The sequence below is a fragment of the Lissotriton vulgaris genome, chromosome 8, assembly GCF_964263255.1.
Source record: "Lissotriton vulgaris chromosome 8, aLisVul1.2, whole genome shotgun sequence".
NCBI lineage: Eukaryota > Metazoa > Chordata > Amphibia > Caudata > Salamandridae > Lissotriton > Lissotriton vulgaris.
In genome coordinates, this window is record NC_141696.1 from 819513416 (window position 1) to 819801773 (window position 288358).

General features: G+C 47.0%; 1 protein-coding gene across 2 annotated transcripts; it reads left to right on the top strand.

The window, feature by feature from the left end:
• Nucleotides 1-68749: 68749 nt before the first annotated feature.
• On the top strand, nt 68750-188953 carry RNF149 (ring finger protein 149). 2 transcript variants are annotated; one of them, XM_086934713.1, is made up of 8 exons: nt 68851-69469; nt 83578-83712; nt 151208-151458; nt 155390-155458; nt 160518-160600; nt 174758-174854; nt 178523-178715; nt 188192-188950. In XM_086934713.1, exons 1-8 carry the CDS (start codon nt 68989-68991, stop codon nt 188257-188259), a joined length of 1377 nt encoding a protein of 458 aa, XP_086790839.1. In that variant the 5' UTR covers nt 68851-68988; the 3' UTR covers nt 188260-188950. The 2 variants fall into 2 exon arrangements, with proteins under 2 accessions (XP_086790838.1, XP_086790839.1); XM_086934712.1 differs by lacking the exon at nt 83578-83712 and having other exon boundaries at nt 68750-69469; nt 188192-188953.
• The last annotated feature ends 99405 nt before the right edge of the window (nt 188954-288358 follow it).

A 288358-nucleotide genomic window follows, 5' to 3' on the forward strand; every position in this document is an offset into this window, starting at 1 on the left:
CGAACGTGTCAAACGCTGCCGACAGATCAAGTAAGACCAGGGCCTGGGGGATTCCCAAGTCTGTGTTATGACGCATGGAGTCCAGGACAACCGTGATGACTAACTCAGTGGAGTGGGCCGGTCGAAACCCGGCTTGAAAGGGGTCCAAAAAATCGGATTGCTCAATAAAGCTGGAAAGATGTGACGTCACATGGGACTCCAATTCCTTGGCTAAGTAAGGAAGGAGGGAGATTGGCCTGCAGTTGGATAGGGTGGCGGCCGGCTCCGCTCCCGTTTTTAGGGCTCGTCCTATTCCATTCCGCAAGGAATGAGTATGACGAGTCTATTGGGGTGAAACTAAGAGCTAAACTAAGCCCTCAAAAAGCGGATTTCCACGAGTGCATGAGACCGTCTTGTGAACGCGCTTCTATCTGCCCAAGCCGCCTGCCTCCACATCAAAGCCATCTGTTGCTTTGTACTTGGCCTCAGGCCGGCATTTCTCCTCCCCTAATTATTCACTGCATGGCCGGCCAGCACATCAAAGGCTGCTTCTCCCCATGCGTCTTGTCAGCCCCCCATTAAACAGCACAAGCATCGACCCTGGTTTCCTCTATGCAGGTCTTCTTCCCCTCAACATGCCATGTCGCCCAGACTACTCCAAAACCTTTCACCACTGCCTCCTCTCCTTATTTATTTGGGAGTGATGCCACAAACTATATTTTTTCCTCTAGAATTTTCGTGTTTAGTCCACTTAAACGTTGTTGTCCAAATCAAAGCCATAGTGGAAATGCAAAGTTATCCTATTTTCTGCCATAGACAATCCGGACTTGTCTATAATCTATACCATAAACTTTGGTGATATTGAATTGAATTGTTAATTTGTCGCTGTACAGGCCAGCTGTCAACCCCTGCTAGTAGAGGGCTGCTAGCATTTCCCGGCCGCTTGCATTTCCCGTACTTGTTTAGCATTATACTGGTCATTGTTCTAGTTAGTTATTCTTAACCTCAACACGTCCCCACACGCGATCTTTAATCAGCCATTGCCGTCCGCTAGAAGCTTTCATCGGCTTTATAAAGCGCATATTCGCCCGCTCTAAACGTTTCTTCCAGGCTGTGCATTTCGGAGGATTATAAAAATAGCGAACATGAATAAGGACTGGTCCGGTCACGACCCCTAGCCCCCCAACCACCGATCCCCCACCACCACCACCCATCACCTCTCCTCCCAGGTACGGCTCACAGTGAAGGCATTATCGATTGGTTTTATAATGATAATAACTTGTTTTTATGTAGCGCTAAGCATCATACTTGTGTCGCCTCTAAGCACACTATATGGTGTTACATTTGCCTAATTAATTGTGCTTAAGTACCCACTTCGGAAGCATGAATAGTCAGCTGCGATGGTTCAGGCCAGTACATAATAAAAATAGAAAGCAGACGCCGAAAGTGATACGCTGCTCTGACCAAAGATGGACCGACACAGGGCCACTCTGAAATTCTGCGCGATCTGCAGTGTCTGCCTGCAAGGAATTTACCATATGCAAGTCGAAATCCAACAAGGGATGCGACTGAAGCCATCTTGCCATTTGCTGTTGATTAAACTGTGCAGATACCGTCACTTTAAATAATGTCCAATACTGACGTTATTTTCTTATGAAGTGTCCCCTGTAAACACTACGTTTATCTCTTTATAAGAAAAAATAAGTTATCAAGTTTAATCCTTGCTGTTACTTAACCATTTAGGTACCAAGAACTGTATACAAATGTCACTTTCATGCCGAGGAGGTGGGGGAGAGGTTTTTTTGCTCATGAGGTTGTTTCAACATTTTTTCCTCGCAAGGTGAGAAAGTGTCTGTTTAAGCGCCTCACGCTGTGAGCCATTGTTGCCTATCCCGTTTTTTTTTTTTGCCGTTCCCCCTGGGGGAGCGCGCGTCCTCCTGTCTCTGCTGCCAGTCGTCTCGGCTCTCGCTGGACTGCTCCACTTCTGTCTATCGCCTGTCGCTTGGACGCCTTCAGATCCCGGCACAGATTAGAAGAGGAATGCGAACCTCCGGCTTCAGCCGATCTGCTCCACCCCTGCTCGGTTCTGACTCAAATTATATTTTATTTTCAGATGTCACGTTAAATAGAAATTCGTTACACCGGACAGACAAGCCAGACAGCCGCATGTCATGTGTAATGCATTGAGACAGCCAGTTTCAGTCCGATAGGCGCAAAGCGATTTTATTTGGGAAACTGTTGAAAGCCCACACGCCTTAAGTCTAAACACAAGCTCTGTCCAAAAATAGTAAACGGTGTTGGCTAAAAGCCCCAAACTGGCTAAAGGCGTGGCACGTGACACTGCGCCCTTTGGCATCTCAGTGGCGCTAGGTTCAACTTTTAATATCAGCTACAGCTTTCTACCAATTTTCTTAGTCCGATTATAGAAACAATACTGCTAAGTGACACCTTCAGGCAGTCCTTACTTTTTAACCAAAAGCTATTTGTATCGTTGGGGCAGGGACACAACCTCACAACACATCTTTGTGACAGCATTTTCACTGTCCTGGACTTTTCATTTACAAATCATTGTTTTCAGGCGTGTTGGTTTAATTGGACCGAAACAAAGCTGAAATCCCCAAGGCTTCGCACCTTCCATGTTCACGTGCATGTAATCGAGGTAGTTGTACTATTGTTTTCTGTTGTTTTTCTATTTAATTATTATTTTGACTTTGTTCACATTTATGAATGTATAACTGTTTTCTGTCTGTTTATATGAAAATGTTTGATTTTCGATCCCCTCACTCTACCACTCTACCGTCCTCACTCTACCGCATTTGCTCTACCGCCCTCACTCTACCTCTCTACCGCCCTCACTCTACCTCTCTACCACCCTCACTCTACCACTCTACCGCCCTCACTCTACCGCCCTCTCTACCACTCTACAGCCCTCACTCTACTACCCTCACTCTACCACTCTACTGCCCTCACTCTACCACTCTACGGCCCTCACTCTACGGCCCTCACACCCTCACTCTACCACCCTCAATATACCACTCTACTGCCCACATGCCCTCACTCTACCACCCTCACACTACCACTCTATGACCCTCACTCTACCGCCCTCACTCTAACACTCTACCGCCCTCACTCTACTGCCCTCATGCCCTCACTCTACCACCCTCACTCTACCACTCTACCGCCCTCACTCTACCACTCTACAGCCCTCACTCTACCACTCTACCGCCCTCACTCTACCACTCTACCGCCCTCACTCTACCGCCCTCACTCTACCACTCTACCTCCCTCATGCCCTCACTCTACCGTCCTCCCTCTACCACTCTACCGCCCTCACACCCACACTCTACCGCCCTCAATATACCACTCTACTGCCATCACTCTACCGCCCTCACACTACCACTCTACCACCCTCACTCTACCGCCCTCACTCTACCGCCCTCACTCTACCGCCCTCACTCTACCGCCCTCTCTACCACTCTACAGCCCTCACTCTACCACCCTCACTCTACCACTCTACCGCCTTCACTCTACTGCCCTCACTCTACCGCTCTACCGCCCTCACCCTACCACTCTACCACTCTACCGCCCTCAGTCTACCACTCTACTGCCCTCAGGCCCTCACTCTACCGCCCTCACACTACCACTCTACCGCCCTCACTCTACCGCCCTCACTCTACCACTCTACTGCCCTCAGTCTACCGCCCTCACTCTACCACTCTACAGCCCTCACTCTACCACCCTCACTCTACCACTCTCACTCTACCGCTCTACCGCCCTCACCCTACCACTCTACCGACTCACTTTACCACTCTACCGCCCTCACTCTACCGCCCTAACTCTACCACTCTTCCGCCCTCACTCTACGACTCTACCGCCCCCACACCCTCACTCTACCATCCTCAATATACCACTCTACTGCCCCATGCCCTCACTCTACCACCCTCACACTACCACTCTACCACCCTCACTCTACCGCTCACATCACAATGGCATCTGAATTCCAAACCCCGCATCCTCCGTGTGGAATTGGGAAATTCTTTCTGCTCACCATTTCATGACTGAACACCCAGTTAAAACAAGCTGGGGTTGTTGGTGTTGCATGGGTACTCTCTGATCGAGTTAATGAGCAACTGGGGGTATCTGCATTCTGCTGGTGAGATTTAAGCTGGCTTGTTTTTTGTGCCTTCTTCTCCTCTGATTGTACTAGTTTTTCGGGCCTTCTGCTCCCCTTTTTTTTCATGCCTTCTTCTCCTCTGATTGTACTCATTTTTCGTGCCTTCTGCTCCCCTGATTTTTCTTTCCTTCTGCTCCCCTGATTGCCCTCGTTTTCTTGCCTTCTGCTTCCCTGATTGTACTCGTTTTTTCTTGCCTTTGGCTCCCCCACACCATCCATCCATCCATCCCCCCACTCCATCCATCCATCCCCCCCACTCCATCCATCCATCCCCGCACTCCATCCATTTATCCATCCATCAATTCACCCGACTCCATCCATCTCTCCCCCGCCCCACACTCCATCCCTCCCCCACCCCACACTCCATCCCTCCCCCCGCCCACACTCCATCCCTCCCCGGCCCACACACCATCCCTCCCCCGGCCCACACTCCATCCCTCGCCCACACTCCATCCCTCGCCCATACTCCATCCCTCGCCCTCTTGCCCTGCCTCTATCTCTCACCCTGCCTCTATCTCTCGCACTCCCTCTAACTATCTTTCGCCCTCCCTCTAAATATCTATCGCCCTCACTATCCATCGCATCACCACAGCATCACTCAGGGGCACCACAACATCCCTATGCGCTACCTGAGCATCACTGAACGCCACAGCATCACTTGTCGCCGCTACAACATCATTCAGAGCCACCACAGCATCAATCTGTGCAACCATTTAACAACAACTGATTCAAATATGTTCTCTCAATGTTTCAAACTTTATTACAAATGTCACAAAAAATGTTAATATTTCACTCATGTTCTTGTATTTTCATCACAATAAAATACACTAAACATAATCTTCCAAAATGTTATTTGCAAACGTTTAAGCTATTGCCATTATAAATTACAATAACTTTTATTTAAGTATTAAATATTGAAAAAAATACAACCCATTGTTATTTTTAATATTAATACATTTAAGTCATGTAAATACAACACATATTGCATTACAAATGCTATAGGTGTCACGTTTGCAAAAGTTAACACTATTGGCATTGTAAATGACAAAGTTATTAATTTCGCTATTTTCAAAACAAAAACATAAATAAAAAAATTGTCATTTACAATACTAATACCTCTAACTGTACTAATGCGAGCCCTATTGCATTGCAAATGCTTGTTTTAGGAGGGGCACCACAACTGCCTCCTTAAAAGAATTAGGAACGAGGGGGCGTGGCCAAGATGGTGTCGGAGTAAGACGCACTTTCGAGTCCCTCCGGCGCCTGACCAGCTTAGCTTCGTATAGCATCGCCCACGGGGTGCTGACCGGCCTCCAGGTACCAGCAGAGGCCACTGACATCGAGTGGTGCGGTCCGTCGCTGACGGCGGGGCTGCGGGAGGCCAGAGAACGCCGTTGGAGGAGAGGCGACTTCCGGCCTTGTAAGCACCGGACTCGCGTGGGGAGGAGGCCGGCCCTTGAGTGTGGAGGCGCCCGACCCCGGCTGGGCGCGGTGTCGCAGAGCCGCGGGTCTTTCCGGCCCCCCCTAAAGCCTGCCAGTTCTGCGGCAAACCATCGGAGAAGAAATGGCGGTTTAGGGCGCTCTGTTGCAGCCAGTTGAGGTGAGTTGGTAGCCCGGTCGACCACGTGGAGAATGCAACTCGGGCTACCGGCGGAGCTGAGAGAGGCTGGGAGTGGCCATTAGAGGAGTGCGCCGAAGGAGCTGATAGCAGCCGCTGGAGGAGGGGGACGGCCCTACTGCGATGGAGAGCGACTTGGTGCTTTCTGATGTCCTGACCGCAGCTTGATACGGCTGGTGACGAGGAAGCAGGCCCTGACCTGAGGGCACCTGTCTGGCGTGGGAGCGGACCCAGGCCTTGAGTTCGGGACGCCGCGGAGCTCCCCGGTAAGAGGGCTGCAACGGCCTCGGGACCTTCTGGTCAGATTGCCTGCCATCTGGAGCCGAGGCACGGCGTTTGGTTCCCTGAGGGAGCCGGGAGAAAGGTGCTAGTGGGTCCGGAGGCCAGAGACACGCCGAGACCAACAGTAGCGGTACGGCCTACATCGCTTTGCGGACCGAAAGGCTGGCCTGGTCTATCCCTCCGACTGACGCCGTGCCATAGCCTTGAAAGGAGTGCAGAGGAGCACTGCCGGAGCTGGGGGGTCCGGACTGGTGGCCCCGATCTACAGTAGCGGAGGACTCGGGATCGGACGCAGCGCGTTCTGCGGCCTTGGGCTGCCGGACACAAGTATCACGGTATTGACTTTGGAAGGCGCCTCCTGGCGGGAAGCTTCTACGACGCCATCTTGGCTGGGCAGCCACTGACTGTGGCGCAGATAAGCGGGGGCCGGGACTGGATACTTAGTGAGGCCTTGCGTTACACCTGAGCACCTCTAGTTCCTGGAGAGTGAGAGACAGCCCTGGTCTCGCACCACAGCCGGAACTCCACGATGTCCACCACGCTTCGTAAGGGAAGGCCGGGAAAGGACGGCACCTCTAAGTCCTCGCAGCAGCCGGCCTCCCCCGGGGCCAGTGGATCGTCCAAGTAGTGTGGCTCACTGGTTAGAGGCGGCAGACCCGAGAGCAGAGGACGGCCCGGGACCAGGGTTCGATTCCCGGCGCGGCAGGTTTCTGGACCAGGGTCAGCGGACTCGATAATTCTCTCGCCTCGGTGCCCACTCTGATCAGCGATCACACTCGGCAACTCTGGGCATTAGCTTGCCTCATCTTCACTAACGGCCCCACCAGACCGCCGGGGATGCCTGGTCTCACCCTGGAGATACCCATTAAGGGACCATCTCTCAGGGAAGCCAGGAAGGGTTTCGCAGCGGTCGAAGCGCCTTGGGACCCTACGGGTAAGTAGTGCGCTATATAAATGCCTATACATTTACATTTACGTCCAAGCAGAGTCGGATGATGAAGCGCCCGCCACCAAGGCCTTTATGACTGAGCTATTCGCCTCTATTAAAGAGGACATCTCTGAACTCCGCGCCCAATTGGCATCGGATCTCCGTGAGGTGCGGAGAGATGTAGATGGAATTGGTGAACGTGTAGCGACGCTGGAGGATCATGATCTGAGTGTGGCAAACGACGTGCACCAACTACAGCAGGACATCATCCGCCTTACTGAACAGAATTTGGACCTGCAGACCCACACAGAGGACTTAGAGAATCGTTCCCGGAGGAACAACATTCGCATTAGGGCGGTCCCATGGGACGGAGAAGCTGGGGACTTGCGTGGCTATTTCCAAGCCCTGTTCTTACAGATTTAAGACAAGGAAGATGTGCAAGAAATTAAAATTGATAGGGTACATAGAGTCGGTCTGCCTAGAAGAGGAGGAGGTCCCCCTCCGGACATCCTCGTTTGTGTGCACGACTTTCAGGTGAAGGAGCGCATCCTGTGGAAGGCTAGAGCCATCACTTCCTTGCAATTTAGGGACCCCCGTCCGCAGCTCTACCAGAATTTGGCGGCATCGACGCTTCAGAAGAGGAGCGAATTCCGCCCCGTAACTTCCTTCCTGCGGGAACGCAACATCTCCTACTCCTGGGGGCACCCCTTCCGTATCATATTTCGATGGCAGAATAGGCTGGTGCAAATTCGCTCCCTGCAGGTGGCAAAGGATCTTCTGGGCCTGGAGGACGTTCCTCCCTCCCAAGCGGCACGTCCCTCGCCATCGAGGAGACGACACCGGTCTTCCTCCTGGCATAGAATTGGTTCGTCCCGGACCGGCGGCGGCCGGATCGCGCTGCTAGCTTGCAGGAAAGAGGTGATGCGGTGGCATCGGTGGCCTCGGCCACAGTAGCAGATTCTCAACAAAGCTCTGGAGCAGCGTGATCCCCGATTTTGTGGAGGTCTGGCGCCGGAGGGACTCTGGCCCTAAGGTCCCAGGGGTACGATTGTACTTTTGGAGAAGACACCCCGGACCGTGGCCCTGGGGGTCCCTGAGTTGGTACCCCCACCCCAATTCCAGTCTAATGAGGGCCTTGCAAACTATGGTCTATTGGAACTGCTGAGTACTTTGTTCAGGTTCAGTGCCTTGAGTTATATCTTATTGGTTTTCTGTTTGCAGGGGGGGTGGGGGGTGGGGGGCTTCGGGGGCAGGGGGCACAGGGGAGGTGTTGGGGTTTGGGGCGGGGGGAGGGGAGAGGAGAGTGGTGGCGACCAAAAATAGTGTGTATGAGGTATTGTTTGCTCTGGAGGTGTTCTCCATTGCGGTCGCTATCTTGAGCCTTACTGAGGATTATACATTTTCTGGTGATTGCATGGATGGGGGATGTTTGGAGCTATGGGGAGGGGTGTGTCCTGTTCCCCATGGAAGGATGGTGCTTGGGACATTGATATTGGTGTCTCTATTCGGTTGTTCTCACTGTGCGGTGCTCTGCAGGTCATCTTGTCTAACTGGCTCTGGGAGGTCCGAAGATGTGGAATTGCTAGAGGGGAGGGGAGACCTGAGGGTTAACGGGTGTTGTTGGGAGGTGGGTCTGGCCCAGGGGTGTGTGAAGTGGTGGTTAGCGATGACCGGGGAATGGGCTCTGATCATCCTACTAAGCACACAGAGCGGAGTCTCCCGCAATCATTATGCCTGTTAGTATAGGTACCTGGAATGTGAAGGGTCTCAATTCCCCACAGAAGCGCCAGAAACTCTGGAAGTACCTGTCAGATCATCATCTTGATGTAGTTGCCCTCCAGGAAACCCACTTAGCTAGAAAAGATGAACTTAGACTCCGACACAGACACTTCCCCCTCATTTATAGGGCGTCAGCATCCACCAAGCATAGGGGGGTGGCCCTCCTGTTCCGGGCGTCTCTCCACTTTCAGCTTCTGGGGGTGAGCAGTGATAAGGAGGGTCGTTGGCTAATGATAAAGGGGTCATTATATGGCCGACAATGTACGTTTGTGGTGGTTTATGCTCCTAATGCTGGACAGAATGGTTTTTTACAGGGCCTGATGGACAAGGTGGGGGACTTTGTAGAAGGGCACTTGTTCCTATTGGGGGACCTCAACATGGTGTGGGACAGGGACATGGATAGTTTGGGGGCGGGCAGGGCAGACTCTGGGATCTTTTCGGAAGAAACGCAGCGACAAATAGGCGAATTGGGGTTGGTGGACAGCTGGCGCTTCTTACACCCTCAGACCAAGAATTATACATTTTTTTCTCATGTCCATCGCTCGTACTCTCGTATAGATCATATTTTTATTAGTCAGGCCCTCAGGGGGGATGTCCGAATAGCTGGTGTTTTTCCACTTTCAGTATCTGACCATAGCCTGGTGGTGCTTGGGTTGCATTGGTCCGTGGGGGGGGGCGGTTGGCGGAAGTGGTACTTCCCGGCAGCGTTGGTACGGGATGAGGTGTCCTGTAAGGAGCTGCGAAGGGCTATAGGAGAGTTTTTTGCTCTTAACCCACCTTCTGATACATCAGTATATACTACATGGGATGCGTGCAAGGCCTCACTGCGGGGTACATGCCTCGCCCTCAATGCGAACCTCAACAAACTTCAGAGGAAGGAGAGGGAGGACCTGGAAACGGAACTCGCTGCTTTGGAGCAGGCACACAAGTCAAACCCTTCTAGGGTGACCCTCCGACCACTGACGGCGGTGAGAGGAAAATTGAGAGCCCACTACAACAACCGGGCTGAGTTTACCCTCCTGCGCCTCTGACGCGTCTCCTACTCCCAGGGGAACAAGGTGGGGCGTCACCTGGCCCGGCAGCTTCGAGATAAGCGCGAGAAGGATTACATTGGGGGCATACAGGACCACACGGGTTCTGTTCGGCACAGGGATGCGGACAAAGCAGCCCTTTTTGGCCGCTTTTATGAAGATCTCTATTCGGGCGACACCCTTGACCCAGAGGCCCAGTCTGCATTCTTGAGTGGTCTCCCTATACCACAGGTTTCCAGGGAATGGAATGACTTGCTGTCTTCCCCCATCACTAGGGAGGAGGTATTGGATGCCATTAAGGCTCTGAAACTCCACAAGGCCCCGGGCCCTGACGGTTACACGGCCCTGTTCTACAAGACGTTTGCATCGGACCTCTGCGATTACCTGGTTTCCCTCTTTAATGCAATGGCGTCTGAGGGGAGAACCTCTGAAACTATGGCCGAGGCTCTGATTACCGTCCTCCCCAAACCGGGGAAGGATCTTACCAAATGCGCGTCCTATTGCCCATTGGCGCTCCTCAATCTAGACGCTAAGTTTTATTCTTCTATACTTGCTGGTAGGTTACAGGATTTGATGCCGGCCCTTGTTCACCCGGACCAGTCCGGGTTTATAAAGGGTCGGCAAACTCATGACAACTTGAGGCGCGTGATCCATCTGATCGAGAAGGCTAATAGATTTCGCATACCGGCGGTATTAGTAGGGCCCGACGCGGAGAAAGCCTTTGATCGCGTCGATTGGGGCTTTTTACATCGCACACTGGAAGCCTTCGGGTTTTCACCCCACTTCATAAGAATGCTTGAGGCTAACTATAACAGCCCCACCTCTCGGGTGCTGATTAATGGCCATAGATCCGGGAGTTTCCACCATTCCCGCGGAACGCGTCAGGGGTGCCCGCTCTCCCCACTTCTCTTTGCTTTAAGCATTGAACCTTTGGCCCTAGCGATTCGGGAGAATGAACAAATCTTGGGCCTCCCCTTCTCAGGTAAACAACATGACATTTCGCTCTTCGCAGACGACGTGTTACTTTCGGTTAGGGACCCGGCACTATCGTTACTCTATGTCCATACGGTGCTCTCTGAATTTGAGACGGTGGCAGGATTCAGAGTCAATTTCGACAAATCGTATATTCTGAACCTGACTCTACCTCCCGAAGAGGTGCACCGGATTCGAGCGCTTACACCACTATCATGGTCGACTTCGTCCCTGTTATATCTGGGTGTGAGACTGACCTCTACCCTAGGCGCACTGTTCCCGGCCAACTTTCCCCCCGATGTTGGCGGCGATACGCGCGGAGCTGGAGAGATGGAAGGCGAAGAATATCTCGTGGTTGGGTAGGATTCACGCGCTTAAAATGGTCCTCCTACCAAAACTTTTGTATCTCTTCCAGGCATTGCCCATTCCGGTGGAGCTGGACTATTTCCGTCGGCTTACAACCTTGATGTTGAAATTTGTATGGCAAGGCGGCCGGGCGCGACTTTCTTATGCAGTTCTTCGACGTCCACGAATGGAAGGGGGGGTGGGGTTCCCAGACATGCACTTGTATTATAAAGCTGCCCAATTGAGAGTACTGGTGGAATGGTCCCAGCAGCTCTCAGAGAAGCACTGGCTCCATATGGATCGGACTGTGTCCCCCCGACCTCGATACATGGACCACTGGGAGACTGCATTGGGTAGCGACATTTCTGACAGTGAGTGGAGGAGCCTTTGGCGAGATGTAGCGGCACATAATCATTCAACAGACCTTAGAGAGGCTCATCTAAAGCTTATATTTGACTGGTATCTATATCCATCCAAGTTACATCGGATATTTCCGACGACCTCAGATAAGTGCTGGCGAGGCTGCGGTATGCTGGGTGACTTCCGCCACATCTGGTGGGACTGTCCCACTATCCAACCATTCTGGTCCGAGATCCTATCCCACATTAAGGATGTGATGGGCTATCCAATTCCGAATTCGATGGAGTATGTCCTGTTGGGGCTTAGAGACCCGCTGTTGGAACATCAGACTAGGGCTGATAAACGCATTATATGGCTATGCCTGGGAGCGGCCAAATTGACCTTGGCAGCTGCTTGGAAAAGCCCAACAGCTCCAACTATCTCTTTATGGCACGCACGGTTATGGCGACTACTGAGTATGGAGAGACTGTCAGATATTTTTGGGGGGAATTTTAAAAACTTCATGTTCAACTGGGGACCCTTGGTTAGGTTTCTGTCTCGAGGTTTGCCATCTGCGGTTTGCCCCTCAGCGCTTCGTGCATTGCATCTCTTCCAAATTTAACCGCCTGCTTTTATGATGTTGTTTTGAGTGCATGATGGTCGCCACCACCAGGGACAGGGTGGGGGTGGGGGGGAAGTGGGGTGGGTGGGGTGTTGGGTTGGGGTTGTTGATTTAATTTTGGTTGCGACAATATTTGCATGTGGAGACGGATTGCACGGCCTTCCTATATGATTGTGATCCTGGTTGGGATACCTCCTACTTTTGTGAACTTTGGATCATCTGCTGAGACGTTGGTGCTCCCTCCAATCGATGGTGATTGGCGAACAATGACATTGTCACTGCGTCTGACAACGCTAGTTGCCGTCTCCCTTTATGTAATTTTGATTTTTTCTGCAGCAATATTCTCCAGCGCCCCCTGTGTGGGGATTTATGGCGGAATGTCGCCTGTTCCTTTATTCTTATCCTCTTTCTTTTTCTCACCTTCTTTTCTCCTTCTTTTCTTTCTGCTTAAAACCTTGAATAAATAAAAATGTTATTAAAAAAAGAATTAGGAACCACGCCTTCAATCAATCAATCAATGAATTTGTAGAGCGCGCTGCTCACCCTCTAGGGTCTCAAGGCGCTGGGAGGGGGGTGCTGCTACTGCTCGAAGAGCCAGGTCTTGAGTTGCTTCCTGAAGAAGAGATGGTCCTGGGTCAGCCGTAGGTGGGTGGGGAGGGAGTTCCATGTCTTGGCCGCTAGGTAGGAGAAGGATCTTCCCCCTTGGTGGTTCTGCGAATCCGTGGGACAGTGGCGAGGGCAAGGCTGGTGGATTGGAGCTGGCGGGTGGGTGTGTAGATCGTGAGGCGGTTGTTGAGGTAATTGGGGCCCATGTCGTGGAGGGCTTTGTGTGCGTGGGTGAGGAGCCTGAACGTGATCCTCTTGCTGACGGGGAGCCAATGCAGGTCTCTTAGATGGGCAGAGATGTGGCTGTGGCGGGGGACATCGAGGATGAGTCGTGCAGAGACGTTCTGTATGCGCTGGAGTCTTTTCTGTAGTTTGGCTGTGGTTCCTGCGTAGAGGGTGTTCCAATAGTCCAGTCGGCTGGTGACAAGGGCCTGGATGACTGTTTTTCTGGTTTCAGTGGGGATCCACTGGAAGATTTTTTGGAGCATGCGCAGGGTGTTGAAGCAGGATGATGCGACGGCGTTGACTTGCTTGGTCATCGTGAGGGAGAAGTCCAGGATGAAGCCCAGGTTGCGTGCGTGGTCCGTGGGCTTGGGGGCGGTGCCCAGAGCAGGCCACCAGGAGTCGTCCCAGGCGGAGGGGGATGGTCCGAAGATGAGGACTTCCATCTTGTCCGAGTTCAGCTTCAGACGGCTGAGCTTCATCCATTCCGCGACGTCTTTCATTCCTTCCTGGAGGCCGGCTCTGGCGGTGGCGGGGTCGTTGGTGAGGGAGAGAATCAGCTGGGTGTCGTCAGCGTAGGAGATGATGTTGAGGTTGTGTTGGCGTGCGATGGCTGCAAGGGGACTCATGTAGACGTTGAAGAGGGTGGGGCTGAGCGAGGAGCCTTGAGGAACGCCGCAGATGATCTTGGTGGCTGCTGAGTAGAAGGGAGGAAGGCGGACTCGCTGGGATCTGTGGGCGAGGAAGGAGGTGATCCATTCCGGGGCTTTTCCCTGGATGCCGGCGTGGTGGAGGCGTGTAGTTAGGTTGCGGTGGCAGACAGTGTCGAGAGGTCGAGGAGGATGAGGGCAGCCGTTTCCCCGTTGTCGAGCATGGACCTGATGTCGTCGGTAGCTGCGATGAGGGCGGTTTGCTCGGAAACCTGACTGTGATGGGTCGAGGGAGTCGTTTGTCTCAAGGAAGGCGGTTAGTTGTTTGTTGACGATCTTCTCGATGACTTTGGCGGGGAACGGGAGGAGCGAGATGGGGCGGAAGTTCTTGAGGTCCGTGGGGTCTGCGGTGGGCTTCTTCAGGAGGGCGCTGATCTCCGCGTGTTCCAGCTTTCTGGGAAGGTGGAGGATGCGAAGGAAGAGTTAATGACGTTCCGGGGTTGGGGTACGATGATGGAGTCGGCTTTGATGTAGATGTGGTGTGGACATGGGTCGGCTGGGGAGCCAGAGTGGATGGTGTTCATCACGTGGGTGGTGTCTTCAGTGCTGACGGGGGTCCAGGTGTGGAGGGTGGTGGTAGGGGGTGTTGGTTCGGTGGATGGGAGCATGGTGTGGGCGCCGAAGCTGTTGTGTATGTCGGCGATCTTGCGGTGGAAGAATGAGGCGAGTGAGTCGCAGAGGTCTTGCGAGGGCGTGATGTTGTTGTTGCTGGCTCTTGGGTTGGAGAGTTCTTTAACGATGCTGAAGAGTTCCTTGCTGTTGTGGGTACAGCAGGATTTCTTGGAGATTTTGAGGTCGTTGGTGAACCACAAGACTTTGTTGCTGCCTGGTCTGCTGGGGGCATTCTTCATTGGTGCAAGGGCATCGACGTAGTTGGTGAGCCACTGTGTGAGGTTGCGGGCTGTTTCGTTGGAGTCCGTTGTGATCCGGGGGGGTTCTGGCTCAGGGAGGTGGTGAGCTGGTCGGTGGTGATCTTGCCCCAGCATCTTCGGGGGGCCTGATGCGGGTGGTGGTTGGTTATGGTTTTCCTGAAGCTGAAGTGGACGCAGTTGTGGTCTGTCCAGTGTAGTCTGGTTGTGTGGCTGAAGGAGATGTGGTTGCTGGAGGAGAAGACTGGGTCAAGTGTGTGGCTGGCGTAGTGGGTGGGGGTGTTCACCAGTTGCTTGAGTCCGAGGTTGGCAAGGTTGTCCAGTAGGGTGGTGGTGTTGTTGTCATTGTTGTTTTCCAGGTGGAAGTTGAGGTCCCCTAGGAGGATGTAGTCTGAGGAGGTGAGGGCAAGCGGGCTGATGAAGTCTGCAATGCTTCGCTTAGTTGTGTGCGTAGTCCCGGGGGTCTGTAGATGAGGGTGCCTCTGAGGGTGGTCTTGTGGTCAGTGTGTATCTGGAAGTGAAGGTGCTCAGCGGCGGTGAGGGTGTCGTCGGAGTTCTTCGTGCTGCGGATGGTGTTTTTGTGGACGATGGCGATGCCTCCTCCGGTTTGGTTGGTGTGATCCCTCCGAGTGATCTTGTAGCCCTCAGGAATGGCTATGGCGATGTCGGGGGCTGAGGAGGCGTTCATCCAGGTTTCTGTGAGGAAGGCGACGTGCGGTGCTGTTGTGTCGATGAGGTTCCAGAGTTCGACGGCATGTTTGTGGACGGAGCGGGTGTTGAGGAGGATGCACTTGAGGTGGTTGCTGTTGATGCTTGGTCCGGCGGGTGGGGGGGAGGTGCGGAGGCAGGTGAATTTGCAGGCTTGGCAGGTGAAGGGTCTGTGGGTGCGTTTTGGGGTTGCTCGGTGGCAGGCGGGGGTCCGGTCGGTGTTGAGTGCGTGGAGGGTGGTGGCATCATAGATCCGTCTGGTGGGCTGTCCTCGACGGCTTTCAGGGGTTCTGGCGCTGGGCGCGGTCCAGGCGCAGACGGGCGCAGACGGGCTTGCCTTAGGCGCGCCTCTGGCATGCCAGCGGCGCGGCGATGCTCGGCCGCTGCGCGGCCTCCATAAGAGAGAGAGAGGTAGGGAGGAGCAGCTGGGAGGTGAATCACAAACAAAATAACAGTGCAGGCAGGCAGAGAAGGAGCACACAGGGGCACGCAAGGAGCGAAACCGAAGGGAAAAAAATTAGTCACAAACGAAATAGCAGTTAGCAACCAAGGGCACACACGGATCAACGAGGCAGTCAGGAGAAGTAGCGGCGCACAGGGGGTCTGTACGGTGGCAGAGGGAGCGACCTGCCTGAACACAGGGTCAAGGGTCGCTCCTCTCACCACCGCGCGGCCTCCATAAGAGGGAGAGAGGGAAGGAGGAGAAGCTGGGAGGCGGGAGCGGGGCGGCCAATGGGAAGCGGGGGGCGGGGGGGCGGGGCCGCGGGGAGCGTGAGCGGCGGGAAGCAGGTGATACAGAAGGCAAGAGGTGGCTGGGGGAGAGGGCACAGTGGAGAAGGCAAAAAAACACACTGAGGAGTCACAAAAATTAATTAGCAGTGCAGGCAGGCAGAGAAGGGGCACACAGGGGCACACAGGAGCGAAAAACGAAGGGAAATGGAATGAATCACAAACGAAATAACAGTGCAGGCAGGCAGAGAAGGGGCACACAGGGGCACACAAGGAGCGAAAAACGAAGGGAAAAGGACTGAGTCACAAACGAAATAACAGCAGGCCCGGACTGGCCGTTGAGGGCACCGGGCAATTCCCCGGTGGGCCGCATGGTTGGGGGCCGGTTTTGGGCCCCTGGGGCCGTTTTTGTTACAGGGCCGTTATGCTGCAAAAACGGCCCTGTAACAAAAACGGCCGAAAACCGGCCCTGTCACAGAGCGCGGTCGCACCTCTCCTCCCTCCCCTCTCCTCCCGGAGGGGGGAGGGGGGCCGGCCGAGCACTTTGCCAGGGCCGGTTCTGGTTCCCAGTCCGGCCCTGAATAACAGTGCAGGCAGGCAGAGAAGGGGCACACAAGGAACGAAACTGAAGGGAAAAAAATGAGTCACAAACGAAATAGCAGTTAGCAAACAAGGGCACACAGGGAGCAACGAGGCAGTCAGGAGAAGTAGCGGCGCACAGGGGGTCTTTGCGATGGCAGAGGGAGCGACCTGCCTGAACACAGGGTCAAGGGTCGCCTTGAGTTAAGGATGTATTAAGGAGTCTTAAGAGAGGAGGGGGAAATGCGGTAAATACGTTTTTTAAGATATAGGGGGCAACAGTCTCGAGGAGATCTTGACTTTACCGTATTCAGAAGGGCAAGTAGGGAAGGGGCATCCAGGATCGGAAAGTGATCTAAGGAATGAGTGCTGGTTACGTGTACCGGGCCAGGGGAAGGGGGAGTGGTGACAAGAATACTAGGCAGGATTCTTCCAGGGTTAGAGAGTTTATTGACGATGGCAAAGATGTCCTTAGAATTGTTATTGGATTGTTCAATTATACTGGAAAATAAGGCAGCTTTGGCTAGGATAATAGCCTTCATATAGTCTGCACGGGCGGCCGAATAGAGGGTCTTTTCGAGAGGGCCATAGGCTCTCCTCCATACCCGTTCCTTTGGATGGGTGATTAATTTTTTTGCCCTAAGGTCGGGGGAGAACCATTTGTGAGCATCAGATTGGCGAATGGTTTTTAGTTTTGTTTAACGGGGCATATATGTCACTTGCAGCTGAGAGCCAGTTAGAGATGTAGGCCTCGGCCTGATCGAGGTCAATATTGTAGGCTGGGATAGAATTCTCTAAATTTCCCAAGAAGGCTGGGGTATCCAGGGAGCCCCATTTTCTAAAGAGGTCCTCCTTGGTGTTTGCGGTTTTTTTAGGCTCAGGGATAGAGATGCTGAATTTGATCAGGGAGTGGTCAGACCATATACAGGGGGAGACGACAGGGGAGCAAATGTTATGGTTAGTGTTCCAACTCTGGTCGAGTATGTGTCCTTTAGTATGGGTAGCGGTAGTGATGTGATGGCTAAAGTTAAGACCTGTAAGGAGCTCCGTACCTCTCTTGATCTTGTCTCCAAGCCCATTTACATTCCAGCTCAGTGCGGAGATCCCAGCCACCCTTTTAACGGAGGACATTATAATGACGTGACATTACAAAATCGACTGACAGCACCCAGTGTAAAATAAAACAATATACAATAAAACAAAAACAAACCCCAAACAGCCCCCCAATCCCCCTCCCTGCACCCCTGCCTACAGCTTACGCTCATCCCCAACTAGCAGTGTGCCTGTTACCCCCAGCTAATCTACAAAAATCTAAAAGTAGAAAACGGAGGAGGGCCAATAAGGACCCCCACCCAAATCTATGTTGATAATCCCGCCTCATGAAGCTTCTCAACAACAATGCAGACTCAGACCTGCGGGAAACCCCATCTCTGGCCCCCACCAAACTGTCCCTGGAGCAACTACCTACAGCCCCCTGCCAGCTTCACATTAAACCAAGTCATTATTCGTCTGTTTCCCCCTGGTCATGGGGCTCCTGGTCCGGCCGTTGAACACTGTCCAATCAGTCCCCAGCCACTTCAGGATTATCAAAGAACCAGGCTTTTCCGCCAAGTTCCACTCGAAGGCGGGCGGGGAACATCATAGCGTACCTTTGTCTCTCAGTTTCTTTTTGATAGACAAGAACCTCTGCCTCTGCTTCTGCACTGTCTGAGTAAAGTCCGGAAAAAACAAGCGTGTTGCATTCTCAAATTTCAGAGGGTCCGCAGCTCGAGCCTCCTGCAGGATAGCGTCCCAGTCACGAAAGTTAAGGACTCGAGCGATGATCGGTCTAGGATTTGCACCGACACGGGGCCTGCCACCTGGGACCCTATGGGCGCGCTCCACGGTGAACAACTTACTGAGGCCCTTAGGCTTGAGATGATCCAGGATGAGATTCTCGACAAACAAATCCGTTGCCTGCCCCTCCGCCTCCTCCGGGACTCCCAGGATGCGGACATTATTGCGCCAAGCCCGCCCTTCATATTCATCCAACAGGCGATCAGTGGACTCCCTATAGGACCTAAGATCACGCACCTCCTGCGGCAGCTGGTTGACATCATCAATCAGGCTCGTTGTCTTCACTTCCAGCGATTTGACCTTCTCATTGGCTTTCAAAAGGTCTGCCCTGATCAGCCCCATTTCTATTGAGACAGTGTCCAGCTTAGTGTCTAGAGTTTCCATTTTCTGGCCCAGAGACGTCCGAAGCCCTGTGATGGCCGCCATAAGGTCCTTTAACGTCGGTTCCTCCCCAGCGGGGTTGTCGTCCGAGCAACCTCCCGGGGCCCTTCTTCGATTCAAGTGGAGACCCCTTAGGGAGGGTATATCGGTCTAACTTGTTGGACTGCACCTGCCTCCCTCTCCTGGTGGTCTTAGGCTGCTGTTTCTCCGACTCCGTCTTCGACGCCATTCTGCCTCCTCCCGGTATGCCCGCTCTGAGGTGAGGAATGGGCAATACTCCGTGGCACGTGGAACCCAGCCAAGAAACCAGTACCCCTTTCGTCCTCCCACAGGCAGATATTATCCAGGGACCCAGTCCCGGTCACTCATGAGCTGCGACGCTTGGGCCCAATATTGACTTGGTTTAGTACATAGTGTCCTGCGCCTCCCGTCCAGCAATTGGACGCCACTCAGGGGCCAAGACCGATCCCCCAGCCGGCCGGCGGTCAGGAATAAACAGGCCCCCAATGGGGACAGGCTGCCCAGGAGAAGAAGCTGCGCGCCTTCGGGGTCTCTCCTCGTGTTCCAGGGCCCAGCTTGATACTCCAGGGCCCCCAGGGGACAAGGCTCACCACCTCAGTAGATACCACACTCAGTGTGTCTCGCTGCACACCCGCAGCGACTGGTCGTCCCCAGCCCCACCAAATCGATAAAAAAGGCGTGTCTCCGCGTTATGGGCTTCGGTGGGAGCCTCACCGTGGGCCCCTCAAGCCGGGTCACTACCAGGCGCCGTGCCCCAATGAAGCAGATGCGGGCCAGCAACCACTGCAAGCCGGTCCCGGGGGCTGAAATCCAGGGAAATTCAGGCACCCCCCGAGGTCCAGGGGGTGGCCAGGACAGCCAGCAGTATACCGGGGCCAAAGCGGCCCGTGACCCCGGCAGCCTCCAGCCAGGTCGACCGGATCCAAACAAGCAGCCGATGTTGTTGAATTGGAGGCCAGGGACCCTCAGCACTCGAGGCCCTGGCTTCCAGCTGCCGCAGGCCGCAGACTTCCGAGCGATGCAGCGCGGTCACTGGGGGTCCAAAAATGCCCCAAAACGTCTCCTCTGGCTCCGCTTCGGTTCCCCCACCCAAGGAACGGGTCGGGGGATGGCGAGTCGGGTGAGTGAGGTCGGCCAGAGCCGATCTTCAAGCGGCCATCTTGGTCGCTGGCTCGGCTTCTCCTCTTGAATATATTTTTACAGCAAGCGTCACTTTGTTTTAACATTGATGCATGACTTTGTTCACTTTTATATAAAACCACTTTTATATAAACCCCCCAAGCCACACTAATTAGGGAGACGGTAAACCTTAAAACTTTACATGCGCATACATCCACACTCTTTTTTTTTTTTAAAGCATGCACATTTTCACTATGACTCTTGTCAATAATGAACAATGGACCCTTTTAAACTGAATGGGAGTGAAGAGGCACTAATGCAGCAGGCACTGCCCCATTAGTTGGGTATACTATAGCGTGCTCGCTATAGATATAGTTAAACCAAACAATCATAAAGATAATTTTATCCATTTCTTTGCTTTGCTTTTTTGTTTAGATTAAATGTAGAGCCCTGATGATGACCTCGTAATAAGTACATGTATACCCCACAAAGATAGAGGTCGAAACGCGTTGGCATTTATTCTGGGGATGAAGACTGGGAACCTTCTCTACATATAAACAAAGTTTATTATGTGGTGATACATGAGAGCTGTTCATGTGAACTAAACATAATACTTAGGTCAAATAGTGAAGGAACCACAGGAATGCATTGTAAGGGTTTCCAGGCAGGTTCTGCAGGAGCGTCAGGAATCCGAAGATTAGTCCACAGCCTTCCCCTACGTCCTTCCGACTCTATCATAAACTAGAGTATCGAGAGGCTCGCCAGGGGAAAACAGGGAGACAAAACAAGGAAAGGCGGGGAAGACAAAAGGCTTGACTGTATTCTTCTGCGTGGAGGTGTCACAACACTATAAGGACTTCGGGTAGACGTGAGGCTGAAAGAGAAATACAGGCTATCTAACAACAGTTCCTACACACATGTAAAGGTATCATATATTCCGCAAATGACCATTACATACCACAAATGTTTTGTCTGAACCGCCAAATCAGATGTGTAGGAGTTGTAGGAGTTCAACTTAAGCTCTTATCAGTGCGTTGTAGAAGTCTTCTAGATGCATGTGTAAATCAATTGAACTTGATACCAATCCAACGTCAACATCACAGCCTTGCCTGGAAGTCGTGTTCTTTGATGTGAAGGTAGATGTCTGCACACCACTCGGGTCCACGCAAGTATCCCCAAACACGTAGTGAGGCTGCCCAGGAATGAATGATGATGGGGCTCGCCAAGATACAATCAAGCAACAGAATAAGGGGAAAGAAAATGGGACACCACCGGATGGCGGAGACCAAGCCCGGCCGCCGGGTGGAAAAAGGAAAAAAGAAACCTAAATACCTAAAAGGGAGAACACACTGCCCGGCCGGACGGCGGAGACCAAGCCCGGCCGTCGGGCGGAGCAAGAACGTGAAGGTGAAGGTTGCAGGGAAATGTAGCCCGGCCGGACTGCGGAGACCAAGCCCGGCAGTCGGGCGGAGCAAGGACTTAACAGAGAAGTATACCGGGAAACGTTGCCCGGCCGGACTGCGGAGACCAAGCCCGGCAGTCGGGCGGAGCAAGGAGGAGACAGCAAAAGTCTGCAGGGAGGCGTTGCCCGGCCGGACCGCAGAGACCAAGCCCGGCAGTCGGGCGAGGCACCAATGACAATCCGAACAAGGAGCAAAGCACCAAATAGCGGGACAGAAGGGGAACCGTGCAACGCGCTGAAGGCACGAAGGAACGGTGGACTTCCAACTTTCGTACAAAACCGGAAGTATCAACAGGAAATCAGGCACACAGGAACAGGACGGAACTGTTAACCAACGGAGCTAGACTCAAGAACGTAAAGCGTCGCTCCAAGGGTCTAGTTAGCATTTATAGTGGTTTGCCTTAAAGGGACAGTACGTCGGGAATCTCGGGGCATGACATGCATCTCTATCCCCAGAGAGATATCACAATGATTGTACCGTTTTAAAAATATTGCTTGGACGCTGTATAACCCCCGGACCTTAAGCATCCTTGGATTTTGTATAAAAAGCTACTTGAATTGTTGTGAAATTTCCTTTTCAATAATACTTTATGTGTATGTAGTGTTGTCATTTGTGTTGAATCTCCTGTCTAATGTACTATATGTTGTCTATATTCGTTATGTATTTTGGACTGCAGACAAAGAGACTGATTTAAAATGAATACACCTTTGAAAAAAGGTATATAAAATAAAACTTGAGATAAATATTTGAACACAATTGATTCAAGTGGATGTTGTGTTTTGAAAATTGTTGAATATTAATGGACATATTGGGTTTATAAACATTATATTACAACACAGACAATGGGTAGGAGGGGGCAAGCAACAACACAAACAGCAGGAGGGGGAGAAGTACATGAGAGAGCCAAATGAAAAATACGCACTCCGGTAGAGTGCTTTAACTTAGAGAAAAAAGTAGCACCAAATAAAATGAGCAGTGGAAGGACACAAGTAATGCATCGATACTCCAGGGGAGGGACATACACACGAAGTGGAAGGAAACTTACGCCAGTTGATCAATGTGATGCAAGCAAATGAGAGTGACAAAGAAGCCAACCATTGGTAAGTAATAGGTGGCCTTTAAGCCCACTTTATATGAAAACAAAAGATCTTCCATGCGCTGTCTTAGGCAAGACCTAAAAAAAGGTAACATTTTCTGGTGCTTATATGAAGTGCTCCAAGGCCCTTGGACCAGGTTGGTACTACATAAAATTGATGAATGAAAATTGTTTCCAAGCGTGTTAGCTCAAATGATCAAACCATGTAAATCAAGACCACAACTCCTAGACTGCACAGGGTTGTAAATACAAATCCAACTTATTGCATATTAATGGGATCTGCAGGAATTCATTTCTCCTGGCATGTTAGATAATGTTATTTTTTATAATGCTATACAAACCACATTTAGTGATCACAACCCAGTGGTGTTGGAACTGGACAATAATAATTTGTTTTTATTTAATAAAGCTGCAAACACAGAAACCATGTTAGATCTAGTTGTCCAGGACCAGGGGAGATGGGTAAAATGGAATAAAATCATCCCAGAGGACTTTTTTCACTCACTTAATTTAAAGGTGGGGAAGGAACTCAACACTTGTAGGGAACCACTGAAGTTTGGTGGCAACATTATTTCCTCATTCAAATTAATCTGTCGACAAGTGGCTGAGGATTTAAAGAGTAAGCCGAAACATAAGGTGCAAAAGGCGCAGGGGTGGTTTGATAACGAATGCTCTAAAACCCATAGAGATCTACTTATAGCACTAAAAAAGACACCCCGAGATAGACAGGAAGTCGCCAGGTTAAGGAAAAAGTATAATACAACTGTTCTGAGGCGAAAGAATGAAATTAAAAACAAGCATGGGACCAACTTTACGAGAAGGTCACTTTGAGGGATAGCGCCTGGTCAATAGTTAATACCCCCTTATTTAATGGCAAAGAAAATGCTCCATTAGAGGTAAATATCCCTGAACGGGATTGGTTAGACCACTTTGAAAAAATGTATGGCAGTAACCTTGAATTAGGCTCTTTTGATCCAGTGCTGGGTGAGTTTCGGGAGACTCCGCTCAGGTTCTCTATCAAGGAGGTACAGAAGGCCATTGAGGACACGGCATGCTATAAGGCCCCAGGTCCAGATGGGGTACCGGCTGACATCTTTAAATCAAATTCTAGCGTGTGGTCAGTAGTCCTCACTAATGTTTTTAATATAGCCTGTACAGATAAAGCCAGAGTTCCACCATCTTGGCCACAGTCTATCATAATCCCCATATTTAAGAAGGGCCAAAGGGGTGATCCAAGATGTTATAGGCCCATATCATTGCTAGATTCTTCATTTAAAATTCTAGGTAAGGTTATCCTAGCAAAGATCTCATCTTGGGCCATAAATAATGATATTCTGTGTAATGCGCAGTATGGTTTTAGATCCGGGAGAGGCACCGAGGATCAATGCCTAAATTTACATCTTATACTGAGCAAATATACAGTTGCGTCCAAGGGGTCAATTTACTTGCCATTTATGGACTTGTCCACAGCTTTTGACCTAGTTAATAGGTCAAAGCTGTGGACAATGCTCCTGGAGCTGGGTCTGGATCGGGCATTGGTGAACTTTCTGGCAGAACTCCACAGAGACTTGAGAGCATCCATACGTATGACCCAAGAGGGGAAGTGCACTGCATTCTTTAAATCTGGCAGGGGGGTGCGCCAAGGGTGCATCTTGGCCCCAATGCTTTTTCTCTATAAATTAATTCACTGGGAAACACTTTGGCAGCGGCATCTGTCGACGTGCCGCGTATGGGTGGTTCTTTGATGCCTGTTTTATTATACGCTGACAACATGGTGGTGTTGTCAAGAACCCCGATAGGTTTACAACATCTGCTCAATTCCTTCGGGGCTTTCATGCAAGATCTGGATCTAGTGATAAATATAGAGAAATCGCATGTAATGTCTGTGGAGAAATGTAAGAATAGTATAAAAACCCTCTCCTGTAATGGTTCAGCAATCTCGAGGGTTAAAGTTTTTACCTACCTAGGAGTGGCGTTCTATGATAAAGGTTCCTGGGTACCACAAATCACCAACAAGGTAGCGGCCGTGAGAAGATCGTCGGCTGCTATTTTGGGTTTTGCAAAGCGACTAGGTGGGAAACCAGCTGAGGCTATATTGACCATCTATAGAGCCAAAACCTTAGCCATTGCAAGGTATGGGGCCTCTATATGGGGCTATAAAGACTCTGCCCTGATACAGAGAGAGGAAAATAGATTCTTGCGATCCCTTATGGGTCTCCCCCAATCTACACCAGCGTTTGCAGTGCACATGGAACTGGGGATGGGGTACATTGGAGATACCCTGTCTATGGCCCCACTTCTGTCATGGATCAGAACCTGGCTAAACCCCAATCTATCTCTAAATCATAAAATCATTAGGGACTGTATGGGGCGGGACAAAGTGGCGGACATACGGTGGTTGGCATTTATTAAATCTACAGCAGGCTATCTGGGCCGACCTGAACTGTACACTAACCCAAAAAGCCTGACAAAAGAAGATATTAAACGGGTAAAAACACATTTTATAAAAAAGCGAGAATCGGAAAGGGAAGCGTGTGAAATCATGAAGCCAACTGTAAGGTCACGTTATATGTTGATCACGTCAATGTCTATACAATCATATTTGACGACTGTTACCAAACCATTCCATCGGTGGCTTCTTACAAAATTCCGTTTTAATCAGGTGCATTTTCTGTTGGGTACTTATGATAAGTGGTGTAAGCCTCATGCGAATGCACCATGTAAATGTGACGATTTCTCTGACCAGGATTTATTGCATTTTGTGTTTTTTTACCCCTTCTTTAAGACTTGCAGGGAAAAATTCAATAAGCCAATATTAAGGGACAAAGGGTTTAAGCAGATAAATGCTGCCTTGCTGTATCTGCAACTTATGGAGTCTCCTCTAGTCATGTTTGAGGTAGCCAACTTTTTGACTGCCTCTATTCGTTCTAGACAGTATAGACTTCGGTTGATTTCAGCTCTAGATTATGTAAATGTTGATCAGTGCTAGATGTCATAAATGCTTAGTTTGTATCAATAGAATTCCTGAGATTATCATTTTATGGGATCTTGTAAAGTTTGCAACAAAAAAAACAAATTTTTTTTTTTTTAAACTATGTACATTTTGTCAATTTAGCAATTAGTCTCTTCCAACCGCCACTGAACATTGTGTACATACTGAATTTTTATTCTTTTAACTCCTAAATTGCTTTTTAACTAATTACTGTTTTTGATATTCTAATGTATTTCTATAGCACACTTTTATGATTTTAAAATAATCGAATAAAGTGATTTTGACTCTGACTCTGCAGGAATTGGAGACTGTGGTCATGGATGCCAGGAAGGGCTAACAAAACAAGAGCCTTATATACAAAGGCATTTTGTTTTCACAAAAGGTCTGACTCGTAGTATCGGGCTGTTTGCTACCTTAAAAATGCATTTTAGAATGTAACAAACCTAAATTGCAATATAGTAAACATGTTACTTAATCACAATTTTGGTTTGCAACTAAATACCAAATGTGCATTTGTAATAACCTTCCAAATACCTTTAGACAGGAATGCTATAATGTTTTGCGACCGAAAGCAGGTTGCAAAACATTCATATTTTACAGACTACACAAATTTTGCTATAAGTTCTTCCCCTTTGTGAATGTTGACTAAACATAGTGATCCCATCCCTACTCTTGAAATGTTTTTACATAAACTATTCATTTCTTTTTTTTATAATAAACACATCCCTTTATCCTTTTTGGAAAAAGGGCTGCATTTAAAAAAAAAAGTACTTTATTTAAAAGCAATCACAGGCATAGTGGACTGCTGACCCCTGCAGACCACTATCCCTGTGATGGCTGCTAATCATAGTGGGTTGCATTTTGTTACCTACCTCATTAGTATTCATGAGGTGGGTCGAATTGTGACCCACTAACATTTCTCATTTTGTGGACCGAACTATTAGTACATAGGTGGGTTCTCAAAATACCACACTGGTTGCAAAAATAATGGTTGCAAAGTGCAACCAGTATTTCACAGTGCTTCTAGTATTTTGTGACCAGTGCTTTGTACATCTGGACCAAGATGTTTAGTGAAACTACTTTTCGATGTAATTTTACTGCCAACAGTCGTGCGTGGCGCAATGCTTCCCAAACCTTTTAGAACCATGACCCTTTTTTAATATGACAAACTTTCGCAGCTCTCCTAGCTTTAATGGGCATGAGGCGGCGATCTTTTTTAATGTAACAAAAGCATGGTGTGTTAGTGCATTGTCATTTACAGAGAGCACATCTCCATTGACACGGTCACTACATTTTCATAGACATACAATTTTAAACTCTATTGCACACAAATGATAATGTGTGGAAATCAGGTGGGGAGAGGATGTAACTTAACGCCTAGGGTGGTCAACCTCAAATCAGGGAAACCGGGTTTGAGTCTCCGCAATGACGCTCAACATCCTGTGATTCTGGGAAAATCACTTACTCTCCCTGTGCTTAACAAAAATGAATGTGTCCTCATGTAACGCAACTGATGCTCATGTAAAGTGCTTTGATACCCGATCTCGTGTCAAGTTCGCTCTATATAAAGCTTCGGAGAAAAAAAAAGGTTTCAATTAATATTTATTATTTGTGCATCACCGAGTAAATGGTCTTGAATTGTTCTGATCCTATTAAAATCTTTGTTTCAATCACACTTCATAAACATATAGAAATGTGCTTCATTTTTGCTTTCCTAATTGCTGAATTTATACAGTTTATTTACACGTATTTACATTTTGTTGGATGTTACAAGAAAATGGCATCCTACAGCCTTTCCCTTTTCCACACTTGATATACCCAAAGCAAGATTGGCATATAATTCACTTTAATTTCCTGTCTTGGACTGCAAAGTGAGAGGAATTTGTGGACACAAGATAAATAGAGAATTTAAAGGCATCGACCATATCATCTTTTGGGAAACACTGGTATAGAGCTCAAATTAAAGGGATGTCTGTAAACTGTAAAATGTAGAAACGGAATAAAATGTATGCTGAAAAAGATGTCACTCTTTTAATGTGTTTATACTTTAGATTTACAGTGCTCTGCTTATTGGATTCTAGTCTTAACTGTAGCACAAAAGACAAATGCCACAACAGCAGCAGCAGACCACGGTAATTTGCCTCCAAAGGGGTCAACTTTGTCTATTATGCTTTGCTTTAACTAAAGAGAGCCAGTTAACCCTGCCCTGTGTTGTTCTTTTTATTGCTGGTGACCGTGTTTTTGTTGGTTTTCAGATGCGTGTAAAGAGCTCTCCTGTGTGCTGATCAGCAGAAGGACCCTTTGTTATGCACGCTCTGGAGAGCCCCCTGCGTGGCCATAAATGACAATGTGTCCATCCGCCCAGCCTCCCACTCTAGAGGGAACAGAGGCTGCTGTTCCAGCTGAGCCTTTTCAGACCTGCACAGACTGGGGGTCTCTAAGTCATCTGTTATAGGGTTACTTGTTACCTCCATGTCATCTGGATCCTTTTCTCCCTTCTTTGTCATCCATGCAGGGCACAAGTCCTGAAAAAAGAAGTGGGGTTGGGGGGACGCTGTCCCCAGAAGTGACGTCACAACAGGAAGTGACATCCCGAAAGGTGCCGAGCTCCTCGTCTCAGAGAGGCCAAAGAGTGAAGTCCAGCTGTTTGGCAGGGGGGATGGCGTCCCCCTGGTAAAATAAGTGGGGGGGCGCCATTCACCCGCGTGGTAACCCGACTCGAGCCCTGCATCCATGTAACAAGTCACTGCATTCTGGAAATTGTGAGCTTGGCCAATTCAATTGAATTGACATGACCAATACACATGAAAACAGTTTAAAAATTAGCCTTGGGGTGGAAAAGATGTGTCTCAGTAAAGCTTTGGTGCGGCAAGGTGATTCTGAGAAATGTCTTTGACCACCTGTTTGCTTACAGTGTCCATGGGGTAGAACAGCTTCAGACTGGTGAGTGAAAGTGCAATAAGTGCAATAAGTGATTGCTAATGGCTTTGCAGGAGTCTCCAATCCTTTTCTCAAGTAACTATATTGGAGACATATGTGTTACTTAGACATATAATCAGCTTGTGCAAGGCATACCATTCAGTTCAGGGTGGGATCCAAGGTTTCAGTTGAATTGTTAACCTAACACGGAAGAATGGTCCTTGTCAGAACACATCCAGTGAGCAAACGGGTGATATTGGGCCCAACCGTGGTGGTTGAGGTCATTTGCTATTGGTGTGTTGGGGCCTGTCCTACTATGGCTCTGCAGACTGGGCCAAGTACAGACCTTTCGGCCCTTGACTCTTAGGGTGAACATTCACAGGCTTCTCAGAGAGGAACTCAACAATCAACAAACAGGGGGGGGCGTGGCCAACAGCATGCCGTGCTAGACGTGTGGCCCGGGAGCTCCCGGCCGACGAGATCATAATCCGACACAAAATACTGCCACGACTCACCAAATCGCCGAGAAACGTGTGGCGGATAGCCCGGAGGCAAGTGTGCGGGACTGCGGGAGGTTCCGGTGACTCCAGAGCCTTACAATCGGAGTTTAGCCAGCGGCCGGCGGGAGACCCAGTGAGGCAATATGGCGGCCCCGCAGTGAGAGCCGCATCCGGGAGTCGAAGGAGAGCGCCACAGGTCCGGTGCACTTGACCCAGGGAAGGCGCAGACCGGCGGTGCATAGACGACGAGACACCACACCTAGAAACGGTGATCCCCGGTTGTGCGAGGTGCCGGAGCCCGGACGTCCCTACACAAGATGGCGGATTGCTCTGGACATCGGGACGGGCGACACTGAGGACTCTAGGGGCGCCGACCGGGAGCGCGAATCGAGACATCAACGAGCGATCCTACTGCAGCAGCCGCCGATAGGACTACGAGTGCACAGAGCAGATCCCCCGATCCACCAAGAGCCTACGCGGTGAGCCGGTACACGCACACCCTTCACCAAGATGGCAGATTGACTCGGCGGCCGTGACCGGCAGATTACAGAGGTGGCACCCGGTGAGACAGCACCCTAGGACAGTGCGAGGGACACCCAGCGGGGCCGCCAGGAGAACTGCAGGAGAAGGTGAGGAGCCCCTTGCAGCCAGATAATTACTACACCAAGATGGCGGCCATATTACTCTGCCGGTCATCAATAGAGCGGGGGTCCGCACCGGAAGGGATCTAGCCTGACCCAGAGGGAGCCCACAAGGAAGAGAGGGACCGCGAAGTGCCGGACGCTGAGGCGGTAGGTCGCCGACCCCCCACATGCCCGCCTACTATTGGGGCAGCGAGGGGTGGCGGAGTGGGGAGGCAGAAACCAGCGACGCGTAGCGCCGCTAGGAAAATCCGCAGATGAGGTCTCGCTAGACCTGGGAATAGCGACGCCAGGGCCAGAAAGACATTGAGCAGCCTGTGATTGAGAGAGTAGGCGGAAGCCCAGCCCTCAGTATCGACCGACATAGAGGCCACGGAGGAGGGGATAGCCCATGAGCCGCCACCTGTGACTGAGCACCTGGGTGTAGTTCAGGCCCCCCAAGGTGAAGGGAGCCTTGCCCTGTTAGTCGGGTTAGAGGCCCGGGGCGCAAGCCAGTCCACGGAAGGAACATACCCGTGGCCACACGACAGCGGAGCTGTTGCACATCGCTGCACCCACACACGTCCTCCTGAGACAGAGGCCGGAGCAAAGACGTTTGGTTGTGGGGATCCACACTCATGGGACAGTGAAAGCCGCGGAAACTTCTACTGAAGGGCGACACACTACAACATCACCTCTCGGCGACCACCAGTAAGACAGTAAGACCGGTGGCGGCCGAACCGAACTGCGCCAACGGATACAATAGCAAGGGCACGCTTGGAGGACATCTGCGATCACCTGGCAGCGAAAGTAACGCTCAGAAGGAGGAGACTGGAAGAAACACCAGGCCCCCCCGGGCGCAGGTGGGACCAGGGATAGGATCTCCACTATACCACTAGCATTGTGGGTCGTACACCCCTATAACCTTGTAATACCGATCCACCACAACCATAATGGGGAAAAAAGATCCGCCACCCAGACCACCGAAACAGGGCCCTATGGACAATTTTGCGGCGCCACGGCAGGCCAGGGGGAACCCGGACGCAACATCTGAAGGGTCCGTTGACACTGGGATACTACTCGCAGCGATTCAGGCGTCAAGAACAGACATTCAAGAATCACGGGCGGCACTAGAAGTCAAGATTGGCGAGGTGGGATCTGAGGTCACTCTCCTGCGCCAGGATTTCAGGAACCTCTCGGCCAGAGTGACGGAGACAGAATCACGCATCGGAGAAGCTGAGGACTCGATCACCACGATCCGGAAAGACATGGCAGAACTCCAAGCATCACACAGACAGCTGATGTGGAAGGTGGATGATGCCGAAAACAGGGCACGCCGCAACAACCTACGATTTGTAGGATTTAGAGAAGGAATTGAGGGGAACAACATGTCGGCGTTCCTACACACATGGCTCAAGGAAACCTTCCCGGGGGCACAATTCTCGACATGCTTCGTGATTGAAAGAGCCCACAGAGCATTACTGGCGAAACCTCTGGAGGGTGCGAGACCCAGGCCGGTGATCGCACGCTTCCTCAACTTTGCAGATAGGGACTTGATCTTGAGGGAAGCGAGGAAGCTAGGAGACATCAGGTTGGAGAACACTAACATCATGATCTTCCCGGATTACAGTCAGGAGGTACAGAAGCAGAGGCGCTCCTTTGATTCGGTAAAGGCTAAACTCAGATCCATGAACATTACCTACATGCTGCTCTTCCCGGCAAAACTCAAAGTCATCTATAAGGAAAAAGCAATCTTCTTTAACAACCCGGAGGACGCTTGGCAGTGGCTCGAGGAGAGACCGATCTTCAATGGCAGGGAAACGGCAGGTCGCGAGGAACTGGAAAAAGCCGTGAGAGAAAAGTCACAATGAGGCCTGCCTAAACAGCAAAGAAGGAAATCCAGAAGGACATACTCTCGCACCAAAGGAACCCCCTACCTTGCACGCGCATCTGCGGGAGGCAGGAGGGGGAGATCGGAGTCTCCGGGGGCCTCCGGCACAGCTGACCGGCGAATCCGGGGGTATCGAAAACAGGTATGCTCGGAAGGTGACGACGAAGAAGATATAGAACTCAGAGACTCGGAAGCCGAGGCAGACGACCTGGACAATCATCAGAGCTCTGTTCATCCCCTAGTGACTGTGATACGCAACCTGGAGCAGGAGAACTCCGACAAGATTAGCGGGGCAGAAACGTCTACACAAGACTCGCACTCCTGAACACTGTTGAAGTGGACTAATGGAGACGTCGGCCGGGGCGAACGGCGGCACACGAGTTGTCACTCCCCCTTTGTTTCTTTTCTTCTTATTTTCTTTGGGTATCTATTGACAGTTTTAAGTTATTTCTTTTAGGTTTCAGATCTGGACCAAAGCTGCGTCTGGGCGCACAACCTGGAGACAGTGCTATACTACATCCTGCCGGGGCGGGAACAGTGAGGCATAACTGAATAGCGGGAGGGAGAGGGTGGGCGACAGACCGACTCCTACTGAAAGCTCGGTCCTCTGGGGGGATGAGCCTGGATGGGGAGGGAGGTGGGGAGGGGGGGGGAGGGGTTGCAGGGGGGGAAGAATTCAACAAGTTGGGGAAAGGGGGAGGCAGGGGGGGGGGCAGCCACGATCATACGAGCTGGAGCACCACTATTGGCACATACCTTGGACATCTACGGAACATAAGAGTCACTCCACACCATGGCAGGTACACTAACTGAACCACAACAGGAACGCAGGGGGGTATCATTCCTCACATGGAATGTAAACGGCCTGGGTTCCAGAATAAAGAGGGGACTGGTGAACGCATATATCAAGAGGGTGGCACCGGACTTTGTCCTCCTGCAAGAGACGCACCTAAGAGGTGAGAAATGTGCATTTATAGCAAGAGGGAGATACGCGGTTCTGACACACGCGGGATACACGACAGATTCAAGGGGAGTAGCTGTGCTGATTAATAAATCATTTCCGTTCAACACGACACGTACATGGAGCGACCCACAGGGCACATATGCAGGGGTGCAGGGAGTATGGAGGAGGCAAACATACACAGTGATCTCGGTATATGCTCCACCGAAACTTCAGGCGCGAACACTCACGGTGATCGCTTCTATCCTCCTAGAGACGGCAGACACGATTCAAATAGTGGGAGGAGACTTTAACGACGTAATGTCGGAAGAGCTAGATCGCACAGGGCCAACCCGTAGGGGAGGGGCACGAACAGCGCTGTCGCAACACATGACTAATCTGGGTCTCACGGACATTTGGCGGTGGTGACACCCTACCCAAGAGGCATACTCCTTCTACTCTGGGGCGCATAGAGTATTCTCAAGATTAGACTACATATTTATAGCTAGGCAATACCTCACTGCGGGTGATGAGGTGGCGTATAAAGCGAGGGGAATCTCGGATCACTCGCCATTATATGCAAAGGTAGGGGCAGACAGGGGGAAGGGAGGCTCAGAATGGCGTCTGGCAGCCTGGGACCTTCAGAAGCCGGAGATTGTAAAAGGACTTAGGGCCGACATTAAAGTCTACGTGGCAGAGAATGAAGGCTCAGTCGATTCCGGATCAACCTTTTGGGAGGCACTGAAACCGGTTCTCCGGGACAGAGCACAGAGTAGATTGAGGGTAGAGCGGAGGAAGCAACACGCAGAGACAGCGGAACTAGAAACCACAATACTGCACTTAGAGGAGGAATATCAGACACACAAAGAGGAGAATACTCTAAGACGATTGCTAGATAAACAGCGGGAGTATAGGGAGATAGTCTCTAACGAGGCACGGACACAATCTCTGGCGACCCTCCATCGGTTATACGACGTGGGTGACAAATCAGGCAAGCTCCTAGCTTGGTTAAGCAGGAAGGAGAGGGCAGCAAGATGGGTAGAACAGATTAGAAGGTTGGACGGCGACCTGGTGAATACTGAACAGGAGATATCCGACGCTTTTGCGTCTCATTACGAACGCTTCTATAGGGCAAGGCAACTCGGGACCGACGAAGAGGCACTTCAGTACATGGGAGAGGTCGATTTACCTACGCTGACTGCCGAAACCAGCCCGGCGCTAGAGGTGGAAATCCCACTCGACGAGATCTCGGATGCCATAGACAAACTTAAAACAGGGAAGACACTGGGGCCAAACGGGTTCCCAGCGGAATTTTTTAAACGCGCATCAGATCTGTTGACGTGCCACCTCAAAGCCTTATACACTGCTTCCTACCAGGAAGGCCGCCTCCCAATAGACCTCACATTGGCCACCATTGTCCCGATATACAAACAGGGAAAGCCCAAAGACGAGTGTGCCTCGTACCGCCCCATCTCCCTCCTCAACATGGAGGTGAAGATTCTGGCAATGGTCTTGGCAGTTCACCTGAGATCGGTGCTTCCAGATCTCATACACTCGGACCAATCTGGATTCCTACCGGACAGAGGGACTAAGCTAAACCTTAGACGCACACACAATTGGCTTCAAGAAGTTAAAGACAGAGAAGAACCCCACTGGTTTCTATCCCTGGACGCAGAAAAAGCGTTCGATGCAGTACGCTGGCCCTTTCTTATGGCAGCGTTGCAACGGTTCGGCCTAGGCACAAATTTCCAGGGTTGGATAAGGCTATTGTATACGGCACCAAAAGCACGTGTCCGGGTAAATGGCCGCCTATCCCGAGAGTTCCAGGTCTCCAGAGAAACGAGACAGGGGTGCCCACTGTCCCCCCTCCTATTCACGCTAACGATCGAAGTCCTGGCGGCCAGGATTCGGCAAAACCCCAACATTAGTGGCTTCTCGTGGGACAAGCTAGGGGGAACACAAGAAAAAATATCACTATACGCCGATGATGTGCTACTGTACATTACCAAACCCGAGAGCTCGGTCCCGGAGCTGTTCAGGGAACTGGAAGGCTTTGGAGCGAGGGCGGGTCACACCATTAATTGGAATAAGTCAGTCCTCTACGACCCACAGGGGGCCGACAAGTGGGGGGCCTTGCCCGAACAACTGCTCACCACCACAGAGGGGTTTCAGTACCTGGGTGTGTATATCACTCTGGACAGGGCGCTTTCATTCTGCAGTAATGTAGAGCGAGTTATGACTGGCACACTGGAAGACATGAACAGATGGAGGCAACTGCCGCTCACCCTACTAGGCAGGGCAGCCATGTATAAAATGATTACTCTCCCCAAGTTCCTCTATGCTCTTCAAAATGAGTACTACCCACTCCCGGCCACCGCACTACCCAAAATACATGCTGACCTATATTCGTTCCTGTGGTTGGGGAAACAACCACGAATTGCCCTCCAGACACTCCAACGACACCAGTATAGTGGGGGGATCTCATTACCCAATCTAGAGGCGTATTACTGGGCGGAACACCTGACACCCATAAATGACTGGATACACGCCCCAGCCGACCACCCGACATACGCACTGGAGTGGCATAAGCTGTCACCTCATAATATACTCTACTACCTATACGGGGGAAAGGTGCGGAGGTCGCTCCTACCGGCAACAACGATCACGCTGCGGGCCTGGACACGAGCCACAAAACGCATGGGATGGGGGGGGAGACCGACACGTCAGACGCCGCTATGGCATTGCCAATGGCTGACAGAAATAAATAAACTGAAGGGGTTCCAAAGGTGGGACGACATAGGTATCTCACATATTGGGGATGTGATATGCAGGGGAGAATTGAAATCGTTTCACATGCTACAGGTGGAATTTGGATTGCATCGCTCACCACTGTTTAAACATACCCAGTTTGCACACGCATGGAGGGCCCAAAATATCACACTCACAGACATACCGGAATACGCGCCACTAGAAGGTAGACTTCTCCAGGAACAGATGGTACATCAGGCGGTCTCCCTCACATACAAGACACTAACGAACAACATGCTAGGTGACTTAATGAAACTGAGAGGGATCTGGGAGGCGGAAGTGGGGGAGATGGAAGACTTGGATTGGGAGATGGTCCTGATGCACCCCCGGGAGGTAGCGATCAAGTCACGGCTGCGGCTCATTCAGCTGAATGTGCTTCACAGGACCTACTTCGATAGAGTACGTCTCCTTAAAACCGGGAAAATAACTGACCCCACGTGTCTCAGATGCCAGCAACAGCAAGGGGATTTCTATCACACTATATGGTCTTGTGACAAAATACAAATATACTGGGCACACATCTTCACGGAATTGGGGGAGGTCCTGGGTGTAGAATTGGCACGGAACCCAAAGCTGGCGTTGCTGGGCATGACAAACGAGGTGGACCTGCCACGCCCGCAACTCATATTCCTGGTACTAGCACTAGTGGTGGCCAAGAGGGACATAGCGAAACACTGGGGAGCCACAGAGACACCAGAGATAGATGAATGGAGAAGGGCTTTAGATCTCTACATGGTGGCAGAAAGGGTGATTATAAAACAAGAGGTTGCCCCAAGAAGTTCAGAAAAGTGTGGGCCAAATGGAGACAATATCATGGTCTTGAAGGGGGACAGTAAGGTGGAATAGGTTGGTTATCGAGGGTGAAAGAAAGGATTGAGACCGAAAAGGACCCCGCAATGACATGGCTAGGGGAGGTAAGCAGCACTAATGGGCTACCAAAGAGACGAGCAAAGTAATGTGCTATAAGGTGCTGTCGGGAGGGGGGAGGTGGAGCAGTGAGAGACTCTGGTTATGGGGATGAGGAATTACACATTAAGGTGCTAAGAAAGGTATGATGTGGCGAGTTATAAGTTGGGGAGTATTTTCTCGGTTTTACAGAACACGGTTGGGGGGGAGGGAGAGGATAAAAGTATAAAATGCAGGGATATGACATGATATGGAAAGCCCGAAAAGATGAGTATGCAAAATGTTTTGGTGACTGATCAAGGTTACGCCGCCCGACCTCTGGGATGTGGGCTGAAGGGCCGTGTTACAGGATATAACCTATGTATGGACACGGGGGTTGAATGGTAATAATGTTTCAGGGCTGGTGATATCCGTGTACTTCCTGCAACAAAAATAAAAAAAATTTTTAAAAAAACAATCAACAAACAGCCACAATAATTTCACTGTCAAGCATAGTGCTTGTCTTTTTAAGAGAAGAGAGTACTTTTTAATCTCACAGCAGTCCTAATGCACATTTCAATCCAGGATATAGGGCAGTGATCCGGACTATGATTCTCCCTACACCCACTGATTTCCCTCATGCTAATCCTGAATTTGCTCTCAGGTACTCTAGTTGTCTGGGTGGCTCTTAGTCCATGGAACCATCTTGACTTTTCCCTCTGGACAGTCACTCCTCCTGCAGGGCCCAGCAGATTCATTTCCTCTCTCAGCAGATAGGCAGGCTTCTAAACACCACACAGCTACTGTTCTCTTCCAGCATAAAATTCAGACTTCAGGTGATCCCCTCAGATGTGGGAGACTGGCTGTCAGGTAAGCACAAGCCCTGGTCACACAGCAGTCCTTTGGGTACTCTCCAGAACACTCCCATCCATGGTCATGAAGGACTTTTAAATGGAACAAAGTGGGGCAGTTTGGATCTGCAAACGGAGGATGTTTTTCCTGGTTCAGATTTTGGGGGACTCCTGTTGAAGCCTCCAATACGCCAGACTCAAGTGGTGATACATGTAGGAGGTTTTGGAACTTTCCAATTCCTGTTCTACAATCAGCCAGTTCCACTGGTATTGATTTATTTCACTCACGGAAAAGAAGGCACACTTCTTCCTTGATTTACTATTCCCCATCCTATCTTCCATCTGTTTATTTTTTTCTGAAAGCCAACGTGGCAAAGTTGGGTTTGAGTGTACTGTAGTTGTCAGAAGACTTGGATCTGTAGTTCACGTTGGTGGCAGTGCCTCCTGTGTGGAGTCTACAATTCATTTCCAGTCATTGGGGTTCCCGCAGAATTGATTCTCTGATTTATCTGTCACATTTTAGCTATTTGACATCCACACCTGCTCCTCTCCCCATAGCCACTTATCTCCTTTCTTTCCCATCTATCTCCCCATGCCCTTATGTCCTTCTTCTATCCTCCATATTTCATTATCTGCCCACGTCCCCTCATAATCCTTTCTCACCCATATAAATAACATAACCGGTATCTGTAGAACACATGTTCACCCCAAAAGAGGTATCTTGGTGCTGATGATATAAGGGATATTTGAAGTTACTCAGTTCAATGCTACTCATTATATCAACCTCAAATGGATAAAAGGGCAAAATGCTGAGCAACCTGCCCGGGAGTCAAACCTCTGCACATGGGGTCAAACATGAATCCCTGAAGTGGATGCATTAGTGCACACAGACACCAGACCCATCTCTCTCCTCGATACACTGTGCATCAAACACACTTCTTCCCTCATCATCTGCACGTATGTATTTCCTCCCTCTCTAACCAGCAGCGGCTCCTCCGTTATAGCAGAGGAGCGTCGCCCCACTGCCAGCGGATGAAAACATGTCAAATAAAATTATAATAAAGTAATTAATAAAACGTCTTTATTATCATTTTATTTTATAATATGAGCCGGAGCCGAGTCTTGATGGCGGGACCATCAAGACAGCAGCAGGAGGAGTGGTGGGCACAGGGCACTGCAAGTTCTGGCTGACTGTCTTAGGATGGCCAACTGTCATGCATACTTAGCTATCTGCATGCTGTTGCATGGGAAACAGGAGGCTCCTTGTTGGAGCGTAAAACCAGACTGCTCTGCCCAATCCTGTCACATCTCTAACGCTGGGTAATACCAGCATGAGAGGAGTGTCCGGATTGGTGCATGGGAGTCTGGGAGCCTGTGCATTGGGAGCTGCAGAACAGCGAGGCAGTGAGGTGGCATGTAAGTTTTCTTTTGTGTTTTCCTTATTCTTGTCGCCCCGTGCTGCCCAACTACTTTTCCGTGCTAGCAGCCGCCACTGCTTCTCTTCCTTACATATATGATCACTTGCCAGCAGGCATACATACTCTATCAGCTGACTGAGAGACGGGCATCTTTGATTACAGACTCACTCCTTGCCGGTCTCAGTAGCCCAGTTGAAAGGGTTTATATTTTACATGTGGTTAGTCTGCCAGTCCACCCCCTTTGTACAGCTCCATGCCAAAATACACTTTTATTCTATCAAAAACTTTAAAAACTTAAATGAATTGCTATTTTTCAGGTTGGATATGGTCTGTTCTCTTCCAGGGTTCGGAAACTGACTATGTATCGAAAAGAGATTTCTAACCAAAATTACCACGTATGCCAGCTTACTCGATAATAAAAAGTTTTTCCAAAATGCATGGTAGTACGATAGTGATGTCTCCTTTCATTTTTGCATATAGTACTCTTTAATCCCCTAATGCCGACCAAATAACCCTTTTTTGCAGCTGAGTCTGTCTAGTTAAGCTTAGTTCATAAAATATAATTAAACGCAAGAAAGAATGATAATGTGCATAAAAATCACATTAGAATGTTGAATGCCACTGCCCATAATAATGATACATTATTGTGATCACTTGCTTAGAGCACGAACCTAAACAATGCTAGAAAACATTCTTTTCGACAAAATTGGTTATGAAACTTAGGCATCATAATTTTTTTTTTACTTTTTTGGGGCCATATGGCCTGACAGTTCCTGTTACTCTAACTTTTGACACAGCCTCCTCTAATACAACTATTTGAGCTAGAGATAATTTTCTTAAGAACAGCAAGCCCTTGCCAGCCATAAGGCCTGATGGCTGGTCCATGTTTTTATTGGGAAAAGCTAGAGATCTGGTTTAGAATGAACTGTGTGACAGGTACAATTACTCGGATATGGATTTGCGCAGTAATTGCTTTATTAAAGAAGGAAACTCCCAAGGACCCAACATTCTATCTGCTTCACCCCATGCTCAGTCTGCCTGCTAACTTCTTTGCAAAAATATAATTGGCCAATAAGTTTGACAGGTTTAACAATAATATTATTCCCATAACCAAACTGGCTTTCAAAATTGATTTTTCTATATCCCACAATTCTGTGGCCCCAACAATTATGGCAAATGGAGTGTTGCACAAAGTCTCCTCCCCAATCCATTTAATCTTTGTGGCCTTAAGTAAAGCCTTCGACTGTGTCAACAGATCTCTGATGTGGCCTAAATTGTTATAACTAAGAACCCTCACATTACCTCTACGTCCCTCGTCCTCGACCCAGTCATAACACATGAGGTATTCCACCCGACAGGAAACAAAACAGGAAACGCTTTTTAGACTCCACCCACCCTCCTGTCAGGTGCTATATTACACCTCACCACCAGAAGCAAATCCTGTTTTGTTTCCTGTCGGTCGGAATGCTGATGGGTTACGCTGGGGTGAGTGCCGAGCACTTACCTGCATCTGGAGTCCTGTGGTGTCCTCCTTGGCGGGGCCTTGGGGGTGCTCATGGACCGACGTGGGACCTTTGCAAAGCCGGGCTGCTGGGCTTCCTGTGCTTTCCTCCATACGGGGACCCTGGGTTGCGGGGCTTCTCGGGTCCCCGGGGATTTCCATTTCTTCATCTGCTGTCCCGGAGGGGCGGACCGCTGCTGGGAGGGGCAGGCGGCTGCCCGTGCGTCCCGCACTTGCCGGTGTTTGTGGGCGGGACGCGCTCTCCTCTGTTTCCCTCCTGTCGGCCCCTGATTGGCGGGCGCCGGGTAGGCGGTGTTTCCTGCGGCCTGTGGGTCGGGAGTCCTCGGACGGGAGAAGAGTCCGTGTGGGGGAGCGGGACGCTTCCGGATGGCGCATCGTTTGCGTTTGTCTTCATCTGGCATGGTCGGGCGCCCGGGTGGGCTCCGAGTTCCCTGACGCTCTCCTGAGTGCCGGGATGGCACTTCCTGATGACGTCATCGCCTCGTTTCGGCGGGTGTGTCGTGACTGGATTTCCTCATTGGTCACTGCTGGGAGGCTGCTTTCTGCCCCTCCTTTTTGGATTCGAGTTGGCTACAGCTGCGTGGGTGAGTGTTTTTCATGCCTATATCTTTGCCTGGAGTTCAGTTTGTACTGTGACGCTTTGGTGTTGCTGTGTTTTCACGTGTAGCTGTGTTCCTGTGTTTGAAGACGTTGCTTGTAATGGGGAAACACCATAGGAAGAGAAAGCATGTCTCTCCTGTTCGGTCCTCTTCCTCCTCCTCTTCCTCCTCCGACAGTCGGGATTCTACGCCTGCTGGTCGGTGTGCTGGTCCGAGGGGCTCTAGGCGCCTGAAGCGCCTGCTGTTGGAGACTCTGTCCAGTCTCAAGGCTTCCAAGAAGGGTGCAGGAGGTCGCTCTGGGGAGGCTGCTCCCCTGTATTCAGACATTTCTTCCGCCGCATCCTCTGATGAGTCTACTTTGGGGGCGTTGGATCTGCAGGGCAAGTACATTTCGAGAGAGTTGATGCCTGATCTGCTTTGCGATGTGCGGGAGAATATGGGGTTCCCTGTGGAGCCTGTGCCCAGTACCTCCCAGGATACTGTTTTGCCGCAGTTTCGGAAGCCTGCGTCCTCTTCTATGCCCGTACACCCGTTTGTCATGGATGTCCTCCTTAAGGAATGGAAGGACCCGGACCATATTTCTGTGCCCAGATTCATGTCTAAACTGTATCCTTTGCAGGATTTGGAGGTTGCCCTGCCTGATTCGGTGCAGGTGGATTCTGTGGTTGCTTCCCTGGTTGGTCGGCCCTCCATGGCTGATGATAATATCCTGCAGGATGGTGTGGACAAGAAGATCGACTCTGCGCTTAAGAAATCCTATGCTGGCTCTCACCTGGCCCTGCGGTCGGGGGTCTATGGGGCTTATGTGGCGCAGTCTTTGCTGGCTGACTTTAAGACTTTGTTCTCTGCTATGCAGGAGGGGATCAGTTGTCCTGAGTTGCTGGAGTCGATGGAACGTCAATCTGAGTTCCTTTCGGACATCGCTTTTGACTCTGTCAGGGCTTCGGCATTGTCTTGTGGTTCCTCGGTGGCTGCCTGTCGGAACTTGCTTCTGAGAGGCTGGAAGACGGACGCTGCGCAGCGTTCTATGGCTTTGAGGTTGCCGTTCTCGGGTACCCATCTTTTTGGGGACGCCCTGGAGACCAAGCTACATAAAGTCTTCAAGGAGAGGAAGCATTCATTGTCATTCCGTCATACTACTTCTCAGAAGGGGTCGTCCTTCTCGAATGCCAGGTCCTTTCGCCAGCCTTCCAGGTTCCAGCAGTCCTTGTTTAGGGGCCAGCGTGGGGCTCGCAGGTCCTTTCCTCGGAGGTTCCAGAAGAAGCCCCAGCCGGATGGTGGGTCTGGGGCTCCTCGCTCCTGACTATTCCATTCCAGTGCCCGTTCTCGCTGGTGGTCAGCCCGCGGTTGGTGGGAGACTGCGGCTGTTCCTCCAGGCTTGGCTGGTGACGACATCGGACCAGTGGGTGCTGGATGTTCTTTCTCGGGGCTACCGGATGGAGTTCCTGTCCCCTCCTCCGCCCTCGGGGGTGGTGGTGACCCCTTTGCCTGCAGACCCTGCTCGCCGTCGGGCGTTGCTGGAGGGGGTTGGGTCACTGTTCGACAAGCGGGCGATTGTCCCGGTTCCCTCCCTGGAACGGGGACGGGGGAATTATTCGATTGTCTTTGTGGTTCCAAAGATCACGGGAGGGTTCCGTGTTGTCATCAATCTTCGGGCCTTGAACTTGTTTGTTCAGAAGATACCTTTCAAAATGGAGACGCTGCAGAAGGTGATTCCCTTGATCCAGGAGGGCTGGGTGTTCACGTCGCTGGATCTTCAGGATGCCTACCTGCATGTCCCGATGGCATTGGAGGATCAGAAGTTCCTGCGCTTCTACCTGGGTGGTCGTCATTGGCAGTTCTGCGTCCTTCCTTTCGGCCTCCGGTCGCCCCCAGAGTGTTCACCAAAGTGGCTGCTCCTTTGGTGGCCCATCTCCATCTCCTGGGGGTGTCCGTGTTTCCTTACTTGGACGATTGGCTGCTCCAGGCTCCGTCTTCGGAGGTCATGTCCGTCCACCTTTCGTTGACCATGCGTACGCTCGAGGACCATGGCTTCCTTGTCAATCTGCCGAAAAGTCACCTGGACCCGTCTACTCGGAGGACCTTCATTGGGGCTGTGTTCGACTCTGTGCTGGGCAAGGTTTTTCTCCCGGAGTCCCGGCTTCTGCGTCTACAGTCTTTGCTGAGGACATTGCTTTCCAGGAGGTCGGCTCCTCTCCTGCAGTGGTTGGTAGTCCAGGGACACATGTCTGCCACTGTGTTCACGGTGCCCTGGGCCAGGGTTCATCTTCGGCCTCTGCTGTGGCATGTTCAGCGTTGGGTGCCCTTTCCTGTCCTGGACTTCTCGATTCATGTTCCGGTGTCCCCGGGGTTGGTGTCTGCTCTCCAGTGGTGGCTGGATTCTTCCAATCTGTCGAAAGGCATGTGGTTCCATCCTCCGCCCCCAGTGGTGTTGACGACGGATGCCAGCGCTTCCGGTTGGGGGGCGACTCTGGGTCCTTGGGCTCTCCAGGCCCGATGGCTTCCTTCGGAGTCGCACAGGTCTTCGAATTGGAGGGAACTGTCGGCGGTGGAGAGAGCTCTTCGCCTTTTCAACAATCGTCTTCTGGGGTGCAACGTGTTGGTGAGGTCGGACAACACTGTGACTGTGGCCTACATCAACCACCAGGGCAGTACCCGCTGCCTGTCCCTGAACTTGGTGGCCTGTGCCATTGCGAGTTGGGCCGAGTGTCATCTGGTGGCCCTGTCTGCTCAACACATCAAGGGTGTGGACAACGTGGTTGCGGATTCCTTGAGTCGGAGGTTCCCGTCCTCTATCACCCTGTGTCTGTCACCTCGGATTTTCCGGTCACTATGCCTGAGGTTCGGGACTCCGGTGCTGGATCTTTTTGCCTCGCTGAAGGACGCCCTGCTTCCCCTGTTCTGCTCCAGGACTCCGGAGGCGGGGGCTTGGGGTGTGGATGCTTTGACTGTCCTGTGGCCTCCTTGGTTACTCTATGCATTCCTCTGATCCCTGCCTTCTTGCTGAAGGTTCAGCGGGTGGGGGCTCAGGTGGTGGCGGTTCTGCCTTATTGGCCTCGCCGCTCTTGGTTCCCCCTTCTGCTGCGGCTGGCGGTGGGCCCTCCCTGGATCCTGCCCCGTTACCCGTCTCCTCTGAGTTGCCAGTCATCCTCGCTGTTGGTGCCCCTCACCTTGGCGGTCTGGAGGTTGAACGGCTGTCTCTTGGGGTCCGGGGTTTGCCCGATCACCTCATCACTGTGATGCAGGCTTCCCGTCGGAAGTCCACGCTTTCCTCCTATTCTAAGCACTGGGTTTCCTTTTCTTCTTGGTGTGCTTCCGTGGGCCTGTACCCTGCCTCTTGTGATGTTTCTTCTATTCTTCAGTTTTTTCTGGATGGGTTTCACAAACACTTTGCTTTGTCCACTTTGAAAGGTCAGTGGGCTGCTATCCGGGCCTTTCGGGATCCTGCTTCTCTTCTGCCTTCGGATGGGTTGTTGGTTTCCCGCTTGTTTCGTAGTTTTTCTCTTTCTGCTCCTACGGTCCGATCCCCGGTTCCCCCCTGGGATCTTTCTTTAGTTTTGGGTGCCTTACAGTCGCCTCCATTTGAGCCTCTGGAGTCCGTGGACTTGAAGTTCCTGTCCTTCAAGGTGGCCTTTTTGGTCGCTGTTACTTCTGCTCGGAGGTTGGGCGAGCTTACAGCATTGCGCTGTTCTCCCCCCTTCTTGAGGTTTCTGGACGACGCGGTGGTCCTTGCTTTGGACCCCGGGTTTATACCTAAGATTCGTTCCAAGTTTCATTCCTCCCAGGAATTGATTCTTCCTTCTCTCTGTCCTTCTCCTTCCTCGCCCTCTGACGTCTTACTCCATTCTTTGGATGTGAGACGGGCTTTGTCTATTTATGTTGATCGTTCTGCTGAGTTTCGGTCCTCTGACTCACTCTTTGTTACCTTTGGTCTGGCGGGTAGGGGTAAGGCTGCCTCTAGACTTACTTTGGGTCGTTGGATCAAGGCAGTGATTTCCTTGGCTTACCAGGGCTCTGGTTTGCCTTGCCCTTCTGGTGTTCAGGCGAGATCTACCAGGGGTGTGTCTGCTTCATGGGCGGCTTTCCATGGGGTTCCCCTTGATGAAATTTGTAGGGCGGGGACCTGGGCGTCCAAGTCCACTTTTGTGCGACATTATCGCCTGAATTGTGCTCTTTCCGGGCGCCTTAATTTTGGCTCTGGGGTGCTGCGTGCGGTGGGGGTTCCCCCACTTGTTTGATTTGGTTTCTTAATAAACTCTGTCTTGCTGCACGCATTTGTGTCTGTTCTGTTTTCTGGTTGTGGTGTGCCAAAGGCCTTTTGGGGTTGCTTTGGTATGCCTCATGTGTTATGACTGGGTCGAGGACGAGGGACATAGAGGTAATGCCTTGATTACTTGAGGTAATCTCCATTACTCTTAGTCCTACTCGTCCTCGACCCAGTCATACAACCCGCCCGCCCTCCCTTGCTGGGCCTTTGGTGCTTGGTACATCAGGATTTGCTTCTGGTGGTGAGGTGTAATATAGCACCTGACAGGAGGGTGGGTGGAGTCTAAAAAGCGTTTCCTGTTTTGTTTCCTGTCGGGTGGAATACCTCATGTGTTATGACTGGGTCGAGGACGAGTAGGACTAAGAGTAATGGGGATTACCTCAAGTAATCAAGGCAATCTAGTCTACTTAATTGCCGAATCATATTCTGAGACCTGGCAAGTCATATTGTCAAGAGATCTGTTCCATCTGAGGTGTTGTCGATCATGTGCCTGCCATTGGCTGGTCCTTGCATGTAACTTGTTTAATATAATTCTGGGTGGATTTGAGACATCCCTTGCATTGGCGTAAATGGACCCACCTGTGTTGAGGTATCATCACATATGAGCCCTTTAGTAAACAAACCATCTCCTGATCCTCAATAAAACTGTTGTCGGCATGAAAGAGGCCCTCAACGCTCTAGTCACCTATTTACCAGCTTATCCAGATCTCCAGGTTTATATTAGTAAAACTCAGATTAAAGTTTACAAACCAGAAGCAGCTCTGATACAAAATGTCAGTAGCTGTAATTGGTCACATGCCATTACATTTACCATTTGCCCGATTTGAAGGATATATACAGCATAGATTCTTAGGCATCAAAAATGTGACGACTCTTGAAGTAATACAACCAGATACTGGCCAAAGGTCCTCATGGGCTTCACCCTAGATGTGACCTGCATTTGGTATTTTCCTCTACTGCATGCTTAACATTTATATTTTCTGCTTGGTTACTTGCAGGTTTAAAAAAAATCACTTGTGGCTACATTTTACGAATGTATGCCATTATGTAATACCGTACTGAAGTTTCCAGTACTTTTTTAGATCTTAATTGATCGTGCAACCACTGTTAATTGAGTAACGATCAAATTGTGTCATGCAACTAACACAAAGCACATCTCTTCCGACCTGATCAATTTGCAAAGAATGTCTTCCTAGACTTTGTATTGTGCATGGTACATTACATCATATGAAATCCTTTTGTTTGAAGGTTTATTTCATAGCAGCAGAATTATCGCATTCATGTGCAGTCTACTCCGGCATGTCCGCACACTAGAAAGACTTTTAACAAGCATTGGAAATGCAATAGGGCTCACATTAGGAAAGTTTGAGCTATTGGTCTTATAAATGAAATGTTTTTTCTTTATGTGTTATTTTTTAAACTAGCTAAATGAATAGCTTTGTCATTTACAATGCCAATAGTTATAACTTTCGCAAACACCTATAGCATTTGTAATGCAACATGTTTTGTATTTACGTGACTTAGATGTATTGATATTACAAATAACAATGGCTTTTAATTTTTTTTAAATAATTAATACTTAAATAATTTATTTAATTTGTAATGGCAATAGCTTAAACTTGTGTAAATAACTTTTGTGAAGATTATGTTCAGTGTTTTTTATTGTGACGAAAATCCAAGAACAGAAGTGAAATATTAACATCTTTTTGTGATTTGTAATAAAGCATGAAAGCTTGAAAACAGCTTAAAACATTGAAAGAACATATTTGAACCAGTGATGCTGTGGTTACGCTGAGTGATGCTGTGGTTGCTCTGAGTGATGCTGTTGCGCTGAGTGATGCTGTGGTGGTGCTGAGTGATGCTGTGGTTGCGCTGAGTGATGCTGTGGTTTCGCTGAGTGGTGTGTGCATCAGTGGAGCTTAGTGGGTGCATTGGTGGAGCTGTGTGGTGGGTGCATTGGTGGAACTTAGTTGGAGCATCGGTGGAGCTGTGTGGTGGGTGCATCGGTGGAGCTGTGTGGTGGGTGCCTCGGCGGAGCTGTGTGGTGGGTGCATCGGTGGAGCTAGGTGCATCTGTGGAGCTGTGTGGTGGGTGCTTCGGTGGAGCTGTGTGGTGGGTGCATCTGTGGAGCTGTGTGGTGGGTGCATCTGTGGAGCTGTGTGGTGGGTGCCTCGGTGGAGCTGTGTGGTGGGTGCATCAGTGGAGCTGTGTGGTGGGTGCATCGGTGGAGCTGTGGGGTGAGTGCATCGGTGGAGCTGTGTGGTGGGTGCATTGATGGAGCTGTGTCGGTGGAGCTGTGTGGTGGGTGCATCGGTGGAGCTGGGTGGTGGGTGCATCGGTGGAGCTGTGTCGGTGGAGCTGTGTGGTGGCTGCATCGGTAGAGCTGTGTGGTGGGTGCATCGGTGGAGCTGTGTCGGTGGAGCTGTGCGGTGGGTGCATCGGTGGAGCTGTGTGGTGGGTGCATCGGTGGAGCTGTGTCGGTGGAGCTGTGTGGTGGCTGCATCGGTGGAGCTGTGTGGTGGGTGCATCTGTGGAGCTGTGTGGTGGGTCATTCGGTGGAGCTGTGTGGTGGGTGCCTCGGTGGAGCTGTGTGGTGGGTGCATCGATGGAGCTGTGTGGTGGGTGCATCGTGGAGCTGTGTAGGTGGAGCTGTGTGGTGGGTGCATCGGGGGAGCTGTGTGGTGGATGCATTGGTGGATCTGGGTGGTGGGTGCATCGGTGGAGCTGTGTCGGTTGAGCTGTGTGGTGGCTGCATCGGTGAAGCTGTGTGGTGGGTGCATCGGTGGAGCTGTGTGGTGAGTCGTTCGGTGAAGCTGTGTGGTGGGTGCCTCGGTGGAGCTGTGTGGTGGGTCGTTCGGTGGAGTTGTGGGTGGGTGTCTCGGTGGAGCTGTGGGGTGGGTGCATCGGTGGATGTGTGTGGTGGGTGCATCGGTGGGGCTGTGTAGGTGGAGCTGTGTGGTGGGTGCATCGGTGGAGCTGTGTCAGTGGAGCTGTGTGGTGGCTACATCGGTGGAGCTGTGTGGTGGGCGCCTCGGCGGAGCTGTGTGGTGGGTGCATCGGTGGAGCTAGGTGCATCTGTGGAGCTGTGTGGTGGGTGCTTCGGTGGAGCTGTGTGGTGGGTGCATCTGTGGAGCTGTGTGGTGGGTGCATCTGTGGAGCTGTGTGGTGGGTGCCTCGGTGGAGCTGTGTGGTGGGTGCATCAGTGGAGCTGTGTGGTGGGTGCATCGGTGGAGCTGTGTGGTGGGTGCATCGGTGGAGCTGTGTGGTGGGTGCATTGATGGAGCTGTGTCGGTGGAGCTGTGTGGTGGGTGCATCGGTGGAGCTAGGTGGTGGGTGCATCGGTGGAGCTGTGTCGGTGGAGCTGTGTGGTGGCTGCATCGGTGGAGCTGTGTGGTGGGTGCATCGGTGGAGCTGTGTCGGTGGAGCTGTGCGGTGGGTGCATCGGTGGAGCTGTGTGGTGGGTGCATCGGTGGAGCTGTGTCGGTGGAGCTGTGTGGTGGCTGCATCGGTGGAGCTGTGTGGTGGGTGCATCTGTGGAGCTGTGTGGTGGGTCATTCGGTGGAGCTGTGTGGTGGGTGCCTCGGTGGAGCTGTGTGGTGGGTGCATCGATGGAGCTGTGTGGTGGGTGCATCGTGGAGCTGTGTAGGTGGAGCTGTGTGGTGGGTGCATCGGGGGAGCTGTGTGGTGGATGCATTGGTGGATCTGGGTGGTGGGTGCATCGGTGGAGCTGTGTCGGTTGAGCTGTGTGGTGGCTGCATCGGTGAAGCTGTGTGGTGGGTGCATCGGTGGAGCTGTGTGGTGAGTCATTCGGTGAAGCTGTGTGGTGGGTGCCTCGGTGGAGCTGTGTGGTGGGTGCATCAGTGGAGCTGTGTGGTGGGTGCATCGGTGGAGCTGTGTGGTGGGTCGTTCGGTGAAGCTGTGTGGTGGGTGCCTCGGTGGAGCTGTGTGGTGGGTGCATCAGTGGAGCTGTGTGGTGGGTGCATCGGTGGAGCTGTGTAGGTGGAGCTGTGTGGTGGTTGCATCGGTGGAGCTGTGTGGTGGGTGCATCTGTGGAGCTGTGTGGTGGGTCGTTCGGTGGAGCTGTGTGGTGGGTGCCTCGGTGGAGCTGTGTGGTGAGTGCCTTGGTGGAGCTGTATGGTGGGTGCCTCAGTGGAGCTGTGTGGTGGGTGCATCGGTGGAGCTGGGTGGTGGGTGCATCGGTGGAGATGTGTCGGTGGAGCTGTGTGGTGGCTGCATCGGTGGAGCTGTGTGGTGGGTGCATCGGTGGAGCTGTGTGGTGGGTCATTCGGTGGAGCTGTGTGGTGGGTGCCTCGGTGGAGCTGTGTGGTGGGTGCATCGGTGGAGCTGTGTAGGTGGAGCTGTGTGGTGGGTGCATCGGTGGAGCTGAGTGGTGGGTGCATTGGTGGAGCAGGGCGGTGGGTGCATCGGTGGAGCTGTGTCGGTGGAGCTGTGTGGTGGCTGCATCGGTGGAGCTGTGTGGTGGGTGCATCGGTGGAGCTGTGTGGTGGGTCGTTCCGTGGAGCTGTGTGGTGGGTGCCTCGGTGGAGCTGTGTGGTGGGTGCATCGGTGGAGCTGTGTGGTGGGTGCATCGGTGTAGTGGTGTGGTGGGTGCATCGGTGTAGCGGTGTGGTGGGTCGTTCGGTGGAGCTGTGTGGTGGGTGCCTCGGTGGAGCTGTGTGGTGGGTGCATCGGTGGAGCTGTGTGGTGGGTGCATCGGTGGAGCTGTGTAGGTGGAGCTGTGTGGTGGGTGCATCGGTGGAGCTGTGTGGTGGGTGCATCAGTGGAGCTGTGTCGGTGGAGCTGTGTGGTGGCTGCATCGGTGGAGCTGTGTGGTGGGTGCATCGGTGGAGCTGTGTGGTGGGTCGTTCAGTGGAGCTGTGTGGTGGGTGCCTTGGTGGAGCTGTATGGTTGGTGCCTCGGTGGAGCTGTGTGGTGGGTGCTTCGGTGGAGCTGTGTGGTGGGTGCATCGGTGGAGCTGTGTGGTGGGTGCATCGGTGGAGCTGTGTCGGTGGAGCTGTGTGGTGGGTGCATCGGTGGAGCTGTGTGTTGGGTGCATCGGTGGAGCTGTGTCGGTGGAGCTGTGTGGTGGCTGCATCAGTGGAGCTGTGTGGTGGGTGCATCGGTGGAGCTGTGTGGTGGGTCATTCGGTGGAGCTGTGTGGTGGGTGCCTCGGTGGAGCTGTGTGGTGGGTGTATCGGTGGAGCTGTGTGGTGGGTGCATCCGTGGAGCTGTGTAGGTGGAGCTGTGTGGTGGGTACATCGGTGAAGCTGTGTGGTGGGTGCATTGGTGGAGCTGGGTGGTGGGTGCATCGGTGGAGCTGTGTGGTGGGTGCATCGGTGGAGCTGTGTGGTGGGTCGTTCGGTGGAGTTGTGGGTGGGTGTCTCGGTGGAGCTGTGGGGTGGGTGCATCGGTGGATGTGTGTGGTGGGTGCATCGGTGGGGCTGTGTAGGTGGAGCTGTGTGGTGGGTGCATCGGTGGAGCTGTGTCAGTGGAGCTGTGTGGTGGCTACATCGGTGGAGCTGTGTGGTGGGTGCATCGGTGGAGCTGTGTGGTGGGTCGTTCGGTGGAGCTGTGTGGTGGGTGCCTCGGTGGAGCTTTGTGGTGGGTGCTTCGACACTTGTATGTTCAATTCTAGCGAATACTGCCCTCCTGCGACAAGGAAGCAGTAACTATTTCAAAGGCTCTTAATGAACATAATAAAGGGAGTCATGCCAGTGACGTGGCGAAACGTGAGGAATGAGGTCTGCAATGTTAATTAATGGGCCACTCAAACCCGGACAGACAGAGGGTAAAATGGCTCAGAACTCACGACTTCGAGACGGAAGGCCTCCTGCACAACAGGGGATCTGGGGCCCTGTGCTATGCCCACGGGTAATGCTACCTACTACCTACGCCATTTGCAGTCAATGTGAATGTAAATTACAAACATTTAAAATACATTTTCTTTTTCTAAAGCTAGACAACACTTTTCAGACGTGTTCCTCTATTCATTGACGTTCATAAGCAATCTCAATGACACAGAGTAAAAAGAAAACGTGGGGAGAATCCACTGTAATTTACGGTGAGGCCCAAAAGACTGGAACGCAAACGTCCAGAAGCCACTCGGCTCCATGGGCATTTTATCAAAAACGTTTCACATCAGAAGCTAGGCACATATGCCATTGGTTGGCATGCCATTTTTCACTGGGAAACTCCACGTTTCCACAAAACATGCCCTCCCTAACTGCATAAGGATGCACTGATTTACAGGCAGTCCCATTTTAAACATTGCTAACATCAGGAATGTCACCTCTCAAAGACACTCAACAATCAGATGTACCTATGCCATGAGTTCAATGTAATGTAGTTGGCAAGTTTTTTATTTGTGAGTGTCTTAAAGCGTTAATTGGATTTCTGACATAGAGGGTCGTACGTCTCTATGATGTTTTAATGGAAGGTGTCGAATCGGGGATTATTTGCCGCAGCCGTGCACAAAGAGCAAATACTGTGATTCTGAAATCATAAATGTCAATATAATTTTGGCTTCTACTATTAAACAGGTCAAAGCCAGTATTTGTTCACGCGGATTTAGTTTCCACTTGTGGTGTCCTGAGTTTGCTCGTATGTAAACAGATTTATCAGTATGTTTCAGTTAATGCCGTTTTCCGTATGCCTAACAGAGTGTGGAAGTACTTAATAAAAAAAAGTGTGCTGTTTTCACGGCTGTCAGGAGAAAATATATGAATAGCAGGTGACCCGAGCTCATTCCCTGCAAAAGTATTTGCTGAAGGGCGCGTTCTCCTTTCTTGTTTTTTGGCACGAACGGTACAGCAAAGCAAGGCTGTAGAAACCTGCAAAGATTTCAAATCTTTATTCGATTAAAGAATGTCCTTGTCAGCACCCGCGCCTACATGCTGGCTGGTTTGCAGGAAATGCATGCCCGAACAACCACGAAATCCGAGCAAATGACAATTTTCTGCCGATCCCCACATGCCAGATATGAATTTAGCTTGTTTTCCTCATTTTTAAGAGAGGCGTTCAGGGAAGGGAGCTTCAAATGTGTGCAGTTTGCCAGAACACAGGTTAATGATCGGGTCCCCTGCTGTTCATGAGACACGGCCTAGCGGCCGTGAAACTGAAAGTACGGCGGGCCGCCCGTGAATAATTAGAGAAGCTGTGGGAGGGAGGCTGGGCTGCCTTTGATGTGCTAATGCGAGGCAGGCAGGCGGCTGGTGGCATTGTGCACGCACTTTTTAGGGCTTGCGCTTGCGCAATGACCTAAAAAGCACTTGCACTGCATGGAATCGCCAGTGGTTAAACTCTGGATACGCCACTATAGAGCTTCGCCAGCTATGCGCAAAGCGCATCAGCAGGCGAGCCCTAAAAATGGGGCCTTGGATATATACACATGTATTGAGCCATTTCTGCAAGGTTCATTCACGAATAATGTTTTCAGTGCAAGTCTCTTGCCACTATGCTCAGCAAGCATTTGGCTAACATTTATTTATTTTTAATGATTTTTCTTGTAAAATGATGAGACTCACACTATTTTTAACTTCTAATCTTGCTGCGCACAATTCTTTAACTAGTTTTTTTTGCAGGAAAGTCAAACTTCTGTATTTTTTTAATTAGATGAATTAATGTATTGTTCTATATGGATTAATATAATTATGTTTATTGTATGAGTGGACTAAAACGTATTGATTGTTTTACTTTTCGTTGTGCCCTTTTGTTTTTTAGGTCTTGCCTGGCGAAAGCAGCACATACACTGCTCTCGTCAAGAAGAGCACCTTTTGGAATCAATTCTCCCTCGCTTGCATGCGCACGTCTGCATGGACAAAGATGGCTGCTCTCGCCATCTGTCCAATGCAAACAGCATCCGCGTGTCCATACGGTCTGTGGACAATCTGACGCCATCTTGCCTAAAAAGCGTATTCACCACGCTGCCACGCTCACCCCCCCTTGTGCGTTCACCACACTGCCGGCCCACTCCCCCACTCCCCTCTCTATTAGAGCCAGCTGCTCAGAATGTTTTTCTTGCATTGAATAGAAACTTGCTATCGATTTTTACTGGGACCCAGGAAAGAGATAAAAAGGAAGTGGAGATGTGAACTTCCCTTCTCCGTCACAACATCACTCTGAAAACAATGCACAACTCTAACCCCTTTATGCAGAGGGGGGTATTACCCACTGCTATTGCTGATGGTTACAACAATGGATGGGCTGGGGGATACTGCTTGTCACTCACCACCGAATTCTTCATGAGGGCTCTGACAGTGAAGGCCTGGGGTGCTTGCTACTGCTGCCCGCAGCCTCCCTCCTGAAGGCGGCCTTCTCGGGGGCTTCTTTCACTTGTGGTTGCTTCTGCTGTTGTTGCTCTGCAACCATCTCTGTCTGAACACCGGCCTCGATCCTGAGGGCTGGCAGGGTGCTGGGTTTCAGGCTCCTGGGCGGCGGGTGGCGGGTGGCAGGGTCGGATGGACTTGGGGACTGGGGCTCGGTGCGAGGCTCCCGGCGTAGATCGCTCTGCCGTGGGCAGTGGTAACTGTCTGCTGCTCTTACCTGTGATAGCAACGCACGCTGCGCAATGACCGTTGCTAGGCGACCAGTCAACATTCTTTTGGAGCCTCCCAGTTCTGCAATACCCCATGGACTTTTCTTTCCATCAGACACTGGGCCTTCGCGCATGCCTGTACGCTCTTCTGGCCTCTTGCACTCCCAACGTACTTCTTCTGTGCTTTGGTTGCTCGTTTTAAGTTACGCCGGGTCCCTTGTTCCTATTTCTCATCCTAGTGTCGCCCTGTCCTAATGCATAACACCGTAAGCACAGAAGGGCTACACTACAGTTTTCAAACATTCATTGCTACGTCTTAATATTGGAATCACGAGAACATTAATAAACATTACCAGATATTTGTGTGGATGCCAATTGTCAGCAATAAAATAAATAATACATTAATACTATTTGCCATTTGCTTTGCTATACAATACCATTAGCAAAGCAAGTGGCTTTAACTTAACCAAGGCGAGACCTGTTGCATTTTCAATGCTTGTTTTGATGGTTTTGTACATGAACCAAATTTAAAAAGCTATCTCATCACATAGCCAGCCAATCAGCATCCTGTGACTAGTGCGTGCCTCCAACCCACACTGTCCGATGAACAGAGCTTCTCCTCATTCAAGCTGCATAGATAAGACTCTGCCAAGCAAGTTTGGAGAGAACAGCAAAGACTGGTTAAACTCTCATCTTAGGTCTTTCTTACTGGTCTCTCTACTGGCAGCACAGCGCCTTTGTTTGAGTTCATGATGTAGAGATCTGTGTAAGAACGTGAGCGCACAGTTCGAGCTTGGGTTGAGATGACTCTACCTTTCATCCTTGCTTGGTGGCTAGAATTAAGTTCAATGGAGCCATGAATTTATGTCTTGTCCTCTTTCTTATCTCTATGCCCCTCCCTCGAGCTCTCTTAAGAGTAGTGCTTTGAAGAAGCCTAACATTGGTGTTAAGTGTAAAGGTACAAAGGTAGTTTATTGTGATGATTATTTAAAATCTTACAACATTCCACACAAAAAAATTTTTAAGTTATATTTCAGTTTAAAATCATATAAAATATCATAAAATGAACTTTACAATCCATTACGTATTTGCATTAGTTACGTTTCCGAGTTTCCTTTTAACTAATAGTAGGAACTTTACAAAGGAGGAGTTTAAAATGATATCATTTGGGATCATACAATTAATCACGGCCTGCCTGCATGACCGTATGCTTCGTGACTTGAGATTAACTTTCAGCAATGTTTTTCTCTCTTGAAGGAATTCAGGGCAAATACACAGAAGGTGTTGGATGTCTTCCTCACCCCTGTTGCATAGCGTTTGGGTTTCTTGAAATTCCCATGGGGGAAGATGACATAGCGCTGGCATGGATCCGAATCTTGCTTTAAGGAGCACCTGCTTGTTTTTTTCCATCCACTGGGTTATCAGATATTGTTGTATCTCCTTCTTTTTGTAACCGTTTAGCACGATCCAGGCGTGTTTCCTCTTGATAAGGGTAGCCTTATCCGTTATGATGGATAGGTGGGCTGCGGTTTTATTAATGATTTTCTTGAATGATGACTTGGTTATATTCGTTTCCCATATAGACGTGACCCCAAACTCATTGATTACATCTCTAAGATATAGAGCTGCAGAAGAATTAGTATCCTTATTTATTTCTCTCCATAAGAGCATCGATATCTCATTTTTCTGGTCACTTTTTATTTGATTCCGGACTTTTATAAAATGGCCTTGCCTAGCGAACTGTTGATTGGTTAAACCAAACTCCAACCTTACTTGCGCCGGGGAAGCGTTCACTGGGAGATGAAATAACACTCTGTATATTCTGGTTATGATTTTGTTCAAAATATCACTGTCTTTGCCCATTAAAGCTTCGCTGCCATAAGCAATAGTGGGCAGGAGTTTTGCACCGACAATGCTCAGGAGAGGACCATACATCAGGGTGGGAAGAGACTTCTGCACAATTCTAAATGCAGCAGCTAGTGCGTTCGCTTTTCTTTGAGCATCACTCTCATGTAGCTGGTAATTGCCCTTTGAGTCAAATAGTACGCCCAGGTATTTATAAACCTCTACTTGTTCAAGCTCTATATTGTCCATGAACCATTGGCTTTTGTGTTTCAACATAGCTTTTTTGGCACCTACCATAATCTTGGTTTTGGTCTTGTTTATAACCATCCCATTCTCTTTAGAATACATATAGGTCCTTCTCATTAAGCCCTGTATGCCCACTTTTGTGTGGCTCATAAGTATGACGTCGTCCGCGTACATCAAGCTTGTGAGCCTCTTGTCAGCTAGTTTCGGGGGATGCACATTTTCCTTGTCCAATATTCCTGGTAGGTCTGCAAGAAACAAATTAAAAAGAAGGGGGGCTAAAACACAGCCTTGCTTCAGACCTTCATTAGCTGGGATCTCCCTGGATAGTGTATGGCCATCACCCATCCTCACACTCACCCATGTCTCTGAGTATAAGAGGCAAATTAGCTTAAGTAGGGGTACTGGAATTTTCATTTTTTCTAATTTTTTCCAGAGTAATTTACGGTTGACACAGTCAAATTCGGATTTAAAGTCTATAAAACAAAGATACAAGGGTTGCTTTAATCTAAACGACTTGTTCATAAGTAGGGCGAGAACCAGTATGTTAGTGGTAGTTCCTAATCCTTGTATAAAACCTGTTTGGTTTAAAGGCATTATTTTTGCTTCCGTCACCCAGGCAGTTAATTTCATCAAAATTATTCTGGCAAATAGGTTGGCATCAGTGTCTTGCAATGTGATCAGTCTATAGTTTTCTGGGAGTGCCCAACATCCTTTTTTTTTAAATTGGAGTTATTAGGGATCCGTGCCATGACTTGGGTACTGTTCCTGTCCGAGCGACTTCTAAATACAGTTGTTCAAGGTACATTGCCCATAGTTCTGGGTTTTCTTTGAAGAGCGCAAACGGTATCCCATTCGGTCCAGGAGCACCGTTCTTCTGTTGTTTTATGAGTTTAATTATCTCTTCTTTTCCTATATCTACTTGTGTATCCATGTCACAATCATGATAAGTAATGTCATTCACTTTGTGAGATTAACGCCCTTGTTGGATTTCCAGAGAGGTTGTATGTAGAGAGTCTTGATTCAAGTGTTTCCTCAAGAACTTGTACCATTCCTGCTCCGTTATAGGTGATGAGACAGCTTGCTTGTTGGGACGTGCAAGACCGTTGATAATATACCAGAAGTCTCTTGAGTTCTTCTTGTTACTTGTGTGGAATATTTTTGCCCAGTTTTCTTGTTTTGCTTTGTTTTTCACACCCCATATCAGTTTTTTCAAATTCAAATTTATTAACTTTAACTTTCCAATCATTTCTGTGTTGACCCCTGGTTTCTTAGTTAATCTGATAGTCCTATTACGTTCTTTTTTCAGTGACCTAATTGTATGCAGTAGGTTTAGAAAAGCTTCATTTTCCTTCTTGGGCTCTTTCCCGTTTTTAAACCTATTTGTTTTAGTTTGACCTTCTGTATTAGTCAACATCCTAATCAAATTTTCCCATTGCTCAATTACTGTTTTTGATGCAGTGTCATTCAGGCATTTTACCAAGATCTTTTCCACTTGGTCGTTCATTTCCTCTTTATTACCAGTGTTCCAGATCAATTTTTTGTAGTTAATAGTACCAATATGTCCTTGGACAGTCTGATAGGTTTTTTTCATAGGTATTCCAATGTCCATTAGTATTAACTGCTGGGCATGGTCACTTTCAATTACTTTATTTAGTTGGTACGAGATGATGTTATGGAACATATATAGTGATGTCATAGTGTAATCAATCCTCGAGGTTGCATTGTGCCCGAAATAACTGTATCTTGGTTGGACATCCGTTTTTATTCTCCCATTAAGTATTCGAAGACCCATAGCTTCCATGTCCTTTACAAATTTCTGTCCCGTTTTATTAGTATTGCTGTTATTATCAATCCCTATATCCTGCTCAGGTATTAGCCATTGTTGGTTTTGGAGTAGCGTGGTCTCAACTCTTAGGTGAGGTGACAATAAATTAAGATTGAAATCCCCAGTTATAAGAAAATCTGCTTTCGGATCCTCCAACATTTTATCGATTAGAACGTTGTTCAGGGTTCCACATGTTGTCTCCCTACTCTTATTGGTGGGCAGTATATAGACCGTAATCAAATATAGTGTTCTAGGATTTTGAGTGTTTATTTTATAACTCAATTTAACCATCAAAATGTTTGAGTCCACTATCTCCACTTGCTCATGGTCGATGTTCAACGCATTAGAAATGAATATTGCCTGCCCCCCACTGGCTCGCCCGAACCTCTGCTCTTTCTTTGCGTTTTTGTAATAGCCGGCATAGCCATGTAGCATAAATGGATTAAGTTCCCATGTTTCCTGCAAAGCTACTATGTCTGGATTTCCCACTATAGAGTCGATTTGTGCATTATGGATTTTCCCCCTCAAACCATTAATGTTCCCCAAACATAATCTTAATCTTTCTTTGACTTCATTGTTGTCTCCTATTTGTGTTGGAATACCATATCATTGTGACTGGTATTTATGGAGTGCCATGGTGATCCATTTATCGTTTATTTCTAGTTTTCTTTCTGCCTCGTTTTGGGAAGTGGAACATACATTTTTTACCGGTGATCTGCCTAGTGCATTTTTCAAGACTGAAACAATCTTTGTCCCTACCAATTTATGTTTTGGTGATGTATCAGCTTCTATAAAAAGGGGTAGGGTAAACCTCTGGGGTTTGTTTAGTTAGTATTATGCCCCAGGATTTGAATGTCATTTGTTCCTTCATTATCTGTTGAGCTATGGGTAACGATGTAAGTGAGATTAAGGTTGAAGTCTGGATGTTCTTTTCATCCTCCATAAACTGTACAGAGATGATATCTTCACTTGTAATTTTGTTCAGTGAGGGTATGAATTTGAAAAGTCGAAGTAGAATCCCTCGATTAAGTATGTCGTGTCTACCTCTAGAGTGGAATTCTGGTGTAAATATAAGTTTCTCGCTAGTTTTTGGACTATGTCGAATAGCTGCCTCCTTTTTCCCGATTTGCTTCGTTGTGTAGCTGATTGTTTTATTCCCGTCCCTACTTTTTATCTGCAGATTGTCCCTTTCAGGTGTTGTTTCAGGACTGGTTTCTACCCTCCGGGCCATGTGGACCCTATCTTTTTTTTAATCTTCCTCCGTGCCAACCTTGTTGTAGGAAGCAATGCTTGTTTCAGTCTGATTAATAGGCATGGTTCCATTCTTTTTGTTAGAGTTGTAAATGCTAGGCTCTATTTCATCTTTATTTTGGATTTCATCTCGAATAGATACTATTTGCAAATTGTCTGGTATACTGTTTGTTAGTTGTACTTCCCATGCTCTGTTGTCTTCCCGTACCGGCATTTGAGGGTCCTTTATTCTGTCAGATGATGTTGGTTTTGGGCCATTTGTTGGTTGTTTTTCAAAAATAGGGAAGAAGATCTTTTTATCTATCTTTTTATTTCCTGAAGTAGATAGTGTCAGATCCTCAGCTATGTGGCTTATAATATTCAACTTTGGTTTCTCATTTTTTCTTGCTTTGCGGAGTTTTTTCTTTTGACGTTTTGACATCTTAGAGTAACCTTCTGACTCAGTGTCACTGCGTTTTTGGCGGTGTTACACAGTGTTTCACACATAGTTTCCTTTTCCGGTAGAGCATTTACCTGGGGGAATGGAAGAGTGACTATGTCACCAGATTGTTTTGTTAACTGTTGTGGATCTTCGGATTGTAGGTTATCCACGTCAACCCCAGTTGCAGATTTTTCCATTACCCTCATACTATCCATGTTCGATTTAGGTTTATCCTTACTGAGTTCAATATTTATTTTTGTGTCTTCTATTATACTTGTTAGTACTGCTGGTAGGGCTGATAGCTTTTCCATGATAGGAACATAGATGCAATCAGAGGTTGTTTGTGCTCTGATTATCAAATCATTTAATTGGGCAAGTTTGTTGTCGATTCCCGCCACATTGTTTGCCATCATTTTTAACAGGTCAATTTGAATGTCCATTTTATTTGATTGGCACTGTAGGGCCTCTAATGTAAGGGTCGATGTTTGATAGAAAATATCCCAGGGTTTCACTACGCCGTGTTGTTTGCCTCCTAGTTCTGTAGTTTGGGCAGTTTCACGCTTAGTTTGATCATATCCCCGGTCGTGTGTGGGTTCTTCCTTAGTGTTGTCGTTATTGATGGTATTGTCAATCGTATTAGAGGATAGGTTGTTATTTTCCTGAGATCCTTCTGAGTTTTCCCCTAACGTCCTAGTTTCATTTGTTAATTCCTTGAGGGTATTATTATTCTTAGCACTCCACTGGAACTCCCGATAGTAGTTGGGGTTTGTTTCAGATTCCTTAGTGGTTGTACTCAAACAATTCTTTATCTCAACTTTCACTTCAAAGGGGATCCTTTGTTCTGGTTGCTCAGTCCTATCTTGGCTCTCATGGTGGATGGTTTTCATGGATTTCGACATCAACATGTTTGAGGTTGTAATATCCGAGTTAAACGTTTCAAGGGCGTTAGTATCATTCGTCATTAGTAAGTTGGAGTTTTGCGTCTCCTTTGGGGGTTCCTGCTGAGTTAGCCATTGCTGTTGGTCTCCATTTTGTATGACTAGGTCAGCAGATTCATATTTTTTCCAGTTTTGTTCTGTTTGCTCCATTTTTTACCTTTGTTTGTTGTTTTGTGACAGATTTAGGGTTTCCATGATGTTATTAATAGGTTTCATAGGGGTTTGTAGTTTGTCATTATTTGTTTCTGTTCTCATTGTCATCATACCTCCTGCAGGATCCTTCAAAAATTGAAATTTGTCTGCAATTTTTCCTGCTTTCTCGAACACCCGCGCAATCGGGGATATAAGTGACTGGGTCTGACCAGGTCCGTTAGTTTTTACTTTTTTTGATGTAATAGATTGTTGCAATCTCTTAGCGCGTTTAGTTGCTGTTCCCACAGTCCTTACTTTTCCTGATCTCATGTCGTTGAGTGAGCTATAATTGTAATTTTAGTTTAGTTTGTTGTATCTGCTAATTTGTTTGTTGGAAACACTCCTGCATCACCCCTCTTGCACAATCGTGTCCCAAGCCTATCTATCCGCACAACACCACGTGCACTCCCCAAGCCTGTCTACTCACTCTGATTGCTCTGGTGCCCTGCCGCGTGAGGTTTCCACACAATCAGGTTAAACAGAGCAAAGGAGCAGCTGCCGTCAGGGGCAGCACTGCAGTGATAGGCGAATTGAATTATAGACAGACCCCCTGAAACTGAGGGATATGTTGACTAAAGTCCCAGTCTAATCGTGAGCTCTCATAACAGATGTGGGTGTGGTAATGTTCCGCCTTGTCCCACCAACCCAGTAACCTAGAAACAAGAAACTGTATATGAACACACTGACCCCAAACGCTGCAACCCCTACCTATTCAGGAAGTATGGTCGTGAAGCGTGGTCCGTGTGGTCCGAAGTCTGATCCTGGAGCCAGCCCCTTGAAGCAGCCTCTTAGCGCGGCCAAACACCCCCTGCCCTCAGCAGCTCGGTTTTAATTGTCTTGATGGCGGTAATGGCAGTAATGGTGGTGTTGTTATAACAGCGCTCGGGGCATAGCGCTCACACCTGCCTACAGCATAAACAGCATATGAGGGGCGGTGAGTTGCTTGGCGGTGTTAATTCCACAACGCTTCCACAGCTTGGGGAAGCCCTCTCACCTGACAGCAGCAAGTCGTACTTTGCAACCCTTTGACCCATGTGTCTTGAACGTTGGGTCCTTGCTCCTAGCTCCTTTGCCCCTTCTCCTTCTCCTAAATCGTAACTTGCGGCAGCGCAGGCAAAAAGCGTAGGCAGAGGCAGAGGTAGTGGGGTGCTGTTATCTCAGCGCTCGGCAGCGCTCGCACCTAGCTCACTCCTACTCACGCCTACACGCCACGCCGCCCCACTGCTTCGCTGCACCCGCTGTCGGGTCAGGCACACTCTGCCTCAGTCCTCCTCAGTCGGGAGATCAGCAGACCAGAAGACCAGCAGTTTCAGCGAACAAACAGAGACGGCGAAGAAACGGCTCACAGGCCCTTACCTGTCTCACCTGTGTCTCTCCGGTAGTTTCTTGGTAGGTCCTTTGGTCCTCTGGCCCCCCCTGCAAAACCCCCTTGGCGGGTAGGTAAATGCGAGCGGTAACCTCCGCGACCTTCTCGCTCGACCAAGACGGCGTTCTGACACGACGCTCTGACACAGCTCACGGGCTCCCTCCATTGGTCGTCAGCAATCCACTTCCAAAACGTGAAAGAGAATCCTACATTGGTGTTAAGTGGTATTAGAAAGACACACGCTGCTACAGCAATATAAAGAAACCTTAAATGCTATAATCAACTATATATATTGATGTACCCAGAGTACCCAACTAAGCAATATAGGATGAGTGCTTGAGCACTGAAATCCCAGGCAACACAAAAATTGGTGAATGCCTTGGCCAGCCTTTTGCACCCTGTGCTGGGTCCGTATGACCTTTGGCTTCTTGGATTTGAGTACCTCCCTCCCAGCTCTCCATCTACCTCTTCGGCTATGGGGTTGAACGTAAAGTATTTATCCTGGAGAGGCTTCCATGAGATGCCTGACCATTGACATGCTGAATTGGGCAGAGGAAGCAGTGTGTCACAATACACTTTTCTGCTGACTTTTGATATACCAATGTTATGGAAAGGTCACGTACTCAAGGCACTGCCCTCCTCTCTGTCTTGCCCCATCCGTTTCACTCACTTGGGCTTTCCTTTATATCTCTCCTGTCAGGCCTATGGGGAAACCTCAGGATGGCTTAAAGTGCTATTCAGTCAATTAAAACAACATAACAGCAGGGCCTTTGCAAACTGTTTCTTGATGGGCCGATCCCCACTTTGTGTGCGTGCTCCACCTGTCTTCTGCTCATCCACTAAATATCAACATGTATTCTTGCTGCTTCTCTTGAGTTTCAGTGCCTCACCATGAAGCAGTAAGGGAAGTGTTGTTTTGCCAGAACTGCGCTGGAAGCTAAAGAGAGCACACAAAATGCCTACATTTCAAAGTCATTCTTTTCTAGAATCCTGCTTTTCATGTGTACCTCAAGTAAAACAATATACTTTAATGTTGTACTTACACAGTGCAAGTCACTATCTTACAGATAATCTTACACTGATGATGAGACTGACAACACCCAAGCCAGGAAGCAGATCTGTCAACATTACTTAAGCAAATGTGAAGATTTAAAGATGCGATATTACTGCATATGCAGTGTTGGCACAGGAGGACTTAATTTGAGGATAGCGCACTCTGATGCATTCGAAACAGGAAGAGCAGCGCAGGTAGTACCACATCCACTGGGGTCTTGGTGATCAGCGATGCGCAGAGCTTTGATCTGTCAGAATCCAGGAACCTTGGTCCCAGGTGGGATAGATCGGTCAAAAAATTTGATCTCTTCCTATAACGGTAACGGGAATCTCAGCCAGAGTAATTTCTAATATTATTAGGTGGGCGTACAATTTATTACATGCAGCGCCAGACACCTTAAGACATCTGTTAAAATTGGAGACTTTTAGAGAGGAAGCATCAGGGTATACTTTTAATAGGAATATGGTGAAAGCCTTTGAGGGTCCTCAATGCACGGTTGCACTTTTACAGGAGTGGTCCCCAGTACACTTGACATTGTTTTTAAAACATCTGGCCCCTAGAATCAGTTATGAATCTGATAAAGAACATTGCAGTCAATTGAAGCATTATAAAGTGTTTGCAGATCTCTTCCTCGTGGCCATGAGCATAAAGGACAAGGAGCTAAAAGAAGACTTATAATGCACTGAGTGGGTCCAATTAAGAGCGCATTATCTATGAATTCGCCAAAGATGAGGCTGATACATATGACAAGATCAATGTCAGTTTACATTGCCACTTAGTGCCTCAGAGTAATGTGGACTATGAATGTTATTTACTCCACTCTACGCACCAGCAGTAAGGTGGAACTATTCTTGTTGTTGTCAATACTCGCAAGGCAAATTAACAATTGTGAATTTCACATAAACAAAAACAAAGATTCCCTCAAGTCCCAAGCCATTGAAGGTTGTGAGTGTCCTCTTTCCACCAGATGTGCCAAACCGCTGGGCTAAGATTCAGCAAATTGAGACCTACCAAATTGGTGCCATGCTGTTGTCATGGCCAAAATAACAGATGTGGGGTAAACTTCCTTTCACAACTTCGTCTCTTTTTTACCCTGAAATAGCATTCACTACTAATAATGAAAGTGGAAGTTGTTCTTGTGGGAAAGTCTAGGTCAGGGAGACGCCTCATTATGAACATTACAAAGAACACAGCTCTCTAGGATCCACAGAAAGTAATAGGCATGCAGGGGGTGTGTGAGGACAGCAAGGTAACACAAGGTGAGCTGATTCTCTCCTGCACTGCCAGGGCAGGACCTACCCTATCCCTTCATCTCTCATCCACACATGTGCAAGGTGCCCCTCTAGCTGGGGTCTGACATACAACCCTACTATGGCTCCTCCGACTGGGGCTTGTCCACATTTGGGATCCATCAAGAGCATGAGAAGGGCTTGTGGGGGGGTGAAACCCTGCTCAGCTTTTGGCATCCTTAGTCCTTGCAGGGGTATTGGAACCTGGGCCTTTTAAAGTCTGTGTTGTTGCTATTCAGTTTTCCAGAGTGGCAGCTCTTCCACATCCTTCCTCCTTCAAAGGGTGTACTTTGTACAGCAGTAGATAGTTTAAAATAAACAAAATGGAATGGTGCACAGCTACAACTTTTGCCAACATTTCACATTCTTGCCCTTTTGGTATCATTTTACTCATTTGACTATCTCTCCGCCTGGCACATGCCACTGAATGAATTACTAGGCGTTCTCTGATTACCCACATTTTTGGTGTAGGGGCATACAGCACCCCACTGCCCCTGTGGCTAAGCTGGTTGGTCCTTTTTATAACTACAGTTTTCATGTCTGTCTCTCACATATCGACACCCTTCAAACAGCCAGGCACTACTACATTCCATAACATGATAACCACACCTCAGTTGTCATCATGTTCTACTTGACAAGACTTCCCATATCGGCTCAAAAGAAAAACATCCTCCCAAGCACACTCCTGACATGCGTAACTTACTATCCAGGTGGGTAGGTTCTTCAAGCACCCCATTTTGGGAAGTAGGTACTATACAGTATACTAATAATACAAAAAAAATATCAGAGCAATGTGTGGTGGCGTTCTAGTTGTTCCGTCACCGGAACAGGAAGGGGAGCAGGAGGAAGCGGAAGGCGGCCATCTTGTTAGAGGCGCCGACCGCTGAGTGAGAGGTCGCAATTCCCGGCGCTCCAGCAATAAAGAAGTTATCTAGCAAATTATGAAGTGTTGGTGCATAATTCTAATTACCATAATGGCGACGAGGGTGGGATGCTCCTACTGCAATGTGTTTGGACACTACGAGAAAGTTTGCCGCCGGAAGCCCAAGGGGGCAATGGTCAGATACGTCGACCAAGAGCAACAAGAGACAGTGGACAACCAAGAGGAAGATGATGACTTAGAAGAGATCCTATACATTGATGTGCAGGTGTTAGAGATTGAGGGGTCTGAGTCGGACAAGCCGAGGCTGGACATGCACATAGGAGGGGTGCCCATAGAAATGATAGCGGACAGTGGCGCTCCCATCTCCATCATACAGAGACGAGTGTGGGAGGAGAAATTTGTCTCCAACATCGAGGAGGAACTACGTCCTATGGACCTGAGGCCGGTCACATACACTGGACAGAAGATTCCCATGTTGGGATACTGCCCCCTCCTGTTCGAATTTCGGGGCCGCCACGCAATGTGTAAGCTATACGTCGCAGAGAAGGGCCCATCAGTGCTAAGCTGGAAGGACCAGGGTGCATTGGGAATACAACTCAACCCAGGAGGCATTGAGAAAATTCTACTAATGGACATGGAAGAGAAAGATGATGCGGAGTCATGGCACAGAGCATACCCCAAAGTCTTCAACGGACAAATTGGAGAACTATCCAAGTAGAAACACCTCATAAAACTGAAGGAAGGAGCGAAACCTGTAGTACATAAGGTGAGGAACATCCCGTTCCGTTGCAGAGAAGCAGTACAGAAGGAGCTGGACAGACTGGAAAGGGAAGGAGTGATCAGAGCCATAGAGAGTGCAGAATGGCTTTCACCACTGGTGGTAGCCCAGAAACCCAACGGCAAAGTGCGGCTGTGTGTCGATGTCAGAGAACTGAACAAGAACATCGTGATCGACAAATTCCCTTTGCCCCGCATTAATGAGATGCTGGCGAAGACAAAAAACATCAAATGGTTTTCCACGGTGGATTTATCGTCAGCCTACCACCAGGTGAAACTGCACCCATCATGTTGCCACCTCACATCCTTCATCACGCCCTTCGGCTGCTACGAGTTCGTGAGAATGCCGTTTGGCCTAGCCTCAGCGGCAGCAGTCTTCCAAAAGATGATGCACAGGATTCTGAGGAACGTCGAAGACGTACAGTTCTTCCAAGACGACATCTTAGTCATGGGTAGAACCAAACAGGACCACAACGAGAAACTACACAAAGTGCTGCGCATGTTACAGGACAATGGATTAACAGCAGAATAGACAAAATGTAAGTTTGGAGTGCAATCTGTCACCTACCTGGGTCACGAGGTGAGTGAGAAAGGGATAGAACCAAAGAAGGCCAACATGGACGCCATCCTGGATGCCCCCACTCCGAGCAAGAAAGAGGATGTTCGGTCTTTCCTAGGGATGGCCGAGTATTACAGCAAGTTCATTCCTCACTTCGCAACAAAAACCCATCTCCTGCGCCAGCTGTTGAAGGAAAAGAACAAGTTCGTATGGAGCCAGGAGGAGCAGACAGAATTCGACTCCCTCAAACAGGAAATGGGAGCCACCATTCCCCTGACAGGGTTTGACCCGATGGCAGCATCAATCTTAACAACAGACGCCAGTGACCGTGGCTTGGGAGCTGTACTGATGCAGCAGTCCGAGAATGGAGACATGTCGACAGTCAGCTTTGCCTCAAGGTCTCTCGCACCCAATGAAGAAAAGTTCAGCGTGATTGAAAAAGAAATGCTGGCTGTAGTTTGGGCCGTAGAAAGGTTTCGGCAGTACTTGTGGGGAGCGAAATTTCTTGTGAGGACAGACCACAAGCCCTTACTCAAAGTGCTGACCTCCAGTGGCCATGCCCATGCGACCCCAAGGATCCCGAAAATGACACTCAGACTACTAGACTACGTGTATGAAGTGGAGCACATCCCGGGGCCGCAAAACAAAGTGGCAGATTTCCTTAGTAGAGCGGCAGCCATGGAAGAGGCAAATAACCTGGAGCAACATAGGTGGGAAGGATTTGTGGTGGCCACCATCCAGGAGACAGAGAACGTAATCAGTGCTCAGGAATGGGAAGAAGCCTACAAAGAGGACGACGACTTGGAAGCCATCAAGGGATATGTAATCCACGGGTGGCCGGAAAAGAGGCACCTCAGGGAGGACCTCAGGAGATTCTGGGAAGTAAGGGAGGAACTGTCGTTGGCAGAGAACCCGATATTCTTATTGCGAGGTGACAAAGTGGTTCCACCACGAGGCATTCTGAATCATCTGATGGCCTTACTGCATGAAGGACACCAAGGCATCACAAAGACTAAGGCCCTTGCTAGACAAGCGTACTGGTGGCCGGCCATCGATGCTCAATTAGAATGATATGTGCGGCAGTGCGAATCGTGTGCCAAGGCGGACAAATCACAGAGCATGCTGCGGCCACCCTTGGGAAGGTTCCCAGTCCCGGATGGTCCTTGGGAAATGTTATCGGTGGACATTATGGGCCCCATCCTCAACAGTGCAGGTACACAGAAGTACGTCATAGTTCTCATTGATAGATTTTCCAAGTGGCCGGAGGGGGAGGTGACAGAGAACGTTGACACGGAAGCAGTAGTGAATTTCTTGCGCTCCACGTTTGTCAGGGAAGGAATTCCGAAGGTAATCACGTGCGATAATGGACCGCAATTCACCTCAGCCAAATGGGAGGCCTTCACCGCCAGGAATGGGATAGAGGTCAAACACACACCCATCTACCACCCGGCAGGTAACGGCCAGGTAGAGCGTTTCAATCGAGTGATCATGGGCACCATCCAAGCGGCGATCAATGATGGATTGGACTGGGAGAAAGAACTGGAGAAAATGATCTGGGCCTATCGAATCACCCCAGGGAGCACGGGCTACAGCCCGTTTAAAGTTCTAAGAGGAAGAGAAGCCTTCACTAGAGACAACTTAGCATGAAGAAAACTAGTGGTGCAGAGCAAATGGTCACCTGCAGTGGTCAGAGGAAATCTGGAAAAGGCTCAAGAAACGTACACGACACACTTCAACAAGAAACGCAACGTGCAAAGTGCAGTACTGGAGAAGGGCGATTGGGTAAGGGTAAAACTAGCCGTTCTCAAGAAAAAGGGAGAGAGCAAATTCTCACCGCCCTTGCAGGTACTGGAACCCTACGCACGTTCGGCCTTGCTCAGTGATGGGAAAGTGTGGTCACAGGACAGAATGGCAAGGTGTAGCAAGATCATCAAATGGAGTAACGAGGAAGAAGAAGGCGCAGAGTATGTAGAAGAGGGTGAAGAAGTATGTGACAGAAGGCGAAATGAGGAGGTCGAAGAAGGAATGCAGCAAGTGAAAGATAGTGAAGGTGAAGGAGGAACGAACGAGGGAACGAGGAGCTGGTGCAAGGAAGAAAGCAGTGAGGAAGTGATTGAAAGAGAGGGAGAAAGCGCAGGAGGAAGTCTGAACCGGAAGGAACTGGGAGAAGGTGGTATTGAAGCGGTGAGAACCAGAGCGGGAAGGACTGTAAAGGTACCGGAGAAGTTCAAGGACTTTGATATGAACTGGAAGTAAGGACATCATTGTTACATTGTTTGTATTGATTAAAAGGGGGGAGATATGTGGTGGCGTTCTAGTTGTTCCGTCACCGGAACAGGAAGGGGAGCAGGAGGAAGCGGAAGGCGGCCATCTTGTTAGAGGCGCCGACCGCTGAGTGAGAGGTCGCAATTCCCGGCGCTCCGGCAATAAAGAAGTTATCTAGCAAATTACGAAGTGTTGGTGCATAATTCTAATTACCATACAATGGCACATATGACACAACTAGTAGAGGAGATGCAATATCACCGTTAAAAGAAACACGTCAAGGCCTGCTCTCTCAGTAGGAGAAAGACAACTTTGTGTAGCCTTTGCCAGTGGAACCTAGTTGTTGTGAGTCAAAAATGTTACATTCGAACCCATGTGACACACGTTTAAAATAATAGGACTATGATTATTGCAAGATGATTCATTTATATCTAGGTATTATTTTACATATAAAGCTAGCTGTGCATGTGATGAACTCGGTTAGGGCATTGTTTCTTCAATTTTCGATCATTGTCAGACCCTGTTTAGGTCTATTTTCTGTGCGCCTTAAATGTTCCCTTCTGCCAGATATTCCACAGCTTGTTCTGGTTATCAGTGAAAAGGTTCAGGCCCTCTTGCATGTCTCCTCCCCCCTTCCCCAGTGCTCCCCCTCCCTGCCTGCTCCCAGGCCTCCCCTCTTCACGTCTCCTCCCCCTGCCGCTGTGTGTTTGTTCTGACAGCAGGAAGCTTCCTGTCCAGGCTTTCAGTTTGGGCTGCCGGTGCCCGGCTCCTGCGGTGCTTGCTTGTGTCTCCTGCCCCCTTCCTCCCGGTGTGACCTGTTCTCCTCTCACACTTCCGGGTCGGTGCCTTCCTCTCACCGTCGTCTGCCTTGGACCCGGCTCGCTGCTCCTCTTCACCACGAGCCCCGGCGCTTCACCGAGGGCCATGGCGGGGGTGCGGGCCCCCCTGGCCGCCGTGCTGCTGGTGCTGTGCTGCTCGGCGCCCTGCCTGGGCCGCTCCCTGGAGTGGTACACGGCGCTGGTGAACACGGCCTACACGGATCCGGCCAGCAACCTGACGGTGCTGGGGAGCACGGAGAGCGGCCGCTACGGGGACAGCTCGCCCAAGGAGAGCGTGCAGGGCCTGGTGGGGGTCCCGAGGGCCGCGCTGGCCCCCGAGGCGCCCCCCGAAGCCCTGGAGGGCTGTGCGGCAGACACGGAGTACTATGTGCCGGGGGCCGCCGCCTGGCCTCACCCCCCAGGCGAAGGCGAGGAGGGCGTCGCCGGTTCGTGGATCGCGCTGGTGGCCCGGGGGGGCTGCACTTTTAAGGAAAAGGTCTTCAACGCCGCCCGCAGGAACGCCGCCGCCGTGGTCATTTACAACGAGCCCAAGGCGGGCAACGCCACCGTGTCCATGTCTCACATAGGTAAGAGTCTTCCGTCGCCCCTTCCCACACACTACCCTACCCCTTGCCGTACCCATGACCCACAACGCTAATCGCCCCTCACTACCCCCTTCTACGTGTGCAAGATGCTCACTACAGACACAGGTAAGACATCTCTCCAACTAGGAGTGCCACCTCTCTCCCTCCCCCTCACCACCACCCTATTCTTCGTCTAGAAGAGGCTCCCAGCCAACGTAAGAATAGGTTCTTCGAGAACTAGGGTAACACCATAGTCTGCCCCAATACCACCTCCACACACAGCCCCCCACCACCTCTCTGTAAGAGGCTTCCTCATAAACATAGATACCACAACAAGTGCCCATCCCTGAAATCCTGTTTTCAGACCTCCTCCTCACACAGCTCCGGGTATCACCGCGTTCTACCTCTGTAAGAGACCCCCTCCCCCCCCCCCCCCGAACATAGACATGGCGCCAACAGGAGTGCCCCAAGCTTCTAGATCACCCCACACGCAGCCCCCCCCCCAGAGTTCCTTCCCCCCCACAGCTGACTACTGACCCCCTTCCTTCAACACACCAGCTCCTTAGAGAAGCCACCCCACATTACTGATGCCTGTCTGAGCACTAGAGTAGGCGCACACACAACACAGCCTTTCACACCAAGCTACCCACAAAGATCAACACAATATGAAACCATCTCCACCGCCCCTGTCAAAACTGCTTATTGCTTTTGACTAAAAGGCTCTAACACCAGCTCGGGGCCCCTGTGTGTTTTAATTTCCGGCTGCAGACACACTCATGTTGTTACCACTCTAACACTAGAAGGCATTTAGTACTCCAAGATCCATGTGTCGGTGGGAAAAAAACAAGGTCTTAAGTGTTTTTTTATTTAATATATACTTCATCTTGGGGGGAAAATAGGGTTTATAAAGCGCTAGTAACATTTGAAGCATCTTGAAAGCACGATCATGTCATGCCAAGACTGTTCGATAGGGTTCGCATGGTACAGGAGAGATTTCTGATGTGGTTGCAGCAACTGTCATTTCGTTTTTTTGTTATGATATTTTAGTTGGTTATAACGCGCTGGCCTAATTACAGTTGGGCGTTAAGCCTACGGTAACATCATCTGTTTCTTCCACCTTGGAATTCAGGTGGTTGATCGGATAAAATCCTCGCTTCTGGACAGAGTTAGGAGAGTTTTTTTTTAACTTGGTTGTTGGAATGGTATTAGGTTGTGTTTGGTAGGCCTTAGGTCCCTAGTCATGCACTTTGTGTGCCCTTATATGTAAGAGGACTGTTTCACACCTAAATCTTCCTGAAGCAGACTTGTACCCCCTACACTCAATACCGCACAACCCCATACAGCCTGCACCTTTATACACACAGACGGGCAATACAATCATGGTCACTGTAGTAAACTCTGGCAAAGGCCACATTCACACACTGCAACAGACTCCCCCCCCCCCCCCCCCCCATTATCCCTACGTCGGCACCAGCTTGTTCTTTAGCTACATTTGCATACCCATACAAGATGTCATTGACCTCAGTGACCTTATTTTCACCCCACCCAGCACCCACTTACCACAGAGAGCACCTGCCCTGATGTTAAAGGTGCCGACCATGTACTATGAAGTTTACACCTGTACCAGTCCACCATAATGGCCTCTATCGTATTCTTAATGACCTCTGTTGGACTAATTTGACGTGTCTTCCTCTCCCCTGAAATCGTTTCTCCCCCCACTAAACTCTGACACCGACAAGCAGCAAGCGCGAGCTAAGCATTGTTTGGGCCCAGGAAGGAGCACACGAAGAGGGCGTTTCTTTGTCTTTCAGAGGCATTGGTTGCCTAAGGAGGGGCACTTTAGGGGGTCCACCCCATAACTGCCAATTGTCCTTCGCCGAAGGTGGGGGAGGACGACGCCATAATTATTGCTTTGACCCATAGCTACCAGTTGTGGCCAGTGACTTTGAATGTGGGTCACCAATCACGCGTCCCCTCTCGATAATTGGCACTGTAATTATGCATCAGCCCGAGGCGAGACCACCGAGGTGCTCGCCCTCACCCCGGGCTAGATTTAAGTTGCATCCACTAAACAAACCGACTGTGGTTGAGGTGACGTGATTAAGAGGTTGGTCATTATGTCGTCTTCAGGTACCCCTTAATAAACGTGTTTGCTTGTTCCAACGAACGAGTAGAGCTCTGATCTAACGAATTCTCCAGTGTCCCCTGTTCCCATGTACTTTACTTTTAAGCAATTCCAGCGAAAACCCACAGTTTGAGTGATCCTTTTATTTTTGTGAAACGTTCTGCAGAACAAAGGTCTGGCCGTTGGTCTTACGTGTATATCGTTGGCTTTTATCCCGGTGCACACCCACAACAGCTCAGAAGGGTCGATCTTGTGCAGTGGCCAAGTACACCCCAGAACTTTTTCTTTGACATGTGACTTTGACCTTGAGGCTGCAGCTGAAGTATCGTGTGCTCTGTTTGCCCATTTCCCCCTGATAGAAAACCATGCAATTGAAGGGGAATAATCCCGTCGGTATGCAGTGCCCACCTCGCGGTCTCATGGCAGTGTTCATTTGTCGGTCTCATTGCTTGATGCTGGTACAAGAATTTCGTGTGAACGGGCATACCAGGGTTGTATGCAGAGAGCGTTTCCCTGTCTTGTTCGACTTTTACCTTAAATCTCCCCTTTTGGTGGTGGTGGTGGTGTGGGGGGGGGGTGACACTCTCTAAAGCGTCGATTTTTTTGGTAGCATGGCATTGAGGAAGAATGCGTTTTTAGGGATGCTTCGTCTTTTTTTTGGGGGGCAGGGTGGAGGTTGTCTATGCGATGCTGAACTGGGGCAGTTTTGTCGCCCATCTTCCCCACACGTTTTCCTCTGCAGACGGAACGTGTCTGAGCACTTTTTAAAGGCAAGCATACATGCAGCCCCCCACATCCAAAGCTTTAGCATCTGCGCCGCCTTTTAGATTCAGCAAGCACAGATGGGTATGCTGCCTGTCGTGCAGATGCTACTTTAATTTCTACAGCTCTACATGCAATAGTGCAAACGTGCTGAAGGGAAAACGAAGAGAGGTCAAAATACAAATAATACGTTCCAATATTTGTTCACTTATCCGCCTCGCACATGTTTGGTGAAAGGCACAGAAAATTTTGAATTGAAATTTTGATTTTGTGTTTCAGAGCAGGTTGTTGGGCGACATTATGTTAATGCTAAAAGAACAAAGAAACCTTTTGGCTCGTAAGAACAATTTCCACCTGATCACGATGGAATCACTGCTGACTGACGCCTTAGCCCTCCAGGAAGTAGAGGTGGACGAGCAAACATATTCACACGGCGAGCCGAGCCCAGGGTCTGGCTTGGCTCTTAAAGTCGTGCACGAGCCGAGCCCTTAGAAAGTTTGCCCTGTAAAGCATGCAGAAACTTTGACATTAATTAGCACGTCACGTTACAGCGCTGCACTGAGAAGTGCTTTTTAAAAGAGGCAGTTTTAAAACCTGAACTTAAACTGTTCCTGCCCACCCTCCCCCTGACGACAGTACTATTAGTGAACTAAGAGGCAAGCAGTTGTCATGTGAACCCTGTGTGTCGCTAGATTCTTATAGACCGAGCAAAATTATAGTCTATTAAATCAAACACAATAGGTTTTGTACACCTGGTGTTCTGAACTTACACATTTGAAGGTGCTTTAATATGCAGTATAGAAAAAAAACAGGATTGGTTAAAAAAAAAAAGTTTGCCTAGGATCACGTAATTTGGTTATGCGGGCCACTCTAGATTAATCCAGGGTTTCTACTTTCACTGTGTACAAATCAGCCACTAAATGTCTATTTGCCCCCCATTTTTACCTCAAATGTTAATATGTTTTTACCTTCGTGCATGAGGGTGACAGACAGAAGCCACATGCTAGCTCTGCTCCAGGTTTTAACAGGATCTCGAGCTGATCCAGAGCCAAGCTTTAGCCTCGACCCTGGCTCGAGTTTTCATTGACTGGCCCACCTCTACCAGGAAGTTCTCAGTATTGAATGCTTTCTGGTTAGTGTGGTATGGCTGTCAGGCCTCTTCAGCGGTTTGTAATGATTATTTTCTGTTCTACATGCTCTCTGGAAGCATTGTGGAGATACTTGCTAAGGTTTATAGAAAGTGGAAACTAAAAATCAGGGCGAAAGTGGTGCAGTCCTAGGCTAGGCACTATTATTAGAAACAAAAGTGGGACTAGGTGAAAACCACCATTCTCCATTCAGTCGGACACTTCTGCTTCTCCTCAGATGCTACATGGTCCCTTTCCTAACCACGTTGTAATGTAAAGCAAGGGAGAGTAACCTTTCTTGTGGCAAGGGAACAGGGTAAATAGTAACCAACAAACGCAAAGAGTTCCCTTGAGTTTCTATATCTTAGATCTTATAGAATTTAAGATCTCCAAAAAGATCCCATGGGGGTCTCACTGTAGTTTCAATGACACAATTGTTCATGCACTCTACTCTCTTGTGGTTCCGTTAAAGCTTGAGAGAGTAGAGTGCATGAACAATTGTGTCATTGAAACTACAGTGAGACCCCCACTGGATCTTTTTGGAGATCTTAAATTCTATAAGATCTAAGATATAGAAACTCAAGGGAACTCTTTGCGTTTGTTGGTTACCCTTTCCTAACCACTGCCACACAATTGTGTCCCATGTATTTTGAGAGCATTTATTAGGCGAGCTCATTACAAATAAATCTCCAGGTATCTACAAAAAACGGTCAACTAGACTAGAATATGGCAATTGCTGGGATAGCAATGTTTTTCAGTTTTATGGCATGGTAGCAGATCTTGGGTTTCTTACAGGAGATAAGGGCTCCAAAGGATTGCATTTGTGACTGTAAACCTTTTTATAGAGTGTAGTAAAGGTTGTTAGGATAGGTTTCAGAGTTAACATTTAGTACTTGAGTGTTTTAATTTTTTATTTCGGTGCAGTGCTCCTGTCCAATGTTGCAATAGTTCAGTGCTAGTGTAAGCAGTGTTTAAGTGAGTTCTGGCGCTGAAAAAAAAACATTTAATTGACATTTCCTGTCAAATTCTGTATGCTGATATGGGGTTGGAAGAAGAATTGAGTCAAGAGTAACTGTAAGACTTTTTATGAAAGACAATGTGACTCATAATTGAGGAGCGGTACAGAAGGATTGAAAAGCGGATATCTATCTGGGTGATCCTATAGTTACTAACTGTTTTTATGACGTTGAAGCACAGCGATGTTTGAGATCATCCAAGCGTTGGTGCATTCCACTGTCTGTCAATTGGATGGTTTGATGTGATCTATGTCCTGGTAGGCAGGCCTACATGGACTTGAGTGCCGGCAACATAGATGTGGAACACAATAATTTACGGTTTTAACAAATCTCCTGGGGCTGCATGCAGATTTTGAAGCTACAGTCCTTCTTCTGGCAGCATGCAGTACTCCACATAAGCCTCAGCAATGGTAAGTATTTCACAAGCTCTGTTTTCTGCTGAAAATATTAATCTATGAGCACTCTAACTTTTTATTGTTTTTGTTTTGCTTTCTCCTCATGCCCTCGTCAAATTGTTTGCCCATCTAATTTTTTTATCTTTGCTCACCAATACACCTTCTCTATTAATTTGAGTTAAGATCCTTAAATCGTTTGACTAAGTAGATTTGCTAATATGTTACTTGTAAATACTCTTCAAGTTCACAAAGGACCATAGCTTGTATAGGGTCATTGAGCCTGTTCTACACTTACAATTGCGCTGCAATACTTTTGAACTTTATAAATGGATCTTATTTTTTTAGTGTTTGTTTGATCTGGCCCAGGATCAGCCTCATTTCATAAAAAAAATACACATATTATTAGTGTGTTCAACTGCCATCCACATTTTGCTCCCACCAGCCGTGGCGTACAAGATTGGATAACTGTCAGTGCTTCAGCCTTTGGCTCTCTAGCACAGAATGTGACAACATTGTGTCTGATCCGATGTGCAAATCTGTCTAAAAAGAAGTGCCCTTCGTTACCAGGAGTGGTGAAGTAATAATTTTTTATGTGATTCTTTCCTTTATTCCTTTTTGTGTTTCAACTACAGACAGCCTTAGCTGTCTGTTGCCGAAACCTATTATTTCTAGTACATTACTTTTTAATAGAGTAGGTTTAATTTCAGCCATTAGCTTATGATTGGATGGCTTTGTTGTCTCTTACTCCCCTGCTCCTGATTCAATGGTTTTCCTCCGTACCCATGTTTATTTTCAGCACCTATCCGAGTGCATCTTTTCTTGCTCTCTACCGGTCTTTCACATGCCTGTCTTCCACTCGCTCCCCCTGCTCCCAAAGCTACCCACCATTTGGTCATCCTGCTCTATATGTTCAATGTAACTTTCTTTTATCTCTATTTTTTTTATTTCTTTTTACCACTCCAACAGAGTGCATGTGTTTCTTTGCTCTGTCACCCTGGTTTTCCTACCACATGCCCTCTTTCCCTTCTCCTCTCACTAATGGTCCCTGTTCCCCTCCCAGTCCCCCATCCTAGTCCTAGTGAACATTTTTTTACAGGAGCCCAGTGGCTTCAAAGAGCTGCTGTGCCACTTGCATCCATTGTCACGCTTTGCGGGTACTTTAAATTTTAAAAATTTATTTGTCATTCTAACGTGGCCACCTACCATATTAGGCATGTCCAGATGCATCACAACATATGGTTCATGAAGCATTGCTTCGATGTGACACATGCACGCGCATCAGTGGCCATCTTGGAATGGATGGTGGTAAATGCAAAACCCACTTCAAGAATGCTAGCCAGGCAAAGTGATGCACCTTGATACATCGACACTTGTGCAAGCTGCAAAAATCATTTGCAAACTCAATAGCTCAGACCAGACCCATTTGCTTTGCCAGTGCTTGTGACTGTTTAGACATCCTTTTGTGTTTAAACTGTGAATTTAGGCGTGTTACGCATCAGCCAAACTACTTAGTTTGAAAATATGTAATGAGAAATGCTGCGATCTCATGAATAAGAGGATGAAATAATTCTGCGCTCAAGCTTGGAAGGACAGAAACCATATCTGAGGAAAGCATTTTGGACCCACAAACATTTGGAAATGTCTTGACAGTTGATGAATTTGAGGAGCATTGGAAATTGTTTTTTTCACCGTATGACTGGCTTATGAAGTGACACTTATAAATGCACCGGCCACATGTGGGCGTTTCACCAATTCTTTTTAGGTCTCACCTGCTAATGCGCTTGCGCATTGCTGGCGAGAGATATTGGGGCTTAACCAGAGCTTAACCATCGGGCGATTCCATGCAGTGTCCGTGAAAAGCCCGTGCACATCAAATCCATCTGCCTCCCTCCCACAGGCATCCCCCAGCGTGCGCTCTGCCTCAGGCATTTCTCCTCCCCTAATTATTCACTGACCACGGCCGGCCGGCCGGCCGTACTTTCACTTTCACGGCCGCCAGGCCGTGCGACAGGCGCTCTTATCATAATGTAACACCACTACAGGCTTGTTTTCTTTGTTTACTTTGCTGTGACTTTTGACATTATTTGACAGAAAGGCAAACACATTTACTAAACAGTGACTGTTACTTAGTCTTTCTTCGCGCCATTCTCTCCTTTTGTCCTTTACTTATTGTTTATCCTTGTGTCCGCAACGTTTTTCTCCCATTTCCTTAATATTTTTTCTTCAGCATTATACTGTTGGGATTTTTTTTCTCCTGTTTTCAATATGTATAACATTTTTGCTTTTTTTTAAATCACTGCCTGCTTGTTTTTAGCCTGATGAGCGTGACTCTGGTTTTCCTCTCCACGGCACGTGAAGTGTATGCAGACGTATACATTGTCCATGAGAGGGCGCCCAATACCCCCAACCCAACCACGGCAGCCACGATGTCTCTGGCTGGACAGCCAGGATTACCAAGTGCACTCCAGACGGCCGCGCCCGGCTCCTGCTGTTGTTGATCTAGTCTGCGAGTCGCTTTTCATCTTTTTATCCCAGGCAGGATGCCAAACCGTTTGTTTAAGTCTTCAGGTATCGTTAAGTAGCACAATAGGAAGATATCATCTCAGAGTCTCCTTACATGCCAACATTTCGAAAGAGTAAAAGAGGGGTTAATGAATGAAATCGGGGAAAATTATTTCCCCTGTTGATTAGCATTCGATCAGAGACCATTTTAGGCGAGACAGCTAAAATAATGCAATTTTTGTCTTTAAAAAGCCTGAATCAGGTCTGTTGACATGTTTGGATGCGGTCTTCTTGTTAGACCAACAAGGCTGAGGTGCGAGGCTGAGGTTACAGCGCTACTAGGAGCTGTAACCTCAGGCAGAGGGAAGCTTGTCGATTCAGCTCATGGCTGACAAGCCACGAATCTCTCATGCCCAGTTTAATGTATATTGCATGGTACATAAAAAGGGTTGTTATGTCTGGGGTGATGGATCATGGTTTAGGGGTTCTTAAGGAGGGAAGAATCATTTTATACTCCGAACGCAATTGGCTGCTATTTCTGGTTTTCAGTAGCTGTGGGCAACATTTTTGTTACACCACGAAATCTGTGGCATTCGGTTTTAAAATTAAGAAAAACGATACACCTGTAATTTCAAGTCTGTTCTGGTAAACAAATCGTATTGTAGGAGCAGAGTAACAATACAAGCAAGCTGAACATGAGCAGTTCGTTCTTCATGGTACTTGAGGTTTATGCCCTTATCATTTTGCTTTAGCTGAAATGCGTCCAAAATGGACACGAGGATGCACTTTGTTCTAAAATACAGATTTTCAGACCCTACTTGCATTTAGTGTTTTTTACATACATTTTCTGAAATTTCATGTAATTACACACAAGGGAAGTGCTTTAGGGTCCTTAGTTTTCACACAGACGAAAAAAATGCCATCCAACAGAGGAAAGTGTCAGAGTCCATCCAGCGGCAAGCGCATCTGTCTGAGCCTTGGCATCAGACTTCAAAGGAATGCGCTCCCGCCCCCCAGCCACAGCAATGCAGAGAGCTTGGTTTTTTTTTTTGCATCCGTTTCGCGGGGAAGCCTTGTTTTGTTCAGCGTTCTCTGCACCTTTCAAAGCCTACCATGCTTGTTTACAGTAGCCTTGCTGTTGCTGTGTTGCCATCTCTCTAGGGATACTCAGCTTGAAAACACTCGACTTGCTAGCTGCAATGCTACATCCGCTATGCTTTGCCTCTAGAAGCGTTGATCCCTCGCAGACTGTGCTGACTCTGCCCCTCCTGATTCTGAAACTGACCCAACGCAGTTACCACGCAGTCTCTTCTCTCTGTCTTATGATGTCTGCCCTGCCACCATTTACTTTGGACTCTCACCCTCTCACCCTCACACACCCTCACACCCTCTCACCCTCACTCACCCTCACAACCCTCTCACCCTCACTCCCCCTCACACACCTCACCCTTACACCCCCTTACACCCCCTCACTCTCACACCCCATCACCCTCACACACCCTCATCCTCACCCTCACACCCTCTCAACCTCACCCACCCTCACGTCCCCTCACACCCCTTCACCCTCACATCCCCTCACCCTCACATCCCCTCACCCTCACATCCCCTCACCCTCACATCCCCTCACCCTCACATCCCCTCACCCTCACATCCCCTCACCCTCACATCCCCTCACCCTCCCTCACACCCCCTCATCCTCACTCACTCTCACCCTCACACCCCTTCAGCCTCACACCCCCTCACCCTCACACCCCCTCACATCCCCACCCCTCACACCCCCACCCCTCACACCCCCACCCTCACACACCGTCACCCCCACACCCCCTCACCCTTACACCCCCTCACCCTCACTCACCCACCCTCACCCCCACACACCCATTCTCCCCCACCCCTCACACCCCCACCCTCACACACCGTCACCCCCACACCCCCTCACCCTTACACCCCCTCACCCTCACTCACCCACCCTCACCCCCACACACCCATTCTCCCTCACCCTCACACCCCCTCACCCTCACACACACCCTCACCCACTCACCCCACTCACACCCCTCACCCCCTCACAGCCCCTCACACCCTCTCTCAACCTCACACACCCTCACTCACCCTCACACCCCTCACCCCCCTCACCATCACACCCTCACCATCACACCCTCACCATCACACGCCCCCTCACCACCTCACCCACCCTCTCACCCACCCTCTCACCCACCCTCTCACCCACCCTCTCACCCACCCTCTCACCCACCCTCTCACCCACCCTCTCACCCACCCTCTCACCCACCCTCTCACCCACCCTCTCACCCACCCTCTCACCCACCCTCTCACCCACCCTCATACCCCCCTCACCCACCCTCATACCCCCCTCACCCACCCTCATACCCCCCTCACCCACCCTCATACCCACCCTCACCCACCCTCATACCCCCCTCACCCCCTCCTCACCAGCATAGCATAACACAACGTAGCATAGCATAACAAAACACAACAGCATAGCAAAACACAACACAGCATAACAAAACACAACATAGTATAACAAAACAAAGCATAGCATAACAAAACAAAGCATAGCATAAAAAAACAAAGCATAGCATAACAAAGCATAGCAAAACAAAACATAGCATAACTAAACACAACAAAACATAGCAGAACAAAACACAACAAAACATAGCATAACAAAACATAGCATAACATAGCATAACAAAACATAGCATAACATAGCATAACATAACGAAACATAACGAAACGAAACGTGACGTGACATAACATAGCAAACACAACAAAACGTAGCATAGCAAACACAACAAAACGTAGCATAGCAAACACAACAAAACGTATTATAGCAAACACAACAAAACGTAGCATAGCATACAGCATCACTCGGCATCACTATGTGCTACCACAGCATCACTATGTGCTACCACAGCATCACTATGTGCTACCACATCATCACTATGTGCTACCACAGCATCACTATGTGCTACCACAGCATCACTATGTGCTACCACAGCATCACTATGTGCTACCACAGCATCACTATGTGCTACCACAGCATCACTCGTTCGCCATCACAAAATCACTATGTGCTACCACAGCATCACTCGTTCGCCATCACAAAATCACTATGTGCTACCACAGCATCACTCATTCGCCATCACAAAATCACTCCGTGCCACCACAGCATCAATCTGTGCAACCATTCAACAACACCTGGTTCAAATATGTTCTCTCAATGTTTCAAGCTTTATTACAAATGTAACAAAAAGATGTCAATATTTCACTTCTGTTCTTCGATTTCGTCACAATAAAATACACGGAACATAATCTTCACAAAAGTTTTGGACAAAACTTTAAGCTATTGCCATTATAAATTACTATTATTTTACTTAAGTATTAATTATTGAAAAAAATGTAAAAGCCATTGCTATTTGTAATATCAATACATGTAAGTGACGTAAATACAACACATTGCATTACAAATGCTATAGGTGTCACATTTGCAAAAGTTATAACTATTGGCATTGTAAATGACAAAGCTATTAATTTTGCTATTTTCAAAAACAAAACCTAAATAAAAAATTTGTCATTTACAATACCAATAGCTCAAACGTTCCTAATGCGAGACCTATTGCATTGCAAATGCTTGTTTATTTTGAAATCATTCTTGTCATCCTAATGCCACACAGGTGTGTTCAATGGATTCCATCAATACTTCTCTGGAATATTGGTCAAGGTGGAGACAATGCTTTTCAGCAGAAGGGCAGTAAATATATTGTGCTCCTAGTCAGCAAAACTGATGGGGTCAAAGTAAGGAACACTATCTCAAGCCTTGACCAAAGGAAGGTGATGGGTGAACTGACAACAAGAACCAGTGAGACTGAATGAGTAGGTACCAGTGGTATTGCAGATGGAGAAGAAATCGGTAGACTGAATGGCCCTGCCAGCATTCGCTCTTACAACAGTGTCAATACATAAACCACGTCCAAGTATCTCAAACTTTTCTGAGGACTTTTAACAGAAGAATAAGTCATGCAGGTTTTCATTTGAGACTGATTGTACAGCGAATGAAATGTCCCCTTTCCTCAAGGAACCTGCATATTTTCCTTTGCATTGCTCAGTCTTACCTCTGTGTGGGATTTTTAAAACATTGTTTTTGTTAATTTACCAGTTCTACTTGGAATTTGTTTGTTGCAGCTAGTAAGTTTTGCTTTAAACTGAAGCCCGAGCACCAAAGCTAGCGACCCACAATGAACCACTCCTCTGTCTGGCTAACGTTTTGAGAAAGAGGACTCCATCCATATTCCCTTTCACCCATTTACCCTGTCTCGGGTCCTCATTTACATCTCAGCAGTGACCTGTTCAATTCAACTTTATGGTTGTCTAAAGCTTTATACCAATAACAAAACATCCCATTCTTCTCTTTAATCTCATATCATGTCTTCTAAGTATCGCAGATCAGCCGAAAATAACTTACCCACCGTGATTGTTTATTCTACCCATTGCAATTAATTGTATTGCCCTTTCCTCCCTCGCTGCGTTTTCTCCAGAGAAGCCATGCTTTAATTCTTAAGCTGGTGCTAATATTCATGTGTTATAAACTACTCGACTTTTTGTGGACTCCTTGTCAACCCTGTTTAAGATCATTACACGCTCATATCCTAAGGTAACATGATGTAATTTAATATTCTGAAGCTCCCCTGGTAGAACCTTTTGGGATCAAAAGGTGTTCGAGTCAAGGGACTAGCTAAATCTTAGTTTTGTTAGTTCAAATAAAACATTATAACACTGCAGGGTACTTCATAATTATTGGAAAGGGGTATATATTTAATTTGTCTTGAAGTAATTATCACATAAAGAATTTCACCCTTCTGTCAGTTTTAGAAGACATAGGGCTTCAGTGTCAGTTAAATATGTTTTTTAAAATAATTTATATAACCAGATGCATTCCCTCATGATCGGGGTTAAAACCTACATTGCACTGGCATTCAAATTGTACTAGAGTACTTTTTCCAGATATAAAATGCTTAGATATAGAGAGACTTGTTAGATATGTGGAAGATCTTACTATTAAGACTGTCTGGGAAAATGGGTTTGCAGAAGCCTGTGCTTGAAAGTGGTTTAGTATAAGGCAGTGTGTGAACGACTACTAATTTGGGGACACTGATAACTTTACTAATAGTTTGCAAACTGATGTGGAGAAGGAGGGACCTTTGTTCGGGCTATAATTTTTTCAGTGTTGTATGAGGAGGGCCTGATGGAAGTGGTATATTGATGCCTTTTTTTTGTAGAACTTTGAAAAAAGGACTGTTAAAATGGAAACGTGCTCAGTGCTGGAGCCTCGTAATCTTTACTATAAAATTTCTTGGATAATGTCGGTGTTGAGCAAGATCCAATCTGTAAAAAATGTCACCAAGCACATTCACATCCATTTTAATATTTGTGATTTCAAAAATAGCTGAGGGAGTTCAGATTCAGTTGTTTCCTTCAAAGTATTTCTTTTGTTGAGTACTATCATTTTATCTTGTAGTCACTGTGGAGCAAAATAACTGCCTGTTTTTAGTAACTGTATAAGTATTTTCAGGCTGAATGTGTGGCTATCTGAAGGATTATATATTTATGAAAAAAATATATAAAGCACAACATGTTTGGATTATTTTAGAGCGCATTAGAATGTAGTAAATTTACAGATTGATGAAAAGAGTAGGGCATAAGGAAGAGGGAGTCAAATGTGATGGGTGAGTATGCACGTCTGATATTCTTCCATCATAGCCTCAGAAAATTAGTTTAATTTGAAAGCAAGCCTAAATTGTTTAGCTTTCAGGAGTTTGCTGAATATCTTGTGATATGATCAATATTTCAATGATTGGCTGTTCTGTAACACCTGGTGGGGTGGTTGAGTGTAGGGTGTGGTGGAAAGGAGGTGGAGCAGTGAATGGGGTGGGGTCAAGTATACGTGCCAGTTACCTATCCTTTGTATTCATCCCATTGACTAGTCACATGTGAAGACTATTTTTTTTTTAGGTTAGAATGTCATGGTGGGAGTAGTCGTGCTAAGATCATCTAGAATTCAAAGGCTTTAATACATGACAGTTAATACTTCTGTTATCACAATGCTGGGTTGAGCATTCAAGTCAATGGCCATATACCCCTAATTTCCTTATATCCTTTTTTTGTTTAAATCAAGGACAAATGCAGCAACTTAAACAAATGATGAGTTGGCATATCTCCTTGGTCTGTAGTGCCCCCCTGACTGGATACTCCGGTACACGCCTGTGGCTAAAAGTCAGAAAATGCAGAGAGAAAAAATACCCTTCCCGAGGTAGGAAAATATAGCCATCACTTTTGAATTTAAATAGGAGCAGTTGAGTAAATTGGTCTTCTTCATTTCTGAAGTTTATGCCTCTTTCTATTTCCTTGTTTTTTTTCTCCCAATGGTCGACTGAATTTCAAGTACTCGGAGATTTGAAAGAGTTGCATGAGTGTAAGGTTTAAAACAAAGTATACATATATAGTTGGCAAACTGGGACTAGCTGAGGTCTAGGATGCACGATCTTTTGACTGGCCATATCTTGGAGATTGTTGCACTGCAGCATGAAGTTCCAACACAGAGAAAGCTCTGAAATATATGCATCAACTGTGATAAAATAGTATTTGCTGCAAGTGAAATACAAATTAAAATTGCCCTGACGGCAGTAATATTCATATTGAAGTGGGTCAGGAAAGGAAAGAAGCAGGTCTACCACCATACACGTAAGTGAGAAAACACCTTTGATGGAGCCAGGAATTTGCTTAGAATTTTCATTTTATTGCAGTACTAACTTACCCATCTTGTACTGTCACTGTATGGATAGTGAGTCTGAATATGCTACTGAATTTAATTCTGAATCTCTCTGGACACCACAGGGTGTTGTTCTGTAACGAATTTAAAACCCAGTTCACTAAGTTACACTCTAATAAGATCTAGATTAATAAGAACTCTGCTTAAGTCATTAAAATGTGCATTAGTATGAGCCTAAGGATTAACATTTCACACATAAGAGTGAAAGATAAGACTATAAAATAACAAATTACACCAAAATAGATTATGAACTTTCCTAACCAGTAAAGAATAAGACATTATGAAAAGAAAGCAGGGTTAACACCTTCAGCTAGATTCAAATAATTAAAGTAGAAACAAAATTGGCCAAAACCCAAAAGCTATTCTCTCATTGGCTTTCCTTGTCCAGAACCGTATACAAATGCCCTCTGATGGGTTTCCTCTCATAGAAACTAAAATTGCTCCTGGGTATTCATCCCTCGACTGGTCTTTTCTATGGGGGGGTTGATTGGTGATCTCTCAACCGCATGCTGACCACTTTTCACACCAACGTTGCTCTCTTTCTTGCAACCAGAGGTAGGCTGAAGGGACCTATTTCACACTGCTAGTTTCAAGGTGCCACGTTTATTAGATGCCTACCATCACTGCTGGAGGTGATCATCATGTAATTTTTTGTATTTTCTTCTAGTTCTTTTGTTCCTTACCATTGCCCATTACTTTGACCGTTTCCCTGCTCTTTTCCTACAGAGGTGCTGTGGTGCTGCGACAACAAATTATGGACGGATTGCTAAATTATTCAAACATTTACTTAACCCCAGGCAAGATCTGAGTTAAATACATCATTCTTTGGCTCACTAAAAAACGGATTAAACCCAGATGTGTTGACTGGGGGTGAATGTTTACATTGTTCAGCATTTCGTCCATCATCTGTTCTTTTTGCTTTTGTCACCCTAAGTTGGAAGGATATGCCCAGACATGTGTCCTGTGCTCACTGCGCCACTGGTTTCAAGCTAACCTGGCTGATGAGGGAGTGATACCCGAAATCGGTCCCAGGATGCTTGTTTCATATCTAGGGAGGACCTTGCGTGGCAGTTCAGGCTGGACTGTTACCACGAGGAGCAGGGTCAAGACTGATTTGCATATGGTTGGGTCCAAACTAGAGTGGCGTGGTGAGCAAAAAACAATGGATTAAACTCAGACCTGTTGACTTTTGGTGAACGTTTGCATGGTTCAGAATTCCTTCCATCATCTGTGATAGAAAGCGATGAGCCGGCTGTTAGCCCACAGAATTAGATACAGCATGTGCAGCTTAGGTGAGACCTAAAAAGGTAGTTGTAGACCATGGTAAAGTTGCGAACTCAAAACCCTGCTCCCTGTGGAGTATGTTGAGCTTCTGTAAGTTATTGAGGCCCATCTTCCCTTTAAATACATTTAGAAAGGGTTTCATCAGTAACTGAAATACTATTGGCAATAGGTCGAAGGAAGCGTTCACTTGAAATGGTGACTTTGTGGATCAGATACCATTTTGATGGTCTTAATGTACGGTGCTGGGATAGCTGCAATGGGTCTGTGATTTGCAGAAGTATGGGCGCGAAAAGGAAGGCACTCTTAGACAGGCACGTCTATTGCCTTAATGGGCAACTATTTTAGAGCCAGCATTGATGTTAATGTAGGTTCCAGAACTGCCAAGTACCACCAGGAGGACTCATTAAGTAGGCCAACGTGTAAAGGTAATCCTGTAGGCAGGCTTACAGAAATGACCCCATATCTTGGAATACGACTATTGGGCTTGCCACATTAAAATCCTCTTTATCTTTGTACAGCTTATAAAACCAATATCCTGGCAAAATTCAATAAACAAATAAAAAATATATATCCTGTTGATAAAATGAAAACAGTTTTGAATTCTTATTTTAAAAACATAAAAAGCACTGGTGTTCACAAACCAAGTTAAGCAGCGTAACCAATTTGATGCATTCCTAGGTGTCCTGTTATAACTTTTTATCCTGGAACATAAACCTGTTAAATTGTTGTAAGAGAAACCATTCCTATGAAACCAACCTTGGTTAAATTGTACTTTTAAGTTTAAGGAACCCGAGTTGTTGCTTATATGTTTTGTAGGAAAGATATTGGGTGTTTATATTTTGTTAACACAACCCATCTTCTTCAGGGCAGTATGGTATTGTATTTTAACATTTAAATAGTGTTTCAGACCCCTGTCAAGGCCTGGTGGAAAGCGAACTCGTTTTGTTGTGCATGGTTGGTGGTGTGTACACTTGTAGCATGGCCTGTATGGAAAGTGCTGTTATCTGTGAGGTTCAGGGGTGGTGTATTGCATGAGTTTTGAAGGTACCTTCTATTTTTATCGAGTTAAATCTGTAGCTGTGTTTAGATCTGTTGCGTAGCAGAGAAGAGTCAGACTTGTGGCCACACAACCTCTTTCTATATTTTGTCCTGTTCTAAAGCCGTTGATATATTTAGAAACAGCTTGATTTTTACAGTTGTCTGGAATCCAAGGTGGTTAAAGAGGATCTTTATTCTGGTATTGAATGTTCTAGAGACTCGCCATCTGAACAGAATTAAAAAAAAAAAAAGAAAGAAAAAAAAAAAGTACTGCATATGCTGGACTTTCTGAAGGATGTGGTTATCAGGATTAATGCCATTTTGCATCAGAGATCCCTATTTTGCCAGCAAGTGCAGTGTTTGAGCTGAAGGAAGATCTGTCCTGTGCCATGGACAGCCTGGTGGGTGGCTTAGTGAGCTTTGAACGCAGTGCTGTAACATTGGCCCCCCACAGTGCGGGTAATGCCCCGAGCTCCAGCCCCCCTGCACTGTCCACAGGCGGTGGGTCCCTGGTCCGATAGCTCCTGACTGGGTCGGGAGCAGTCTCTGTGAACTTTGCAGGGGGAGAGGCCTATAAGTTTCGTTATGCCACTGCTTGAATTAGCTATGTTTTACCCATTCAATCCAGTATAACTTACTTCTTTACATGCACATGTCGATTTGCACAAGTGAAAGGTGTAATTAAGCATCTTGGCCTTTTGGATAGCATTTTTGTAGATTGTTTTGAGGATTCTGTGTCAGCCTCTTGTTAAGGAAATTTGTATTTTCCATGGACTTCCTAGTTTTCTGTTACCTACTATCAAGATCTTCACATCTAAGTAGGATCAGCCGTCTTCTATCGATTCTGTGGGTATAAGAAGGTCTTCAGAGGGAATCGGTTTGGTGAAGGAGAGCCAGGGGTACAACTGGTGAACTAACATCACGGTGTTGCTAGTCATCAAACCCACTAACTCTAGTTTCTTCCATGGTCTGCTTAAGATCTTGGTTTTTAAGAATGGCGATGTGAAGGAAGCAGAAGGTAGGTTATGGTCACATTGAATGGCTGAAGGAGGGACACCATGAAATGGACTGATTTCCTGTCCTGTTGAAATGTCCAGGTAGGGTGAATATTATGTTGATGTAGTGCCTGGCTGAAGGTGGGTGACCATAGACAGTGGGTGGACGGCCTAGACTTGAAATAGATCATGATTTGTGGCCCACCTGGTTGGCCGAACCAGGTTTTCAAGTTTGCCAGTTGTATACAATGGTTGGTATACTTGATGGCAATGTTAACTATGTCCTCTGAGAAGGCTGAGTTATTCTGAGGTGGTTGTAGATCAGCAGCTACTAGACTGATGACAGCAGGTTAGTAGTGATTGAAATTTTACAGATGAGAAATCTTAGAAGCTGTCAGGGGTAAGAAGTTTCAAAATGCCGGCTTCTAGCTTGTATTACCGAAAGGACTGGCAGTCTCTAATCTGGGTGTAATAGTCTGGTGTTATTGCCTCATGTAGTGTCAGGGCTGTGTCATTGCCTAACCAGGTTTCTGTCATGAAGGAAATGTCCAGGAGTCTTTTTTGTTTTTTGTCCATTGATCTTGCATTATTGAGGGTACAGGACAGTGATTAGGAAGTGAAGGTGGATTTTGGTTAATGGGAAGGAGGCAGTCCGAAGATAAGGGTGGATAGACGTGATAGGCTTGCCCTGGACCACAGAAAGATGAGTTATTTGGTTGTGGTAGGACAAACGGGAGGAGTAAGTATTCTTAGAATTTAAGATGGGAAGAGCATACGGGCACCTGGGGCAAGAGGGTAACAAGTGAAGCGTGCGAAAAGGGATTGCATCGTGGCAGAGAAGAACAAGAACTGGTGGAGGGACAAAGCTGGAATGTCCGAGATAGATGAAAAAAGTATTCCTACTTTTTTCCCTGAGCTGCACTTTCTGCAACTTAGAATTACTATTTTTCAACCCTTCCTAAAAACACTTGGGAAATGTGTAACTTTCCCAAAAATATACCAGGATTGGCAATATAATATTAAATAAGCCTCCTGGAATATTTGAGGAAACGTTGCTCCTTCCCCAAAATTTCTAGGACTTTAGTTAGAATAGTCAATTTGACCTTCTAGTGTCTTCCATGCCACTGCTGCCCTGAGGGCACAGTTCAGGGCAAGAAACGCAAATGAGCGAATAAAACTGGGGAGGAGAGGGAAATGATTTTTTGACTCTTGTGGCGTAGTTCATGAGATTGTGCAGTGGCAAGCAGAGATGAGCTAGCTTCAACTTTCGTATGAAATGGGTGTGGGAAATGTAGCGTGAGAAGAGCCAGCCAGAAGGGGGCTTGTGGTTCTGAGCGCAATAGGATGTATAAAGAGTAGAAGAATTGATCTGGTGAGAAGAAAATGGTTTGGGTAATGTAGGATCGAAGGGTGAATATGAGGTAAGAAGAGATTGATTAGGAATTGAGTTGAGAGGTGAAGCAGAAAGGTTGAAGCCATTGGTTTGCCTAGAAAGCATAACGCAATTTTAACTTCTAGATTTGTTATGACTTGTGGTGTCACGGAGAGGTGGGAGTACACCTTTGGATATGTGCAGGATCAGCTTTACTAGTGTGAGGGGTGGAAACAGCACACACCTCAAACGTAGCTTTCAAGGTCTTCGGGTCCTATAATTCAGAAAACATCAGGTGGAAAGGAGGGTCTTGTTCTCACAGCATGAATACTGCTCTCGCAGCAGTAAGTACTGTGGCTGGCTCCAAATTGGAGCATCCACAACATGGGCAAACTGAAGTGTGGAATCTCAGCACCTGGCTGGGTCATCCTTTCTAATGCAGCAATGAATGGGGCACAGACACAGGATAGGCCTGACCTAGGAACTTCCTCACCTTGAAAAATAAAAAGTACAGTCCAGCCTCTTACCCCTGTCATCTACTACATGGCAGTGCTTAGTAAGACTAAACTGCATCTCCTTGTTAAACAAAAGGCCTAATGTAATTTCTAACATTGTTACAATCTCTCCCTCTTCACATCAATGCCTTGGACTCCTCCTTCCAGCTACAGGCATGCCGGTGTTCCATAATCCGCTGCCCCCCGTGAGGCAGTGCCCCCCCTGTTTTGCGCATGGGCACGCATGCGCATATTACCGCTGATGATGTGGTACCACGCCCACCGTCATTCCGTGACATCACCATTGCGCATGCTCTATTTGAACATGGCTCGCGTCTCGGGCAGAAAGCGCCCGCGGGGTCCTTGTGCCGGCCTCTATACACAGCCCGTCTCCGTACACCCCACCTGCAGGCCGGTATTGCCCCGCATTAAAACTGGTACATATGTATTAAAAATGTACATGTTTAACACAATACATTTCTGACAGCTCTCAGCGTATCCCCAGTAAGTGTCCTCAATTCTTTAGCCGTTCCTTGCTATGTCCATCTAATCGGCGTCACTCGGACTTCTTCTCACACCCCTCTCCCTTTCCTTCAGTAATCAAATCTCCATCAGATAGATGGAGATTTAATTGGTATTAAATAAAATTGATTTTGAAGTGTTCCAGCCTCGTACACCGCCTCGGGCTGCTGGCGGCTCGAGGCTCTGAACGATGTTGGCACAAGGACCCCGCGGCCGCTCTCTGCCCTTCTCCGCCCGTGACGTAGGGGGGGCAACCACTCACGGGGATACAATGATTCTCAGAACACCGGCATGACACTTTCAGTGTCTGGAAGATTTTTCCACCTCACCCACCCCCATGTAAACCGGAGGAATTCAAACGGGTCTACTTTGCTTTGGTAATTAATACTGTGAGACTTTGAGGGAAAACATCCGAACACATCTCCCCAGCATTTACAAGATCTCCTTTTCAATGTTTGCATTAGATATTTGCTCTGCTTACCCTGCATATTCTCTAATGTTGCTTTGATCACGAGGTTACTACTTCAGACAAACACAGCCTAAATGTCTGAAAATGTTCCCATATGTAAGGCCAGATATACGGTTGTTAAACATATTGGCTTTGCTAATGCCTAAATGTATTCCCTGTTGTCGATCTCTATTACATTTGCAACCTTCTTGAGCCACAGGTTTCTGTTGTAAATTAGTTATCCCACTGCCATTTTCTCTTGTTTGTCTGATAGGATTTTACCTTAAATAAATGAAAATACAAGTGTCATTTGGCAAAACAGGAACATGTTTGTTTAATTAAATGAGCGGTTGGGTGAGTCCCGACAGGGTGCATCTGAGGAAAGTCTCCCTTTGTACAAGTTTCGGCTGACAATATATATATCTCATGAGGTAGAATGAAATTATTTCTTTATTCTTGAAAAAGCATCTGTCATAAATTAGCAAGTTTGGGCATCCGATAAGGACACAGATGGCGTTCAACCTCAGGGAGAGCTAGTGTGGATAAGTGTGTGTGTCCAGATGTCCGGTGTGGGGAACGAGTAATCACTACGTGTGACGTGCATGTTGTCTCCTAATTGGCTGAGTCTTCTTCCCTATCTAGCTTTGTGGTATTTTTGGAGAACGCGTGCGTGCCTTTGGCCAAACGTGTTTTATTGGGGCCAATTTCCTCTGACCTGTTTGTGGTGCAACTATCTGTGGGATCAATCGGGGTTATCTCTGGGTGCACGTTTGTCTCTGGGCTGAGTCCCCACCTGTGACCTGTCATTCTATAGGTGTGTTTTGGGGGTGGTAGTACCTGTCTGACCACGTATCTCAGGCTCTGGGTTAATGTGGGAGTTTACCTTAGGTGAATCTGTCAGCATTGATACAAGTTCATTAGAACTTCTAAATATAATATGTCAGTCATTGACCTCATTTTTACTGACATTCTCAACCTTGTGCATACAGTTGTCATAGTATACATCGACATTATGCTGATACTGACATAGTTATGGAGGCCTAGATCGTGGCATACATCGGCATTGTTTCACTTAAGCGTAACCGTGTTATACATGACTGCATTATCACATACATTGACATTGTTACTATCGATGTCCACACTGTTGTGTGGGCATAGATTATGGCATACATTGATATTGCATTTATGAGCATTGATTTTGTTATGGGAACACAGGTTATGGCATATGTTGATGTTGTCGTGTCTGCACAAACCATGGTATTCATTGATATCGTATTCACCCGTTCCAACACTTTTCTGCAAATGTCTGGTCAACTTCCCATCAACTTATTATATACACCAGATCAGCCACTATTTGCTCAGCAATGCATTTCTGCACATTTTTCCGCCCTCGTTCAGCTTTGCACAACTTCCCCTTTTAGAGGACCCTAATGCTGCCATTCCTAATATATCTTATATCTTTTAACCTAGCTATCACTTTTATTTTGTTTGTCTCTCGACCCCTTCACAGATTCGACTCTGGTTTTCCAAATCGATTTTGTTGCACCTATATCGTTCAAAATCATAATATTTTGTTCCCTTGACGTTTGTACCACCTCTGGTATTCATGATCATTTTTTTTCTCTCTGTGCTATTGACTCCTGCTGCAGAAAATACCCTTATCTGTAAACAGATAATCTGTTTTTTCGCTCTGATGGCGGTGCCGGCTCAGACGTCGAATCGCTGGCTCATAATTGAATAAAAGAACGCTTTCTTTCAGAGTGTTTGTTTCGAGCCGGAAAGGTCACTTCTAAGTATTCAGGAATTGTTGGGGATTAGCAATCCATTGTTTCAGAGAGTGGATTTTCCATTCTTTTTGATTTTAGGAGTCTGAACTCCTGTTTACTGGAGGCGAGCCGTGCCTGGCTGTGCCTTCTTAGGGTAAAAGGTCAGTCCTACCACAGTGCCAACCCACATCCAATTCAGCCTTTTCACCAGCGTTTAGTGGTGTTGCAACAGCGTGAGTACATTATTTGTGTTTCTTTGGTGACCCTAACTTTGTCATTTCCTCAGTACCCCCTTTTCAGTTGTTACGGATAGGGAAGCTGTGGTGGCTGTGGGGGAGGGGCTACTCATTTATACAGGATCTGGTACAAACGAAATAAAAGTATTTCCAAACATCTGGAAAGCATTGTACGCTGAAGACAAAATCACTAAAGTGAAAATGTTTGCTGATTTCGCCTCACCCCTCAAGTATATTAGAGGCATAGTTTGGGGGAAGGGAGGAACTGCTGGAATATATGGGAATGACTAAATTCAAATATTACTACACATTGCTCATTCACGTTTTCTGCACTGTATATATTTTTATTTTTTCCTTTGCCCTGTTAAAGTATTTTTTGGCGGGTTGTTTTCTCAAGGGTGTACTTTCTTTTTTCCCTTTTGATTTGATTGAACAAAATATAAAATTGATTTTAGTTACCACAGCATCAAACACAAAAGCACTGATAGCTTTCTAGATCCTGGGATTAGGAACATATTTTCTGTACTTTCTATATATTAATGCTTCATGATTAGCAGCTTGGTCCCGATCAGTAAATTGGAAAGCGTACCCAGGCGGGCACCCAAAACCCATGGATCCTTTAGCACAAGTATTGCAGATTAACAATATTGCAGTCAGTAAATGCAGATGCATCCTAGGTTTTAAATATAGCTTATTTTACTGCGTGTCTCATTTAGTTTTGAACAGTGTTAGCAAAAGGTAGGGTGGGATTCTTCCTTTCTTAAGGAGGTCTCAGCCTTTCAGGGATCAAGCAAGGTGCGTCCCTACAAAATGAGTGTTGAACTCCCCTGCAGAGCCATATTGCAAGTTTATGGGTACATTTGGATTCCTGTGTTCAGTGATGTTAATTATCACACCCTTGCAGTTTTCCCTGATGGCTTCCGTCACATTTAACCTGCCAGAATCAGTCAGGAGTATGGGCATAAGAAAATAAGGCAAGATCTACAGAATTGGGTGTGTTAAAAACAGAATTTGTACGTTCTGCCTCATTTCCAAGGGGAAACATGGAATAGGAGCTGTTTAACAAACCTGGTAAATGCCTTCACTTGTGAACGTTGTTTACAGGGTGTGGTAAGTACCTCACCCATTCCTCCCACCTTGTAATCAGGGCCCTTTTGAGTTCTTGAAATAACCTTGAACAAAATGCACCTCTCTGCAATTACAAAGGATGGGTGACAAGGTACTGAACTGGTTGAAAGGAATAAACCCCAGAATGAAACTCCATACCAATGTAATTTATTTAACTACAGACCCTACACTCCAGGGGGGAAAACAATAGATGCTGTTTTTTCCCCTTGCTAGCGTGTTTCCCCTACCTTTTCAGGGAAGCATTGGTAACCTGAGTCCCTGACCTAGAGGTAACAGAAATGGCTGAGCCCCACCATGAGGTCACTAGCTTAACTGTTTTTGCCTTCTCAAACCACAGTCAGTAAAGGTAACTGACATTTGTTAAAACAAAAAAACAAATGCCTCTATTCTCTGGAAAGTAGAAACCATGAAGCTCTAACCTTTACGTCAAATTGCCAGTAGCCCCTTTACACCAGTGACTCGAGGAAGGGAAGGCCCGCTTTCACCACCTCCAGTTTTTGGATGAGTAGCATCGGGCATGTTGAGAAGATGAGGAGTAGTTACACTCGGACAGGTTGAACTTGAAAAAAGAACAGGAGCTGAACTAGATCCTGCCTCAACAGACTGAAATACAACTCTTCCGTAGAACTGCCTCCTCTCCGGCAGTGGGTCAAAAACAGAATCCCAGTTTCCTCTTCTCAAATACTCCTTTGATTATCATTTGCTACAAAACCTTGCTTTTCACGGTTCTTTGAGGATACAGAATGCACAAATGAGGCTTTAGAAGGCCTCTCTCATAGCCTTTTGGACTCCTAGATACAACGGGTGGCAGGGAGCATCTAATCTGCATGCATTTATAAACCTTTTATTATGCTCCGTCTTTTTGCTAGACCGAGTTCAGATACATGAAGGACATACGGTGTGAGACTCCAATGCTTTATAGAGCAATCCTGGTCCATGGCCATTGGCAATCTGGCCAAGCCCCCTGTTGCCATGCGTAATCCATTACCATGCACTACCAGTGCCTTTCATACCCTCCGAATGTCAAAATCTGCAATTTTATTCACACCCCTTTATTCACCCACGACTGATTAGTTTTGTAAGCCTAGAAATAAAAATATCAGTATACAGCTTTAAAATACTCTACAGTTTTTAACATTAGTAATGCATGACTACAAAGCGATACTGTAACTAGTTAGCTGTGGTGTTTTAAAGGGTTAACCTCTGACTGCATATAAAATTGATTGTAATGCCATTATGAACGCTTAAAGTACATTTTTTGGTTGGTGATTTTGTTCAAGTTTCCTGTAGCCCATCCGATTTAGTTCATTTTCTGACACCGGAACGAAGTTTGTGATTGCTTTCATACCATTCTAGTAAAACGAGATGGTATTTTCCTGTTAATATATACCAGGGTTGGATTAGTACCTTCTCTTTTACACTTTTTTTAGGTCTCGCTAGCGAATGCAGTGCAGCTGCTTCGCTAACAAGACTCTATTGCTGCCACTTCCCGAAGGGAGACAGGAGGTGGGACGCGCAGACAGGAGATGTGCACTCCGTACACGTGCACATCTCCTGTCCGAGCGTGCCACCTTCTGTCTCCCTTTAGCAGAGAAACCAGCGGCACAGTGCACGCATCCCTCCTTGTCTCAGACTCACTCTAATAGAACACTGTCTTTTCCTAGTATAGAAACGGACAGTAAATGCCAGAAGCCGATCCCTCCATGTCTGCAGAGAGGCACGTGACCATGTGGTAATATGTGCATGGAATACTCACGCGCAGCTTCGTGCTGTCGCGCTCCGGTGCTAACATTTGTATTGTCATTGAGGCTGACCTGATGACACCTCGCTGTATCAATCGCAAACTCTTCAACTGATGCCAACTGCGGAAATGACGACAAACCCTGGTACTGATGTCGAACTGATGACAGACTACTGAATTAATGGCAAACTCCTGAACTGTTGACCACTTGCTGCACTGATGACAAACCACGGAAGGAAGGACTGACCAGAAAGGTGCAAAGGGTATCGATGATAAACTGCTTAATTAATAAATTAATGACAAAGCAACATACTAATAACAGTGAAGAGACTTTAAGCTGCTGTTGAGGACCTTATTCACTACTAACTAGTACAAGTAGGCCTAACTTTACAGTGACTGGATATTTCTAGTTTCATTTTTTTATATAAGGAAAACTTTGTACACCAAACGTTTTTAAAGTCTGACCAGTAGATCAAAAATATTACTGACTTAGCGCGCACTTGCAAGGTTACTTTGCTTAAAAGGGAATTCTTGGAATGATTTACACATTATATGAATAACATTTTTTTTAGTTGGGGAATAATAGGACATTCACAACAAGATAAAGGATTGAAACTCACAAACCTGAGATATTGTTTCAGAGGGTACGTAAAACATAAATCTATTAAGGAAAGCCCTGGACTGAAGACTGCCAGTGTGATATCTTATTTTCAGGGCCACTGAAATTATGGGGTGGTGGAGGACCAAATTATGTGGCAGAGTTGAAACAATTATGCAACTAAAACTGGCGAGATATTTGACATAATGCAACGGTAATATATATTATTTTGGTATTTTAACCACTATTTATACTCTGTAACCCAAGGCTGCAACTCTTTAGTATCAATTTAACACCTGAGTACAACAGTCAGCAACTAAAAGGCGACCCGTTAACTAACCTGCACAAAGTGTCTGCCACGGCGCATAACCAAGTGCTTTTCAAAATAACTTTAAAATCACTTGAGCTAGAAACTGTTTAGTGAAATCTGCAAATTATGCATCAGATGGAGAATTAAGTGGCAAATGCAACAAATCCATTATTATGCGAGAACGCCAAAACTGTAGAATCACAACATTTCAGGGGATCTCTTTATTTTCCAACTGACTTCTGTTCTACCGAAGGGCAACAGCATAGATTCTCTTGGCCACAGAACACCTGCATTGGGCCTACATGAAATGTTGTCCATGTCCTGAGGGGGGTCACTGCACACACACCAACAGGCATCAAGCAGTGCTTTGCATGCAGCCGTAGAGATGGCATCTATCAGGTACCATGGGTGAATCTCTACCACCGCCTGCAGCGAGAAGGTAGGCTGGCAGCGGGCAATATAACAGCTGTCACATGAGATTCCTTTGCATTACACATAACAGATATGAAGGCTTTGAAATTATATTAAAAGTTACACTTGTTTTAATACTTGAGATGGTTTTAGATCAGTGCTTAATTTCATCCGGTGGTTTCCGGAGCTCGACACAGACACTTAGTTGTCAACACCGGCACGTATTACAGTCTACCACATGGTGGTGCTGTTTGTGTAATTCAGAGTTGAGCACACAACAGCTGCTTATTATTTCACGATATACTAAAATTGGCTAATACCTGCTACCCAAGCAATTCCTGTAAATTTGGGGGGCCTTGAATATTGCTCATGGTCACACTTGTAGGAGGGTGATGCTGAGTAGTTGTGTTAGTACTCTCTTTGGCAGCGCTGACAGGGGTAATGGTTGGTGCAAGGCCACAACCTCATGGCCAATGTTGGACAGGCCACATGAAGGGCCGCTCTCCCCCGGCCCAACCAGGCCTGAGCCCAGTCCCGCAAGTACCACACACCACCATTGCACGTCCTCCGTCCCCTCAGGGACCCCTGCCCTCGAGCCTGCCGACCTCGTGGGTCCGATCCACTGCCGGCCCACGCGCCCAGCCTGGGGCGCCATCTTGGACACTCCACCACGAGGCCGCCTGGCCCCCGATCGACCTCAACCCTGGGCCTGGCCCGGCCTCAGACATTCCGGCACCACCCTCCACCCAGGAGGTGAGCGGGCTACTTGACACGTCAATGGGAGAAAGAGGTGCCGATGGCTCTCCCCCACCAAGTGCCGCTCGCCCATCGCCTCCCCGGGCGCTGGCTCCACCCCCCTGCTGGTTGTCTGGACTCCCCCATCCCGGACCTCCCGACCTCCAAGTGCGAGGGTCCGGACATCAAAGCACGCCAGCCCTATAACTGGGGCAGCTCCAGAGCAGGAAGGCAGTTGTATCTTGGAGTCGAGAGACGTAAAGAGGAACTCATCCTGGACGGACTACTGGCGCTGCCATAGCTCTGTCCTGTGCACCATCGTCCTGCCTGTTGGCGCTGCCACAGCCGTCGTAACCTTCATCCTTCATCGTCGTCGGGATCTGCTGGCGTGGCCGCGGACCGTTGTAACCGTCATCTTCCACCGGGACCTGCAGGCTCCGCCGCGGACCGTCGTCCTTCCTTCATCCACCTCGGGACCTGCTTGGCTCCTCCACGGCCCGATCATCTAGAACGCCGAGCTCGAGGATTGAGAGCTATTTTGTACTCATTGGTAACTAAGACTGTCCCGCTACCCCTTTCCTAAACCAGAGACTAGAACCGAGGGGACCCCTGAGTCCAGACCTCCTTGTATCCATCATCGTAACCTAAGAATTGCATATAAAGTCTCGTTAACCTTCAACCTTGTGTGGTGTCCGTCTGTGGGGGGGAAGTTACTTATCTGTACAGTCGTTGGAGACGGCTCTCCCTGGAGACCTCTCCCCGTAACCTCGGCCGACCCTCCCGGTCCGTCTAACATTGGTGGCCAGCGGCGCGATCCGAATCACCGCATAAACGTACAGAGAGTAGCTCACCCCACGACGAAGTCACAATGACCACGAAAGAGAGCGGATCAACCGAGAAATTCCAAATGGAGAAATTGGAGGAGTACAACCATCGTGAACTTAAACAATTCTGCATCGAACTGGGTATCGCTACCACCGGACTGAGTACCAAGGACGATTTTAAGCATGCCCTAGAATCTTGGGCAGAAACCGGGGCTGCCGGAACCCCTGATCAAAGCACCGTAGAGAAAACGACCACGGCCCCAGAAGGGCAAAGAACGGGTCTCTCGCAAGGCGAGATCCAGGAAAGAGAAAGGACCCGACTACACGAACTAGAGATGGCCCGACTTAAAATGGACGTTGAACTTAAGTTGGCCGAACAAAAAATCAACTTAGAGCACCTGCGTCTCCGAGAAGAAAGAGAGGAGAAACAGAGACAAAGGGAGCTCGAGGAAAAAAAACTAGCGTACGAACACGAACGAAACCTAGCCGAGATCAACCTACGCAAGCAGAATAAAGAAGCAGGGGTGCCCGAGCGACCCCCCACCCCAGGGGCCACAGACAAAAAGGTACACATCCCCAAGGATGTTGTCCGAGAATACTTCAGAGAGGACGACATCCAGCAATGGTTTAAAGCCTATGAAATCGCTATGACTGCACACCGGATCGATAGAAGTGACTGGGGAGCCGGTCTCTGGGGAAGATTCCTCAATGAGGGCCGCGACACCCTACTACAGCTCCCGGACCACCAGATGACCTCCTACGACCATATGAAAGCGGCCCTCCTCACCCGCTATGGTCTCACACCCGAGATGTACCGTCAGAGGTTCCGAGACTGCACCCGCATCCCGGGTACAACTTGGGTGGACTATGTAACATACTTTAGCCGAGCCTTCGAGGGCTGGATCCGAGGAAGCAACGTCACGACATACGAGCAACTATTTAACCTGATGGTATGGGAGCATCTGTCGAACAATTGCTTCATTGAACTCCGCCAACACCTCCTCGACAGCAAGTTAACGGATCCCCGGCAGCTCGCAGCCGAAGCTGACCGGTGGGAGATCACCAGAGTGGGCCGGAATGGGTCCTACGAACAGAACCGGAACAACAATGGTCAGCACCGACCCAGAGGAGGAGGAGGGGGCCAAGGGCGAGGAAGAGACAACGCCCCGGTCGCCCCCGCTACCAACACCACCCCCCCGGCCAACCGGGGCAGCACCCCAGCACGACCGGGGTACAGAGCCAATGTCACGTGTCACCGATGTCAACGAGTCGGCCACTATGCGAACGACCCAAACTGCCCGCAGTACCAGAGCCCAAGACCCCGCCAAGTGGCCGCTGCAGCCCTAGGGGAAGAACAGATCTCCGAGGAACAGGAAGAGTACGAACAAGAGCATCAAGAGTGGGAGCCAGCCGCCATGACTCTAGCCTGCTTAGGGGGGAAAGACATGGTCCCGCGGGTCCCCCTACCCGCTAACACCCAGAAGTACAGCCAATGGGTGAGCATCAATGGACACCAGGCCGAAGCCCTTCGTGACACCGGGGCCAGTGTAACAGCCGTCCGCTGTCACCTGGTGGCCCCGGAACAGTATCTACCGAACATTCTCTGCCCTGTACGATCAGCCGATAACTCGGAGAGCCTGTGTCGGATGGCCTGCGTCCCCTTCGAATGGGGGGGGGTCTCCGGCATGTTGAAAGTGACGGTCCGAGACGATGCCCCCGTAGATTGCCTCCTGGGCAATGACCTGGAAAGCTCTCCGTGGGCCGCCGTGGAGCGAAAAGAACACCTGGGGATGTTGGGCGTCCCAGACTGGGCGTGCGTCACCACCCGTTCCATGGCCGCCCGTGCCAACCACCAGCCAGAAGAACCCGAATGGCCGGCGCCACCGCCTCCGGTCGCCCCGGCCGAAAACACCGACCGTAACATTCCCGCCGAACCAGCTCAACCTACCGACCTCGCTAGCCTCGACCAGTGGCCTCAAGAAGGGGGGCCCACGCAAGAACAATTTCGCAAAGAACAGAAGACCTGTCCCTCCCTCGAGGGACTCCGCCAGCAAGCGCTCGCCCAAAGCGCAGGGGATACCCCCGGAACTCATTGGGTCTACTGGGACAATGATCTGCTGTACAGCGAGCAAAGAATCGCCGAGCTGGGGAGCAACCGAGTACTAGTGGTACCCCTCCGTTTCAGAGACTTCCTGTTAAACCTGGCCCACGATGTCCCCCTGGCAGGACATCTGGGACAAGATAAAACCTACAGTCGCCTAGTGACCCACTTCTTCTGGCCCAAAATGAGAAACGATGTGCACCAGCATTGCCGATCTTGCCCCACGTGCCAAGCCAGTGGGAAGAGCGGCCGCAAACTAAAGGCTCCCCTGCAACCTTTTCCCGTGGTCACTACCCCGTTTGAGAGAGTCGGAATAGACATTGTGGGGCCCTTGGACCCACGCACAAAACAAGGCCATCGATTCATCCTGGTGCTAGTGGACCACGCCACCCGCTACCCTGAGGCTGTTCCTCTGCGAACTGTGACAGCCCCGGTGGTCGGCCGGGCCCTGATGGGGATCTTCTCCCGTGTGGGCTTCCCCCGAGAAGTCGTCAGCGACAGAGGCACGAACTTTATTTCCAAATACATGAAGTCCCTCTGGCAACAGTGCGGGGTCACCTACAGATTCACAACCCCCTATCACCCTCAAGGGAACGGACTCGTTGAGCGGTTCAACCGCACGCTAAAGGGAATGATCGGGGGGTTGGAAGAGCCCCTCCGTCGCCAGTGGGATGTGCTGCTGCCGTGCCTCCTCTTCGCATATCGAGAAGTCCCCCAGAAATCCCTGGGCTTCAGCCCATTTGAACTGCTATATGGACACCCAGTGCGAGGGCCGCTCAGTCTCGTCAAAGAAGGCTGGGAGATGCCTCCGCTAAAGAACCCTCCAGATGTCTTCCGGTACCTCCTCACCCTCCGCAACCAGACCCGGCGGTTCAGAGAACTAGCGAAGGCCAACCTAGAGGCCAGTCAAGAGGACATGAAAAAATGGTATGACCAGAATGCCTCATCCATCGAATTCGAACCTGGCCAACAGGTATGGGTGATGTCCCCCACTGAACCATGCGCCCTGCAAGACAAATGGACGGGGCCCTTCAAAGTAATAGAGCGCAAGGGTCCTGCCACTTATCTCATCGACATGGAATCCTCCCGGAACCCTCTCCGGGTCCTCCACGCTAACAGACTAAAGCCCCACTTTGTGCGAACAGAGCTCAGCCTCCTGATGGCCACAGACACTGGGGTTGAAGAAGACTCCGAGCCTCTCCCTGACCTCCTACGGACTCAAGAGCAAGACGGCTCCGTGGATGGGGTCCGGCTCTCAGAGGCCCTCACCAGAGAACAACGCCAGGAGTGTCAAGCCCTCCTATCACAGTTCGCCAGCCTGTTCTCCCTCACCCCGGGTGTCACTTCCTGGTGTGTGCACGATGTGGATACCGGGGACAGCCCCCCTATCCGCCACCGGGCCTACCGCGTGCCAGACCGGGTACGGGCCTGCATCCAGGAAGAAATAGCCAAGATGCTCACGATCGGGGTCATCGAGCCCTCAGACAGTCCCTGGGCCAGCCCTGTCGTACTGGTCCCCAAAGCAGCTGCCCCCGGCACCACACCAGAACTCCGGTTCTGCGTCGACTACCGGGGCTTGAATGCGGTCACCAGAACAGACGCGCACCCCATCCCCCGGGCAGATGAACTAGTCGACCGAATGGGAGCTGCCCGCTACCTCAGCATCTTCGACCTGACAGCAGGCTATTGGCAGATCGGCCTCACACCCCGGGCGCAAGAACGTTCTGCCTTCTCCACCCCCGATGGCCATTACCATTTCACGGTCATGCCCTTCGGCATGAAGAATGCCCCAGCAACATTCCAACGGCTCGTCAATCAGGTCCTAGCGGGGCTCGAAGGATTCAGCGCCGCCTACCTAGACGACATCGCTGTATACAGCCACCATTGGACCGAGCACCTCCACCACCTCCGAGCAGTGCTGCAAGCCCTTCAGCGAGCTGGCCTCACGATCAAGGCCAGCAAGTGTCAAATTGGGCAAGGGTCTGTAACCTACCTCGGACACCAGGTGGGAAGCGGCCTAGTGGCCCCGCTACAGCTGAAAATTGCCGCCATCCAGGCCTGGCAGCCCCCCATCACCCAGACCGAGGTACGAGCCTTCCTGGGCCTCACGGGCTACTACCGAAGGTTCGTAAAAGACTATGGTACCATAGTGGGGCCCCTCACAGAACTCACGTCAAAGAACCAACCCAAGAAAGTCACCTGGACCCCAGAGTGTCAAACTGCATTTGAACAATTAAAGGCCGCCATGTGTTCCGCCCCTGTGCTCCAGGCCCCAGACTACAGCCGAGAGTTCGTCGTCCAGACGGACGCCTCCGACCAGGGCATTGGGGCAGTCCTGTCTCAAGTGAACACCGAAGGCCTTGATCAACCGGTGGCCTTCATCAGCCGGAGACTCCTACCCCGGGAGCAACGCTGGAGCACCATAGAGAGGGAAGCCTTCGCTGTGGTATGGGCCCTCAAGAAGCTCCGGCCCTACCTTTTCGGCACCCACTTTCGGGTGCAGACCGACCACCGACCCCTGCAATGGCTGATGCATATGCGGGGGGAGAACCCAAAGTTGCTACGCTGGTCCATCTCCTTGCAAGGTATGGACTTCACAGTCGAACACCGGCCTGGGCCAGATCACGCCAACGCGGATGGCCTGTCCCGGTTTTTCCGCCTCGACGAGGAGAGTCCCCAAGAGGATGGGTAACTCTCCCCGCCTTCAGCTGGGGGGGACGCATGTTGGACAGGCCACATGAAGGGCCGCTCTCCCCCGGCCCAACCAGGCCTGAGCCCAGTCCCGCAAGTACCACACACCACCATTGCACGTCCTCCGTCCCCTCAGGGACCCCTGCCCTCGAGCCTGCCGACCTCGTGGGTCCGATCCACTGCCGGCCCACGCGCCCAGCCTGGGGCGCCATCTTGGACACTCCACCACGAGGCCGCCTGGCCCCCGATCGACCTCAACCCTGGGCCTGGCCCGGCCTCAGACATTCCGGCACCACCCTCCACCCAGGAGGTGAGCGGGCTACTTGACACGTCAATGGGAGAAAGAGGTGCCGATGGCTCTCCCCCACCAAGTGCCGCTCGCCCATCGCCTCCCCGGGCGCTGGCTCCACCCCCCTGCTGGTTGTCTGGACTCCCCCATCCCGGACCTCCCGACCTCCAAGTGCGAGGGTCCGGACATCAAAGCACGCCAGCCCTATAACTGGGGCAGCTCCAGAGCAGGAAGGCAGTTGTATCTTGGAGTCGAGAGACGTAAAGAGGAACTCATCCTGGACGGACTACTGGCGCTGCCATAGCTCTGTCCTGTGCACCATCGTCCTGCCTGTTGGCGCTGCCACAGCCGTCGTAACCTTCATCCTTCATCGTCGTCGGGATCTGCTGGCGTGGCCGCGGACCGTTGTAACCGTCATCTTCCACCGGGACCTGCAGGCTCCGCCGCGGACCGTCGTCCTTCCTTCATCCACCTCGGGACCTGCTTGGCTCCTCCACGGCCCGATCATCTAGAACGCCGAGCTCGAGGATTGAGAGCTATTTTGTACTCATTGGTAACTAAGACTGTCCCGCTACCCCTTTCCTAAACCAGAGACTAGAACCGAGGGGACCCCTGAGTCCAGACCTCCTTGTATCCATCATCGTAACCTAAGAATTGCATATAAAGTCTCGTTAACCTTCAACCTTGTGTGGTGTCCGTCTGTGGGGGGGAAGTTACTTATCTGTACAGTCGTTGGAGACGGCTCTCCCTGGAGACCTCTCCCCGTAACCTCGGCCGACCCTCCCGGTCCGTCTAACAGCCAATATTCTCACAAGGTCCTTCGTGCACCTCTTTTGGCATCATAAATGCCTTGCTGCAATTTAAATATTTGTCTTCTTGCAAACCATATATCTCTTAATTTTGAACTCCATGGTTCATCCATGTACCACCATCATCATATAGCCTTTTTTTAATTCGTATTCATGTCTAAATGGGTAATGTGAACCAACTCAACTCATTTCGCTGTTCAGCACATTGGTAGGAACACACACTTTCCACCACTCATAAGAAGACTCTTGTCTATAGGCAGCCCTGGAGGTAACTCCTGCTCAATACTTGTCTAAGTCACCAATCTCTCACAAATTCCATAATCATCTTCAGCATCTTGTTCTACCGATACACCTCTCGCCGTTCATTCTCTATTACACAGTGTTCCCGCTTCAAATCCAATGTTACCACGGGTCACTTTACCTCTCGTTCCTACCTCTCGTTCTCATCCATTACCTCTTCATCGATCTGCACGAGTAATCATGATACAAAACCTGCTCTTTTATGTAACACTACAGCAATGTGCTTCACATTAAAATTGTGTGGTGGCTAATCATGTGCTTCATATTAAAATTGTGTGGTGGCTAATCTCAACAAAATGCAAATGAATGACTTGTTGTAGGAGAGTAGCGTCTGCTTCCTATGGTCACCCCCACTTTTTGCTCCGATTCTCTGTTTTTTCCACTGTAGTGTGGCTGTGGACCTGCTAATGCGACCCACAGCCCAGCTGTTCTCTCTCTAAATTGATACCATGTACTTTAGGTACATACCAGATTGGGTTTTGGGTCACATTTGTGAGCCCCTGTATAGTGTACCATAGGTACCCAGGGCATAGGTGCATCCAAGGCCTACCAGGGGCTGCAGCATGTATTATGCCACCCATGGCTGGCCCTCCAAACTGACACCACAGGCTGATCACTCAGTTTGGGTAAGGTGGTGTAATCACCCCTTACTTAGATATAGTATTTCTATATCTACCTATACATATAGACACATATGCACCTATAAGTCACTCCTATGGTAGGCCTCGACAAACCTGGAGGCAGAGTGCTTGGTTTTATGTTAGAGGGTGCCCTAGCATGAGCTGAGCCCCTCTGCAGCTTTCGGAACCATCTCCTTATAGCTGTTCTATACCATATACTCTTAAGTGCATTATAATCCTCGCGGTTAAAGCTAACTTTGGTTTGGCTTTATCAAAACATGTAGTGTAAGGTGTCATACAATTTGGAATACTACCCCCCCCCCCCCCCAACCGCCAATTCTGGCGGCTGGGGTAGCATTCCACCCTTCTAGAGGGAAAACACATGTATGTTACTGCTTTACCCGGTTAAAGTTAAACAGAGCCCCAGCATCACAAAATGGATGCTGCTGCCACAGACACAAGTCTGACCTCCTGCTGCTGGACGAAACTTCGGCAGGGGAGGCCTGGACAATAGGTTTCCTTTCCAGGGAGGTGCCAGCACCTCCCCAGACAGGCAGATGTGTATTGGGACAGGGACTTTAGATTATCCTGGAAAGAAACTTTGATACAGAACTCTTGGACCTTCGACATTCTATTCTGACTAGAAGACGGAAGACATCTCCCTTGTGGTCAAGGAGTGACTACCCTGTGCAAACAGGCACCACCAGTAACTTGCCGGTCTGCTTTGTCGACGCTCCCGCCGGAACCCGAAGACTCAGCGACACAGGAACTGGACTCTCAGACTCCTCTAACTCCGACCCACATCCACAGCAAAGCTGAGACCCATGGCGGACACGAGAGACGTGGGACCAGACACCCTGGACATCCTGCATTTTGCTAACAGCTCGACTACCGAGGTACCCTCTCAGTTGTGCATTGGGGTACGGGAAGCCCCGGACCCGAGCGCCATTTGCACCGAAGCTCAGCCCTCCACACTCCACGAGTGCCGCGTGGGGCCCGCTCTTGCATTTCAGCTTGACGCGTCTTCCCGGTTCCTTGCCCGTTGGCTAGTGAGCCCCCTGAAGACTTTTCTATTGAACTAAACTGTTTTCCTGGTTGCTCCAGGCTTGCTCCAGCTTCCCTTCAAAGGAGAAGCGCTACAGACCTTGCTGGTCTTCAACAGAGCCAATCTCGACCTCTTGCGTGGGTTGCATTTGCCATGGCTTGTTGGGTCCAATCCGGATACCGACATCGCAGTCAACTAGATCCTTCATGGGACAGCTCGAATCCAGCGCTTGGTCATAGTCGATGCCTCCTGGACCTCATGGCTGAAGAGACAAGTTCACCTTCAAGCACTCGACATCGCCTGCTTCCTTCCTGGTCACTGGCTAGTGACCCAGACTCTGTCCCCTCTGCTTTCAGGTTCTTCATTTCACCGATCCACCCTTGGATCCACCCGGACACTTTTCCTCTGGTCGCCTGCAGCACTTCTTTGCAGATCTCCATAGAAAACGACGATGAAACCCGACACCAAAAGGCACCTATGCACCCGGCTTCCCTGGGTGAGGTAACACGAGTACTCCGGTGCTTCCGTGGGTCTTGACTCTCGAAGTGTCCTAGTCTAAAGGGGTTTTATCGTAGTCTATCCGGAAGTGTCCTAAAACAGTAACTTTGTAACTTCTTCGTTTCCCATTATAAGTCAATGGGAACTCGCAACTGTGTTTAGACGCTGCACGCGTCTCCCGTGGACCTCCTACTTCCTAACCTTTGGTTGTTTAGTGTAGTCCCAGCGACAGGCCCTAGGCCTGCTGTCTAACTCTCAAGTGGTTCTTATACCACTTCTTTAGTATATGGTTTGTGAGGCCCCTAGGGCATAACTGTATTTGTGCAACTTATCGTATGCTAATTGAGTAACTTGTGATGTACTTTGACCTCTGACCTCAAAGAGTGCAGAGGGGTTGTGTTTAGAATAAATACATATATATTTGATATATACCTTGTGTGGTGTCCTTTCATTTGGTATTCAAGGGATTATAATTGGTAAAACAGCTTGCTTCAAATGCTCTCTGAAGTCTTAGCCTAAGACTGCTGGTCCATGGTACCACTAGGGTAGCTTGTCTATAAGGTTGACTTTACAACCACCATCAATAAGGATCGATTAGACTGGTGCAAGGTGCCGAATAGAATAGTGGACATCATATGCCAGGCTCACTTCTCACACTTGTGATGCAATCTTTGGGTGAACTCTGATACTCCAATCTAAGCTTTAAAATGCTGTGCAGCCCACGTGTAGTCAAGTCTCTCTTTTTAGGTCTTGCCTCACAGTCCAAGCACCACATTTTGTTCACATACAAGCATTTTATAGCCCACCCATTTTAAACATTGGTTGGCTTCAAAGTCACTCTCATTTTCTTGTTTCTTATAGGTCCATGCATACTGGTTTCACTATCTCTCTGTGTGTTTGTCTCTTCTGTGGAGAATGGACTAAGTACTTCTTCCTGTCAACATCCAGTGTCTTTCCAATGGTCGCATGCTACCGGGAGTACTTTTTTAACCAGCGTTTACAATGCATTAGGTCTCGCATTTACGCAAGTTTGAGCTATTGACATTGCAAATAACAATGCCTTTTATTTTTGTTTTCATTTTAAAAACATAAATAAAAGGCATTGTCATTTACAATGCCAATAGCTTAAACTCGTGTAACTGCGAGACCTATTGCATTGTAAATGCTTGTTTTTGTTACTTCGAGTTTACTTATCCTTTCTCATTCAGGTTATGGTTATTTCACATTGATATCTCAAGGAAACCTCTCCAGGCGAATGTTTTAAAGATATGAAGTTGAACAAAGTACAGTTTGCCTTTTTGCTACCGTTGAGTGTGGGGAGCTGCCATGGCTCAGGCGACGAAGACTTGAGTGGGGCATAACTGCCCCCCCCCACCCCCCAAGAATGGTATTAAATGCCATATTACAGTCTGCATATCTGCAGTGATTTGTGCCCTGCCGTGTTGTGTAGCAGTCCTAAACACATTTACTCAGCTGGTCTAGGATAAAATAGGTAAATCTGTACATTGGCCTAATATCGCACTGAATAGTCTCTTGACCATTAGCAGAGTTGTTTTCCTCAGTCAGGTCCATGTGACATTTTTTCAGTAAGTAGTTTTGTAATGTCCATATTATTGCTGATCTGGCTTGGCAGTTCAGGGTAGACTGTTCCTATGAGGAACAGGGTCAAGACTGATTTGAATATGGCTGGGTCTGAATTTGGGTGGCGAAGTGAGCTAAAGAACTATCATGGTTTCAAAACAGATCTGTGTCTAGGGGTGAGTGTCTGAAAAGTTTCAGTGCTCCGTCTTTCATCTCCTTGTGTTTACTTTATATTATTGCTATTCTTATCTTGCTTTGGTATTTGCACCCTCAAGGCTTCCATAAAAGTTTCTGTCTGAACTTATTTCAAGTGATGGGCGTTAGGCATCATCTGATCTGAATGAGGTACAGTGGTGTAAAAAAAAACAACAGAATGGACATCTGTCCCTATTTTATTAGTCCTTAAAGGCATAAATGTTCTTTCCAACTCTGTGTTGGATTTGCGTTTTTTTATTAGTTTGGACTTGAATCCGAAGTTAGTGAGCATGCACTGTTACCAGATTTCGTCATCCTCAGCAGTTAAGATTGAGTCCGGCTCTTTCTCAATCTTCGGACAAGCCTACTAAATGCAGTCCCTTTTCATGACTCCCTGTGGAGTGAGGATTATTTTCTTTAATGAGGGGAATTCTACATTTCCTGTGTGGGGCACCTCTGTCTTTACAGCTCCTACAATGAGTCTATCACAACCAGGAGATACGGAGTTCAAAGTGCTGATTGTGATAAATAAGGCTTTGTGGCTTCCCGTGGATGCCAAACTTTAAGTCCACTGGCCTGATTGAACTACTCTACAGCGTAGCAACCTGACAATACCAACATCACTGTACCTTGTGGTGGGGAAACCTCTGGTGTAGTTTAAGGATGCTTTTGAGTACAGTGCTACTGCTGCAAATCAAGTGACAAATCCTGATGCATTGGACTGTCCGACTAAAATATCAAATGCTTGCTTCAAGAAGGTTCCGTCCGAGTTTTTGTTTGTTCCTTCCTTTGAGGTGGAACTGCATTATATGGCAGAGTCTAAGTTGAGTGCCTACTAGTAGTGACCCTTGCAGAAGTTAAGAGTTTTGGATCTGAATTTATAAAATATGATGGTTAATTTGTTACTTCTACTAGACATCAGTTCTGCTTGTAGGTTTGAAGAATTCTGGATATAATGAATATCGTCAGTTTTTATAAATTAGACTTTTCTCATGTGTCTGGCTAGGCCCTCACAAACTGTCTTGCGTGATAAAATGGATGACTGTGCTCATCCTCGCAGTGGGTGGCTTTTAATCATGACTGTTTTTCCTCAACTTATATTGATCACCACTGTCAAACTACCTTAACCACTTGTGGCGTCTAGTTTTTACATAAACCATCTCAGTAAAACTCCACGAGCCAAAATCCCAGGAGGTTCCAGTACTCAGATAGGACATTCACTGGCTCAATAAAACCCGGCAATGCCACCTCCTACCACTTCCTCAGTTTCCTCAAATTCGAGGGGCTTCCTTCTCCGCAAATGACAACTGGTAATATAGGCGATCTATCTATCGCCCTCACTCTATCAATGCATTTTTAATACAACAACCATTTCGATTTTGAGAGGAGTAAACATCTCAATGCCCATTAGATTCTGCCAGTTAGACTAATGTTCCGATTTGTTACCTTTGCCTAAAATTGTAAAGCGCTCTGATATCCTTCGGGATCAAGTTGGCTCTATATAAAACTTTATTAATAAAATAAAATAGTGGCTCCACACCTGATGTGAGACATCCTGTCTCCATCCATCTTTTTAAAGTAACTATATATATTTTTGTAAAATGTTATGCGTGTTGTAATGTTGTGAATTGCTTTTTTATATGTAGTATACTTTATATGTCTACTTTGTGTTGGCGAAATAAAGTTTCTGACTGACTGTCTCCATCCTATGTAGAATGTTGCAGCTAGACTCGTTCCCAGAATGAAAATCCCATGACACCATTCGACTGAGGACGCTAAATTGGCACTCAGTGAATGTCCAGTTCATCTGAGACTTCTGCTTCCTCATATAAGGATCCATGAACAAGCACCCACATCTCTCATGAAATTAGACTCTTGCTCACCCACAATATCCAAATCTGCTCTATGTCCTTCAGCATGTTGTAGCTTAAAAGACTGACGCCTCTTTCAGTTTAGAGGTGCAAACTTTGAAAGCCCTCCCTGCCAGCACCTGTTTTTAGCAGAACCAACTGGTCGTCAGAAAGAGTCTGAGAATACATTGCTTGTAACTCCTTTGTCCCACATCTTTCAGGAAGTATCATTAGGAAGTCAGTTGAGTTTTCTACATCATTAATGTCATTCACTCATAAGGTGACCAGATTAACAAGGTCCATTGGGTAGGTACCATAGATCATAATTGTGTTTTTTAAGACTGGATGCTGATAGTGCAGGTAAGCACAAAAAAGAGAAATGTGCAGAGTACTGGTGGTTAGGACTTCCTCTAGGAATGACACAATCCAGTTTGGGCTGAATGGGCGATCCAGGTGAATTTCTTAAATAAGTTGTATGATAAAGTGGTCTTGTATCGGACAACGTTTGCCACTAGCAACTCATTCAATACAAACCTTTTTCTCCAGTGGAGTGCTTGATCGAGTACAGTGTTTCAGACATCACCTTTTTAGGTCTCGCATATGCGTTGCAGCTCAACGCGCTGCCATTGCTCTGCGAGGCATGCTTGTATACACTATACCGGGGGAGCTTCATTTAAGCTCCGCCCATTTTTTTGATTGGCTTCCATTTTTAAATGCTGCCTTCTGATTGCGTTTAGGCTTGTTTGTCCCTCCTCCTCACATCCATGTCGTTATTTGTAAACTTCTGAGGCTATTGGCCCCTTTACTCCAACTGTGTTTTCTTCCTTGTTTTCCCCCACCCCCCATTCCTGCAGTCTGTAACTATTCGCCCCCCCACTCCCGTTTGTGCCTTCTTCGACGCCCTCCCTCCAGTTTCCAATGCAATAGGTGTTGCGTAAATACAACTCCTATTGCATTAGAAATGCTTGTTTGTTGTTGGATTGGCTGGGAGAATTCGCACTATTTTTTCGCGTCACAGGCTGCTCTCTCCCCCCTCAGCCAGGCCGGCAATTCGGCAAGCATGTATGTAGTTCGAGTGGTGTGAATTGAACACAGCCCTCCTGGGAAAAAACAGCTCTCAGATAATTAAAGCATTTCGTTATTTATATACAACTGTTAAAGTAATAAAATCAAAATTAAGCCTCCAATGTGTTTTAAGCTAAGTTATTAAGCGTAGATGTTTATATTTTTATTATTTCTACATATTTTTAAAAAAAACAAAGCTTCAAAGGTAATTGCTTTTTATGAACAGAAAACTTTTTTAAACTCCTTTTTTAGTAATTATTTTTTATTTACAAACGTCTGCACACAGTAAAAAATGAAACTTTGACATGGCGGACAAAGGTAACACTCTCACTCATCAGGATCCTGAAATTCTCCGGTGCATCTCCGTCCGTCCTTTCTCTGTTTCCACTGTGTCAATAGGTGTTCGCCACATGATCCGGATGTATTCCAGGCAGGTGAACAACTTTCTTTGCGGTTTGAAGGGTGGTGGCAGCAGTTGGAGGAGCGTGTGACCAGCGGAGAGGTGAGCAGGCTGCGGACGGACAGTCGACGCTTTCAGTGCTGGTAGCGAAGTGTGGGTGTTCCTGGCCCCATTTTTCCAAAGCGGAGGTGTCCTGCAGATTTATTTAATAATTAACACAACACTTATGTTAGGTGCACAAATCGTTCCTGCGGCCTACATTTGCCCAGTAAAACGCTTTGTAGTGTGTGCCTTTCAAATGGTTTCTTTTTTTGGGCTTCTTGCAGGCGTCAATCACACTTCCACACACCAAGAAGAAAGCAGCACCTGGTGTGCTTTCACCCGCTGTGCACCTCTCTGCCTTTACGTGAGGCTATGCACAGTTCACATAAATGCTCTGAACGTCTGCACCCATTACATCATTGCCTGGCTGCCACAGGGCCCAAGTAACACCACTGCATAAACAGTTTATTTTTAATAATTTGTTAGGGCAGCGTGCACAATGTTGTGCTCTACGCTGGGGGTGCCTGGGACCTCGCGTTGGCCTGCTGGGTAGCGCGTGGGCAGGGCGCGCAGCAGCGAATAACCCACACCGACACTGGATAACAGTCGGAAGTGACGCCCCCGAGCGGACGTCATCCTTTTATTCAACCCCGCAGGCCACGCCTGGCATGCGGATGTAGGGATGCGTGTGTGCGTGCAGCGACTAGACCGCTGCCGGCATTACATCTGTATCGAACTATATATTGTTTTCTTTCTTTATTGTTCGTGAAGCAAACAAAACAGTCTCGGTTAGCAAAACAGGTGAAAACAAATGCCTTGGTACTTGCGTGTCCCTTGGTGACATCTTCAGGGTCTCAGCAGGCAGGCATAGTCTCTTAGTCTCTGACTTGGTGGTGGATTGGGCCGCAGGTTGTAACGCTGTAAACTGCCCTTCCGCCTTCGGCGTCGTGGCAAGACTCTGTGGCCGTGACAGGCGTGGTCTGAGGCTCCAACGCGGATTCTGGCCCATCCACGTGGCTCCCCATCGCTGTTATCTACTTCCTCAGGAGTTATCACGTTTGAGTCGTTTTCCCCTTCGTCCCCTCCTAAGCATTGTCCATCTCTTGGCGATATAGCCGTGAACCAGGAGGCATTCCTGGATACTTCCTCCCCTCCTTTCTGGGCTGTGACCATAGTGCCTCTCGTGGATGTGACCGTCCAGGTGCCTGGCTCGTAGCGAGTTTGGAATTTTCCCCCTGGGCGTCTGTTCCGTATGATCACCCGGGTCCCCAGACATTTTCTTTTAGGAGTCGCCTTTCTACGACGACTGGCCCTTTGGTTTCCTTAGCGTCTTCGTTCCTGCGCTTTCCCGGTGGCGACTGGGGATGGTGCCCACCCCGGGGCACTGGGGAGATCTCTTCGTGGTCCTTGGAGCATGAGGGTCCATGGGCTGTTTTTGGTGGTGCAATGAGGAGTGCTTCTGTATTCCCGCAGAAATTCATGTAGCCTCTGTTCCGGGTCAGCCTGTTCTACCATTGCTACCGGAATACTTTGTTTAGAGTCCACATAAATCTTTCAACATCCCAATTTGCCTGGGGCCACTGAGGTGTGATGCGGCGGTGTTGAATTCCTCTTTGTCGTAAGAATGTGGCGAACTCAGCCCCTCGGAAAGGTGGGCCGTTGTCACTCCGGATCTCGGACGGATACCCAAACATGGAGAACATTTTCTCTAGTGCCGGCCCTACGTGAGTGAACGTAGTAGAAGTCACCTTCTCCACTAAGGGATACTTGGAGTAGAAGTCAATGGCCACTAATGTATGTCCTTCCCCGGGAAAGCTCCCGAAGTCAATGCTGATCTTCGTCCAGGGTTATGTGCATGCTTCTTCGGTGATGATGGGTAGGGGTCTTTCAGGGTCACTTGTCAGTTGACAGGCCATACATTGCCTTACGTACTCCTCCACCATGCTCTCCAGCTCCGGGAACCATACTTTTTCTCTCATGCGCGCTTTAATTTTATTCGTGCCTTGGTGGCCCCCATGGGCGAGTTGTACTGCCCTATCTCTCAGGCTTCGCGGGATGACTAGACGTGACCCTCTCATCAGCACCCCTTCTTCAGTGGCACTGAGTTCGTGCCGGACTCGCCACATCTTCGTGAGAGATTCTCTGTCGTCAGGAGCCAGGAACTGGGTGGTCGGAGATATTCAGCCCACGAGCCTTCTTGCACGGCCTTCAGCGACCTCAAGTAGATATTGTCGGTAGCGGCTGCTTGTTTCACTTATTCTATTGACATGCTTTGGGGGCATGACGTGAGTGCCACCCACTGTACATACTCCTCACAGTTGTCGTACACTGACTCCGGTTCGGGCAGGGATGGATGTCGCGATAAGAAGTCTGCAGGGTTTTTGGCCCCCGGCCGATATACAACTTCCATCTCATACGGTTGGAGTTGGATCACCCAACGTTCTATGCGAGGCGGCAGGTGTGGAGCGGTCCCCTTGAAGAGTGACTCCAGAGGTTGGTGGTCGGTGACCATGACAAAAGGGTGTCCTCGCAGGTACAGGTGGAAGTGGCCACAGGCCCATTTGATCGCCAGGGCCTCCCTCTCGATCTGGGCATATCTTGTTTCAGTTGGAGTAAGAGCTTTGCTGGCAAATGCCAGCGCCGTCCACTGGCCGGGTTCGTGTTCCTGGGTCAGCACTGCACCGAGGCCCACCGGACTAGCGCCCACCAATACCTCTGTGCGTTTCGTGGGGTCAAAGTATGACAGGGTGGCTTTCTCCAGGAGGGCGTCCTTGATTCCCTGGAACGCCTCGTCTTCCTTCGGCCCCCACTGCCAGATGGCATCCACTTTAGTGAGTGCTCGTAGGGGTTCACTCCAGGTGGCTAAACCCGGTATGAACCGGCCACAATAAGTAGCCATCCCCAGGAAGCTTCTTATTTCCGTCGGGGATTTTGGCGCAATGGTGTCCTTGATGGCCTTGGACTTCCTCTGATCTACCTGGATACCTTCCTGGTTAAAGATGTACCCGAAGAATTCTAGGGAGGGCTGGAAAAATTGACACTTCTCCTTGTGTAATGTAGATCCATGGGCACTCAGCCTCTTCAGGACATCCCTGAGGTGTTTTTGAAGTTCTGACGCGGTAGCGGAGTGGATCAGGATGTCATCGCTGACGTTTATTACCCCAGGCAGCCCAGACAGGAGCTCCCTGATGGTATTCTGGAACACCTCAGCCGCTGGGGAGATTCCGAAGTTCAATCGCTTGTCGTAGGCCAAGGTGGGTGCTAAAAGTGGTTATGAAATGACTCCTCCGCTAGTGGCAACTGGTGATATCCAGCGTTTAGATCAATTTTCGAAAACCATTTCGATCCGGTTATGTCAGCAATAATGTCGTCCATGGTGGTGATCAGATGTCTCTCCCTCCGAATCGCGGCATTCGGTAGTCGCATGTCGATGCACTGTCTGATTTCTCCCGGTTGCTTAGGTTTCTCCACAATGACCATTGGTGATACCCACGGTGTGGGCCCGGTGACCTTTTCTATGACCCCCAAGCTTTCCAGCTTCTCAAGTTCTTTCTCCACCAGCGGCCTCAAATGAAATGGTATCCGACGGTGTCGTAGGGCTGTGGGGGTGATCGACCCATCGATGTGTAGTTTGATTGGTTCACATTTTATGCAGCCTAGGCCCCGGAAGAGTTCGGGGAATCGTCCCAGTAGTTCGTCTACCTGGTGTGCTCTGATGCGGTTGGCAAACGCTATTAATTTGAGATCTTCGGCTGTGTGGTTGCTTAGTAGAGTGTCAGCCTCTTGGTTGATTATGTGGATTGTCGCCACCACCTCCGCTTCGTCGGCTTGGATAGGTATGGTGATCTTCCCTTTTGAGGGGCAGCGGTGTGTCCGCTCCATATGCGAATATCCTCATTTTGGACGGCAGTATCTGAGGGCGCGGGCATAGTTTCCTGAACTGCTGCAGGCCCATCACATTTACAGTGGCGCCAGTGTCGATTATTGCCTTGACTTCATTGCCCGCCATCTGCACAATGCACGTCGGCTGCGGCCGCCGTTCGAGTTCTCGCGCGAACGAGACAATGTAGGCCTCTTCATCCTCCGACTCCGTCATCGTCTACCGTGGGTAGGTACCTGTCCGTCTTCGGCGGTTGTTGTTCGGCTAGTGACAGTTGTCTAATGGCTTTGGTAGGCATCCATGACTTCTTGAAGGTCTTTGACGTGTTCTTCCGTCGGCACACTGTCGCAAAATGGTTTGGGATCCCGCAGTTCGAGCAGGTCTTGCCCTGGGCTGGGCAGTCTTTGGCCGCGTGGGGCTCATGTCCGCAATAGCCGCACCATGTTTGGGCTTGGTCTTTCCGGTACTCTTGCTGGGGTGGTCCTCGCTGCGGGGTCCTTACTGCATCTGCCTGTTCACTCTTGACGGTCTCCAGTTTAATTTGGGGCTTGTGGAGTGCTTGTTCCATAGCGGTGGCCCTGACATTGGATAGGTCATGGGACCTGGCCAAAATGAGTGTCTTCTAGCGATATCCCTGGTTTGCGTAGTATCGAACCTCTCAGCGCCTTGTCACGGCACCCTTGTATAATCTGTCTTCGTATTGCTTTCGGTTGATCCTCGTCGGTGCAGGAGCTAGCTAGTTCTCTCACGTGGGCATAGAATTGGTCCATGGTCTCGCCTTCCCGCTGACGTGCCTGTCCCAACTTGAATACTTCAAAGTCTAAGTTCAGCTGTGGATCGAAATGACAGTTGAGGGCGGCTACTGCAGCATCATAGTCATCTGCCGCCCCCGTATTGGGCAGGTGTTTGAACAGTCTAAATATTTCATCCCCTGCGTAATGTAGTAAGAGTGATCTTTTCACCGCTTTGTCTGTCTCTCTCGTGACTACGAAGTAGTTCTCTAGTCTCTCGAGCCATATTTTCCATCTTGGTGAGGCTGTGGATGGGTCTCCCATTGCTCTAAACAACGGTAACACCCTCGACGCGGCATGCTGGAATGGGATGTTGATAGTGGCCGCTGGCGCGTCTTCATCCCCCATGGTGGCAGCCTGTCAGGGTGGATTTACCTTGTCTTCCCCTTTTACCACGACTTGACGAGATGGCGCGTGCCCTTGTTGACTGTACCCCCTTCCGCGCCGGTTCTGCGGTGCCACGTGGCAGCTGGGGCGGCCTACCTCGGCCTTGTCGAGTGCGTCTCCGACGTCAGGTGATGTAGGGGTTTCAGGGTCCTGGATAGTGTCCTTCCTCAGGTCAGCTTGTACCTTGCACTCTCACCAGGGCGTAGTATGGACCACCAGAGGGCCATTTTCGTGCTTACGCGCAATGCGTGAGCTTCAGCAGGGCCTCCTGCGTACCCGCGACATGCGTGAGGAACAGCAATGCGTCGCACCTCCGGTCCTGTGTCGCCTCCCGCTGCGCCGTGTTGTACGGGCAGCCAAGCGGAGCCTTCAGCGCTCAGGTGGGGAGGGGTAGAAGTGCACCGGCGGAGCCAAGGCCAGGCTGTTGCAGCAGGAAGACACGCGGTGGTGCCGCGTAGAAGAGCCGGTCACTCTGCTCTTGTCCCCGGTGCACGGGCGAGGGTTGGGACCCCTCCGCTTGTCGCCAATGTTGTGCTCTACGCTGGGGGTGCCTGGGACCTCGCGTAGGCCTGCTGGGTAGCGCGTGGGCAGGGCGCGCAGCAACGAGTAACCCACACCGACACTGGATAACAGTCGGAAGTGACGCCCCCGAGCGGACGTCATCCTTTTATTCAACCCCGCAGGCCACGCCTGGCCTGCAGATGTAGGGATGCGTGTGTGCGTGCAGCGACTAGACCACTGCCGGCATTACACACAACAGGCTTCTACCGAGCATATCTTTTTGTTCAGTACTCCAACTGTCTCGTTTGTGCTGCTCGTAAAATCGTAGCTCATCATGGAGACGGAAGCACCTCCACATGTGCGTCACTCACCCTGTGCCTCGGCTGGTAAAGGGCTTCTCGCGTGTTTCTTCCACTGGCCTTTTTCATCCCGTACTCTTGTGGGCTTGAATTGACAAACTACACATTTATTTTTTCTCTTGGCTCTATTAATGCTTACTGTCCTCTCTAAGTGGTTTGGCAGCTCACGAAGCAAGTTTTAGTCTTTGTGTGAAGTTTGAGATCCTATTGTTTATGGCAACTGATTCACGGTGTGTTCCACATATGCCACTGCAGTAAAAACATATGAATGCATTACAATTAGCTTACAGTGTAAAGCGCATGTATCTGAGCTTGTTAAAGTGCCAATAAGTATTGTAGGCGCTACTCCGCCATATTACACTTCGCAATGCAGTACTTGCATCTGAGGACATGGTAAGTGATCACTCCTCACTACTTTTTATGTGGATTGAACATGAATCACAGAATATCATTTACAGTGCCAATAGTTCAAACTAATAAATTCAAGACCATTGCATTGCAAATGCTTGTTATCTTTGGATTGAAGGTTCTCCATAGCTTCCTCTGATGAAACAAAATCATAAATAAACACTGCATAGAGGTGCTTTGGGTTACCCCTTTTGATCTCCATTGGTCTGTTCAACTGTCATTCACATTATGCTTCTGCCCACCACATCATACAGCGTAGGGCAGTGGTGCAGCCTACTAGAGCCACTGGCTCTCTTGCACTGTGAGTAAGAGCATTTTCCCTCCTCATATGTGCACATCTGCCTGTCAAGAAGGGCACTTCAGTGTCGGGGAGGGGAGGAGTCAGGGTTCCAGTACTTTTACGATGACGTGTTTTTTTTTTCTTTCCTATTTTATCCTGTTTTCATTGTGCTTATGATGCGTCTTCACGTTACAAGAATACAAAGCTATCAGTACCTTTTTTTGTGGTAATATGAATCGTACTCTCCTGCTATGTGCATTAAAATAAAAGTTTATATACCTGTTCTTTGTACACCTTCCTGCTAATAAGCAATCCTACCGTTAAGTTAATATTCTATGTGATGGTTAATTTTTTTTTAATGTATCTAATTGCAAGGATATGCAGCTAGGTCTTTCTTTATTCTTGTCGCATAGTCTTGCACTGAAAAAAATTATCTACTGCACCGGCCTGCAAGACTAGACCTCTTTGCTTCACCAGTGCTTGTTAACTGATAGTGTTTTTTAGTATGTTGGCTTGTGCTAGGTTATCTTTAGCTCGGAGTTTGATTGCATTTCTTGAAAACTGATTATGTAATATTTTCCTCTGTCTTGGGAAATGCCTTTGTGTGTGCATTTGATAATTGGGTGTTTGGTCTGACTTGCACCCATTCATTTTGGTAATTCGGAGCAAGCCTTCAGGAGAAGCTTCAGGTCCTATGCGTTTGATAATCGGTAATTTATAACTTATCTGTTTGACAGGTTGAGCATGGGCAGATTGGTATTAGTGGTAGAAAAATGAAATGTGCTTTTGAATGCTCATATATGGTATTTTTCGTGCCATTAAGAATTATTTTGAAATATGTCCTCCACAATTGACTATGGTTAAGTGTTTTACAACAGGCGTGCTTTGAAATGGGTAAGCGCGTCACACGACTTTCTGTTGCAAACAAATTGAAGCAACTTCGCTTTTTTGCAATTAGCTAAATGTGTGCAATATATTGGGTTGCGTTGTGAACGACGAGCTATCCTTAAGCCCACGCCTTACACTGTTCTTCTGGCTTCTTGGGTTAATTAGAGATGAAAAGTCTGCTGTTCTGAAGTCTGTCGCTGTCTGGGCCTATCAAGAAAGGCGCCAGGAAGAGAAACTGGTTTTCAGACCTAGCCTTTTATCTCTGCATACCTTGGAGCTTTGAGAGTTCTGCAGGTGCCAAAGGTAACACGGAGCTGAATATCAATCCCATAAGCACTTGAAGCTCTGTGATAGAGCCTGTGATTTGTGTTTGCAGGGTAGCTGTTACGACACCCTATTTAGCTACACCCTGCTGCTGTTTTCAATGCAGAAAAAGGAATTTCCCACGTTTTTTATGTCGCTCTGGTCTTTTTAGGTCTCGCCTGTCAATGCGCTTGCGCGTTGAGCTTGCCAGAACATAGGGGCTTAACCATCGGGCAATTTCATGCTGTGCCCGTGAAAAGCAAGCTCAATGCGCAAGCGCATTGACCTAAAAAGCGCGTGCACATTAAAGCCAGCTATCTGTTCCCCAGCTTGGTGCCTACAGCAGCTCTTCAAAGGTATCCGCTCCGCCCCCTGCTGCATCAAAGGCTTTCATTTCGCGGCCGCGTTTTTTTTTTCTGCCCCTGTTGTGCCGCCTGACTTGTCTAGCATAAGTAAGTCATACCTTGACCTTACCTTTTCACCCCCGATTATAAGTGTATAAAGCCTTTCCTACTGAGCGTTTACATTTTATTTTTTTCTGCGCCCGCCCGCCACTCTCCTTGTGCCTTTGCGAGAATTAGCTCACCAGCTCTAGCCCTAGCCCTTTGGCTTACAAGCTTACGGCCATGCTCATATACGCTCATACCCTTAGACTTCGGCCGGTTTCTGTTGTTGTATGTCGCTTCTAAGGTCGCTACCTGACTCCAGTCCCCGTTTCTCTTTGTGCCTCTTCTCCTCCCGTCTTTCTTCTGACAATCGCCTACCTTTCTCTTTATTTTTCTAGTTGCATTTACCTCATCTAATGGACCTTGGTAAGCCACGCATGTTTACTTTATCTTATGTTTGGCTGACCCACAATATCACCCAATAATGGCACTTTCCGTTTGTTCGCGGCCGTGTTTTTTAGGTCTCGCGCCTGCGATGCATATGGCGAAGCCATATGCAATCGCACAGGCGCGATACTATAGTTGCTGAGTCTGCTTCCCAGGAGACAGCAGCTGGCACACGCACGCTCAGGAATCGGCTGCTTCCCAGGAGACAGGAGACTGGCACGCGCACGCTCAGAAATCGGATCGGATCGGAGCCGGCCGCGCGCGCTCACCTTTTCTTTTAACTGTCTCCCCCATGTAAGGTTGCCTGGATGGTGACAGTAAACCCCCAAGTATGCGGCGCTTGGTGTCTGCACCCGGCGCGGACGCATTTCCAGGGGTGACTGGTCACTGCGGGAGAAGGGGACATCCCTTCACCCGTCAGATTTGGGGAGATGGCGGCCCTTTGTTTGGAAGCCTTGAACTTCGTGGACGAGTGAGTGAGGGGACAGGGCAGAGACATCGTTAACACACGCTGGCGTGGTTTGTCCCCGGATTCTATAACTATGACAACCACGGATGCCGTCTGGACAGATGGCGGTGCGGGGAATGAGCGCTCCCTGATGACTGGTCCCACGTCACTTCAACCCACCAAGCAGTTCGCAGGTCTAGAAATGTAAGGACATGTCTGCATCCTGAGCCCGTCAGCATGATTGTCTACTATAGCCCTGTTACTCGCCAACTTGGCCTAAACCTCGCAATATTGACCGATTCTGGCTGCCACCTACACCGGAACAGTCGGCTCATCACACCGTCGGCGGTTCCGCATACCCAAGGGGAGTGCCAAGTTAACATAAACTGCCCCCTTTTAGGTTCACCGGGCATTCACCTCTCTCCAGCGCATCTGCGCTCCTATGTACAGAAGGAGTGAAAGAGGCGCCTCCTCGCCCATTGGAGTGGGGACAGGAGTCAATGCCCAACCGCTGTGCTGCAGGCGGGCCTCACTGAGTTGATTCAGTGCCTTGCTCACCGGTGCCCGGGCACTGAGCTCGTGCGCTCCGCCCACCTCTGAAGATTCCCGGCCTGGAGTTGATGGTGAGTGGGGGCGGGGGCGTGGGTACGCTCCACGCAGGTGTCGGGTGGTGCGTGTATTACATTCTCGAGAGCCAGCCGGCCGTGCGTGACGAGGAGGGGGCGGCGACAGCCCGAGGGCAAAGCAGGGCGCCCTGGACCCCCTTCTCTGATGCTTCACTTAACGTCTTCCGTTGCCCTACTGGACAGTCCACAGTAAAACTATGGTGCATCTCGAATTTTGGACCTAACAACAAAAATCTTTGAGTCTGACCATAGCAAGTGTGCGCGTGCGTGCACTTGTGTGTTGTGCGTGCTCTGGCCCTCTGCGGCACTACCTGGCGACATTCACCAAGACTGCACTATGACCACCCAGAGTGGCGGGGATGTATTCTCTGCAGAGGACATTGCAGTAGGAGGTCGCTAAAAGTGGTTGCAGATTTATACAGAGAAACATCTGAAGGGTGCCGGGGAAACTAACTTTGCACAGACACGTGCCATTTTTATAAGCAAGTGGACCATGCATATCATCTTTGCAAAATGTCAAACATACTTCTATCTCACCCATGCTGCTGAACATGCACGTCATTCGAAGTATATGGAACCAGTACTTAATCAAAAACAGTATACACATCACTTCTATACATAGGCAAAGAACTTGCCCAACACATGCACATGACCTACATATTTACATAAATGTCCTTTATGCACGCATAACCCTGACCATACATTACACATACATACAATACGTTACACCTGTATATAAATACATCTGTGTGCCATGGGTCCTCGTGCAAACAAGGAAAACTGGTGCCCCTCCATTGGGTTGGTAGTAAAAAAGCACATCTATAACCAAGGTAGAGAGTAAGGAATTTCGTCCAAAGTGGCTGGACGGGGAATACTCCTGATCCCCTGATCAATGGAATTGTTACAAACAAATGGAGCAGTACCACCCGATGAGAGAAGAGAAGAGAAGGCTTTATTCCTGACAAGGAAACACTATTCCTTTGTAAGTAAACCCCTCACTCACCACCTAGATAAAACTGTATCTCTGGGAATTCACTCCTAGGGTTTAGGAGATGAACAAAAAACTTTTGTAAAGCTCGTGGTGGACTTCATCGAGCTAGGGGTAGGCACTTCACGTTTGCCAACGTATTAGTTAGTCGTGAAGGATAGAGGCAAGTAGCCTACGTCTACCGTCCGCCGCTCGGTCAGTTTTATCTTCTGGAAGACCAAGGAATTAGGACAGGGTGAGTCTTTTAGGGGAACCACACCTCCCACTTCCTTGTTTTTGGTCCTGAGGAATACCGGGGATTACCCCATAAGGTAGAAACATGTCGACCAACACATAGTAGAGATACACAGGCCGTAACTCCCCTGCCAGTATCTCACCATACGTTTTAACTTTGTCCAGTTACCTTTTTATTAAAGCTAATACTGAAGTGTTAACCAGGACAATTTTAACATTCACACTGTTTTTTTGCACCCCACACTTCACTACCTGCTCCACTGTAAACCAGGTGTTGAAGCACACCCAAGTGACGCTAGGCCACTTGGGTGGGCCCCGATGATGAAGCAAGTCACCACTAGGTGGTGAGTGAGGGGTTTACTTACAAAGGAATAGTGTTTCCTTGTCAGGAATAAAGCCTTCTCTTCTCTTCTCTCATCGGGTGGTACTCCTCCATTTGTTTGTAACAAGTAAAAAAGCACAGCCATAACTGGGGACACCGCCTTCACTGCACCTGCTGCACCATTGTAAGCTCCACCTTTATGTGTAACACCGGAGCATACACAGCTCACTGCACACATCCTGCTCCTTCAGATTCATAACACGTACACAGGCAGGGCCCTTACTTAACACATGTTACCTAGGATGAATCTGTTTCTGGCAACTCCTTAGAAACGAAAATGGTACAGATCTTTCTATTCCTGGAGTTGAACCTGCAGTTTCCAGTACCTTGCGGTTTCGAGCAGAATTTCTGAATGTTATTCTTTATTTTTACTAACGTTTACCTGGCAGATAATTTATCGCAACATTTGGAACAGTTCCAGTCTCTCAAGCGGTCCAAGGAGTAAACAGAACTGAGGGGCATATTTACAAAAAAGTGATGCAGCACGGCGCTGCAAGCCAACTTGTCGCACCGCGCTGCGTTGCGTTATTAGAAACGTGAAAGAATGCATTGTATTACTACAATACGAAGCAACCAGTTTGCACAACGCCCATAGGGCTGACAGGGCTTCAGCCCTTTCCGTCGTGTGTTTCAGCCCGGGCTGCTGCAACTCGAGCTACTGTGAGCTTGGCAGGGCAGTGTCTGGAGTCGCCGGCACTCCTGCCTTTTTCACAGGTGTTCGAAAGACCATATGCATATTTATATCTATGCGCCACCACCACCCTATCCACCACTCTAGGGCCCACACTATAGCACCACCACTCTACCCGCCCATCACTCTACCCTCCAACTCCACCCTCAAAATTACCATCCAAATCCACCATCCAAGCACTAGTACACCCTCCAAATACACCCTCCGACTACACCTTCTAACTCCACCATCCAACTACACCCTCCAACTCAACACTCCAAATCCACACTCCAACTCCTTCCTCCAACTACAAATCCACCCTCCAAAAACACCATCCAACTCCACCCTCCAACTCCAACATCCAAATACACCCTACAAATCCACGCTCCAACTACAATTCCAGCCTCCAAATCCAGCCTCCAAATCCACCCTCCAAATCCACCTGCAAACTACAACTACGGACTCCAACTCCACCCTCCAACTCCACCCTCCAGCTCCACCCTCCAGCTCCACCCTCCAGCTCCACCCTCCAAATCCTATATCCATATCCACCCTCCAAATCCACCCTCCACCCTACATCTCCACCCATCCAACTACACCCTCCAACTCCACCCTCCAACACAACCCCTCAACACCACAGCACCACTCAATGCCACAGCACCACTCAATGCCACAGCACCACTCAATGCCACAGCACCACTCAATGCCACAGCACCACTCAATGCCACAGCACCACTCAATGCCACAGCATTACTCAATGCCACAGCATTACTCAATGCCACAGCATTACTCAACGCCACAGCACCACTCAACGCCACAGCACCACTCAAGGCCACAGCACCACTCAAGGCCACAGCATCCCTCAAGGCCACAGCATCCCCCTCAAGGCCACAGCATCCCCCTCAAGGCCACAGCATCCCCCTCAAGGCCACAGCATCCCCCTCAAGGCCACAGCATCCCCCTCAAGGCCACAGCATCCCCCTCAAGGCCACAGCATCCCCCTCAAGGCCACAGCATCCCCCTCAAGGCCACAGCATCCCCCTCAAGGCCACAGCATCCCCCTCAAGGCCACAGCATCCCCCTCAAGGCCACAGCATCCCCCTCAAGGCCACAGCATCCCCCTCAAGGCCACAGCATCCCCCTCAAGGCCACAGCATCCCCCTCAAGGCCACAGCATCCCCCTCAAGGCCACAGCATCCCCCTCAAGGCCACAGCATCCCCCTCAAGGCCACAGCATCCCCCTCAAGGCCACAGCATCCCCCTCAAGGCCACAGCATCCCCCTGAAGGCCACAGCATCCCCCAGAACCCCTGAAGGCCACAGCATCCCCCTCAAGGCCACAGCATCCCCCTCAAGGCCACAGCATCCCCCTCAAGGCCACAGCATCCCCCTGAAGGCCACAGCATCCCCCAGCACCCCTGAAGGCCACAGCATCCCCCAGCACCCCTGAAGGCCACAGCATCCCTCAGCACCCCTGAAGGCCACAGCATCCCTCAGCACCCCTGAAGGCCACAGCATCCCTCAGCACCCCTGAAGGCCACAGCATCCCTCAGCACCCCTGAAGGCCACAGCATCCCTCAGCACCCCTGAAGGCCACAGCATCCCTCAGCACCCCTGAAGGCCACAGCATCCCTCAGCACCCCTGAAGGCCACAGCATCCCTCAGCACCCCTGAAGGCCACAGCATCCCTCAGCACCCCTGAAGGCCACAGCATCCCTCAGCACCCCTGAAGGCCACAGCATCCCTCAGCACCCCTGAAGGCCACAGCATCCCTCAGCACCCCTGAAGGCCACAGCATCCCTCAGCACCCCTGAAGGCCACAGCATCCCTCAGCACCCCTGAAGGCCACAGCATCCCTCAGCACCCCTGAAGGCCACAGCATCCCTCAGCACCCCTGAAGGCCACAGCATCCCTCAGCACCCCTGAAGGCCACAGCATCACTCAGCACCACTGAAGGCCACAGCATCACTCAGCACCACTGAAGGCCACAGCATCACTCTGTGCAATCACTCAACAACACAACATCACTCTGTGCAACCACTCAACAACACAACATCACTCTGTGCAACCACTCAACAACACAACATCACTCTGTGCAACCACTCAACAACACAACATCACTCTGTGCAACCACTCAACAACAACTGTTTCTAATATGTTCTCTCAATGTTTCAAGCTTTATTACAAATGTCACAAAAAGATGTTAATATTTCACTTCTGCTCTTGGAATTTCATCACAATAAAATACACTGAACATAATCCTCCCAAGTTATTTACACAAGTTTAAGCTATTGCCAGTATGAATTACAATAACTTTTATTTAAGTATTAATTATGAAAAAAATAAAAGCCATTCTTATTTGTAATATTAATACATCTAAGTCATGTAAATACAACACATAATGCATTACAAATGCTATAGGTGTCACGTTTGCGAAAGTTAAAACTATTGGCATTGTAAATGACAAAGCTATTAATTTCGCTATTTTCAAAACCAACACATAAATAAAAAATTTGTCATTTACAATACCAATACCTCAAACTTTCCTAATGCGAGACCTATTGCATTGCAAATGCTTGTTACTTTCATTTCGCGGCCGCTTTTTTTTTTTTGCCCCTGTTGTGCCGCCCGACTTGTTATGCATGGAGAGATTAATCGATTTGCCCAGATTCACAGGATCTTGACCCTCCCGCCGAGACTCCAACTCTGTTCCCCAGCTTCAAAAGTGACCGCTGTAGCCGTTATGCCACATCCTGTCTTGGGGGCCGTGTCTCGCATTTCCCCTCCCCCTCCTAACAGCAATGCCAAGAGCATGGTATGCTAGCACATTCTCGCCTTCATTCTCTGCCACACGTGGTTGGTGTCTGTTGGCTGTACTCCATGTAAGCTAAATATGGACCGACCTGTACATATGTAGGAAGCGAGTTTGACCAGGTTGTTTCCGATTTTTGAATTGTTATACACTTTTAGACTTATTTTTGACTATATAGTTAAAATGTTGTGTGGCACAAACGCTCGCTCCTATTATCTTGCACTGCATACAGTATCATATGTAATTTCCGTTTTTCCACCGAGCTAAAATGTGTCCAACACTTGTTTTTTGCTGTTCTGGAAAATGTTTTCCCTGTTCATATCATGCTGGTGTGGTGCAGCCTCCCCGTGTAGTAAAGCCTGCGAAACCCTTTCTCACTTGCTGGTCCTAACAACTCATTACTTGGCAGCCCTGGGAGCTTCGAGTCATGCTATACTTATGTGAGCTCTGATGGACCTTTGCCAAATGTTCATCTGTTATACTTTGACTGTGGGTAATTATTTCAGTCCTCTGGCACGACGCTGCAAACCCTACAGTTGTCCAACACAGGATATTGCTTTGTTTATAAACATTGGAACTACACCGCCTATGATCATGATACCATTTTAATAGCGAATATTTTGAAATAACTAAAGACTGCAGACACGACATTAAGCTCATGTGCTGGACGCATTTTTTCAGCTCCACAACAGCATCACTCAGCACCACCACAGCATCACTCAGCACCACCACAGCATCACTCAGCACCACTACAGCATCACTCAGCACCACCACAGCATCACTCAGCACCACCACAGCATCACTCAGCACCACCACAGCATCACTCAGCACCACCACAGCATCACTCAGCACCACCACATTATCACTCAGCACCACCACATTATCACTCAGCACCACCACAGCATCACTCAGCACCACTCAGCATCACACCACCACAGCACCACCACAGCACCACCACAGCGCCACCACAGCATCACTCAGCACCATCACCACATCATCACTCAGCACCATCACCCCAGCATCCCTCAGCACCGCCCCAGCATCCCTCAGCACCGCCCCAGCATCCCTCAGCACCGCCCCAGCATCCCTCAGCACCGCCCCAGCATCCCTCAGCACCGCCCCAGCATCCCTCAGCACCGCCTCAGCATCCCTCAGCACCGCCCCAGCATCCCTCAGCACCGCCCACCATCATCCCTCAGCACCGCCCACCATCATCCCTCAGCACCACTCACCATCATCACTCAGCACCACTCACCATCATCCCTCAGCACCACTCACCATCGCGTCACTCGGCGCCACCACAGCATCACTCGGCGCAACCACAGCATCACTCGGCGCAACCACAGCATCACTCGGCGCAGCCACAGCATCACTCGGCGCAGCCACAGCATCACTCGGCGCAGCCACAGCATCAATTGAATGAATGAATTAATGAATGAAATGGCATTTGTAATGCGCAGCTATGCCCAATGGGCGTCAAGGCGCCTAAAAAAAAATAGCTAGCTGTCAAAAGTCAGAAATAGAGCTTACTGGTATGCCTTAATAAAGAGCCAAGTTTTCAGTGACTTCCTGAAAAGGTCAAGAGATGGGAGTGACTTAATCTCAAGGGGGAGTGAATTCCACATCTGGGGTGCCAGAATGGAAAAAGCTTTGCTCCCCCATCTAGCCTTCTTGGCTCGAGGAATTACCAGTTGATTGAGCTCGCTGGAGCGAAGGCATCTATTCGGGACATATCTGGTAAGTAGTGATCCGAGGGCATCCGCCGAGCCTGCACTTAAAGCCTTAAAAGTTAGACAAAGAAGCTTGAACGTGATCCTTGCGGGAATGGGGAGCCAATGGAGATTCTTCCTCGCCAAGGTCATAGATGACAGCCAAGGCAGGGCAAGGGCGAAACGTGCTGCCGCATTTTGTATGACCTGTAGGCGCTGCAGAAGGCCCTTGTTGGCCCCGGCGTAGAGTGAATTACAATAATCAAGCCTTGAGCCAACAAGGGCGATCACCACCTGTTTCCGTGCCTGTGGGGAAAGATAATGGACAATCCTTTTCAGGGTCCTGATGACGCCCCAACAGGTAGCAACCGTTCGGTTGACCTGAAGCTCCATAGAGAGCTGAGTGTCAAAGATGACACCAAGGTTCCTGGCAGATTGAGTAGGTGGGGGCAGATGCCCAGAGAAGGAGGCCACCATTCACCTGACCACATGTCCTGGTCTTTGCCAAAGACCAGGACCTCTGTCTTGTCCCCGTTCAGCTTTAGGGAGTTGGAAATCATCCACTCTGCAACTAGTTGCATGCAGGCCCTAAAGTTTGACGCGGCTTCATTCACAGCGTGGGTCAGGGATACCATAATCTGCGTGTCGTCGGCATACGACACTACCTCCATCCCCTGAGATCTTACTAGTCTTGCAAGGGGGCCACGTAGATATTGAACAGGGTCGGGCTCAATGCCGACCCCTGTGGCACCCCACATTGCAAAGACTTAGCAGGGGAGAGGTACTCACCTAGCATGACACGCTGCTCTCGTTGATGTAAGAAGGAGCTCAGGAGACTGAGGGCCGGTCCTTCTACCCCTGCCTCCCTTAACCTGGATGTTAAGGTAAGGGGAGACAGGGTGTCGAAAGCTGCTGTAAGGTCCAGCAGCACCAGCACGGTAGTTTGACCTAAGTCAACTTTCCTGCGGATGTTATCCATGACCATAGTCAAGGCAGACTCCGTGCTATGCAGCTTTCTAAAGCCGTGTTGGGACCCATCCAAGAAACCTGAGGCATCGAGGAAGTTAGAGAGGTGGAAGTTCAAGTGGGTCTCCAACATCTTGGCAGGGGCCGGCAGAAGAGAAATGGGTCTAAAGTCCTTCAGCACTCCTGGGTCTAAGGTGGTCTTTTTCAGCAGCGGCTTTACAATGGCTTTCTTCCAAGGTGATGGAAAAATGCCTTGTTCCAAGGCTCCATTCATTATTTCCAACATCGGCGGAAGAATGATTTCCCTACAGTTTTTTAGTTGTTTCAAAGGAACTGGGTCCAATGGGGAAGATGATTTCGTTTTGTCTAACAGGCTATTAAGTCCCTCCAAAGAAAGAGCAGGAAACTGTTCGAAGGACAGGGGAGTTTCTCTGCTCCAAGCCTCCAGCAGTTTGATACGGGAGGTGCCTTCAGAACTCAGAGAGTTCCTCTGTGATTGTAGAGCTATGTAGATATCATCTATTTTTTTATAGAAGAAATCTGATATGTTATTACATAGCTCCTGTGAAGCAACCACAGGATCCGGAACCTGGAGAGAGCACAGTGAATCTACAATTTTAAAGAGTTCTTTAGAGGATGTTAGAGAACCGGTTAAGTTAGTAAAATAGTCCTGTTTTTCCTTAATCACTTTGTTTTTATACTCTCGTAACACGCTCTTATAGGCTTCACGATCCTTGGGATCCCAGGATTTACGCCATCCTCGTTCCTTCTGTCTGCATTTTTGCCTAAGAGACCTCAGGTCCGATGAAAACCAAGGGGCAGTTGGCTTCTGTCGGGTTGCAGATTTCAAAGAATGGGGGGCTAATTCATCTGCGGCTCTGGTGATAGCATCGGAGAGCTCTTGAGCCGACTCCTCCACCTTCCGCTGAGATGTGATATTGATGTTACGAATAAAAGGGGCGAGAGCCTCATTTGTGACATTTCTGAAGCTCCTTTTAGACTGTTTTTTGCCAGTGTCTAGATCAACATCAGAGCAGGGGGTGTCTAGGACCAATGGGACTGCTAGGTGGTCGGACCAAGTAATCGGTACCGGCGTACCAACAGTTAGTCTGGAGTCGTTAGAAAAGATCCCATCAAGGGTATGCCCCGCCTTATGGGTCGGGTAGAGAACTCTTTGGACAAAGTCGCACGCCTCCAATGAATTAAGCAAGGAGGAAGTATCTTTGGAGGCCAGATCCTCTAAGTGGAAATTGATATCACCCAGAATGGTAAAATGTGGTCTGCCAAAGTAGGGTTCCAGGATTCTGAAGAGTTCTGGGCAAAAATTAGCTCTGGAACCGGGAGGCCTATAAAGTAAAATGCCAGAAAAAGAGCTCGAAGGGGCAAGCACAATACAGAAATATAGGGCCTCGAAGGGGTCAGTAGGAACCGATAGAGGTTTTATGGTACAAGAGAGTGTGGATTTAAAGAGAATAGCGATTCCACCACCTCTACATCGTTCTCTGTCTAGCCTCAGGAAGGTATATCCTTCAGGTATGGCCAAAAGAAGGTCGTGACCAGAGGTGTCAGAGGCCCAGGTCTCGGTAACAAAGACCCAGTCGGGATGCCTCGTGCTAACAAAATCATGAAATTCAATCCCATGTCTGATCAAAGAGCGTGTGTTGATTAAAAAGCCCTGTTTGGATTGGGAACTGAGACTAACAAACGCCGGAGGAGCAGGATGCCTGCAGGCCAGACTGGAAGAATTAAAAGATATTTTGCAGGAAGAACATGCATGCGCCTGAAGCAGTACCTCCGGTCTGAGCTGATGATGACAAGGGTGCGTAGGGGGTCTCAGTGATATCAGGTTGCGAAACAAATCATCCTGGGTGGAAGAAAAGGATAGGTTAGGAGTCCCAGGGTCCAGCCCGTCCAGCAGCGCGTCCTCAGCGCGGACGGGCGCAGACGGGCTGAACTCTGGCGTAACTCCGGCGTCAGTCTGGCGTCCCCGCAGCGCGTATCCGCTGCGCGTCAGCATGACTCACTTAAGTACACGCCTAGCGTTCTCCTGGCGACTAGAGCGCTATGCCTGCCAATCAGCGCTAATACTCTGCACCATCCACATCCAAGATGGCGCTAAAAACGGACCTGCGCCGGGAAGCGGACCCGCCAAACAGCGGTGGGTTTCCCTTAAGTTAGAGTGCAAGTGAGGGCCAGGCGCTGTCAGCGCAATTAAAAACAGGGGATAATTAACTAAGCTTTAAAAGAAATACAAAACAAGGTTATATTAAAACGAGCAGCAGCTCGGTTCCTGAAGTGCATAAAGCGCATGCACCGGTCAACTGGGCGCAACCACAGCATCAATTGGGCGCAACCACAGCATCAATTGGGCGCAACCACAGCATCAATTGGGCGCAACCACAGCATCACTCGGCGCAACCACAGCATCACTCGGCGCAACCACAACATCACTGGTTCAAATATGTTTTTTCAATTTTTCAAGCTGTTTTCAAGCTTTATTACAAATCACAAAAAGATGTTATTTCACTTCTGTTCTTGGATTTTCGTCACAATAGAAAACACTGAACATAATCTTCACCAAAGTTATTTACAAAAGTTTGTTATTGCCATTACAAATTAAGTTTTTTTTTGCGAAACTTATAACTATTGGCATTGTAAATGACAAAGCTATTAATTTAGCTATTTTAAAAAACAACACAAAAATAAAAAAAATGTAATTTATAAGACCAATAGCTCAAACTTTCCTAATGCGAGACCTATTCCATTTCCAATGCTTCTTTAGATCTAATACCCCCTCTCCCTTCTATGTGTACCACAAGTTGTTTTGGTATTTGTACTAAAAGATATTTCCCCATCCTCCTGTACCACCAGTAGCAGTGTTCTATTTGGTCAGTGTATGCTTATATTGCCCTCATTTCGGTCTTATGCATTACCAATCGACGAAATATGCACACCTTGATGGCCTTCCTATTTAAACTATATAAGATGCGGTTTGTTGTATCCACCTATTTTAATATTTAGTGTTCACCATGTTGCTTTGCATGTATGGGTTACATATCCTGTTATACAGAGCGCTGCAGGTCTACACTATAGTAAACAAAATTGAAATAAAGACTAGAAAGTTCAAAATGTGGTTTTCTTCTGTTGTAATAAGAGTAAAATTGCTACAGGTCAAAGACAGTTGTCGTGAGCAGCCAGAGTGAAACTGTCAAAAGTGGGATAGAACTTAAAAGTTGAACTCTCGAGCTTCCCATAAGTAAAGTATTCATGATTATAAGTGAAGAAGACTAACAGTCTGGATCTCATTCTGCCATGGAGGCTTATTAACTGCACTGGTGAGACACTGAATACCCCCCCCCCCCCCCCCCCCCCCCACACACAAAAAAAGACCATAGCATTTAGCAATGTCTACTAGGTAGCCGGTGCTGAGAGCCTTAACAGGAATTTCAGACATTTGTTACTCAACAAAGCCCACCAATGGTGCAAATGCCCCCGAGTTGCTGTTGCTTTCCTAGCATGACCTTTTGGCATCAAACCTCTATGTCCAAGTTCTGAAGTGCTGCTGAAAATGGCTTGCCCGTTCCAGGGTTCCACCAGTAAATCTGGTCTTCCCCAACAGACTAAGCAACTCTGAATGAACAGCTAAGAAGCTTGAAGAAGTGGAGCATGTTCAGGTGCTGGAGGTTGGTGCTGTGCTGCAGGAGACCATAGATTGCTTGGATTATCTATTCTAGGAGGAAGATTATCCGACGAACACCCAGACAGAAACCGTGTGGTTCTTCAGAATCTGTTTCGGTTAATTGTTGACGCCTGAGCTAGATGGTTGACACTGTAGAGTCTAATGTAAAGGCCAAAAAGATCCTTGGGACCTGCGCTCAATTTACAATGAAGTCCAGGTCTCGAGGGTATTCACTTCCAGTCTGACCTGCAAATGTACCCCTCTCCTTTCTGCAGCGTAAATACAGTGTTTTCTTGATACTCTGTAATCCTGACATGAGCTCTCAATGCCATCACCAGTGGCTTCAGTAGCTTGGTGAAGTACCACAGGGCAAACAGTAAACCAAACATTCATACTTCAAACTCATGTACCTGCCCCTTGCCGACCAAAACTGCAGCAATTTCCTATCTGGGTTGAATCTGATGACTGAAACTGCCTATTGGGGATCCTTTATGTCGACCCACGCAGCCCAGTCCTGAAGAGATGAATTCCCTCCATTCTGAAATGCAGTGTGTCTGATACCTCAAGCAATAGCTGAGGAAACTTCTCCCATGCTTGAAAAGGTATGTCAGCGTCCTGTTCAAAGCTGGTGAGTATTAGACCAGTTTAGCATTGTAAGCTTATGTAAAATATACCCTTATTAGACGCAGGTTTTAAATGGACAGTATTATTGTGCAGTCGCAATCTTCCGCATGCCAGTAAACCCCGCTGTGCGTGGGCATACAGCATAATGATTTACACCCCAGCAAATTCCTTTCAATACATAAAAGCCTCATTTATGCACCATTTGTAACAGTCCCTTCTTTTTGCACATAGACTGTGCCCTAACGCATTGAAGCAAGAGCTTGTTGGGTGAGCAGCTGACGAGTAATTTTTTTTTCAGTCCTGCAAAGCAAAGATCAGATATACTTCCTTTCTTTTTCTTCTTTTTTTTTTTTTTTTACATTTTGAGCATTTTCTAGAAACGTTGTCTTGGCAAGGTCAGAATAGGGCCAGCCTTGTGGGACTGCCCAGTATCAACATTTATGTGTATGTATTCTTAGAAGTAATTGACTGGGTTCACTCCCATTGTTGCGCTTCTCCACCTTACTGTTTGTGACACCTTGCTTTGTAAACCATAAATTAAATTTGTTGTGTTGAAAAGCAATCCTGGCAAAAGTAATATTGTCTCATTTGGAGATAAAAATGGAACAATGCGCGAGTCTAAACAGGCTACATTTGTGCCTGTCATTCAATAAATGGAGCATTGAGGTTTTAAAGTGCGTCAGCAGATATTTTTGTTAGGCCTTGCAAACGACACAGCTCTGAAACAAAGGGTACTGCTGTAGCGAGGGCATGTGCCGTCAGCAGATGAGTTGCATGCTTTTGAAAAGCTATTAGGCAACACATCTCGAGCAAATATCAAAAGCTAAAAAATATAATGCAACTTTAAAAAAAACGGTTAGACAGAATCTAACAGCATTACTGAGAATCCAAGGTTTGAAGAAGTGGATGAACACAGCTCTGTCACCACTTGCGGAGGGGTCATTATGGGGTCTTCTTTTTGAAGATTGTTCAGGAATAGTTAACGTGGGTGCGTACTATCCCATAAGTGTGGTGACCAGAGGAGAAAGCTCAGACATCTCTTTAGAAGCACAATGGTGTGTCTCATACTCGCAACGTGTCCCCCTATAGCCTGATGACGTACAACTTTCTCAAATAGCCTTGTTTACAATTTGCCATCTAATGTTGGGCATTGATGTGTTCAAGTTGCTTCTCTTTGAAGAAATCTTTGATCTTGAGATGCCCTGTGACTACTCCCTAAAATCCTCAATGTACCATTTTGGTTTGGACGTTAATCGAGAGTTCTGGGGTCTTTGAGCTGCAACCAAGAACTGTTCGATTCCAAACACTTGATTTCCAACAGAGGGCATCAAAGTACTCCTGTTCACGGTCATCGCTTTAAATTTGACCTGGACAGGAGGACTTTTGACAAATGATAGGTCGTATAAGAGTGCCTCTTGAAAAGCGGGGGGGATTGGTTGATGGAGAGTATGCCCTCCCAATTCTTCTCCAAATACTACTGTATGTAGCAATGCTTAGACCATCTTGCAAACTCTGTTTAACCTAAGACCATGAGGAACTGAGTTACTTGACCTGTAAGGCCTTCAAGAACAAAAAGGCAATTCGATACACCAGGCAGCTTTTCAGGGCTCATAATAGGATAGAGTGACAAGACCCATCTGAATCAATGTTGTTGTTAGAGCCCGAGCATATCAAGGGACATTACTCATTGGAGGCGAGTCTTTTTAGCATTCCTCCAGGACAGACGGAGGGTAGTCCTCGATGCATTCTTAGTAGGGCACTGATGTTTGGGAAGGACATTATGGGATAGAGAGTGAACCAAAGGCAAAGACTTCTCCTGCGTACAAGGATCAACCATCCGGGGCTTGACCTAAAAAGAAATGTCATCGGAGACTGAGCACCACTCTTGATATAGTCGAGCATCGAAATCCAGGCCGCCCAATAAAGGATTTTGAGACTGTGCTTTGCCATGGTCACCAAGCCTGCTCTGCACTAAATCCCCCCTCTCCTCTGAAGAAACTTCGTACCTCAATCAGACTCCATACCAGCAAAGCACAGAGGTGCTGAAATCCATGCCAAAAATGATTGACACAGACTCCTACATCCGAGGCATGACTACAACCAATTGAGCTCTAAGATGATTTTAAACAGAGGAAACACTATATGAATCAAAAATCATGGAAAATACTGGCCCGTCCTCTACCAGCACAGAGGCCTAATCTCACAGCCCACAAAAAAAGGCTGACACTTGAAGAGGAAATATCTGAGGAATAAGCAGAATATCCAATTCCCAAGAAAAGAAGCAAGAGCACTCCGGCCCTATGTCTCAGTCACAATACCCCAGGCCACCAGCATCAAGCCCAACTACACCTCCACTGCAGTCCCCACACGGGAAACATCCTTTACGACGCGGATGTTACCCCGCAGTACCGTTAAAACGCGTATTTTAGAACTCAAGTCGTAACCACGACTTGCGCTGGAGGGCGCTAAAGGACAAGGAATAGTAGATTTACTATTCCAACACCTTCCCTACTGTACTTAGGCTGGTGTTGGAATAGTAAATTAAACTATTACTAAGTCTGCACCCCTACAGCGCAAGTCGTGGTAACGACTTGCGTTGTAAAATACGCGTTGTAACTGTACGCGTGGTAATACCACGCATCGTAACAACGTACACCCTCCCCACACAGGTCACCATCCCCACAAGATTTATCTCATGCACCTTTCGACTCAGATGATGACAGCCAAGATAATACTCTGGATCCTTACTATGACCCACTGTCATCACATGATGGGGAGGCTACAGTACAGGTCTTCAAGATGATTCCAGCTTATAGGTGTTCCTTGTTAAGGTCTCACCCCCAAATGACACCATGGGACCTCACCGTTGTGCTCTGCAGGTACATTGGGACTCATTTTGACCCACTACACTTTTGTGCTATGCAATGCAGTTAGTCAAAAGTAGCATTTCTTGTACCATTAACTTCTTTAAGAAGAGTTAATTACTTATGAGTATTGACAGTAGAATAAACATTCATTCAAGTTTGCAGGGATAGTTATCTTGAAAATAAATCCCTTTGTTCTTTCCGAAGTCGTTTCCCCTTTTCATGTGAACCAAACTATTGAGTTGCCAGTTTTCTTACGACGCTTTGAGAGAACTGTGGAAAAGGGATTACACCAAATAGATGTTAAGAGAGGATTAAAGTGTTAAGCTGACAGAAAAAAACATTCGTAAAACAGAGCCACTCTTTGTTGAATTTGTAAAGCCTCACTTTGAAATGCCCATTTCTAAGTTGGTTTTAGAAGGTCGGTAGGTCATTCAAGTATCTTTTGCAAAGGCAAAACAAATTCTATATGGTATGAGGAAGAAAGAATCTACAATGTACTTTTTAGGTAACAAACCATTAGCAGACCACACACCTTCACTAGACATTACTATGTGGACGTCCAAGCCTGGCAAGAGGCTCAAGTTGGCCAAACTACACTCAAATTTATATCACATATCTGCCTCAGCCACTTGCTAGTCACTACTTCGGGGGTAGGGAAATGGTGGTTGGGGAGGGATTTGCACTGCTTTGTAGTGTATACAAGGCATGTAATCCACAGCAGCACATGCTACAAATGGAAAATGTTTCACTGTAACTAGTGATTGGTGCTTGCGGTGCCATAGATTCACATGCACCCTCGCATACCCCTGGTTGCAAGCTGACCTGAGGTGGAGTCTTTGTCCTGGTGCATTGCGGGCCTCCGGGAGGAATCGCAAGGCCTCTCGGGATCAAATACTTATTTGAAGGAAAACTACTTGTAAACATCCATGCCCAAAACTTGATGGTAGGAGAGTGCAAAGCATGTGACTATACAGAGCTACAAACCGATAGTTATAGATTAAGCAATGTTTTGCTTACTATATGTTAAGCAGTACATTATTTTGTTTTGTGATTTTGTTTTTATCCAAGTACACTTGATTGAAAGCAGTTAGTGTGGAGCTCAATTTAGAACTATTCATAAAAAAGCCATCCCGATCCACTTCCTTTTATAGAAATTAGACCAAGATACTGTGTATTTAAATATTATACCTTGAAGCTGCTTATAAACTACAGTTATTTATTTTATGATTGCTTAGGGGCTGCATGCCTATCACAGCCAGTCACTTGGCACAAACAGTATAATAACCTATTTTTACATTACTGAATATGCCTATTGTGGTTTTGTGAAGACTAGTTCAATGTGGCCTAACGGCTCGAGTGGTTGACGTCTGAGCTGGGGAACCGGGTTCCAGTCACGGCAGGGACACTCAACATTCTGGGCAAATCGCGTAATCTCCCTGTGCCTAACAAAAAATAAATGTGTCCGTCTGTAACGCAACTGGTGCTTATGTAAAACGCTCCAATACTTTCGGGTGGTGTTAGGACTATATAAAGCTTTTTTTTTTTAAAGTTTTGTTAAATCAGAAAAACAGTTTGTGTTTAGACACGGGCTGATAAAGTGATTTTCTCGTAATCACAAACTGCTGAACTGAGGCTAAGGATGTGATTTTGCTGTATAAAACTCCCCAAAAATAAAATAATATTAGGTCCCAAAAATCTTTAGGTCTATCAAAACCTGTGTGGTTTAAAGCACAATAAAATAACAACTGAGCTACGAGCCCTAGGTCTCCTCCTCAAACAGCTCAGCGCTTCAGACGCACCCTTGTTTTGTTTGATATTGCAGTTACCATTAAATTCGAAAGCCATGTTTTTAGTGGTAGTATGACCTACTGATTGACCCGTAATACACAAACTGGAAACAATCAAGTCAACCTTGCACCAACTAAAACGCCTTAAAAGAACTCTGCTCGTCCTCTAAACAAGCACCAACTCCCTCTATTTAAATCCTACCTACACTATGGCATTGCCATTTAGCGCGGTCTAGCTACGTTCAACACGAAGATAACAAAAAAGCTTAAAATGCAGCAGTACGCCTCACTTTCTGGATCCAGAAAAAAACATTCCACTTCCTCATAACTTGGATCAACCTGCTGAACGCTCATAGAGGCCTTGATTTGAATTCAAAATACTTTCCATTACTTACAAAAGCTTGGAATGCACAGCATTGTCATACATACCTGCATGGAAAAAACACCCACTGTCAATTTGACAGCCTACTGTTGTGCCAAATGTTTATTCCCAGAGCCAAATGTAAATCAAATCAAGAGTGGATGGGTCATGGTCATGGAGTAACCTCTCCACCAACATTGGTAGCGGCCCCAACATCCTGGAATTCAGGGCAAAACTAAAAGCTCACCTGTCCAACCCAAAACTGCTTGACTCAAGAAGCAACAGAGGAAGTGAATGCAGTGTGGCCCCTCTTCAACAGAACACAACACAAACTTTGTTCCACCATAACATATAATGTTTACAGAATATTATCCTTAGATTGCTGTGTAATCTGCCAATGTCCAAATCATCTCTCTCAGTAGAACATAGAAACAATTGAGCCATGAGTGATTTACTAAGAAAGTAAACGTTAGTAATCCGGGGGGGGGGGGTCCATTTTGGTACCGACCGCGAAGGTGGTCTTCTTGCAGTGACAATTTTGCACACAGCTTTTGATATCGGAATTCTTACAACCAGTGATCATTCCGTTCCTCCACAGATAAAGCATTGTACATGGCTTTTTCTGGGACATAGAGCTATAAACAAGATCTGATGAGCAGCAACATGTACTACACCAAATGTTTTTTGTAATGATTAGACTTGATTCCATGTTAACACTATAACTGCTACTACTCCTGTAGTTCACTACACAAGGATCTTTGCCTAAAGACATGCCTCACATTTTTTGCTGAAGCAGCTAAGGGAGTCTGTTTTGTGTTAGTTGGAAAGAAAACCCATGCAGCTGTTCCTGCATTTAAAGCTAACATCAGGAGTCTACATAGGGAATGATGTGTCCTAAGCTTAAAAGATTGCAAACAGCAGTGTTTAACTGCTCATTCGGTTTTTACGTCTCGGCCTGCAAAAGACTGCGCACATGCGCAGTCGAGCTGGCGAGATTTAATGAGGTAGGTTATTTTTCACTAGCGAGGTTAAGCCCCGCCCCTCTTTTCCATTGGCTGGCGTCACAGTTCATGCTAAACGGTGGCCAGCCGTTGGAGAAGAGGTCCTAGTGACGTTCTCCTTTCTCTGTAAGCCCCGTCCTTTTCAGACTGGCTTGCTTGACTTACGTTTATGGTAAAAGCTTTCTTATCTTCTTTATCGGGCCATCTGTTTCACCCCATAAAGATGATGATAAACCTTTTACCACACACGTAAGTCTGGCTCTAAAATTGCCTTTCTAACGGGGCCAAGGCCTCGGAGACTGTACCGTGGCTTTCTATTGGCTGTTACAACGCTGGCAAAAATTCACTGACTATAATGTCCCGGGCAGCTGGAGCGCGCCCCTGGAACAGTTTTCTTGTGCTGCTAGTCCATGATGTGCCGGGCGGCTGGTGTACTATAGAGAGAAGGGCACACAGATGCTGATCTTTTCCTGGGAAAAAGGGTTCGCCCTCCGCCCCCGGAAGATTTAGTCACTCGCAGCTACTGGATTTGTGCGGTGTGAATATACTTTCTCCAACGCAGAATCACTGCGGCCGGAATGTGGATTTCACCGGTTTCATGGCGTAATTCGCCGTCGGGAGCCACCCAGTCTGTACTTGCGTCATGAGCGTGTCACCTCCGCCCCACCATCCCTCCTGCTGCTCTGGAATACGGTCGGTCCTGCTCTGGATTAGGCCTCATCTTGTACCGCCGTGTAGGGTGCATGGTGTGTACTAGGGCTCCCGCGGCCTTATGTAGCGCGGACCTGGATGTTGTTGTGGCGCTCTATCGCAAACTTGCATCGGCTTTCAGCCATGCTACGAAAAAGTTGAGTGGTTAATCTACAGGGGAGAAGTTCCACTGTTCTGTGGTGATGTCCTCGTCCCCCCTCCCCTGATCAGTTTTCAATCTTCTCTCAGTATAGAACTGCCCCGATTTACTACTCGTTTCGTGCTTAAGCTGCCCGGTACTCTCCACCCTACGGGGGTCTGCTGCAGCCAATCACATTGGCAGTAAAGGGGCTTTTTCACCATCCTTTTGAAAATTGAGTTTTCATTTAAATGTTTGCTCTCCTTCCAATTCTCGCTCACACTTCAGCCTTGGAAACCCTAATTAACCGAGCTGGTGTGCAGAACTTGATTGTCATGCTATTTGTGCCCCAGCATTATTATTAGGCATTGTCCCTTTTTTCAAACTAAAATGCCCGCCCTGGAAAGGTCTATGTGCGGAAGTAAATGTCCACGTAAATTATAGCCTCCCCTGTTCCTTAAGATGAATTTGTAGCTCTGTTTAGAATTTGACTAATGAGATAACTGGTATCAAGCCAGCCTCAAATTTATTTTATTTGCGGTATTTGTAGAGCGCAACACTCATCCCGAGAGATATCAAGGGGCTTATAACAGAGCTGATGACTCTGCAGAACTAACACTGAGACGAGGCATTAGGGTTTGGGGAAAAAGGTAAGTTTTTAGTTTCTTCCGGAACTGGAGATAGTTGGCGGTGTGTCTTAGATCTTGAGGAAGCTCATTCAATTTTTTTGCTGCTAGATAGGAGAATGAGCGACCACCTGTCCTTACTTTGTATATCCGTTTTGTTCTAGCGAGGGCTGATTGGAGTGATCGTAGATTTCTTGTGGGGACGTAAAATTCAATCTTCTCCTGGAGTATAGAAGGGCATGTCTTATGGTGAGCTCTATGAGCATGACCAAGCAGTTTGAAGACTGCCCTTTGGCGCATCGGCAGCCCGTGCAGTTTCTTCAGGCACCCCGAGGCGGACTCAAGCTTTCCTTTATTGCAGATAAGTTTAGCCGCAGCATTCTGCAGTACTTGTAGGCGTGTGAATAAATGCTCGTTCATACCTACAAATAAGGCGTTGCCGTAGTCCAAAAGACTGACCAGCAAGGCTTGTGTAACGGACCGTCTGCAGTCCAGTGGTATCCATGGGAATAGTCTGGCAAGTAGCTTCAGGATGGCAAAGCCTTTACCACAGAGGGATCGCACATGATCCTTCATGGACAGGGCGTCATCCATAATGACGCCCAGGTTTTTGGCATGTTGTTTCGGGGTGGGGGCCGTACCTAAAGTGGGTGTTCACCAAGTAGCGTCCCACACACGTTTGACGCCACCAAACAGAAGGATTTCGGATTTGCCGGCATTCAGCTTCAGGCAATGTGTGTGCATCCACTGTGCCATTTCAGAAAGACAGTTATGCAGTTTAGATTTCATGTCTGGTTTTTCGTCCAAGGCCACCATCAGTTGCGTATCATCCGCATAGGAGCAGATGCCAATGCCCCACTTCCTGCCAATATCAGCTAAAGATGACATATAGACATTAAAAAGGGTGGGGCTTAATGAGGCCCCTTGAGGGACCCCACAACTGATGGGGCTGGGTTTGGAATGGAATTGTTCCATATGGACTGCTTGGGTACGGTTACTCAGAAATGATTGCAGCCAGCTTAGGGCAGTAGAGTGAACTCCTTTTCCATGGAGGATGTTCAGCAGACAATTGTGGGAGACCGTGTCGAACGCTGCCGACAGGTCAAGCAGTATCAGAGCCACCGCCCCGCCTTGGTCGGTGGCTGATCTGACACTGTCCGTCACTGCCAGCAGCGTTGCCTCCGTGCTGTTATTGGCTCTGAAACCAGTCTGGGAGAGGTCCAGGAGATGGTTCGTTTCCAGATAGCTGGTCAACTGGCTATTCACCAATTTCTCCAGGACTTTAGAAAGGTAGGGGAGCTGGGAAATGGGCGATAGTTTTCGGGGTTGAGAATTTCTGTCCCCGCTTTTTTCAAAAGGGGGATCACTGAGGCATGCTTCCATGAGCCCGGGAAGGTGGCGGTTCTGAGAGATTTGTTAAAGAGCTGGGTAATCAGGGGACAAAGCGTGGGGGCAATTTTTGAGAAAACAAAATGGGGACAAGGATCCAGTGGGGAACTAGATGTTACTGTGCTCATAGCTAACAGAACCTCATCCACTGTGAGAGGCTCAAAGCTGGCTAAGGTAGGTGTGACTTCCAGATCGGGGGAGACTCCCGTGGTCTTTACTATGTTGGCTGTGTTAGAGGTCTTTACTACGTCCGTTGTACTAGGGGGGCTTTGGGAACTGAAGGTGGAGTAGATTTTCCTGATCTTCTCAATGAAGAAGGCACTGATTCGTTCGCAAGCCTCAACCGAGGGGGTTAGGGTTTGAGTGATAGACGGTTTGTTAAGCTCCTTAACTATTCTAAAGAGCTCTTTGGCTGAGTTGCAATTTTCATGAATGCGCTGGGAGAAGTAATTTTTTTTGGTATTTTTAATAGTAAGATTTTAAGACTTCCGCTTAAGCATATAGCTTAGTTTGATTGCGACGTCCTTAGACTGCCTCCATAGGTGTTCTAGTTTCTGGCACTCCCTCTTGAGGCTTTTTAATTGTGGGGTGTACCATTTTTCCATATGGGATCGTTTCCTGGGTTTCCGCATGGGGGCCAGCTTGTTTGGTGTATGGTAAATCCCAGAATCTAAGGTGGTTGCATCTGAGCATACTGTGGTATCGTCTGAAAACTTTGTTGACATCCCGGAAATGAGTATCGAAATTTGATTCATTAACTAACCTCCAGGCTAGATTGGAAATCTGGTGGGTTGCTCTGGGTTTCAATGATTTAATGGGTAAGTTCAGTGTAAAGACTATGAGGGAGTGGTCTGACCAGAGTAATGGCAAGACCTCACAAATTTCTGTGGCTTCAATGTTAGTGAAGAGTAGATCTAGTGTGTGGCCCGCTGTGTGGGTAGGGCCCTCTATCCATTGTTTGAGATTGAGGATCTCCATGTCGCTCTCCAGTTGGGAGACCACTGGAGTGTACTTTTTCTCATAGTGAGTGTTAAAGTCTCCGATTACTAGGTAGTTTTTATATTTTAGGCAAAGTGGTAGGAGTTTGGTGAGCAGTTTGGCACCAAAATTAACTTGTATCGCCCCTGGTCGCGGACGGGCGCAGACTGGCTTGCCTTAGGCGCGCTTTTGGCGCGCCCGCTGCGCCTCGGCCAACACATTGAGTAAAGTAGTGGGGTAGCGGCAAGCGCGGGCTCCTGGCTCCGCCCTCCGGCTTGCAGGGGATGTCCACTGATTGGTCCGCCTACCTCCCCATTAGCTCTCCACACAATCGCCACTCGGCCGTGGCGGAACGGAGCCCGGGATTCGGCGGCCAAACTACTAAAATGAGAGGAGCAGCCTAACTCCCTGTCGTCCTTGGGGTTGTGCAAAATAGACAATTATTAAAACGGCTCATAGAATGCAGATTTACCAGTTTGTGCAGTTTTTAAAATACTAGCAGCGCGATCAGCTAAAATGAGAGGAGCAGCCTAACTCGCTGTCGTCCTCGGGGTTGTGTAAAATTGGCAATTGTTAAGAGCGGCTCATAATAAGCAGATTAACAGTTTGTGCAGTTTTAAAATATTAGCAGCGCGAGCAGCGGCAGCAGCAGCTTCACCAGTAGTATCAAATGACATTCGGTCAGTGCATGCTAGTATTGAACCAGATTATAAACTGTGTCGAAGTGGTATGCATGTCTTCCAAGAGAGCTATTTTATCTCAAAGCGCAGTTATGCGACCTGAAAGGACTCTTCCACTGTGCAATAGAGTGGTATTAGTTTTCTTGCTGCTTAGATGTATGTACATTGGCAGACATTGCCCAACGCAACGCCCAATATCTTATTTTGCTCAAACTGGAGTCTCGTGTTGCTGAAAGATCAACATTTCAAGAGTAATGTGTCCTCATTAACATAGTACATTTAAAATGGCCACCCAATGCAATTTTCAGTCCCAGCATTTTTAGTTTAGTTACTTGGATTTCTATAGGTGTTCAATACATTAAAATAGTAGTCACAAACAATATAGGTAGTCAGAATGTGCGTGTGGCTCTGTGTGAGTGTGTGGGGCTCTGTGTGAGTGCGTGGGGCTCTGTGTGAGTGCGTGGGGCTCTGTGTGAGTGCGTGGGGCTCTGTGTGAGTGCGTGGGGCTCTGTGTGAGTGCGTGGGGCTCTGTGTGAGAGTGCGTGAGGCACTGTGTGAGTGCGTGGGGCTCTGTGTGAGAGTGCGTGGGGCTCTGTGTGAGAGTGCGTGGGGCTCTGTGTGAGAGTGCGTGGGGCTCTGTGTGAGAGTGCGTGGGGCTCTGTGTGAGAGTGCGTGGGGCTCTGTGAGTGCGTGGGGCTCTGTGTGAGTGCGTGGGGCTCTGTGTGAGTGCGTGGGGCTCTGTGTGAGTGCGTGGGGCTCTGTGTGAGTGCGTGGGGCTCTGTGTGAGTGCGTGGGGCTCTGTGTGAGTGCGTGGGGCTCTGTGTGAGTGCGTGGGGCTCTGTGTGAGTGCGTGGGGCTCTGTGCGAGTGCGTGGGGCTCTGTGCGAGTGCGTGGGGCTCTGTGCGAGTGCGTGGGGCTCTGTGCGAGTGCGTGGGGCTCTGTGCGAGTGCGTGGGGCTCTGTGCGTGTGTGTGGGGGGCTCTGTGCGAGTGCGTGGGGCTCTGTGCGTGTGTGTGTGTGTGTGTGGGGGGCTCTGTGTGTGTGGGGGGGCTCTGTGTGTGGCTGTGTGTGTGGGTGCAAATGCAATAGGTCTCGCATTTGCGAGAGATTAAGCTATTGGCATTGTAAATAACAATGCCATTTATTTATGTTTTTAAAACCAACACATAAATAAATCTTGTCATTTACAATGCCAATAGCTCTAACTTTTGCAAAGGCGAGACCGTTGCATTGTAAAAGCTTGTTATCATAGCCAAAAAGGATTTCAAGACTATTGAATCTAGTGGCTGCTTCCAAAATAACCAGGTCAATAGGGGTTGCTCCTGTGCCTCATCTCCCAGCACTTGTGATTAATTTTGTTCCTTTTATCCCTTTACATTAAAATCAAGGAATAGCCCGGTTATTGAAGTAGGTTTATTCTATTGGCAGCTCCAGTACCTCAAATGTAGACCTTCCAGCTCTACAAACTAACTCTCTTTATTGCATATCAACTGAAGTATTGTTAACTAGAGGTGAGGTGCTCAGATGATGCTTGAGGGTTTACAAAGATTGAGGGGTGTTCCATTGGTGAGATGAGTGTGATGCAGATGCCTCACTACCTTATGTTGTGATTTTTAGGTCTCGCCTTTACCATTCCGCAGGAATGGGAAATGGGGAGAATTCAAGTCGGCTATTTTCTCTTCAAACCAAAGGGCTTTCAGCCGCGGTTTTCTTGCAGTTCACGTGAATCACGTGATCAAACATGCACGAGCATTCACTCCCCTAGCAGCACTCCTCCCACACCAGCAACTCCCCCCTCCCACACCAGAACCTCCCCTCTCTCTCCCCGCAAGCACAGCCTTGCCCTTTCCCACACCAGCACCTCCCCCCTCCCACACCAGCACCTCCCCTCTCTCTCCACGCAATCACAGCCTTTCCCTAGCAGCACTCCTCCCACACCAGCACCTACCCCCTCCCACACCAGCACCTCCCCTCTCTCTCCACGCAATCACAGCCTTTCCCTAGCAGCACTCCTCCCCCCTCCCACACCAGCACCTCCCCTCTCTCCACGCAATCACAGCCTTGCCGTCTGGTTATTTTATTCCTCTTCTTTCATTCAGCCATGATCTCACTCCTCCTACAACACCCCGCCTATCCATGCTGCTCTCCTCCACCTCCACTTATTTTACTTCTGACCCCCAGGAGCCTTGCTCTTCTTCCTCTTGCCAGGCTCTTCTGACGTATCTGCCTCATCCTTGTCCTCTACTTCCAACTCTCCATTGAGGTGCGGAGGTTCTTCAAGCAGCGATTGATGCTGTTTCACTGCCGCCATGTTCAAGAGAGAGAGCCGAGGTCTGACCGGAACACTGTGGATCCTAAAACAACTCTGATTCAGGGGACCCGGATTTCCGCTCTAACATCACTCTATGATTCAGCCATCACCAGTCAAAGGGGATGCCGGGACAGCTGCACACAACATTACGGAGCGCTCATCTGTAAACATAGAAAACGGACTTCACCACTTTTTTTCCACCGAGGGCTCCTTATAGAAACACGTTAAAAATACCCAATTAAAAACAAATGACATCATATATTTTTACTGCAGCTCGTGAGAACCCATTTCAAAATGAGCTTTAAGTTTTCACGAGCAGCTGAGCTATACTATTTTCGATATGACAATCACATTGGAATATAGAGGCAAAATAGCTCAGATCGTAATAACCATGCACGTATTCTGACGCTTTTTTTAAGGGGCGTTTAGAGCCAACGAAATAGTTAAAGTATATTGTTGTTGTTCTTTCTACCTACGCCTCCACACTCACCAACCGACCCCCACTGCGCCTTGGATCCCAGCTGCGAAACTTTTTATGGCGTTCAGCCGCTGGCTGCATGATTTCTTCAGTCTAAGTGGAGTCACTTCAGATTGCAGTACGGATTATCAAACCATGTACTCATTTATTTTAATTATATATTTACTTAGACACTTAAGGTAAACAAATATGCCTGGGCGTCAGGAGCTTCGAAAACGGCAAACTGAAATCGAATTTTAGAACCAAAAGCTCAATTTAGCACTCTAATCTTACTTTTACGAGCAAAATGTTTCCACTTCAACACTTTATCTAAAGTCCTGGTCATCAGATTCATTGCCCGCTCCCATCACTAGATATTTTAAGCCACTTGGGCTCTATGCCATACTAATTGTTTGCAAGACATGAACACACTCGTATAGCGAGTTCACCATTCCTCCACGCTCACTCCCAGCCCCCCTTTGCGTATTCACCCCGACCGGCTGTGCATGCCTACTGGCTTTGTCACCATTCCTCCACGCTCACTCCCGCAACCCCCCCTCGCGCGTTTACCCCGACCGGCCGTGCATGCCTACTGGCTTTGTCACCATTCCTCCACGCTCACCCCCCCCCCCTTTGCGTATTCACCCCGACCGTGTCACCATTCCTCCACGCTACCACCCCCCCCCCCCCCCCTTGTGCGTTCACCCCGACCGGCCGTGCATGCCTATTGACTTTGTCACCATTCCTCTATGCTCACTCCCACCCCTCCCTTGCGCGTTCACCCCGACCGGCCGTGCATGCCTACTGGCTTTGTCACCATTCCTCCACGCTCACTCCCGCAACCCCCCCCTTAAGTGTTTACCCCGACCAGCCATGCATGCCTACTGGCTTTGTCACCATTCCTCCTCCCCCTCTCCAGCCAGCTTCCCCCAGGCCGTAGCAGCACTCCTCCTTACAACAGTCCTAGCATATCACCGGCATGTGAGGCAGGCTTGGCGCCAGCCGGTTAAACTGAGCATCGGATAATGAGGTGCCCTTTGCAGCCATTCTGCTGCTATCAAGCACCCATCCTGCCCTTGTTTGTCGCCATTTCCGCGATGACAAAGGCCGGTGTGGGTCCAGAACATTCTTGTGTTGCACCCCTTGCCGTTAAAAATTTAAACCGGGTTCGCATTACAAAGCCAAAGAACTCGCCTCACAACTTTTAAAGGTCAAGAATAAACTAACTAGCTTTCAGCCTACCTTCAGGGCCAATGTTAACTTCGAGATAATAAGAAGGCAAATAGTATTTTAAACGCATAAGCTAAACAAATGCATATTTTTGTCCGATGTTTACATACGAAACTGTTTTCAAAGTGGATTTTTTGTGTCGCTTGGTTTAAACGTGTCACAAAAAATTGCCAGACCTGTAGCAACAAGTTGGCTTTAGGAGAACTACTACTTATATATAATATGTCAACGCCATGTTGTTTTAGTGAATCAAGAGATTCTAGTCGCCGCACCTCTTATGAAATTTTTGCCAACTTTGTATGTACCAGCAAGTTGGCTAGCAATAGACCCTTAATGCATTTGAGCTTTGTGATAGTTTGTGAAAGGTTGATATTGCTATATGTTCTTTTGTATTCCCTTGTTTTCTAATCACGGGGTCGCCTCAGGTTGCAGAGAGTGCTTACGCCTAATCACACATCATGCAACGCCACTCACCAATGCAACGCCAATCAAACACACAACGCCACTCAACAACACAACGCCACTCAACAACACAACGCCACTCAACAACACAACGCCACTCAACAACACAACGCCACTCAACAACACAACGCCACTCAACAACTCAACGCCACTCAACAACTCAACGCCACTCGTACATGCAACGCCACTCGTACATGCAACGCCACTCGTACATGCAACGCCACTCGTACATGCAACGCCACTCGTACATGCAACGCCACTCGTACATGCAACGCCACTCGTACATGCAACGCCACTCGTACATGCAACGCCACTCGTACATGCAACGCCACTCGTACATGCAACGCCACTCGTACATGTAACGCCACTCGTACATGTAACGCCACTCGTACATGTAACGCCACTCGTACATGTAACGCCACTCGTACATGTAACGCCACTCGTACATGTAACGCCACTCGTACATGTAACGCCACTCGTACATGTAACGCCACTCGTACATGCAACGCCACTCGTACATGCAACGCCACTCGTACATGCAACGCCACTCGTACATGCAACGCCACTCGTACATGCAACGCCACTCGTACATGCAACGCCACTCGTACATGCAACGCCACTCGTACATGCAACGCCACTCGTACATGCAACGCCACTCGTACATGCAACGCCACTCGTACATGCAACGCCACTCGTACATGCAACGCCACTCGTACATGCAACGCCACTCGTACATGCAACGCCACTCGTACATGCAACGCCACTCGTACATGCAACGCCACTCGTACATGCAACGCCACTCGTACATGCAACGCCACTCGTACATGCAACGCCACTCGTACATGCAACGCCACTCGTACATGCAACGCCACTCGTACATGCAACGCCACTCGTACATGCAACGCCACTCGTACATGCAACGCCACTCGTACATGCAACGCCACTCGTACATGCAACGCCACTCGTACATGCAACGCCACTCGTACATGCAACGCCACTCGTACATGCAACGCCACTCGTACATGCAACGCCACTCGTACATGCAACGCCACTCGTACATGCAACGCCACTCGTACATGCAACGCCACTCGTACATGCAACGCCACTCGTACATGCAACGCCACTCGTACATGCAACGCCACTCGTACATGCAACGCCACTCGTACATGCAACGCCACTCGTACATGCAACGCCACTCGTACATGCAACGCCACTCGTACATGCAACGCCACTCGTACATGCAACGCCACTCGTACATGCAACGCCACTCGTACATGCAACGCCACTCGTACATGCAACGCCACTCGTACATGCAACGCCACTCGTACATGCAACGCCACTCGTACATGCAACGCCACTCGTACATGCAACGCCACTCGTACATGCAACGCCACTCGTACATGCAACGCCACTCGTACATGCAACGCCACTCGTACATGCAACGCCACTCGTACATGCAACGCCACTCGTACATGCAACGCCACTCGTACATGCAACGCCACTCGTACATGCAACGCCACTCGTACATGCAACGCCACTCGTACATGCAACGCCACTCGTACATGCAACGCCACTCGTACATGCAACGCCACTCGTACATGCAACGCCACTCGTACATGCAACGCCACTCGTACATGCAACGCCACTCGTACATGCAACGCCACTCGTACATGCAACGCCACTCGTACATGCAACGCCACTCGTACATGCAACGCCACTCGTACATGCAACGCCACTCGTACATGCAACGCCACTCGTACATGCAACGCCACTCGTACATGCAACGCCACTCGTACATGCAACGCCACTCGTACATGCAACGCCACTCGTACATGCAACGCCACTCGTACATGCAACGCCACTCGTACATGCAACGCCACTCGTACATGCAACGCCACTCGTACATGCAACGCCACTCGTACATGCAACGCCACTCGTACATGCAACGCCACTCGTACATGCAACGCCACTCGTACATGCAACGCCACTCGTACATGCAACGCCACTCGTACATGCAACGCCACTCGTACATGCAACGCCACTCGTACATGCAACGCCACTCGTACATGCAACGCCACTCGTACATGCAACGCCACTCGTACATGCAACGCCACTCGTACATGCAACGCCACTCGTACATGCAACGCCACTCGTACATGCAACGCCACTCGTACATGCAACGCCACTCGTACATGCAACGCCACTCGTACATGCAACGCCACTCGTACATGCAACGCCACTCGTACATGCAACGCCACTCGTACATGCAACGCCACTCGTACATGCAACGCCACTCGTACATGCAACGCCACTCGTACAGGCAACGCCACTCGTACAGGCAACGCCACTCGTACAGGCAACGCCACTCGTACAGGCAACGCCACTCGTACATGCAACGCCACTCGTACATGCAACGCCACTCGTACAGGCAACGCCACTCGCACAGGCAACGCCACTCGCACAGGCAACGCCACTCACGTTGCCAATAGGTATCGCAGTAGGAAAGTTGGAGCCATTACAATTGCAAATAACAATGCCTTTTATTTTTTTATCAATTTTAAAACATAAAGGGCTTTGTCATTTACAAAACCAATAGCTCCAACTTTCCTACTGCGAGACCTATTGGCAACGCCAGTGCTTGTTTACATTACCACTTCTGGGCTGTTAGCTAAAATAACTACAGTTCAGATTGGCTACATAACTTTTCTTTGTATTGCCAGTCTGATTGATTGCCTGTCGTACTGCTTTGTTTTTTAAAAACGGAAAGAAAAAACAAATCATGAAGGCCGAGCTGTGAACTGTTATATACATTAATTCTTCTTTCTTCTTTTCTTCCTCTCGCAGGAACTGGAAGTACAGTGGTGATCATGGTAGGGTATCCAAAAGGAATGGAGATTTTTGAACCCGTACGAAGTAGAATTCCGGTGAAGATGATGATCACCGTTGGCACACGGCATGTCCAAGAGTACATCAGCGGTCAATCAGTGGTTTTTGTTGCAATAGCCTTCATCACAATGATGATAATCTCTTTGGCCTGGCTGATATTCTACTACATCCAGCGGTTCCTCTACACTGGGGCACAGTATGGAAATCAAGTAAGGATTTTGTGGTCTTGCTGATTTTTTTAAAATTATTTTACATATAGTTTGGGTGTGTCAGTACATGGCGCCTGTGTTATTTATTTTCAGGGCATAGGCCTGCCAGTTGACTCCTTTTGAAAACTATCCATAGATTCATTTGTGACAGATGTTTTCATATACCTTTTTGTTTCTTTGGAGTTCACTGTTTTCCAGCACGTTTTTTGTCAGAACATGACCTTCTCAAGACAAGGTTTATGAAAGACATTGCACTAACTTTATAATAAGGAGATTATATTTTAATCATGACAGAAGGACCGGAATTTCCTATTAAACCTCATCTGCAATCATCACACGACTCATGGACTGGGATACCTTCTAATATTAAAAACACACTGTTTAATCAGGTCCATTTCGGATTTAAGAGTTAACTTTGTTTAAAATCTGTAAACTCTCGTCCTGTAGTCAAGATGATCCGTCATCTAGTCAAGATGATCATTTCATACCCTTCACATATGGATCAACCACGGATGATAATTACTTTTCAGTGCCGGGGGTCCACCCCGAAATAACTCTATATTTAAATGTATCAAGAGCTGTTCATGACTGTGAAGAATTTAAATGAGATCTAAATCGTTGCTCCCTTTTTGATGAGTCATTTTAACTGTTTAGAAATGCCCTGAAATGTCAGTATAGGTGCTGTACAAATTACAGACTTTGAGTGCAGTGAGCCCACGGAAAATGGTACTGCTATGGTGTGGCTAGCGTGTTGTGGAATTGGAAGCAGTGAAAGTTTATTTTCAAAAAGGAAAGATTTCAGATTTGGCTTTTTAGGACCTCCAAGAGAGACAAAGCACGGGCAAATTGGTGTGCATTTGAGTCATTTTGTTGTAATTCTGGCTTGCTTTTGCGGGCGTTTTTATCTTAGCACTGCAGGCTTAAGAGCATTCAAGTAATGTTAGCACTTTGTGATATTGCCATGCAGTGTTGCACCAAGATTAGATATTTCCTGTGAAGAGATATGTGAAGGTTGAAAAACACAGCGTGAAGTTTAAAATGACCACTGGCACCATGCACGCTGTAGATTTTCAGAAGGGTCTTGTGTAGTCCAAACAAGTGGTTTGCCTATGAGCCACCCGTCTGGCTTAAAATGTTAAAGTACATTGCTGGAGCTAAAATAGGTTGGTGTCCCCTTTAGAGTGTGGTCTCTGCCATATTTCCTATTTTCACTCGTGTTTGACAAAGTGAGTGTTTTTTTAGAACTGGAAATAGCCAACAACCTTGGCAGATAATCTTCACCAGAGCCAGTGCAAATTTCTGTGTCAAAAGTATGGCCAACTGTCTTCGTTCCATTCTGACTTGACAACCGACTTTAGAGGTTTGGGCACTAATTTCACAAAGCTGGAACAAGTATTGTCAGTGTTTGCCTTTGTGCAGTTAAAATAACACTTTTCTCTAGAGATACCTTAATTTGGACTTTCTACATCCAGTGCAGCATCACAGGGGAGAGTAAGTCTCTACCAGTCAAAGTTGTTAAATTATCCTGAAAGTGTAGACACTTAAGTGAAATGAGACTTAACAGTAAATCTTTATTATTTGTGAGATGTACATTAAATATGTCTGTTACATCTTTTACCTCATAAGAAAGCTTCAACTGCATAGGCTTATGGACTAAATGTACAAGTTGCTGTTTCAGGGTACTGTGATGCCCTCTTATCCAATTCCTTTCCCTGGTTGCTTCTATGACTGATAGTGGTGGTAGGGTGCAGCCTTTTGACTGGTAGGAGGGTGGAGCCAAGCAGCACGAGTAACTATAGGGCGAGGAAGAGCAGATGAGATGAAGCAAGGGGTAGATAATGGACAAAACCAAGAGAAGTAGAAGAGATCTTAAGTGAGTTGGACAAAGATATGGGGGGGGGCGTAGGTGAAGAACTTGTAATGGGAAGTAAAATAACAACGGAAGCAAATAATGCTATATAGAAATCTGGTAAAGAGAGGAAATACAAAGAGTTATGTTGTTGGAAAGAAGAGAGGAGGAGTGGGAGAAATTGAATTCCGGTATGATGTTGATTACAAAGAAAATAATGGAGCTGGCAGGCACTGTCATGGCCACTTTTTCACATAGCTCTGAAGTGCTGGTTTCTGAATCTGTGGCTCACCTGGTGCTTATGACTCTGGTCAGCGTTCCAGGACTAGACATCATAATTGTGTGAGACCTAACCATACTGTAGCTTGAATCCAAAAGTAAAATGCTTATGGGATGCTACTGGGGCAACCAAATTGAGAGTACTGGGGCTCCGCCCATTTCCAAAGGCAAGAATTCTTCACGACCTAGGTAAGTTGAATTGCTACCCCCATACCGACTGAAGAATGAAAAACCATCAGACCAGTCAGAGTTGGTTTAAGAAGCAATCTGGTCAAAGCCAATACCATCGTTGTAAGCTGGACTCCACAAAACTAAGATAAGAGCAGACTAGCTACAGCTAAAAAAGAGAATGTTGTCCCTGGATAACATTAAAATTCATGTCTGGTACCTTTGTAAGTTGCAAATAGAGAGGGGAAAAGACCAAAAAATCTCTGGACCAGAAGCAGCTCAAGGATTTTTGAAGATGATTAAGTAATCACAGTCCCGCAACCTGAATTTTTCATCTATAAATTGTTTCTGTGTTAAGTGATTCTTATGGTTTCGTGTGATTTTAGTTTCTTGCATAGCAGGGATCCTTTTGAGGCTCTTTTGTGAGTTCTGATTAGACCTTGAAACCTACCCATACACCAGAGTCACCATCCACACACCTTCCCTATTCTTTCCACCCCTTCCCACAATTCTCTGCCGGAAACTGAAAGGATCTAAAGAGCTTAGTTTTCACTGTTTTCACACCAGTGATGTGTTATGCAAAGGGAGAGAAAATTCAAATTTTAATCGGATACTGGTCTGTATGTTTCTCTCTTTGTGCTTACATGCCACACACCAGATCAGAAGCATAGCTTGCATGTCTTCGGCCCAGGAGCAAGCAAGGAATATGGCCCCATTGCGGTTATGATAGTTAAGCACAGTAATTATAGGGTTCTGTGGATCCCATAGGGACTGGGTTCCGCTGCCACTGCACCTGCGGTAGAAATAGTGGCTACGCCCCTGCGGCAGGTGCAAAACTTAGAGACACTATGTTTATTTGTCTGAATTGTGTTTTGAGAGCTTGAAGTTAGTTTCGTGGGTAAAACAAATGAGAAATAATGTTTGATATTGTTTATCATGGTAGGTGTAAATTGGTTTGCTTCGTATTCTGAGGGCCATTATCTTCACACCATGCTGGCAGTAGTAAATCTACTCTTTCTCCGGTTTCATTAGATACAATGTCGCTGCTCTGATCTTTTGCTGTTCTCCGTCTTTGCTAAATCCACATTCTGAAATGCCTTGTGGAATATCTGTTTAGGGATTGTGATAAAGATACCCTGTCGTATTAATGCTTGTACTATGCCAGAGTTAAACATCTTAAATGTTTGGACACTAGTGTCCTCAAGGCTCGCTAAGACTAATGTTCATTGTGACCTGCCTGACAACAGCGGAAGTGGTCTATATATGTGGAACATACTCTGAATTCTGAACTAAAACTAATTTTCTTGTTAATTCCAGTGAAATAGTTGCTTCATAGTGGTGCTAAATTCAAAACATGCAAAGTGACTAGGAGTCGAAAACTAAGTGGAAATAAAGAGATGCAAGGATAATATGGTACAAGGGAAACCAAGAAATTATGCTTCCATGACCCAAAGCTGTGATTGCCGAACACTAAGCTGTGTGTGTCCGTGTCCGCCCATACTTAGGGAGAGTCCCACAAAGTCATTTAAGTAGCTGCTTTAATCACGGTGTCCCATCACTTGCATTGTACTTCAGACTCTTAAGCAATATTAGCTTCTAACGGTGGCGCTCCTATTTTTTTTTCCTCTTCCAAAGAATAACCGGAAGGAAACCAAGAAGGCCATCAGCCAGCTTCAACTCCACACTGTAAAACGAGGAGAGAAGGTAAGTGGTTCCTTTGCGGAATATTTTGTGCTCTCCACGTTGGTTGTCATTCTAACTTCGTTTCCCTGTGGAACAACTTGCCCTTCAGTCTTAGGCAAATTTCCAACCACCTTTCCTTCAGGAAAACGCTTAAAACCAACCTGTTCCTAGAGGAATAACTGGCCTTGGTTAGCTTACAAGACCATAGCTCATCTGCAAAGTCCTCCTTCCTTCCATCTTAGCGAGCAAAGTGCGGAGATACCCCGACCGGGGTCAATTCTTGCGCTATACAAGAAATTAAATAAATAAAATAAATTGATAAGGATTTGAGACTAAAGGGCCTCTTTACCCCTGAGGTTTAGCTCTACATGAGAAACTTAAACATTGGATCCAGATAGGCCAGATTTTAATTGTTGGCATGTGTAAGTAGTAAGGCAGCAATATATATGGCAAATACCATGGGTATTTATCACGACTACTTACTTCCCTAACTTAATACATTGAATGTTTTACAGAATACTTCTCTGTTGATTTGCTTGTCATAGAGTGCCTTTGAGACAAAGCTAGATCTTGTAGGCAAGGATCTAGGTTGCTTTCGGTGCATTGATCTTTTATTTTCATCTTCAATCAATATTGATCTGTACTGCTGCTGATCCTATGTAACCATGATATTGAAAGCTGACTTACTCACACCACCAATATCCCCCTCCTCTGAATGTGTAGCCCACACTTCTATCGCTTGTTTGAAATTACCTACATTTAACATTGTCGCCACCACCACTACCAGTTTACATTATCCAGTAAGTGGTTGACGCCGTCTCCTGTCTGTACTTTGTTTCTGATGAAACCTCCCTTTAACCACTGAATTTTGTGAGGTTAAGTCCTCTATTCACCAGTCCACAGCAGTCACCATGTGTGAATTTTTCCCACAGTGCATTTTAAACATGAACTATACTGATTCTCACTAGGGCATATATAGTCATTACTTACAAAGGTTTCCAATCCCTCCGTCGCTACAAGCAGTATGTGTTAAAAAGTTGGGGTGTCTCGTCAGGTTCCACTCATTTATGCGGTGTGGACACAGGCCACATTCCGGCAGCTATGCTTTTACCAATGAACAAGGAAGAATCATTTCTCAAATAATAAACAGATGTAAAGATGCAGGCCCTCTTAACAGCTTTTGGAGTGTAACATAACGTTAACTCAATAAAATAGCTCATTGAAATATTTATATATGTGCTTGTTTGCACACGTGTGTGTGTACACAGAGCAATGATTTGAAACATTAAAATGGCAGAGGAGTTGGTAAGTAAATATTTTGCAGCTTATTCTCTCATATGCTCAGCCCAACAAGTATGTTTCACATTTAATGTGCAAAAATTGTTCCATAGTTTTGCAATCTTAAAGGCCTTTGGACTTTTTCAAGCAATTGTTGTATTTTTGATGACATACTTAAGCTTGTAAGCACTCTCCAAATGCATCTCATAAGGGGGTGGCGGGGGTTAGAGGTATTTCTGAGACCAGTATATCACATATGGTAAACCATATTTTGTATATAGGTATCTGCTCAGCCACCTTTTCTCTTGTATTCATGCTAACAGAGACGCCTTTGGGCGCTGTTGAATCTGTATCTGTCTCAGTGATGACCGTGTTGAAGAGGTTCTCCCAAGGTTTGTCACAGGCTTAGGAATCTCTGTGGCTCTAAATCTAGTGCATTCACCTCCGGACATGATTTCCCTTGAGAAACTGTCTGTCTGGCTGCCTGGCCACTGGTCGATTTGTAAAGTGTTTCAAAAGTGTTGAGTTTTCAGAATTAAGGACATTGAATAGAAAATGAATGCCTCTTGTGCCAAGCTCTTACTTCACTGGCTCATGATGGGCAAGTGTTGCCCCGACTGAGAAACACTTTAAAGAATTCATTTGAACTGATCATTTTATGCATCCTGCAGCCTGGGGAGGGTCCTCAAGTGAGCATAGGACTGCAAATCGTCTGTTTCCAACCCGCTCGTATACGTATACGAGAAAGTGTGTTTTTGAGAAGCTCTTGGAAGGGAATAATTCTTCTGCCTAAATTCCTAACGCCGCGGATTTTTTTTTTTTATATATATATATATATATATATATATATATATATATATATATAGTTCTTTTATTAGACCAACGATAATAGAAAATGTGTAGCTGGCACGTTGTTTTGGCACCACATTCTCTGATAGTGTTGCTATAATTGGGAGGATTTGAAGTTGCTTTGAACATTATTTTTGCAGCGTGAATCTTTTCTGGATTTATAAGATGTGCATTATTCCACCGAAAGAGCTGACATGTTTGCAATTGGCCATGCTTGCTCAAAAATAAAACTTTGAAAGAGAACTAGAACACTGTTGTTTGCATGGTGGACTGAGTAAAGCAAAATGCCTGTTCCCAGTCCCAACATTAATAATAGCAGTTGCAGTACTGCATACAGCGGCTACATGAAATAAAAGGTCTGATCAAATGACATTCATCAGACTTGGTTCAACAAGAATATGTTCTCAATCAAGGTCGGAGCACCTATTGTATTTTAGAAATTCCATTGTACCAAGTGAGGCTCCAAAGTTCTTGTGAACTGAATCTATCCAGGGGCAGTGAGGAAAGCCCATAGGCTTGCACTGGTGAACTATAGCCATAGTAATGCTCTTTAGAGCTACAGCGAATTAAAAGGGTATATTCCCCAAAAGGGTTAGTTTTGGAGACCGAGAAGTAACCCACAACATGCACTAGTTGGAAGCAGCCCGGATATATGTCCCACTTTACCAAATCTACCCCAGTCTACCGCACTCCAATATAAAAAAATGTACAGTGTACCCCTTATCTACCCCACTCTGTTCTACCCCAATCTTCTCTATCCCACTCTACTCGAATCAGCCCCACCCCACTCTACTCCAATCTACTCCACTCTGCTCTATCCAACTCTGCGCCAATTTACCCCACTCTACACCACTCCATCGCAATCTACCACAGTCTACCCCACTCAATTCCAATCTAACCCTTTCCAATATACCCCACTCCACACTACCTCAATCCCCCTTCTATGTACTCCAATCTGCCGCGCCCCTCTCCACCTTGCTCCATTCTACCCCACTCCACCCCAAACTACCCCACTCTACTCCGATCTACACCACTCCAGTCCCATCTATCCTAACCTACCCCCTTTCAGTCTACCCCACTCATCTCCAATCTGCCCCACTCCATTCTACCCAACCCCCAGTCTACCATAGTGTATTCCCCTCTAACCCACTCCACTTTACCCCCAATGTTCCACACTCCAATTTACCCCTGTCTACCATACTCCAGGCTACTAAACTCAACTACATATACCCCAATCTACCCCACTCCACACTACCCCGTTGTACTGTACCCTACTCTACCCCAATCTACACCCCAATTTACCCCACTCTACACCAATCTGCCCTGCTCAACTCTACCCCATTCCCACTCTGCCCGAATCTACCTAACTTCAGTCTACCTCCACTCAACTACAATCTACCCCACTCTAATATACTCCTATCTATCCAACCCCAGTCTACCCCACTCCAATCTACCACACTCCACTACAATCTACCCAACCCCAGTCTATCCTATTCTACCCCTGTCCACTTTACCCCAATCTACCCCATTCAATTTTCTCCAGACTACTACTAAGCTCAACAGCAGTGTACCCCAATCTACCCCACTCCACACTACCCCAATCTCCCCCACTCCAATTTACTCCACTCCAATCTACTTCACTCCACTTTACCCCTCTCCACTCCTCCCCACTCCTTTCAACCCCACTGAAATCTACCGCACTCTACTCCATCCTACCACAGACTACTCTACCCCAATATTCCCCACTTCACTCCAGTCTACCCCACTTCACTCCACTTTACCCCAAGGTACCCAACCCCAGTCTATCATAATCTACCCCACTTTACCCCAATCTACCACATTCAGTTTGCCCTAAACTACTGCACTCCAATCTACATAACTCAACTAGTGTACCCCAGTCTACCCAACTCCACACTACTACTACCCCGGTATACCCTACCCCAATCTATCCCATTCCACCAATCTATCCCATTCCACTCTAACACAATCTACTCCACTCTACCCCACTACACCCCATTCCACCCCATTCTAATCTCCACAGTTCCTCTCTTCCCCAATGTCCCTTACTCCATCAACCCCATTCCAGTCTACTCTAATCTTCCCCACACTCTAATCTTCCCCACACTCTAATCTTCCCCACACTCTAATCTTCCCCACACTCTAATCTTCCCCACACTCCAATCTACCCCACACTCCAATCTACCCCACACTCCAATCTACCCCACACTCCAATCTACCCCACACTCCAATCTACCCCACACTCCAATCTACCCCACACTCCAATCTACCCCACACTCTAATCTACCCCACACTCTAATCTACCCCACACTCTAATCTACCCCACACTCTAATCTACCCCACACTCTAATCTACCCCACACTCTAATCTACCCCACTCTCTGACCCGCTCCATTCTTCCCTGCTCCAATCTACCCTACCCCACTCTACCCCAAACCTTATAGCCATGCTGAACAGCAACCACACTGATGTACAACATGGCTAACACACATTGCCAAAGCCAATAGCGATTGCACAGGCAAGTCCTATTGCTTTGGCACTACTGGTTTCATTCTTGTCGGTGGTATCCATTTTTGTATCCTTCTTGAGACCCACTAAGCACAGTGAATTATGCCACTTGAAGGTCTAACCTGCACTGGTTGAATGAAGCCACTGTGGAATACCAGGAAGTCAGGGCAAGAGGCCTGTGCCAGAACTAGCATGCTACATTTCTGCAGCACTGCTGGCCTAATAATGGATGAAGTAGCGCGAGCTTCACTTGCTGCAAGAAGGAAGTGGTTTGTTTCAAAAGATCTGCTCACGTGCCCAGATACAGTTTCTCAGGCTCTGGGACTAGATTACTGGTCTGTGGCCAAAGAGTCACATATGAAGTGACTGTGAATTACTGTTACTTTTTGCTACTTGTTTTTGCATTGCTGACTGTAATTTTCTTACAGGGGATCGATGTCGATGCTGAAAACTGTGCCGTATGCATTGAGAACTACAAGCCAAAAGACGTTGTTCGAATTCTGCCATGCAAGTATGTTGCTTTTAATACTCCGTTTTAAAAATGTTAGCGCACAAACAGAAAGCATTTCATAACTGTCTCCGTTCTTCCTAGCGTTTTTGAGCATCTAGGCTTGTAGTTCTAATCATTGTATTGTAATTGGATTTATGTAGCGCCTACTACCCGTGACGAGGTGTCGAAGTGCTTTCTCGGAGAGTAGCATGCTACTCCAGAACACACAAAGAATTAGTTTAGTAAAATATGAAAACAATTTGTCTCATACGCCTGTGGTTCTAGGATCCTGTAGTCTGCGGAAGTGACTAAGACTTTACAGGGTGTTTAGTCAAGCTGACTTACCACGAGAGCATGGGGCTGGGCCATGAATACTTTTTTTTTTTTTTTTTTTTTACAAGTCTCCCTGGGATTCTTTGTTTTGTAACACAGTGATAAATTTGTTTTCACTTTAATAGACTAGCCCAACATTTCCTTGCTCCCGAAGATCTTGTTGCGGAGAGTCTTAACGTCCCAGCATTCAAATACGAATGCAACCAGTAGCGGGTGACCAAAGCCTAGTCTAGACCTGTGCTTTTAGAGAACTGTTGTTTTGTCTTTATGCTGGATAGGTTCCATCCTGTGCGTTTTGCTTCTTACATTAAATTTCTGTCTTCCCCTGACTCCAGAAGCTTCTGTTGCAGGGAAAGGTATCCTGGCTTCTACACATGTTGCTTTTTAAACAGTATGTAGAGGAATTGTCTGTTTGGTTTGATACCTGCCTTACTAGCTAGTGGTGTCTTCTTATTTACTAACGCTCTGTGTTACCCATGCGCTGCTATTGCTGTCCGAGGTGCAGATTGTTGTGCATGGGTGAGGAAAAAGCGGTACAAAAGGGGGTGGTGATGGACAGAGCATCTGAATCAATCAAACACTCACACCCAGTCAAAAGATCTGGGTTTAATCCATCACCGTTCTTTAGCCCACACTGCCACCCCAGTTCAGACATGGCTATATGCAAATCAGTCTGATCCTGTGCCTCATGGGAACAGTCCAGCCCGAATTGCCAAGCCAGGTCTTCCCTGGACCAGAAACAAGCTTCCGAGGATCGATTTCTGGCATTCCAGCCGTCTTCAGCCCGGCTTGCTTGAATCCAGTGGCAAAGTGAGCAAGGGACTCACGTCAGAGCATACCCTGCCACACTTGTGGCGGCCAAAAGCGGTACAAAAGGGGGTGGTGATGGACGGAGCATCTGAATGAAACACTCACACCCAGTCAAAAGATCTGGGTTTAATCCATCACCGTTCTTTAGCCCATTCTGCCACCCCTGCCACACTTATAGCGGCCAAAAGCGGTACAAAAGACATGGCTTGGCAGTTCGGGCTGGACTGTTCCCATGAGGCACAGGGTCAGACTGATTTGCATATAGCCATGTCTAAACTGGGGTGGCAGAGTGGGCTAAAGAACGGTGATGGATTAAACCCAGATCTTTTGACTGGGTGTGAGTGTTTCATTCAGATGCTCCGTCCATCACCACCCCCTTTTGTACCGCTTTTGGCCGCCACAAGTGTGGCAGGGTATGCTCTGACGTGAGTCCCTTGCTCACTTTGCCACTGGATTCAAGCAAGCCGGGCTGAAGACGGCTGGAATGCCAGAAATCGATCCTCGGAAGCTTGTTTCTGGTCCAGGGAAGACCTGGCTTGGCAATTCGGGCTGGACTGTTCCCATGAGGCACAGGATCAGACTGATTTGCATATAGCCATGTCTGAACTGGGGTGGCAGTGTGGGCTAAAGAACGGTGATGGATTAAACCCAGATCTTTTGACTGGGTGTGAGTGTTTCATTGATTCAGATGCTCTGTCCATCACCACCCCCTCTTGCACCGCTTTTGGGTGAGGAAAAAGGGCAGCATGCCAGCAAGCTACATGCGCTCAGAGAGGTTGGTTTGTTCCTGCATTCATGGACCTGAGAAGGGTACAAGTGACTGGAAACTGGAAGAGCAGCATACAAGGCTGATACTATCCCATAGGCCTCACCTCTCATCCGGTATGACCTGCTGTTCTGTGAGTGATTTGACCGTCTGTCCACCTATGCCCGTAGAGCATTTTAGCATTGAGGAGTTCAGGCTTCTGCATCCTTTACTTCCTTCATTACCATAGAAGATAGGTATGTAAAAGGCGTTGTTTAACTGTCTTTAGTTCTTTCCCATCTCCCCATCCAGCGAGACTGGTCAGGGTGGCTTTGCATTATTTATCAAGCTATGCCAGCAGGTTCGGTGCTACCCACACACCGGTCAACTGGTAATTCCATTAGGGCTCGTGGAAGAGGGGATCTTAACAATCAGTAGGTCACCTGCAACTGGCCTGATCTGTAGCTCCTTGCTATCTGACCAGCTGAGTTTTATGTTGCCTAGGCACATTCTGCTGAATGGACCTCCTTTCTCCTACACTTGCAGGCATTAGAGCCATAGTGAGGGCGAAGTTATTTTTAAAAAAATGTACACGCGAAATAGGTGCCCCATCTTGAGGGATGCGTGCCTACGTGTGACCCATTTGTATCTGTCACCAGGTTGCGGCTGCCGTAGTACTATGACTCATGCAAAAGTATACACATTACACTTTTCTTCTTTTTTTGTTATTTAACTTTTTGCCAACGCTGAACACCAGCCAATAGAAAACCAGTCAACAGGTCATGCCTTGGCAAAGCCAAAAGGTGAAACTTGTTTCACTTTGTCCATACTTGTTGAAACTAGCATAAAGGGTAGGTCAATCCGTGCTGTAGAGTCTCATTGAAAAAAATACCTGGGACCGAAGGGACATTAAAAGAAGACTCCACAAAATCAGATAGATGACGATACATCCAAGATAGAACTTAAAAAATAAAATTTAAAAAGACTCGACAGGCAGGATTATTTTAAAACAATATTGCATAGCCAATATGCACACACTGTATGTCCTTCAACACTTGTCACCGGTTTTGTTTTATTTTGTGTTTTTATGTAATTGTTTCCATATTCTAGGAAATTTCACTATAGAACCTAGTTATATGAGAAAGAACAAATGTGCAAGATAAATATTAATCTGACCGAAAAGCAAAATATAAACAAAGTGCAACCTCAGTGTGAATTTTCAGTCTAGGGGTAATATGACTGTATCTGATGTGAATGCCAAGTAACGTGAACAAGCAGGTAATAGTGTATTAATGAGAAGGCTATGTGACCTGGCAGAGACTTTCCACGTGGGGGGACAGCATGGTCCACTTATCTATCATTTGAAAATAAATTCGGCTTCATTTCTGCACAAGTTGCATTAGTAGAGTCTTCTACCAGGGCAGCAGGAAATGTTTACTCAAGGAATGAGGTATCTCAGTGCTTAAGGTATTTGCTTTGGAATGTCACCCCTTACATTATGTTGCTTCTATTCTTGCAAGCCTGGACACCCCCTCGCCACCCATTTCTAATGTATTGTCCTTGTAGGGGAGAGCGCCAGAGCACTTTCTCTTTCGTCACCAGGCAGAAGAAATGTAGAAGTCCACTGTATGCATTGTCCCCCCTCCTTGGACCCCATTTTCTCCTTTGCGGTCTTCTTTTAGCTTTACTACTTTCTTGTGCCCAGGGATTTCAGACACAAACTGGCATGGCCCAAGGCCCATGCATTTTTTCCAATCGCAGTTTCTTACTCCTATTGCTCTCTTGAATTTCAAGGCTTCCTTCTATGCTGTTGAGGAGTCACTCTAAGCCTTCGTGTGCCAATGCACATTTACTGCTTTTAACCAAAGTGTTGGTTGTAGTAATCTGAGTACCTGCCGTCTAACCACTCAATGCACTTATACATGCAAATTCTTTTCCGCCAAGACTCTGCTCTGCCAGTGGTGTCAGTGAATAGAATTCAATGGAATCAGCACTCTTTGGGAGATACGAAGCAGTGATTACTCAAAAGTACAATAAGAGTAGACCTCTTTACACCACCCCTGGTTATCCTTTGTTCTCTGGGTGGTTGGTTCTGCGGGTACAACACCGCGAGATGCCTCTAAGGCCGAACACCCAGCCTGGTCTAAATATTTCCAGAGACCCTAGCACCAGACATCGGGCTGTGGTGCTTATCATAAAACTGGGCCCCCAGGAGGCATCTTTGCAACCAAACTCTGTATCTTCTGAGGAGTTTATATTGGAAGACCAGTCCTAAGTCTTCTGGGGCTAATTTATCTATTGGTACCGTGTATGCGGTAGTGAGACCACGAACCGGTAGCAAGGTAGTTGCAGTTTTTAACCCTGTTCCCTACCCTGGGACCCAGACTCTTCTCTACCAGAAAGACGGGCGAAAATGATGTGTTAAAAAAATAAAGGTCCAAGTTTTTTTAGATGTGTTAGAATGCCATGATAGTATACTAGTTTGTCCTCAAAACAGGCAGGCTGTTTTTGGTAGCCTCTAAAAGTATGTGTCTTTGAAGGTAACCCGCAGGTTTATTGTTGTGCTCGACTTTTTTGGGAGGTTTTGCAGAGGTGTTTGTTTGCCCCGCACCACAAACGTTTGACGCATCTTAAAAGAAAAGACCCATTCAGAAAACCACTGTTGGTATAAACAAAAATTGTTTTGTAAAGCATGTTTTGTAAATTGCCAAAGAGCCTCGGGGAAAATGAAGGCGCACAACATAAGCACAGATAAGGAGGAGGCGACCTGCTCTGTGCCAACAAGAAAGGACCAGCCCGAAAGAGGAATGTAGACTGACTGTTGCTTGCAGCACTGCAGATAAGGGTTCAAATAAATTGATAAATCGTGTTGCTGTTTTATTGTAAAACCGAACTACAGGAGAGGAAAACCGCGACAGTATCTTTAAATCTGTAGCAGTTGTACTGTGAGGCTCGTCTCCATCAGGGTGCAGGTCTTTGTAAAAATGGTTTAATCCTCTTCGTACCGACTGTTTCTGTTGCTAGTAGAGACTCCTTGCTAATAAAATATATCACCTTGTAGTGGATTTAATTGAACTCCACATTCGATGTTCTGTTTCCGGTAAAGCACCACGACAAACTATCTGCAAAAGTGTGGTGGGGAACTTGGGTTTAAAGCAATAACATGTTTGAGAACAAACTTTCGTGAAATAATATTTGTGGAACCTTCAAAAGATCGCGCCTTAAAAGATGTAAAATGTTTTGGAACCCAAGTATAACCAACAAGTTCGTGTTTACGTCCGTCCTTTCTGTGCTGCTTCCAGTTCCCATGTTATTATTAGGTCTGGCCTTTGAGACGCTTTAAGCTGTTTCACCTTATTGTTTTTCCACGAAATCCATACATGAGTTGCATACAAGGAGAGTGTTTGTCAGCACGCTTTATCTATTGGCCCGTTAAATTGTCATTCACGTTTTGCTTCCATCCACCACCGCATATCGCAAAAAGCCATGGGTCAGCCTACTTTACCCATTGGCTCCCTTCGTTTTGAGTGACTGCACAAGACCTGTGCACATTGTTCTTATCCACCAAAATAATACTTCTCTGCAATGGCCATGCAGGGGTGAAGTGAACTTTTAATTTAATTTATTCTTTTATATAATATAGCTAAAGTTCTGGCTGTTTATTTTTCCTGCACTTCGAGTGCCGACTTTATTGGTGATTTATTTCCTTTCTGCTTTTTTAAGTGTTGACATAGTAACATTGTAGCTAACTAGGATTTGAGTGCATGGTTAATTCCTTTTTGTCTTCTTCACAAGTAATACAATGTATGGCACAACTATAGGAGACCACTAGTAAAATGGCCACAATAGTGAATGTGTTTTTTCATTTTTATTTTTATGAAAGCCTATGGTGGACACGTATAGGTAGCATTTTTTTGTGGTACATATTACAGTAAAAAGGTGTTAAACGTTTTATGTAATTAGAGTAACTAACTGCTAGCCTTAAGAAATGTGAAAAAGAATCCGTGCTAGCTGTGAACCGAGTTTGGCTTTTAAGCCGTTCAGGTTGGTTTGTCAGACTTTTCCCAAAAGCACCAAATTTACTGTAGGCCGAGACCTATCCAGGAATGTGTAGCTCCAGAAGGGGTGTTTGGGTTTCTAACCAGGTCAATGTGCAGTTTGCATGCGCGTGCAGCTGTTGGTGCTGTGCTGGTTTAGAAAGCGTCCGGTATGCACTTTCTGCAATATACTGTTTGTTGCCTTGTACAGCGGTTCTTTGTCCTATGGCACAAGGCTAGCCACCTGGGATGCAGAGCACTATCTTTTAATGCAGAAAGAGAGGAATAACGATAAACACAGCACCACCTTTTACAGGCAAAAAATAAACCTGCAGCTCTATAGGAAAGACATTTGTTACAGCAATCCATTTTGTCTTACATGAAAAACGTATGCAACGCCATGTCTGTGTGTGTACAGAGCAATAAGGCAGCAACTCGAAACATCCCCTCGCACAAGATGTGGTGTAACAGGAACTTACTCATGCTGGTAGATGGCAGAATGCCCTGTACTAGTCAATTGTTGGATTTGTGTTATCGGCATTGAAATACAGCCAGTGACCAGATTTGTAATGCCTGGGGAAATGCTGATAACAGCCTACTCTTGCACTGACCTTACGTAGGTTCCCTTTCATCTCTAATGTGGATTAGAAAACAGTCTGGGGGAGAGACAGGTGGCAGACAGTTATTCATTTATTGCAGAAATAGCCAACAGAGTCTTTGTCAAACAAAGTACAAAAAGTAAAGTACATGCAGTAGACAGTCGCAAGATTAGCCTTTAGAAAAAGTTGCATCCTTCCTGAAGATAGATTCCCTTCTAGGCAAAATTCTCACAGAATTCCATCCAATCTCGGTTTAGTTAGAGTGCAGTTTGGCAAAACTCTGAACTGGTATTCTGCAGAGTCCCTACCCAGAAGTTTTGCCCAAATATTTACGCTGTACACTAAAGAAACTGAGAGAGCAAAGACCAAGCCCACAAGCATTGGCAAAAGTCTCGCCTATGGGCAAGCTATCGGGTTTGGCAATGAGTTGGGGGTGGTAAACCAGAGGGCAGGTGGTTGGTGAACATCAGGACATTAAAAAACACAATGTGCTATGAAGCGACCTGCGCAGACCACATCCAAGCACGTTTCTTCCTGTTCTGTAGGGGGGGGAGACGAAACTTGGACAGGGGAAATGAAGGCAGGCAGGTGCGGGGAGAAGGAGGAATGGATAAAGGCAAAACGGACAGTGAGGGAGTGATAAAAGCAAAACGGATGGAGTGTGGGAGGGAGAGGAAAAACAAATCACACAGAGGGTGGTAGGGAGGGATGATGGCAAAACTCAGAGGGTGGGTTGGATAAAACAAATAGTACCTGAATGACAGCACAAGCAGTGGACGGATAGCGTAAGGACACTAATAAAACTAAATTCATCTGTACTTAATCCATGCACCACAGCAAGAAAAGGAAGTGAAGTGACACCTGGCTAACACTGCCCAATTAGAAGTCGGCAAAGAAGAGTGGCAGTGATGCCAATGAATGGTAAGCCGTGGGTGGGCCCCAAGTTCATTACTCAACACAAAAGTCTCACAAGCAAGAGCTTGTGCGTTATCGCATGCTCACACAGGCAAGAGCTAAAAACCACACTGGTTTACAAAGCAACATGTTTGCCATGTGAACATTGCTTCCTGATGCTGTAAACCTTGAACTAATCACAGTTTGATTAGTCCTAAAATTACTGGACAACCGAGAAGGAAAGGAGTTTGACTACGGTATCAGAGTTATCATATTGAAAGCAACAGGGATCGGATGGCGCCTAGTTCCTACCTTCGGTATTAGGATGTCGCCAGCAACATTTTACAAACCGTGACTTTGTCTCTTGCCAAAGCAGGCTTAGCTATCCGAATATTCCAATGAGTTGCTTGTGAAGATGTACAACCAGCTTTGCAAGTACTTCACATTCAGTATCCCATTGGCTACAGGAAAGTGAAGTTTAGCTTTATACAACAAATCTTTTTTTCAAATTAAGTTTGGTATGTGTTCCTATCTTCTAAAATATTTTTGACAAGGACCTGTGAAACATCTACTGAAAATGGCTACGAGGGCAAGGAAGAAAATATGGTTTATCAGGGAGTATTCATTTTTAGGTCTCAGCTAGTAACGCGCTGAAAGCGCGTTCTCGCCAGAGAACTATAGTCGGCGTCTCAGCAGTCTGAGAACGCCGAAGTGAGACAAGACCTGTCCGCGCGCAGCGTTTCCCCATAGGATAATGTTGTGCGCGCGGCCAGGTCTTTTCTCCACAGAATTGCATGCCAGACCGGATCGCGTCGCGCGCCTTTCTGGACTGCAGGGGGAGTCTGCAGAGGGGCGCACGGCGCTGATAAACAGGCTGGCTGCAGACTCCGTGGTGCGGCGCCGATAGGCAGGCTTTGCTTCCTCCCGGCCGCTGTCGTGTCCTGCCCGCTGTCCGTGTCTTGTTGAAATTGTAGGGGAATTCATGCGTGGCTTCTCCATGAATTATTTAATGGTACCTTAATTATCGTACTGAATATTCAAGGTAATTATACATTCAGATGGCTCCGTGACGTCTATTTGTGAACACATTAAGCGTATGAAAAGAATTGTGTATTTATCTCACCCAGTATTTGAAAATACGCCCGTCCACGATTAAATCTCAATGAGCTGCAGTTTCAAGCGGTGCGATGGTAGAGTAGATATAATCTTTTTGTGAAATGCGTGTTCATCGGTCTAATTTCTCTATAGCGCCCATGCTGTGCATGAAGCGCTGTGCTGTCTTTACTCACTCGCTCCGCCCCTTCTCTTTGGCAGGGTGCTGCGCCTTTAAGAGTCCGGGAGCTGAGCGGCGCCCGCCAGAGTATCAGCAGAAGGTGGCTTGTGTGTCCCTGCTGTCCATCGCTTGGAGCCAGTGGCTGTCTCACCGGCGAGTCTCTAGGGCAAAATTATCAAAAATAAGAGACAAAATAAATCAAGATTAATTGGTTGTTTTGCCGCTTTATTTAAACACCTGCTCTCGTTCTCCATAAAGGGCTTCTGCCGAGAACTTGCCTTTCTTCGTGGAATTGTAAACAACCGAAACGCGGTCGCGTTTGGCAATTCAGTGTAGGCAGTCCATTTTTTCAGCCTATCAAGTTTCAGCCCTGGAGGACACTTGGCTCACGTGCAATTAAGAGTGAAACGGTCGTGGGCGTGAGCCGGAAATCTCCAAAAGGGACACCAAAATAGGCTATGAGCATTGTTTTCTTTTAAATGCCAAAGGATTGTTATGGTGCTTTGTACCATTGGTTTCAAATAAAGAGCGTAAAGTCCCAGCTCTTCACTGACACACTGTGCTCTTGGATTAATTCGTCAAATCTCTGACACCCTCAACCAAACAGAAATAACTGTTTAGTATTAACATATTTCCCTTTAAAAGAGATTTACTAGTTTTGAAATCCAAGCTATTAAAGCGATAACAGAAAACACTAGAGCTTGTAAGATGAGTCACTTCTAGTCTAATTATTGCTCTTTATATCTGCCAGAGGACCCTTGCACGAGCAATTCCATGCACATGCTTGCCTCTTATGCGGTACTGCCGGGAGCTAACTGTCCTGCAGATCAAGGGGACACACTGTACCATCGTGCAAGGTATTGAAAACACAGCAAATAAGCCTTTATTTCCAAAGAAATTCCATTCGGGATGGCATTGAAGGTTGTGTAAACATCCTAGAAAAAACTGATAGTCCCACAGATGCACTGCCTTTAAAGCAGAAATACTGCCATACAATTATTCAGAGCTCATGGAACCCGTGACTTGACATCCTTGTTGTCTTCATGCTCCATCCAGTGTCCACTGAGACACCAAAGAAAAGCCTTGTTCTGAGAAAGCAGCGCCTGTGGCAGGTGTCATAACATCTCCATCAACCTCGCAGCCAACACTGAGGGGATACTGAGACAAGGACATCCGAGAGCCGTGGACAGGAGCCGCATAGGGGAAGAGACTGGAGAAAAGGTCGCAGGGGGAAAGAGAGAGAGAGAGAGAGAGAGAGAGAGAGAGAGAGAGAGAGAGAGAGAGAGAGGGGTCCATCCCACCACACACTACAGGGCGCGTCACCTGGATCTAAGGACATGCGTGGAGACAGCACAGAGGGTTAGTGGTCAGCGTGCATCAGATGTTAGAAAGCTGAGGGAATGTATTAAAGGCAGAGAGTACCATCGAGAAGCTCATCAGGTGAGTTGGCTGCATCAATAAACTGTTGGTAAGTTGTTTAAGTGGAACTGGCAATTGAAGGGTGTAAATCAATTTGTCATTGGAGGTGTTTTGGTAACAGCTGGTGTAGAGGGCATGTTACTGGAACCATGTCTGGCTAAGGATTTTTCAATTGCTACTTGTCTGAGATCAAATAGTGTAGTTCATGTATTATTGGGAGTTTGTCTTGTACTGGTTGGTATATGGCATACGTCAATTGTCTGCCTGTTGCTATTTGATTTAAAGACGCCTCTACAGCAACTCGACTTATGCTAGATGGGGTGAAGATTTTGTCTGGTATTGTCTGATGGTGAAGCAGGTGTATCTTTGGTGGTGCAACTGATTTTATATTGCAGAATGAATTTCCCATCAGCAGTCTCACACAGCTCTGATGATGCACCTCAGGCAGGGGCTCACAGCTGTTATTATTCACACAGCTCTGATGATGCACCTCGGGCACGGGCTGACAGCTGTTATTATTCACACAGCTCTGATGATGCACCAGAGGCACGGGGCTGACGCACTTATTATTCACACAGCTCTGATGCACCTCAGGTATGGGGCTGACGCAGTTATTATTCACACAGCTCTCATGATGCACCTCAGGCACGGGCTGACGCAGTTATTATTCACACAGCTCTGATGATGCACCTCAGGCACGGGCTCACAGCTGTTATTATTCACACAGCTCTGATGCGCTCTCAAATACTCTTTACTAATAACTCTCCTACTCACTATCAACTTCTCACTTTACTACTTACTGTGTGTGTGGGTGCTAATGCAATAGGTCTCGCATATGAAAGCGATGAAGCTATTGGCAATGTAAATGACAATGCCATTTATTTATGATGTAAAACAAAAAAATAATGAGCAATGCCAATAGCTCTACCTTTAATGCTGCCGAGACCATTGCATTGTAAATGCTTGTTACCTGTGGCTACAGCCTAGCAGTAGTCTTGATGAATTTTCAAAAGGCGCTGCTGAGCAGTTTTCCATGCGTATTTCACAATCGCCCTCTTGTTTCCAGGAGAGGATCTCACACAACCTCTATTCTATGGCAAGTGAAAGAATGGGGGAGGGGGCAGTGAATGTAGCGTGCAGGTTGAAAGAAACATTGATATGACAGTCTGTAAACCACACTGTCCCCTGACCTCCTCCTTGTATGATTCTGCCTCAGAGTAGAGGAAGCTACCAACCCCATCATTGTATGTCTAGGTTTTAGGGTGCCCTCTGTCATGTGCTGCGGTAATGGTGTGTCTGTTCTTGCGAGGATTGAGTATATCGTCTTTGCAGAGGCAAATTTTCAAACTGTCTGATTCTGAAGAATGTTTCCATGTTCTTGTTGGACCTGCTTGGCCTTTCGCCTGTTTTGTGCGGAAGACTGTTTTAAAAATATTTTTTGTATTGTCTTTTTACAAAACCACACATTACAACTCGACAGCAAGATTGAAGCATGGGTTTGTCTTAATTGCATGCTTCATGTTTCTGTGGCATTGATGTACATGGCTGTAAGTGGCGTCGCTTTGCATCTCTGCAGATCTGTGAGGCGGTGTTCTGGTCTGCATTCTTTCTGCTTGGACACAATACAAGCTGACACTGCTAGTGTTAGACAAGCATCTGATTCTGATGCTGAAGGCATGATTTTCTCTGCTCACTTAATTGTTGCTTCTGTTGTCGCACATTGGCTCATCAGTGTTGAGGCTAGCATTTCAATTGTAGTTTGTTCACAGTTTACGTTAGCTTGGCATGGTCGGTTCCCTCCACTGGTTGATAGCAGCTGTGTGGTGGCCCATGTTCTCTCTTGCTGATAGTCTCAATGTAGGGAGAAGTATTTGAGACACACATGAGGCAGAGCTTGTGAAGCAATTCCACCTGTATCCATGACAGTTCTGGTGTCTTTGTGGAAAACTGCCATTTTAAACTATTCAGTCATTGATTAGGATGCTTTCTCTGCAAGTTTCTTGATCCAGAGACACAGCGTCCAGTAGTATCCTGTCGAGAGCTCATGACTCTGTGTACTCACCCTTTTATTAATTGTATAATTTACGTCACTGGGAAGTGTTATTGGCAGGCATGCTGATGAAACTTTCAACAGTTTCATTCTATGGCGAGCCTGAGATGGCCTTTTAGTTCTGACCCTTGCTTGGCCAAAGCGGCCAATGGACTAGATAGACTGTTTCACTTAAGTTAAGCATGGACAAAGTGGAACTGAAAATTGTAGACTATGCAACTCACTTGGTATTGGGACAACAGGAGTGTGAGTCGTTATCAAACAGTAAAGTACAACCCCCAATTGTGACTTAGCGAGGCATCCTTTTACCTCAGTTTGGGCATGGGGCATAAATGGCTACAGCAGCCTTTTCCCTCTGAGGAATTTTGGGAGATCTTGTTCCATCTTCTCCGGTCCAAAAATGTAATCATCGCCTCCGGTCAAGTCGTCTTGAATGCTAGAATTGACTAAATGTAAAGCTTAACAAGTATCATAAGGGAGCTCCAGCTAAATGCCATTGATGTAACTTTGATCATGAACTCGTCTTTCTTCAAGCACACAAGCCAATCCCTACTAGATGACCTTAGTGCTCTTGTAGGGGAGCATGGAGCAGTTGGCACTAGGGAGCGAATTCTATGTCTCCATTTGTACTTTGGACGCTGGTATTTAAATGAAACTCTAAAGTCAAGGAGGTGCAAATGAAGGGTCCTCCTGACAGCCAGTTGAATTTCTTCATTCAGTATGCCAACTGCAGACCAGCAATTTTGAACGATGTGAAGAGTATAATTATTACAGATAAATGGAAAAGCCAACGACTTTGCACAACTTGCACTGATTTTATTTGTTCTTGAGCATTTAAATCTTATTGACTTTTAAAGTTTAGAAGTTTAATGGCCCTCTTTTTGATCATCTGAAACATTAGCCTTTTCATCATAAGGCACCTTGGGTTTTCAGGCCTTGCTAGACTTTGGGTATCACACCCAACTCTGTTGGGCTGTGTTGTCCTAGGATGCACCTCAGTTGTGAAATACATTTCGACCTGCTTTGAGATGGAACCACAGTCTCCCTATTTTCCAATTACCTTTAGGGGGCTCGCAATCCTTCATTGGATCTTTTTTCAGCCCAAGGCCAGTGAATATTTGTGAGCAATGGGAGACTCAGAGGCCCCTCATAACATGTTGCAGGGACATCATGCTGCATTATGCCACTGCTGGTATATATATTTTTAACCTGTTTTTATTGCTTTGATGTAGTTATTACATTACATGTCGTATGATTTATGACACTGATATAACAGTCAGGATTTTGGGCCTTTTACATGTGTTAAATGAGGCATAACACCTCCCCGCCCCCACGACAGTCCTGTGCAGTAATTCCTTTCTTTAATAAAAAGAATACATTGTGAGAACCATGGCTGCAATAATTGCTATAACTCGTCTCTCTGGAGGATAATGGTAAATAATCTGGTGTGGGATTATCATTGATCTATAATGGTAATCGTGCAGGGAACGTGAGAAGGGTCTGCTACGCTATTCCCCTGTGCGCTCTATGCCTATAGGTGGGGTGTCAAGGGTTCCCGTCAGTCCATTGGTGGTATATATTGCTTTTCACAGCTCCGAATGGATGGGCCATTTCGCTGACGTTTGGGACCCATGAGATCTAGGCTTTACATAGCTTCTGTTGCAAGGTCCTTTAACTTGCTGTTCTGCCATAACAGTGAAGCAGAGCATTCCTTCTTATATTTAGTTTTTATTTGAACATAATTTGTGTCTTCACAAATGTAAAAGTCTTGTTTAATTCTAGATTTATTTCTGTTGAATGATACAAAAGAGGTGCAAGCACTCCTACATATCATAAACAAATGTGATCTTTGTAGAGGACTTGGGCTCTCAGCCTTCTTTGCCTGCAGGTGTATCAGCACAATAGCCATCGTTTGCATGTCTGTTGCTGTTGAGTTTAACATTACGAGCTGAATATTGAACTAAATGCGGCCAGTTTTTGATTATAATATTTTAATGAACTGTACTTATTCTTCCTAGGCATATATTCCATCGAGTGTGCATTGACCCGTGGCTGCTTGAGCACAGAACTTGTCCAATGTGTAAACTGGATGTTATCAAAGCGCTTGGGTTTTGGGTAGGTATGATGCATTAAAGCCTTCTCATGCAAAAAAAGAGAACCACATGATTTGTGAGATTTGTGGGTTGTCAAAGTGCAATGAAAAGAGGTAAAGGTGATAGAAAAGCTTCTCTTCTATCACGCAATGTATTCGCTTTGCCTGCAGGTCTTTAAAAAAAGAAAAAAGCTTGAAGTCCGAAAGATGTTAGTGCGTATTCCTTTGCTGTGACGCATTTAACATGCATCATGTGGCACATTACTGCATGACATAATAGGAAATTCTTGGAATCCGGCCTGTCTGTGTAGTTTTCATGACTAGGTGTTTCGTCATTTGGGCTTTTTTTATGTTCTACAGCACCCAAGTGTTCTAATAGTAGTGTCACTTGTCTTACTACACATTAAGATCAAATACTTCAGACAAGTGATTTCCTCTGTTGTGAAACAGCTGTGCTTGTGTTTGGATGTGTGCACTCACTGCTCCCAATTTACATGCTCTATTTCCATTTCCTTTTTGCTATCTTACACAGATTTGTAGAGTGAATTATCACTCAGGAGGGTATTGTGGCACTGAGCAGGTATTAGTGTAGGCACACCTAGGGCTTAGTGTGACTACTCGAAAATCCAGGGCATCAGCATATTGGGTAATTCCAGAAGTGAGGAGGAGGCGCTTGTGTGTATCGGCAGGTTTGTTCCACACTTTTGAAGTAGGCTCACGCACTGGTTCTTGTTTTCTGTATGCATAAGGTTTGTTGAAGTAGGTGTCTGGACGAGCTGAGTTGTCTGGAAGGTTTGTGAAAGCAGGTGTGATTGTTGAGGTATGCTGGGTCAGCGTTATGTAGTGCCTTGAAAGTGTGCGTGAGGAGTTTGAATTGTGGTTGTTTATGAATGGGGAGCAAGTGGAACTCCTTCAATTATGCTCTGATGTGAGTGGAGCATGGGAGCTTAAGAGTGATTCTGGCCACTGAGTTCTGAATAGTCTGCAGCCTCCGGGTGAGTTTTGTGTTGATCCTGGCATAGAGGGCCTGCATGACTGTTCTCCTGGTGCTGATTTGGAGCCATTTAAAAATCTTCCTCAGCATCTCGGGGTATAGAAACATGAGGCGCTGACTGCATGGACTTGGGCGGTCATGTTGAGTTTGCTGTTCATGATGATCCCGATGTTCTTTGTGTGGGTGTCGGTCCTGTATCTGCTGGCGACCAGATGGAGTACCACAGTGATCTGAAGGTCACAATTTCTGTCTTGTTGGTGCTCAGCTTTATACAGTTGTCTTTATCAACTGGGAAATCAGTCCTTGGAAATGTGCATTGATTAAAGTTCCTTGCTGTCTAAAAGTTTTTACTTCATAATTCAAGCAACGTTGGAAACAAATCTGTTTTATGTAGGAATAGTCTGCTGCTACGCTAACAAGCTATATTGTGGTTCAAGGCTTACACTGTTATATATATGTGAAATAACAAAAGGAATATTTTCCCTTAATACAATTACCTTAGCTTGAGCACTTATGCAATATTCATGCTGTTTTAGGGCAAACTGTGCAAAAAACTATTTTTTACTATCAACTACATATAAATGTACATTCCACACAATCGATAGTAATACATGGAAGCTATTGAAGCTTATGTCAGCGTTGTGATTTGAAATTCCATTATTCTCATGTCAATAAACAATGCTAACCTAAGCTGTAGAGCCTGCAATTTATGAATATCGTATTATGGCCAAGCTAAAGATCGGCTGATGTTAGCAGTTTTTATAAAATGTTATTTGTATTATTAAATATATTGTAACCGAGCTAAGTACAGTAAAGAAAACACACATCTGGCACGATTCTTGAACTGTTCGTTCATGCCCATGAGCAAAGCCGGAAGCCATACTCGGTAGGTACAGCAAGTACTCTCTGTTCTCCAAAACCCACAGTAAGCCCTCAGACCATTCCCTGCAGACGCTGGAGCATGACGTGGCTGAGGAGATGATGAGCCACGGTATACCAGACCAGCTTCTCAAGAAAATGCGATTACCATTGATTCTTGGTGATGTGGCTGTTTGTTTGTTTCATTTTTCCTTACTTTCCAGTTTCAAATAACAGCCATTTCTGTAAGTGAGGTGGTGGTTTTTAGCCTCTCACTTGTCCTCTGATCCCTGACCCCCTATATTTCTTTTTCTTCTTACCTTGTGTTTGGAAACATTGAGAGGCCACACTTGGAGATTCAAATGGCTGATCGTTCCTGTATTTTTTAAGGTCGATTTGACAACACAACTGTGTGACCCGTTGTTACTGGTACTTTAAATTTTACAGAGCCTGGGCTTTTGCTGCTCTAATAGAAGTATCACTCTCGCACTTCATGCTGATGGCTATTTGGTGTCCTCATTCAGCCTTCCTGCAAGTGCTTCCATTCATTCATTTCATTATGCTGTTTGTCACATTCAAATATTCATATCCTATACACATTTGATACCGAAAACCATTCCTTTTTGCAGCAAAGTCATTAGGGCTGGCTTTATTGTGATAAATTACATTTGCCCATTCCACACACGTAAACAGTATTTGTGAATGTCTTTGTTTATATATCTTAGCACATTAAAGCCAGACATATTTGTTTTGCCAATACTTGTTTTATTTACCACAGCAGAGTATTTTTAATTTTCCTACCATTTGCTTTGTGTGGTGTCTGTGAGCGTATGGTAAGGTGTGTCATGATATCCCTCCTGTCCTCTCGTCTTTATTTTTTTGTATTTATGATGCCTTGTCTTGCCTTTAAATTATGTTTTATATAGAAGTATGGTGGGTTGTCTGGTTTACAAGTAAAAATGGTAGCACGTGCTGGTATTTGTATTCAGGAGCTTTTGATCTTAAGCTCTGATGCTTTCAAAATAGAAATTTTCATTACCTCAGGCTTACCTTGAAATTGTGTTTTCTTTCTCAGTGATGCATTTAGAATCATGACATTCAAAGAAATCTGCTTATTTCTTTGAAAACGTTATTAATCAGTAAAATATACAAAAAATGTAATAAATCACTGAAAATACTTTTGTTGAGGGATGTTGTTGTAGTCTTTTAAGGTCTTTTACTAAACCGTGTTATTAAAAAAAAAAAAACCTGGAAATTCACGTGAAACATGAGGAAAGTACTATTAAGTAGGTGGGGAGCATTTTTATTGCGTTGGCAAAATTAAAAAATCTCATGTTATATTTCTCAAAAGGTCTTATTACATGATTTTACATTTTTTTATTACCTGAGAGCATATCTCTTGTTAGTCTTGCTTGATACCAGTGGATACTATATCGAGTAGAAAATATCTGACCAGGTTATATTTTCTATTTGAACCAGTCTCCGACCATTGTTTTGCAAAAAGTTTAACATGAGATACATGTTTGGTTGAAAAATAATTATGTGAACTACCAGATAACCACATTTGATTACCATGGTGTAATTTGTTGAAATTTTCATGTTATTTCATGAAAATCTGAAAGATGAAATTACGCAATTTAGCCCAGCCCTATCATGTAAAATCTACAGAACAGTTGCAGGTCTCTAGTAATAGTAAGCTATCCAACCATACCACCTAGTTAAAAATATGGCTGTAAAATTCGAATCCAAGATGAGTATGTATTAACCATCCCACATAGAGCCTGAGAATACTATGCATAAGTGATGGTGTATATGTAATCCTTCTTAAACATTTTTAAGGTGGATGCTGAAGACACACTTGACATTGCTGTCCCTGATTCTATGGCTGGCAGCGTGTCAGCTGGCAGTTTGAGCATCACTCAAGAGGATAACAGGAGCGAAGTAAACAACTTGCCATCTTCGTCTACAGAGGAATCCGTAGAGCACTGCAACAGCCCGAAGGAGGATGCTGGAGAGACTACAGCCTTACTTGGTAAATATTCCCTAATCTTTTCAAATGATATCCGGAGTAAAATAACATATTAAATGCATGTTATTTACCTAGGTAATGGGATCTCATGTCTGGATATGCGATGCTTGTATATGGCCTTCTAGCACAGTTAAATGTTGTTGCTTTGCAAGGCATACAGGGATAAAGAAGACAACTGCTCTTTGTTTCCCTTGCTGCTTCACAAGCCCATATACACAACACATTCACATAAATTCAGGACAAGAACAATACCCTTTTCAAACGAATTACTCACTTTTTTTTATAGCAGATGGAGGAAAGCAACAAGTTTTGGGCTCAGTCGGGTTTCCTTATTTTGGCTTTCCAGGAGAGAGTGGGTATACTTGTTTAGTGTATGATACATAAAACTGTCTCTACTGTGTATTTATGTAGGTTACGTTCTCATTTAAAAGAAAATGTATTTTTAAGGTGTGGACCCAAAACTTGGTCAACTACTGTTCACCTAGATGACCTACCTGTGAAGGACAATCCATACTAGATTACCATAGTGCTTTTGTAGCGAAGCATGGAACAGTTGGCACCTGGGAGCAGTTTCTATGTCTTCATTGGTGTTAGACTCTGGCATTTAAATGGAACTCTAAAGTCAATGAGGTGCAAATGAAGTGGCCTCCTGACAGCCAGTTGAATTTTTCATTCAGAATGCCAACGGCACAACCAGCACTTTTGAACAATTTGATAGGGGAATTTTTGTACTCCGGATGTAAACTATAATAGGCCTAATCCATAGTAGCCCACATGTTAACAATAACTCTATTGCTTGTGTTAGTTGGTAGAACGCATTATGAAATACAACCTTCACTCAGTGGCACAAAGTAGACTTCTCATCAATCAGATTTGTAATGGCCCTGGGAAATTTACCTTGGGAGTTAAGCATGTTTGCTTTTTGATTTGGAAGCCAATCGGGGGATATTGGCCAATCTAAGCTTGGTCCCAAAAATGACTTCATCTACACAACATTCACTTAGGGCAAATCCTTCCCATCCACCTGTCATTGTGAGCAAGTCAGGAAACGAATTGTAAGCACTGATGGTCCTCCAAGGTGACTTGATCAGTATTTATTTATTTATTTATTTTAAAGTTTTATATAGCGCGAACAAGATCTTTGAAGATATCAGAGCGCTTTACATAGAAGGGTACATGAGGGAACATAGTCAGACAAGTACATCAATATATCACCCAGTACAAATAGTACAAATAAATGAGTGCAAAGCCAATCATATGAATAATAAGACAATATGAATAATAAGACAATAATATGAATAATAAGAGAGTATGAATAATAAGACCATAATAAGACAACTCATACAGATAAGTAAAGGGGTCAAACACGTAGTTCAGATCGGTGCAGGGTGTTAATATGATTCGAGAAAGTAGTTCAAGTGTATTTAGCCATGAGGATAGCTTTTACTTCTTTTTTAAAGAGTGTAGTGGAGGATATAAGCCTGGTTTCGGGAGGGAGTGAGTTCCAAATTCTAGGCGCCATTCCCGAGAAGGAGCGCTTTTATGTTTTTTCCTTCCGGAATCTTCGAGGTTTCAGCAGAAGATTGTTCATGCCTCTCGTGTTTCTAATTCCCCCAGAGATTGTCAGTTTCTGAGCAAGGTAGCCGGGTGAGTTTAGGTGTACCGCCTTGTGTGTCATGCAGGCGATTTTCAGATGTATTCTGGCTTCAAAAGGCAGCCAATTCAGGGATTTCAAGTCAGGGGTAATGTGGGAGTGCTTTTTTGACCCAGTGATGAGTCTCGCTGCAGCATTTAGAGACGCTTTTAGTGGTGCGGTTGTAGTTAGGGGGAGTCCGCAGAGGGCGGTGCTGCCGTATTCAATTCGTGGGATGACTAGTGCTTGTACTGCAGTTTGGAAGTCTTTGGCTGGAAGGTAGGGTTTAAGTTTCCTCAGAGTATTGATCTGGAAGTTCGCTCCCTTTGTTGCCTTGCTGATATGTTGCTGCATGCTGAGATTGGTGTCGAGTGTTATGCCTAAAGATTTTGCTGAGTCCACGATGGTGGGTTGGACATTGAGTGCGGTTAGGTTTTTAAGCCAATGTTGAGTGGTGGATATCTTCGCTGGGGGTGAGATCAGAAGGAACTCTGTTTTCAGGGCATTGAGTTTGAGGTGATTGTCGGCAAGCCAGGATTGGGTGTATCTGATTGTTGAGTTCAGGAGCAGGATGTCATTGGGTGATTGTAATTTGAGGTAAAGTTGAGTGTCATCGGCGTACATGTGGAAGTGTACATTGGATGCTTGTAGCAAGGTGGTGAGAGGTTCCATGACTAGGTTGAACAAAGTTGGGGATAGAGAGGATCCTTGGGGGACGCCTAGCGTTACAGGTATTGGCGAGGACATCCGGTTGTTGCTCTTGAATTTCTGCGACCTGTTGTGAAGAAAGGAAGTGAACCACTTGAGGACAGTTCCAGATAGGCCCATTCTTGTGTTTAGTAGTTCTAGTAGATTCTCATGTTTAACGGTGTCGAATGCTGAGGAGAGGTCAAGAAGGATGAGGAGGCAGGTGTCGTTTTGGTCTAGCATTTGAAGTGCGTCATCAATTATGTGAGTCATAGCAGTTTCTGTGCTGTGTCCGGCTCGGAAGCCTGACTGGTGAGGGTTGAGGAGATCGAATTGCTCAATGTGTTTAGTCAATTGTAGTTGTGCGCATTTTTCCAGCAGTTTGGCGAGAGTGGGGATATTGGTGATGGGACGGTAATTATTGAGATCAAAGGGGTCGGCTGTTGGTTTCTTTAGTAGAGGTGTGACCTGACCAATTTTGAGGGAGTCAGGTATGCTTCCTTGTTGGAGAGAGCTGTTGATGATTTTAGTCCAGAGAGGGAGAAGCATAGGGGTAAAGTCTTTTACTGCGCAGGCAGGTAGGGGGTCTGTGAGGTGATTGGATGGTTTCAGGGTGCTGAGTAATTTGCCAATTTCTTCTTCCGAGTATGTGCCAAAGGTTGACCATGTAGCATTGTTTTTTGGTTCAGTGGGTGCTAGGCATTGGGGTTTGGAGTAGAGGCTTGCGTCAGTGAGGAGATCGCTTTTTATTTTGTCAGTTTTTTGGGTAAAGAAAGCAGCGAAGTCTTCACAGGAGGGTGCCTCACGCCCAGTGTTGAGTGGTTGTGGTTGCTCCTTGGATTGTGACTTGATTAGCTCAAACAGTTTTCTCGGGCGGTTTTTTGCTTGGTCGAGTTGGAGGCTGAAGAAGTCCAATTTTGAGCGTTTTATTTTCCTGAAGTAGGCGTTTCTCTTTTTCTTCAGATCTTTTAGGTGCATTGCGGAGGGAGCTGATCTCCAGGTCCGTTCTGCCATTCGCATGTCTCTTCTATCCTCGTTGAGACTCCCGTCGTACCATGGTTTGGAGGTTTTAGTAGAGACTCTTTTTAGCTGCATAGGTGTAGCCTCATTAATTATGGAGGTCATAGCGTTGAGATAGTGGTCAGTCAGAGTTTGGACGTCCGTGGCGCCTGTAGGTGGGAGTAGGAGATTGCAACTGTTAGGGGGCAAAGAGCCTGGGTTGAGCTTTTTCGCGTCTCTTTTCCAGACTTTGGGCTTGGGGAGTTGAGCCGGGTTGACTTTGACTTTTTCATTGGTAAAGAATGTGATAATATGATGATCTGACCAGTCACAGGGTTGGATGGATTAGAGTTGGATAGAGTCCTCTTTGGAGATGATCAGGTCTAGGGTAGAACCTTTCTCGTGTGTCGGGCTGTTGCAAATTTGGGTGAGGTTAAGGGCATCGAGGAAATTTTTAAGACTATTAACCACCGCGTCGTTGCGGTCATTCCAGTGGAGGTTGAAGTCACCAAGGTATATTTGGGTGAGCTGCCGTCCGGAATTGGTTGAGATCATATCCATGATTTGTTGGGAAAAGGTGAGGTTGTCCCTGGGTGGGTGGTAGATGCTGTGAAGAGAGCATATCGGTTTGCCCTCACTAATAATGTCAAGGCAGATGTATTCCCAGGATGTTGGGGATGGTAGGGATGTGGAATTGACTTTCTGAACAGAGAGGTTGTCCCTGTATATGCATGCGATTCCACCACCTATTTGGCCTGTTCTGTCGAGCCTGATATCTGCAAAGATCTTGTTTGCGCTATATAAAACTTTAAAATAAAATAAATAAAATGACTTTGAAAGTGAGGCAGTCCTCCAGTGTAGATCTCTTAGGAACAGAATGATGGTGGTATGGCCATACTGATTAAAGCCAGAGACACCTCTGGCTACTGAATGCAACCACTTTCATTGGTGCAAGTGAGTGTTTATGCACCTCCATCAATAGAATAATTCTGTGTACACTATTTGTGCTTTTGTGGAGAATTTAGCATCTGTACAGAAGGCCAGTGGTGGTAGGCAGGGGGAGCATAGGAAATGCATACCTATCCTGAGAGGTTTCGGCAAGCATGTGCTGTAGGTCGTACCATCTTCTCTCTTTACATTAAAGATGTTATTGAGACTTCGCTGGATTGTACGCATGACTCTCCCAAACTAAATGGTTCTCCTGTCTCCGGCCCTACTTTTCACAGACATTCTTTGTTATTAACTGGAACCCATAGGGGTTTGGAGAACCTGTTGGCCACATTTAAACTATTTTGCCATTTTAATGGCTTGAAATTAATTTATTAAAAAAACAAGTATATGGCCATCAGTCTTCATATGTCTTTTAGGGGGAATATTAGTTTAGGGTCTACCTATCTGGAAAGGGTGGAAAGATTGGACTTTTTAAGCATCAGACCTGCTGGCAAGTTATCCTGGATTCCTTACAGTGAGATGGGTAGGGCCGGACTCTAGCACAGAGCTGCGCAGTGCTAAAAATACAAGGCGGACACTACTGCCCTGTAAGGAGCAGAAATATCGAGCTTTGAAAGCGCTAAGACATTATCTGTAAGAGAATGATTTTGTCAGATCTCTCCTTAGTTTACCTCAAAGTTGCCCCCTTGATACCTCTGTATGTTGACATTGTGCTAAAGTAAACATCTTGCACCTCTAAGACCCTTATTGCTTTGGGCCTGACTATGCTGCATTAGCCCCTTACAGCGACAGTTTAATATAACTAATGCGCCTTGATACACTGGTTACTCTTCCCCTGGCTCTGACATGTTGAATCCTGGATAGGTGCACAGGGATTAGGCAGATTATTGTTGGATCCGGTTTCTATGCCTACGGCTTCCAAAGGCCTTATAAAAAACATCTATCTGGGGGTCATGTAGTTAATTTGTCTTACCATAGTGTAACTAATGGGAGCTTAACGGCAAAACATTTTTAGAACTCCGATCCTTTCCTTTGTTTGTGAAGTTTATGAATGACATGCAACCTAATCAATCCAGAACACTTTTCTTAAATGTTCTCTTTGGGGGATGGTTTTGATTTGCAAGGTGCCAAAGTGGAAAGTCTACTCTGTTGATAGCAGCATATGTTCTTTATGTATTAGTCATGCTGCTGAAAACATGGAGCATGTTATTCTTTTGTCATATTATTTAGCAAGAAGTAAGTAGATTCACCCTCTGTGCCTCAGTTTAGGCTTCCAGCAGTATTTGTCTGCCAGTAAGAGTGCTTAGATCGGATACATCTCCCTGTTTTTTGTAAGTAGGCTTCTGTATTGTTTTGTTAATGAGAAAACCATTGGGGCTTGATTTTTGGATTTTGTGTAATTAATTGCTTTTACAATTGTCTATTTTCAAATGAGTGTTTCCTATATCTGAAAGAGACACGTTAGTGATAGATTCCTTACCTTAGAATATCCCCAGGCGTCAGACTGGATCCGGAAACTTTTGCGTAGCAGTACCCTTGCGCGTCGGTAGGCGTCGTCGTGGGCGCCGTGATGACGTCGTCGGAGTACTTAGACGCCACCTCTGCGTGATGTCAGTTCTTGGTTTTTCCGCGCCAGCCAGCGCAGATCTGGAAAGAGCAGTTACCCAAGTCAATTTTTGACTAACTTTTTGATAATTTTTTTATCATTCTTCGAAGTCTAACGACTCCGATCTGTGCCGTAGGGATGCCTGGATTTAAACACTGTGAGGAGTGCGACCGCACGATGTCGGTCACGGACCCCTACCACCTGTGTTTGACCTGTTTAGGCGTCGACCACGACGACAAGGCCTGCTCCGACTGCCGGGCCCTATCTTCGAAAGCCAGGCGGGAGCGGTCCCGCAGGCGACTCGAACTCCGGCAGTCGGCCCCGCGCCGCGTGAGGTCCCGGTCCCAGGGGAGGTTGAGGGACAGGTCGCGGGGACGGAGACACCACAGCTCCGGGAGTCGGCACCACTCCTCCGGGTCGAAGTCGTCGTCGGGTAAGTAGCACAAGAAGTCGAAGAGGCATCATCGCTCTTCTGACTTCCCCCGACGCTCGTGCGATGCGGCCGGGGGTTCGGGTGACACCGCCCACGCGGCTCCTTCGGAGTCGCAGGCGTCTCGTCCCGCCCCACACCCTCCGGTCCCTGGGCAGGACGCGATGCCGGAGGACATTGAGCGCTTCCTCATGGCCATGAGGTCCCTTTCTCCTCCAATGGGCTCCGGGCGCCTCCGGGCCCAGCGGACCCGTCTGGGGGCCCTAGTGGGTCGGGGGACTCAGCGCCGACGACGTCAGGTGCTTCAGCCCAGACGCCGCTGGCGCCCTCGGGCCTGGCGCCGCAGGGCCCCACGGTCCCAACACCGCCGGCGCCTTCGGGCCCTGTGCCGCGGGACACCGCTGGACCTTCCTCGGGCTCTGGATAGTCACCGGTGGACCTTACGACCCCCCGGCGTCGGTCTGTCAGGTGTCACCTCCGGCGGCGTCCCCGATTCCTCCTTTGCTCCGGTTCCGACGTCTGAGCGGCGCCGCTGGGCGCCGCATCCAACGCCGTTTGGAGATTCCCACTTCTACGAACCGGCCCCATTAAATTACAACCCTGAGTATCAGGAGATGGGTGAGGAGGAGGATTGGGAGGGGTCTGAAGACCCTCTGACCAGGGAGTGTCAGTCTCAAGAGGACTGGGCAGGAGACCTTGGGGAGGCCAGTGGCCTGGACACCTCTCCAGACACTGGTTTTGTCTCTCCTCCTACCGTGGCTTCGGAGGAGGGAGCAACCTAGGGTGTGGTGTTGACGAGGGCTGCCAAGGCCTTGGGCCTTGAGCTCCCCGTCGCGGCTGTGAGGACTAACCTCCTCACAGAGGTCCTTAAACCGCAGTCCTGCTCGGCCGAGCCTCTGCTGCCCTTTAATGAGGCCTTGACCGACGTTCTTTTGGGCACCTGGTCCAGGCCCGCTACGGGTTCGCCCGTAAATAGGAACGTGGCCAGACGCCACCGCCCGGCTTCGGGCCACCCATGTTTCCTGTCCTCCCACCCCACCCCCGAGAGTCTGGTCATCCAGGCCTCTAATTCCCAGACCGCATTCCCGACTGCTCCGCCGGACAGTGAATCCAAGAGGTATGAGAATTATGGAAAGAAGATATTCTCCCTTGGGACTGCGGTCTTCCAACACCGCATGCCTCTTGGGCCGCTACACCCACTATCTGTGGGAGACGGTGGCGGAAGTGCTGCCAGAGTGCACGTTGGAGGTTCGGGCCAAACTCGGCCAAGCCCTTGTGGAGGGCCGAGATGCAGCCAAGTATTCAATCCGGTGTGGGCTGGATACCACCGACTCGCAGGGCAGAGTGATGGCTACGACAGTGGCGGTAAGACACCCCGCCTTGCTGAGGTCTGCCAATTTTTCGGCAGATGTCCAGAACACTCTGATGGACATGCCGTTCGATGGCCGTCGCCTTTTTGGCGACAAGGCAGACCATGCGCTTGAGTGCTTTAAGGACTCCAGGGCTACAGCCAAGTCCTTGGGCCTCTCGGCCCCGCGCCAGCAAACTGGTGCCTTTCGCTCCTTTCGTGGCCAAGGAAGGGGCGTCCCCACACGTGCTGCCAGCCACTCGCCGCAGACTAACATCCAGCGCGGCGGCGGCCGTGGAAACCGCCGTGGAGGCGGTCGGGGACAACGGCGAGGTCAGTCCACACCTTCCCCCGCAGCATCCGCCTCTAAACTAACCCTGGGCGGAGTTGGCGGAGTGGGGCTTCGCGGAGCTACGCGAAGTGGGCGAGAAACTACGCCCACCTCCGCACTCCGCGTAGCCCCACTCCGCAAACACCGCAACCCGCCTCCCTCCCGCCCTCCCTAAATACTTTCAAATAAAGGAATCAAATAATTTAAAAAGCACTTACCTTGCCGCCGCTGCCCGCCGCGTCCCCGGGGCTCGCTATCTTCCGTCTTCCGTCTTCTTTAGTAATGCGCATGCGCGGGCGGCCGCGCATGCGCATTTTCTCGTGAAAATGCGCATGCGCGGCCGCCCGCGCATGCGCATTACTAAAGAAGACTGAAGACGGAAGATAGCGAGCCCCGGGGACGCGGCGGGCAGCGGCGGGCAAGGTAAGTGCTTTTTGAATTTTTTGATTCCTTTATTTGAAAGTATTTAGGGAGGGCGGGAGGGAGGCGGGTGGCGGCCAGCTACGCTCCGTCTGCGGAGCGTGCGTAGTGCCGCCTGGCTACGCCAGCTCCGCAAAATGCGGAGTAGGCGGCACTACGCACACTCAGTGCACGGAGCGTAGCTGGCCGCCCACCCCTACTCTAAACCCTCCTAGTCCGTGCTTTTTGGCCCATGTGACGCCAGTGGGGGGCAGGGTTCGCCATCACCACTCTCACTGGCGCACTGTCACTTCGGACAGGTGGGTGCTGCAGATCGTCCGCAGGGGCTACTCCCTCCCCTTCGAGACGACTCCTCAAGCCATGCCACCGCAACACCACCGCGTATCGGGGGATCACTTGCGGCTCCTGCAGGAGGAAGTTTCGGCCCTCTTGGCCAAGGGGGCCATCGAGCGCGTTCCTGGGCCAGAAGTAGGACGTGGTTGCTACTCCCACTACTTGTTTTGTGTATTATTGTGTTTTCGTATATGTTGTTGGGATATCATCCCGAAATAAACCTTTTCTGAAGAAAAGATTTAATTTCTTGAGTTACACTGGGAGAAAAAACATCTGTTTTTACTTTTATGTGTTAAAGGCAAATGAGGATCAATATACTATTTTCTGGGTTTAGCGTGAGGACGTTGAATGCCGGACATTTTGGAATGCTCATTAGGCAGTGTTTACGAGTAAGGATATGGCATAGGTGATGATCGTGTAAATTTTATCTTCAGCCACATATTGTTGAATGTAGACACCTAACCCCTTCATCATACCTCTCAGCTGATCAATGTACTTGTTGAGCAATGATGGGGCCAAAGTAGAGTGCTGTCTGGGTCATTGTCAATATGTCCAAGTCTCACCAGCCATTTATCATTGCTAAGGTATGAGATGAGCCAACACACTTAAATGGGAATATGGAGGATGCTGACGGTATTTACTCAATAGTCCAAATAAATAGTGTTGTGTGGGGAATTGGTCTTAAAAATTGTGTTTGCATTTTTTTCCGAAGTATTTAATTGTTCTTTTTATTTTCTTTAGATGGCGATGGCAGCAGTAGCCGGCATGAAGAGCATGTAGCCTGCATTGGCAGTTTCAGTTCTCACTGATTGGCTTCACACACAAATAAGACATTGAAATGAACTAGAGCAATTTTATTTTTTTATTTCATTATCCTACATTAATTTCTGTGTGGTCTATACAAACACAGAAATGATGGGAGATTTTTACCTTTTGAACTTTTTTCTAGTTCCTCTCCAAAAGAGCTAACTATTAATGGGATTTTAAATGAAAAAAAAATAATTGTGCATTGCTTGACTGTTCCTTCAACTTGTTCAAATGAAAATGTACCTTTTGTGGCTTAAATCGCCATGATGTTGGTGTGGAGATCAGGAACAGGAGGAGTTTGCGAAATAGAAAAGGATACAGACTATGGACCTGATGATTTTGCCTGATTCGCTGGGCGAGTTGCAACAAAGAAAGAACATGGTTCTTGTGAGGCACTGTGATATACCGAAGGAATGCCGATTTGGACATGGAGCGCGGCCGCCAGGCTGTAGAGCTTCTTATTTAGCACATTTGTTGGAGCACAACAGGGTATCAAGAAAGCATCCTTTGACATTATTTAACCCAACAGAAGTTCCTCTTGCCTTTTCTTGAAAAGGTTGTGCAAGGTGTAAATGGATTCTAAATGGGCTAGACCTATTTGGCGCAGAAACTTGTTTTTATGTTCACACATAGCATGTATTTAAAGCTGAAAGTCCGGACTTTATTGTACATAAAAAATAAAATTAATATTTTGAACTGGTTGTAATTTGCACATATGTTAAGTCAAAAACCGTGTATACATTATTGGACAGATACAAGGACAGGAATTTGAATACCTCACAACTGTAATATTTTAACACCCTTTGTTTTTCAAAGGTAAGTGGTGTTTATTACAGAGGGTACTGCTTGTTCATTTTTTAGGGTTCCTTTAAACCTTGACAGTAAGGGGAAGTACTTTTTAAGTAGTGCAATAATTAGCCAGTACCTATTGACAATAGCATGAAGAATAAGCTGCTTCAGGCCATCCCTTTCAGGTATTGGTTGCGTTGGGAACGTTTTGAATACACAATAATCCAATATGTCACAAAGAACCTTGGGTAAATATGGCACAGTGGTTCTTTGAGGACTCATTCTACAAGATTTTATGAAGTTACCGGTCACAGTTTGGTCCATTCCACAATAAATTATGCAAATTATAAGTGAAATGCCAGCCGCAAGCTTAATAAAACTCGAGGGAGCACAAGTTTTATTCACAAATAAAGGTAAATACAAAAAAAACCTTGTATGTTTTCATGGGAGATCACAATGCACAAGTGCAAAGACAGTGAAACATGAAGTACAAATAAAAACTGTCGACTCTGTGCTAATAACTAGATTGACCTCGACGCTGGGGACTGGGTTCGAGTCTCGGCAGGGAGGCTCAACATCCTGTGATTCTGGGCAAATCACTTAATCTCCCCATGACTAACAAAATATGAATGTGTCCATCTGTAACGCAACTGGTTCTCACGTAAAGCGCTATGATACCTTCGGGTTAAGTTCACTCTTTATAAAACTCGGGGGGGGGGGGGGGAGGGGGGGGGAGAGTTCTCTGATGAATATGTCGCTTTTAGCTACTCGTACCAGGGAACTATGGTATTGGCACTACCAAGCGGCTGGGCATGAGACAATCTAAAGTAGTCTGATGCAAAACCTGCTGCTGGCCAATGCGTCCCGACAGAAGAAAAAAAATCACTGAGGGATATGGGGGAATTGCTACACTTCTCTTTTATGCAGCTGTTGCGAGTCACAAGTAAGGAACACAACACTTAGACAAAATAAATATGTAATGAGCTCTGTGATAGAGCGGAGTGTACTTAGTAACAAGATGAACTTTAGAAGCTCTATAATACAGCGGAGCGTAATTAATAATATTTCAGATATTGCGGTAAAGGCCTAAGAAGTGTGGTTTCAAGAACATACCGAAAATAGTGGGTAAAAGGGGTACTCAGAAGTCGGATCACAGTAGACTTGACAGTGCAACTGGCACAAGCGAAATCAAGTGGCGCGCTGCTCCACCATGGCGATTTAAAAATGGTCATAGCATGTGTCCAGGCATCACCATGGGGACATGGGTTGTAGAAGACATGGAGGATGCAGAAGAAAAAGGGAAAATGTAGGTGGGAGGACCGGCCTCTGTGAAGCCACTTTATTACACAAAGGTAAATAGCAGAATTAATCCTCAATCGCATGGAGCCATAGTGGGTGACAAAATAACTGTGTAAATTTACAACTCAAACAGAGAAAGTGTTACAACGTCAATACAGTAATAGATGATAGCGAAGCTAAAACGTGTATCAGACACTTAAGCATACAATTACAGGCTACACAGCTGCTGCATTCGTAATGGCCTGTAATAGATGGGAGATCCCAGCAGTTAGTGATGGATAGGCCTGGATTACGGACTTTGCTAACGACTTCATTATGGTCGCGCAGATCATGGCTGTGCTTTAAGGTGAACCGATACAGGTCCAATGCAAGATCGCATGTTGTGAAAATATTCCAATGCTTCTTGATGATCTTCACTACATTATTAGAATGGCGGCAGTATGCGGTGATGCAGGTAAGTTTTTTTCAAGTATTTTTCTTTTATCTTGCGGGTAAGAAGGGTCTCACTCGGCAAGTACTGTGGTCTCCAGGGATTGCTTCACTAAACTATGCAGACATCCTCTTGCTATGGGTTTATTGGAGAGTTTCTTACCTTCCAAAAGGAAATCATCCTTCATTTTGCAGTTCAGGTACAATCTCGTGAACTGCCCACATTGGCTGGAGCATCTCAGGTGTTGGCTATGCTAGTCAAGCAGTAGGCTTTCTATAATGGGCGTTGTGTAGATGATTGAATAGTATCTTAATGGCGATATCCAGACAATGGATACTATCAGAGCTGCTGTTTAAAGTGAAGTGCAAATCTGGTTGACTGCTGTTCAGCCTTGCAACAAAATTGGTAAGATTCTTGACATTTCCGGACCAAATCATAAAGATGTCATGCATGTCTCTTCCATTTCTGTGTTTGAGATTTGTATGATTCAGACTCATGCAGAAAACAGTGCTAATCTCTAAGGCAAGGGTCAGAGCAAACTCTGCTCCTGTGGGGGTCCACTTGCATTGAAGTTAATGGCCATCAAAACAAGATATTCATGATGAGGGTAATGTGGAATAAAGAGATGATAAATATGGTTGGTACTTGAACTGGCACAAGTCTACAGATTAACAGACGCTGGCATAGCTATACCTTGTTCTTGTCATTTTAGTGATTTAATTTTCCTTCTGTTGGGACCCATTGGTCCGCAACAAATTTACATTCTCCTGCTTTAAACTGTCTTGTGCCTGACCATTGGTACTGCTTGTATCCATTGTTTTCTATTGACCTTTTAACTCCCTGTTGATGAAAGCTAGCTTTCCTTTTCTTCTAGTACTCCTGAGAGGGAATGTGCACAGTTCCGTTTTCAGGGAACGGATAGGTTTTATTTAGAAGATCTGGGAAAGGGAAATCATTGCATCCTGTTTTGTTACAGAGACTAGGATAAGCTATGCAAAAAGCAAAGAATTGTGCTGAGGGTTTTATTGGAGAACTACTCTTAACAATGTGCTTGCTACAAGAGACTGCATTATAAGACTGAGTAACAAGCATTGCAATACCGATATGTCTGGCTTATAAAAGAAAGTGCCTTTTGTGCCATTGATGTGTTTATGCAGTCCGTAATTAATCTTACTTCTGTCGCTCACCTTTGCACTCATGAATCTATTAATCGGTCATTGATTCATACCTGGATTCACCCTCTGACCCAGCTACAATAAACACACACAAACTCGACAGCATATGCACAATAAAATAAGAGACTACAGTTTCAAAAAAGAAAACACACTGTTGTCTAATAAAGAATGCGGGCATATGCTTATAGCGACACATCTTAGCAGAGGTGTTCTAAATAGTCCATAGTTGTTATAAAGTTCCAGTATAGCGACTACATTTAGAACCAACCTGTTGGCCAACTTGGAATGCTAAAGCGATGACACGCTGTGGACAACAGCAATCCATAATGGTCTCCTGCTTGACCGAAAGTGGCCACATGAAGTGCACTGCAGAAGAAATTAACCGCAACCAGCCTGTTAGCAGTGCCCGGAGAGCTGCAGTATCCTACAATAATTAAAGAATCATTCAAATTAAAATAGAAGAAAAAAATTATAACATAATTATAAAGGAGAAAGTTGAAAACCAAAGGACTGACCAACCAGTCCCGTTAATGAAGTGCACTCATACAAGTAATCAGAAAATCCTGACATTAACATTGCAAGAAACTGAACCATTACCCCATGCAGTATGTTATCATTGATGGTTGTAAAGTGTAAATTACACTCAAGCAGACCAATTGCACAGCCGAGCTGACTCACAGGCCCAGTATTGAGATAAATAAGATCGATACTGAGATAGATGAATATGGATGTATTATTTAATAAAGTTTTATTACAAGATCCTGGCAGACTGTTAAAAAAAGATTTTTGCAAAAATCATTGGAGTGCAGGGATTGTCAGAGGAAGTACCAACCCAAAAACCTTCCCTACAAGGCAATTTGTGAGATTTGATGTAACCAAATACATCTGTAGGCTTTAATATAGAGTAATAATCTATTCTTAAATTACTATTGACTTTAAATATGCTTTTCAAAATAAATATTTCAGGCCTACTGCCTTTAGTGTAACTTTACATTATAAACAGTCCAGCCTACATCCTTTAATATTGGCCCTATTAATAGATTTTAAGGATTAACATAGCTCAAATTCTCAATCCGCATGACTTGTTCGGATGGGTCAACACCCCCAAAACCCTTGCCTACAACAGTAATCTGTGAGATTCCATATAACAAAATACTTGCCTATTGGCTTTATCATATTATGATAACAATCTACCCATAAAAGCCTATTGCATTTAACACATGCTTTTCAGAATAAGTATGGCCTACTTGATTTGTCATAACTTTTTACTATAACCAGATCACACCTAAGGAATTTGACATCACTTTTCCTCTTAAATTGATAAGGCCTCTAGCCTTTACCACTGGCTTGTCAATTTTGGGTATCACTGAACAACTTTCCCTGCACACTCCACCCACTAGACCAGTTTCCCCTCTGGTCTGAAAAATTAATAGCACAATTATAAAGGTGTGGGGAGTAGTATTGTATTCAACACAACCAACAAGGTAATTCCTCTTAAACTGAATTAACGTTTCTTCTTATTTAATAAGAATCTTTTGACACAAATGACACTAAATCATACAGCATAAAAATTATAATGTACAATTTATCACAAATGGTTCACAAGATCTCAGACTCCATGTGGTCTTTAAACAGCATAATTCTTGTAATTCATAGTTCAGTAGAAAAGCGCGCATGTACAGCCAACAAGTGTTTCGCGGTAAGAACACTGCCTGTTCAGGGCTGTAAAATAACAAGTTAACTTCAAATATATAACCTAATTGTACAAAATTTCAAAACACTATTCAAAGTCACATTGAACATCATATTAAATGATGAGATTCAATTATTCATCATTAATAAACAGCGATTAGAAGGTCAACTGTCATCCCCAGTAAGATTTCTGATGATTTCTGCACATCGCTGGCTACAATTCACCCCACGAAAACATTGCAAAATCAACAGATCAAACAACACGAGTTCCATAATTATGCTCACAATTGAGCTAAAAGGTAGGGATGATTATTCTTGAAGACTTCGCATATCTATAATGCTGACTTGGGTTATTAGAATTTGGAGTGACATTTGTAGCTACGTGGTGTTGAATGACTGAAACTTATGTGGAAGAGCTGTAAGAAACCATGAAGAGAACTCAATTATTTTTCATGGGAAAGAGATTCAAAGTAGAAACAGACCATAATACTCAGTAAGAATATTTTTCATAATAAAGGTTTAGATAGTTTCTACAAGGATCACACCATGGGTGTGACTAGTTTCTACAAGGATCACACCATGGGTGTGAAATTGTTTGCCTGAAACTAATAAAATGTTATGAAAAAAACGTTTCTACAAGGATTTCCAAATGGGTAATCTCGCTACAGGAGGAAGGTTTTGATGTGGTACAGTTACTATGTGCAAAAAAGTATAACAGCAGATTAAGTAGGTCGGGTGATAATTTAATGGACTTAGATGAGAGAGTGGATTGGTTGAAAGAAGTAAACATTTGTGAAGCAGCAACCAGATACATTTCCCAAGGAGAATGGTTCCGTGAAGTTAGAGGATAAACTACTTTTGGAAATGAAGGAGTGGATTTATAAGTGGCAACCAACCAGAAGAGAGTTTAAAGAAGAAACGTTACCATATTGGAGGATTAGGAGGACCTGGTGGTAGCTAATGGATTACTGTTTAGGGAAACTAGGTTAATTTCACCACACATTAGAGTCAGATTAGTGGAAATCACTCATTAAGTTCATTTAGGGATAAGCAAAATGAAGGAAAAGTTAAGATCTGATTTTTAGTGGCCAGGATGAAGAGAACCTTAAGAGATTGTATGGAGTGTCAACACAGCAACATGGTGAAAGTAATCAGCACACATCCTATGAAAAGTAGAGCATGTCCTTCAAAACTTTGGGAAGAGGTTCATTTTGATATATTACATCCCATACAAGGAAGAAAAGATCTTAATTATGTTATAGTATTGGTGGATTTATTTTCACGATTGTCTGAATTGGAAAGTCTGGCTGGTGTGGCCACAGGTAGAATGATGAAGTTCTTAGATTATATTATTAATGAACGAAGGCTCCCCAAACGCAATACTCGCAGATCATGGAATGCATTTAATTTCTAAATAAGAGGAGGGATTTTTGAAGCATAGAAATATCGCCGATAAAAAAAGCATCTCTGTCTCAGAGAAACAAATGGGGTAATAAGGAGATTGAATCGCACTTTAAAGGAAAGTATTCAGTCACTCAATAAATCAGAGGTTTATAAAGCGCACAGCTACTTCAAGAGTGACCCAGCACTGAAGGACTCGTGCACATATTCTCGCACAATATATTGTTTCTGACAGACTGACTTGAATAACCAGGTTTTAAGAGCACCTAAAGCAGTTTTTCTCCCTCAAAGCTCACAGGCCTGAAAGAAGGGCAGTCCAAGCCCACACAGCAAGGTAGGAAAACAACGCACCACCCCATTTTTTCATATTGATTCTCAGTACGAGGGCAAGCCCAGTCTCCGAAGAATGGAGGGTTCTGGCGGGATAGTAATTAATGATCCTCAGAAAGATAGCTGGGGCTCGTCCCATGGAAGGCTCGGCAGGACAGAAATAACATTTTCAATAGAATTCTCTCCTTGATAGGGAGCCAATGTAGCTTCTTTAAATGAGGATGAATAGGAGCCTACCTAGGCATTTTTTCTTTGCGTCCTTGCAGCTGCGCTTGCATTGGTATAGTCCAAATGTGAGGTTGAGTGCATATATCAATTTTTTGTGCCTGAAAAGGTAGCGGATTGAAACTTTTCATTACACACTTGAAGAGCCCAAAACTGGAACCAACCACAGTTGCCACCTGCGGCTATGTCGGTCTTGGCGTTGTGGCAGTTGGTTTTGGTGTTAGAGGGGTCCATCCAAACATACTGACCTCTATTAGCTAGAAAGAAACCGATCCTTGCCATAGCGGATCGTCTGACATCAATATTTTCACAACGTTGGAGAAGAATAGAGTGGGACACCATGACCAAGGAGGCCGCGGTATATTGAGTAATATGAACGCTGTCTGTTTGCCCTGATCTATAGGCAGCTTGATGGAGTTTGTCACTTCAACTAATGCCGATTCAGTAATAAATCGGGCACAGAAACCGGGCTGTGAGTGATGCAACAGCTGACTTCATTTCAACTATTTGGAGATCTGCCAATTATTAAATTTCTCCAACCTCTTCGAAGGAGCGTGTAACAGTGAAATGGGCCTAACATTATTCAGCATTGCTCTATCGACTGAAGATTTTTTAAAATTTGTAGTATTAATCTAGCCTGGTTCCAACAGGATGGTACTGTGGCAGATTGAATGAAACTACTACATAAATTATTTAAAAGTGAATTGATTGGCTTCAAACTAGCTATCAAAATCCATGGGGGACATCGGTCAATTGTTGAGCCAGATTTATAAACTTGGATAGCCTGTTCCGATACTTTCAGAGAAATAGGAGCAAACTCTCATAGATGGTACATCAGGGGTCTATCTAGAATCTCTACCATCTTCTCCAAGTTACTGCTAGCAGGCTTTACCCTAAGATTGTCAACGATTCCAATAATCTTCGATGAAATCAGACAACTTCTCATGTCAGGTGGCAGCAGCTTCTAAGGGCTGCGAAAGAGCGGCAGGATGCAGGAAGGGTTTTACAATTAAAAAAAAAAATTCTCTAGGATCTATTATTACTCTGTGATTTAATCAGCAAAATAGGTGAAAATTATCAAACTGCAATAATATGTAGCAGAAAAAAGAGGTACTGAACAAATTACGGGGATATAGATTAACACCACACTGATCCACTGGAAGATCTCTGTTTGATTTGTTTAGGAAATGGAATTCTCTAGTACTTTCTTATCGCTTGAATGGATGTGTTGGAGCAAAGGTAAATATGATCAGAACCCCAAAAGTGGTTGGAGCAAAAGAGATCAGGAGACAAAATACGAACAAAACACAATTTGATAGTTGATGTTAGTTTGTTGGGTGGAATAATATCTGTGAGGGCAATGAGATTGCTATGAAGGTTCCAACAGGAAATTCTCCACGCTCAAAAAATAATGTCCTATGAAAGTTGAAGTGAGGAATAGGTCAGTGAAGATGGAAGAGTGTGCAGTTGGAGTAAAGTTGCGAAGTGTAAAAATTGTGATCGTAATAGAATGCAAGTAAAAGACAAGTTTTGGGGGAGAGGAAGGACTATGATAGTACACAAAAAAGGTGTTTCAAAAAGGCTAACGTTTTTTGATGTGTGTAATTATTGATTTATTGGTAGGCTTTAATTGTTAATATTAATCAGAATTTTTTTATCAGCCTGAAGTTATTTACTGTCAGTAGATTTTTTAGACATTTTGCCAGAAGATGAAGATCTGTAGTATGTTTTACATTTTAAGATCTAGAATGCAAAGATGAGCATTGGAATATTGGTGCCTGACTGCTGGTAGTTGCAGCCAACAATGGATGAGCTTCTAAGAAAAGTAACGCCTTATGAACTATCTACATGTTAGAAGATTCCTTCAATGGTGTCAGCACCCTAATATAGGTGGTTACTAATATAGACAGTTATGTTATTTTAATGATGCACTTATTACAGAACTTCAGCAATGTCAATTATTGTGATGTCATCAAGGTTAAGGTCAATTTAGGGAAATTTCAGGGTCCACAGTCACATGTCACTTCCTATGAGATAATAAAGACCAGAGGGTGTGTGTTGTCATTTCCTCTATCCCAGGCATTTTGGTGACTCAACACCCAGGAGTGATGTGTAATAGATAGTTCTCAAAGTAAGGAGATGTAGTGTTTGTAAGAAAGGGGTACTGTCTGAACTTGAACTAGCCTTTGTCTGCCTGCCTAAGTTCACTAAAGTTAATGCAGGGGGGATTGCCTGCCTGCAAAAGCACTGCCACTTCACATTTAAATTAGGGCATATTCTAAGAATGGGACACCACTTTCTCTGATTTCTTTGCATATGTTAATTGCTGTCCCACTATAGGAAAGCACTCCTTTTGGCATGGTTAGCTTCTACGTTTTGCCTGACTCTGAATGCTACTTGGATTGAATGTGCACTGGGTTCCTGCTAATCAAGCTCCTAGTGCCTGCGTTCTTTCCCAAAACTGTATGTTTCCACAATTGCCACACCGCTGGCCCGCATACAAGTCCCTTGTAAAAGGCACCAGTGGTACCAAGGGCATTCTGGTCAGAGAGGGTCTCTAAGGACTGCAGCATGTATTATGCCAACCTAAGAGACCCCTCCCCAAACACATACACTCTGCGACTGCAGCCTGCATGTTTTGGTGTAGCCAACCTGGCACACATCCCTGTGTGCCAGGCCTACCAGCATTGCAATAGGCATAGGTAAGTCACCCCTACAGCAGGCCTTACAGCCCTAAGGCAGGGTGCACTATACCTCTTATGCAGGCATAACTGCCTGAACAGGTATGTCCCTATTGTGTTTAAGTACATTCTTAGACATAAGTGCATAGTGAAGCCATACTGAGTACATGGGCTGGGAGCTTTTCAATACGAGTTCCACTGCTCCATGATGGCTTCACCGAATCCCAAGATGATTGGTACCAAACATCTCAGATTAATGAAACCACACTGCTGCCAGTGTTGGATTAATTGATAAATACTGTCAGAAGATCAGAGGTGCCCCCTGAAAACCTACCAAACGGCTAGTGTGTGCCTGACCGATCTGCACCAGCTAGCCACCGCCAGACCAGTTTCTGACCACCCGAGGTGAGAGCCTTTTGCTCTCGTGGGTCAGAAACAAAGCCTGCTCTGGGTGGAGGTGCTTCACACCTATCCCCAAGCAGGAACAGCTTTGAAGGGCGGTGAGCCTCAAAGGCTTCCTGACCTTTGTTATGCTAGTCAGGGCCTCTCAGCTAGTAGAGATGCCTACCCCCACCCAACCAAGCCCCACTTTTGGCGGCAAGGTCGGCAGGAAAATTAGTAAACAGGAGAGGTGTGTCCCCTCTCATCCAGGGGTACCCCTAATGTGACCTGAGCTGAAGTGACCTCCTCCTTTGAAATCCTCCATATCCCTTTGGAAGATTTTAGCCAATCGGAATAAGGGGTGTGATCCGTACCCAGAGGGAGTGGAAACACAAAGGGTGTAGTCACCCTATAGGTAAGTAGCTTATTGGCTACTACCTTCCAGCCCCTGTAACGCCCCTAAATTGAGTATTTAGTGGCACCCCTGAACCTTAATCCTCAGATTCCTGGCGACCTAAAGAAGGACCGAAGAGCCGTACCAGCAGTGAAGCCGCCAGAGGACCGCTGACTTGGCCCCAGCTCTTACGGCCTGTCTGCAGCCCTCTAAGAAACCTGCTCCAAAAAGCGACTCGTCCTTCAGGCCCAGTGACCTCCAAAACTTCGGGAGGGCTGCCGGTCTTCCCCAAAGACCAAGAACTCCTGAGGACTACTGCCCTGTCCACAAAGAAACCAACAAGAACTCCTGTGTCCTGCTGAACTGCACAATCAGAGCTCCGGAAGCACCTCTGCACAGGACGCCTCCGGCCCGAGTCGAAGTGGCGCATCGGTCCCAAGAAGGCTCCCCAGCGGTCCTGAGCTCAAGTCCACCCCAGAGTGACCTCTCCTGGAATCCATGACAAAGCCTGCACCGTCAATACAAAGGATCCTCCAACCACGACCGGCAAGACTTTCCTGACTCAAAAGACACCCCTGCGCCCGCAGCCCACAAGCCTTGGGGTGCTCAGCCAACAGTGTCCCAGAGTTCTTTAGCATCCCAACCTAGTCCCAGAGCCACTGGTTCCCTTTATCCAGCTTCCTGGTTCAAGCCTGCAGCCTTTAAGACCGTCATTCTCCATTGATTTGTAATGGGCGCCCGACGCTGTGTTGCCCTCGGAACCTGGCCACCTCCATGCTGTTGTGGGTGTGTTTGGTGCTGTGTCATCGCCTCCTCAGTGCTGGTCTAAACCCCTAGGAGATTGATCCCCCAACTCCGAGTTTACCTACCTTCAACCATGCACCTCCTTGATTGCCCCAGTCTCCATTGATTTACATTGGGCACCTGTGACCGAATTTGACCTCTGCAACCAACAGCCCCAGTGCTGCTGGTGGATCAGTCTCTATACTTGCCTTAACCTTGTCCAGTGTTGATCCTAAAACCCAAAGTCTGACATTGTAAGTCATGTACTTACCTGTGAAATTGCATTAATGTTTTTCTCCCATAGGCTGACATTGAACTGTTTGAAAAATGCAGTGGGAACATTTTATACGGAAAAACTGATATTGCAAAACTTATTTTACTGCAACAAATAATCTTTGTTTATAAGTATTAACCATACAAAAACGAATACATTTACAAACAATTGATCTCGGATTTAGTCTTTCAGTGCATATAGTAATGTCTTGCCTCTGTGTGTACAACACATGTTTAACACAGCCCTCTGATATGCCCATCTGCTCACCCACTCTATCACAAAAGAGAGCATTAGTATTATCTACTCTAGCCTCTGTAAAGCCTCTGGGATCCACTAGACTCTGTGCACACTATACTTTAATTTGGTATAGTGTATACAGAGCCAGCTTCCTACAACCATACATTTTAAGACTTGTGCCCTGTGTGTGAGTGCAATGCGTGAGGGGGAAGTATGCATGAGAAAAGTGATGTAACTTTTGACATCCACAGATTGCTGACAGGCTGCTTTTTGGCAATTAAAAGCTACAGTATCTGTGAGAAGCAGCACTAGGAGCGAGAGAGAATGCTGGTGTTGTGTGCGAAGTGCAGAGTATGAATGCGACTGATTGTTAAGAAAGGAAGTGGTCATAAAAGAGGTGCTGTAAGTTTTGGAGTACAGTGTATTAGTATGATATAGTGAAGTATAAAAAAAAGTTACTTGCGTGTATTGGTGGTTCTCCATTATAGGTATCTTTCATATAGTTACATAATGGGAGTCCCACAGTAACATGAACATTGAAGTTCCATGTTAAACATAGCCCTATGGTTGTAACAATGGCTCTTTAGTCACCTAGTCATATCATTTAAAATAACTGTCTGAAGATCACACCCTGAGAGGACATCATCCTTCAGATTTCTTTTAGCACTTGTGTGAAGGAGTAATATAAGTAGGTGAGCTTCTAGTGGAGGGGGAGGGTGAGCCACATGTCCATCTATGAAAGATAATACTGAAGAACCATTACAGATTTTGTTTAACTTTGCTCTCCGCCTACACTGTGAGGCCTCCGGTCTACAGGTTAACGCATATAAATCCTTGCTGGTGGTGGTGGCTGTGGAAACTGCTAGGCGAAATTGTTTTAAATTTTTTTTTTTTTTTATTGAGCATTTATAATCTCATTTCAAAAGTGCAAGTCCAGTCTTCTGACGTAAGCTCTGTAGGATTGCTCACTGCAAGTATCATCCAAGCTGTTCGTTCAGTCTACAAACTATAAAATTATAACAGCCAACTTACCCCCCCTCCTGTCCCGCGAGCTCTCCACAGCAACGTTGAGGTGTATATACAGAACGCGTAGGACTATATACACCCCCAGCCAGTGTGTAATGTAGATGGTTATATAGTATTGGGTTTAGAACTAGTAGTTGCTATAGAGGTAGTCCCACTATTATCATCGTGTCCATGGAGTGAGGTCATGGTCTTAACACCCCCCCACCCCCCGATTCCTGATTCCCCCTGGTTCCAGATGTGTTAGTTCATGTAGTAGGGTCTCCCAGTCCCTGCTATGTCAATGTGTCTCAGCCCTCTCTTGCTTCCCTCATCAGAATTCTTCCCTCACATTTTGCCCATTTTAGGAGTTCCGCCTTCCAGGTCACTACAAGGCGACATTGGTGCCCTGACATACCGATCCTACAGAACCTATTTCTATACCTAGAGGTTCATATCTCGTACCGCCCAGACTTGGGCTGGTCCCTTAACTTCCGACCCCGACACTTGATGGCGACCTGCGCAGGTGGAACCGATTGCCTCTTAACCCAATGGGACAGATCGCAATCTTTAAAATGATGTTCCTTACCCGGTATTTATACATTCTAACAAACTTTCTTTATCCAATCCGCCAGGGGTGGTTCCGCTCCTTGACTTTAAAGCGGATGTCCTTTATATGGGAGGGTGGGAGAAATCGAGTGGCATTTAATTCAGCATGAAAGTCTCCTTTCGATCGCAGCCTTGGTATGACTGACATTTATGGCTACTATTTGACAGCACATTTGGTGCTCATAAATGAATGGTTCACGAGGGGATGGGAGGATCCTGCTTACTGCTTGGAACTTCACTTACTGGAGGTTGTGGGGCTTCTTGATTCGCTCTACGGGAGTTGAATGCCCCTAACGGCACCATTGTGCACTGGGGTGACGGTGTTCTGCTGGACGGCAGTGCTTTGCCTAATCTGGGGGGACCGCCACCTGACAAAGTTGACTCCCTAGTGGCGGTACACCGTGCTTCAACAGGTCTCAAGGTTTAAGGGCTTTGCTCAATGTGACTGGATCGGGAATGATGTACCAAGGGGATGTTTACCGAGGGAAAACACTGATGTCCTTTCAAGAATTAAAGGATCAATACACCCTATCCCATACCACAGATTTTCCACTTTCTTCAGCTTCATCATGCCTTGTGAGCTCACATCCCACTAGATGCTCAAACCCGAGCATAACCCGCTTGAGGCAAAAACCTTCATGGGGTGGTTTGGTAAGGGAGCCATATCCACAATCTATCGTTCACTGATTATCAGCGCCCCAGATGGTTTCCCTTCTTTTCGGTGGAAGTGGGGAAGTTGCGTCAGCGAATTGGATGACTATGACTGGAGGGCGGCATGTCTGGCTCCAAGGGAGTTGTGTTTGAAAAAAAGGGGTAATTAGGAACTGGTTTAACTAAAGGGCAAAACCTGACAAGTGACAGCAATAACTATAGGGAAACAGAGTGCATGGTACAAAATTATAGACTTTATTTTATTAAATTATGGCAATTTCTTTTTAGTTATTATAAAAACATTTTTACTTTGTTGCAAATTTTGTTGTGTGCAACAAAGTAAAAATGTTTTTATAATAACTATAAAGAAATTGCCATAATTTAATAAAATAAAGTCTATAATTTTGTACCATGCACTCTGTTTCCCTATAGTTATTGCAGTCACTTGTCAGGTTTTGCCCTTTAGTTAAACCAGTTCCTAATTACCCCTTTTTTTCAAACATTGTACCCATCCCGAATTCGGAACTCTAGTCGGGGATACCCCTTCCTTTTTGCATATATTGGCTCCAAGGGAGTTGACAATGTCATTGTGGTTGTGTAGGATTCAAACTAACTACCTTCCTGCAATCTACTTGTCCCCACATTGCATACAACAGATGAGCCAATCAACACAGGCCGCATGTACACATTGCTCTTTCCCTGCTGCTGACTTTTATCATGTGGCCTGGGACTACCCAGCTTTACACCCTTTTTGGGACGATGTGGGTCGCAATGTTTCGGCAGTGTTAGATTGTCCGATTGATTTAAACCCCCAGGTGACCATGCTCCAAGAGAACTTTCATAAAGGGGGCTTGCTTGGTGGCAAAGAGAGACGTCGCTCACCAATGGTGACAGTCTTCACCCCCCCCCCCCCCCTCACTGCGGCTATGGAGATGGGGGTTGACTGGTGCGCACACCAGGAGAAGCTGATATACAAGGCACAAAGATGTCTCAAAAAACACACTAAATTATGGGGGAGTTGGTAAGCATATCACTGGGATGATGCCATGATGGAAATGTTGTATGAGATAACTGTCCAGTTCAGTATTGTAATCCAGAGATCCTAGCTACGGAATTGATCATTGTATCACAGTGGTTGATGCCTGTATTGTTAAACATAATACCATCTGGTTAGCAAAAAAATAAAAGACATTCTTTTCCAGTATTGGACCTTTCGTAGATTCACCAGCTTGAATTAGAATAGAAAGATCTAATGATTATGTCACAGTTCTACGGAATTCATCAGGAGCCCCTCCATCAATACACAACACTACAGTTAATTCTTAACATCACCTTGTCACTGCGAAATCGGAGAAAAGGTTCCTTGATTGTAAAGGCTTGTATTTCACTGACTCTCTTTGCTGATGTCCATTCTAAAAGTAGGGGGAAACAAAAGGGGATGATGGACGGAGCGTTTGAGCAAATCAAACACTCACCCCAAGTCAACTGATCTGGGTTTAATCCATCACCATTCTTTAGCTCACTCAGCCACGCCAGTTCAGATATGGTCATATGCAAATCAGTCTGACCCTGTGCCTCATGGAAACAGTCCAGCCCGAACTGCCAAGCCATGTCTTCCCTGGACCGGAAACAAGCATCCTGGGACCGGTTTCGGATTCATAATCCTCATCAGCCAGGCTATCTTGAATCCAGTGGCCAAGTGAGCAAGAGACTCACGTCTGAGCATACCCTGCCAACTTAGGGTGAACAAAGCGAAACAAAATGGGATGATGGACGGAGCGTTTGAGCAAATCAAACACTCACCCCCAGTCAACTGATCTGGATTTAATCCATCACCATTCTTTAGCTCACTCAGCCACCCCAGTTCAGACATGGCCATATGCAAATCAGTCTGACCCTGTGCCTCATAGGAACAGTCCAGCCCGAACTGCCAAGCCATGTCTTCCCTGGACCGGAAACAAGCATCCTGGGACCGGTTTCGGATTCATAATCCTCATCAGCAAGGCTATCTTGAATCCATTGGCCAGGTGAGCAAGGGTCTCACGTCTGAGCATACCCTGCCAACTTAGGGCGAACAAAGCAACTATATTAAATTGCCTAACCACTGGGGGCTTTCTTACAGGACAAAAATGACTGAATAGGCCTTCCTCTAATTGTTTATATTAGCCTGTTTGTACAAAATGAAGGTTTGTTCAGTTCTGCTCTGCAGCAGGAGATTGGTGCTACAGGAACTACATGAACTTTTATTGAGACATGGGCTTGCCCCCATTTGAGCAAGACTTCGTAGATGGGGAAGGATCTGATGTGGCATTGCAGTCATAGGATGCAAATTATGTGGTTTGGGGCAGGCACATCTTCATTTAGCACACTAAGTTCTATTTGCTGACATACATTTTTCCTGCACCAGAATTTCTATGCAGTCTTCTGAGATGTTTGGACTAGAAAATTCAATTTGTTCAAGAGCCAAGCGGGCACCTTCAACGATGGATGTTGCATCTGACCGTTGGCTCTGGTCAGGAGGTCTTCTCATGGCATCAACAGAAATTGTGGAGACTCTGAGAGTAGAAGTTGTTCCATGAACCAAAGCTGCCTCGGTCAAGCTGGTGCAACAGAGAATTATTCATCAACGTTCCCTTCTCATGTTCCTCAATTTTTGTGGATTTAGCAGGAAAGGCAGAAATGGGTATGCAAAATTCACAGACCATGCCATTGATAGGACATTCCCAAACGATTCTGCTAACCGTAGTCTGCTTGCATTGATTGGCATTTGTGATTTAGGTCTGTTGTGAATAGCTCGATATTAGCATATTGCACATACCAAACACTTAGTTGATCTGGACTTGGTATAGTTCCCGTTTGTGACAATTGCATACACTGCAACTCAGGGCATCTGCCTACCTCTACTCTAGCTCTTATAGGTAACCTGCATTTGAAAACACTTTGGGGCATATTTATCAAATAGTCAAACAGTGCACCAAACCACCTTGCTGTGCTTCATCACAGGGAAAGCACAGTATTTAACATTATACAGTGCATTCCTGTCTTTTCCCAGCACAGCCGCACAATATGCTGTCAAGCGCCAACACAGGGACTCTTGAACCCTGGTGCAAGGGTGTCTGCGTTGTAAGCAGGATTTTGTTTTATGGAGGAAGGGGCACCTTCTTACACAAAAACAATCCCATGAGGCATTTTCCTATTTCTATGTGTGCTGCAGAATCCCCAGGCCTACCACTTCTGGTAAATCTGGGATTGCATACAAATCCATGGGTGTTGCGTGGGAATATGGGATACCACAATTCCAAAGTTCCCCCTATCGGCTGGCACCCCTACCAAATGTATCCACAAGGACCACCACAGACCTTTCCCCAACCCTTCTACTCTGGAGCAGAGGACGAGGAAGAAGAGGAAGAACCCAACAGAAACCGGTCCATTGGCAGGAACCAGAGGTGGCAACCTCCAGACAAACGAGAAGCCAGATAGCCAGCGAGAGAAGCTGATAGTCAATTTATCAACCAGACCCCTATCATAAATGGAAAAAAGTGTCCTAAGCAGAGGCTTGGGCTTTGTCCTAACCCCAAAGGAGGATGAATTCAGAACCGCACAGGAGCTACACCGCTTCTTCAGGAAGATCTGCTTGTATGCCTTCTGTTTGGAAAAAACGATCCCGGAAGTCCAGGATTTGAGCCTCCACAACCCTTCCACCTTCTCTCCCACTGCCGGGAAGGTGCCACACTAGGGCTTGACCATAGAACAGGCCGTACTTAGGGATGTGGAAGCATGCCCTCACAAGTCACCCTTTTACAGCATGTCCAAACTTGAGACAGCTGCCATAAAGACCCTTGGGTGACGACACCACAATCACAGTAAAAGCAGTGGACAAAGAAAGGGCTATAGTCATTATGAACTCGGATGACTACCCTGTAGAATGCAAATGCAGGTTACCAACCGTGACTGCTACACTCCCACCAGGTAGGACCCCACAGGACTTCTGAGCACTTACATAAGCTCAATGGTGTTTTCAGCAGAGTCACGGGGTTGGATCAGTTTGAAGGAATCAGCCTTCCTTATCAGTGACCACCCTAGGATACCATATTTCTACACTCTGCCTAAGATCCACAAAAATACCAGCCCCCCACCAGGCAGACCCATTGTACAAGGGATCGGGTCCATACTTGAACCCCTGTGATCACTTTTTGAAACCTCTAGTGACAAAAACCCTGCTCTTCCTTAAGGACACTACCAATGTCCTAAATCCCCTATTAGACCTGGCTAACAATACCTCTATTGATCTACTAGTCACTCTAGACATATTGGCCCTGTATACCAACATACCTCAATATGCCACCTTAGAGTGATAGAGACCAACCTTATTGAAGAGTGGACCTCCCCCACCCCAGTGAGCTTCATTATGGAGTGCGCCACTATAGCACTTAAGGAGAACTTTTTTCAATTTGAGGTCCAACTGTACCATCAGACTCAGGAACATCTATGGGGAGCACCTTTGCCCAGAGTCTGGCCGGCCACTACATGGCCGACTTTAAGACAAAGCACATCTTGAGGATAGTAACCCCTACCAGACCAACCTCCTACAGATTCTGCGGGAGGGCATCGCAACCAAATGCCGGAATTTCTGGGAGTGGATTAACACACGGAACCCATACTTGAGGTTCAGTAAAAATGGTTCTGCCAGGGGCGTGGCCAACTGCCGAGCATGGCGGCAGCTTGACGAGGGAGCTCCGCAAGGCATAACGGCCTGACCACATATCCGTAGACCCATCCGTGACATCGCCCGCTCGAAGGAGCGACATCGGCTGGGCGAAACAAGCGGCACGCACCGACCCGCTCCCGGCGACCATCTGAAGCCGAGAAGTGCTCCGATCGGAGGCGGACTGCTGCGGCCTGTCACTGCCTGTCACTGCCCGACAGCACCGGACTGGCGTACTTGGCGGACCCGGGCGGAAGTGCGCCCAGGGCGGCTGAGGCACACTGACTCCAGCCGGCACCTGCAGACGCCCGGAGAAAAGAAACGCTCCGACGCTCCATGCTGCCAGACTGAACCCTTGAGGGAGCGCCATCGGCTGCATTACCCCGGACGGGCTGAACACCCTCGCATGCGGGGAAATCTCTGACCATCGGCGGCGCCATCTATGAGGAGAGAGGAAGACTGATATCGCCACCCCGGTTGTGAGGTGAGACAGCAGCGCGCCCACAGATCCGTGCAGCGACCACTGGCTCAAGCCCACCTGGGGGGCTGGCGATGATCATTGCCCCGTGGAAAGCGGGCGCTGCCCTGGGAAGGCGTGTGCTGTACAATCTACACTGCTGGTGGGGGATGCGACCTCCCGGATACTACACCCCCGGAACTGCGGCTCAAAACGCAGCGAGACCCTGCCGCTATTTGCAAGACACTACCTGTCCTGAGGGCACAAAAGAAACCGCGAGGCACAGACGATAAGCGTGCTGTAGCGCGCAGAGGAGTGGAGTACACACGTGGTGGGCCGCACGGCAAGGGCACGGACACAGGTCTTCTAACAAGTGCGACCCCTCGGTTGCGGTGAACTGGAAGACTGTAACTAACGGTGCAAGATACTGCTGACGGTAGGCATCCCGTCAGGCCACACGTAGCCTGGTGTCCGGGGAACGGCACGGCCCTCGAGCAGTCTGCGTTGGACATATATAGGGGACCAGGTCGCTCGACGGAGAGCGCGACGCCATGGCGGGCAAAGGCTTAAGGAGTACAACGACGCAGGCAAAGCTTGATAAATTTGCATATGGTCAACAGGGCCATTCTCAGGGAGGCGGGCGCCACTCCACAGGTACACCCCCGGACACAGAAGGGGCGAAGAAAGTAACCCTGGAGGACATTATGAGAACGCTCACTGATGTACAGGCGACAGTGGGCACTATTTCTTCTGAAGTAAATCTGCTGAGGGCGGACTTTAAGAAGATGTCAGAGAGAGTGTCCCAAGTAGAGGTGGTCACAAAATCACTCATTGAAGACACTTCAGACCTGCAAGTGGCGATGGAGCGAATGGAAAAGGTCACAAAGCAACTACAGGACAAGCTGGATGACCAGGAAGGGCGCTCCCGAAGAAACAACGTTCGCAACTTAGGCCTTCCGGAGTCGGAAGGGAAAGGCGCCATGGACCTGTACGTAGAAGGCCTTATCAAAAACAAGCTACAACGAAGGGCCTGTCCAATTTTTTCTCTGTTGAAAGGGCGCATCGGGTCCCTGGAGGTGCGGCCAAACCGGGAGCAACGCCGCGGCCTGTACTGGCCAGGCTGTTTAACTTCAGAGATAGAGACGCCATCTTGCAGGCAGCAAGGGTCGCTCCGCCTGTAAAAATTCAGAACTCGACTTTGGCCTTCTTTCCGGACTATACGGCAGAGGTGGCTAGGCGCAGGAAATCATTCACTGAAGTGAAAAAGACGCTACGCGATAGGGGCCTACCCTACTCGATGCTTTTCCCCGCCAAATTGCGGATTGTGGCCGAGGGCAAGACATGGTTTTTTGACACACCGGAGGTGGCACGAGAATGGCTGGATGGATGGAGGCAGGTGGGCCAACCCCAACGCCCGCACAGGGACCGCCAGAACCAGCGTAACGGGAGGACGACGGAGCACCAAACCGATAGCCCTACAACTGAAGAGGGAGCCGCGGGGCTGGACTCGGATCTAGAGAGAGACCCTCTCGACTAAGGACAACCTGCTAGGGGTTGAATGAATGTGATACATATGGACCGGCACATCTGCTGCCATTGGGACCTTGTAGCTGATGGAGCTGAGTAGGGCGGGCATTGGCCGATGCCTGTGGGGGACTCACCGACCCCACGAGCAAGTAAGATAGATAGGGATGGGACTAAGCACTCTGCCAAGTTGGGGATGCGGGCGGGTCATCGTCCGTGGAGCAGGGGAGCAGGAAGGGGGTGGGGGGGGGAAAGTTGTAATGTTATGGTTATCGTTATTGGTCATCACTACTTCCATAAGGAAAGCGGTCACACTGTGGGCCATCCACATCTGGCACACAGACACACATCATTCCTTACAGATAGCGCCACATTGCTGCACATTGGAGTCACGGGTTCTAAGTACAGATGGCACGACGTGAACAAGCTGCACCCACTGAGGGCGCTCCCGCACTAACAATGGTGCCCCCACTGAAACTACTTACGTGGAACGTCAGGGGATTGGGAGATAAAATAAAAAGGGGTTTGGTCCTGCACACCATCAAACACAACGGGCCTGAGTTGGTTTTGCTTCAAGAAACACATCTGACAGGGAATACATGCAAGGCTTTAAATAGACGCGGATACACCATGGCAGTTCATGCTCAATTTACTACGGGTTCCAGGGGCACTGGGATACTTATTAAGAAAAACTCACCCTTTCTGGTTCACAGCCACAGGACGGACGACCAGGGACGTTTTGCGGCGATCTCTGGCCAGTGGGAGGGAAGAACCTTTAATGTGGTGTCAGTATACATCCCCCCGGCGCTGCACTCTACTGCACTGCCGGCACTAGGGCAGTTTCTCCTAGAACTTCCGGAGGGAAACATAATCATTGGGGGGGACTTTAATGCTATAACAGACCCCTTGCTAGACACCTTTCCCACACGGGACCGCCCGAGAGGGGCCTCTGCTCTTCCGAGCTTCCTGAACGCACTGGGCCTCACGGATGCATGGCGCCAACTCAATCCCACAGCACATCAGTACACACACTACTCTTCCTCACACAACAGCCTCTCACAAATTGATTTCTTCTTCCTTTTAGGGGTAGGCTTGGTCTCCATAGATAAGCTGGAAATTCTACCCAGGGGCATTTCAGATCACTCCCCGATATCACTACATCTTACCACCAAAGAATCAAAGCGCACCAGAATATATCCGATATATCCCAACTACCTACAGATCCCTGGGGTCAGGAAGAAACTCAAGCTAGCCACGACACATTACTTTACCAAAAATGCAGGAACAGTCTCCTCACCCTCGGTGCTCTGGGAGGCATACAAAACGGTCTTACGTGGCGCTGCCATAGCGGCAATCGCAGGGCATAAAAAGGACTCCAGAACAGAACTTACGAATTTGGAACTGGCGCTTGGCGCAGCGAACACTGCCCACATGTCGGACCCCACCCCGGATACCGCTCATACATTACACCTCCGACAGCAGCAATACCAGGCTCACTTGACAACGATCACTAAGGGTCACTTAGCAAACACCGCACACCGAATATACGATGTGGGAGACAAGGCCGGGAGGATGTTGGCATGGCTAGACAAACGAGGCGGTAGTAATAGAGGGATACAGAGACTGTACGACAGTGAGGGCCAACTACAGACACACCCAGAACAAATAGTACACACCCTAGCACACCACTTTCAAGGGATATACACCCCGGAGCGGTCCGTCACGGAACAGGAGGCGATGGCCTCGATTAGTCACATTGATATCCCAGTGCTGTCCAACGAAACGCAGCAAGAACTAGACGCAGACCTGACTGAGGGCGAGATCCACTTGGCAATACAGGCATTACAATCAGGCAAAGCGCTGGGACTCAACGGCATACCTGTAGAGTGGTATAAAGCGACGGCCTCAGTGCTGGCAAGACCCCTGTTAGATATGTACACTGAAAGCGTAGAGAAGGCAATGCTCCCACTCGACCAGCGCACAGCCACGATCGTGGCCATTCCCAAACCAGCCAAGCCACCAACTGATTGTAACTCATACCGACCCATTTCCTTACTCAACATTGAAGCGAAGATATTAGCGAAACTCCTAGCCAGTCGCCTGACTCAACACCTACACACCTTGATACACCCAGACCAGTCGGGTTTCATGCCACACCGTAGCACGGCGCTGAACCTACGAAGACTACATGGGGTAATGGCGCGGGCGCATCTTCTTACGGACCAGGCAGTGATAATATCCCTGGACGCTAGGATGGCGTTCGACCTGGTTGAATGGGAATACTTGTTCGCTGTACTGACCCGAATGGGCTTCGGCCCAAAATATCTTGCATGGGTACGGTTACTGTACACGTCACCAGTCGCGCAGGTGGTTGCGAATGGTCACATTTCACCGCCATTCCCACTGGGGCGGGGAACTAGACAAGGGTGCCCGCTATCTCCCCTTCTCTTTGCACTAGTGCTGGAACCTTTGGCAATCTTGCTCAGAGCAACGCCACTGTTCCGGGGCATCTCCTGGGAGGAAGGATGGGAGGATAAAGTCTCCCTGTATGCAGACGATATGCTAATTTACATGGTCAATCCCGCCGAAGGAGTCCCTGCCCTATTGGCAATGTGCGATGAGCATGGCAGGGCGTCGGGCTACACCCTGAATTGGTCCAAATCCATCTTATACGTGCTCAAGGGCCCAGCCCCGTTGTTGCATGAAGACTGTCCCCTAAAGATAACGTCCACCTCTTTTAAGTATCTGGGAATTTTCGTTACTATTGATGCTAAGGGTTATTATACCGAGAACTTGCTACCGCCTCTAGTTCGCTTACGTGCGGATGTTAAATTCTGGGCTACACTGCCGCTGACCCTCCTTGGGCGGGCGGCGCTGTATAAAATGATGGCTCTCCCGAGGTTTCTATATGTGCTTGAGAATTCCCCCTATATCGTGGACCCACGCTTCTTTAAGCAAATCGCTGCACTGATATCTAGCTTGTTGTGGAGTAATGGCCCAGCGCGGATAGCGCATGATAAACTGGTGAAGAGCTGGTATGAGGGGGGGATTGCGTTGCCCAATCTTCAATTATATTATTGGGCTTCCCAGCTTAAAATAATTAACCACTGGATCCACACTCCGCGGGGCGATCCCGCATATAAGGCGGACTGGTCTCAGCTGGGAACAGACGGCATGCTCGCGGTGCTATACAATTACTCGCAAGTTAAGAACCTACTAGGCCCGACATTTCACACGGCAACACTATGGCACACAGCACAATCACGTCTGGGTTGGGAGGGAAGAATTACCAGGTTAACACCGTTGTGGGACACTAAGGCGCTGGGAAACTTGAGGTCCTGTAAGGGATTCACACAGTGGGACAGCATAGGGATCTCAGTGGTAGGAGACCTTTGGGAAGGGGGCACAGTGCTTGCATTTTCTTAACTCCAACAACAATATGGACTAGGCCCCACTGAGACATTCAGGTATGTACAGATCCGACACGCCCTACTACGGGCAATTCCACCTGACACCACACTCCCAGACTCATCACCACTGGAGGACAGGCTACTGACAGAATTTATAGAACAAAAGGCTACCTCTCTCACTTATAAAAAACTAGTTAACAACTTACCAGACCCCACACAGAAGCTTAAAGAGAAATGGGTTGGGGAGCTGGGCGAGATGGACGAGACGGAATGGAACGAGGCGCTTGCATCACCACGGGAGGTAGGCATATCGGCCAGGTTCCGCTTAGTACAACTCAAGATTCTACACCAGACCACTCCTACATAAGATACAGCGGGCGCCACACCCATACTGCCTCAGGGGCTGCGGGGAGGAGGGTACTCTGCTCCACACCTTGTGGGATTGCCCACGAATCCAGGATGTATGGAGGCAGATTATGCGTACTGTCTCCCAGGCCATGGAAGTGTCAGTCCTGCCAGAACCCCGTATGTGCCTGTTAAACGTTTGGGAACCTAATGACCTGGACCGGTATGGGCAGTTGTGGGTTACGCTGGCTGTAACGGTGGCCAAACGAGATATAGCGCAAAAATGGGGTGCCCCGGAACTGCCTACAGTAGCTGGGTGGATCAGGAACATGGACCTTTTAATGGTAAAAGAAAGGGCAGTATATGTGATGCGAGCTTGCCCCCGTAAGTGGAATAAGGTGTGGACGCCATGGAACAAATATAGGGGAGAACCATGTACACCATTGCCGGAGGGCCAGGATTCAGAGTCTGAGGAGGATGACGACTAGATGAAATGAGTCCACACACTGAGCACTGAGATGGGCTGAGAGGGTGCGGGGTGGCGAAGCTATCTTGGGACTAGTAATGCATGTGTGGAATGGCCGACTGCTGACTGTATACGGAATTACCCCTTGCCAAATGATGACCTTAGTTGGGTTAACTGTTTTTGTTATGCTTAAAATTGAACTGTTAAAAGCGGGTAAACATACCACGAGTGAGAAACGCAAGGATTACCGTGAGGAACTGTAATGAAGGTATGACTTGAAACCTGTATTTCGCGGAATCTTATGAATGCTCCATGCACAAAACAAGGTGGCAACCGTAAGTTGTTGGATCACGACATGTTTTTGTTTTTCCATTTCTCTTGATTGATAATACCAATGGTACACGAACAAGATCTATGTATGAGTATGTGATTGTATAATATGCCATCTTGACAATAAAGATTTTTCAAAAAAAAAAAATGGTTCTGCTACAGAACTCCAATTCCTTGACTTACTCATGTCACTCACAGGTGGACGCCTAAAAAGAACATACAAAAAACCAACTGCAACAATCTACTAAGATATGACAGCCATCATCCCAAACACCTGCGGGACAACCTCCCGTTTCTGCAATTCCTATTTACGTCACAATTGTTTTCTGACACTAAGGAGTTAGGTCCTTAACCATGAAGTCAGCTGAACCATCAATTAAATGTGTACAAAACAATTGCCAACTTCACCTTACTTGACACCTCCCAATTGAATATGCACATTGAAAAATATGGGGTATTACTGGAATACTGAATAATAAAAGGTGGGTACAGCAATACAACACACTAGCAAACTTGGAAATTAGTCCATTCCAAGATGGCCCCCACCAAACTTAGAAACAAGTCCGTTCCAAGATGGCCCCCATCCATTGTAGGCATGCATATAAATAACACGTTACAAGATGGCCGCGAGGTCAATGGACACAGCACATTAATACTCGGCATACAGAACAAAGAGGTAAGATGCGCAATACATTTAAGGGAATAGATACTAAGTTACATGCATCAGACACTTAATTTGTGTTTCCGTGTAATCACAGGAGACCAGCGATGGAGGGGAACACTGCAATTGCGAAGTAAAACAAGACGTTGTTTTTAAATACCGCGCACCTAAAGAAAGCAGGTATGCCCAACCGATTTAGAAGCAATGCGGTAACACTTATATAAAATGAGTACACACGGGTGATAGAACTCCCCCCCTTTTGTCTTTGAATAATTTGTAGGAACACGAGGACCACTTTTTCCATTGCATAAAATAAATCCGAGACGTGCAGCACCCCGCGCATGAAGGCGCTGAAGCAAAAAGAGGTATGCCGTTAAAATCGCCTTTATGGGAGAACTAGTAGACAAACAAACCCAATGGAAAAACTTATATTAAATTAAATGTTTCCATTTCTTCACAGTAATCGTAAACATTACGAAATAAAAAATCGATAAGGCTGCAAACACGAAGACAAAGATCGAAAAAGGTAGGCTGTGTAGCAATGCTTTTGCATACGAACTCCCGAGCCCACAAAGAAAATAAAAATCCTGATAATGATACTTTACATTATAGATAAAGAAACACACGATCTAGAAAGTGAATACTAGAGCATACGACCAGCAATGATTCAGGTACTGGTTTCGTCATTCCGCGAATGGTAGAGAGGTGATTGACAAGAATTCTATCCAAATACTAAAATAGAATCTTTTTTTTTTTTTACATATATCCTGTAGATAAATAAAAGATCCCTGATGAGAACCCATAAAGTGACAGGAATGGGTTCGAAACGCGTCGGCTTTTGAATCAGGAATGCATTAATTTGCAGCACATTTAATGACTTTGACAAATTTATTATGCACTAATTTGCTACTTGTTGAATAATATTATCTAAATGTTCACTTTGTCCTTTGTTCAGTTAGATATCATTTATGTGAGTCTAATTGTTGATCAAAATGAATATGGTGTCTATATATGTAATGTAATTTATGTGGTGTTTATAAATGCAATGCGGAATGTAATTTGCTTTGAAAATTTATGTTGAAATTGTTGAATGTATTTAAGTGTCTTTTTTGTACCTAAACTTTTTTGAATATGATGAAATAAAAAGCAAAAAGGTATTAAGTAAATATACCAAACAGACCATATAGTAATACTGGTTTGTTTTCCTCAATTGGGAGGTGTCAAGTAAGGTGAAGTTGGCAATTTTTTTGTGCACATACGTCACAATTGTAGCACCATCAACGACTTTAAACAACAAGCCATATCCTTGAACTCTGATTTAGTATCAAGGCAATATGCCCAACATGTGGTACAAAGAGCCTGCAAGAGAGCTAGGAATAACAATAGAGAGGGCCTACTAGAACCCCGCAGGTGGAAATCCACTGACGTCATCACCTGTGTTACATCTTTTAAGCCACAGTCTAACCACATACAGAGAATCGTTAAAAAACACTGGCCAGGGGGGCGTGGCCAAGCGCGAAGCGAGATGGCCGCTTAGTTTGCGAGCTCCGCTCGCCACGGCATTAATCCTTTCACTATCCTGCCTTCCCCCGTTTGCACAAGCTCGGGGCCGACCTGCTGCGGCGTCGGAAGACTTGAGGATTCGTTTGCTGCAACTCCCGAGTCTGGATGGGCCCGGTAACCCTCCTTCCCGATCCTCTTCGCCCAGACCGAGACTGAGCCCGTCCACTGTCCGAGGGGACGGAAGTTGATGCCGGTGGCTGGGTTCACTCGAGCACGCGGCTCTGCAGGCCGGGACACCGTCGCTCAACATCACGGGAGGCAGCATTTACACTGCTCAGGCGGCTGTGCTTGACCTGTGCTGCGGAGGATACGGCCGCATTAGGAGATTTTGCATCATCGACCAGTAAGTCGGTTCCTTTGTTCTTGGGCTGCTTGTTTGGACCGGCTGGACGGACGGAGGGGCGCCATTTTGGGTCGGGTGTAACGCTGCACACACTGGGGCAGACCTGTGTTTCTTTTGCGGACCCCGGTGCCATGAATATCGGCAAACTGGTATGCGGCTGGCGGAACTGCCCGTGGTGATGTGACCCCACACAGCTCAGTGCGACTACTGCATGCGCCTCCTATCAGGCGCCCACGGACAGAGTGACATGATTGCGGCCATTGCGGTACAGTGGATCACCAGTGTTTACATAGTGTGGTGGCTACCCGTATGTTACCTTTATCACTAGCTCCTTGACCGGGCGCGATTGTGTGAGCTGCTGACGCCGGCTGAGGCGGACGCTATATTGAGTACAAGTGAGTCTGTGCCGGCCGTGCGCTATGGAACCCACGGTTCGGGACCTTGTTGCTGCCCTGGTATCCCTCCGCCTTGCCTGGATGAGGGAGGACAGGAAACTCGGGCGTAAACTGGACGCCATTCCTGCTCTATCGACTGCTGAGGACTTCGACGGTCCAAGGGAGAATGCTGCCACTAGTGATTTCCCACTGGCACTGGATGTACCTGACGAATGCCTACAGATGGCTCCGCGGGGGGCGCTTCCTAGTGTTGGGGACGCGTTAAAGTCGACTGACTGTGTGCATGAGACATTGGGGCCCGACACTGGCGAGCAGATGGATTGTCTTCTTCACGCTGCTTCTTTGCCCGTCAACTCCACGCTGCGTGTACTGTGTCGTGACTTGGGAATTTGGCACGGTTCTTTCCTGCAGCGCCTCCGCGTTTGGAATGGTGGTCTTCTCGGCCCCCTGCTGTTGGAGTTTCCCAAGAAGTTGGTTCTGCTTTGTTTGCCTGACTATCCTGACTGTCTGGAGTTGTAATGTATATGTAATGTAATGTAATGTATAGGCATTTATATAGCGCACTACTTACCCGGAGGGTCCCAAGGCGCTTCGACCGCTGCGAAACCCTTCCTGGCTTCCCTGAGAGATGGTCCCTTAATGGGTATCTCCAGGGTGAGACCAGGCATCCCCGGCGGTCTGGTGGGGCCGTTAGTGAAGATGAGGCAAGCTAATGCCCAGAGTTGCCGAGTGTGATCGCTGCTTTTCTGATCTGCGATATGCCGCATTTATTGTTTGGTGATCTGTAGGTCTTTTTGTGTTCGGACCTGAGCTACTATGTGTAAGGGGGGGAGGGGGGGCATTTGGTATTCATGATTTTCCCCCGTTTCTTCCCTATCATTGGGACTCTTTGGGGGGACGGGCACGTCAGTTGGGGGGTGGGCCGTAGCCTCTTCGACGTGCAGGGTGGGGGGCTGGTGAGGTGGGGATTTTGGGTTTCCTTATTCTTTGCTCTATGGCCTTATCTTGCTTATGTCTTCTTTCTACATTTCGGGTTCGTTTTGAGGGCGACAGGCACGCTGCTAGGGGGGGATAGGCCGTAGCCTCTGCAGGGGTGCAGGGTGGGGGGTTGGGGGTTGGGGTTCTTGTTTTGTTTCCCTTAGTTACTATGGACCTTCTCTCCTCCTTTCTCTCTTTTTTGTCTTGTTTTCTTTGTCTTTCTTTTTCTTATTTCCTTTGGATCGATATGCTGGGTTAGTGGGATGCCCTCGCTGTTCTCCGCTTCCTGCGGTCCTGTGGGAGGTATCGGGGTTGCCTATTGTGCCGGGATGGGCGATGGCTGGTGTGTTGCTTACATGGTTTTTTGCCTACCTACTGATAGCCTTTGCACCAATATTCTGAAAACGTTCGCTGTCCGACTGCTCTGTTATAAGCCTTGCCCACTCGGTACTCCCTGCTAGATTGTTCGGCTGTTGATCCTTTACATTCTATATATTTTAAAATTAACCTTAATTCCTCCTGTTACTCAATAGACGCTCTGGTTATAGTGTAACTTGCTCTACTTGCTAATTATATCGATGTGCTATTGAGTTGGCGTAAATTTGCTAATGTGCTCTAAGTCGTAGCCGAGGCCGGCCAGGTGGTTGTAGGCCCGTAACTGTTTGCCGAAATTGTGCAATAAAGGTTTTAAAAAAAAAAAAAAAACACTGGCCATTATTGCATACGGAGGCCATGATCCCTGCTAGACCATGGTTTGCTTACAAACAGACTGTGAACATTAAGGACGTTATCGTTCATACGAGACCAACTACCCCTACATTAAGACCGCTACAATCCCTGTGGGGCCAAGACCGCTACAATCCCTGTGGGGCCTGCCCCCTGTGATAGGCCACTACCCCTGCGGGTGATGCAGTGTATGTCCCTCAACAGGCCTCTCAAAACAGATCAATTTAAGTCCTACTGACACATGGATTAAAAAAACTCACACTAACTGAAACACGAAGAACTCCGTATATGTTATCACATGTCCTTGCCAGAAACGTTATGTAGGGATGACTACAAGGGTAGTCAAGACCAGAATTACAGAACACCGCAGTAATGTAAGGTACGGTAGAGCCATGACCAAAATGCTTACCCATTACACAGAGATGGGCCACACCCCAGATGACATGTACTGGAGGGTACTAGAAACCCACACCAACAAAAGCTCAAGAGCCTTCTTGTATAATGAACAACATTGGGTGTACCAGCTTGCTACTCACTGCACAGGCTTAAAGGAAGACATACCATGGGTAGAGGTGTCCCGGTAATAATGTACATTACCTATTGGCTCTGAACAACCCCCTTTCCTGGCATACCTAGACCCAAGCATGTGCCCCTGCTACTCTAACGCTAACATGCCTCAATGCCTGGCCACACAGGACCCACCATGGCCCATGCATGTCCGTTTTTGAGCTAATTTTTAACTTCTGCCAATTATCACATTCAAACCCTTCTATCTGCTCCTCTGTGAGCATACTCTCGTTAGAGGGCTTATGTCCTTAGCTTCCATTAACCAATGCAGAGCTCCCCCATCCAGTCTCCTGGGGAACATATTTTTTTCTCACCACAGGCGACCTCCCCCTCATTTCTTCATTAACATTATTTCTACATTACCTTCCCCGTGTAACCATGCCGGGTTGAGCATACTGTGAAAAGATGTGCCATACGTCTAATTACAAACCATGTACAGCTACATTCAGCCCATATGTAGCATATTGTAATAACATGTGACACACGTCTATAGAGGTTCACATACTACGCTCTGCTCCATTCAAAGACGGCGCCCAATTCTTTTTCTCAAAACTTTTTTTATTAAGTCATCAGAAAAGCTATTGTAAAGAAGGAATCAGTGGATTGGTAGAAGTAATTCCTTTAATGTAAATCCAAGAGCTCAACAGCATGCATCCAGCTTAAGCATGTATCATCATGTAACTGTCTCCTTACAAAAGATGCGATACACAGTGACCTAATCACATTCTAAGATGACATCCACAAAACCCTGCGATGCATCATAAGGAATGTTAATAAACTAATTCTAAGAATGCAAACACAACATATACCCATTTCTTTGAACATTTAAAAAAAATATATGATACAGTTCTGAATTCATATCTTAATAATATAATTATTTATCTAATAAGAAAGTATTTATCTATTATCAATGATGTAATCTTTCAACCAAGAAGGCACCACTCTTCTCCTTGACGAATGACTGAAAGAAACAGGTTCATCCTTCTGAGAGGTAGAAAAAGTGGATACAGAAGTAGAAAGAATGGGTTCCTCTAAAACAGTGTTTTGTACAGAAGAATCATCCTCATTGACACTCTGGGTTGCATTAGACGCATCCAAATTTTGAGAATCTAAACATTCACTTGAAGGAATATTCCTAAAATTATCTCCATCTAAATCCTCAGGTTTCCATTTATGGCTGATAAGATTCGGCTGGCATTTAGCTATTCTATTTAAATTCCATACTTTACCATCACTAACTCTCACAGCATTAAGTAGAATTTCAATTACTTGACAAGGATCTTAGAATTGGGAATCACCTTTCTGAACCTTATTAAGTTTTTTAACACGAACCCAATCTCCAATATTAATATTAACTTTTTTTTTGCCATGTCTTGAATCATAATAGCTTTTGCTTTTGTCATGTACCTCTTCCATACGTGTTATCACCTCATCCCTAGAGCATGGTTGAATTTCATTAGAAAACAACCATGTAGGGATAGATTTAGAACGTGGATTTCTACCTTTCATGAGTACAAAGGGAGAAAACCCTGTAGATTCATTAACAGTAATTCGATAATTCCACACTGTTTTTCCTATTTGGGTAGGCCAATTAAGATTACTATTTAATGATAACTGGATAGTATTTTTTAAAACACGATTAAACCTTTCCACTAAACCATTACCACTTGGTTTGTAAAGTGATGTGGTTCTATGTGTAATTCCTAGTTTCTTGAAATATGTTTTAAACTTTAATGACAAAAATTGAACACCATTATCGGTAAGAATGCAAGAAGGAATACCTTCTGTAACAAAGGTTTCATCTAGGAAGGTAAGGACAGAATCAGTGTCAGCTTTTCTAACAATCTTAACAACTGGCCATTTTGAAAATAGGTCTATGAGAACAACTAAAAAACAATGAGACCCATCAGGCTCCTGAATAGGCCCCATAATGTCTGCTGCTACACATTCACAAGGATTCTTTGGAAAAAATCCTTCCAACATAGGAGGGCGATATGCATGTAGAGTCTTATCAGAAGAAGAACATGAAATACAATTTCTTACACATTTCTCAATTTGGGAATCACAACCTGGCCACCAAAATAATCTCTTAACTAAGGCTTTAGTCCTAATAATTCCCGGATGTCCTTCATGGCAGAGTTCAATAATTCCCTCACATAATTTCTCAGGAGGAATTATTCTTTCACCCCTTCAAAAGTGTATTGTGTGAGACAGATAATTCTGATCTAATTTCCCAAAATGGTCTATGATCAGCATTCGATAAGTCTTTCTTTATTGGCCAACCATTAACGGTATAGGAAATGACAGCTTGTAAGGTATTGTCACTTGAATATTTGTTGTCCCATTCTTGTCTTCTGAAGGCAGACAGTCCTTCATTATGTACAAAAGCAAGCTGTAACTCATTCCATTCATCACTTTCACATTGTTCCAACATGACCGGCATTCTAGACAAAAAATCTGCAATCACGTTACTTTTACCTGGAACAGAAATTATTTTGTAAATGAAATTTTGCATCCTCATAGAAATCCTTGCTAGTCTAGCTGACGCAGAAATAACTCCCTCAGTAGTTAAAATGTTCACCAGTGGTTTGTGATCACTACGTAAAGTACACAATTTCCCCCCATATAAAAGATTTAAAATGCTCTAACGCCCATGCACAAGCTAAGGCCTCTCTTTCTATTACCGGGTATTTCTCCTCACATGGAGATAAAGACCTTGATGCATAAGCAATAACTTTTTCTTGACCCTTCCCATCAACCTGTGATAAAACTGCTCCGAGGCCCTTATTTCTGGCATCCGTAGTAATTATACTATCAAGTGAGGGGTTAAAACTGTGAAGAGCCGTAGCCTTAGCAATGGCTTCCTTGATGAATTTAAAATCCATACTACAAGCATGTGGCTACTCAAAAGTGCAATTCTTTTTTAGGAGTTGGCGAATATTATAAGTTTTATTAGCAAAATTGGGTACATACTTGGAACAGAATTCCGCCATGCCCAAAAAAGATCTAATGTCATCCTTACAAGTAGGTACAGGAGCCTCAGATATAGCAGAAACCAAGGAAGGTTTTGTTCTAGCACCTTTTTCATCAATGACGTGACCAATATATGTCACCCTTTTCTGTGCAAATTTGCACTTTGAATGCTCAACAGTAAGACCTTTGCTTTCTAAAATACTCAGAACTTTTTTTAACCTCATCAAATGTTCTTTCTCATCACTTCCAAATACCAGGATGTCATCTTGAAAAAATCAAACCCCCTGAACATTTATAAAAAGCTGGAACATCAAATACTGGAAAACAACGGCAGCCGAAGCGAAGCCGAATGGCATGCGTTTATATTGGAAACACCCAAAAGGTGTGACAAAAGTTGTAAACTTCATTGATTCAGGGGACAAGGAGATCGGGTGATATGCAGACGACAAGTCTATAGCGGAAAACCACTTTGCATTATGTAAACTAGAAACCATTTCGTGAATTTTAGGGAGTGGAAATTTATCCACAACTATGTTATTATTCAGGTACCTTAAGTCAACACACCACCGGATTTTTCCGTTGCTCTGTCTTGCCACGACAATCGGAGAAACCCAATCAGATGCTTCAATTGGCTCAATAATATTGTTAGAGACCAGTTTGTCTAATTCCTTACTTACTTCATCTCTTACCAAACTGGGAATATTCCTACATTTGTGTACTTTAGGACAAGCATCTTGCTTGATGATGATTTTGTGTTCAAAACCTACCAAATTGCCTAAATTTTTACTGAAAACCTTCGGAAATTCTTCTAAAATATTTTTTGTGATAGCGGTGCTATCATCAATCACCAAAACGTGTTCACGGCTATTAGGGTCTAAAATAATGTGCAACTGTTCTTGATCAAACCAACCAAGGACTGGTGGTCCCTTTCTTGCACATACAATTTGCCCCTACATACTCTTCCCTTGAACTTAAAACCGAACCAACGGTATCCAAGAAGGTCTATGGGATCTCCACCATAACCTTCAGGGTCAATATCAGGGTCTAATAATTTCTCACCTACTTTGTGTGTAAAAGAAGATTTCCACATTTCTTCGTTGATAATAGTATAGGGGGAGCCAGAGTCAGCATAAATTTTAACCTCTACTCCTCCTATATCCATCAAACAAAAAGGTTGGTTTATAACATCCTCATCACGAATATTCAACACAAGTTTATCATGTAAATTCATTACCAAACTGTTTTCATCACTTGTCTCACAATGTTCAACATTTTCTTCCACATTTACAAATTTGACCTTGTTTCTTTTCCTATTACAAGTCTTGGCAAAATGGCCCTTAAGACCACAATTGGTGCATTTAAATTTCAAAGCTGGACAGCCCTTATAATCCGCTAGATGTTCCAGACCAGAGCTTTCCAAACTGTGTGTCCCGACACAGTACTGTGTCGCCTGCGAGTGGTGGGTGTGTCGCAGGATGACAGGGTACTTAGCACATAACTGATTACGAGCCATTCCTTTGAAAGAGTGTCTCGGAGTCTGCCACATCAGCGCGGACTCCGAATGTGAGTTAAGGAGCGGTCAGATGAGAGGACTTTATATTCTAAGAATGACATCCACAAAACTCTACGATGCATCCTAAGGAATGTTAATAAACTAATTCTAAGAATGCAAACACAACACATATGCATATTCTTGACAGAGGGAAAAGAATATATACTGATTAATGTAGTACCTTTCAAGCAGGTGACTTCTATATGACATTTATAATACAAAGAGATGAACTTCTCGAGTCTGTGAACATCAGCCCTTAACTGTACAACGACTGTGTCTTATACTGCATAGTGGTCCATACATCATACCCATCACACACCCTGCCCCATACATCATGACCCTTTGCATCATTGCTGTTCTTTGTTATATGTTCTTTAGAGGGTTCCCACATCTGTAGTTTGTGATGAAGAAGGTTCCAATATGAGACACCTGTAATCTGCCCAACGTTTCCATATTTCAGGGTGCTTTTACGGGCATCCCGATGGCACCCATATTTGACAATCCAACATGGCGCCCTTCGATTGACGACCCTTAGACTAGGTTCACACTCAGTCTCTCTCTCTCTCTCTACACCTTCCATGCCAGAGGTTAGGATCCCCATTGAAATGATGTAATAATCTTCATGGAGTCAAGGTGTAGTTCCAAGTTGGTATTTATTGTAGTTGAAGTCACAGATGGTATAGGTGAACCAAGATGGTAGTTAAATGGTCAAGTAAGTAGGTAAGTTATAGTTAAGTTAGCCCCACCAGGAGCTGTCCTCCTGGACACTCAGCCTTCCATCACCAAGTGAAGGCCCATCTCATAGCCAGCATTCTATGACATACATAGCATTCTAAATACAGAGAAGCTGGAAAGCATGATAAGACAGATGACAGATAAGGAGATTAAGAAACACTTTACAACACCCACCAACTTAGAAGGATAGCGCCTTCTGTAACAACCAGATGCAGGGTAGGTCCTATACCCTGAGAAGCGCTAGTTGCAGTAAATACCTCCACGGCCCTTCCCCTGGGGCTTGCCACGATTACTTGCCATACCCTGGTGTGAGCACTTGGCATTACGAGACAAGGCTTGCCTTACATCTGTTCCCCAAACCCGCCCACCTCCCATTTTTTTGACAACTAGACCACAGCTCCCAGTGGTCTTTTGACCAGGTCCCAGCCCGCAGTCTCTAACATTTGGGGTTCTTACTCTTAATCAGCCCCACTACTAGACCTATGGATATTATTCCATGGGCTAGCTGCAACTCTCTTCCACACACCCGTGTGAGTGTGCGGCAGCAGGAGACTTGCCCCCTCTCTCTCCTGCTTCTTGACACCAAAGCTAATAATACGGGACTTGTCACGTTTGTTCACCCTCCCACCCTCTAGGGTCTTGTGAGAATTTACAACTTATATTTCTCCTATTTTGGCTTGTTTTTCACCACAACGACTGAGACTAGATTATCGCCCACTCTCTTAAGTCACAGCGCCCCCCAACCTCTACCATTCATGCCTGGGGGACTGATCTTCAGAATACCACCGTCTCCAGTTTTTCCCCCTTTGCTCGTTACCAGAGTTTTTGAACTTCATCTTTTCTTCCAGGCTCCTTCACTTGCCACTGTGCGAACGTTCAGGACATCATGAGGGGGCCATTTTCCTCCTCCCTCTAGGTAAGCTTCCACCAAGATTACCAATTTGTGCCTGGGATCCTGTGTGCACGGGCGGCTGGTCCAAAAACACAGGGACATGTCCTACCATGGCGCACCGCCACCGCCCTAACAATATAATCCTAGGTTATAACAATACACTTACCTTATGGAATTGCAATATATATATTACAAAATCTTCTGCATGGCTAAATCATGGAATCATGCTTATTATTAGGCCTGGGTGATAAATTCCATTCCGCTCGGGTAATTTGTGTAATTTTGCGTTCTGCGGAGATCGCAAAATTACCCAAACTGTTGCTTTCTGTGGCTTTGCGGAATTTTTTGCTTGTTCGCGTTCTCAAAATGCGTGTTCGCAAGATGTTTCTCCAAGAGCACGCGAACAAGCAATGCCGCGTGTTCGCGGAATTTCTGCGTGTTCGCGGAGATTTTTTACCGTTTCGCAGACTTTTGCGTAGCGTGACTACGCACATTCTGCCCACCCCTACTTATTATTACTGATTAAATTGAAATATGTTTGTTGTATGTTTATAGACGTGTGTTTTTCTGACCTCCTTTTTTTGAAATATGTCTGCTTTCAGTGTGTCCTGCAACATTTTCCTACTTAACATTGCACACCACGTCCTGGATAGCCCAAGCGGCCTTGGTTATCTAATCATGTCAATGTCTGTTCCCCCCAGGTGTATCCAGAAGGTACATTATATATCTATTTATGCTGAACTACACCACAAATCCAAACTTCGGGGCACGGCACTGTACATACACACACTAAATCTGTCCCTACCGAGTAGAAGAGGATTCCCTGGTCCTGATGAAATGCTGATATCCTTTGGACGTAATAGGCATGAAACATGTTGACCACTTTCAATGTACACATACCGAATAGCACTCGAGAGGTTGTAATTCTCCCTTTCTAGCTACGACTTTATAGTCCTTGTTTTTACTATAGCATAGGGACCCAGTCAATAAAGGATTTTATGTGGGGCCCCGTATTGCTAATTTTAGCTCTCACCTGCACCCTCCCAGTTCTACTCACATCATTTCCTTGCTCCCTCACCCCTTGAACTTTGCATTGGTAAAAAGAAAAGAGCTCCTGCAAAGAGCCCTTTCACGGGGCCCGTTGGGCACTGCAGCCCCGGCCCAACTGGCAGCTGCCCAATGATGAAGCATGACACCTTCCGGGGTGTGTGAGGGCCGTTGCTCCTAAAAGGAGCTATCTCCCCTGTCATTCTCTCAACCTCCTGGCACCTGGGACACCAGCTTACCTTTCCCACTAAACACTGTCTTCCATAGGAACTGCATAGCCTTGTTTTTGCGAATACCATGCACTATAGATGGAATGCCACACTGGGACAGAGTACTGCAATGCAGCAATATGCTCTGCGTTACTCCAGATTTATCAAGCCACTCAGGGCCACACAAGGTGGATTGTGTGGCTTGATAAATCACACTTGAGAGTTGCATCCTACTTGCACCCCATTGCGTGGTGCAAAAGTGACGCAACCCATTGATAAATATGGCCCTTTGTTCTGTATTTCTCGATTAATTTATTAAATTCAATCTGATTGCAGTCTGTCCTTTACTCATTGGACTGTGACCCCCTACGATTTGACCGATCCCCCCTCGCGTCCCTGCCACCTAACAAGTCCCTTTTTATTAGCAGTCTATTTTATGAATTAGGATTTTTAGAATTGATTTTAAAGATGTAAAGCATGACTGGATTAACTGAGACATCATTGACTCAGCTTTGTTTTAATAGTTTTTTTTATGTTTCTGCTACATTATTACATTTTTAAACAACTAGAAACTATAAAAACTTGCCTTACCTCAGTTGCAGAGGGTCCATGCTTCCTTCTATAAGTTCTTTGATTTTGTTCCTCCTTGCTTTATAATTTAAAGCATCATGGTGGTATTGTTGGTGCGTTTCAAAACTGAACATGCTTTCAGTCTCATTAGGACTGAAGATCTAATCACACTGCTTAAAGGTCTAGTAGGTGTATATGCAGGTGACTTTCTTCCAGAGCCCACTTTCCATTGACAGCCAGGTGTAAAGTTTGCAGGTACTAACAGGAAACTGAGACATTTTTGATATATTGGACCATTTCGTCGGTAAGTAGACATTATATCGAAATTAAAAAATCTATGTGACAGAATATCGATGTTTTAATATCGATGGTAATATATATCTAACTATTTATCATCGATAGCAAAAATATTGTTAGTAGTATGTGTGTTTTAATATCGAAAGTAAAAATATTGAATGATAAAATATCGTTGGGTTAAAATATCGATATTGTGTAGCTTTTAGTAATATGTGTATATTTCTGTTTTAAAATTTAGTTTGTATTTTAAATTAGTACTTTTGATGTGTTAATTAATTGTAATAGTTTTATGTTTTAAAAAAAAACATATATAAGTTTAGGAGCAGGATGTTGGGTTTATAGGGGATAAGGGTGGGGAGTGTTTTTTAAAAATGTATAATAAAAAATTTATTTTTTGGAAAAAAACAATATATGCATTTTTCTAAAAAATCAATATTTTTTATGTATTAATTTACTAGATATTTTAGGAGCGGGATGTTGGGTTTATAGGGGATAAGGGTGGGGAGTGTATTAAAAAAGTATATTTAAAGATTAAAAATGTTATAAGATTTTTTTAAATTAAATAAAAAATAAAAAATAAAAAAATTAAATAAAAATATGACTGAGTAGTAGTGTTTACAGTGAATAATGTTAGTTTTTTTAGTAAAAGTTAAATATTTAGGGTAATATTAAAAAAAAATTAAAAATTTAAATTTGAGATTTTTTTTCTTCAATTTAGGATTGAGTTGTCATGTATAAAGTGTATAAGGGTTGTGTTTGTTTGTAAAAAGTACATTCTATAGGAACAATTTTAAATTTTAAAAAATTGATATAAGAATTTTTTTTAAATGTAGGATTTATTTGTAGTGTTTATAGTGTATAAGGGTTGTGTTTGTTTTTAAAAAGTACATACTATAGGAATACTTTTAATATTTTGAAATTTATAAATACAATAAAAAAATTAATTTCAAAATACATTTTTTACATTTAGGATTGAGTTGTAGTGTTTATAGCGGTTAATGTTTGTGTTTGTAATTAATAAATTTCACATTATAGAAAAAAATATTAATGTTCTTTAAAAAAAAGAATTTGATTAATAATTTTAAATTTACAAATAAAAAAGGTTTTTAAAGAAAAGGAACATTTTATTTAATTATATTATTTTATTTTATAATTAGGATTTTGTTTTAATATTAATCTTTTATTTTTGTACAACATTTACTAACAAATTATTGTACAATTGTGTGGGGATAGTAAATTATATTTAATTAGTGTCCAGCATCTACCACAAATTAATGTAGACTGGAGTGGGAATAGTAAATTATATGTATTTAGTGTCCAGCACCTGCCCCAATTTAATGTAGACGGGAGTGGGAATAGTAAATTATATGTAACTAGTGTCCAGCACCTACCCCAAATTAATGTAGACTGGAGTGGGAATAGTAAATTATATGTAACTAGTGTCCAGCACCTACCCCAATTTAATGTAGACTGGAGTGGGAATAGTAAATTATATTTAATTAGAGTCCAGCATCTACCCCAAATTAATGTAGACTGGAGTGGCAATAGTAAATTATAAGTAATTAGTGTCCAGCACCTACCCCAAATTAATGTAGACTGGAGTGGGAATAGTAAATTATATTTAATTAGTGTCCAGCACCTACCTCAAATTAATGTAGACTGGAGTGGGAATAGTAAATTAGATTTAATTAGTGTCCAGCACCTACCCCACATTTATGTAGACTGGAGTGGGAATATTAAATTATATTTAATTACTGTGCAGTACTTACCTCAAATGAATGTAGAATGGAGTTGGAATAGTACATTATTTATGAGAATAAATACATTTCATACTAATTGTGTAAAGTTGGAATTTTTGTATTTGTTTATTAACATGACAAAAAATAAACAAAAAACATTACTATTTTATTTTTGTTTAATACAAATATATTTAGTCATATATTTGTTATAACATTTTATGGTTAATTTTTAATTTCACATTTTTATTGAAATAGTAAATTTTATTGAAAAAACATATTTTATGTACTTGTAAGTATGGTTTGAAATTTAAAAAAGGTAAATATTTTCACAAATGATATACAATTTTTATATTGTCTTACATGTTGGTTGTACATAATATGTTTATATTAATATTAATAAAAAAATCATATTAATTTTATTAACAATATATTTAAATAAAAAACATATTTTAACACAGCTTTATTTATATACATTTTGAAAAACATTTTGAAATAATTATTTAAAAATGTTCCTGTTTTTAATAATTATAATAATACATATGTATTTTATAATATTTATTTTTATAAGTTCACAAAATATGTAGATATTGTTAAGTATTTTCATACAAGTAAAAAATCACAATTTTTTTAATACATAGTATTCATTTTTTACTCTGTAAAGGAATATTTTCAAACATGAAATAATATCTTTTTATATTAATCATTTTATTTCGTTTTGGGTCTTGTATTTTGTAACCGCTTTGGGTCATTTTGTGTCATTTGGATGAAGACTAGCTCGCGGTTGGGAGACACTTCACGTCGCTGAAGGTAAGGTTTGTTTTATATGTTTTAAGTGTGTTTTAAATTATTTTTGATAGTAGTTTGGTACTATTTAGTGTGGTTAGAAGTAAGTTAGTTGTATTAGGCGCTTTGATATGTTGTATTTACGTATGGTAGATGTACGTAATTTTTAGCGTTGTATAGGCTTGATTGTAGAGTTAGTGTTTCGATGTTTAAAGTTTATTAAGTGAAATCCAATGTTACTATTAATGTTAGTAGGAGTTTATGTGTTATTTTGTGTGGGTGGGAGTGTATGTTTTATGTATTTTTGTTGCAGGAGTTCGTTATGTCGGAAGGAGCCGTTTTTTTTTTAAAAGAAGTGTTTGTTAGTTTTATTAACTAATGGATTTTTAACACTTCTTTACATTTTTCAGTTTTCCTGGAGCGTTTCTTCTATTTTATATCATTTTTCAGGATTTTTATGGTTTTTCGAAATACCTTCGTGGAATTGACTATTCTGTTTTGGAACAATTGTATTTTTTCATTTGTTTTTGGCCAATTTTTCTAAACTGGATTGTTTTGGTGTAAAAGGATTATACAGCCTTTGAGATATGTTTGGTAAGTGTTTTACATTTTATTTATTGTGGCTGGGTAATGTTATTATGATTATTGTTATGTTTTATTTCTTTCAAATATTATTATTATTTTTTTAAAAATATTTTTGTTAAACATTTCCAAGATAATTTTTTCCCACATATTCCTGTATATGTTACAGCACATAACAGTTTTACAAGTGATTGTATACATTACAACATTATTCTGCTACATTGTGACGTAAAAGATTCACCAAACCTATATGTGATATGTACTACCTATTCCAGTACAACAAAACAGAGATAAAGCATTTATAAAATATTATGACGGCCTTCCATTCACTATCCTAGGTTTAACCTGCTATTTTTCCACCTAGTAATAGGTTGCCATATTCTGTTACCTAGTAATTTAGCTCTCCTACCTTTCCTCTCATAGATTGCTTTTTCCAGATTGTACATAGAAAGAAGGCTTGCAATCCAAGCTTGAAACGAGGGGGGAGCCTTGTCCAACCAATTTCTTGCTATACATATACGATAAACTGCAAGTGAAACAAAAATAAACTCTACTAACATAACATCTGCCGTGTCCCCCACCCCCAAAATAATTAATTCATCTGTAAATGTAATCTTAATCCTAAGTGATTTATCAAAGAACTCTTCAATGGCCATTTTCAAGGTAAACAATTGAGGACACTGCGAGAGCATATGCACAATATCTGCTTCAGTTGAATCGCATCGGGGGCATGTTATTCCAGTTGTGCCGCCCCATTGGGCGATTCTGGCCGGGGTGTGATATAGTGAAAACACTGTCTTAAAGTGTTGTGATTGAAGGGTAGCAGAGCATAACACCGTTCTGCCCAGATCCAATGATAGCTGAAAGGTTTCTAACCCTGACCCCAGTTTTTCTGACCATTTTTTTGTATATTTCGCCCTTTCATCAGTTTTACTGTCTTTCAACTCCGCGTATAACTGTCTTATCGTACACTTATTAGCTGTTTCTATGTATTCCATGACTTTACATTGTCCCAGCCCTGCCAGACCGCCTTGTTTTTGCATTAAGAAACTTCTGGTTTGAAGATATTTATAAAAACTATTATGTTCTATCCCGAATATTGTTTGTAATGCCCCAAACTGTAGCATATTCCCCTGGCTGACAAGCAGATTCCCTATTTTCACTATACCCTTGTTATGCCAGTCCCTCATTGTAGTATCCCTGAAAATGTCCCAAGGTAGTGAGCAATTTGTGTACAATCGTGTGTAATTATTGAACCTACCTAGTCCAAATTTTTTTGTCAATCCTTTCCAAACCCTATAGGCCGCCTTTAAAGTCTTAAACCGTGTGTGTTTAAAATAAGTGAAGTCGGTTGTGTTTAAAAACCCATTCTCTGCCCCCTCTCCCAGTAGTGTAGTATATACATTAGTAAACCCTGTCTTGGTTTCCGTTGTGTGATCTGCACCTCCCCCACCTATTAACCTCTGGCAATACTGCATTACGGCAGCCCAATAATAGAGTCTAAAATCCGGTGCCCCCCAGCCACCTTTTTCTCTGGATACTGTTAGATGTCTATAGGCTCTCCTTGTCTTCTCTTTAACCCAGATAAATTTGTTCAAGATCGCTTCCAGCTTGTTAAACCACATGTTGTCAAAAAATAATGGGATAGACCTAAACAAATACAGAACTTTTGGGAATGTTACCATTTTTATTACGTTGATCCGACCCATCAAGGTCAAATGCAAATTATTAATTCTTTCCGTATTTGCTTTTATTTTTGCCAACAGTGGACTCATATTAATTTCAACTATCCTATCTAAGTCAGCTGTAATCTTAACACCTAAATACGTAACTTCGGGAGCTACCCTTATGTCCTGAAAGTTCACCCAGTTATTTTGTATAATTTGTGTTTTTCCTTTATTCAGTGAGTAGCCCGACACTGTTCCAAAAGCTACAGCCTATTGTTCAATTTCTAGGATAGCCGACCCTGGTTCTGGGGTAACCACTGCCACATCATCTGCATAAGCGAGCGTTTTATATTCATAAGAATGTAGCTTTATCGGGAGAATGTTAGGGTTCCCTTCCAGTCTACGCAGAAGAGGGTCAAGGTATAAAGCAAATAACAGTGGCGAAGCCGGGCAGCCTTGTTGTGTACCGCGTCTTATACGTATTCCCGCAGTATACCCTCTGTTTATCCTTACCTTAGCCGTAGGTTCTAAATACAGTGCCTGTATAGCCTTTATATAGCCTGCTCCTATCCCAAACCACTCCAAAGTCTTCCACAGATACCCCCAGGAGACCCTGTCAAAGGCCTTCTCTGCATCCAAGAAGATGGCCGAGGCAGGGTCTCCTGTGGCACCTGCAGCATCCAGTATAGTAACCATCTGCCTTGTGTGTTGCGTAGTCCCCTTACCGGGTATGAATCCATGTTGTGTTGTATATACCAAACCCTCAATTACCCTACTTAATCTTCGTGAGAGCGCCTTGGAGTAGATTTTTGCATCGGCATTCATGAGTGTTATTGGCCTGTATGAACCGGGATCCAAATGTGGTTTGTTTTTTTTCAAAATTACAATGATGTTTGCTCCGGCCCATGATTGTGGTACATTTTCCCCCCTCTGTGCTTGACTTAAGATTTCCAGCATATCAATCCCCAGGGTGTCCCAAAATTTTTTATAGAATTCCGCCGGAATTTGGTCGGGCCCCGTTGCTTTCCCTGAGGGGAGTTTAGTTACTGCATTATGGACTTCTCCCAGTGACAATGGTAGCTCCAATGGCTCTTTATTCTCCTCACTCAGTTCCTCCTGAGCAATTCCTGTTAAGTAGCCCTCTATCTCAGTTTCAACATTTCCCAGATCTTGGTCATATAGATCAGAATAGAACTCCCTAAACACCTCCCTCACATCTTCTACCTTAGTCACAACCTTACCCCCTTTATCCTTAATTTCTTTAATTTCTCCCGCTGCCAAATTTTGTCTGATACGGACTGCTAGCATATGACCTACCCTCTCATTAAATTCATAGCATTTTTCCTTTTTCAATAAATAGTTACTTGCCGCTTTATTTGCCAGCTTTTTGCTGGCCTCTGCTCTTTTCAGCTCTATCTCTAATAAAATCTCCTCAAGAGGTTCTTGATTAATGACCGCTTGAATAAGCTGTTGTTCTAGTTCCATTAAGTCATGTAACCTATTAGTTAACTCGAGTTTTTCATTTTTGCTTCTGCGGAGGGTATAGGCCAGTGTTTCCCCTCTTATCCTTGCTTTAAAGGTATCCCAGACCACTCCCGCAGAAGCTGTACCTCTATTTACTTCCCAAAATTGTCTGATCCATACCTTCATTCTATTTACATAATCTTCTTCCTTAAGTAACCCTCTTTCAAATGTCCAGTTGTATTCTTTAAAGATAGGACTGAGGTTCTGAGGGACAGTTAATACTAGAGGGTTATGGTCTGAGAAGACCCGAGGAAGCCTTTCTATTTTTGAGTCTGGTGCTAAGGAGCTAGTAACTAAAAAATAATCCAATCTAGCAATAACCTTGTGGGGAGCAGAATAAAAGGTGCTGCCTGTTCCAATGGGATTGTATGCTGACCAAACATCAACCAGTGCATTATTAGACATTAGATTAGCAATAGACCTTCGTGTTCTCTTTTTGCGGTCTCCCTGCATCCCCCCACCCAACAGAACCAACCCTGATAATCCATTAATGTTGAAGTCCCCGCAAAAGATTACCGGTTCTGTCCACAATGCTAACTCAACATCTAATAAGTCGAATAATTCGGGTTCGTCTTCATTAGAGCCGTATACAGATACAATTGTATATCGACCCCCAGCTGTCTCCCCTTCTACCATAACCCATCTCCCTCCATCATCTTCCTTCTTTTTCTTTACCTGCATAATTCCTTTTTTTCGCCAAAATAGCCACTCCTTTTGTTTTTGAATCTTGCTGTGTACATGCTAAGACTTCATAACCAAGCTGATCCAAAAGATATTTATCCTTTCCCCTCACATGCGTCTCCTGAAGGCATATGACATCCAATTTCAATAATCTACACATAACTGCGACTTTCTGTCTTTTCCCACCATCATTTAGACCGCAGATATTAATGGTAGCGAACCTTAACGCCATCTAATCTTTAAAGTTAAGCCATCAAGCATCATCCTCTTAAAATTTACTGCCACTTGTTTACTCTTACACATCTGCTTACCTTGTGCTGTACATGACCTTAATTCTTCTCTGGCCTAGCAAAGAATGTTACCCCTTCAGATGACTTCTTTTTATCTGGTCTGGCAGTCTCCATAACTTCCTGCCTGGCCAAAAAGTTACCAAAGAAAACTAGCATTGCCCTTGGTAAAACATTTTGACTAGTGCCTCTTGTTTTCTTCTGCGTCAGTGGGAATCTGTGTGCTCTCTGAACTTCTAATTCCCATTGCCATTGATCCTCTGGATGTGCACCTTTCAGTAATTTGATCACAAACCCCCTTAGGTCTTTCCCTTCCACTCCTTCCTCCAAACCCAAAAGTCTCAGGTTGTTCCCCCGCTGGCGATTCTCGAAATCCTCCAGCTTCCACTGTAGGTCCTCGATCACCTTTCCTTGTTCCATTCTAGAAGCCTGCCAGTCTGTAACTTCATCCTCCAGTCTGCCAGTTCTCTCTTCGACCTGCACCACTCTTTCTTCCACCTCTTCGTATTTTTTATTCATTTTCCTAATACTCGCTTGTATTTTTTTAGTGTCTTGTCTGGCTCTCCTGCTTTCTAATCTGGCCTCTATATGCATTTGCCTTAACATAGCAAACATTCCATCAAGAGTTGCTTGAGGTGGTGATTCGGTGGTATCTTGAGAGGCATTATCTGGGTGGTTATCAAGTGCTTCACCTAGGTCATGTTCCTAATATATTTTAGAAGTGTTACCGTAGTCCCAGAGCAGTTTCCTGTTCGTACTTGATGCTGATCTATCTATGTCTCTATCTCGTCTTATCATAGTTCTCCTTTTCTTCCTCTGTGTTTCTTTGCTTTTGGGTTCGCTAGAGTGAGACCCCTCTGATTCTGTCCCTGACGAAAGATCTGTAGTAGTGCCCTCCTCCTCTGAGCCCAGTAAGGAGGAATCAGACCCTTCCGTCACAGAGTAAAATTTTTCCACTTCAGGGGAGCGTACTCTCCTTCCTTTGTCCCCTTTATGCCCCCTTGACTTGTGACTTTCGACACTTCTCATGCTTCCCCAGTTAGATTGGATTAAAGTATTACTGTCGTTCGGGGCGTGGCCAAGATGGCGGAGTGAGCAGACGTGCTCTGTCGGAGCTCCCGCCGCCGGCCGCTAACTTTAGCATTATTTCCAGCAAACGCCCTGAACCGAGCACTTCCCCGGCGGGCCTGAGGCCGGCATTGCGGCGGGGGGGTGCAGGACGGTTGTACTGCCGGTTCCCGGCCTGGAACCCCGGCTGGACCCGGCCCGGAGACTTGGCGGCGCTGAGGGCCTGAGGAGAGCGTGGCAGGACAACGAGGCCGCGGGAGGCGGAGCTTACACGCCGCTTCGAGCGTGCCTGTGCCCGGCGCCTGCTGCGACGGCGAGCCCGGCCCGCGCTGTTGAGCGTGAGGCCCCTGTGATCACCTGTCGGGGGCTTCTGCGGGCTCGCCACACCGACCTGCTGCTCGACGGAGCACCCTGCTGGTGGGGGACAACAGCGGAACCGGCCTGGGGGTCGGGGAAAGGAGCCCGGAACACGGAGGTGAGGAGCGGCGGTAGACGGGGCCCCCCCACCCCCCCCGGCCCAGCGGACCTCCCTTTGACGAGGGTCCACCGGGAGACAGAGGAATCCGGCTGGCGCCCCCACGAGCGAGTCCATTAGCGGCGAGGCGAGGCGGCAGTCTGGGGCGGCCGAGACCGCGACCCGCCCGCGCTAGGCCTGTCAGCGTGGCCCCCCGCCACCGCCGGTCCCCGACTGCAGCACTGCCCCACTCCTTGGCTGGACCTGCACGCCTCGACACTCGACGGGGGAGGTGGTAGCCTGTCGGCCCGAGGGGCGCCGAGAAGATCCGCGGGGGCCCCCGCACGTGGTGGGTCAACCCGAGAACTCTTGCTTTGCCCGTCCCGGCGGTGCTGACGCTGGGGACACCAACACCGACAGCCGCGCAGAGGCGAGCGGGCCCCCTTGCTGTGAAGAAGCCTCTGCAGACCTGCTGCACTCTCTGGGCTGTGCAACGCGGTAGGCCGCGGACGCCATTTTGGGCGGCTTCCCGCCCGGCCTAGCCCGCGCTTCCTCCCTCGCCGTTGGACCCGGCGTCCCTGCGCCCATCACGCGGCCCCCGCCGTGGCCCGCTGCGGCTTAGGGGGGCAGCAACACTACATTGCTCATCCGGGGGGGCAGAAGACTAGGAGGAACGCGGAGGCGCCACTCACGTAGCACTGGTTGTCCCGAGCCCGGAGCGGTGCCCACGAGGCCTAGGGCTCGACCTACAGCCGGCAGAAGGAGATACAAGCGGACGCGGCTGGGGGCCCTGGGGCGGCATGTCTGGCGGGAGGACCAAAAAGGACCGTACCATTAAGGATCTCTTCACCCCCCCCACCATGGGGAAGCGGAATGGCCCCGCGGGGTCCAATCCCCGGGGAGACACAGACAAGAAAACGGTGGCCTCATCGCCCCCTGGGGGAGCGGACCCCGAGGCTCCAGTCACGCGGTCCTTTCTGGAGTCCCTGTTCACTGGCCTGAGGGAAGACATCCACGCCCTAAAGAAGGAGCTCCAGGACAAGATCAAAGAGGTCCGCCGCGACACCGATGCCATAGGGGAAAGAGTGGCAGACTTGGAAACGAAGAGCGACACACGGGACGCCGAAATAGAGGCCCTACGACAGGAGCTGGCCCGCATCCATGACCAACAGGTGGATCTCCAGACACACGCCGAGGACCTGGAGAACCGCTCTCGGCGGCATAACATCAGGATCCGAGGAGTGAAACTGTCCCCGGACACGGAGGACCTCTTTCGGTTTACGCAGGGCCTCTTCAACCACATCTTGGGCCGACAGGCGGACGCCCCCCTGCGACTGGACAGGGCCCACCGGACGGGTCCGCCGAGGGCCGACGCAGTGCACCCGCCGGACATCCTGGTGTGCGTGCAGGACTTCAGGACAAAGGAGGAGATCCTAAGCAAGGCACGCCACATGGAGAGAATCACATTCGGCGACCATTCCCCGATGTTATACCAGGACCTGGCGGCGCTTACCCTGGAGAAACGGCGCACCTTTCGGCCAGTGACGGCGGAACTGAGACTGCGCAATATTTCCTACAGCTGGGGTCATCCCTTCCGCCTGGTGTTTCGGCTCGGCAATGTCCTCCATCAGCCGCGTACCCTCAGGGACGCCTGCCGCGTGCTGGGCGTGGATGAGCCGGTGGTCGACGACGGGTCACCGGGAGAAAAGGCTTCTAACGAGGCTGCCCCTGGTCGTTGGCAGCAGCAACGGCGCAGACGCAGGCCGAGACGCCCCGCAGCCACTGAGATAGAGGAGGGGCAGAGGGCTGCGGTAGAGACAGTGGCGCAGGGCCTGGTGCAAGCGAACAATGGCTGACCGCTGGGAGAGCGACGCACTAGTTCCACAAACCATGGTTGGGTCGGGCTAATCTAGTCCGGCGGCGGGGGCGCGAGCAGAGCGCTCCTTGGCCTTCCCTGATGGTGACTCTGACTCTTCGCCTGCGGCGGAGTGCTACAGGTGGGCCAACCTGCTTGCGACGTCGCCACTGCTCCCATTCTACGGACTTGCTTTACCACGGGTCCAGCGGCCACGTGCCTGGACCTGGGACAATGTTGGACCATATTTCTTTGCCAGTTGGGGAGAAGGGTTGGGTGGTGATACGGGTAAGGGGGGTTGGGCGGGAAGAGTTTGGACCGAGGGGGGAGGGGATCCGGGCGGGGAAGTTGCTCCGGTTGAGCAGGGACGGGGGGGGGGCAGTCGGGGTTGGGGGGGAGTTGGGGGGAGAGGGGGGAGGGGCGGGGGGGCTCTCCTTGTCCAGGGGGTTCTGATGCCGCAGGAGGAGCCGACTGGGCTCCCAGCACGGTGTCTTCCGTGACCCGTTGGCCCACAGCCACGGCCTCCGGGTGGGATTGGCGTCTTTCTTATTATCCCAGACATGTCACGACACCTCACAGTGCTCACGCTTAAAGTGCGGGGTCTCAACAGTCCGAACAAACGCAGGGCGATACTATCCTGTCTCGAGCGCTCCAAGGCGGATATCTGCCTTCTCCAAGAAACACACCTTGTGCGCAGCGACCAGCATAGACTCAAATCGCGCGCTTTCCCATGGCAGTTCTTCTCCTCCTCCCTGAAGAAGGCAGCAGGGGTGGCGATCCTGGTGGCCAAATCATTTGAGGGAAGGGTCCTCCAGAAAGAGGCCGAAATTAAAGGGCGGCTTCTACTCTATAGCTTCCAAATTGCAGGCCATACCCTGCTGGTGGGCTCCGTCTACGGTCCGAATGAGGGGCAGGAAAGGTTCTTACATACAGCTCTAGAGACCGCTACATCCACTACACACACTCACTTGCTGCTGGGTGGGGACCTCAACATCGTATTTCATAACACGGCGGACCGCTCAGGCCAGAGATCTGGGCAGGTGGGGGCGCTCACAGCGGCGGGACATGCACACTTAGCAGATTTGGGCCTCACCGATTTATGGCGACACACACACCCCCTGACCACTGCCTATACGTATTACTCGGCGGCACACAAGACATATGCGAGACTGGATTATTTTCTGGGCTCCTCTCAACTGGCGTTACAGGTCGAGGGAGTGGAGATACTGCCGGCCGCACTATCGGATCACTCCCCAGTGGTGGCGACGCTTCGTGTGGGGGCCATGCCGGCTCCACAACGACACTGGAGGCTGCGAGATGGTCTCTTGCAGCTGCCTGACACCCAGACCCGACTCACAGCCGCGATTGGCCACTTTTTGGAACACAACTCCAATGATGACACCACGAAGGCCACCCAGTGGGCGGCCCTCAAAGCGGTCCTACGCGGGGAACTCATCTCCATAGCCACGGCCAACAACAAGGAAAGGGCGCTGAAGCGTGCCGAGCTTACCCAACGGGTGGCAGAACTGGAACAGATGCACCAGCGCACAGGGGCGGCCAGGGCATGGCGACAATTGTGCGCCGAACGGAAAATGCTGGCGGCCTTGGATCAGGACGTGGCGGAATACGCTGCTATGCGCCTCAAACACGTCTACTATACCGGAGGCGACCGTTGCGGGAGGCTTCTGGCGAGCAGGCTACGGGCGCAAACCCAGAGGCAACAAGTGCGCTCTCTCCTGTCGGCCAATGGCGACCAGATTACGGAGGACGCGGCGATTGCGGCGGCCTTCGGCAATTTTTATGCGGCGCTCTACGACGCAGACCACCTGGACCCCAATGCCGGTCCGGCCTACTTGCAGGGCGCGGAGCTCCCCACCCTCACCCAAGCCCAAGCGGACTTTCTGGAGCGGCCCATAGGCCTGGAAGAGGTCATCTCGGCTATTGCCCGCCTCAAAATTGGGAAATCCCCGGGACCCGACGGCTATACCGCGGCATTTTACAAGACCTTCTGCCAGCAGCTTGCCCCCCTTTTGCGCGACCTGTTTAACACATTTGACACGCCTGGTGCCATACACCCGGACCTGCTGGAGGCGTCTATCTCTGTTATTCCCAAACCGGGCCGTGACCCGGCGGCCTGCGGTTCATACAGGCCCATCTCGCTGCTGAACGTAGACTTGAAGCTCTACACTGGCATACTAGCGAGCCGCATTGCACCATATATGCAGCAGCTGATAGACCCCGACCAGGCGGGCTTTATCCCCCAACGGCAGACCAGCGACAACACCAGGCGGGTGCTGCACCTCATTGAGGCCGGGTCGCGCACTAAACCTGGCTGCATGCTCCTCACCATCGATGCGGAGAAAGCATTCGACAGAGTGCATTGGCCATATCTCGATCAGGCCCTCCGCCACTTCGGATTTGGGGAGAAACTCCGCCATCGCATCTTCAACTGCTACCGCCGGCCCAACGCCGCGGTGAGAGTGAACGGTCATACCTCCCCGAGGTTCGACATTGGCAGAGGCACGCGCCAGGGCTGCCCTCTGTCGCCGCTCCTATTCGCACTGTATATGGAGCCGATGGCTCAGAGAGTGCGGCAGCATGCTCTCATTTCTGGTATCAAATTTGGTGCCGACACGCATAAGATCAGCCTGTACGCTGACGACGTCTTGCTGTCCCTTACCGACCCGATGCAATCCCTGCGTGCTCTCTTTGTGGAGCTCCACACCTTTGCCCTGGCCTCGGGTTTTAAAATCAATGAAGCCAAATCTGAAGCCCTGAACATCTCCCTAAGCCCAGACGTGGTGGCCGAGATTAAATCGGAATTCAAGATACAATGGTCGGACGCAACCGTCCCGTACCTGGGCGTTCGCCTGGCTCCTACTGTCAGGGGTACTGCGCGAGTCAATTACGAGGCCCTCACACTCAAACTCCGGGAGCAGCTCCGGCGTTGGAAGCCGCTTACATTGTCATGGCTAGGCAGAATTGCCGCAGTCAAAATGACACTGCTACCGCAGATCCTGTATCTGTTTCAGACGCTCCCCTTGAACCCCCCGCAGGGTTGGCTTCAGCAAACCCAATCGGACCTGTCACGGTTCATTTGGAACGGCCGGCGACCTAGGTTTAAGCACACCCTCGCCACTCTGCCCCCGGCGAACGGGGGGGTCGGCGTGCCCGACCTCACCCTGTACTTCCAGGCAGCTCAGCTGCGCACCTTCGTGGAATGGTTTCAGTTGGAGTCCGGCAAACACTGGCTCTTCCAGGACCAGGCAGTGGCCGGCCGTACCCTCCAGGGCGTGCCTTTCCTACCACGCCGACACCGACCCCCTAACTTGTACGCCTCTGAAATCACAAGCACCGCCCTGCGAGTGTGGGACAGAGTGGCCGTGGCCAAGGGACTGACCACCTTCCCCTCACCTATGACCCCCATCTTTGAGAATCCAGACTTCTCGCCGGGCTTGGACGCCGGAGCATTCACGACGTGGCGGACGACGCCCTGTAGAGCGGCGGGACACATGTTCGACGTCAAGGGGGTCCTCCCGTTCCAGCAGGTCAAGGCGGATTACGGCGTGGCCGAATCGGAACGCTTGCAATACCTGCAGGTGCGCCACTGGGTGCTCCACCCCTCGATCCAGCCCGGGGCCCAACGGCACCTCACGCCCTACGAACGGTGGCTGCTGACGCGCACCTCGGACAAGAAATTGATTTCGGACCTTTATCAGCAGCTACTTCTCACTCAGGCGCACACGTACAACGCGGGCCAAGTCCGGTGGGAAAGGGACCTGGGGAGGCAGCTCACTAGGAAAGAATGGGAGGGGGTGTACCACAGGGCCAGACACTCAGCGCACCACACCGGGCTCACCGAGACGATGACTAAGGTAGCCACATACTGGTACCACACCCCTGAGAGATTACACCAATGGGATGCCCGAATAAGCGACAGATGCTGGAGGGGGTGTGGGGAACTAGGGACACTGGAACACCTGCTATGGAGCTGTGAGGCGCTGCGCCCCTATTGGGACCCTATCCTGGACCTTATAGATGCTCATCTAGACACACAACTGCAGCGCTTCCCTGCATACATTATTCTAGGCCTCCCAAACGCCCTCATGTACCCTCTGAAGTCCTGGAGAGGACGTTTGATCGCGCTTGCGCTTGGGGCTGCGGTCCAAAACATTGTGGCCCACTGGAGAACAGTTCAGGCTCCGCAGCAATTGGGGTGGCTTCACCGGCTCTGGGCGATCCTGGGAATGGAGAAACTATCACTGGCGGCAGCTGGGAGGGGGGCGGAATTTGCGGAACTCTGGCGGCCATTCCTCGCTCTGCTCACCGGGGAGTTTCGAGAGGTGAGCTGCCCACGCTACCTGCGTCTGCTACGCCTGGCAGAAACACCTCTCCCAGACCCCAAGACACACGCCCGTAAGCGCACGGGCCCTGCACGCGCAGCACCACTTGACTGTTAATAGTAGACCACAACCGATAGATTGATCCCGGAAATGGACAAGGAGAGGGGAGGGTTGGGGTGGGAAGGGTAGGGGGGTTGTTTACAGTTCTTTGTTTCTCAAATTGCACTAGTACTGATCAGCTTGCACCGTTGTAGCACCTCTTATGACGCGGCCGGCCCAGTTGGGTTGTAGGCGGCTTGCTGTGTTAACAGATGATGTACCCGCTGGCCTCGTGATGGGTGTCAGAGGGGTTGCTGACTTAGGCCTCCCTGGAGTGGTGACGGCCCCTACAGATGTCTCGGAGGTGCATTTCTTTGCCTATGCTCAATAAAAGATTTAATACATAAAGTATTACTGTCCCCAGGGGTGGGAGCGAGATTTACCTGCCTCAAAGCCTCCAGCATTTGGGCATTATTAAAGTTTACCGGGTCTTCTGTCTCCTCCAGCTGTCCGCTGTTCGATTTGCCAGTTCCGCTCTCTGTAGCAGTGGCTGCGTCTGTGTCTTTGCCGGCGTTCTCCCCTCTCAGCGCGGCTCCCGCGTGAGGCGTGGATGATTGGAGCTCCTGTTGCTTAGTGACCGCCGTGCTTGCGTCCTCGCGGTCGGTGAGAGCAGCATCCGCGTTTGTCTCTGCGTTTGTATCTGCAGTGGCTTCGGAAATCAAAATCACCGGCTGAAGTTTGCCCGCAAAAGCCTCCGTGACAGTGGATTGCCTTAGATCTTTGGTTGGTACAGGTACAGTGATCGCGTATTTCAATGTTCCACTGTCTGACTGTGGGCGCCTCTGCTGTTGCTGTCCTTTCGTTCCAGGAGTACCCGCTTGCGCCGTTACCTTAGTTTCCACTTTTTCTTTTTCTTTGGTAGCTTTGTCTGACTTCTCTGCTTTCTTGAGCTGACACTTTTGGGCGGCAGTATTCGCCGCAGCGGTTCGTTTATTCATGGTTGTAGTTGTGAGTTTCGGGATCGCTCCAGTGCGCTGTGTCATCCCTCTGATTGTGCTGATACCTTGGATGTACACTTTCCTCCAGTGCTCTCCAAAGTAGAAAAGTAAAGCTGCCAGGGCCTTCTGAATCACCCCAGTGCTTCCCGCATTACTTGTCTTGGTTGCTCCTTGGAGAATCAGCATATCTTAAACGTGCTTTCCAGCTGCATGTCCCATGGGTCAGGAGAAGGAGTAGATGCGACTGCTCTCTACAGCAGCATAGCGGCCATCTTGCCCTTGTAGATTTTCTTTCAAATATTATTAATGTGTGTATATATATTAAAAAAATTATAATATATATTGCACACATTAATTATTTTCCAGATACAATATGTGCTTGTGATTTACATTGTATTGTTTGTATTTTATTTAAGACTGCTTTGTTGGTTACAGTAATTTAGAGTAGTGTTTTGGCTATTATGTTGAGGTATTCAATGCCTTTTGTGCTAGGGTACAGCTTTACTTGTTGTTCTAGGTATTTGTGCATTTGTTTGGTTTGTTTAGATGTTTTTGGAGTTAGTTCAGTAATGGATTGTTCCATTCTGAATTCTTGATAACTTTGCTCTTTTTGGAGGCATTTAATACATTTTTCTACAGTTGGTTTAGTTCTGCCTGTTGATTGGAGGAAGGCATTGTGCCAGCTTTCAACAGCGTTGTTTGTTTTAGATTCCCCATTTAAGGTGCTTCGGTAAACGTTCCACCAGGGTATTAGGAATTTTGGATTTCTTCTGTGGCCAGATCTATGGAGCCTACCTACCCATGTGTCCCAAAGTAGTCTAAGAGTGCACTTAATTTAGCTTCATTTTGTTTGTAAAATGTGCTATCAATTAAAATGTTGTAGTGTTCGGCCACATTTGTTTCTGGAACGTAAGCCAGTGCTGTTAGTTTTTTTATTTGATATGCAAAAGATGAATTGGTTGCATATTCTATGCTTAGAGTTGTCTTTTGTAAATATTTCCATAGACACTGATTAAAGTGATAGTAGTAGCCTTGTATACAGGTATGGGGGGGTGTATTTTTAAAATTCTTGAAAGCATTGCTTGTTCAAAATCAAGTATTATTTTTTCTGGGGAATAGTCATTTGTTTTCTGTTTGATAGTGTTTAATAATTCCATATATGTTGAATTACTTTGATTTGGTAGCAGAGCATAAAGTAGAGGTTTATTGCAGTTCCGATATAGGCCATGTATCGTGTATAATTGGTAAAAATGTTTGGGACAGATGATAAAAGTCCCATCCATCATCCAATATTGGCTTTGTTGGAGTTTTATGAGGTTAATAGCTGTGCCAAAAATTATTAGTCTTTTTTCATTGTTTTCGTTGTCGTAAATGACAAAAGGTCGTTTGTTTAAAGTTATAGTTTGGTCAGGATTTAAATTTATATCGCTATATGTTCTAGGAGGTAGAGTGGTAGTGGTAGTTGTCCTTTTGGTACGTGATATTGTTCTTTTGAAGGAAACTATATTTGGCATTTGGATAGTGGCTGTTTTTATGGTATTTGGGGTATCTGCTCTTTTAAGATTACGCTTATTGGTTTTTGGGAACCTGTACTTGCTTCTTTAATGTTTTCTAATGCTGTTCTAACTTCTATTTCGGTTATGTTTGGTGGGGGGTTGTGTTCCATGGTATAAAGGACTGTTGCTTCCCTAGTTGTTGCCCTTCCATAACATTTGTTGGAGTAATATTTGCAACATTTCCAATTAACTTTCCTCCCAAATTGTTTCTCTTGGTATAAGTGTAACCCATGTAGCAGAGTAATAGTTTTCCTTTCTGGCTGGTAACAAATTCAGCTCCTTCTGTCATTTTGTTGTTTGTTAATCTATAAGAAATCTATTTTATAGTTATTTAAAATAAAGATATATGCATATTAACTTCAAATTATTAACATTTCTATTGTGCATGCTTACCTTTTTGGAAATCCAGTCTTTGATTTTGATGTTGTTTACTGTTTAGTTGTGGTCTGTATTTTCTTTACCTGAAAAATAAAAGCATTTATTTGTGTTAATTGTTCTGATACATTTTTTAAGTTGCAGTTGCAGTTTTTGCTATAAGTTTTAACTTACACTCATTGTATATTTTAATAAAAGTATTTGGACATACTTACTATGTTAGTTGTATCTTGGTTTCCAGAGTTCTGTTTTATGTTGTTTGTTAGTAGAGTATTCTGTTCTGGTGCTAGAAAATAAAAAGTAAATATGCATTAGTAATTTGATCATGTTTGTTATTTTTTACAATTTAGCACTTCGTTTTATTTACTTCATTTTATTTACTTACTTTTTAATCACTGATTTTTAGGTTGGGTTTTGATGTTCTTGTAGGTGTAGTCGAATGCATCCAATGTTTAGTTGTTCCCTTTATTTTCTGTATTTTGTTTATCTGTAAAAATAATGCATTTATTTTTGTTAACTATTTGGAAATAATGTTTTAGGTTGCAGTTACATTTTTTCCTATAAGTTTTAGTTTAAACTTATTTTATGTTGTTATAAAAAGCTTTGGACATACTAACTTTGTTAGTTGTATTTTGGTTTTCTGAGTTCTGTGCTATGCACTTTGTCTGTAGTATATTCTGTAGTAGTAGGAGAAAATAACAAATAGATATGTTTTAGTTATTGGATCATGTTTTTTTATTTAACATTTTTTCAGTTAGCTTCATTTAGTTTTTTTAAGTTACTTACTTTTTATCCTCTGAATTGTAGGTTGAATTTTGATGTTCTTGTAGGTGTCGCCGAATTAATCCACAGTATTTTCTCCTGTCGTTTTTTTTCCAGGTGGTTTGTGTTTAGTGTTTAATTGTTTATATAGTGGTTTGGAGTTAGTAATTAGTTTGCTATTGGTCAATTTGTATTTGTAGAGTTTTTATTTTTTACTTAGTATTTTTGAAAATATGTTTGGGTATTTATTTTACATATAAGGGAAATGCTAATTAATTGTATGGTTAGATAATTTTATATAATTAATTAAAATATTTTTAGTTACATTTCTATAAAATTTATTATATTTAAATTGTGAAATGTAATTTTATTTATAGTTTGTTACGAGAGTTGTGTATTTTTGTGTTAATTGTATTTTTAAATGATTAAAAGTGTAATTGTATAATAATAATTATTTTCAATATTTCTAAATTAACGATATTATTGTTGTCGATAATGTTACTCTCGATATTTGTAACTTATTGCGTACATTATTTAGTACTCATATTTAAATATTTCGATATGTATGTTGTCGATAATAGTGAGATTGATGTTTTTGTAGGTCGATATTTCATACAAGTTTTTAGTTATGTATAGGAAGTCGATATTATTGCTTCCGATATTTTTGTGTCGATATATGTGTATGTCGATATTGTGTCTGTCGATATTGTGTCTATCGATATTATGTCAGTGAATCCTTTTCATTCTCTATGTCAATCTGTTTTTTTAATCTTTGTTATTATTTTGATCTTGTCCTTGAAATATCCCTCTGTCTGGATCCATAAATGGTCCAGCTCTTCCTGGAGTAGCCTTCATGTGCAAACGACAGAATGGAAACACTGGGATACTGTAAGAGATCATGCCTAAAAGGCGTTTACATTTGTGTGCTGTAATCTGTCTAGATCCTGTAGTCTCACCTGCAAAGGAAATGCTTTTCCTTTCCTTTTCTTGTATTCATAATTTCCCCCAGGAATTAAATCTTGGTCCGTGGTTGTTATTGACTTTTGAGTGTTGACTGTTTGTCCCAACGTCTGGAGCAGATTCAAACGTGCCTGGGTTGACTTTCTGACCAGAATATATGATGGCTCTTTTATCAGTCAATTGTCTAACTATGGAAACACTTGATGGTACTATTTCTTGAAATGAACTGTTATGTAGTGCAATTTGAAAATATCCTTGGTGCTGACTTTTGACAAAACATTAATGGCTTGAACTGATAGAAGTTACTGGCCACCAGGAAACACAGATTTTCAGTCCTTGCAGGAAATAGGGATGTGGAAATCAGCATCTTGCAGGCCCATGGTGGGCATGAATTCGGATTCTCTTAACAGTTGAAGAATATCCTGCAGATACCAATCTAACCTTAGTTTTGTTTTTAGTAAAGCATGTAACTGCCTCAGGTCCAAAACTGGTCTTTATTCCCCTGTCCTGTCCCTGATTGAAAAAAACAAAAATGGAATCCTGAGTTTTGTTGGAATTTCGGGCCCCTTTCTTTTGCTCCCTCCCTTTTTTTTTACATGGACAGAATTTCCTCCTGTAACTTCTTCAGATGCAGATATTGCATTCTGGTTTGATGTATTTTTGGAGGCCTTTTAATAAATTTCAAAGTATGACCCTTTTCCACTAGTTTGAGGAGCCATCTGTCCAAAGTGATAATTTTTCAAGCTTCTAAGCAAAAGGACATTTTCCCACCTACTCAACTGTAGTTTTCGTTACCAACCATAATTGCTTATCCCTCCATTCTATCCTACCCACTGATTGAACTGACCACTAACTAATTTTATTTGCACTCAATAACTTCCAACCAAAGCACCCAACCCAAACTAAATGACCAAAGCACTAGGCGAGGAATTTACACCAACTCTCCCACTCAAAACTAGAATCCCTAATCAGTTCCCAAATTCTAACTCCTCTTGAACTCTCTTCAACTGAGGACCTTACCTCCCACTACAACAATAATTTGACAGAAGTCCTTAACACTGTTACCCCATTTAAACTAAAAACTAAAACAAACGAGAAGCATCCCTTCTAGATCCTGGATCAAGAAAGACCTTAAAATGGAGAGACAACAACTTAGACTGGCGAAAGGAATCTGGAGACAACAACCATCGCTGAACCATCTCTCCCTCCTCACAGCCAAATGCCCAAAATACAAGAAACTTATCTACAGAGCAAAATCTTTCTTTCAAGCTCAACTAGACTGCTCTATAAACAGACCTAAAGACATTTTGAACATTATCAAACAACAAACCTCCATATTTCTACACCATGTATCTGAAGCCTCTGTTGAGCGTTGAGAGGGGTTTGCCACATATTTTGCAGAAAAAATAACAAACATTGAATTCTCGCTCACTTTCACATCGCTGACTAATGAAGGGCTCCTTAAACCCTCAGCAACTGGCTTGAACTCCAACAACAACGTTCACCTAAAATACAATGTATCCTGGACTAAGATAGATAATGTTTCTGAAAAAGAGGTGTAGGAAGGGGGAGGCTCTAGTTGGCGCAGTGCAACACTAGCGACAAGCAGGGACTCTCTCTTCCTCGTCAGGGCTGAGGGTTACCTTCCAGACAACCTCTGCTTACCCTCTAGGTAGTGTGGCTTAAGCAGTCGCAGGCTAATCTTTGGGGCACATAGGGTTAAACACTTGCAACAGTACACCTTTACAACCAACCCACCACACAACGAGACCAGACTGTATTCTGTAAAAATATATATCTTTATATAGATTTTAAGCAGGCTTGCGAATACAGTCAATATACTTTATGAAAACGGTTGCAGATTACTCAATTCGGGTTACCACAGTTCTTAGGCAGTTCTCTTGAGGCCCGTAGGCCGGTGTTACTCAAAGTTCTTGTGGAGCCGGCGGCTTCCAGGGGATCTGTCCCACGTCGCGTTGCCTTCCCGGGGTCGCTGATCGTTGCGGCTCTTCAGCCGAGCAGGTCACTGGTCATCCGGGGCAGCGGTGTTCTGTGGCGGCAGGGTCCTCTCCTCGTCGTCCGCTCCGACCCTGGGGGCGGCGGCTGTGCGGTGGTGACAAGTGGCAGTACGGTCCCCAAGTGCAGGACGTACCCAGCCAAATGTCGGTGCAGCTGTGGACTCACAGCTGGGCTGTCGGGCAGGCTACCGACTCTGCGGATTCTCGTAGGGCAACTGTCCGTCTTTGCAGGTGAGTGGCTGCTCGCTATGCAGTCACCTCGTGAGCTCGGACCGGACGGGTCCTCCTTCCCTTTGCTCTCGGGCTCCCGGTGCAGTTGCGGTCACGGTGTTCGGGCCAGCGGCGGCTGGTCCTTACTGTGCTCTCGCTGTTGCTTTGGGCCCCGGTCACGGTGGTCGGGATGACGTTGATGCCTTAGAGGAGATTCCTCTGTCGATACTGCGGCGATGGTCAGCACCCGCAGTCGCTTTCTTCCAAGGGGGTAGCGTCCACTGGTCCTGGGACGCTGGTCAGGGGGCAAGTTCAGTTGCAAGCCCTTGGAGATCTCTTTAGCAGAGTTTGGCACAAGTAGAGCAAAAGTCTTTTCGTAGTCTTTTTGTCTTCCTCTCCTTCAGCAGCAAGGCACCAGACACAGGCAAGAGTCAGCACCCTTCCTTGTCTCTCACGGTCCTTCTCGTAGGGCAGAGTCCTTCTGTGGCCCAAACCGGATCTAATTTTCAAGGAGCAGGGCTCCTTCTTTTATAGGCCAATTCTTTTGTTCTCGCAGGCCAGGGGGGCCTTTGCATAGCCACTCTCAGTTCTGGAGTACCCCGGCGGGTGTACTCCGGCTTCTGCTTTCAGTGTGAGGGGCAGGCGCATCAGACGCCCCACAGGAGGTGGAGCCAGCATTGTCCGGACAGGGGTGGCCAGAGTACCTTGTTGATGGGGGCTTCGCCCTTCCTGGGCCAGGTGCCGGCAGAGTCATCCGCCGCTCCCCAGGAGGGTGGAGCCAGCATTGTGGTGGCCGAGCACAGTGACAGTTCGAGTCAAGAGGCACTCCTACCTCCCACTAAGGTGTAATCTGCGCATTCACCACCTGTCATCCCTCCAGCCCTGTCACTCACACATCCCAGACAGTCAGATACACATACCAGCAGAGGCGGCTGAAATGGTTAAGCAAGCAAAGGCTAACTTTCTAAAAGTAGCATTTGCAAACCCAGGATATTAAAATAAACTTGACTACAAGAAATATCTTATCATCCTGAGTTCAGGCATACTAAACATGACTCGCTACCATGCTCCTTGTTGAGCCTGCGGGGACTATAGGGTGTAATAATCCTCGCAGCTCAGTCTGGCCTAATGGAGCAGGTAGCCTTCAATAGTGAAATACGGTCTTCGTTGTAAGTCACTACTAGGACATGCCACGCACATCAGGGCTTGTCCTACCTTGCACCTACAATGCACCCTGCCCGCAGGCCTACCATAGGGGTGACTAATATGTAGTCAAGGGAAGGGTCGGTGCTGGCAAGTGGGGACACTTGCCCAGCTAGCGTGACAGTACGAGACCGCACGCGGGTTCTGCGGTCGCAGTTCCCAGACACATCTTTACGGCTGCTTCGGTGGGTGGCGCAACCAGCGCTGCAGGCCCACCAGCAGTATTGGCATCTACAAGCCCCGGCACTCTCTCGTGCACTTTACTAGGGACTAACAGTAAATCCAATGCACCAATCATGGATACCAATCGTATGTACAATTTACAGTAGGGAGCACTTGCACTGCGGCACGGATCAGCCGTGGCGCAGTGCCCTGAGTATCGGAAAACCAGCAAAACATCGGAGGCACATCAGCAAAAAGTGGAAGGGAGACTCACGCCAAGGTGCCAGGTCTAACATGTGTCCCCTCCAGCTGAAATGTGGGGGGAACTACCCTTCCCCAGGGAGTTCCACATCACTAAGGCGGAAAAATCTGGACAGACCGTCAGCGTTGGCGTAATCGGTGCCAGGGCGGTGTTCCACCGTAAAGTCCATACTCTGTAGAGAAATGGACCACCTCAACAGTTTCGGGTTCTCACCCCTCATTTGCATCAACCATCTGAGGGGCCTGTGGTCCGTCTGAACTCGGAAGTGAGACCCAAACAAGTAGGGTCTTAGCTTCTTCAGCGCCCAGACCACAGCAAATGCTTCACGCTCTATTGCACTCCACCTACTTTTCCGTGGAAGTAACCTCCGACTTATGAAGGCTACGGGTTGGTCAAAGCCCTCCTCAGTCATCTGTGAAAGAACAGCCCCTACACCATGCTCTGAAGCGTCTGTTTGCACAATGAACTCCTTGGAGAAACCGGGAGCCAGGAGCACGGGCGCCGTGCACATGGCAGTCTTCAGGGTGTCGAAAGCCTTCTGACAGGTGTCAGTCCAAATCACATTCCTGGGCTGCTTTTTCGAAGTCAGCTCTGTCAAGGGGGTCACGATCGTGCCATAGCCCTTGACAAACCTCCTGTAATACCCAGTGAGCCCCAGGAAGGCTCTCACTGCAGTCTGGGTCTTGGGGGGTTCCCAAGCCAGGATGGTTTCGATTTTGGGCTGCAAGGGGGCTACCTTGCCACTCCCAACTTGGTGTCCCAAGTACACCACGGAACCCTGCCCAATCTGGCACTTGCTTGCCTTGATTGTGAGGCCTGCTCTGCGCAGGGCCATCAACACTTCCCAGAGGTGTCGCAGGTGTTCGGGCCAGGTGCCGCTGAACACCGCGATGTCATCCAGGTAGGCGGCACTGAACTCGTCCAGTCCAGCCAACACCTGGTTGACCAATCTCTGAAAGGTGGCAGGGGCATTCTTCATTCCAAATGGCATAACCCGGAACTGGAAATGCCCATCTGGTGTAGAGAATGCCGACCTCTCCTTTGCCCCATCGGTCAAGGCGATCTGCCAGTACCCAGACGTTAAATCAAACGTGCTGAGAAACCGGGCAGCCCCTAGCCGATCAATGAGCTCGTCAGCTCTGGGGATGGGGTGCGCGTCAGTCTTCGTGACTGAATTGAGTCCTCTGTAGTCCACACAGAACCGGAGTTCGGGTGTGGCTCCCGGCGCAGCAGCCTTCGGCACCAAGACCACGGGGCTGGACCAAGGACTGCTGGAAGACTCAACCACCCCGAGGGCAAGCATCTTGGAGACCTCCTCCTTGATGCAGGCCCGTGCCCTGTCAGTTACCCTGTAAGCCTTATGCTTCACCGGTAAGCTGTCTCCAGTGTCCACATCATGGACGCACCAATCTGTGACACTCGGAACCAGGGAGAACAGGTCTGGAAACTGCCCCAGCAACTGGCGGCAGTCCTCCTGTTGTTCGGCGGTCAGGGAGGGTGAGAGGTTAACTCCATCCACTGACCCATCCTTCTCACAGGCCACCAAGAGGTCAGGAAGAGGCTCCGACTCCTCCTCCATTCCGTCATCGGTTGCCAACAACATGCCCACTTCGGACCTTCGCAAGTGGGGCTTGAGGCGGTTGACATGTAGGACCCGCAAAGGGTTCCTGGGCGTCTTCATGTCCACCAAGTATGTCACGGGGCTCTTGCGCTCCACAACCTCAAATGGTCCTGTCCACTTATCCTGAAGGGCACAGGGCTCCACTGGGGCCAAGACATACACCTCCTGTCCAGGCTGAAGCTCGACCAGAGTGGCATTCTGATCGTACCACCGCTTCATTTCCTCCTGGCTCGCTTCCAGATTTGCCTCGGCAAGTTGTCTGAAGCGCCTGGTTTGGTTTCTGAAGGCCAGCATGTAGCTATATACATTCTGGGGAGGTTTCCTGGGAGATTGCTCCCAGCCTTCCTTTACCAAACTCAGTGGTCCTCTCACGGGGTGGCCGTACAGCAGTTCAAAGGGGCTGAACCCTAGGGACTTCTGTGGTACCTCGCGATATGCAAAAAGCAGGCATGGCAAGAGGACGTCCCACTTACGCCTCATCGGACCTTCTAGGCCCATGATCATGCCTTTGAGGGTTCGGTTGAATCTTTCAACCAACCCGTTACCTTGGGGATGGTAGGGTGTGGTGAACTTGTACGTTACGCCACACTCCTGCCAAAGGGACTTCATATATTTCGATATGAAATTGGTCCCCCTGTCGCTCACCACCTCTAGAGGGAATCCTACTCGTGAGAAAATTCCCATCAGTGCACGCCCCACCACGGGAGCCGTCACTGTCCTCAGAGGGATGGCTTCAGGGTACCGGGTGGCATGGTCCACCAAGACCAGGATGAACCTGTTGCCCATGGCTGTCTTGGGGTCCAGAGGCCCAACGATGTCAATACCCACTCGCTGGAATGGCGTACCGACCACAGGGAAGGGTTGGAGGGGAGCCTTGTTCTTCCCTCCCGTCTTCCCACTTGCCTGGCAAGTCGGACAGGTTCTGCAATAAGCGTCTGAGCTTTTATGCATTTGGGGCCAGTAGAAGTGGGTGACAAGCCTGTCATAGGTCTTGTCCATCCCCAAATGTCCTGCTAAAGGCACATCATGAGCCAGACCCAGTAGGAAGGCTCTGAACTTCTGGGGTACCACCAGCACACGGGCTGACCCAGGTTCAGCAGCCTTAGGCTCCGAATACAGGAGGTCGTTCTCCCAGTACACGTAATGTGTTTTGGCCTGAACACCATTGGCCTGGTCTGCAGCCTGCTGCCGCATACCCATGAGAGAAGGGCATTCTTTCTGCTCCCTGCAGAATTCCTCCCTGGAGGGTCCTCCTTCTTGCTGCCAATGGGTCAGCTCAGGCAGGTCCCCCAGTTCGGCGATCTGTTCCCCTGTAGGCTCCAGGGCATCCCCCTCAAGGTCTGCCTCCTCCTGGACCGTAGGAACGTCAGGGGCCGGTTTCCCGCGCCCCCTGCGCCTTCTCCCTAAGGCCGGTTCCTGGGCCTCTCCATCAGGCCCCAGGACCTCTCGATCACCCCTACTGGCTGCCATCGACCGGGTGGTCACGCACGCCCAGTCAGGCAGACCCACCATCCGCAGGTGAGTCGTTTTCTCCACCTTTTCCCAAGGGGAGTGCTCCAAGTCGTTCCCTAGCAAACAGTCAACAGGCATGGTTTTTCTCACACAGACCTGCAGAGTACCAGAGACCCCCCCCCACTCGAAGGGAACTTGAGCCATCGGACACTGACTCTCAGAATTATCAGCGTTGATAACCCTACAGTAGGCATGGGGTACAACCTGCTCTTGAGACACCAGGTGCTGCCTCACTGCAGTCACACTGGCTCCTGTGTCTCTAAGAGCCTCGGCTTCCTTACCATTGATGATCACCACCTGCCCATATTTTTTAGTGTTAGAGGGCAGGTAGTTTGTAGGGATCATCTCGCTGTCTCCTAACGAGACCAGGGTCATGTGAACGGGATCTCCACCCCCCGGGACCATCATTTCTTCTCCCAGGTGAACGCTAGTCACTTGTCGGGGCGGAGCACCAGTGGGTGCAGGTTTTCCAAATAGGCGACACTTGGGGTCACTGGATATGTGCCCAGGCTCGCCACATTTGAAACAATTGAAGGGCCCCTTTGGAACAGGTTTACCTGTCGGGGCCCCATTCTGCTTCGGGGGTGGGGGAGGCTGAGAACCCTGCTGCGGATTCCCTTGGGAACTACTTTGGGGGCCTTTTTAGAACCCTTTCTGTTTTCCCCCCTTGTCCCCCCCACTCTTCTGCTGGGGACCCTGCCCACTCTTGGCGGAATCTCCCACGGGACCCTTGTGGACCCTGGTGCTGAGCCAGCGGTCCGCCTCCTCAGCAAGCTTCCTCGGGTTGGACAGCTTGCTATCGATCAGGTGTTGGCGTAACTCAGGAAAACAGTGATCAGACAAGTGCTCCCATGCAATTAAATCAAAGAGACCTTGAAAATCATTAACTTAGTTACCTTTCAACCAACCATCCAGTGCTCTGCAAAAGTAAGTCACATACTCCACATACGTATTCCCAGGCCGCTTAGTACATCCCCTAAACTTCTGTCTATACATTTCAGGGGTAAGCCCGTACCTGTTTAATAAAGCTTCTTTCATGTGGGCATAGGATCTCTGATTCTCAACGGGCAAATCTAGCAAGGTATCTCTCCCTTCGCTAAGGAACCTTCCCCACAACCCCGCTCCCCAATCCTTGTCAGGGACCCGGTGGGAGGACATGGCTACCTCGTATGCCCTAAACCACTGTCCTATGTCATCCCCCTTAAAGAACTCCTTAACTACGTCCTTCGGGATGTGCACTCTTGACTCTACCTGCACTGGCGATGTGCTGCCACCAGAGGGAGGCCGATCCAAGTCTCTCTCCTTGAGACTTATCTCCCTCATTTTTATTTCGTAATCCATCTGGTGCTTTCGCTCTTCCAGCGCCATTCTTTTGGTTTCAAGCTCCAGCTGGATTTTCATTTCTGCCAACTTTCTCTCGTGATTCCGGGTTTCCTTCCTGTCCGCCAGCTCCTCTGGCGACAGGCCTTTACCCAAGCTGTGCTCGCTGTCTTGCCTCTCTAGATCGATCAGATCCCCAAGCGCATTCTGCTCCTCCGTCGTATTCTGCTCGGCGAGGACGTCTTGCTCTTCCGGGGTCTTTCTGGACTCCACCCAGGCTTTCAGGGCCTTGTAGAGCTCCGGCTTGTTTTTGCAACCAGCGTGCGGAACCTTGAGTTTCCTACAGAAAAACTTCAGTTCCATCTTCGAGTATTTGTCCAGCTTTGCGGCGTCCCACTCTACCTCCAACACCTCGGAGGTCGTGGACTCCGCTCCATCCAGGCTCTTTGTGCCCGGCATGGTTTCTGCACTTGGAATCTTCTTTCGGCAAAATTCAAAAAGCAAAGTCTGTGGCTAAGTAACTGGACCGTAATCCTTGTGTAGTGGTCAGAAGCTCAGGTATAGATATCGCAAGTGTAAATTCGAAAATCCTCACCGCTGCGTCCAATGTAGGAAGGGGGAGGCTCTAGTTGGCGCAGTGCAACACTAGCGACAAGCAGGGACTCTCTCTTCCTCGTCAGGGCTGAGGGTTACCTTCCAGACAACCTCTGCTTACCCTCTAGGTAGTGTGGCTTAAGCAGTCGCAGGCTAATCTTTGGGGCACATAGGGTTAAACACTTGCAACAGTACACCTTTACAACCAACCCACCACACAACGAGACCAGACTGTATTCTGTAAAAATATATATCTTTATATAGATTTTAAGCAGGCTTGCGAATACAGTCAATATACTTTATGAAAACGGTTGCAGATTACTCAATTCGGGTTACCACAGTTCTTAGGCAGTTCTCTTGAGGCCCGTAGGCCGGTGTTACTCAAAGTTCTTGTGGAGCCGGCGGCTTCCAGGGGATCTGTCCCACGTCGCGTTGCCTTCCCGGGGTCGCTGATCGTAGCGGCTCTTCAGCCGAGCAGGTCACTGGTCATCCGGGGCAGCGGTGTTCTGTGGCGGCAGGGTCCTCTCCTCGTCGTCCGCTCCGACCCTGGGGGCGGCGGCTGTGCGGTGGTGACAAGTGGCAGTACGGTCCCCAAGTGCAGGACGTACCCAGCCAAATGTCGGTGCAGCTGTGGACTCACAGCTGGGCTGTCGGGCAGGCTACCGACTCTGCGGATTCTCGTAGGGCAACTGTCCGTCTTTGCAGGTGAGTGGCTGCTCGCTATGCAGTCACCTCGTGAGCTCGGACCGGACGGGTCCTCCTTCCCTTTGCTCTCGGGCTCCCGGTGCAGTTGCGGTCACGGTGTTCGGGCCAGCGGCGGCTGGTCCTTACTGTGCTCTCGCTGTTGCTTTGGGCCCCGGTCACGGTGGTCGGGATGACGTTGATGCCTTAGAGGAGATTCCTCTGTCGATACTGCGGCGATGGTCAGCACCCGCAGTCGCTTTCTTCCAAGGGGGTAGCGTCCACTGGTCCTGGGACGCTGGTCAGGGGGCAAGTTCAGTTGCAAGCCCTTGGAGATCTCTTTAGCAGAGTTTGGCACAAGTAGAGCAAAAGTCTTTTCGTAGTCTTTTTGTCTTCCTCTCCTTCAGCAGCAAGGCACCAGACACAGGCAAGAGTCAGCACCCTTCCTTGTCTCTCACGGTCCTTCTCGTAGGGCAGAGTCCTTCTGTGGCCCAAACCGGATCTAATTTTCAAGGAGCAGGGCTCCTTCTTTTATAGGCCAATTCTTTTGTTCTCGCAGGCCAGGGGGGCCTTTGCATAGCCACTCTCAGTTTTGGAGTACCCCGGCGGGTGTACTCCGGCGTCTGCTTTCAGTGTGAGGGGCAGGCGCATCAGACGCCCCACAGGAGGTGGAGCCAGCATTGTCCGGACAGGGGTGGCCAGAGTACCTTGTTGATGGGGGCTTCGCCCTTCCTGGGCCAGGTGCCGGCAGAGTCATCCGCCGCTCCCCAGGAGGGTGGAGCCAGCATTGTGGTGGCCGAGCACAGTGACAGTTCGAGTCAAGAGGCACTCCTACCTCCCACTAAGGTGTAATCTGCGCATTCACCACCTGTCATCCCTCCAGCCCTGTCACTCACACATCCCAGACAGTCAGATACACATACCAGCAGAGGCGGCTGAAATGGTTAAGCAAGCAAAGGCTAACTTTCTAAAAGTAGCATTTGCAAACCCAGGATATTAAAATAAACTTGACTACAAGAAATATCTTATCATCCTGAGTTCAGGCATACTAAACATGACTCGCTACCATGCTCCTTGAGCCTGCGGGGACTATAGGGTGTAATAATCCTCGCAGCTCAGTCTGGCCTAATGGAGCAGGTAGCCTTCAATAGTGAAATACGGTCTTCGTTGTAAGTCACTACTAGGACATGCCACGCACATCAGGGCTTGTCCTACCTTGCACCTACAATGCACCCTGCCCGCAGGCCTACCATAGGGGTGACTAATATGTAGTCAAGGGAAGGGTCGGTGCTGGCAAGTGGGGACACTTGCCCAGCTAGCGTGACCGTACGAGACCGCACGCGGGTTCTGCGGTCGCAGTTCCCAGACACATCTTTACGGCTGCTTCGGTGGGTGGCGCAACCAGCGCTGCAGGCCCACCAGCAGTATTGGCATCTACAAGCCCCGGCACTCTCTCGTGCACTTTACTAGGGACTAACAGTAAATCCAATGCACCAATCATGGATACCAATCGTATGTACAATTTACAGTAGGGAGCACTTGCACTGCGGCACGGATCAGCCGTGGCGCAGTGCCCTGAGTATCGGAAAACCAGCAAAACATCGGAGGCACATCAGCAAAAAGTGGAAGGGAGACTCACGCCAAGGTGCCAGGTCTAACAAGAGGTCACCAAAATACTCTCATGCATAAAACCATCATCTCACCTCCCGGATGCTCTTCCCTCCTCTCTAGTCAAAAACCTTAGACATATCTTCTCCCCTACTTGACTAAAATAATTAGCGCCTCATTATCCAGTGGCTCTATGCTGGCAACCCTTAAACTCGGCCAAGTCACCCCGTCATCAAAAAGCCAGAAGCCGACCCCAATGACATAAACACCTATAGATCAATAACTTACCTCCCTCTCATTGCCAAAACAAAAATGTGTACTATCACAATTAAACAGTCACATTTATAAATTCAACCTACATAACACCTTCCAATCTGGGTTCAGGAAAAGTGGTAGTACGGAGATTAAAATCCTGAACATAATCGACAACTTACATACATCTCTTGATGATGGTAAGGTGGGACAGGGCAAGGGTTTTTCGAAGGTGGAGCACAGCCTAAAAGTAACGCCAAAAATATGAATAAGGATTCTAGTTATGCGAGGTGCAAAGGAACGAGGGGATAAACCCTATAACCCTCCAGAAGAGTACTAACAGAAGTCAGTACATGAAATCAAACAAACAGGGCGCCCATGCACACTCTGATGATAAACAGAAACATCGTAGTCGTGGTTAGCAGTTTTTGTAGGTTAGTGAAAAAACACATGTGAACAGTATGTAACACAAGTAATCCAGCGTAGATGTGGTGTCTTTTATTGGTGCAGACACGAGATGCACCAGCCGACACGTGTTTCGTCGTATAGGGCACAATCAGCCTACCACTCTTCAGGGCTGGGTGCGGATACATAAGAAAAACACCTTTGTACTGTCTGACAAACAATATTTCTTAACAGATGATTATCAGGTTAACAGCGTCCAAAGGGATAATATACTAATGAGAGCAAATGAAAAGTGTGTATAAAAGGAAATGAAACCTATGGTGTTCTGGGGTGTTCCTGGTAGAAAGACCGACACAAAGAAAATCCAGGAGGGGGAACAAAGAGAAAAATACGAAAAGGAAAAGAGTGAGCAGATGTGAGTAGGGTGTTAAGGTGTAGGGATGGTAGTATTCTGTAACAGGATAAAGGACAATTGTGACAAGTGGCATGAGGTGATAAGGTAATCATGATATTGTGGTGGCAACAGAGCCAGAAAAAAAGGGTTGTTCTAGGAAACCCAGTAGGTCATACCTGTACCGGGCGGGTACAAAAAGAAAGGTCTGTAAGATACAAAAATTGAAAACCCTATGAGTCTCCAAACAGAAGGCCGCATGACTCAATGATAATCAGACATGTAAGATGCACAGCTAGTAACGTCAAGAATTCTCACCGCTCTATCGGTGATAATTCCGACCCGATAGGGCCCAGGACCGGTGAAAAAGATGTCACATCTGTATGTAGAGGCTCTGGATAGGGTAACAAAAGCAAGAGTGTATAGCTACAGGTCAAACCCGTGACACTGTAGTGTAGTTCCTATTTTCCCAATAGGCTCTGCGCATTGGAATAACATAAACAGCAGTGTAGACGTAGGACTGAGGTCATCTAGGTCTCTACTGACTATGTTAAACTTAATTTAGGTTTGCGCCAGCTAGCTCAGAGGTCTCTGGAAACTTTCTTGAATGAATAGGGAGGGACAAGCTCCCCTCACTCAGACAAGAAGGGATTCAGTTTCCGACAACCGCATAAACATGACAACTTTGCTCCCTCAGAATAAGAGTATATCTCTAGAGTCGTGTGAAAACAATAGACAGCTATTTCTCTCAGTCAGCAGTGCATACTTAGTTTCACCAGAGTGCAGAGAAATAGAGAGACGGGCGATTTCAATAAAAAGGTGTTTATTGAGTAGTCTTCTTTCTCATGCAAGAGAAATGAATTGCCACAATTGCAATACTTAAAGTTAAGTAAAGTGCGTACAGTACAAGTAGTATTATGGAATAGTACTGTAAAAGCATTGATATGGTTTCTCAGCCATATGATACTTTAAAATGGATAAAATATATACATACATAAATACATTGACTAACGTACTCAACTGGTGCTTCTAACCAAGCCTACCCCGGTGTACCTGACCTAAGCATAATACTTGGGAAGGGATAAGTAAGTAGCAGTTTAAGTTAAGTTGGTTAAGATTATTTTGCTAAGAATCTGCATCAAGAATTCTTTCAAGGGTTTAGTCAGCTCCGTACCTTGGTAATAGAATGTGGGAGGTCTGGTATCTCTTTCCTCAGGACTCGATATCCCAGCAACCTGCAATGGTAGGCTGGAAACACCAGAGCTGGATTTTCTCGGCTGGAGAAAAAGACAGCGTCTCTCTCAGTGCGTCAATCGGGAGGGGCGGCTTCCGTGGGCTCTCGCATCAGCTGGGCTCTGGGGCAAGTAGATGGCCACTCTGCTCCAAACCACTGTGTGTTTGCTTAAGGCAACTGTTGGTATATTTATACCTGAAAGGTGCCGGGTTTGACGTAAGGTTGGACATAAGACGTCACTAAGAACTAACAGTTCTTTCTGGACTTCAGGAGTTCTTGTTCAAATCAAAACAAAAGCAGGGGGGATTTCCCGGGCTGCTGTAGGCTTGGTTTGTTTAAAGAACGCGTTGTGCTTTCTAGGAGTCAATGGGAGTAGCCGTGCTGTGCTTTGGACTGCATGGGCTATTACTGAATATGGATCTGATTCTTATGCCTTTATCAGGATATTATTGATTATAACCTCACAAGGGCATAAATTGGGAATATCGAATTAGGGTCCTAGATAGCAACACAACAATACGGGTATTAACACGCAGACCGCCTGTGAGCGTTATAACAGTGTATGACCCAAAGGTCAAAATCTGCGTACCTCAGGCGGAATCGGAGTAAGAATCTGAATCAAAACATCCCAACAAGACAAATAATACGAGGTAATCAGAAATGAGTCTGAAATGAAAAAGTAGTATGCGGGAGGAAAAGGGAAAAATTGGAAAAACGAAAACATTCAGGGCAATTCTACTAAACTACATTGTTCAGAAACCGTGCAAAAACGGGTGCGCCACCATGGCCCATGATAAGTGTAAGACGAAATACATATGAATGTGGTAGTCCGCTCATGCTCTTAGTGGGTGAGAATCTAAAAACGGTGAACCAATGGTATCCGAAAACTAAGCGACCGAGACACATACTCGGAGTGGACAGTGAAAGTCAGGAAGTCTATAATATCCATATCAAGTGAAGTGAACTTTAAATTCATTTACACATAAGAAGTGCGAGCGCGCAATATGGATGCTAAGTGTGTCAACGTGCATTATGCCTCGACTAGCGGAGAATATTTTAAAAAGTACATAATTACTACTGACGTCGTCCGCAATAACGCGAAGTTAAAAGGAGTTGCGTGCTATAATTGCGTAATCTTAGATTAAGTACAAAACCGGCAAACGAATGAAGTATCATAACTTTAAACAATGTCCCAAATAATTTGAAAACACTCACGGTTAAATACATTTCTGTAGGGTAAGGAGCACGGCGGGGTAGAGGCACGTGACTCCTAGTAATCGTTACGTGGAACTGTAATCTAAATATATAAATACAATATAAACGTCCATGTTGGTATCAACAGACGCTGAACAGGAACACGTTTGCGTGTCTGCAATGTGAGCCAAATCTGAACTTACCGGGTAAGAGGACGGGTGCGTCCGGAAGAGTTTCTAATGCGAGCCGGATAAGCCCACCACAGTACACCCCAGAAGACGCGGTATAAATGACACGCCCCATCGCATGAGGGCGTGGTCTCGGTCAAAAGAGACTTGAACGTTGTCCGGAGGCAGAATATTACTTCCGGTTTACTAAACAACGTGCAAACGAAAGACATCTGAACCGTGTTTCCATGCAGTGCCCGAACAGCGGGAGTTAATCTTTGCTGCCCAATGGGTTTGAAAATAAAAATTGAAACGTAAAAAGGAAAATAACGTACCGAATCGCCGGAAATAGGCTAAAATAGCCTAATGGGTAACAGAGAAAGGTCGCTATCTATGCGGACCAAAAAGTTCCTCAAAAAACGACAATGGCAATCAAGTGCCTGATAAAAACAGTAGGAGAGGGACAGACAGGAAGAAGAAAGTGTATCTATGTCTAATTGACAAAGCATCATGTGCAAGAAGAAAGAGGGAGTAATGCAGAGCAAATGCTGTGATGCCACCATATTAGTGAATTTAGGCATGCGCAGTCAAAAAGTAACGTTCAGATACAAGAAACTTATTTCAAATCTCAAATTACTATTCCTAATCTTCCCCAACATGGTGCCCCTTTATTGCCAGAAGCTAGTAAATGATCAGAATAAAAATGCACATACATGGTCATTATGTGCAATACCGTATAAAATAAAACATATTCCATATACGTGTTATGATAAACACCTTCCTCACTTTTCATACTATACAGTTTATGCAAGAATTACAGTTATACGTCAGTATGAAGATCTATGACACAAAGCAGACGTAAAATATCAACAAAGCGGTATAAACTCGTGGAAGAAATGTACAGATAAATATCCTTGTTGATCCCGGACTTTGTAACATTAGGTCAACAGTATTCATCACATGTATAGTTAAGCATATTCCTTCGTAGGTAGACCACAGCTGCACAGTGAAACACATGAACATATCTCAGGTACATGTATCAGAAAACAGTGGTTCAATCCATGTTGTGTGTTAATCTCCTAGGAAATATTGAAGCTCATGGTCGTAATTTAGACCACACTCAACCGCACGAAGGCGCATTATCCAGGTGGCTTCATTCCTTCTTAATCTCAACTCCCTGTTACTCCCCTGTACGCTGGCCTGGGTAATATCTATGCCACATACATCTCTTGATGATGGTAAGGTTCGCTTCTTAATTCTCCAGGACCTCTCAGCGGCTTATGATATGGTCAACCACCACATCCTGCTAAAAACTCTCTCAGAGCGTGCTGGCTGCAACAGAACTGTCCTACAGAGGTTTGCCTCATACCCTAACCAACGTTCTCACCTAATCAAACTTAACAATGCTACCTCACAAGCAATAACAGTCCCACATGTAGTCCGCCAAGAAACAAACCTATCTCCTGCCTTATTCAACTTCTACATGGAAGCTCTGACAGACATGGTGAAAAAGGCCAAAACTGCATACCACATCTGCAGACAACGCTCAACTCTTCATTAAAAATATCCTCAGCTAATGGCATCCAGTGCCTGAACAACACTCTTAGCAAGGTACAATTCTGGCTGACCAATAACCATTTAAAACTCAACCCCAACAAAACCAAACTCCTTCTCATTCAGACAAAAGGAAAATCTCAGCTTATTCACAACTAGATAAGCAAACTAGATGTATTAAACTGCAAGCTTTCTATCGCCAACTCTCTGAAGTCTCTAAGGATTACTCTAGACAAAGACCTTAACATGAATAACCATATCAATGCCTCACCAATAAATTCCCTCTTAAAAACCTTAAAAATAATCAAACCCTTCAACCCCCCTTAAGGTTTTAAAGACGGTAGTTCAATCCTTTGTCTACCCTAAGCTGAGCTACAGTAACCCAACCATCACAGGCGCACCAAAGGACCTCCTTTTTCGTATGTGGTCCACACTCAACGCAGCGGCAGAACTTCTCTCCAAGGAAAGTCTCTTTAATCACATCACTCTCACACTCAAGAAACTCAATTGGCTTCCTATTGAAGCAAGAAGCTTTTTTCAGAACGGCTTGTATAACCCACAAAGTTCTTTCTACAGAGAGACTGAACTACCTCGCAAACAATCAAAAACTGGCCAAAAGAGGCCCCTGCCAAGTTCTAACACTCTACTCCTGATTCTCTCCAAATTTAAAAAAGAAAAATCACTTGCCCGTCCCTTCTCTGGGAATGCACCCAGAATTTTGAAATTCCTACCCCAGGAACTACATAACAAAAATGTAAATTATTTCTTCTCAACAAATACCTGAATAATCCCTCCTAAAACACTTGTCCTACTGCCTTACTTTCTCCCTACAAACGTTTTTAACCCAACCATCTCTACTTCTGTAACTAACTGTTCAGCGGTTCCTCCTATTACTGAAAAAAACCTTACATCTCTACCTCTAGAAATTATTAATCCTCTATTCCACCGTTTATTTTATGTTGGAATTTGTGTGTGTGTTTGTTTTTCCTTGTAAATTATATGTCTATCCAAACATTGTAAAGCGCTCTGATACACCCAAGTCAATTCCGCACTATATCAAACTTAATAATAAATACATCTTTAATTGTTAATGGTAAATCAAATTTGGAAGCCTTTTCAATAATAGAGTGAAATCCTGCTGTATCATTTGGTGGCGAGTATACAGGCTCTGGCCCTGGAGAATTAAAATTTGCCTAGCACAATAACGGTAAGTTTCAATTCTATTAAGGACAGGTAGGCGAGGATTATACTTTTTCGTCTTCGCTTTAATTACTATGTAAATTTTTTCAATAGCCAAAAAAGCAGTATGAATGATTTTAACCCAATACATAAGTGAAAAAAGATCATTTAACAAAAAGGAACAAGCGGAGCGGTAGAAAGGGTAAGATAAAAGGGAAAAGGATCTGGGGTCCGTTTACAACCCGGGCTACTCCATTTGCAGAGGCAGAATGAAATGTATGGTAATAACTATCCAGTAAAAGGTCTTTGTGATGAAATGTTGTTGTATCCTTTGCCTTTTATCCTTCCATTGTATATAGCTCTATTTATTTGAAGAGACAAATGTAAATGCTTTAACCTTTAAATATATTTATTGTCTGTATATAGCCCTTATTATTCCAAATTCTCCAGCTTTTGGTATATGTGTTAGCTGATAATGGTTTTTATTAGTTATATATTGACCCATATTTATAGTATTACGAGCACCATGATTTATTGCTGCAGCTGCACTGTTCTTTATGGCAAAATAAAAATATAGTAAAAAAAAAGAAAAAAGGAAGAAGTCTGCATCCAGACTACAAATCCCATGAGGCCCTAGGGCAAAACACAATAACAGTCCTTTCACAGTGTCCACAGCATGTAGAAGGTTCCTCCATCTTAGGTGTCCTTCCTCTTTCTTTGCGCGAGTAACGCCACATTGTCACTGGTCCTGTTTGGTACTGTCATTCCCTGAAAACCGATAAATCTCAAACATATCGTTGCTTAGGTAGACACGTAGACATTTCTCATAAGACCCAGGTAGCATGCATCATGAAGTAAAAAAATGAATTACTTACTCCAATACGGGTGGGTTCGCACAAGATTGTGCCCTGGGAGGGATAATCCTCGCCTCAGTGTCCTTAATAGAATTGAAACTTACCGTTACTGTGCTAGGCACATTTCGATTATATGTCAGGACCGGAGGCTCCAATTATTCTAGTTCAAAACTTACTTACCGCCAACTGAGCAACATCCACAACCGGTTTGAAATAAAACTGCTTAAAGGTGTAATCGAGAACCAATCTGCTGCGTGCATTAAATCCTCCAAACGGGCTCCCAGGGAAAAAAACCTTAGAAGCCATTGCACCCCTGGCTGAATGAGATCCTAACTGTTTGGTTTCAATACCCGCCTCTTGCATGACCCAGAGCACCCACCGGGCTATGGTAGGGGAAGAGACTGCATTGTGCGGTTTCCTTAAGGCAATAAGAAGTTGGTATTCGCCCGGAGGGTGAAATTCCAGAGGAGAAGTGTGGCTCACTGGTTAGAGGAGGCAGACCCGGACGCTGAGATCAGACCCGGGACCAGGGTTCAATTCCCGACACGGCAGGGTCTTGAGCCCAAAATGTCCACGGACTCGGTAATTCTCGCTTCGGTGCCTACTCGAATCACAGGTTCACACTCTGGAACTCTGGGCAATAGCTTGCTTAATCTCCACTACGGCCCCCCCGCGGCGGGATGCCTGGCTTTCACCTTGGGGATACCCAGTAGGGGCTATCTCACAGGGAAAAACCAGCAAAGCGCTTTGAGACCTGGCGGTGATATTGCGCTATATAAAAACCCATCCATCCATCCATCCATCCATCCATATCTTCATACGCCTTCAGGCAGTGCACTACACACAACTTAGGGACATCCGAAAAAGCTGGATATGAGATTGTTCTCAAAGAAGACTTGGTGCGGCGCCCCACTGTAAACGTAACCCCTACCGGAGAAAAAACTCTTGCCGAGATGTCCAGCGCACGCACGTCAGAGACCCTGCAATAGGAAATCAGGCATAACAGCATGGCCAACTTGGCTGAAAGTTCCTTTAAAGAAAGGTATTCATTGGGCTGCCAAGAAAGAAAGAGATTCAAGACCAGATTGACATCCCGTAGGACAGAATAACGCGGCTCCGGGGGTACAGAAAGCCGAATACCCCTCAGGAGTTTACAGACAAAAGGATGTTCTCCCACTGGAGCACCTTCGACCGGGTAATGAGCCCCCAAAATCGCGGAACGTACTGCATTAATGGAACGATACGCTAGACCGTCTGTCGCCAATTCCACCAGAAAGTTTAGAATGGGAACGACGCCTGCGACCATGGGATCCAAATCCCTTCGAAGACACCAACGCATCAACTTAGTCCAGGCGGAACAATAACGTTTTGAGGTACTGTTAGCCCAGGCTTTTGATAAGAGGACCTCAGCCGATCCCGAAATGCCTGGGAGTGACCAACGTCACCTGAAAGCCACAATGCCATGAAGCGGAGAGAACCCTGGGCGAAGAGGTGCTCTTCGTCCGAATTCAGAAGGAGATGAGGAAACAGGGGAGTAGGATTAGAGAATCCCAAGAAAGTTCCAGAAGAACCGGAAACCAAACCTGGAACCTCCAAAATGGTGTCACAACCACCACCTCTGCCCTCTGGTAGTGGATCTGAGCCGCCGTCCGCACAATCATCGAGAAAGGAGGAAAAGCATAACTCCGCTCCAGACCCCACTCCTGGAGAAACGCATCCGTGGCCTCCGTGAGGGGATCCGGTCTTCAGCTGAAGAAACGTGGGAGCTGGTGATCCAGGCGGGACGCGAAAATGTCCATCGAGAATGGTCAACATAGATTGCTCAATCACTGGAAGACCTGAACATCCAGCCTGCACTGGCTGGAGTCCCTCAGATGCCTGGAGTGACAATCTGCCACCTGGTTGGGCTGGCCCGGCAGATACTTCGTTGTCATGGATATGTGATGAATCAGGCAGTAGCCCCAAAAGTCCTTCACCAAATTCGCCAAGGCCCGGGAACGAGGACCTCCAAAATGGTTGATGTAACGGACCGCTGATACGTGGTCCATCTTTAACAGGACACAGGAACTAACCCTGTCTCTGGTTCAGCATTGAACTGCAAACAACCGCGCTAGAAGGTCTAGGCAATTGATGTCTAACACCTGTTCATCTAAAGACTAGGCGCCGCCAGTGGAGAAATCTCTGTAACGGGTGCCCCACTCCCAACCATCTGGCATCGGATTCTATAACGAGGTCCGGGACCGACCCGAAGATCGCCCGGCCGTTCCAAGCTTCCATGTGGATAAGCCATAATGACATTTCCTGTTTGACGTCCTGTGAGAGAGGAACTGTCTGGTCATATGACAGACCCTTCCTGAGGAGGTGCGCCTTCAGGAGTTGTAAGGCACGGTAGTGCTGGGGCTTCAGAAAGATTGCCTGGATAGACAAGGAAAGAAGACCCAGCATCCAGGGAATCTGACGGAGAAAGGTATGAGTCTGGGAGATCGTCTGCCGCAATTTGTGCTAAATCTTACCCATCTTTCAAGACGGCAGGCTTAAGGAAGAGCGGATTGAATCTACAACAAACCCCAAGAACACCATGCTCTGGGCTGGCTCGAGGACTGACTTGTCTCCTTTGTTGACGAAGCCCAACCCTTGCAAGAGGGAAACCGTCTGTTGTAACTGAAGAGCCAACTTCCTAGAACACTGTGCCATGGGCAAGATGTCATCCAGGTATACAATCATCCGGTGGAGCACATTTGTAAAACACCAAGATGCTGAGGAAAGCCCGAACAAAATGGGCGGTAAACCCGTAAATCTGTTTTTTCCATTGCAACTGCAAGAACCACAGGTGTGGGATGGATGGAAACCACTAGGTAGGCATCTTTGAGGTCCGATGAACCATCCAATCACCCGGGAGAAGGACGTCACGGAAGAGGTGAATCCCCTCCATTTTGAAATGTCGGTAAACCAACCACCCTTTGAACTCCTTGAGGTTGATTACCGGGCGTCGACCTCCATTGGCTTTGTCCACCAAAAAGAGGTTGCTGAGGAAGCTGTTGGGATGCAGAGCTGAGTGACAAATGCCCCCTTTGCGGACCAGTTTGAATACCTCCTCTTCGACCAGCTGTGCGTAGGCAACCGAAAAACTGATGGGATGCGGAAACCCTTATTGGCGGGGAATAGCGTAAAATTCGATGTGAAACCCCCGGATGGTTTGCAGAACCCAAGTGTCCTTTGTAATGTTTGCCCAAGCACCCTGGAAGACCGCTAGCCAGAAAACCTGAGCAGCCTTACCGTGGGCACTACTGCCAGCTGTGTTGTTCTTTAAGCCGCCACAGCCTCAGAATCGCTGTCCCCTGGTGGGGCAGAAATGTGTGTAATTTGTGGTGGAGTTGTACTGCCCCCGCCCGGAGCCTTGTCCCCTACCGGGATTCTGCTGACCGCCACGGCCGGTCGCGTGGCCCCTGCCACGACCAGCCCCGTGGAAAAAATGTGGCTGAAAGATCCTCTTGATGTTGGACTGGGCCTTGTCCAATGAGGTGAATGTGGCCACAAATGTTCCCCATTCCTTGACAAAGGGATCTCTGAAGAGACCTCCTTGTGCCATTGTCCCTACCTCCGAAGCGGCCAAATCGCCCAACTTAGGGTCGAGCTTTATAAAAAGCGAACGCCACCGTTCTCTTGACAGGACGCAATTAACATTGCCCAAAAATATAACTGCCCACTGAGCCATATTCGACAGAATATCGGGGATATGGTGGAACCTGTTACCTTCGCCTCCTCCTCAATATACGAAATTTTTGTTAGGGGTCCTACCGCGTCCAAAAGCTTATCCTGGCAGAAGCGCCAAGAGCGGTCAATGACCTTACGGGGATCATTCATATATTGGCCAGGAAGGTAGCCAACTTGGAGTCAAGCTCCGGTGTGAAGGCCACCTTCCCGTCCAACAAGGGACGTGGACACTCCCTCCTCAGATAGCCCCTAGCTTCCTTCTCCTTGGGCATGCGGAGGTGGCCCGCACAAACTTAGCCACCTTGTCCCCAGGCTGCTGACCACGGATGAATGATCGCATCCGGGTCTAGCATGCCTGTACTATGTTGCGGCAACGCGGATGAAGAACTGGCAGAGCGCCAAGACCACAAAGACCCCTCGTCATCCTCTGTAACCGCTGGTGAGCCCCCATCATGAGATGGGGACTCTGGCACAGGGGATGCAAAGGTGTCGGGGCAAGCAGAGGGGTAGGAGGGGGACAACCGCCTTCGCCAGAGAAGCGCTTCTGAGGCGCTCGAAAGCATCTTTGTCCACACCCTGCACCCCTTCAGGGTCACCCTCAGTGTTGCATTTCTTAGGTGATGGGGGTCCCTTCCCAGGAGTTGTGCTGGGAGCGGGGTCCCTAAGTAGGTGTATGCCAGCTTAGCGCATTCCCCCACTATGCAGTTGGACAAGCATTCCTCCATAGGCCCCACAAACTCATTCACACATCTGTAGATGGAGTTGTCCACCGTCTTAAAAAAATCATCGTCGTATAGGAGGTATTGTTGGACTTCTTCCTCCTCATAGAAATTTCCCTGTTCCATTGTGCCAAGAACAGGAGTAAACACCCTGAATATAGCTGCGGTCTATAGGAGCAAAAGGCAACGTGCAGGATGCCTAGAGATGCAGAAACCCTCACTTTAGTAGCAGGCTGGTGGGTAAAAAAAACGCCTTCAGTATGGGCAGACTGCAAGTCTTTTTTGCGCAGGACAGAACCGCAATCGAGGCTGCACTTGCCACAAAAAAATTAGCCGGCCCTCAGAAGACTGATGGGGCCCAACCGCCATCCAGTGCTTAAGATAATGTATTATAATCAGGTGCATAAACTGCCTGTAGGTGATTGACGCGGTCGAGCCGCTGTACGGACCCCCGTCGGGCGTGAGGAATTAATTGGGGAAGGCAATACAGATCCCTTAGGGTGTTGAATGTGTGGCAGCAGGGGGACAAGGCTCACAGTGCTTGAAGCTCTCACAGCGTGGCTCCTCATCTGAGGAGACCGCGCCACGGGAGCAACAAGACGCACAAGCTTCCCTAGCGGGCTCAAAAGGCACCGCGTGACAAAGGGGAACGGCCACATGAGGGCGAAAGTGCTCCGGCTGCCGTAAGGGATCTGTAAAACAAAGATCAGCACAGTAAACATGCAATCTTCCCCTGGGCACAGTCCGATTAAGGAACTCGTGCTCCGGGGTGGCTAGAAACGATAAAGAAGCTAATACAAACACTCAAGAGCAAGAGAGAAAAAAAGGTGACTTAGTTGGCTGCGAAGCAGCAAAGAAAGAGGAAGGACAGCTAAGATGGAGGAACCTTCTACATGCTATGGCCACTGTGAAAGGACTGTTATTGTGTTGTGCCCTATGGCCTCATGGGATTTGTAGTCTGGATGCAGACTTGTTCCTTTTTTCTTGTTGTTAAATGATCTTTTTTCCCTTATGTGTTGGGATAAAATCATTCATACTGCTTTTCTGGCTGCTGAAAAATGTCTATAGTAAGTAAAGCAAAGAAGGAAAAGCATAATCGGATCCTCCGCTCCTGACATAGAATTTGGTGATGGAGGTACATATTCATTCCATTCAAGGGGCCCTTGGTGAGGAGTGCCTTCTTTCATACCAGTCATCATCTGATGTAAAACCTTTATGGGTTGGTGTACGAGTCATGGCAGAATGAAGTGCTGTTTACCTGTATGGGCTGGTGTAAGAGTCACAGCGAATGGAGATATAACCTAAGTAACTGATTCTGTAAATTGACGACCGGCAGGTGTCCCCTGCGGAGTTTGACTTGATGCACTGTGTAGTTAGCTGGGAAGTGTTTGTAGAAATCCGCCATTATTAACCCTTTTGTTGCTACCGTCGGCCAACGGCTGTCGCGACCATTACCTTCGTAGTGCTGCGCACGTTAGTTGGGTGACGTGACCCCGCCCACTCATCAGAACGCCTTCACCGCAGCTGAATTGCTGCTGCGGTGATGGTGTTAGTCTTGGGTCTTGCACCAAGGGTATCAAGATTTGAACTGTTTCTGGCTTATGGTACTGATGGCCTCCATAGTACCTTTCATTCTCCTGGCGTGACTGCCTATGGAATGGCTGTGATTCTTCCCCAAAAGGTTCATAAGACCTTGATTGAATTGGTTCATCATGTCCCATCATGCGGCTTTGTGATAGGATACTCTTATTACCATTGCATTTTTGACATTTGACTCTCAATTGACCAGGGCTATATGCAGGACAAATCACCATTCAACTTTTGAACCATCAGTATCTAGCAGTATGGATGGTGGCTGCTCCAACATTTTGATTGGGGTTGTGTGCTGTGGCCAAACATCTGATGGTACTCCAGTCTCTGAGATAAAGGTTATTGGGGCTGTGAAAGGCTCCTGAGCCACAGACTGAACCAGTGATTGTACAGTCCAAAGATGTTCCATTGATAGAAGTGTAACTGAGAAAGGTGTCAAATGAGAGTCTCATTGGTGGTGGTGCCAATGGAGTTCTTGAAGAGGGTGTCATTGTCTTATCACCACCAACATAGCTGATTGTTTCGTCACAAGAGTGATCATCAGCCAGGGCTTCTCTTTGCTTGTTTCCTTTATAGGTTTCTTCAACACCATTGCTGGGGACAAAGACAGCTATGGGTGGTTGTTGGTGGTGGGTTCTTGATTAACTGCATTGTCAACAAGTGAACCTCAATGAAGGTGAAAGGAAAGATAATGAAGCAAATGTATGCTCTGAAGCTCTCGAGATGGAGCTTTTGACTGAGTGCGTGGGGAATCGTCAAAGGAAGCAGCACCTACCTGTAAGTTGCCGCCACCGCCAGGAGTCATCGAGAGGCAGCCAGGGAGCCCTGAAACACGCCGCCACCGCCAAGAGTCTAAGAACAGCAGACTCCACGCGCCGCCGCTCCTGGACTACAATTCCCGGCAGCCTACGCGGCGGCGCGCGTTTCTGACGACGCCAGGGCGCCAGGAGGCGCACATAAGCGCCGCAGCCACCGGCGGAGCGGGGGAATCGTCAAAGGAAGCAGCACCTACCTGTAAGTTGCCGCCACCGCCAGGAGTCATCGAGAGGCAGCCAGGGAGCCCTGAAACACGCCGCCACCGCCAAGAGTCTAAGAACAGCAGACTCCACGCGCCGCCGCTCCGGGACTACAATTCCCGGCAGCCTACGCGGCGGCGCGCGTTTCTGACGGCGCCAGGGCGCCAGGAGGCGCACATAAGCGCCGCAGCCACCCGCTTCGCGGGACGCGAGCGGGACGCCCGGGGCGAAGCCCGGGCAAAGGGCGGGCCCTCTACGGCCCTCATCGGCAGGAGGAGGCAGGGGCAGGGCTCGACCCCCTGTTCCATCAGAGACGCGTCTACAAGTAAGACTCTGTTGCCGTCCCTGTGTTGTTGTTTGTTTACTGCGTATTATATATAGACGATGTCTAAAAAGAAACCTGCTGCTCTGCCCGCAAACACCATGGATAACTATGTTGTGCAAACAGTAAAGAAAATAAATGAACAAAGGAGGGAATCACTTGGGCTAAGCCAGTCACCAGATTTGCGCAGGTTAAGCCCTACTTTACCTCTGTCAACTAATGATAGCCCTTTCGTGTTGGTGGAAACCAGGGTCTCACCAAATGCATCACCTATTATTGAGTCTGGCAGCCAGCCATTGACCATGTTACCATCCCCTGTTATTCTGGATGTAGACTCTGAAAATGTTATAGATTCAGACCCAGAAACTGTAACTGGTCCTGTGGAGGACGATTTACCACCGATTGAGTACACACCTCGGCCTGTGCGCACCTGTGTGAAGAATCAGCGGAAACAGGGCGGTCCAAGGCCAAGAGTGAAAAGGAAAAGAACATTATCCCCAGGTTCCTCGAGAGCTCCCCAAAAGGCTGTAGGGGAAGGGACTTTAAGAAACAGAGGAGATGACGAAATGTTAAGTAAACTGCTTGAGGTTGTAGAGGGTAAACTTATTGAAATTGTAAAACCTCTGATCTCTAAAATCGATAAATTGCAGGCTGAAGTAAAAAGACTTGGAGGTGTGCAAACAAAGTTGACGGAGGAAATAGGCAGTCTTAATACTTTATTAATTACAAGAAATAGTACTGAAGGGGTTAACCAAGCTGGAGAAGGGACATCTGGTGTGCTGACTAATCCAGTCCATATGCCGGCCCCGAAAGTTAATCAACATGTAACAACAGCAGAAGGGCGTCCGCTGATAGTAAATTTACCACAAGCACAAGTTCACGGTACAGACCCACTGCAGTTTATTGAGGAAGCCTCACCTGTTGTACTGGTGTTAGCTAATGTACCCCTTTTGGATGACGGCATTACCGAGTCATCTAGCTCTCTGAGTAGTAAGGCCCTTCATTGGCTCTCAGGTAATATGAGGTTAGCGCCTGGAGTGTTACAGCAACTGGCGCACGATATTAAAGCAGTTAAACGTGTCCCCTGGATAGTGAATCGCCCCAAAAGATTCAAAGGGGACTGTGTGGCGGTAACATTTGCACACCCCGATGTACTTCCAAATGTCTTAACACATATTCTTCCGCCTCAGCGTAGAAGAGGTACGGTGGTTCCCCTAACATTAAAATTCTTCTATGGGGAACAGCAAAATGTAACCCTACCAAAAACGCCAGCACTAGGATGGGATAACAATTTGAATATGCATAACCGCTGGGCTTCTCCCCTAGTACCAAGCCTGCTATTACACAACAGATTTGATGCCCTGTCTGGTCTTAATAACTGCGACTGACAAGAGGTCAGACACGAGATTGCCGAGGTGTTCGCAGGAGTAGACTTAAATCAGTCCCCAAATACTATAGGTAGTACACTGCCTAAATCTGTGGGTACATCTTGCAATACCTTAGAGGGGGCATCAACATCTTGCCATATTGCTAGTTGGAATATAGCAGGACTAGTTTCTAAATTTGAAGTATTAGGGTGGTTAGAACTAATTAGAACATTTGATATCCTATGTTTACAAGAGACCTGGTGTCTAAATTTTAAGGGCCTTGATGGTTTTGTAGCATATGAGCTACCAGCAGTGGCAACTACCTCAGGGAGGGCCAAAGGTGGTCTGCTAATTCTGATTTCTGTGAAAATGCGAATCAGGGTGAAGGAGCATATCACCGTGGGCAATAATTCCCAACTGCTGTGGTTAGCTGATGAGGCAGACAAAAACATTCTGTTGATTAATATGCATAATAATGTTTTTGATGCTAGCAGACACATGGTTATTTTAGAATTAGACGTCGCAATCAAACAATTGATGAAAGCTTCTAATACAGTTTTTGAGTTCATATATGTTGGAGATTTTAACATTTCTGTTTGCCCTCTCTCTAATCAAAAGTTGTGTGGCACTTTGAACCGTGTTGGAGAACCATCTACACATTTCCAACACAATACATATGGAGAAACTCTGAACTCCTTCCTACTCGCCTATGATATGGAGATCCTAGAGATTGAGCAGGATGGGAAGGGTGATAGCTTGCCAACTTTTGTGGGGAGAGGGGCGAACACTGTAATTGATTTTATTTGCATGTCTTCCGAACTAGCTCATTTTAGTTCTGATGTCAAGGTTGTAGACCACATGGTTAGTGATCATAACTGTCTTGTTATTGAAACTAGGTTTTGGGAAGCTTGCATAATTCCAGATAGTAGCCCTATCACAAACATTGAGGTACATAGGCCGAACGGATTCAGAATAAGGTGGGCAGGGGATAAAGCTGAAGTAACTTCTAATTGCATTATCTCATGCTGCTTAAATGACATTACATCAATTATTGATGAGAAATCAAATATGGAGGCCTGTATTTTTTACTTTACAAAAATCAATGTTTTTATTAGTGGTAAGTTTACTAGGGCTGCTGGAAATTTTAACAATAAAGCAAGGGGATGGTTTAATAATGCATGTACTGTGGCACTGAAGACACTAAAAACGGCATTATCCATCAAACCTAGAGACAAAACGGTTGTAGCTAAGCTTAGATTTGACTATAACTTAGCTCTTAAGCAAAGGAAAGCTGAACTACGTGAGGAAGCTTGGGAGCGATTTGATTTAGCGGCTGTATCGAATAATTGTACTCTTTTTTGGGCAGTAGTAAACAGCCCTTTTCTAAAAGATGATAAACTCCCCGTGTTAACCTCAAACGTAGGTAAGGAATCATGGGTACAGCATTTTTCTGGCATTTTTAATCCTAACACGGTAATGTTGCCGATAAGTTGCTCTTGGCCAGTACTTAGCCTAGATATCACCTTACAGGAGGTCCTAAGTAGTATCAGGGCTAGTAAGGGCGGAAAGGCCCAGGGACCCGACGGTGTCCCAGTTGATGTGTATAAATTCGCACCTGAGACTTAGGGGCCAGTACTAGTCAAAGTTTTTAATGCTGCTGTTCGCTATACTATCCCGTGCACCTGGTCTGAATCAATAATAGTTCCGATTCACAAAAAAGGGGACCGAGGAAACGTTAAAAACTACAGGCCAATTTCATTGTTGGATTCGTCCGTCAAGATTATGAGCCGTGTACTCCTCGTCCGATTAGAAGAGTGGGCAGAGTCTAATCAGATACTGACAGACTGCCAATACGGGTTCAGGAAAGGAAGAGGTTGCATTGAACAATGTTTAAACCTGGAACTCCTGATAGGGAAATACACCCGAGCAAAAAATGGTTCACTCTACCTCTGTTTCGCTGATCTGAGCAGCGCTTTCGACCTGGTGGATCACGCCATACTATGGACTACCTTGCTAGAAATGGGAGCACCTAGGGAAATTATATATTTTCTGGCCCGTCTGTACGAGAGGCTTAGCTCGAGTGTTCGGTACGGGCCTTCGGGCGAATGTACAGACAAATTCAGGGTCAGGAGAGGTATTAGACAAGGGTGTGTTTTGGCACCCCTGCTTTTCACTCTGTTTATTAATGAAGTAGACTCGATCCTTAAGAAGGCACCAGCGGACGCCCCTAGAGTAAACACAAGTACCATCCCGTGTTACTTTATGCGGACGACGCTGTGCTGCTCTCTAGGACCCCTCGGGGTCTACAGCTTTTGATGGACAAATTTGTGGCCTTTATTGAAAAAAGAAAGCTGGTCATTAACAAGAACAAGACATATGTGATGGAGTGTGGAGCTAGTAATGTCAAAACTAAAAAGCCCTATAGGTATCTTATTGATGGCCAGGTGGTGCAGTGTGTGGAAAATTTCTGCTACCTGGGGGTTACCTTTTCCAAAAATGGTCGCTGGGATGTCGAGCACAAGGTGGTGCGCGACAAAATGATCAGGAGTGCCAATGGAATATTCGCTTTTGCAAATAAATTAGGTAGTAGAAGGCCTAAAGTAATGCTTAAGATCTTTGAAGCTAGGTGTCTCTCGGCTGCTCTCTACGGAGCAGGGGTATGGGGGGTATCCAGGGTAGAACCTCTACAGGTAGAAGAGAATACATTTCTGAAAAAATTATTGTGTCTCCCGACATCCACTGCTAATAGTTTGGTCCACAAAGAATTAGGACTGCATCATCTAAATGATCTATTACTGCTGAGACCTCTGATGTTATGGCGCTCGGTCTGGATGAAAGACGAAACCTCATTTAATAGGGCCATCATTGAGGATTGTTTACGTCTAGACTATTTTCTCAAAATCCCATGGATTAAATACACAATTGAATCCTTTTCTAGTGTGTTTGGGTTAAACGTTACATTAGATCACTGTTCTGCTTCGGATCTCTCTAAAGAGAGTCTGAAATCAATCTTTTTAAACCATTGTGCAGAAAGACGAGCCACGGATGATCTCAAACTTTCCACCTGTATACGTTATAACCAACTGAATGAATTTGTGGGCCTACACCCTTACCTCCCCCAGGTAACTAAAGGGCAACATCGGTTTGTCCTTACCAGGATGAGGATGGGTACGGTCCACTTATTGGTTGCATTCCCTGAGATTAAGATGCGCCCTACAGGTCCATGTCGGTGCGACAACATTTCAGAACAAAGCACAGAGCACTTTCTACTTATATGTAACCTGTATAGTGAATATCGTAAATTCTTTTTAAAACCTTTATTTATTAAATTTGGAGCAAGAACCATCAAAGCGGCAATGAAATTACTTTTTAATTTGCACCACCTTGACATCTGTTTTTATACGGCTAGTTATTTACTCAGGGCCATCAGTTCTAGGAAAAGCATGATTTTTTAAACAAATAATTTTTAAAATAATTTATCCATTGGAAACTTTTTAAAGTGTGTTATTTGATTCATTATATGTATCATACTGTATTTTTTAGCGGATTGCGATTGTTAAGTGTATTTTTTCTTTTTAACATGTATTGTATGTATGTACTTTTATGGACATGATTTACATGTTTCCGAATAAAGTTTTTGACTTGACTTGACTGAGTGCGTGATTTTCTTCAATAAAAATGCCTCCAGTTAAAGCTTAGGCTTTTTTAGGACCGGCGGCACCTCAGATGATTTGCTGCACTGCTTGGATTTCTTCACAGATTGTTTTGATGTTGAGGGATTGTTTACGCAAGACTTCTTCAGAGACTATGTTTTCCTTAGAGATCTCTTATATGTTTTTTTTGGTGTCTTTAAAGAAGAGTTTGATTCCGCATCTGCCCCCTTTGATTTTTGAAGCCACAATAAAAGCCTAGCCTCACTATCCTTAAAGGTTTCTCAAGAAAACTGCTGCATATTTTGCAGTCTTTAGGTTTATGAGATGATTTTAGGTGATATATACAGACCTTATGAGGATCAATCTCTTTTTACCATGAGAGCCATAGGGTTTAAAATGTTCTTTTTGGTATTGGTTAACATCTTGAAGTATTTGAAAAGTTGAAAAGATTCTCCAATAATTATGAAAGACAATTTACTAGCATGACCAAAACTGAAAAAAAGAGAATTGAGTAGAGCTCACACAAGGCATGCTGTAAAAATCTGAAGGATCGTGGGGCTTCCGGGGTGTGGTATTCAGACTGATATTTTGTGATTAGCCTAAGTTTGGTTCTTTTTAAATGACTTGACTAAGCTAAGCTATTAAATATTAATTGTAACAGCCATAGGGCTAGGGAAAGGCATTAACATCGCGGTGTAAACCATGAGTGCAGTTTCAACACAAGCACTACCATGCATGCCTTTACCACGCATATGCCTTTACCATGCATATTCCTTTACAACGATTTTCGTTATAAAGGAGGTAAAGTCATATGTGTGGTAGTCGGGGGTCTAGTGAGTGGGCAGGGGGGTGGGAGGTGTTGGAGGCTTCCTGCACAGGCGACAAGGGAAGGAACAGCTTGGTGAGTAGTTCTTACGTTTTTTAGGTTGGCCTGAGGTCGGGGATTTTTCAGGGACTGGTTTTAGGGCTCAGGCCGGGGCGTTGGGATATCTTTCAGGGCTGGGTTTTAGACCTCATGGGCAGGGCCGTTTCTACCATTAGCCAGGACTAGGTGGCTGCCTAGGGCGGCAAATAGGGGGGGGGGGGGGGGGGGGCAAAAAACATAGGTTCGGGAAGGCTTGAACGGCCTTTGACCTCGAAAGCCCATTGGGTAGGCCTTCTACAATTTTACATAATGTCATGTCACATCACGTTCGGTGCCCCGGGCGCCAGCGTCACATAGCAGATTGCAGGACAGACAATCCTCTTCCAGCAGGCGCGTGAGAGTGCTCCACTGCCGCGCTAACATGCAGTTCAGTTCACCGGCAGAGGCGGCGCATGTCCCGCTTCACCTGGAGTTCACATCTCATAATGGTACAGCACTTTGGTAAATGTATAACAATAGCTGCTGATGGAAGATGCATTGCTTGAGTTGCATGCAATGAAATGAGCTCGGCCGGCCAGTAGGTATTTTTCACTAGCGTGCATGAAAAAACACAGAAAGAAAGAGAGAGAGAGCATTATTACTTTCTGCTGAGCGCTGTTGACCTGTCGATGAATCCGATTCATTATTGCAATTAATATTGACTGCATGTCTCAATCAATGTCTTTGGTTCTCACTTTAGAGGCTGCCCTAGTGCCACCAGCCTCGCCCCATCAGACAAATCGATGGCTCGCACTTTAACACAACAACAACATGGCGCGGGAAACAATAGGCACGAAGTGCGGTGACACACAGGTAGGAAGATGACCCGCAGCAGTACTGCCAGGGCCAGCCTTTAGTGTGGGCGAGCAGGGCACCAGCCCAGGGCACCTAATTGTATAGAAGCCCACTTTTTAAACATACTTTTTAAATCAATAATTTTGTCTCAAGGGCGCCTGCGCAGTCCATTTTCTTCAGGTATAACTCTACATAATCTTGTCAGCTCTCGTTTCGTCTCGTTATCACCTCCTAGAACCCCTCAGCTCAAATCAAAACCCGAATAGGTGATTTAGGTGAGGGGAGGGGAGGAGGTGCTCTGACCTGTGAGCCCAGAGGGCACTCCTCACCCCCACTAACGCCACCAGCAGCAACAATGAGTAGGCCGCAGATATGGCCAGCAGTGGCAGAAGCTTTGAGAGTCCCCTCGTGCAAGCGAGCCCATGGGTGACCCCCATATGCAACGCAGGAGTTGCCACGGTGCAAAGCTCCTGTTCTTCCTCATGCAGTCGGAAGATAGGAAAGCTTTTGCTTGCTGTCTTGCCACACGGACTGGCCTCCTTGGCTGCACTTACAAGGGCACACAGGGCACTAGCAGCAACAAGAAATACACTTGTGAATTAGTGCTAACCAGGTACCCACTCTCTAGAATCAAGAGATATTCGCAGGAAGCTTGTGCCAAGGGGCATTGGCTGTCCACCAAGAGTAACTCCTTGTGAACCTGTGCCCGCTGAATACCCACTGTCTAACAATAAGACCAACTTCAGGGAAACCTATGCCAGCTATGCGCCCACTGTCCACCTACTAAACCTTTTAGTAAAAACTGTGCCAGTAAATCGCCCTCAGTCCTGCAAAAACAACTCCAGGAAAGGTTTGCCAGCTGGGCACTACCTGCCCATGAACGCAGGGTGAGCAGCCAACATACTTACCTGTTCCTGCCACGGACTACCTGCCCGTCAAGGGCAACTCGAGGGATCTTGTACCAAGAGGTCGCGCACTGTCAATCAACAATACCCGGAAGTGGCCTGCTCCACCATTGACAGGATGCCCAGGTCAAGGAGCCCAACCCGCCGTGCCCTGGTGACCTCCGACTGGGCACTGCTTCTCGCAGTGGCCTGCATTCTCTCTGCCGAAAAGTCCGAGGCGAATCAACGGAAATGGCAAGGTCCGAGGGGGGAGTGTCTGGCGAGTGGTCAGAATGTGCAATGGGCAGAGAAATATTTATTGTATTTCAGGCCGGCATTTATATAGCGCTTGCTTACTAGCCCATCCCTCCCCATGTGGGCTGCTGAGGCGCTGGTCTACATGGGCAGCAAGCTAGGGTAGGGTGTGTGGTCGGTAAGTGTTTAGTCTTTGTTTTGATTCTGGGTGGGAAGTGTTTCCATGTGGTGCATGATGACTGCCAAGGTGCTGTTCTAGTGGTATGAGCCGCAGCGCTTAGAAGTGTGTGTTGGATGAAGTGTGAGAAGCACACCTGCAGCTTTATGGTTTTCAGTACGATGGTAGCTTACACATATCAAGTCCACTTCATGGATTTATTTTTTAGAATTAGAGATCCTGTTTTTATGGTATTTATTTTTTGACATTTCCATTTGTATTTATCCCCTTCATTTTTTTGTTTGGTCATTTTATCAGTTTTTGCCCATAGTCATTTTGTGCTTAGTGTAAAAAAAGATGCTACAATGGGTATCTTTCCACATTAATTTAACAAACAAATGTTTACTCATGTTTGGATGACCAGTGAGTTCTATTTTCACAAACAGTGGTCCTTAGACAAGAGAAAGAATGTTAAGGGAATAAATATAGACTAAATAGAACTATATTTTTATGAAATGTCCAGCCGGACAGTTTTAATATCTTGATAAAAATAATCAAAGAAGAATAAGACATAGAGTGTGATGGACGTGGGACACCAGCCGATGTCCGACTAACACACTGGAGGGACACAAACAAGGGGGAAGAAATAGTAGGCAAAATCGGGTCATCTGAATATCAAGAGTCATAAACAGATAATCCACAGTATACACATATGCATGAACAATTGATGTCAACTGTGCATTTAGGTCTAGGCATTTAGAGTGCAATAGAGTCACCTGTAATCATTCCCATTGTGGAGCAGCACAGACCGCTGTATTGCTACAGTTATTTAACCTTCATTAGGAAATCTTTTTTCTTAACTTCTCGAAATGTCAGTTTGCATAGATATTGACCTGGCATGCATGACTGATACTAGGGTGAAGAAAACTTATTTTGTGTATTTTTCCATACTTAAAAACAAATACAGAAAGGAAAATCTATAGTTTTCTGAGAGTATTTATATGTAACAATCACTAAAAACTGGGAGCCATACTTATGATATATTCTGCTTAACTGGGTACCGCACTGGATCATCCAGTCAGAAAATGTGGGTAAAGTTGTAGTCCAGAGCTGGCATGGTTGGAGGCCGAGAGAAATTGAGTGATCTTTTGGGGTGGATATTTTTAGGTCTAGCCTGGATGACAGGGGGAGAGAGTGATGGTAGTAAAAGGGAGGGGGCGGCATTTTTCAATTCTCGCCTTGGGTGGCAAAACACCTAGAAACAGCCCTGCTCATGGGCAGAGGTTTGGGTAGTTTTTAAGGCTAGGGACCGGAGTTTACGGCTCAGGGCAGGGGCTCACTGTAGTTTTTAGGGCTGGGGGCCAGTTTTAGGGCAGGGAAATGGGGTGGGGGTAGGTTTCCGGGCTGGGATGTAACCTTTACCACTCATCATGCTTTTGCAGCGAAATTTGTTTTAAAGGCATACCTGTTAAAGGCATGCGTGGTAAAGATTCAGTCGTGGTAAAGATGGCGTTGTTAAGGCATGCAAAGTAATTGCATGCATTGTTCCGTCATACAACCATAGGGCTATGTTTAACATGGAACTGCTTTTGTAATGTTACAGGGTAATATTACAGTGGAACTCCCAGTGCGACAACAGGATGATTCAAGCATCTGAATCTATGAACGATCCAAAGGAACAGTGTTTGTTAAAGGGGAGTCTGTGATTGATTGGGCCTTTATATGCCAATCTGCTATTGCTATGATTCAAACAGGAGCAATGAATATGTTGCTTACCTTCTGTAAAGCTCTTTCTGGTGGATACCATATCTAATCGTAGATTCCTCATCTTCAAATTACTCCCACGCACCAGACTGGATCCAGAGATTTTTCATAGAATTACTTCAGCAGGTGGTGTCCTGTGGCTCCTCGTCAGCTTCTAACTTGGAAGTGTCATTGGAGCTGTGTATAAGCATAGCCTCTGCTCACGGATGTCAGTTTCTTTTTTGACTCTGTCTACATGTCAGACACAGTGCTCAATGACTGATCAGACGTGACAGATCCATAGATTGCAACCCTTTCATGTATAGAAAAAGAGACCATTCTACAGAACAGGGGTATGGGAGGGCGGTGAGGAATCTGCAGTACAATAGGGTATCCATCAGAAAGAGCATATTGAAGGTAATTAACATATTCTTCTGATGGATTTCTAAATGCTGGGGAAGACACCAGCAGCACTGTATCTTAGTAGATATGGCTCTGCAATCCTCTCTCTAGTGCAGCATTGCCTTGCGCTAGTACTTAGTAAGTGTGCATCTTTGAACATACTTTGATATTATTGGGTTAGCAAGGATGCAAATCACTGGATTGCTACCTCCCACAAGGCAGCTTCCAATCTGTGCCTGTATATCAACAGGTCAAAGTCTATTGAAGTGGATCTACCAGATGAAGGAAGTCCAGAAAATATTATAGCTGGGAAGCCATAATTTTCTCAAGATTGTGGCTAACTAGGGGAGACTAGCAATGGGAGGAGGGGTGCAAGTTTTCAAGCTGTGATGGTGAAAAGAGGATTTGTGAATATATACCAAAGCTGTACCTCATGTATTAATGCCAAAGTCTATCAGTGCCTGCTTCCCAAACCTCCTTAAATACTGTATTCTCGAGTGTCTCTCACCAACTCGCGGACTTGACCACCAGTTGTGAGAGACATCAATACAGGACTGAATATTACTAATACATGGAACCCACTTCCCCTGGAGGACGATGAGCACATCCAGAGGGGTACACAGCTAAATTTTGAACAGCTAGTTGATTGATGATCCTTGAATAAGAACTCCTTCCGGGCTCGGAGGAGTTAATAATTTATTCTTGTGAATTCCCAACCACCAAGGGTTGTTGCACTTCCTTCTTTTGCCCTGAAGAAGACCCTACTTGATGTATCTACAAACCCATATATATACAGGGTCATTTGTGCCGGCACAGTGATTCCCCACAAAAATATGTGGAAAATGTGTTTTTTTCATCTAATTTGAGGTTTGCAAGGGATTCTGGGTAGGAAAACGTTGCAGGATGCAGGCAAGCCATTCCTCGCTGCACTCCCTGGGGTGTCTAGTTTTTAGAAAAGTGTGGATTTGGTAATTTTCCAAGGTGGCCGCCGAGCCCGGGGCCAAAAACCCAGGTGACCCTCCTTGCAAAACCAGGTTGTTTTGTGTTAGGTAATTTTGATGTCTTCTGAATACGTTTTGGGCCCTTGCCTGTCACGGGTACTTAACCCACCTTGACGAGTGAGGAAAATGTGTTTTTTTTGACAGATGTTTAGGTTTGCAAGGGATTCTGCGTAACAAAACTTGGTGAGAGCCAGACAAGTCACCCCATCCTGAATTTCCCTGGGTGTCTATTTTTATAAAATGTATAGGTTTGCTAAGTTTCCCTAGGTGCCGGCAGAGCTTAGGTTCAAAATCTACAGCTAGGCACATTGCAAAAAAAGGGGCAGTTTTCACTGTGAAAATGTGGTGTGTCCATGTTGAATTTTGGGCCAATTCCTGTCGCTGGCACTAGGCCAACCAACACAAGTGACGTACCATTTTTCTAGGAAGAGTTTGGGGAATACAGGCAGGTGGGATTTTGTGGATCCACGCAGATTCCGAGAAGTTTCTACTATAGAAATGTGAGGAAAATATGTGGAAAATGTGTTTTTTTGGACAAATGTTGAGGTTTGCAAGGGTTCTGGGTAACAGAACCCAGTGAGAGCCAGACAAGTCTCCCCATCCTGGATTCCCCTAGGTGTCTAATTCAAAAAATGTATAGATTTGCCTTGTTTCCCTAGCTGCCGGCAGAGCTATGGTTCGAAATCTACAGCAAGGCACTTAGCAAAAAAAGGGTCAGTTTTAACTATGAAAATGAAGTGTGTCCACGTTGCGTTTTGGGCTGTTTCCTGTCGCGGGTTTTAGGCCTACCCACACAAGTGAGGTACCACTTTTTATCAGGAGACTTAGGGTAACACAAAATTGTAGAGCAACTGTTATTACCTATTGACTTTCGATGTATTTCTGTCTTCAGAATGAAAGACAATGTGTAAAAAAGTAGTCACTTTGAAAAATGTCCTATAATTCTCATGCTAGTATGGGTACTCACAGTTTCGGAAATGTGCAAATAGCTACTGTTTATAAACTCTTAGGGGAATATTCCAGTTCTTTAGCTTTATTCGATTTTTGTTTAAAATCATAAAAGCATACATTTAAAAACACTCATGACAAGAGTTACATACAAAAAGCACAAAAATGGCAAAAAGATAAAACATTTGTCCATGTTGCATGAATAAGTTCCTTTTTTTTCATAGTAGAATTCATGATTTTCCATACCCATGGCCAATGTACATTGATACGGGGTGATTGAAGGCGGAAGAGTCATGGCCACACAGTGCACTGGTGTTTCTGCCCTTCCGGTAAGCTGACTTTGCCCTTAGTTTTAGTTGAGGGGTATATACCATGCTAGGGTAAAAGTCGCGTAGGTCCCAGATGGATATAGGGCCAATACCTTTGCGGGGGTACAAAGTTCGCAGGTAGGGAACGACTGAACTGCTTCTAAATTTTATTAGAACAAGGTCACCATCAATATCTTTTTGTAGAGGGCCTAGCCAGCCCACCCTTCTAACAGACATGATGGTACCGTCAAAACCTAGGGGCAGGGGCTTGTTTTTAGTTAACCAATACGTGACTTTGTTAAGTAAGTCTTGTTCCCGCTCAGTTTTTCCATGTTTGATTGCCGGGACTCCCGCAAGAACACACACAAAGGGTGCAGCCTCCGGGGGTAGCTGTATGTGCTCTACTCTTGAAGCAGTATATTGTAAAGGGCCCGGTTTGTGGTTAGCTTTAGGTGCATTGGGGGGTGGAAGGATAGGGACTAGGGGGAGAGTTTGATTATTACTGTTTGTACCAGGTGGGTTGGAACAGATTGATGTTACAGATTTTTCAGTGCGAGTTTGGTTGGCCTTAATACATTTCTCTAATCCCAACAGCCTATCCTCTAGGGTGGTAATTTTGACAATCAGTGGAGATATGAGTGAGCTAACCATTTTGTCAATCTGGGACAGAAAGTTCGAATTGAAGGAGGTTACCAATTGGTCTATTTTTTCTTCCAGATTTAGAAGGGGGTTAGTTGCAGTCAGTGGAGAGCTAAAACACAATTTTTGTTGTTTTGGTTTATTCCCTGTGGGCTTGACCCCATCCCACTTCCTTTTGCTAGATGAGGACTGGGGAAAAACTGTGTTTGGTGTATTGACATTTTTGGGTTGGGGAAGTTGTACCAGGGGGCTGGCGATTGGGGTTGACATACTGGTTTGTTTAGCGAGGCAAGGGGAGGAACTTTTGATTTCATTTCTGGCTTCCACAGTGGCATACCTTGTTTTGCAGAGGGAATTTAGCTCTTCCAGCAGCGAGAGATGTTGCACTATACCATTCGTTGGGTCGGGCGGTTGGTTGGTGGATATGCTAGACTTGGGAGGTTCATTCGTAATGGCAGTGGGCGGAGATGGCCTACATAGAACTTGTGACCCTGAGTGCAAGCCTCTCTGACTGATAGGTTTATTGGTCACCCCTTTGTGAGTCATCATGGCGTGTACAAATGTTAGGCTATAACAAGGCCTCAAGGAAATCTGGGGGTATTAGAACATTTTCAACTAAAGTCCAGTTTGTAGTCCCTTGCCAGAATGTCAGGAAGGTCAAAAAGTTGTTACCTTAGCAGTGTGATGGAGACATGGGGGTGGCCCCGTCCCGTCCTCCTCGTGCCTCTGAGGGCCACAGAGGGCCCGCCCTTAGCCCGGCGCGTCCCGCGCGCGTCCACGCGGGACGAGGAAGTGGGCAGTGCTTTATGCGCCTCCTGGCGCTGTGTGATGAGGGGGGTGGCGTCCTGCACACGAGGCTGGTGGGAGATGTAGTCCTGACCGGCGGAGCCAAGCCCGGCCAGTCAGGAAGTCCAGTGCAGGTTACTCGGCGGAACAAAGCCCGGCCGCCACGCTGAACAGGAGACAGGAGACAGATACAAACGCCTCAGCGGAGCTGAAGAGCTCGGCCGGCGTGGAGACCCCTTGACAGCCCACACTTGGTCCTCGGCAGTGGGCAGTGCTTTATGCGCCTCCTGGCGCTGTGTGATGAGGGGGGCGGCGTCCTGCACACAAGGCTGGTGGGAGGTGTAGTCCTGACCGGCGGAGCCAAGCTCGGCCAGTCAGGAAGTCCAGTGCAGGTTACTCGGCGGAGCAAAGCCCGGCCGCCACGCTGAACAGGAGACAGGAGACAGATGCAAACTCCTCAGCGGAGCTGAAGAGCTCGGCCGGCGTGGAGACCCCTTGACAGCCCACCATTTACTCCTTTAATGGCTTTTAGCTAATTTCAAACAAGCGTCTCAGTAGTCAACAGTGTCTGCCCCTTTGATTCGCTGTTAGACTCACCCACTGTTAGCGCTGTTGTAAGGAAAAGATCCAGAAAAGTCCGAACAGGTATCATAAGTACTGGAAGCCAGCTTGGTTAAAGAAGCTGAGAAGCTGTGAAAATCGCCAATGGAGTGCAGGAATGAAAAGCCAACAAAATCCAGGCTCAAATTTCAGCAAGGTTGCCTCCGTAGGAGCACTGCGAGGGTTGGCCTCTCCTTATGCTTAGCTCAGCATTCTCTTTCTGAGAGCGCGTGGCATCGTACCACGGAAGGAAAGGAAAACGAGCACCACTCGGGAAGAGCCCAAAGAGTGCAAAAGAGGCAGCAAAGTCCAAGAGAGACTCAGGGGAAATCACCAATGTCAGCAGGAATGCGGGAGACAGCCGAAATGCTAGCAGAAACCCTAGCAGAAACGCCAGCTACCTGCCGCCGCCATCAGCCGCGTGGGGGGAGGAGCCGCCGACAGAGGGGAATATTAACAAGGTGGCAATAAATGCATTATCGCCGCTTTAGCATCCGTTTTCAGACACTAAGCGATGATAATTATATCGCCGTATCAACAAGGCCAATCAGCGTTTGGTTTTCAACGCTTAGCGACCGGATATTTTATCGCCTAGCTTCGCATCGCATCGCTAACGAGATGCAAGATAGGCTTGTGGTAGGCGTGTCTGGGAATACTTTTTTTTAATAAACTTTATTTTTGGATTTTTAATACAAAACAAGACAAAGGTTGGTATTGTGGTACATAGTAGTAACACCTGTTTAGTACTAATCAGACAGTTCATGGCAAAGCAACATCATCACATATTGGGGAGACAGTATCCCATGGCCTAAGTGCATCACATGAGTATCACACTTCAGCACACTACGAAAGTGTATAGAGGGTGGCGGCTAGTCCTCCATGCAGAGTTACAGTGAACAGTAATAAGTTGTGTTAGATACTCGTCCATACAATCACATATGTAGCAAATTTCCAGAATTATAGTCTATCTACAGGTAGTTTTACATAACGGATCAGGCAGATTCCACATGTCCATCTCGACCAGTCGATGTCTCCCTTCCAGCCGATCCATCATCCCCATTCCCCTGGGCTAGCATATATGTGATAAGAGGACCCCAGATGTCGCT

Excerpts from the sequence above, each read along its gene's own strand:
- RNF149 (XM_086934713.1), top strand. The coding sequence starts at position 68,989 with ATGGCGGGGGTGCGGGCCCCCCTGGCCGCCGTGCTGCTGGTGCTGTGC. Across the intron at positions 69,470-83,577 it reads CGTGTCCATGTCTCACATAG|GACAAATGCAGCAACTTAAA; the intron begins GTAAGAGTCTTC and ends GTTTAAATCAAG. Across the intron at positions 155,459-160,517 it reads CTGTAAAACGAGGAGAGAAG|GGGATCGATGTCGATGCTGA; the intron begins GTAAGTGGTTCC and ends ATTTTCTTACAG.